At 43.1% G+C, this 272,544-nt stretch overlaps 3 protein-coding genes across 8 annotated transcripts; 1 reads left to right on the top strand and 2 right to left on the bottom strand.

Annotated features, from left to right (window-relative positions):
• Window positions 1-23,858: 23,858 nt before the first annotated feature.
• YAF2 (YY1 associated factor 2) lies at window positions 23,859-49,995 on the bottom strand. Of its 2 annotated transcripts, XM_088457910.1 has the most exons (5): window positions 49,623-49,995; window positions 49,359-49,484; window positions 45,093-45,197; window positions 42,148-42,300; window positions 23,859-27,825 (listed from the first exon to the last, which is right to left on the bottom strand). In XM_088457910.1, exons 1-5 carry the CDS (start codon window positions 49,646-49,648, stop codon window positions 27,588-27,590), a joined length of 648 nt encoding a protein of 215 aa, XP_088314036.1. In that variant the 5' UTR covers window positions 49,649-49,995; the 3' UTR covers window positions 23,859-27,587. The 2 variants fall into 2 exon arrangements, with proteins under 2 accessions (XP_088314036.1, XP_088314043.1); XM_088457917.1 differs by lacking the exon at window positions 45,093-45,197 and having other exon boundaries at window positions 49,623-49,993.
• A 24,858-nt stretch (window positions 49,996-74,853) lies between these two features.
• On the bottom strand, window positions 74,854-115,369 carry ZCRB1 (zinc finger CCHC-type and RNA binding motif containing 1). Of its 2 annotated transcripts, none has more exons than XM_088457967.1 (8): window positions 115,161-115,369; window positions 97,337-97,425; window positions 97,216-97,244; window positions 96,372-96,483; window positions 96,174-96,281; window positions 78,471-78,580; window positions 78,321-78,396; window positions 74,854-75,344 (listed from the first exon to the last, which is right to left on the bottom strand). In XM_088457967.1, exons 2-8 carry the CDS (start codon window positions 97,418-97,420, stop codon window positions 75,216-75,218), a joined length of 648 nt encoding a protein of 215 aa, XP_088314093.1. In that variant the 5' UTR covers window positions 97,421-97,425; window positions 115,161-115,369; the 3' UTR covers window positions 74,854-75,215. The 2 variants fall into 2 exon arrangements, with proteins under 2 accessions (XP_088314093.1, XP_088314084.1); XM_088457958.1 differs by having other exon boundaries at window positions 115,157-115,368.
• Window positions 115,299-230,007, top strand: PPHLN1 (periphilin 1). 4 transcript variants are annotated; one of them, XM_088457944.1, is made up of 10 exons: window positions 115,403-115,490; window positions 117,407-117,470; window positions 118,290-118,372; window positions 120,187-120,327; window positions 124,736-124,797; window positions 167,684-167,889; window positions 170,980-171,062; window positions 180,685-180,816; window positions 190,952-191,092; window positions 228,910-230,006. In XM_088457944.1, coding segments are annotated over exons 2-10 (1,035 nt in total). In that variant the 5' UTR covers window positions 115,403-115,490; window positions 117,407-117,469; the 3' UTR covers window positions 229,096-230,006. The 4 variants fall into 4 exon arrangements, with proteins under 4 accessions (XP_088314064.1, XP_088314055.1, XP_088314070.1 ...); XM_088457950.1 differs by lacking the exon at window positions 115,403-115,490 and adding an exon at window positions 115,561-115,670; XM_088457938.1 differs by lacking the exon at window positions 117,407-117,470 and having other exon boundaries at window positions 115,299-115,490; window positions 180,685-180,795; window positions 228,910-230,007.
• Window positions 230,008-272,544: the final 42,537 nt, after the last annotated feature.

The following is a 272,544-nucleotide window of genomic DNA, read 5'->3' on the forward strand; positions in this document are numbered from 1 at the left end:
AGCTTACAAATCGGCTGCTCCGACGGTTAATCGGTCTACTGTCCGATCCGTTATCCTAGTGTGTACCCAGCATAACTTGTGTTCTCTCAGTACATTCAGAAGTGCTTTGTATTAATACATTAAAAAATAACATAATAGTGTAATACTTTAAAAACAATTATATCTAATGATAGTCCACCCTTCCGTGCGTTAGAGCCAGGGGTAAATTGTGCTGAACTCTCATACTCCAAAAAAAGAGAATCGGTTCAAAGCCACCAGTATAGTTAACATCGAACACCGAAGTTGAAACTACACTGGAAGCAAACTATACTGGAAAGTATAGTTGTGTTACAGGAGCATCTATGAAACACAACTGATTCTCAGGCCCTAAAAAAATGCACTGGGCTGGCTGATGGGGAATTCCCTGCATGAGTCATCACTGGCTGGCTGATGGGGAATTCCCTGCATGAGTCATCAGTGCTAGAGGTTATTGATAACACATGAGAGAGGTGTTATGTTATCTCTAGCCTGAGGATGAATCTAGCTAGGTCATATTAAAGATTCTAAATGAGAAGTCCAGCAACTAGTAACCTGCTGGTACTGATAGAGCCATTTGACCCATCACCAAAGAAATGTGTAAATTGAAGCTTCAATATTGTTGGGGATTTCAGTTTCCCACCAAGGCAAGCAGATAACCCTACAAGAACCCTCTGACTTAAGCTGGGTGCACACTGACAGATATTTTGGCCGATCAAATGATCGGCCAATGTATCTGCTGCCCATCGGGCAGTGTGTACCCGCGATATGTCCATGAAAGTCGGCGTTCACCGACATATCGCATTGTCTATGCTGCACAGCCGATGGACAGATATGTCTGCAGACATATCTGTCCATCGGCAGCTGTGTACGAGCGATCTGCAGACCGCCCATACAGAGCGGCAGCTGCAAAGAGGGGGTGGGACATGCCTCCGACATGCCCCCTGGTTGCCGAGACCCGCAGATGATGAACATTCAGTGTGTATGAACGACCATCATCTGCAGATATATCTGCAGAACACTCGATCTGCACATTTATCTGTCAGGTGTGTACCCACCTTTACCTGCCTTCAACTTTGGCATTCCTCTTCCCCAGCTTCTTGAATGGCAAGATCTGGCTTTTGGTCCAGCCCCAACTGTGTTGCAATCAGGAGAGGTGGAGTGGCAAGTGGTTGACAGGCCCTCAAAAAGTCCCAAACAGAGAAAGTCATCCACAGGCCAGGTTACCTGACTTTCTTCTGAGGTCTCTGCTCCTCTCCATTTCTGCTACTTGAATGTCACCCTCTCTTTTTTTTCTACATCGACTTTAGCTGCTTACCCAGTATGCCAGGACTCTCAGGTGGATTTACAAATTTGTAATTGCCCCTCATATCATGTTGAATTTTCCTTATTGGTTTATGGGACTCATTATCTAGACGCATGTCTACCAGCGGGCTTCGTGAGTATACGTGTGATGTATATGCCTGCCTTTTTTTGCTCCCACTCACCCCTCTTCATTCCTCCCAACTTTTTGTTTTCCACCCCACTCTCCTGCATTTTCCTTCCTTCCCCCACCTCACTACCCTTCAATTGCCTTACTGATACCATTGTGCTCAGGTTTTCACTTTTTCTTGATTCTTGTATATGGTTACTATTGACACATATGTTGTTTTATTGCTCTATGCCTACTTCGTTCCCCATATGTTGGACATTTTTTTTGTTCACGTTTTCCTTATAATATGCCTGTAACTGTGTTTTTGTCACAGCTCTTGGACTGATTGTGGAGGCGGCCCGTATTTAGGGAATTGGCTAGACCTATGCCTGAGGTACGGAGTCTAATGTGGCGGCGGTATTCACCAGGGACCCTCGCAAGAAGGTATGGACTTGGCTGCGTCCAACACACAGGTCACGGCCCTCAGGTTAGGTTCCCCTATACAGGTGCTGGTGAGTACTGGATGTAGTGCAGAAGAATAACGTAGTCGACAGGCCAGGTCAAAACCAAACAGACGAGACGGTACCAGGGAGCAGACATAAACGGATCACAGGGAGTAGTCGAGGTCAGAACCAGATATCAGGAGCAGTACAAGGGGTTAAACGACATCAGAGTCACAAACAAGCCAAGGTCAAGAACAGGATAACAGGTAAGTACTGGAATGCTGGAGTATGGTATGGAGCCTATACTCTGGCAACGGTCTGGTGCCTGAGACTCCCATTTCACGCGCCTGTCCCTTTAAAGTTCTTGCTGGTCGGTGTGCACGCTTCTAGGAGAGCCGTAGCCGCCTGTACTTGTGTGGGGGACCCGGAGCTGACGTCACGGCAGCGGGCGCTGGGAACTCTCCGCCTGCTGTCCGTTGCCGACGGAGGTTCAAGTGCTGCCGGTCCCGGTAAGTAATAGCTGGTGTCTGGTGCACTGTGACAGTTTTATTGCATTTTATGAATTGATTGCTAATTGGGCAGCCCTTACCACCAGCCGTCAATGTTTTTCTCGCATTCAGAAGTGCTCCTCGTGTCCGCACTTTCAAGAAGCTGTTTTTCTGGGGTTTTATTATATTGCATTTCTTTTGGGTTTGTAATCTGTACCTTTGTTTTATGTTCTCTTTCCTTCTTTGTGCCCTCTTTTTCTCTTCTCCCTGCTTCTCCCCTCAATCTGAGATCACTCCAGGTGCCTGGTGGTGACTGATCCTGCCCGATCGACCCTTTGAGTCGTCTCTATCAATGCTAGTGGTTTACGCATTCTTGAAAAATGTGCTAGAGCTCTTTGTGAGCTATATGCCTTTAAGTCAGATATGGCCTTTATCCGAGAGACTCATTTTAGAGCTGGCGTGGCCCCCTCCTTGAAAAATCCTTTTTCAGTAATAAAAGTGCTGGCTAAACCCTTGGGGTGGCTATTCCTTTTTCCCGCTGTCTCCCCTTCACAACCTTTGGTCACAGGCAACTTACATGGGCAAGTTTATACCTTTGTGAATTTATACGATCGCACCATGACTAGCCTTCATTCCTGTCCACAGTTTTAGTCTGAGTGGACACTCTTGGGGAGGGATCTTTATTGTGAGTGGTGACCAGAATTGGACACTCTAGCCGGAGGACACTCATCCCTTTCATAGCCACCCTTTCAAATATTATTGTAGAGTCAAATGTACATGGTCAATGCTTGACGTCTTAAACCTCCTGATGAAAGAGATTACACTTATTTCTCATCTCCCCATAATCTTACTCCAGGCTGGACTATTTTTTGATCCCTCATCAGTTCCTGCACCTCATACAAAGCACCTTTATTGAAGCTGCAAAATGGTCTGTCCATGCTCCGGTCACCCTCCGGTCACTCTATCACCCATACCTCACCACATGCACATGGCAAATAAATTAGCTCCTTCTTTTGGGTGCACCCTGCTTTGGCACTCTATCGACAGGCCCCAATATTGGCCAGTGGCATCGGGCACTTCAATGGACAGCCACCATTATCTCACAGTATTTTGCAGCCCACAGAGACCCCCATTTAATAATGAAGCATAACCCCTTTAGCCACCTTTTCTGGATTTAACACACAGCAGTAATCTAAGATTACCGCTGTTTGTCAAGCATTGCTCTCGCCATCTTTTAGATGGTGAGTGCGATACGCTCCCCATTGCCAGCAATGAAGACGCAGTGGTGCCTTTCCAGCTTCAGCAAAGCCTTCCAGACACTGCTGGATCACCATGTCATGCACATGCGCGGAAGGACCATTGCCGGCTATCATAGCTTTCAAGCCAGCATTTTCACCTACTCAGTGGCTTAGGCTGCAACTGTATATCACCAACTGTGAGTACTTACACCACTGAAATAATATCCTGCATTTTGACTCTTCTTATCCTCTAACAGCCTGGTGGCACAATTAAACCCACCTTATGTATCGAACATTAATATGGGAACAGTATAATTATTATTGGATACATTAGAACCACAGGGTCTGATTCAGAGCCGGACGCTCTTTCAGAGCGCTCGCTCTGAATCAGTGCCCTCCTTCTCTTTTTCTAGAGCGGCCTCCTGGCCGCTCACATAGCTGTGGGTGACCACCCACAGCTATAGCAAGCGGCCAAAAAGATGGTTTCGACCATCGGGCTTGCGACGAGACCCTTGTGGTAGGGTCTCTTGTGGTAGGGTCTCGTCTGCCACAAGCCCTGTAGTGCTTTTGGCTCTATCAGAGCCAAAAGCACTCTCACTGACATCACTTGTGATGTCAGTGGGGCCGGCCTCAGATGGTAGGCGTTCCCATGGGAACGCCTCCGTCTGGCCAGCTATGCCCCCTTTGTAGCGAGATCCATAGCAACGGCTTCCCTGTTGCTATCCAGGTCTCGCGCATGCGCACGACGGAGCTGGGTCCGTCGTGCGCATGCACACTGGCCCAACATCGACCCGCTTGCGAGCGCTCGGCGCTCGCGAGTGGGTCTGAATCAGGCCCACAGTTCTTTTAAAGTGTGGAAGACTCTCCCTTTGATGTGAGTAGGGAGTTCACTGTATTGACAAAGATTTGTTTTCTTCGCCAACTGAAAAAAGTTTTTTATGCAATGATCCTTTAATATTTGCTTCCACATGCACATATGGTTATTTTATATTTAATATTCTTTGTCTGTATAATTTTTTATCTATTGAATTGTTTATTTTTATGTTTCAAATTGAGTAGTGTTCCCACTAGGCTGTTTTAGTGGGATACCGTGCCCTGCCCTTTTATGGGGCCCCACTAAAACATCCTGCCCTGAGCCTTCCACTGGTGGGAAAAGATGTGGTGACAGGTCCCCGCCCGGCCATAGAAACTGTGAGGGGGGAGCTTGGGGAATCCACAAGTGCTGGGGACGCCCCCAAGTGTGACAGATTGGGGGCATGTTGCAAGGGCACATCCCTCCCAATCATCCACGCCCCCTTTTCAGGAGTGCAAAAGCTACTGGCAAGCAACCCCAGTGCCCTGCCCTGCCCGCTTTCTAGCGGGAACACTATTGAGATTAAAATAATCTAATCCTGTTGTGCACGCGCTTGTCATAAGCCGCCGTCGCGGCTTGTTACCTTCTCAGGTTCCGGTAGTCAGCAGTCATCCAGGATGTTGCAGCTTCCTGCTGCAGGATCCGACAGTCTTGCTGGTCACCAGGCAACGTGGACATTAAATCCACCAAAACCGGTGGAAATGGTAGTGGATTTTAGGAGGCATTCTCCTGTGGTATCCCCGATCACTATTGTGGATAGTGTGGTGTCTGTGGTGGAAACCTTTAGGTTTCTGGGTTCGTTTATATCCAGGGACCTGAAGGGGGCATCCAACAGAGATGCCATTTTGAAGCAAGCACAGCAAAGGTTTTATTTATTGAGACCTCTGTTCTGTATGGCAATAATTCAGGAGAATAGACTAGAGAGAGTAATTAGGGCCGCAGAAAGAATTATTGGTGACGATCTCCCTCCTATTCAAGAGTTATATTTAACTAGGTTGGATAAGCGAGCTAAAAATATTGTGGCGAACAAGTCTCATCCTGGTTAAGATTTATTTCAACGCCTTCCATCGGGCAGTCGTTATAGATCGTGCTGGTTTAAAACTGCTAGGCACTTAAATAGTTTTTTCCCTCAGGCGGTTATTTTGTTAAATAATTAGTGCTATTTACCAGTGTCATATCATTGTATGGCAGAACATCTTTGTCTGTGTGTGCTATTTACCAGTGTCATATCTTAGGACAGCAATGCTACAGAACATCCTTGCCTGTGTGTGCTATTTACCAGTGTCTTATCATTGTACGGCAGAACATCCTTGCCTGTGTGTGCTATTTACCAGTGTCATAACGTTGTACGGCAGTGGTACAGAACATCCTTGCCTGTGTGTGCTATTTACCAGTGTCATATCCTTGTGCATCAGTGTACAGACACCACGTTATCCAAACTGGTGCAATCACCACTCTCCTTCAATGACTGCAGCATATCCTCACTTCCCTCCACTGCTAGCTGCACAACCTACTCCTCAGTGGATTCTCTCCCTCTGGTCTGCCACAGCACCTCTTCAGGAAACATCTCTATTGTGCTTCTCTGTACTAGTGGTACAGAGATTATATTTCCAGTGGGCCAAAGCGGTGTATCTTTCTGTATTCCCACTCGCATCGGATCCCTGACCTGGGGACCGCGACCTGCTTGCCGAGTGCAGCTGAAACCCATATCCAGGTTAGACTGCGCACCCTAGGTCAGGTCTCTCCAACATCCGATGCTTGTGGATGAGGAGACTGAACATCCAGGTCTCTTGCTCCTGACTCCTTCATTGACCTGGGACCACAACTTCCAGCCCCTCAATAGGGGACTGCAGGACGCTAAACGTGACAGCCTGTCCAGTGTCTATCTGCGGTCTCAATGGGAGCCCTCAATTAAACAAACAAGTTAAGCACCAAACACCACCCATCCATTTTTCTGTTGGCGCCCTGCATTCGGAAGAGTTATGTTTCTATTTACTAGACTGTCTGAAGGCTCCAGTCATTCTAGGGTTGCCTCACAATCCAGTTCTGGACTGGAAATCTGGCGAGATTAGTTTTTGGGGCGCCGAATGTAGTGCCAAGTGTCTTTCTATTCCTGTTCGGGCCCTCCAATCCACTCCCCCTCAATTACCGGTTCCATACCATGAGTACTCGGATGTTTTCTCCAATAAAAGATCTGAAACTCTCCCACTGCATTGTCCTTATGATTGTGCTATCAAGTTCCTGGCGCTAAGCTCCCAAAAGGAAGACTCTATGCCCTCTCCATCCCGGAGACTCAAGCCATGGAAGTATATATCCAGGAAAGCCATGCCAAGGGTTTCATCCAGCCTTCCAAGTCCCCCATAGGAGCGGGTTTCTTCTTTGTAGAGAAAAAAGATAGTTAGCTCCGGCCATGTATTGAATTCAGGGGGTTAAATAATGTCACCATCAAGAACTCCTACCCATTACCCCTTTTTTCGATGTTTTTTGACCAGTTAAAAGAAGCAAGCATCTTCTCTAAAATTGACTTACAGGGAGCTTACAACTTGATCCGCATTGCAGAGGGAGACGAATTGAAGATGGCGTTTAATACCTTGTCAGGACACTATGAGTATCTAGTCATGCTCTTTGGCCTGTCCAACGCCCCTGCCGTCTTCCAAGACTTTATAAATCATGTCTTCCAAGACTTCCTTGGGAGGTTCGCTGTAGTATACTTAAATGACATTCTGATTTATTCCCAGTCATTACATCAGCATTGTCACCAGGTCAAACAGGTGCTACAAAAGCTTCAGCAAAATCAGCTTTACGCGAAGCTAGAAAAGTGCGAATTCGAGGTGGAGGGGATCTCTCTGGGATATATTATTACCCCCCAAAGGGTTTTCTATGGACTCCAGTAGAATGCAGGTGGCACTAGATTGGGTCCATCAGTCTACCTTAAAAGCCATACAATTTTTGCTTGGATTCGCAAACTACTATGTGAGGTTCATTAAGTCCTTCTCTACTATTGTACCCCCTATAGTAAAGTTTACTAATAAGGGTATGGATACTTCCAATGGGATGCAATCAGTAAGCCGGCTGGCCTTATACCGACAGCCGGCTTCCCGACTGTCATATCCCGGCGAGGGTGAAATGCCTGGCATCTAGATGTAGACGTCGCTCATTTCCCCGATGCCAGGAGATGGGCGCCTGGCATCCCGATCAAAGGGATGCCGGGCACCGTGAGCAGACAGCCATGGGGGGGGAGGTTAGGTTTAGGGCTCCCGGGGGGAACTTAGGGTTAGGCACCCCCCGGGAGGTTAGGGTTAGGCTAGGGGGAGGGAGGGTTAGGATTAGGCACCCCCGGGGAGGTTAGGGTTAGGCATCCCCCCCGGGGGACTTATGTTTAGGCAGCGGGGAAGGGGGGGTTAGGTTTAGGCACTTAGAGGGGGGATTAGGGTTAGGCACTTGGTGGGAGGTTAGGGTTAGGCATCCCTAAGGGAGGGTTAGGGGGTAGGTTAGGTTAGTTAATACTTACCTAGGGACGATCGGGATTTCCAGCGCTGTCGGCCTGCTGCTGCCGGGATCTGTTCCAGTGTCGGGCTGCCGATTCCCTTCCAACTGGTCGCTTCAAGCTATCCAGGCCTTTGACACCTTGAAGAAACTCTTTGTCTTCGTTTCGGTTCTTCACCACCCAAATCCGGATCTTCTGTTTGTTGTGGAGGGGATTATACTGTCTCAGAGTGATCCCCAGGATAACAAACTACATCAGTGTGCCAACTTCTCTCGAAAGTTTTCTCTGGCTGAGAAGAACTACAATGTTGGACACCGGTAGCTTTTGGCTGTTAAATGGGCTTTTGAAGATTGGTGGCACTCGTTGAAAGGGGCAAGACATCATATCACAGTATACACAGATCATAAAAACCTGGCTTATATTGAGTCCGTGAAAAGATTGAATTCAAGACAGGCTCGGTGGGCATTATTTTTTACCTGCTTTAATTTAATTATCTAGTTTAGACTTGGAATTAAGGCTGGCACCTTATCCTGAACTTTTGTACCAGTACAGCAGCCTGCTTCTTCCAATACTCCAATCATTCCTGTCACAGTTGGTGCTAGTGATTTACCTGTATCAGGTGATGAACTGGAATCACTGGAAGCCGGCTGGACTGGAACCATGGTTGACATGAATAGCTCTTTTATTATAAGAAGTGGGTAGCAGTGAGAACTGCCTTTGGTGATGAGTGAGGACTGGGACCGGCAGGTAGGCTGACTGAGCTGGTCGGGGTACCAGTAGATGAGCTTGCAGACGGATGGTAGCGTGGAAGCTACTTGTTGTGGCTTGGGAAGCCGTGGGTAGACGTTGGTAGCTGGGTGGCTACGTGGAGCGACTGGATAGCCGTGGGTAGACGCTGGTAGCTGGGTGGCTACGTGGAGTGGCTGGATAGCCGTGGGTAGATGCTGGTAGCTGGGTGGCTACGTGGAGCGGCCGGATAGCCGTGGGTAGATGCTGGTAGCTGGGTGGCTACGTGGAGCGGCCGGATAGCCGTGGGTAGACGCTGGTAGCTGGGTGGCTACGTGGAGCGGCCGGATAGCCGTGGGTAGATGCTGGTAGCTGGGTGGCTACGTGGAGTGGCTGGATAGCCGTGGGTAGACGCTGGTAGCGTGGAAGCTACTTCAGTGGCCTGGGAGCCGTGGGTGAGAGATGGTGGTGTGGAAGCTACTTGGTGCGGCCTGGGAGCCGTGTGGAGAAGCTGGTAGTGTGGAAGCTACTTGGAGCGGCCTGGGAGCCATAGGTGAGAGGCTGGTAGTGTGGATAGCTACTTGGTGCGGCCTGGGAGCCGTGGGTGAGATATGGTAGCGTGGAAGCTGCTTGATGCGGCCTGGGAGCCATGTGGAGAAGCTGGTAGCGTGGAAGCTACTTGGAGCGGCCTGGGAGCCGTAGGTGATAGGCTGGTAGCGTGGATAGCTGAACGCAGCAGGCTTATGGATAGCACTGGTCTAGGAACCAGCAGAAGCCTGGGATATACTGGCACACAGAGGTACAGCTATAGCACAAGCAATACACCACGGAACGTAACAAGATGTTCAAGCACTGAGTGCTATTAGAGGAGGATCTATATACCTAGAGTCTGGCAGCGATTGGTGGATACAGACAGGTGGTCTGGCAGTGGCATTCTGAGTGGAGCAAGGCACAACATGCAGAGGGAGTAATCATCTCTGCAGCCCTTGAGAATCAGGACCACACCTGTGATTCCAATTAAGACTAGCAATGCTCACAGACAGAGCAGGGTCCAGGTGTTTAATCAGTGTGGGGGGAGAGCAGTCTGCACACACAAGAGATGTTACAGCCAGCATGATTCAGCCAGAGCAGATGTCCCAGGAGAATTACAAACACAGATCCATGGAGCAGCTGGCAGAGGTTAGTCACAAAAGGTAAAAACTAGCCAGGATTGTGACACTTAGTCCCTAGAGTTGTCCCATAAGGCTTCTCTGTCAGAGGTGGATCGTGCTGTAGCTTGCGTAGACCTTAAATTTCTTAATGATGAGGTGAAACAGGATTTTCACCTATTGCAGAAATTGGCATTTTCAATGGGTCAATAAACCTAGGAAGTTGCTGGCCCAGGCCTTATGAGCACAGAGGGCTATGTCTTATAATAAGATGATTAGAGGTGTGGGTGTCAGGGACTGCAGGCTGACCTCAGATATTGCCACAGCTTTCAACTCCTACAGTCTACAGTCTGTCTGTCCCAAAAACTCCTTTAGAATGAGCATCTTATGGGAGAGTTTCTAACTACCTCAAGAAACTGGCATTCCCCACCATCTCGGATGAGGACAGGGTTTGGCTTTTTTCCTCTGTTCATCTTGAGGGAACAGGAAGAAGCCATGAAGGCCACACCCTCTGGCAAGAGTCCAGGCCTAAATAGGTTCCAGATTTCTACAAAATGTTCCAAGCTGTACTTCTCCCTAAGATGTTGCTTGCATTCAATGCAATTCCTGAAAAGGCGGGCAAGGTTCCGGCTTTATATCCTAGTTGTAGGTCATTTTCGCTCTTAAATGGCGATATCAAAATATTTGCCAAGCTCATTGTGAACAGGCTTAAGACCCTACTGCCTGCATTAATCCACTCTAACCACGTCTGTTTTGGACTGGGACACGAGGGATGTGACACCACCACCAAGGTTCTTGACCTTATGCATTTAGCCCTGAGTGAGCAAACTACTGCTGTCTTGTTGTCAATTGATGCAGAAATGTTGTTCAATAGAGGTGATTGGCTGTTTATAAGAAAGCTACTGGGCCCCACCTCCCTACATAGAATGTTGTCCCTTCACGCCACCCCTCCAGCCTGCATAAAGATTAATCTCTGATCTCTGCCCCGGTAATAGGCAGGGCTGCCTTTGTCACCCCTCAGTCTTTGTGTGGAGGCTCTGGCCGGGACCATTAAATTACCATGGGTGACCTTCTGTTACTGGTGCCGATAAATTTAGTGAGTTTAATGTCATTTGGGTACCCTAACTTTTGTTCAAAGAGATTCCTACCTATTCCGAGTTGCTCAATGGTGGCTGGTAAATGTCGCTCAGCCATAACACTTGGATTCACTGAATCTCAGATTAGTTTCTCTCCCCCTTTTACATCTTGGACCCTACCCCCTCACACTCTCTTTGCTCTTAGTTTTTATTTTATTAATTTCCTTCATCCTAGCCTGTACTTCTCTCTACTCCCCCACATTACTCTTTTTCTTTCCTCTCTCTTTTCTTAGTATAAAAGGACATTCACCCTGTTGTTTTGTTCCTAGGATTATTTTTATAGCATTTTGCCACATTGTTGATTTATTTTGACTCTCCATATTGATTTTTTATGATCAGATTGGTCCTTTTGTTTATCTTTAAACTTCTGAAAGTGCCTTGTATTGATGGTGTGTTGTGCACCATGTTGTATTTTTGACTTTATCAATAAACATATTGTATAAAAAAAAGTTGAGAATTACTTCGGTCTTTATTACAGAGGTACTAGGCCAGCTATGGGCATCTGGTGCAGACACTGGTCCTTTGCCTTCTTTGGGCAATTATAGGGATATATTGGTGGAGGAGCCACTCATTGGCTTAGCCCACGTGGGTCCCAGCCAATGAGCGGCCGCTAATGTTAGCCGCCGCAGATTGGCCGGCGGCACGGGACTGAAGGCTGCTCTCGTTCCCACGCACAGACAGTAGCGCAATTTAACAGCATGCAGTAACATGCTGTTACATTGTATCCAGAGCCCCTCTTGGATTTCTGCGGAGAACATCGTGGGACATAAAAGTGAGTATTGGATCTTTTTTTACAGGTATTTCGAAGGGATACTTTACGTTGACAAGAGGACGCGAACATCTGGAAACAGGTATGTATGTGTATGTATGTAATAAAGCTTTATTTTGCAGGTGTGTGGTGTGTTTTTTTTTTTACCGTTTCTTTACAGGTGAAGTACAGGTACCAGTGGGCCCTTAATGCCCCGCATGCTGGTAGTTGTGGTTTTCCAAGTACCAGCATGCGGGGGAGGCTTGCTTGGACCTGTAGTTCCACTGTAAAGACAATGATGATAAATCTAATTTTTACACACACCAAACACTATCAACCCTCCACCCACCACCTAGGGGTTGCGGGGATAGCCCCGGGCTATCAGCCTAGTCCAGGGTGCCCTGGAGAGGGTGACCCCTTTTTTGGGTGGGGGGGTCACCAACTCCCCAGGAATCCCTGGCCTGGGCTGACTAATGGTCAGGGCTGATGCTGCGGCTGGGGGGCCCGGTGAAAGGACACCCCTGGCTGTGGCATCAGTCCCCCGTTAGAAAGGGTCCAGGGCTGGTTTTAAATATACGGTGGAACTCACGTAATTTTTTTTTTCTCCGTATATTTTAAACCAGCCCTGTCCCTGCTGCCTTGTGCTGGATTACATTACAGGGGATCCCTACACATTTTTTTCCCTGTAATGTTAAGAACCTGGACAGGCTGACAAGCCCAGGGCTGGTTAGTGTTTGGGGGGGGGGCTCACATCTTTTTTTTTTTAGACATTTTTCTCATTTTTACAATGGAAAACAAACAAGCAGCAAGCACATATATCACTGATATGTGCTGGCTACTAGCTCGGGAGAGATTTGCAGAGAGAAAACACTGGAATCTCGGGTGAGTAATCTCCTGCAAAACGAGTGACTTGGGAGAGATATCTCGTTCTGCCTCACCATCGGCAAACTCGTTTAGCCTCAAATCGCCTGTTGGTAAATTTGGTAAAAGGGATTAAATCACCCGAATTTTGGCGAATTCCAGCGAGATAAATCACTTTGAAAATCGGGACCATCTCAAATCTTAGTAAATTTACCCGCTAGTCTCTGACTAGACCATTATTTACCTTGCGTTATCATGTGTCCCCAGCCTGTTTACGGTTCAGCATGGTCCACAGTGTATGAATAAACCTTTTTTGCTTCATTGAAATATTTGTGGTGCTACGGCTTCCTTCAGGCATGCACACAAGGGGGTTTTATTTGAGACACTTGGCACACATGTTTTTTGTAACAACAATTCAGCTAATAAATTGCTAATAGTGGCTATCCTGGTTTCTACACGCCTCCCTCTCACTGAAATATCTCATTATTTTCTAGAACTCCACCATTACAGTCCAAGTTTTAAGGCTATCCATGCTTGAGCACAGGTGACTAAATTAGTACCCTAGTCAATTTGGACTCAAGCATGGCTATCCTTAGAACCTGGACTGTAATGGCAGGGTTTAAGAACCTCTGTTGTAAAAGAAGGTAGATGTCAAATTGTTATGTGCCAAATAGTCAATCACTCTTATGCATCTGTAAACCTTTATAGTTCAAACCAGCATCAGCCAAGATTCCTTGCCAAAATGTTGGAATTCCTAGAACTGCTAAGAAAGGGTTACTTTGATGACTGGGGGTGAACTCAACTGGAATTTGACTTACACACTTGATTCTTCCTTGGTACCCCTACATTCTCCAAAGCATGATCTGGCTAAATGAGTGCAGAGAATGTGAGACCAACTACAGGCCATCAGAGGAAATATCCTCTCTGCAAATGAACCCTCATGCTTCTGAGTCTCAGACTCTGTGTGATTGGGGGTTTTCAGGAGAATTCTTGACCAATTGCAAACCCTGTTAAATAAAGGTTCTACTTTTACTATCAGAATTCTTGGGGAAACTCCTGGTCCCTGTCGAGATACATGCTTAGGTCCCTGCTATAAAGGGATCCTTGGTGGAGAAAAATGTATTTAAACCAGAGGCATTCCACTCCCTGCTCGGAACAAATGCAGGTTTTGGAGCTTCTACCACCTTGCAAGAGTTCCAACAAATGTTTGCCACTTTGCCAGAGTTCCGAGGGGTGGCCAGAGGTCAGGGAGGTGCCCACACCAATCCGACTGCCGCTCGACCAGCCACTAATCTGAGAGCTACATTGCCAAAGGTCTGAGAGGTGTCCACCGCCTTGCCAGAGGTCTGAGAGGTGTACGCCACCTTGCCAGAGGTCCAAGAGGTGTATGCCACCAATCCTACTGCTGTCCAACCAGTTACCAATGCCAGAAGTTTAAGAGGTGTACACTGCCTTGCCAGGGATCTCTAAGGTGTCTTCCGCATTGCCAGAGTTCCGAGGTGTCCTCCCATTTGCTAAAGGTACCAGGTGTCCATCGCCTTGCGAGAGGTCCGAGAGGTGTTAACCATCTAGAAAGAGGTCTGTGAGGTATACTCCGCCTTGCCAGAGGTCTGTGAGGTATCCTCCTCTTTGACACAGGTCCAAGAGGTGTCCGCTGCCTTGACACAGGTCCAAGAGTGTCCACCACCTTGCCAGAATGATGTCCTCTGCTTTGCTAAAAGTACGAGGTGTCCCTCGCCTTGCCAGTGGAAGTGTATTAAAAGCAACATGGAATTTAGGTTTTCGTAACGGAATGAGGTAGCACATTTGCTAGGATTTATAGTGAAAGTGGTTTATTATGGTTTCATAAGATCATGCCTATTAAATTAGAATGCAATGCATGTACTGTAAATAAGCATCAAATGTATTGTAAACAAGATCTCTTTAGTTAACTCTGTGTAGCAAAAAGCTTTAGTCCTATAAGTCTGGTCTTATGTTTGATAAACTATATATTCTTCCTTTCCCTTAGTTAACACTTGTAATCCAATATAGAGGGGTGGATGATTGATTTGTGTTTGTCTAGCGACTAACATGTAATGGTAACCAGTGGGATATGGAGGTCCAATAAAATGTGATAAAGGGCGGTATACAGTACAGCTCAAAAGTATATTGCCAGAACGTTTTTCACACTTATGGTGCATACACACGTAACGATTTTGTAGCCAACGATTTTCGTTCAGATTTTCCCTTGAAAAAGTGAACAATTTTTACAACAATGAACAAATAATGTTCCTTCCCTTAATGAAAATAGTCATGTTGGACAGTCTGAAATGGACGATGAACGATAACTACACACGGGAGCGCGCTTTAATTATTATCGTTCATCGTTATAACTCAGAAACTGAACAATTTTTTGAACGTTAACAACAAATCGTAAAAAAATTTGTTATTCGAGTTCGCAACAGTAGTGTGATCGTCTGAGTTAATACACAAAAGCATATCAGAAGTAAAAACATTTCACAGTTTAGCATACTGACTTCACTAGATATTGATTAGAACAATTTTCAATCGGAAAACTGCCTTGGGGTGGTGGGTCAAAAGTCTTTTGACGTCTAAAGGTGCCCATCCACTAGTAGATCAGGGAACGATGGTACGATTACTATGATTGATGTGCCTACACTGAATGACTGATCGTTTAGTGTAGGCACATCAATCATCCCCGAACATGGCCAATCTGTCGTTATCGACAGATTGGCCTGCATGTTCGACCGACGATGATTGATGTCGGAAACGACCAACGGGAGCGTGCATTGCTGGTGGTTTCTAACATTTGGATGCACGATTTCCGGCCTATTACTGAGCGATTGCACAATTACAATGTCGTAATTGTGCAATCGTACAGTGTAATAGGCTTGTGGCTGGGCACCTTAAGTTTTGTAAGTTCCATCTCTAGTGAACATTGTTTACATTAATCACAGACTGTGTTACAGCATTCCCCAATAGGTATGGCGAGGAATGGCAGAAAAAAAACACTTGGAAACATGATGAAGGCTGTCATACATACTCTAAGGTGGAGACGAAGTCAAGTAAGCGTGGCCTACAGTTATAGCATTTTGCGCCAAATAGTCAATGTTTGGAATAGTGTCCAGAGGGTCCAGAGCCATGTTAACAAGTCATGGCAAGGCCACCCCAGAAAAACCGCAACTAGGGTGGACAAAATTATTAGAAATAAGTCGGTAGCTAAACCCTGCAAGTCTATGTGGCAAGCAGCCAAGATTTAAGGTAAAAGTGTTGACTGAAGCATCATGGCTTACTGGGTCGCCGTCAAGGCAAGAAGCCCTTTATCAATGCCAAGAATAGTGGACTCAGAATCAGCCCCTAAATGTGGAGAGCAAAGAAAAATTCAGAGTGAAGGAAAACAAATAGAAACCGATTTTGAGGGGTAAGGTTGAGTGCAGCAACAGAAATGTTAAGGTAGGTTCTTTTGAACAGTGGAAATCAGTTCTGTTTTTGAAAGATTAAGTTGTATGTGGTAAGGGGACATCTAAAATGAAATGGCAGAAAGACATTCAATAATATCAAAGCCTCAGTAATATATATTTTTGGCCATAGCGCCTGTGGGTATGTAAGTAGTTTTTTTTTTTTTTTTTTTAAAGTAGATCGCTTTGGAAATGTGTGCACTTGTTGCATAATATTCCCAGCACAGTGTTTTACTTTCAATTAAGTTAGTTCTACATATGTTGCAACAAATTTATATATGAAGGTAACATTCCTAAAATGTTAGCACTAGAAAAAGTTTAATGATCTGCGGTTGCAACTCTTCATTAAACATTCACCATATACACACACACACACACATACAGCGGGTAAAATAAGTATTGAACACAACATTTTTCTCAGTAAATATATTTGTAATGGGGCTGTTGTAATGAAATTTTCACCAAATGTCAGCAACAACCCATGCAAAGAAATCAAACCATAGATGTCCAAAATTAAGTTATGTGTAATAAACTGAAATGACACAGGGAAAAAGTATTGAACACGCTTACTGAAATTTATTTAATACTTCATACAAAAGCCTTTGTTGGGAATGACAGCTTCAAGACGCCTCCTGTATGGAGAAACTAGTCGCATGCATTGCTTGGGTGTCATTCTTCCACACACAGAGTCTTTAAATCTTGTAGGTTCCGTGCGACTCTTCTATGAACTCTGGGCCTGATTCAGAGCCGCACGCAAAAAGCGTGTGCTTGATCTGAATCAGGGCGGCCGCGTGTTTTTTTTAATCCGGCCTCCTGGCCGCTCGCATAGCTGTGGGTGACCACCCACAGCTTTTGCGAGCAGCCAGGTGATGGTCGCGAACATCGAGCTTGCGACGAGACCCTTGTAGTAGGGTCTCGTTCCCGCAAGCCCCAGTGAGCTTCTGGCTCTAATAGAGCTGGAAGCTCACCACTGACATCACTCGTGATGTCAGGGGAGCCGCCCCCAAACGGCAGGCGTTCCTTCGGGAACGCCTCCGTTTGGCAAGCCACCCTCCCGACCTGCCTACCAAACGGGGCGAGCTGCCAATCAACATCGACAGCCACCCCTTTTGGATGCGAGCGCCGGAGCGAGTGATTTCTCGCTCGCGCGAATGCATTACCTTACAATTGACCCACTTGCGAGCGGGTCTGAATCAGGCCCTCTGATCTTTAGTTCTTTCCATAGATTTTCAATTGGATTCAAGTCAGGTGACTGGCTGGGCCATTCTAGCAGCTTTATTTTTTTTATCTGAAACCAACTGAGTGTCCTTGGCTGTGTGTTTGCGATCATTGTCTTGCGGAAATGTCCACCCTCGTTTCATCTTCAGCATCCTGGTAGATGGTGGCAGATTTTTATCAAGAATGTCTCGGTACATTTTTCCATTAATCCTTCCTTCAATAAAATGAAGTATGCCAGTACCGTATGCTGAAAAACAGACTCACACCATGATGTTCCCACCTCCAAACTTCACTGTTGGTATGGTGTTTTTGGAGTGATGTGCAGTGCCATTTCTCCTCCAAAAATGGTGTGTATTATGGCATCCAAAGAGTTCAATTTTGGTCTCATCTGACCAGACTATATTGTACCAGTATTTCACAGGCTTGTCAAAATGTTGTGCAGCAAACTTTAAACAAGCTTCAACATGTTTTTTCTTCAGCAATGGAGTCTTGCGCGGTGAGCGTGCATACAGGCCATGGCGGTTGAGTGCATTACTTATTGTTATCTTTGAAACAATTGTACCTGCTTTTTCCAGTTCTTTCAGAAGCTCTTCACAAGTGGTCCTTGGCTCTTGGACAACTCTTCTGATAAATATTTTCACTCCTCTGTCAAAAATCTAGCGAGGAGCACCTTGTCGTGGCCAGTTTATGGTGAAATTATGTTCTTTCCACTTCTGGATTATGGCCCCAACAGTGCTCATTGGAACATTCAGAAGTTTAGAAATCCTTCTGTAACCAATGCCATCAGTATGTTTTGCAAAAAATAAGGTTGCGAAGGTCTTGAGAGAGCTCTTTTCTTTTACCCATCATGAGATGTTTCTTGTGTGACATCTTGGTAGTGAGACACCTTTTTATAGGCCATCAGTTGGAACTGAACCAGCTTATATTAATTTGCACTGATAAGGGGCAGGATTGCTTTCTAAATACTGATAGATTTCAGCTGGTGTCTTGGCTTTCCATGCCTTTTTGCACCTCCCTTAATGTATTCAATACCTTTTTCTTGTGTCATTTCACATTATTACACAACTCAATTTATGGACATCTATGGTTTGATTTCTTTGGATGTGTGGATTGCATGGGTTGTTGCTGACATTTGGTGAAAATTTCATTACAATAGCCCCATTACAAATATTTACTGAGAAAAATGTTGATGTATTCAACACTTATTTTACCCAGTGTGTAATCAAAAATTATATATATATTTTATTACATGAGGATCGATTTAAAACCAGCTATGCTGGTAATTGAGAAGCTCATATATCGATGTGTCTGAACCTGCGGATGGACTGCCGTAGTCTTTGTTTGGTCACAGAGAGTGGAAAATCTTCATATGTTTCGTCATGATGGATGAGGAAGACGTGTCTGCAAGATTACGTCGGAGATGTGATTGAATTTTGTGGCAAACTTGGAAAAAACAAATGAAACTCATGAAATGTTACGGCAAGCATACGGTGGAGAAATAATTAGCCTTCCTGCAGTATTTCGGTGGTGGAAACAATTCTAAGGGGGTAATACACAAGTGACCGACTAAGTGTGTTCTGGTAGACCATCCACCATCGTTACAGATTTCAACACTGCCAAAGCTGCGGAGATGTTGCAAAATGACAGGTTAACTTTACGCAAACTTTCCTCACGTCACAATCTATGTCAGGAAATCAGACATTCGCATGGTGTTCTAGCACGATCCAACGCATTGTCTCATATGCACTTCTGTGATATTTCTGGGTGCCCACCTGGCAGACCATGCATTTTCAAATCCTTTGTCACAATATGCTGAACCCGTTTGAATGAGATGCCAATAGAGATGCTTAAGTTAACCTTCTGTCATTTTGGCAATGTTGACATATGTAACCGCGGTGGATGGTCTCCCAGAACACGCTTAGTCAGTCACTTGCTTTTTAAGGTGCATGCACAAGGTCAGATTAACGATTGAACGATTTGAACTATGAACGATTTTTGACTGCATTAAAATGAATGGAATCGTCCAAATCTGACTGCAAACACATCAGATGTCATTATCTGACAAGCGGGAATGCACATCGTTCATCTGACAAACATGTCAGATTTTCCTTCAGATATTAACGATTGAATGATTTTTAAAATAGTTATAGTTCAGATCTGAAGAAAAATCTGACCGTGTGTATGCACCATTACCCTCTTAAGGTGGGTATCCACTACCCGAGTGAAAAGACTGAACGATATCGTTATTGTTCACTACACTGCAGGGTGCCAACACTGAAAGATATGTTGTTCAGTGTAGGCACCCTCCCTCATCCCTGAACATGGCCAACCTGACGATATAGTCAGGTTGATCAGCATGTTCGGGCGATGAGCGATATCGTTAACGACCAGCTTGAACGAGCATCGCTGATCGTTAATGACATTTCAGTGCACGATTCATGCACAATGAATCAACTGAACGATAACGATGCCGTTGTCCATTAATATCGCCTAGTGGATACCCCCCTTTAGAATGGTTTCTACCACCGAAATTCTGCAGGATTATTTCTCCACCGTATGCTTGCTGTAACACTTCTTGTGTTTAATTTCCATTTTTTCCAAGTTTAACACAAAATTCAAATCACACATCTGTGGCGTAATCTTGCAGACATCAGTCATGATGAAACGTACGAAGATCTTCCACTTCCTGTAACTAAAGACGACTACTGCAGTCCAACCGCAGGTTGAGACACATTGATGTGTGAACTGCACAATAACCAACATAGCGTTGCCATGTCTACCTATGGGACAGAAAAACTGAGGCAGTCTCATTACTTTTCAATTAGCCCTCAAATAAATTTACATTTTAGTGGGATGGTTAGGTTTAGGCTATGGGGAGGGAGGGTTAGGTTTAGTATCTTAACCCTGTCGGGATTCTGACCATCGGGATCCCGATCACCGGCATCGCGTACCCAATCCGTTAATTATTCTCCCTAACGATTATGTTGTGTATAATGGGAAAAAAAAAAAAAAAAAAAGATCAGGGCAAATTAGGACCCGATGGTCTTAACAGGGCAATGTTACAGATGTAGGATCTTATTTTGACTTATAAGAAAATGCAGCCAGAAGGAACAATTTTTCACCTTGGCAAACGTGTGGACGGCTTTACAGTTGGGATGGGGATGCATAGTAGCTGATCTCTAACATGAAAAAGCATTCAATATTATCTCTGCATGCCAAAATAAAAACAAAATAATCACAACATGGATTATCTGGATGCAGTTTTCCAAAATGTAGATGGATTTGAAGTACATTGACAAGCAATTATGGGCCAGGGAAGCAAGTTTTGTTTTCATTTTATAGTCAATTTTGCATAAAAAAAAATATAGCAAATATTTTAATTATATGAAATGTATTAGAAATAAAATCACATAATGAACAAGAGACTCTGACATGAACAGCAAAGAACACTACTCTACTCTCCAAACCAGTTATTTTGTCCATTTAGTGAATACAGAAGATGAGTTATGTCTTTAAAAATAAGATGAACTCTTACACAGTTTATTACATAATCTAGCTTCACAATAATTTTCATGTTCTCAAACCTAAATTCATCATGACTCCTATAAATTAGCTATATTGTTATAGTCCCCATCAATCCATTCCTTTCCACCCCTTATCTGGCTTGCTGTCCATTTCCTTTTGCAATATGCTGTTTTGCACTGACAGGGATCATCAGTGTCATCCTAAAGTGGCCTATACATCAACTGCCCAATTCCTCGATCATCGTCAAAATCTAAACGTGCTGCAAATTCTTGATTTGCCAATTTCGATCATTTGGGGGTCGGAATTGGCAAATAGTTTAGTCTCCCATATCTAAAATGCTTGGGACAAGGGGTATTTTGGATATCGGAATATTCCGTATTTTGAAATATTTGCATATCATGAAATATCTTGGGAATGGGACCCAAATCTAAACACAGGATGCATTTATGTTTCATATATACCTTATACAATATTTTTTTGTGCATCAAACAAAGTTGAAATTCATTAATGTCATATACACCTTATACACACAGCCTGAAGGTTATTTTTTGCAATATTTTTAATAATTTTGAACCTTAAAGTTTGTGTACATTGAACCATCAGAAAGCAAAAAGTGTCACTATCTCAGTCATGCTAACAAAAAAAAAACATATTTCAGAATATTTGGATATGGGAGACTCAACTTGTATTTCCTTTTACAAAATCACTGTCAGAAGGCTGAAGTGGGCAGATTGCTTGTTTATGTACAGTATGGGCCCTTTTACCCTTCAAGCATTTTGGGACTTCAAATGAATTGTGGTGTCAGGTGTCGCACAGATCATTTAGCTCTTTGCATGTGCGGACACTACAATCCCCCTGACTGCGTACAGAATAGGCCCCTTCCCTACACAAGTCTCTGCTACATGTCAGTCATATCTTCACTCATGCCACAAGCCCATCTCACCCAGTAAAACCTACTGATTCTGTCATTATGCCCCCCACCTCCACATACCATACTACAATGGGTAGTGGGTCATATATGACAAAAGAAAAATTATGGTGTATATGCGACAAGGGCAGAGTGGGGAAAGGAGGGGGGGCAGTCTGTCAAGTATGAAATCAGTTGCACTCTGCACATACCCGCCACATCTTGGATCAGCAGTGCTAGAATAGTGCAAACCTTACACCTCTACTCCATCAGGCAGTGTAAGAGCTACTGTAGTGTGCTGTGGAGAAGTGGAGACTTGTGCTCAAGCACTGAATTAGTCTTAAAGCACAATGGGGCTCAAAGCTACAAATCCTGCTACCCAACAGTTATGTCCATGGCTATAGCGGAGTTTGCCATTAATACCCCTTGCAGGCATACCGAGAATTTGGCCTGCCTCAGCCAAATTCCCGGGTTGCCGTGTATGTCTCAAAGGTACCTAACCGGGAATGTCGACCCCTCAATCGACCAGGGAATTACCCTGCTTATGGCTGAATGGTGCTACCCGGGAATTTACTAATCCCGGGCTGCACCAAGCAGCTTTAAAATTGAGTTGGCTGTGCAGAGCGTCCTATAGGACGCTCAGCGCTGCTGCTTTGAGTTGGTAGCGCGGATGTTCAGCGCTGCTCCTTTCAGTTGGCAGCCCAGAGCGTCCTAGAGGATTCCCCCACGCCAGTGACTGTTAGTGTAGGTCGCGACACAGAGGACACCCGCCAGCGCTGGAGACCACCGGAAGGTCTCTGGCACAGCAGGCTGCCCGCACTCCCGCTGGACCACCAGGGCAGTACATTAACGGAAGGGGTTCTCTCTCTTCCCCTTTTTTTTTGGGGGGGGGGGGGGGGGGGAACGGCAAAAAGGGGATAAAACAATTTTTTTTTTTTTTAAAAAGGCTGGATTGGGATTGGCTGGCTGCCTTTTGATGACCTCATCAGCAGCAGCCGGAAAGGGGATAGGCTAGGAGTGGCAGATAGCAGCGGAGGGGCAGGTAATCTGAAAAACCCTGCTCTTGTCTGAAAGGGATCTACCTGGGAATTTCCCGGGTAGGCGCTGTAGTGTGAAAGGAGGGTCTCTACCAAATACCCATGATTTTGCACAGGATAAATTCCCGGGTCTGAGCAGGAAAATTCCCGGGTCGTATGTCTGAAAGGGGTATCAGTGTGCATGCAAAACCCAATCTGGGTAAGCGCTAATGAATTAAGACACGAAGGCTGGTTTGCGATTTCACAGGTTTAACTCGGCATATATTTTACATAACAAGACTATGCCCTGCATGTCCCAAACATCATTTTCTTCCCCTTCCAAACACTGCAAAATTCTCCTTTTGCAGAGTTTTTATTAAATCTAATGAAACCTCAAAGTAGAATATAAACAATAGCATTTATATGGTCAGTATGTCTCTCCTCTCCCCTAATCTATTTAGCTTGCTACCAGTTTTACTTTTATTTACAGAAAATGTATTTAGATCAATAAAGTTTATACGCTAGCAAAAATAAAGCAGGGAAAGATACAATAAAAAAATCAATTAAAACTAAAGTCAAGTGGGGATCTAGACAAAGGAAACCTCCCAAATGGCCCTACACCAGCTTCAGTTGTAGACTAAAATGATATACATAGTGGCAAAGCTACATACATGTCAATTTGCATATTACAAACCATAAACATATAATGCTTTAGTAAAAGTGTTGAGCTCTCTTCAGCCTAGCATGTCCTCATTTCCATCTCTATAAATTGTTGACCAAGTGGGTTCACACAAACTGTTGACTTCTTGGCTATATATTTACAGAGGTACATGATGTGATATAATATTCTGCACTTGAACTCAACCATATTCAAAGTCTTCCCATGAGAGGTGTAGTAAATCTAGCTATGTAACTGAAATGAATGAACACGATTGGATTGGATTTCCCAAAGAAATCGGTAAGGGCGTCTTCTATTAAACATAACACAAAAGACTCATATTCTTTAACAAACTATTTCATAGTCAACATCAAAATTCAGCACCGTTGTACGTAGAGTATTAAGTACAATGGTACAAAAATTCAACACATCACAAATGTCAGGAAATACAAAAGGCATCAACTGGATAACATTACATTAAACGTTTGGGTGGTGGTTGAAAACAAAGATGCAAAACCTGTATTCATAAAAAATATTTTATTGGTACATGTACAGAATACCAACTTAGAATAATGGATTTCCACACCAGGCAATAATGAAATGAACACAGCAATTTGTTTTTGATTTGACATTTACAGAAATATTGTGAGCTGAACTGAATGGGCAGAGAACAGGGCAACACGGGCCTTTTAAAAAGGTGTGCGCGCATGTGGGTGGGAGAAGGAAGCTACACTACCACCTAGTAAAAGATGTACCTCTGGCCCATAGGCAATCCGTGCAGTTTTTCCAAGGGCTCCTCTGTTCCTCATACAGCCTCATGAGAAAACCTGGGTTTGGAGTGAAAGAATCAAAAAAAGCCTCAAATAACTCATCTCTGCTATTACAGACCCAGCAGAGCCTCACCAAAAACTGATGTACATAGCAGTCTAAAGGGCTTGGGTAATTCTTAGTAAATTCTTTTATGTAGGTGGTAATGCAGCTTGACTAAAGCATACACAAAAGCATGTGCACTAAATGTGTAGAACTGGTTCCAATAAAAAAAAAAAAAAAAGCCTCTAAAGAAACATATTTGCAATTACTGTACATTCATATGAACAATCTTGATTTGCTATAACTCTTAGTAAGCAGGGAAAAGGAAGCACATATTATAGTAATTGGTACAGTATATCAAATGAAAAAAGGCTTATATAGCAATTATTCTAAAATCTCTTATGATTAAAATCAGAAGTGAATGCACTTTTATAGCACCATTGACTTTAAAACGGTTTTATTAACTAAAATAGTTATTGAAATTGTAGTATCACAAAGCTTAAAGAAATTCATTTTGGAGCCACAAAATGTAAAATAAAACCATTAAGTCTATATTAATTTTGTTGCTCAAAGCTGTGTTGCCATGGTTTCACGACAGACACGTTCATGTCCTAATAATATTATGCCAAATAGTAAACGTCAATATAAAAACAATATGTATTTTCATTTTCCTCTTCCCTGTTGTGCAACTTTTTATAGAATTAGAACTAATGCAAACGGAGAGTCAAAAAGTACACATGGAACAAAACGTTTGGTTACAGGACACAAAATTATTCTGCTTAGGACAGCAAAATACTAAAGTTGGAAATGCACATTTTAGTTTTTGCCCAAGACCACCACATGGAGGTTCAAAAAAGAAATAAAAACAAGACAAAAACAAACTTGCCAGCATGTTAATACATGACAACTTTTTACAGCCAGCAGCAAAATCCAGAGTAACAGTTGCCCAAAATACACGTATAAAAACAAAATAAATGGCGAATTTCATACAAAGGCTATATTTATATTTTTCCTATTTAAATCACACCAAGTACCAGCAGGTGCATTTAAGATAGTCGCTTTGAAATTCCTGTAGCAGTAATAGTTGACTAAATTGATTTTTGAGTTGTATACATGTATGCATCACAATTTTCCAAATAATACATATTTAGGCAGCTTGAACTATGGTATAAAATTTTATTTCAATACATGCCCATAAGAATCTATTTAACGTGTTAGTACTCACTAACCTAGAAGTGAAGATGGAATTACTAATAACACTGCATAACAAAATGATCAACCACATTTCCATGGCACTTTAACAATAATTTGTAACATTTAAGACTAAAAATGTGTGCTCAACCCTTTTGTGCCTGATAGTATTAAATAGATGCACAGAAAGCTATAGAGGGCATCACCAACAGCAACTTCAATAAAATTTCTTGTGAACACAGTTACATTTTAGGGGGAAATCTACACTCTCCAGCTTGCACAGGAAAAATACAATAACAATTGTGAAACAAATGGTCAGTCACTTTTTGTTCTAGCCTAATGAACAAAATGCAATACGTATGCAAAAGGTGTTATAGCCCCAGACTGGTCAATATTAGTAACAAACTACTGTATTTGATTTTACTTATAGGTGGTGATATTATGACAGTCCAGTGGCTTTTCATGGCTGGAAAACAGCATGTTTCACCTAATACAAGTTGCATACACAATTCATTAGACTTCTTGCGTTTGTGAGGGGAACTATATTAATGCATATAGCTCTTGGCTGGCTCAGTCTATTCACTAGCTTAGTTAATATAACTAGGCTGCACAACATTAGATTTAAAGAGCAGATATTAAGTCAGGAGATGTGTAGCTTTACAGAGCTCCAAATAAAATGGACTCTCTACCATACACTAACCCCCCTGCTCCCATTATCTAGTAAGAGTGTGCTTGCCCTAGACATCTCCTTTACTTTGTGATCACTGCTTGGACAGAAGCAGTAGACAAAGCAACCACATGTGCAGCATTGCAGGCAGTGATGGGAGTGACCAGGTAAGACAAAAACAGTTCAAAACAATCAGGTGCCAGTTTCAGTGCACATTCCCTATTGTAAACGGTTTATAACCTGCCCAGTGTCTCCACTTTTTCCAGCCCCTACTGGGCACAGACGGTGGCTTCACATTCTCTTCAAGTGCTATTTCAGAGTTAGAGTAGAAGCTATTTGGGACTGAATTGCTCTTCAATTCTTTTTAATTGTTGAAGTCTCATTTGAAATTGTAAAGGTGTACTGTCAACTTTCACTCCTCAGACTGTGTGTGCGTGCAGATATAATGTATTTTACAAACTGACACTGAACGACAACACCTAAAGTGAAAGGGATCTATATAAAATTGTTCAAGACTGAGATTAAATACATGTATGTACAGTTTATTAGCCCTGTTTTTTACTTGATCAAATTCCAAATGAGCAAAGTGTGTAATTGTGCCAAATAGCAGATTACCAACAGGAACATTATAATTCCAATATCAATGTGATGTTAGTGACCCAGTCATGAACAAATATTTTTTCCGTTTTAAGATTTTGAATATAGGGTTGTGTAATGTATTTAGTATTATAAATATAAAATGAAAAGTGTTATGTTTCTCTCTGTTTCAATAAGTTGGAGTCTCTGCAATAGCCTTGCACCACAGTCCACCTTCATCTGATGACACCACTTGCTGTACTCCCTCATACATGTGTTGACCAACAGCTTATTAGTAACCCAAGAAATCTGACTATCACAGTGATCATTAATCCTTATAACTACTCCTCAATGTTTACACCAGACAGCTAGAACTCAAATTTTAGTCAATTATTCATGCACTGATCTGTACTGCAGACAAACACTTTGGAAATCTGTGTGAAATATCCCCAAGTGATAAGATGCACACTATCTGAAGTCAGATATCACACCTATTGTAAGTATTGAGGCTGAGGGAGGTACAAATCAGATTCACTATGTCATTTGTTCAAACAATGAAACCGTTTAAATGGAATTGTGTGTAAAATAGATAACTATACCTTTCACAACATAAAGAAAAAGGATAGTGTCCCTGTTACTGCTGTACCTTGGGATGTAAAGCAAACATCAGACTATATAGGGTAGACATGGCAGCAGACACTGTATTCATAGGGTAAATATTCAAGAAGCTCAAACAAGTAGAGCATCTTTCCAAAATGCAGAGTAGTAGTATATATTATTTCTGTTTACATCAACCCTTTTCATGTTTTGGTGTCATATCAATAGTCTTTTCTTTCACGGTGCACTTACAAGTGTTGAATTATATATATTTATAAAAAAAATAAGTGCGTACATAACCATTTTCTTCCTCAAAAAATACCAGATTTGCCTCAGATTTTCCCATGTAACTGTGGTGACTATTGGCAGAATATTCTTGTCACAATATGAAGAAAAGACTGGAGAGAGACTTAATGAGATTCCCCATTTATTGATGATGTTTCTCCCCTGGGTGAAGATGACCTGGATATTCCCCTCTCTGTGTTTTCAGAGCCAGATCCGCTCTGACTGTGCTGGTCCACTGAGGTGGCACTGGATGTAGGGGGGGACTTTGTTTTCTCCTTAAAGTCTGTAATAATGACTGTTAGGTCCCCCACAGTAACCTCCAAATGCTGTGCGCTACTTCTATCCACATTTTTCAATCGTGGCCTAGTACAAATAGATGAAATATAATGTTATATATGGTAATGAAAAACATTAAAAGTTGATTTTGTCAAGATCATGCGTTTATGACACAATCCATGAGCAAATACTGTTTTGTGTGCATATTATAACCATACACACATACATTATTTCCTGTTTTCACAATCAACATAAAACAAGGCATAGATAGCTAATGTTAACATGGATACACACTTGTCCAATTCTCATCCAATCCAAGTACACACCTTTTTGATTACAGGCTGATCGGGTAAAACAGTACCCATCACCGTGCATTCTGCCCATAGTGTGAGCCCCTTGTCAGCTGCCTGCGAGCACCGTACACACTGTGCAGACATAGCACAGTGTGTACGGGTTTCTATGGTATCGGGAGGTCGAACCGATAAATATTAAACAGTACATAAGATGCGACCTCCAGATCCGACCGTTGCAGGAGAGTTAAAAACCGTTTATAGGCTAACTCTCCTGCATCGGGACAGCATACACACCTATACAATCCAACGGTCATTCTCTCGATATTGAAAGAACGGCCAGATGATTGTATAGGTGTGTACCCAGCTCAACTGGTTTGTCAGACATTGGTAGAGTGTGAACGCTCACAAGACCTCTGGTTTCATGCAATCTTGGTCTTCTGGTCTTGTGAAAAGAATTTTAAACCTACTGAAAAATCTGGAGACCAGATCGCCAATTACCAGACCAATTTAGAAGTGTGTATGTTCCTGAGACTGGTTTGTCCAATTAATTCTCCCAATTCATCCCAGTGAGCGCCATTCGGTCTGCCAAAGATTGGAAGAGTGTGTATGGTGATTCAATCCTTTCAGCAGACTGTTTCAGGAGATGCAGTGTGTATGCATAGATTGGATGTAGAATCTGCGACCAGGTCTGCAGAAGGATTGTATAAACAGTCTGATCTGAGGATTGGACAAGTGTGTACCCAACTTTACAACTGAATCATAATGTGCTAAGTAATATGTTTTTGGCATTTGTTGCTTTACAAAGTCCCAGAGCAAAGTCAATTCTAATTGAAGCATTTCCAACCCATGCCCTGCTGCTGTGGTTAAAATAAGATCATCATCATTCTATCCATGACAGACAGATCTTTTTCTGGTAACTTTTTCTTTTTACACTAGACTGTGGATTTAATTTACCAAAATGTTTAATTATGTATCTACACATCACCAGATATCCTCCACAGTATTGATCTAGTCTAGGTATGACCAAAGCCGGTATGGGTGGCTGACATGGCAAGTGGAACACTTTCAGGCAGCACGGCATCTGGTTCATGCCATTAAGTAGGTGGCTTTGGGAAAGACCAGCAGACACACAACATGACCACCTCCTCTGTACAAGACAGAGAGGTCAGTCAAAGTCCATGTCCTCCAGTGAGGGCCAGATGAGGAAGTGTGCTGTCCCACCCGTCTGCAGAAGAAAATGGAGGGGAATTCAGATGAGCATATATGGATTATGCGGTCATCTGGACGGGTCGGATGGCCTCAGAGGGGCAGGCGGAGGGGTCTGATGGCAAATAAGGGGCAGGCGGAGGGGTCTGGTGACATACAAAGGGCATATTGTGGATATATGGCGGCATAAAAGGGGATTGTGGAAAAGTAATGGCATAAATGGGGCATATCGGGGACTTTTGATGGCATGTAAGAGATATGTGGGGGGAGTTTGGTTACATGAAGTATATTTGATGGCAGATATATATGTAGAACTGACATATTGCATTTAACTACATTTTATTCAACACACTGATGGCAAAAAATTGCTTTCCCTTTATCCGTCAAACCTCTGCCATCTGTGGCAAAACTCTTTATCACAGCTCTGCACCACTTCAACTCAGAATTTGGGGCTCTTCTACTGCCTCAGCCGCCACTCATCTAATATTATGCTTCCAAATTAGTTTAGCCAAGACTTTTCTATATGAGAGCTCTCCCATTCTTTTGTCATAATGCGAGTGCCTTAATCCTTCTCTCCATAACTGGGTTCATACTCCCTTTGAATGAGCAATTTTCCTTTCTTCATATATGTACTCTATTTGCCCCTGCATTGTGTGTTCTATTTCTCTCACAAAATAATTTGGTGTGACCCTCCCTCTACAAAAATGTAGGGTGCCGGGCATCCCCAGTTCTTTGACTGATGTCCCCTTCTTTTCTCACTGACCGTAATTACCACAGTTCTGCATCTCACTCTACCCCTTTCTATGACAGGACAATTGACACAGAGCTGTATCATTCCTCCCCTCTCTTCACTAACAAATCACACAGAGGGCACTGTATCCCTTCACCTACTGTCACATTGGGTGTTTAGTATAGCAGTGGTTACCAAACTCGGTCCTCATAGCACCCTAACAGTCCAGGATATCAATGCTTAAGTACAGGTGACTTAATTAGTACCTTTAGTCAGTCTGATTATATCATCTGTGCACAAGCATGGATATCCTTAAAACCTGGACTGTAGCCGTTCTTGTGCGATGTCTTGAAATGTATGGGAATTGACCCTATCTTTTTACGATGGGTTTACTTGTTATATCACAAACCCCGCGCTTAGGGTTTCAGTTAATGGGTTTATTTCCCCGTCCTTTTCATTAGCGCGCAGTACAAGACAAGGTTGTCCACTGTCTCTAACTCTTTTTGCACTAGCCATTGAGCCATTAGCATGCATTCTCAGGTCCTATCCCACTATTCTAGAATTTCAGCTGGGGACCAGAACGGATACTGTGGCTCTATAGACTTTATATGCACATGATTTACTTTGGTTTTTAACAGATTATACAGTGGTTATGCCTGTTGTCCTCCAGGTTAAAAATAAATTCAGTCTGTACTCTGGGCTACAAATTAATTGGAATAAATCTTCTATTATTTCCCTTAGAGGGCAATCCTATTCCTCCTAGTATTTCACTTCTCTTATGGTGGGTAACTCAATTTAAATACAGTATTAGTTATCCAGATACCCAGGTAACAGGTAGGATTAGCCTGATTAAAAATGATAGGTCAACCTAAGTTCCTTTATGTTTTCAGCAGTCTCCAATATTTCTCCCTTTATAATTTCGTAAATTGGATAGTACGTGGTCTTCTCTGGTCTGGGCGAGCCGTCATCTTCGTATTAGACTAAGTTTTGACGGGATCTAAATCCTTGGGTGGGTTGGCACTTCCCAATTTATTTATGTATTATGTGGAACAGCTCGCACATGTGAGGACATGGCTTCAGGATACTTCACCTAATGCTTTATATTCACTGCTGGTGTCTCAGGCAACTCCTGGGCATACGCCTTTGCAGGCCTTATTGGGTGGTAAAGTCACTAGGTCTCTGCCTCCACTGCTCCTACAGGCTATTAATATATGGAGATTGGTCACCAATATTATGCAGTTTACTGTACTAGATCCAGATACCCCCCTGTGGAATTCTAGGTCATTATTTGAATTTAACTCTCTTCAACTAGAGCTGCATACACACATAGATTTTCTGTCCAACCAGTTGATTGGTTGGAATGAAAATCTGGTAAGATATGAAAGCAAATGACAATCAGCAATTTGATCCCAAACGGACAAAAACTGTTGTTTGAACAAACTGTTTCGATCAAACATTTAACAAACTTGTCTGAATGACCATTTTCATCTGTTTTCTGGCATTTAGGAGCAAATTGCTGATCATTATTTACTTCCATACGTTACCAGATTTTCATTCCAACCAATCAACTAGTTGGATGGTTGGACAGAAAATCTTTACGCGTGTATGCAGCTTTAGGGAGATGTGGGGCCAAAGGGCATTCACTGGGGCACTTATATAAGAACTCTATTCTTAAATCCTTTTCTCAGGTACGAGAGGATTTTCATATACCTAGCTCCTACTACTATAGATATCCATAACTTAGACACGCCTTAAATGCTCAGTTTGTTTACGAGCCACCTAATATACAACCTTTCCCCATGAAGTTAACTCTTCTATCATTAGGTTCCCACAGGTCAAAGTCCTTCATATATTCCTCTCATGTCAAATTATCATGTCTCCAACCTACTGTATCTTAAAGTAAAAGGAGAGGAGGATGTTGGCCCTGAGTGTTAGTGAGTGGGACACAGCACTTGACACTCCTCATTTCTCCTCTGTATTTATCAGGTTTCAACAAATTCAACTGTTTCTGCTACATAGAACAAATTTAACCCCTGCTTGTCTACTGAATCTGGTGGCCGGGATTCAAGTAATTGTCCAAAGTGTCAGGCAGCTAATGGTACCTTTTGGCAACTTCTATAAATGCCCCAAAGTTCATACCATTTGGGGTAAAGTAAGATGTATTATCCAGTACTGGGGTTCCCCATCCCTTCTTACACCCACATAATGCTGTTTAGGTGTTCTAGAGGACGACAACCGTGATAATAACTATAGCAGATAATATGCCATTAATTAGCTAAAGTGTGTGTGGCCCGCTCTTGGATGGCCTCATCTGCACATGGATGTCCCTGGTCCGCACTACAGTGCAACATGAAAAATATCTATACACTACACACAAAGTTGAAAACCAAGTCTGGAGTAGGTGGCATAACTCTAGATATGCTCTTCCCAGCAGATAAGTCGGCATCTGTGCTTGTTGATGTGGGCAAAACCATTGGTTGTCCTTACTGTTTTGTTTCTGGATAGATTACTCGTAAACCATTTGCAGTCCTAACCCTCCTGTTCCTCTGACACTGCCTTACCTAGAGATTGGGCACATAGAAAGTGTGGCTAAGTGCATCAATGTTTTTTCTTTTCAATTTCAAAGATTTACCTTATTTTCTTTTCTTATTTTATGGTTATTATATTATTGGTTAGTTGTAGTTATTGAATTTCTTTTGAGTACAAGTATTAAAGTCTGCTATACACCAAATGTTATTGTACAGATGTTTAATGGTTTATCCTTTTGTTGATAAAACTCATCATGCGTTGTATGATATATTTTTGTACTGACACGGATTCGGAAATTGTAGTGCGTGTTTGAGTGTATTTTGAAAAATCAATAAAAAATTACTCAATTGAAAAAAACAAAACCTGAACTGTTAGGGTTTCCCAAACTCTGGCCCTGATTCAGAGCCAGATGCTCTGACAGAGCGCTCGCTCTGAACCAGGGCCGTCCCTGCTCCTTTTTGGAGCGGCCTCCTGGCCGCTCGCATAGCTGTGGGTGACCACCCACAGCTATAGCGAGCGGCCAAAATGATGGTCAAGACCATTGCGACCATCGGGCTTGCGACGAGACCCTGCGGTAGGGTCTCGCTGCCGCAAGCCCAGGAGTGCTTTTGGCTCTATCAGAGCCAAAAGCACTCCCACTGACATCACTAGTGAAGTCAGTGGGGCCGGACCCAGACGGTAGGAGTTTCCATGGGAATGCCTCCGTCTGGACAGCCACGCCCCCGGCACGCCCACCAAAGGGGGCATGCTGTCAATCACCATCGACAGCACGCCCCCGGTGGTGCAAGACACTTGACGGCTTGGCCGTTGTTATTCGGGTCTCGCGCATGCGCATGACGGAGGCGCCTCTGTCGTGCGCATGTGCACTTGGGCATCCTGACATATAGCTTTATTACATAAAGGAATGAAAATAATGTCCCTAAATCATTGTACAGTTAATTAAAATAAAAAAATATCAAATCAAGGTCACAAGTCAAGGCAATTTCAATTAAATTAGAGAAAGTGCTGTTGCAGCGACACCTCATTTTTTCCCCCTCTCTATCCCTGGATTGACAGATTTTTTGACACAGCTCAATGGGTTTGCAAACAAACAATAAGAGTTATGGTAGACTTGCCTTTGTTAACTCTCTTCAAGGTCCAGAGGAATACCATGATTGAGGGGGAACGGGATGTGGTTGGAGTGATCCAGGCACCAAACAAACAGTTAATCTTTCAGCTCCCAGGATGCCTCAGGTCCTCCTCAGCTGGCCACTGGAATTCAGTTTTTTGTAAACAAGCCCAGGGCAGGAGAAGGAAAGGAGGAGAAGGAAGGACAATGGACACCAGAAACACTAACAGAAGAGGGAATCCGTGACACAAAGAAAAATTACCCAATGCAGCCAGGTGCGTCAGGGTGGGTGCCCTGTGGACCTCGAAGAAAAAGAGTTAAAAGTTATGGTAGACTTACCTTTTGTTATATTCTTCTTCTTCAGGGTCCATAGGAAGTCCACAGGGATACCATGGGGATGTCCTAAAGCAGTCCGTCGCCCAAAGGAAGCATTCTGAGAGGCAAACATTGCAAAGGCATAGAACCTAAGAAAGGTGTGGACAGAAGACCACCTGGCTGCCTTGCACAATTGTTCAGCAGAAGCACCACCTTGAAACGCCCACGATGGTCCTACAGACCAAGTAGAATGTGCTGTCGCCATGTTTGGAACAGGGAGATCAGCCTACGTGTAAGCTTGAGAAATAGTTATGCGCAGCCATCGAGCCAGAGTTTGTTTGTTAGCTGGCCAGCCTCGTTTGTGAAAACCATTCAAACACAAAAAGAGCATCTGATTTTCTAAAAGCGTTTGTATTAATCACATAGATACGGAGAGCACGAACCACATCCAGGGAGGATTCACCTACAGAAAGGTCTGAAGACTGGAAAGCTGGAACCACAATCTTTTATTCACATGAAAACGAAACATTACCTTAGGAAGGTAACCCTTTCCGTGTACGGAGGACAGCTCTATCCTGGTGAAAAAAAAAAAAGAAGGGGAAGAGACAATAGAGCGCCACCAAATCAGAGTCTCTGTGAGCAGAGATAGCGAGGAGAAAAAGTGTCTTCGCTGGCAGCCACTTCAAATCTACTGAGTCTATAGCCCCTTGAGAACCAATAACAAATCCCATGGTGCCACCGGTGGGCAAAAAGTGGCTGAACTCGGAGAACCTGAAAAAAAATTTCTAACATCCGGCAGAGAAGTGATCAGTCACTGGAACCAAACTGACAGTGCAGAAACCTGTACTCTCTGCGTGGCCAGGTGGAGACAGAGGTCTAACCCAGCTTGGAGAAAAGCCAGTACCTGGGAAACCCTAAAAACCTTAGGGCCATACTTTCTGTGGGAACACCATTGACCAAAAGGTGCCAAACTCTGTAATAGATGCGGGCAGAGGAAGGCTTTCATGCTCTATGTATCATCTGAATCACAGAGCTGGAGAAAGCTTTGGCACTTAAGATGGAAGACAAGAGCCACGCTGTCAAAGACAGACTAGGTAAGTCCGGATGTAAGCTGGTGCTCAACAGATTAAGCCATAGAGGAAGAGGAAACGGTGTCTACGGATAGATTCCGTATGTTGGTGAACCAATGGTGCCTGGGCCAAGCAGGAGCTAATAGTATTACTGTGCCGCCTTCCTGCTTGAATTTCCTGAGGACCCTTGGGAGGAGGGAAATCGGAGGAAAGAGGTACGCCAGCTTGAAATCCCATCTCACTGCCAGCGCGTCCACAAAGGCGGCTGAGGGATCTCTGGTCCTGGATCCGTACCCGGGGACTTTGTGGTTGTGACGTGAGGCCATGAGGTCTACATCCGGTAGGCCCCATTTGTTCACCATGAGTTGAAAAACTCCCGTTTGAGAGCCCACTCTCTGGCGTGCATGTCCTGACGACTTAGGTAGTCCACATCCCAGCTGAGGACTCCCGGGATGAATATTGCTGAGATAGCCGGAAGATGACGTTCTGTCCAGATCAGAATGTTTGCCACTTCCCTCATGGCTGCCTGACTTCGCATGTCTCCCTGATGATTGAGATAGGCTACTGTGGTCGCGTTGTCGGACTGGATCTGGACCGGCCTTGCCTTGGAGTAGGTCCTGCGCCAGGATGAGCGCTTTGAATACTGCACGAAGCTCCAGGATGTTTATGGGCAGGTGACTTTCCCGATTTGTCCATCTTCCCCAAAAAGGTATGATGACCTGTCACATCCCCCTCCCCCACCCGCAAAGACTGGCTTCCGTAGTGAGGAGCACCCAATTTGGAATCCAGAATGGGCAACCCTTGTCCAGATGAGCATCTTGTAGCCACCACGATAGAGTGAGCCGAACCTCCGGAGTGAGAAGGGATCGTATTAGATGATACTGCCAGTTCCACCGGGAGAGAATCAGTTGTTGCAGAGGCCTGGAGTGGAACTGAGCATATTCCACCATGTCGAAGGTGGATACCATTGACCCCAGGACCTGTATCGCTGAAGGAATGGATAACCTTTGCTTGCGGAGCAATTTGTGCACTCGCAATAATAGGGCCGCAATCTTATCCTTTGGCAGAAACACCCTTTGTGCCTGAGAATCCAGAAGTACCATCTTCTGTATTGGAGAAAGGAAGGCTTTCTTCCAATTGATGATCCAGCCGTACATCTGTAGGCAGGCAATGGTCAGTTGGAGATGGTGATTTAAAACAGCTGGAGACTGTGCCAATATCAGGAGGTTGTCTAAGTATGGCAGTATTCTGACTCCCTGACGCCTGAGGTAGGCAGTCATAACCGCCATTATTTTGGTGAAGACCCGAGGGGCCGTTGCTAGACCAATGGGCAGTGCCTGAAATTGGTAATGTTGTTGCAGGACAGCAAACTGTAGAAATTGTTGGTGGGATGGCATAATAGGCACATGCATATACGCGTCCTGAATGTCCAGGGAAGCCATAAAATCCCCACGTTCCATTGCCAAAATAATTGACCGAAGAGTATCCATACGGAACTTGGGTACATGGATAAACTTGTTGAGTGTTTTCAGATTTAGAAATAGGGCGATAAAACCCATTTGGTTTCTGAACCAAAAACAGATTGGAAAAATAACCTCTTCCTTGTTGAACCACAAGAAATGGGATTATCACCCCTGCCGACGGCAGGGAGTAAATAGCCTCCTTAATAGAATCTGGTGGGGGGAGTAGTAAAAAAAACAAACCACTTCTGGGGAGGATGCCTTCGGAAGGCGAGGGCATACCCATTTGAGACCACTTCTCGGACCAAGGGATCTTGTTTCATGCCCGTAGTCCGCAAAATTAAAAAGAAATCGGCCTCTCGCCATGGGATCCCCCAAGAGGAGGCCCGCCCCATCCGGCGTCCTGCTTGGAAGCTGGACGTCTGACCGACCAGGACCTCTTAGTTTGCTGCTTGGTGGTCCTGTGAGAACTAGACAGTCTGGAGAAAGGCTGTCCTTTTGCTCTTCCCTGAGGGTGAAAGGACCGAAAAGAGGACTGCCTAGACTTTGATGTAGCTGTTGATGGCAGACCTGCAAATTTTGAGGCTGCCAGAGTAGCCACTGTCTTATCCAATTCTGTTTCAAAAAGTATGTTTCCATAAAAAGGCAGATTCCAGAGACTTCTTGGATCCCGCATCTGCTTTCCAGGACCTTAACCAAAAGGGCTTTACAAGCAACAACCGAAGCTGCCGATGCTTTAGAAGCCAGGAGTCCAGCATCTATTGCAGCAGTTTCTCCCAAATAGGAGGCTGCATCCCGTAGTGGGAGATATAGGTCAGCTGTTCTCTGGTAGCATTTGGTAGAGTATCTTCTTCACGTCCATTCTTCAACAGCCTTGGATCCCCAGGCCGCAGCCATAGCAGGCAGAGTAGCAGCTCCAGACAAAGAAAACACTGATTTAAGACATGTTTCAAGTTTTCTAATCTGTAGGATCTTTAAGAGAAGATGTGGGCGGTATAGGTAACATAGCACTCCTGACTAAATGTATCACATGAGCATTCGCAGTAGGAGGGACTTCGCACTTAGTACATTCAGTAGGTGGGAAAGAATACAAAGATGCTAATCTTTTAGTAACATGGAACAGTTTATCAGGAGCACTCCATGCTTCTCCCAGAAATTCAGTGAGCTGCTCAGACTTAGGAAACACAGCTTTTACCACCCTCTGGTGTTTAAACACTTGAGCCTTAGGTCTAGGAGATCATCATCCTCTATATTTAGGACTGATATGACCACCCTCACAAAAGGATATCCACTGTAGAAGGGTAGTCCTCCTTCTGAGATAGACCCTGGAGAAGAACCCGGCGCATCATCCGACTTCACCAATGATGCATCTTAATCTACATTCTGGGAAGACTGACAAAACGATATTGTCCGCTTAGATGCTTTAATGGCTAGTGGTCTGTTCACCTGCAACATTTGTTGAAACGCAGCAGCTAACTGAGCCATACTCTGACTTGAGTGGGCATAAACATCCATCCAGGAAGGATGTATAGGAGGGGGCAAACATAGCAGGCTGGAACTGCTGTGGGTATCCCATTATGGGAGGCAGCATAGGAGCAGCCAAACGGTCCACTACCTGCCTCATAACCTGAGACCAGGAGGACACTCAAGATGGCTCCTGTACAGGGGCTGGTAGACTGGACTGGTGAGGTGGTTCTTTATACAGGAGGTGCTATTTGTTATAAAGTCCTGAGGGGACAAGCCCACCACACAGCTTTTACATGAAACCAGCACCGGGGCCTCAGTTTCCTGTTTATCCTTATTCTTAGACATAAGAAGTGCAAATGTGACTGTCTTCACAAGCAACAAAAAATGTGAAGTACAAATTGAGAAACAAACCAAACAAAATATTCCCCACACACCTGTAGCAAAGGGTTGAGGAGAAATAGTAGTGATAGTTACACTTGACAGTACAGAAAATAATGTACTACCGCCGGACGTCAGCCCGGTGGATGGAATACTGACGCTGAAAGGCCGGCAGCTGAAGATCCCGACAAAGGAGACAAGTAAACTATCCCTAACCCTCTCTTACGGGTGCCTGACCCTAACCCCCCCTTTCCCTAGCCTAACCCTAACCCTCCCGGGGGTGTCTAACCCCAAATCCCCCTGGGAGACCTAAACCTTTGGTATTTAGACGCCTATCATTAGTCCCATGCCGGGATTTCACAGTCGGGAAGCCGGCGGTCGGCATTGTAACCACCAGCTTCCTGACTACATACCGTAAAAACACAGCAGAGCTAGCAAGAGTCACATACAATGCATATACAATATACTTGCAATGAGCCCTGAATCAACTACTCAAAACATAAGGCTTGGTAGGATTTTGAACTCTGTATAACCTGGCCTCTGGGGAGAGGTATACAGGGAGACTAGACCCAAAACCTCCTGAGACCAGCAGCTTCAGCAGAGCACTAATAATGGTCGATGGGCATCTCATATATAGAGGAGGGTAGGAGGAGCAAACCAGAAAACCTCAGCAGGATCGGCGCCTGGGTTGGGGGAGGGGCTGCCGGGGAAAGCCTACCTCCCCTATGCTGTATTAACCCCCTTGGGTGCGCTGGCCTTATAATATGGTTGTTGCCACTGTACCAAACGCCAAACTGACTTGCCCCAGTGGTCTAGTGGGGGAGCGGTCGCCTAACTACAGCAGCCTCCAGCAGGTCTCCAACCGCCGGAGGTACGGACTTCCACATGGTTGCATGCGAGCGGGGTTACCGCCTTACCTGTGTCCCTGTGCTTCCAGCTGCAGTCCCGTGTCCCAGCATTGCCGCTAGCCAAGCTCCGCTGGTGCCCGTCGAAATTACCAGCCGGTTACTAGTGTTGCGGCGTGGCGCCTGCGTGGGTAGGTGGAGCAGCAGTACAGGCGCCCTTTAGGACACCTAGTGTTACTTGCCCTGAGGTAAAAAATCAATAAAATAAAAACCTTGGGACTGCCTGAGCAGTCGGAATCCTGCCGCACCAAACGAAACACTGAATTGCCTGTAGCCAGGGGCGGGGTATATGTGGAGGAGGATCTGAGGCATCCTGGGATTTGAAAGCTTAACTGTTTGGTGCCTGATCACACCAACCACATTTCTTCCCGTGGTACCAATGTGGACCCTCAAGTAGAAATCTACGAGTTGGGACTACGGAGCTGGCTCGCAGCTAGTTGAATTGACCGCCTAATGCAGTATATGTCTTACAGTAATAGGCAATATTTTTCTTTCAAATGCAAGTTTTTTTATTTGAAACTAAACAAGTTTATTTGAGCAGCACTATGGCTCAGTGCTTAGCATTAATACCTTACAGTGCTGGGGTTTACCGTGTGTTATCCCCTGTGTTAGAGTTTCCTCCAAGTGCTTCAGTTTCTTTCCATACTCCAAAGACTAGTGATTACACCAGAGTTCACCAAATATAAGGGCATATTTTACAAATATTCAAGTCATTTGTGTATTACATATGGGGTAATTTACCTCTTCTGTAAATAAAGGACAATAGATGTCACAGAGAGCACCATAAAAGAAAGTGGCTATAGCCTGACTGCTTTTATACAGGTCAAAAACCTTTGAAGTGACCTCCACAATGCAAATAATCAAGAGCAAATATTTTATTCCTTCAAATACACCAAAGTACATTTTTATTAAACAAAAAGTGACACACTGTTACACTGTGGTGGCTGTTGCTTCAAGTCATCTGAACTGCTGCTTGTAGTAATGATAGTTATTTTGCCATTGCTTCTGTGTTTCATACTGATCTGAGCAGAAGATGAGATGTTCGCATGCTGCCCAGATTAATGAGGTGCTCAGGATCAATATTGACTCCCGACACTGATGCACACAGTACGGCGCATGACCAATATCAGGTAACAAAATATAGTTTTTCTATGAGGGGCATGTTCCTATGCCATAGGTCAGGACTGGCCAACCTGTGGTTCTCCAGTGTTGTGAAACTACAAGTCCCAGCATAACCTCCCACTGCAACAGCTGGAGAGCTACAGGTTGGCCAAGCCTGCCATAGGTGATTAAATTAATATTTACAGAAAGACAAAGAGGCCATGTACACTGACATGTATTTTATCCTTCTCTTTAATTATCTGCAACTTTGCTAGGCAAAGATATCTTTCAATACACTGATAGCACTGCGACATATCCCTACATGCCAGAGTGACAAATGGGTAGCTTTAACGCTAAATACGCCAAGTCCATTTTTTCCCCAGTTCGTACCAACACTGCCATGGTACAGTGGAAATCTATTTTTCTGTGAAACAGTGAACTAAATTACACATGGTACTATGTTATTGAAGCAGTAAAAACTATTAAGAGGCAATGGCTAATTAATTACAGTTCTTCAACTTTGAGATCCATTTTCTCAAAATTGACTCTCGTTGACTTGGTTCACATTAAATCTGAACCCTCCAAATATACTTCGTGTTTGTTTATATACTGTCTTTGAAAAATACTTACATCACCACTTCTTCAAATTTACCTAAGACCTTACAGTGCATTAAATATACATTGCACAATCCCTCACCAACATAATATCCTGCCAAGATAGAATCACTTCACAACACATAGCAGTGTGCAGGCTAACAGCTTGCTTGTCATCATGCATTATAAGGAATGATTCCCCCTCTGCTGTGCATCAGAAGTCACCTGGGAAATCCTGTCACCCATATAAAAGTACTTTGCCTGTGGTCTTGCGCCTCCATATGATCACTAAATTCCCCAGTGTAGTGTAGTCTTATTTATGGTTTCAAACATGAGGAAGGATAGGAAATCCGAAACACGTTGGTGCACCACAGGTTTGACTACAGCTTAGGTTTGGTATGCCATGTAGGTTTTTTCATCTAACCTAAATCACCCTATATCCCTTCTCTATTTTATTTGGAGGAGAGAGGTGTGGGTGGTATATTTTGTGGTCCTTGTGGTATAGAGTGGAATAAACCATTTTTTGGGACAATTTTGGATGCAAGGATTTTTTTAAAGGAGATTTTTTTAATACTTTTTACTCTGAGTATATTGCAGTTTGGAGCAGTGGAATGGTCTCCTGTATGTCACGATAAAACTTTTTTGGTTATACCTTTGGAGTACTAATCCTATTTGGTTGATATAAGAGGCTCAATTGGAAGGTGGTGTCTACGTCCCCTTATAATTATTGGACGGACTATACAGAAGGTTCCATCCAATAAAATACCTTTATGGGAACGTAGCTGCGAAACTGAGTGTATTCTCTATGTAAGGGATGGAGTGTGCACAACCCTAGGAGATGTAATTACTGGGAGACCATGAAGACACCATTAACGCATTTTATCTGGGTGAGTCCAAAGGTTCCTTCAACCTATATAAAAAAAAAAAAACAGGTCCTTTTGTGCAATTGATGAAATTTTTTCTTCTGAAGAAGAATACACAACATTGTTACAGAAATTTCCAGTATGATATAAAGAAAACCTTATTCTGCACCTAACAGAGCTTGTGGACCCCTCAATTATTTATATTGTATTGTTAGAATATCTCCAGGTGATAAACACACTGTCTACCATAGAGTTAAGGATGAATTTGCTTTGTTAGCACTAAGAACCGGATTATTAGTGACCCATAGTAAAAACTATTATTGTATGACTTTGATAAAGACAGGTGATTAACAATATCAATATATAAATTAGCTTCCAAAACAACTATACCTTGCTTTCTTGTTACTGTTCTTTTTAATAGGAGTTTCTTTTTCACTCTTTTCCTTCTCTATTTTGTCTTTTTTCTCTTTCTTTGACTGCATGGGAGGCACAAATTGCTGAGTTACCTGCTGTGCAACCAGCTGTGATACAGGTCGAGGTTTCCTGCATGAAAACATAAAATTATTGCTGACATTTTGATACAGCCCAATCATTTTTGCTGAGATTACTTAACATTTTTTTTAAATAACCGGTAAGATATGTAAAAAACAAAAAAACAAAACAAAACAAAAACATATCATTAAGAATACATAGCCAAGACACTGCCACCACATGGCCTAAAGAAATGCAAAGTATAATATTTTCAAAAATAAATAAATTACAGCACTATAATTGAGCATGAAATGTATGGCATGAATTTTAAAAATATGTACTTAAAAGATTTAAAGATCAGATAAGGGAGATTAAAAGTTAAGTGAAACACATAGGACAAATCATAAAGTATTAATATCAATATTAATTAACATTAGGATTTATCTAACTGCAAGACTGAAAATTCTAATATTAGCTGAAATATCCCTAAGACAAATGTATAAAAACAGCATAACATTTATGCTGTGATGGAATTGTGACCAATTTCCAAGTTTACTGTTCTTGAAAAGTTAGTTTAACAGCTGTTTTGTTTTATTACAGTTATTACAAGAACGTTTTATCCTCTATGGTTAAGATCTTTTCTCACATCAGAGAAAATCTAATTTATACCAGCATAATTTTGCTGGACTGTAGAACTAAATGAATATTAAAAATTATTGTTTTAGAGAATTTTAAGATAGTCCAACAATGGGAGTACGTTAAGACTGGTCGTAATGTGCTGGTACCATTCAGTGCTTGTCAAAACCAGGTAACAGGAAAGGGCGAGCGTGAACAATGGATTAGGCAGACATCATTAATTAAGAAACAAAATCTGTGGTGCATCCTAATGTGGGAAGTAAATTTTCTTACAATATACTGTTTTGTAACTGGATACATAGTCCATTCCTTATTAAGAATAATTATATCTCGGATTTGCACTGAGTGAATTATGTATTCACTTCTTTTTCTCAGCATATATATATATATATATATATATATATATATATGTGTGTATGTATGTATGATGTAAATAACCATGGTTTGAATGCAGTAAGATGAACGCATACTCACGATTCCGATTCACTAAAATAACAAATGTAGTACTTAATGTGAACCTATCACCTACACACAATGGACTAATCTATTGTGTTCGCTGAATTAATATTCATGAGAATGTAGAATCGATTCACTGTAATAGCATTTCTCGTAAATGTCAGGTCTCATGAGCATTAATCAGATAGCACCTAAAGTTGGCCATACACGCTACAATTATCGGGGCGATCCGCCCGATATCCGCGGATCTCCCTGATAATTGTATTGTGTGTGCGGGCGAGCAGTTGTTAAATATTGCTCGGTCGGACATGCCGGATTGTCCAGCATGCCCTTCCAATGTGATATTTAGGGGGTAAACAGTCGGCCGCATCGGGCAGTGTATGCCCAGCCGCAGCCGACATTACCTGTATTCCTTCCCATGGAAGGAACAGGGAAAGGTCTCCTCCCCCAGTGGCGGAGCGCAGATGTCGGGCTGATACACTGTGAGTAATCTCACAGTGTATGCCGCGGACATCTGTGGCTGGTATGCTGCCAGATAAAATGTCTGTCGGTCTGACAGGCATTTTATCTGCACGTGTATGCCCAGCTTTAGTGATGACACTGGTTCTGAGGAAACGAATAGTGTGCATATTGGACCTGCCCATAATATGGGTGCCTTCACTGAGTGTAGACAGCAGATGGGCGAGTAAGGGAATGCCTAATTAAAGTTCTGTTTCATAGTCAGAGGTTCCCAGCCCCAGCCCGCAAAGGCACCCCCTAACAGTCCAGATTTTAAAGATATCCTTGCTTGAACACACATGATTTAATTAGTACCTTGGTCAATTTGATTTAACCACCTGTGCTCAACTACAAAATCTCTCTAATACCCCTTTTACACCGGAGCTAAAACCCGGGTTTTTGAAGGGTTAACCCGGGCAGTTCCCTGGTGTAAAAGGGGAGAGAGTTGGATCGCCGGGTCAAGTGACCCGGCAATCCAACCCAGGTAACTAGCAGGGTTTAACATGGGCGTAGCCCGTGAAACCCTGCTGTGAGAACAGCGCACTCCGGGTCACGATGACCTGGAGTTCGCTGCTAGCCGGCCGATTGGTACGGCATCAGTGGCGCTTGGAGATGACGTAATCTCCAAGCGACCACTTTCACTCCACAAAAGCCGGGTCTATGCAGACCCTACTGCGGTGTGAGCGGCGCTGACTCGGGAATATCCCGAGACGGCGCCGGCAAAATTCCGGGTCTGATCCGGATAGGAACTTTGTTCCAACTCCGGGTCAGACCCGGAATTTAGGTGGAAAAGGGGTATTACTGTTGGTGTGCATTGAGGACCGCGTTTGGGAATCTCTGTCATATACACAGGTTTTAGGTTTGTACACTCCCAGCGCTGGAGAGTCTTCTTGTACTTCATTAGGAACTGCCTTGGAAGCATACTTGTAAAGTGTCATTTTTGTATTACTTATTTTATTATGATTTGTAATATGCATTTTTTTGCTTATTAAAGCAAGACTGTTTCACATATTGAAATTGTACTAAGTTTAATCATTTACCAAATAAATATAATTATAATATTTAAATAGATTGTTAAGTATATATCTTAATTTTATGGGTTATATGTATAACATACAACCCATCATACGTGGTGGGAAACAGTGTCATAGCTTCTAACAGACTTTAGTTAAAAAGGGTAAGTCAAGCTATAAATTATATTGTATAGCTAACATTTGCCCAAAGAAATTTCTTTTTTTTTAATTTTTAAATTAATTATTTTGACACCAAAATACCTTTTGTAGACGCTTCTGTGAATCCCAGTAACAATTTTCTTGCTTTGTGGCTTTTCAAAATGCAGTCCTGGTAGGGGAAGTGCAGCCTGCAGTGACTTCATAGCTCTGTGGGCAACGATTGTGGTGGAAAACTACATCTACCATCATGCATTGCATGCATAACAGTAGCAATAAACAATCTCTTTCTTTCCACTAGACATAATTACCAAGCTGCATGTGGCCTGGTTGGACCAACTACTGTCTGACTACTACCTGTGAAGTTAGTCAATATTAAAAAAAAGAAAATGAGGACATATCAGAAATACTAAAATTAACAGGAACAGCCTTATAACACCCCAGTTATTATTTAATGGTAGTAAGGATGTATTGTTGCACAACATAACCCACAGTTTTTGTCCTGAACTTACATCACTAACCCCAGATTTTAAAGATGTGTTCCTGGTCATTATAGTCTTTGGAAATGTCCCTATTGTTTAATATTGATACTAAAATTTCTGTTATTTTGTAAATATACAATTCTAATGGTGCATATACACGGTCAGATTTCTTATCAGATATGAACGATAACTACTGTAAAAATCGTTCATATCTTTGACATGTATGGCATGCATCGACCAACGATGCGCGTTCCCGCATGTCAAATAACGATATCGGACATCGACTGTTTGCAGACAGATTTGGACGATTTCATTCATTTTAATACTGTCAGAAATAGTTATTCGTTCATGAAATCGTTGGTCAAATCGTTCATCTAGCAAATGTGACCGTGTGTATGCACCATTACTTTCTATTATAATTATCAGTACTTTGTACATTAAAATCAAAGAATATAATTTAAAATACACACCTAGAGAAGGTCATACAAAATTAAGTTTGCAGTAAGACGGATCAGACCAGACTTTCCTAAGTTTGCATAGCAATGTCTATATGCCAGAGCAGACAGATCAAAACAAGATTACTCTACAGCAGCCATGTCAAACATGTGGTCCACAACACTCTTTAGTAAAGACTCCACACAGAACAACCACCATCCTATTTGCATTGGCTGTTCGCCCCCACCCCCGCAAATCAAGATGGAGAAGGTTGGACTTGGAGGAGGACAGAGTGGGATGAAGAGAAGCAAGAAAAGAAGGATAGAGCAAAAGGATGCATAAGATGGTGGAGTAGGATAAAGAAGGATGATGGAGGGAAAAGAATCGAGGAGGAAGTAAGTAACTCCATCCACAGCTCTTGGGTAATTCTATGACACGAATAAAGGAGCCTGCAGACTAATCCATTATATGGGAGAAAAAGTGGAGAAGACATGCAGTTGAAGCAGATAGAATATGTGGCTAAATGCAGGTACCTTGGACAGGTAAACTAGCTGGGTGGATAAGTAAATAGAATGTTCTTTGTACTTTACGGCAATCACCAGGATAGTCTCTCTCTAAACTCCCCATGGGAGAATTTCTGTTTGACATGGCTGCTCTGCAGAGTACCAGTCTGTGCTATGTCTCTAAATTAAAACTCTGTTAACTATCTTGTATTGGAAAATACATAGATTTGAGCCAACTAGATTTATTGGATAATTCTAGTTTAAAAGTGAATGTGTCCTTACAAAAATAATTAAAAATCAAGTAATCCCAAAAAGGTATTTTCTATATACTGTAATGCACACATAAATCAAAGTACAGCATTAAGTAACATTTAAAAATTATAGGTGCTATATACTAAAAAGGTATGCATGCAAAATTAAGCGCATCGTAACAGCTTTAAAATTTCTAGATATCATTGATCTTTATGGTAAATACTTTGCAAGTATAAACTGGGCACTTGTATTATGCACCTGTCAGACCTAAACACTACTGTACAGCCATGGCCAAGAGTTTGGAGAATGACTAGTATTGGTTTTCACAAAGTTTGCTGCTTTAGTGTTTTTAGGCCTTTTTGTCAGATGTTACTATGGGATACTGATGTAAAATTACAAGCATTTCATAAGTGTCAAAGGCTTTTATTGACAATTACATTAAGTTTATGCAGAGTCAATATTTGCAGTGTTGACCTTTCTTTTTCAAGACCTCTGCAATTCGTCCTGGCATGCTGTCAATCAAATTCTGGGCCACATACTGACTGATGCCGCCCAGAATTTGTGGGTTTTTGTTTGACCACCCGCCTCTTGAGGATTGACCACAAGTTCTCAATGGGATTAAAGTCTGAGGAGTTTCCTGGCCATGGACCAAAAATGTTGATGTTTTGTTCCCCGAGCCACTAAGTTATTGTTCGTCACCAAACTCTTCTTACATGGTTGGGAGAAGTTGCTCTTGGAGAATGTTTTGGTACCATTCTTTATTCATGGCTGTGTTCTTAGTCAAAATTGTGAGTGATCCCACTCCCTTGGCTGAGAAGCAACCCCACACATGAATGGTCTCAGGATGCTTTACTGTTGGCATGACAAAGGACAAAGACTTTTGGAGGATGACCTGGTGTCAAGAAGGGCGACAAAGAAGCCACTTCTCTCCAAGAAAATCATCAGGGACAGACTGATATTCTGCAAAAGGTACAGGCATTGGACTGCTGAGGACTGGGGTAAAATTATTTTCTCTGATGAATCCCCTTTCAGATTGTTTGGGGCATCTGGAAAAATACTTGTTCCGGAGCAGGAAAGGTGGGCGCTACCATCAGCCCTGTGTCATGCTAACAGTAAAGCATCCTGAGACCATTCATGTGTGAGGTTGCTTCTCAGCCAAGGGAGTGGGCTCACTCACAATTTTGCCTAAGAACACAGCCATGAATAAAGATGGTACCAAAACATCCTCCAAGGGCAACTTCTCCCAACCATCCAAGAACATTTTGGTGACGAACAATGCCTTTTCCAGCATGATGGAGCACCTTGCCATAAGGCAAAAGTGATAACTAAGTGGCCCAGGGAACAAAACATTGAAATTTTGGGCCCATGGCCAGGAAACTCCCTATACTTTAATCCCATTGAGAATTTAGGGTCAATCCTCAGGGTGGACAAACAAAAACCCACAAATTCTGACAAGCTCCAAGCATTGATTTGGCAAGAATGGGCAGCCATCAGTCAGTATGTGGCCCAGAAGTTGATTGACAGCATAACAAGGCGAATTGCAGAGGTCTTGAAAAAGAAGGGTCAACACTGCAAATAGTGACTCTTTGCATAAGCTTAATGTAATTGTCAATAAAAGCCTTTGACACTTATGAAATGCTTGTAATTTTACTTCAGTATACCATAGTAACATCTTACAAAAAGGTCTAAAAACACTGAAGCAGCAAACTTTGTGAAAAAAAATACTTGTATCATTCTCAAAACTTTTGGCCATGGCTGTAGGCTCAATCAAATTAGCATGATGGTTATGTCCACTGTCTGCATGGCATGGAAACCTCCTTCTATACTAGCGGACTCGCAGATTTTTATTCGCCGTGGTACCGTTGCCTGTGTTTCTACACTGTTGCAATGGCTAAACACCCTGTGTGCAGCTAATTGGATTGAGCCCACAGTATTTATGGTCCAGCCACCACTTGAACCGAAGAAGAAACCTATAACATTTACAAACCCTATGCACATCCACAATGTGTGTCCCATGTTTTTGCTGGATGGAATGTCTATTTTGTGTATTAATCAGTAATAATTAAGGTGTGGGACTAGGGATGAGCACAAGTGATTGGTTTCAACTCTCCTACCACAAATGTGATGTACAGATTGAAGGATTCAAGTAAAGAGTGATGACCTGTGATGCTATGTGATGAGAATTCATCAGTGAACTAAATGTACAAGCCCATCTATGCTGTTTACCATGCCAAAAATGCATGTAAACATAATAAAAAAAGTTCCAATAATAATAATAATCAAGTAAACATTTAATGTACATCTAAACAAGAGCTTTTACTGTTAGAGATGTGGTAACACTCCAACACTTTCTACAGTGGAAATTAAGTATAATACTGAACAGTGCATTTAACATTTTATCTATCGTAATTGTTTGAGGCTGTGTAAATGAGAATGTTTGTGATATTCATATACCAGGGCATATTACCACTGCTCTAGCACAGTGTGCTAAGTGCAATACTCAGTGTCATACCTTATACCCCCTACATATAGGTTACGCTGCATGTTACATTATATCGTGATTACATGTTGGTAACAGTGACAACATCTGATAGCATGACGCCCATTGTGTTATTGTGGGTCACTGCATAGACAGACAGGACTGGGGTGCGGGGACAATACTGGGGTGTGAGGAGACAGGGCTGGAGTGTGGGTCTCACCGGGTGGAGGTCCCTTTGCGCACATCACACATCAGACATTTAAAAGCCTCGGCACTGTTCTTGAAGGTGCAGACACTGCAGTCCCAGTACCCTTCGTCTGACGACGGCTTCGGCTGCCGCTTCGGCCTGAGAGAGAGAGAGAAGCGTGAGACAGACATGTCTGCATGTAGCACACAGCGAGGCCTGTTCCCATCTGCCGCAGCCTCGGGCTCTCCTGCATGGCCCACCCCCCACACGGATACCGCCGCCTCTGCTCCGGCTTACCTTGTAGGGCTTTTCTTGTCTCCCATGCTGCGGCGGATAAGGAGGAGCGGAAGCCGAGCGAGGAAGCCCGGACAGTGAAGCGGGGAGCAGGCGGCTGCACCGACCGCGATCAGCCGCAGCCAGCTGTCCGCCGCCACACGTGACCCGGTCCGGCCAATCACAGGAAGCACATGGCTGAGTCGGACAGCGGGAGAGGCGTCAGCGCATCATCTGACTCGGCGGCTGCTAATGGTACCGCAGTCACAGCAGCAACACAGGAGGAGGAGGAGGAAGAGGGCAGCAGCGCCGGGCCGGGGAGGGAGGCCTGTGCGTGGGCTGGGGGAGAATATGAGACGGCTGCGAGTACCGGGCTGTGTACGCCATGTGCCATTGTCAAAATGACTGTGTGCTGCTGCTATGATGTATGACATACAGGGACAGCGAGCCTCTGTGTGCAGCTCAGTGTGAACGGAGACACTAGTGCAGCTGCTGCAGGATGTTACACGGTCTCTCCCTCTGAGGAGAATCACCTCTTTGTGCTGCCTAAATCACGTGTGGTTCTCACCCTGGCAAGCCTGAGCTTATTGTGCTGTAAATGAGGGTCCACTTTCCTCTGGCCAACCCACCTCCTATTTGAGACAGGGCCCATAATGGTCTATATCAGGGGTTGCCAGACTTTTAGTCTTTAGCTATCTACCATAGCACATAATGGGGGAGATGTACGAAGCCCAGAAACGGTATCAGCGCACGTTATGTGCGCTGATACCGCTTCTCCCCGATGTATGATCGGGGGTCTGTGCGGTAAATGACAGGTGCGCTGTGCACCCGTCGTTATCGGTGCTGCTATCATGGTAGGACCATGTACGAACGGTCAAAACGCATAACGACAGCTACAGCCTGGCGTTAGCCTATCCCCACAGCAGGGACAGCGCTGTCCCTGCTGCCGGCTACACGTGGGGATCTCGCGATACTTGAGAGATCCCGCGCATGCTCAGTGGAGCCGGCCAGGAGAGAGACAGCGCATCAGCACTAGGCTGATGCGCTGCTGTCTCTAGCGGGTAGCGCCGGAGTGGGGAGTTAACGCTCCCCCTCTCCGGCTGATGAGATGTTTATACATCTCATCGGTAGTGCTTCCTGCTTTGCCTCGGTAAAGAGGGGAAGCGTTATAGCGGCACGTTAAGTGCCGCTATAATACATCTACCCCAATGTGTTTTCTAGGTCAGCGCTGGGCTGGGGCGTATCTTGCTATTGGCCAGGATGGCACTCTGCAGGGGCACCAGCTCCTCCAGGCAGTGCCACCTGCATGTCTGCTGCTGATCTCTCAGTAAGAAGCATCAGTGCCGGACACTATGGTGTGTTTAGGGAGACGCCTGTCCCTTTTTCAGGGGGAGATGTAATTATAGCGGCAGGAAGCAGTACTGACGAGATGTATAAACATCTCGTCTGCCGGAGTGGGAGATCGAAAACTCCCCCCTCCGGCGATCTCTGACAAAGCTGATGCGCTGTCTCACCTCCCAGCCGGCTTCACTGGGCATGCGCGAGATCTCGCAAGCATCGTGAAATCTCCCATGCACAGCCCGTAGTCCAGAAGCCACCCTGTTGTGGTTAAGGCAATGACAGCTGCAGCTGTTGGAACGGTCAGTGCCACTGACCATCCATTGGCACGCTATCTTGTAGATAACCTCATTACAATTTAACCCATGTAGCCCTTTAATTTCACCCACCACCCGTCCTTGAGCCTCCACATAGGTCACCAGACAACCAGCCATGAATACTCAAAGACTGTTCAGTCAGATACCAAGCCCCTATAGTACCTGCTTCACTGTGCCCACATTCTCAGCTCCCTCAACCAGTGAAGCCACAACCTAATCTGCTGGAAAACAGTCAAGTCAATCAACTGAGGTTATATCATGTGACTTTGAACTAGGCAGCACAGCATGTTCATCAGGGTTGTTTGATGCTGTACTTCCATCGGAACTATAAACACCTGGGCCTAGCTGCTGTTAAAGCAATGTGTAAAAGACCTATTTGTCCTGCTAGTCGGAATCTACTGGTAGATCGTGATCGACTGTTTTGACCACCACTGATCTACATCAAATCATTCACCACATTCAGGCCTGTGAGGAAGATGGATGAATATCAAGGGAATGGATAAATGGTAGAGGGAAAAGCGTGTGTGTGTGTGTGTGATACACATATCAACCCTACTGATGTCTGTTTTGTGATTATTGTGTGCATATGCTTGATCAAACTGTTGCACTTACTCCTGCCGCTAGGTGATTAACAGCAAATTGGGTGTAAATGCAGGAATTAGTGATGGGGCTTCCATGCCACACAGACAGCCACATAATTTGAATGATGGTCACTATCATTTCAGCTAGTTGATTCCATTCTCCAACCTTTTCAAATACACATGCAATGCTGCGCGGAGTACTACTGTTCGGTGCACGCAGCTCTCCCTTCACAAGCAGAACAGTGTGAAGATGGACATACCTTCCAGCTGTCCACAACAATTAAAAATCTGTTCTGCCAACAATAATCATGATGGCAGACGGGCTTGCTCTCTCCTACCTGTTCTTGCAAGTTTCACTACCTGCTGCTGCCTGTCTATTGGGTCCTTGTTTAGGAAAAAAAAAGTCAGGTACAAATAATACAGAAAGTCTAGCAATAAGTGAATCCTCTAGGCCTTGCCTCTCCTTACCGGACACTATTTTAAACCAATAGTGCCCAAAGTGTTGGACTGAGGTATGAAGGACACACTGAGGGAATGCAGTGTTAGGGTACCATGCTTAAGTGTTAAAACTGACATAGCCTGCAGACAGTATGAATACTAATATATATATATATATATATATATAGATTATGCACTGGAATGAATCCACCATAGTTCTGGGAATGCAGTATAATGTAACATGTATAATAATGAAGCACATGATGGTGATCTTGTCTATATAAACCACACGAATTCACTCTAAATATGATAGGGGAGCCCTGTACACACCAGCCAGTGTCTAAAACTCATTGAGAACTGCATTATGTCTAGCACAGGTCAAATGCATGCTTTTGTGTAAAAAAAAAAAAAAAAATACAAAATGTTAAGTTATCTAAGTTATTACCACTTGGATGATTTAAGTGTTGGTTGTTTTTATTAACTACATTCTTAGTTTGCAATATGCTATATTTTAAGTGTTATTTTCACAGAAAACATTAGGTATGTTAATGGCAATCACTACATTTTATTGGCAAGAGGGCAAATCGTGGTGTAGATCCTATAGAAACAAACCAAGTGGATGTAATCAGCATCCGGGTGTGTGGGATGCCGAAGGGCGAAATCCCGACAACGGCAGGATCCCGGCACCAGAATCTTGACTGCCAGCATCCCAAAGGTAAGTATCAGGCATTAGGGAGAGGTTTAGGGTGCGAGGAGGGGGGTTAGGTTTAGGGTGTGGGGAGGGGAAGGTTAGGTTTCAGGCACTATGGGGGGAAGTTAGGTACCGGGGAGGAAGAGTTATGCTGAGTACATATGAGACGATCAGTCAGCGATAACGATATTGTTGACTCATCTCCCTGCACCTTCCCGGTGTGCTGGATGAACAATATTGTTCATCCAGCACACCACCAACGGGTCAGCAACCCGCGATCAACGATTGTGGGTCCCTACATAACCTGTACAATATCGTTCAGGTTGGCCAGCATACACGGCCGATGGATAACTTTATCGTTCATACGTGCCTGGGCATCGCTGATCGTTTGAGGGTGGGAAGGCACAAAAAAAAAAATGAACGATAATGATATCATTATCATTCCATTAAAATCGGCCCATGTGTATGCACCATTAGTCTTACCCTCTTTCCTTATTGGTGTCGGGATTCTGACCAGCAGCATCCCGACCGCCGGCATCTCATTCCCAACCTAAACCAAGCACCCATGTTCACTATCCATGTTCCTACTCTACCTGGTAACTGACCGTCTAATACAGTTCTCAAACTCGGTCCTCAGGTCCCCAAACATTAGATGTTTTCCAGGTCTCCTCACAGAATCGCAAGTGAAATAATAATCTCCACCTGTGAATCTTTTAAAATGTGTCAACGAGTAATGAATACAACTGTGCACCTGGTGGGTGACCTGGAAAACGTGAACTGTGTGGGGTCCTGAGGACTGAGTTTGAGAACCACTGGTCTAATAGAACAATATATAATTCAAGTGCAAAATCTGGAACCTGACAGACATTAAAGGATGGGTTGGGGTCCACAAGCAGTGGGGTCAAACAGATATTTCCCATGTAACCCGTAGGGCTATTTTGGGCTGGTGTACCGACAATTAATAAATAGGTATTCCCTATCTGCAACCAGCACCCCTGACCAAAAAATGTACTACAGTGAACACTATCTAATCCTCTACAACTGCTAATCTAGGGCTTGGTCAATTGGGAAACTGTTTTCCCTTTGTGTGTAACCTGCCCCAATGCCATTTTTACCTAACAGAACTGACCAAATACCTGACTATGGCACGTTTAAATCCCCTGCAGGATGTGCTCTGTTGTGTATATTTTAATACAGAGAATGAAGTATACTTGTATGTTGTTCTAATATTAATTATATTTGTAAGAACATAGACTAAGAAGTAGAACGCGGGGTGGGCCTATTTTTAGTCCTGGTCCAGCCCTGGGTGAAGAGAAGAATGGATCTGTAGATCTGCTGTCACACAATCTTACCATAATATGACCATGTTAAATTAAGTTGCATTTTAAAAACTCATCACTATTATATTTAGCTTTTACTGCTTACAATCTAAGATCAAAGACTTTGAACTATATTCAACAACTATAACATATTATTGGAGAATTGGGCCAGAAAACAAGGACACTTGTTTTTAGTAACCAGCAATAGATCTATAAAACGTGAGTCTCTCCCTGGAAATTAGGGAGAGTTGGCAACTGTAGGACTAGTGGACATGATCAGAATATCTTTTTCTAGTAAATTATATGCTTTAATATTTACAAATCAACTTCTACATCACATAACACACACATATTCCCTGATCAGGGCAAATCCTCAAACCCTGGCAGTATTGTGAAAACTAGGAAAAAGTAGCAGTCATGTTTGTCCGGAATACGAGCATCTCCAGTTATTGAAAAACTGCTCATTCCAGCACCCCTTCCTGAAAGATGCAGGGCATGTTGGGAACTTTAGTTCCAATAAAGCTGGGTACACACTATATGATATCTTGACCAATCTTGTGATCAGTAATGGATCGCAATGACCATCGTACAGTGGGCCTGATTCAGAGACTGACACTAACGCAATTTTCACGCAGATCGAGTGATTGCCCATGCACCGCATATGTGCTGTGATCGCATTGCACATGCAGAGAAATCCATCGCTAAGCGAGTGAGAGACTGCCAGCATTTGGCGATGGTATAAGTGAGTGGCCACAAAAACGCTGTTACATGGGCGTGCATAACTTCACCACTGCAATTGCATACGCAGTTCTGCGTGTCAGAAGAGCACCCAAGGCTGCGGCAGGTCAGACTGTGCTGCCGGAGGATATATGTATTGCGGCAGTGAACAGACCTGTCTACCTGACAAAACATTGTGGGTATGTGCAATATATGAGGACATTTCATCAGCTAACTATAGCCACCATTTGTCCTGATCTATTAATCTAGCAGAGCCACCATCGTTTAATCTATAGTGTGGCCTATTAGCATTATGGGCATATATTACGGTTCTACAAGTGACTATTTTTATGTAGGAGGGACTATTTAGTATTTTATCTACTACCTATTCGTCATTTTTTATTGTATCCAGTGGTATTGTGACATTATGTATTCATGTTAGTAATTTTCTATGCTACTTCACATATTTATCTTTTAGTATTAGCATACTAATTGTGCATTATTGTATATTAAAAAGTGATCTATTACACTTTTCTGATTCTATGTGTGTTTGTGCAGCGCTTTCCACCTACATTTTTTTCTTATTTTTACTGTTGGGAAGATTGGCAATTATTCCCAGGTGGCAAGCGGCAACATATATCACCTGTACAGTTTTACTTTATTAGTGACTGCTTGGCGCCTGATATATTGTATCTATTTAACATTTTTGCATCAGAATTATGGCAGACAGCATGAGTCTCTTCCCCCCCAAGGTTGGGTGGTAAGGCCCACGGGAGAATAACCAGACACCCTGGTCGTACGGTTTAACACTGCAGTGCAAAGTGAAGTATCCGCAATGCTTCTCTCCACTTTGTTACAGCACAGAAGACTCACCTATGGATTTTGAGCCACCTATGGATTCCCCGATTACTCCACCCTCCTAGTTGGCGTACGTATGCATGTTCACTGTGAAAGTCGACAGGTATTTCATTTAAATTATATACTGTGCAGCAGATATTGGGACCACGATTTAGCTGAAAAATCGTCCCAATTATCAGTGTCTACCTAGCTTTATTCTTATGCAGTATATAGTAATTGTATTCATTTTTGAGTAGCTGGCCGTTTAACCCAGATCCAACTGGTTTCTAAAGCTGGCCATAGACTGGAACGATATCGTTCCAACCAGCTAACTAGTTGGCTGGTTGAAATGAAAATCGTGCAGTGTGTGGGAGCAAACGATAATAATTTATTTGCTCCCACACGCTGAAAATCGTCAAAAAACAGTCATTACAACTATTTGGGAAAATCTACTTTTTTCACCATCCTCATGTTCATTACTCACTGCCGGGGCTACCCCTGTCAGCCCGGGATCCCTGTCAGCAGCAGCATTGGGAGGAGGATGAGGATCAGTGGTGCGGCTACTACTGGAGAAGGAGCAGCTACAGCAGAGTACAGCGAATACTGGAAGGACAGCACACTTCCAGCTACTGCCGCTTTCAGAAGTCTTCGATACCCTGACTAACCTCAGTCAGTAAAGCCAAAAGTTTTGAGAATGACAAGTATAGGTTTTCACAAAGTCTGCTGCTTCAGTTATGATGGCAATTGGCATATACTCCAGAATGTCATGAAGAGTGATCAGATGAATTGCAAAGTCTCTCTTTGCCATGACAATGAACTTAGGCCCTGATTCAAAGCCGGACGCTCTGAAAGAGCGCGCAATCTGAATCAGTTCGTTTTTTTTGGAGTGGCCTCCTGGCCACTCGCATAGCTGTGGGTGACCACCAACAGCTATAGCGAGCAGCCAGGTTGATGGTCGCCCCATCGAGCTTGCGATGAGACCCTTGTGGTAGGGTCTCGTGGCCACAAGCCCCAGAGAGCTTTCAGCTCTAACAGAGCCGGAAGCTCTCCCACTGACATCACTGGTGATGTCAGTGGGGCCGCCCCCAAACTGCAAGCGTTCCGTTGGGAACGCCTCCGTTTGACCGGCCACCCCCCCCCCCGGCCTGCCCACCAAACTGGGCGAGCTGTCACTCACCATCGACAGCTCGCCCCCTTTGGTGCGAGACCCGGAGCACCCATCGCTAGCCTGGTCTCGCGCATGCGCACGACGGAGCATGCCCAGTGGCCAAACATCGACCCGGTTGCGAGCGCTCGCGACCGGGTCTGAATGAGGCCCTTAATCCCAAAATCAACATTTCCACTGCATTTCAGCCCTACCACAAAAGGACCAGCTGACATCATGTCAGTGATTCTCTCGAATAACACAGGTGGGAGTGTTGATGAGGACAAGGCTGGAGATCACTCTGTCATGCTGATTAGTACAACAGACTAGAAGCTTTAAAAAGGAGGGTGGAGCTTGAAATCATTGTCCTGCCTCTGTTAACCATGGTTACCTGCAAGGAAACACGTGCAGTTATCATTGCTTTGCACAAAAAGGACTTCACAGGCAAGGATATTGCCGCTAGTAAGACTGCACCTAAGTCAACCATTTATCGGATCATTAAGAACTTCAAGGAGAGAGGTTCAATAGTTGTGAAGAAGGCTTTAGGGCGCCCAAAAACATCCAGCAAGCGCCAGGACCATCTCCTAAAGTTGATTCAGCTGTGGGATCGGGGCACCAGCAGTGCAGAGCTTGCTCAGGAATGGCGGCAGGCGTGAGTGCATCTTCACACACATTGAGGTGAAGACTTTTGGAGGATGGCCTGGTGTCAAGATAGGCAGCAAAGAAGCCACCTCTCTCCAGGAAAAACATCAGGGACAGACTGATATTCTGCAAATGGTACAGGGATTGCACTGCTGAGGACTGGGGTAAACTTATTTTCTCTGATGAATCCCCTTTCCAATTGTTTGGGGCATCTGGAAAAACGCTTGTCCGGAGAAGGAAAGGTGAGCGCTACCATCAGTCCTGTGTCATGCCAACAGTAAAGCATCCTAAGACCATTCATGTGTGGGGTTGCTTCTCAACCAAGGGAGTGGGCTCACTCACAATTTTGCCTATGAACACAGACATGAATAAAGAATGGTACCAAAACATCCTCCAAAAGCAACTACTCCCAACCATCCAAGAACAGTTTGGTGACGAACAATGTCTTTCCAGCATGATGGAGCACCTTGCTAAAAGGCAAAATTGATAACTAAGGCGCGGAGAACAAAACATCTTGATGAAAAATCAGATATGGCGAGCGACATGACAGTGCTGCCAAGTCAGAAACTCTACGAGTTGAAGAGATGGCGAGGAGAAAAAGCGTCTTCGCTGTCAGCCATCTTAAGTCCACCTTATCCAAGGGTTCAAAAGGGATGCGTCTGGAGAGCTTTGAGAACCAAACACAAATCTCACGGTGCCACCAGTGGGAGAAACGGAGGTTGCAGCCGAAGAACCCCCTGAAAGAATATTCTAACATCCGGCAGAGGGGCAATCCTGCGCTGAAACCAAACTGTCAAAGCAGAAACTTGAACTCAAGGTAGCCAGGCAAATACCTAAATCTAATCTCGCCTGCAAAAAAGCAAGTATTCTTGCTATCTTGAACAGTTTAGAGTCATATTTTCTGTGGGAACACCACAGAAAAAACAAATGCCAAATTCTGTGATAGATGCAAGCAGAAGCTGGCTTCCTTGCTCTCAGCATAGTCTGAATCGCAGAAGCAGAGAAACCCCTGGCCTATAAGACTGACGACTCAAGAGCCATGCCGTCAAAGCCAGCCGAGGTAAATCCTGGTAAAGACAAGGACACTGCATTAGCAGATCCTGCCATAGAAGCAGTGGAAGTGGACTGTCTATAGACAGACATGTCAGATCGGAGAACAGATGCCTCCTGGGCTATTAGTATTATCATGCCGTCCTCCTGTTTGACTTTTCTGACTACTCTTGGAGGGAGATTGGAGGAAACAGGTATGCCAATCTGACTTTCCATCTCACCGCCAGAGCGTCCACGAAGACGGCTGAGGGGTCTCTTGTTCTGGACCCGTACCTGGGGACCTTGTGGTTGTGATGTGACGCCATTAGGTCTACGTCTGGTAATCCCCACCTGTCCACCAGGAGTTGGAGCACCTCCGGATGAAGAGCCCATTCTCCGGCGTGTATGTCCTGGCGACTTAGGAAGTCTGTTTCCCAGTTATGAACACCTGGGATGAATATTGCCGAGATTGCTGGAAGATGGCCCTCTGCCCCAGCAGAATCATTGCCACTTCCCTCATGGCTGCCGGACTTTGTGTGCCTCCTTGATGAATTATGTAGGCCACTGCTGTCAGATTGTCACACTGAACCTGGACAGGCCTGCCCTGAAGAAGGTCCTATGCCAGAATAAGTGCTTTGTGCTCTGCCCGAAGCTCCAATATATTTATTGGTAGGCGACTTTCTTGGTCTGTCCACCTTCCCTGAAAGGTGCGATGACCCGTCACTGCTCCCCATCCTTGCAGACTTGCATCTGTGGCGAGGAGCACCCATTCCGGGATCCATAATAGAAGACCCTTGTCAAAATGAGTTGTCTCCAGCCACCAGGCAAGTGAGAGCCGAACCTCTGGTGAGATGTGAATTATCTGACGCTTTATCCGATGATGCTGACCATCCCACTGGGCCAGGATCCACAGCTGTAGGGGACCTGGAGTGGAACTGGGCATAAGCCACCATGTGGAAAGTGGCTACCATGGAGCCCAGTATCTGCAGAGCCAAGTGAACTGACACTGTTTGCTTGCAAAGTAGATTGTGCACAGGAGGCTGTAGTGCTACAATCTTGTCCTCTGGTAGAAGAATCCTCTCTTCCAGAGAGTCCAGCAGCGCCCCCAAGTGCACCATCTGCTGAGTTGGACAAACCGTGCTCCAGCCGTGCTCCTGTAGGCAGACAATGGTCATTCGTAGAGGACATTTTAACATCTCTTGAGACTGTGCCAATATCAGGAGATTGTCTAGATTTGGCAGTATCCTGACTCCCTGTCGCCTAAGACACGCAGTCATGACTGCCATTATCATGGTAAACACCCGAGGGGCTGTAGCCAGACCGAAGGGTAGAGCCCGGAACTGGTAGTGTTGCTGATCCACCACGAACCTGAGAAAGGCTTGGTCTTGCAATCGGAACATTCAGATATACATCCTGTATGTCCAGTGAAACCATGAAGTCACCAGGCTCCATCGACAGCATAACTGACCATAAAGTTTCCATACAGAATTTTGGCACCTTGATGAATCTGTTGAGACTTTAGATTCAGAATAGGACGGTGCGACCCATTGGGTTTTAGAATCAAACTTAAATTTGAGTAATAACAGTTTTCCCTGTTGCGTCACAGGGATGGGGACTATGACTTCTGACTCTAGGAGGGCCCCAACAGACTCCTGGTAGGCCACAACTCTGACCGGGTCTGCAGGAAGGTTTGCGTCACGATCCGGTGCAAATGTTCCTCTGTGGAGGACGGTAAGCCGGGGGGTTCGGGTGACCTGGGAAGTAACTGTACTAGGTCTCCTAGTTGCGGCCGAACACAGGTTTGGCTAGACGTGCCCAGAGGCGTGGAGTCTAACTCACTTGGTGGTTTTCTCCAGTGACCCCTCCAACTGGGATTTGGTTTTCCGCTGTACCAAGTGAGCAGGGCGCGGCCCTCTGGACAGGTACCTGGGAATGGCAGAAAACCGGAAACTATATTTAACGCAGCAAATGCTAGAGCACAGGAGGTAAACTGGATGCTTAGATATTGGAAAGCTGTTAGGGATCCTAATCACAGGCTAGCATAGGAATACTGGAAAGTGTACTGAGAATCACTGAGACATCCAAGTGCTGATTGCACAGAAAAACAGAGGCATATATTGGGAATTGCTAGATATGTTTGGAGCTGATTTGCAGAGACAAGACACAGAGCAAAGAACACAAACATATACTAGAAAGCTATAAATGTAGGTGTTGACTGCACAGACAAGAGAGAGAGAAGTGGACACAGGCACATGTAGTAATCCCAGTCGCAGGCTAGCTTGGAAACACAGAAAAAAGTACAGGAACTGCAAGAGATTCTAGAGCTGTAAAACACAGAAGGAATACAGGAATAAACTGGGGAAGCTAGTAATGCTGGTACTGGACAAAGGCAATTACTAGGAGAGTGCTGGGAGGTCCAGCTGTGAGCTAATTAGTACTAGCAGGTAATCTGACACCTCAGTGACACAAGGTAATAGAATTAGCAGCACATATACAAAGACACAAAAGGAAAGAGACACGAAACACTGAAGTACTGTGAGAAAGCTGAAGTCTCAGACTAAGGGTTAGCATGGAAGCTAATACAGGAAACTGGAAAACTGAGCAGGCTAAAGCAACACGCTCAAGGATTTAGCACAGAGCAACAGTGGGAGTATCACAGGCACTGGAATAACGAAGTTGAACAGCATCTTCCTGAAGTTCTGGGGGCGGATTTATACCCAGGGGTAGCAGATTATTGGAGCACAGCATCAGCTGACTGAGATCATGCTACCATTGGTTAGGAGGACTGTCACATGAGAGGAACTCCGATCCCCAAAACACACAGCCGACCATGGAAGTCCGCAAAAGCACCTAAGGTACAATACTCAGCATCTCACCCCTCATGCACCAGGCGTCTGACCACAAGGAATTCAGGGGAAGCCGGCACGGAGGTAAGAGATAGCCGATCCTAGGCTGAACCCTGACAGTTTGTGAGAACAAACCTGAGGGGGATGCCTTAGGAATGTGATGGCATAACCCAGCGAGACCAGCTCTCGTACCCAGGCATCAGTAGTTGTCCGCTGCCAGGTCTGGGAGAACTGTAACAGTCGGCCTTCAACCCTGACATCCTCCAGGGGGGCCCACCCCATCAGACAGTAGGCTTACCGTCTGGCTTAGAGGCCTGGCGCTTGGTTGACCAAGATTTCTTGGCATGCGGTTTCTGGTGAGACTGACACTGTCTAGTCGAGGACTGTTTCTTTGTCCTATTCTGTGGATGAAAGGAACAGGATAACGACTGCCTTCTAGAAGTAGACATAGATGGTAATTCAGCAGACTTCGTTGTTTCCAATGAGGTCATTATGTCATCCAAACCTGGTCCAAACAATACCTTCCCTTTGAAAGGCAAAGACTCCAGAGCCTTTTTAGACCCTGGATCTGCTTTCCAGTTTTTTGGCCACAGTGTTCTTCGGGGCTGTCACCGAGTTAGCCGAAACCCTAGAAGCCAGGATTCCTGCGTCAATCCCTGCTTCCCCCAAATACATAGCCGCTTCCTGCATCTGGCCGAGAAGAGACTGCTGCTCTTTTGTTGGATCTACTATAGTCTTCTCCAGAGACGTCGTCCAATCCTCCATAGCCTTGGCCACCCAGGCAACAGCCATAGCTGTTCTGGTAATGGCCCCCCGATAGTGAAAACATTTATTTAAAACGATTATCAAGCTTTCTATCCGTAACTTTTTTTTATAGAGGATGCTGCAGGAATAGGTAACGTAGCACTCCTGATTAATCTTGTCATGTGAGCATCTATCTTTGGGGGAACCTCCCATTACTACACGCCCCTGGTGCAAATGGGTGCCGAGAGGTTACATTCCTAGTGGCATGAAAATGCTTACTCGGAGTATCCCATGCTTCAGACATGAGATTTGTCAACTGCTCCGACTGAGGGAAATAATCCTTAGTCACCGCCTGACGTCTAAAGATTACCTTCCTAGATGTCAGAGCAACCTCCTCTTCCTCTATATTGAGGACAGATCTCCCCGCTCTTACCAGAGCCTTAACTGAGACCGACCCAGAACTCAGACTCGTTATCTGATGAGGATAAGTCAGACTCCTGAGGCAACACATGACGAGAACCTCTTTTGTGCCCCTGCTTCTTCACGACCACTGGTCTATCCACCTGCGGAGGCTGACGACGGTAGTATACTCTGGCCTTTAAAAACAGCAACAGCAAACTTTAAAGTACGATCCGCAATTGTGCCAAACCAGTTGCACCAGATTGTACCATTTGATTTTACCACAAAAAAGTTTGATGCCCCCAATGCAGCAACATTCAACTGAATTTCCAATCACTTCCAGTATTGGGGCATCTGTAGTTGTAACTATGCTCTTTACACCTCCCATACTGGAACAGCATTTCACAACCTCATGGACATATTTTTAAAGCCTTATCTAACATTTTAAGAAGAGATTGGGTTTTCAAAGCTGCTGCATGCAGTGGTTCTGGCCACGGGATTTCAAAGGGAAATAATATTAAATATAACACCTGGAGAGTTTTGTATTTAATATTATTGCCCTTTTAAATCCCACTGCCGACAAGCAACAGTTTGGAAAAGCCCCCCTTCCCCCAAGTAAACATTCTTTTTTGTGACAATAAGTGAAGATCCAAGTGCAGCATGTTATCCGCTTTACATATTACAACTACAGAAGTGCATTGTGGGATAAACAAACAGGAGGTAAAGTGGACACTGTGTGCTAGTGATGGCCAGCGGTAGGTCACCCTCGATGGTACCATTGGTGGATGGCATAGATGGTATGAAACCATCAGCTGTTAACCAACAATGGCTTAATTCACCGAAGGTCATCCCTGTTTTATTACTGCCCAGGCAGCTGGACAATCTGGGAATGGGGGTGGGGCTTCGTGGGTCATGTTGGAGGGCAGAGCTAATTTCAGTGTCCCAGCACATGGGCAGGAGGGGGGGTAAACATTGTTTAGCTCTGTGCCATCAATGGCTGTGAACCATCAATGGCAAAACCATCGACCATTGGTGGTTAACCATCGATGTTTAATAATCATTGATGGCAATTCCTACTGTGTGCAGCTCAGCTCCACCGGAAATATGCTGTTTGATGAGAGTAAAACTGACAATCTTATTTTCATTTTCCTATACACTTTAGTCATATGAACAATTACTGCATTTGTGCATAAACGCTCAGACTCAAGCTATTTTTTTAACAAACACAGTCGTCTTATGCTGCGTACATACAGTATGATAGCAACAATCAGAAGATCGTTGTCTGATCGTCCCGCATGTGTTGGATGTTCATCCAACACATGCAGTAACCCCTTAACAACTATAAAGACCCGCGAATCCCTATAGTAAGTAGGCTAACCTGGTTGATATCGACCAGGTCTGCCTGCTTGCAGAGACGACAATAGGATCATTAAAATCTGACATCTTATCGTACCGTGTGTACGAAGCATAACTGTCTATTTAGGTATCTCACTGTACCTTGGGATTATGGTATTTTATGGCAAATGTTCTATAACATTTACATGTTGCTTTGTCTTGTTACTTGAAATGCATCTCATTTCCAGGGTGGGGTCAGTAGTCATTCTCCACTCTCCCATCTAAAGATAGACGTCGAAATCCCGGCATCTATCTTTAGCCCCCCCGGTTAGGCTACTTACCAGACCCAGTCGGGATGTAGGCTGTTCAGGCTTCCGGTGTCGGGATTTCATCCGGCATCTAATGAACTGCTAGCATTACATACAGATTCCAGTATTATTAGTAGTTGCAGTAGTTAAAGTAGCAATAGTAGTAGTAGCAGCAGTAGTAGTATCAGCAGCAGTAGTAGCATAAAAAAAAAAAAAATCTAAAATAGATAACATCGGAGGGTCAAGGGGTAGATGGAACAAAACATAAAACCTGTATGACATGCTGCCGGCCGGACACCTTTCACATTAATGTATACCATGGACACCTCCTGTAGTGAATGTGAAAAAAAGAGGGGAGGACTAAACTCGGACAAACACATTTCTATCTTCACAGAGGTCTTTTACAAGGTACAAGAGTGCAGTCACCAGCAGAGTTATATACCGCACACCAGGTTCAGGACACTGTGGCCGGAAGAGTCATTTTGTTACGGACAATAGTTTGTTGAGGCCGAAATTATAATCGCGGCACCCCTTGATGTTTTGTATTTTATATTTTTTCTAAAAAAAAAAAATAAAAAAATAAGGATTCACGCATGGATAACCTTAAAATGTGAATTATAATGGCAGAGTTTGGGGACCTATGTCCTAACCGAACTCTAAAAACAGCCCTTGATCAAGTACCTCTAGCTATAATCTGCGATGACCAAAGGTCTTGCACTGCTAATGACTTCCCTCACATACACTTCTATTTAACACTAATATTGAAACACTTCGGCCACTACCAAATATACATACTTCCAATCTCTCATCTCAATCTTTTACATTTAAAAAAAAAAAAAATCTCCATTTCCACACTAACCCTCAGATTACAGTCAATGTCCAAGAACCTGGTCCTAATTCTATGACAGGATTGTTACATTAAATTATATCTCCTCTCACTCACACACAAACTACATAATTCTTTGATATTATCTGCAAATAAAGATGAAGTTTGTGCTTGTTCACTTGATCCATTACCCTCACAAAACAGTCAATTCTGGTCATCTGTGGAAATCTGTACTCTCACTCTCACCACATGTATCTTTCCATCATCGCTCAAGCATGCAGTGATCACTCCTATATTTTATAGAAAAAAAAATAAAAGCCCCAAATGCCCTGATTATAGTGCCTACACTTGTCTTACAACCTATTGGGCGCTCTTCAATCAGGTTCCGTTCCCAACATTCCATAGAGAACGGTTATCTAATCAGTGATTAGATCATTGCTAATGCTAATCTTATTGGTCTTCTCCGAAGCAGACTTTCACCGCTGCAACCTATTTTGAATGCAGCATTTAGATTAAAAAAAAAAATTTGTAAAATGCTACACACTCTCAGTGCCTACATTGGTTGCCTTTTTTTAATAAAAAAAAATATATAAAAACACTTCTATTAATATACAAGGCCAAGAACAATACAGTCTTGGAAAAACACTGGCGTCACAAGAGGAGTGCTTGCCGCACCCGGGTGTCACCAGCCGAGGGGTGACCCCAAAGTGCTGGCTCCCCCTCATTGACAGGAGCCGGGTGCTGCATTACGTGCAGCTCTTGCACAGTGAGGGAACCGGCACTTCACACAAGCTGGTCCACGGGGGAAGCCTGCAGCTGCGGCACCCCTGGTGTGACAAAAATATGAGATATGGTAAGAACTTACCCTTGTTATCTCTATTTCTACGAAGTCCATAGGGTTCCACAGGATACCTTGGGGTATAGGTGTGACGTCAGTCGCTGGGCACCATAGAGTTAAGCTTTTCAGCCTCCCAGGATGCACTAGGGTCCCCCTCCTATACCCCGCCCCCGAGCCAAGGCACCTCAGTTAGTTATCAAGCCATAGGCCGGAGGAGGAGAAGGAAGAGAGAGAAAAAAGATCTGGACACATACAAGAATCACATTCTCACCAGAGGGAGACGGAAAACCGGTGACCAGAGCAAAGCCCATCTGCAGCACAGGTGCGACAGGGCGGGAGTCCTGTGGAACCCTATGGACTTCGTAGAAATAGAGATAACAAGGGTAAGTTCTTACCATATCTCATATTTTCTACTTCAGGGTCCATAGGGTATCCACAGGATACCTCGGGGATGTCCCAAAGCAGTATCCTTTAAGGGTGGGGACGCTCCTGTGCAGAAAGGAGAATCCGCCGCCCGAAGGAAGCATCCTGAGAGGCGAAGGTGTCAAACCTGTAATACCTCACGAAGGTATGGACAGAGGACCACGTAGCAGCCTTGCAGATCTGAACTGCCGAGGCACCACGTCGAGCTGCCCACGAAGGACCCACAGACCTAGTGGAATGAGCCTTCAGAGAAGGAGGGACCGGTAGGCCTTCATGAAGATAAGCTTCAGAAATAGCCCTACGGATCCAGGCTGCCAAAGTTTGCTTTGAAGCAGGCCAACCCTTTTTACGGAAGCCATAGAGGACAAACAAAGCGTCCGACTTCCTAAACGAAGAAGTGCGGTCAACATAAGTCCTTAAGGCCTGCACAACATCCAAAGAGGCCTCACCCACGGAAAGACCCGGTGAGTTAAAGGCCGGAACAACTATTTCCTCGTTAACATGAAACTGGGAAACAACTTTGGGAAGAAACTCGGGCCGAGTGCGGAGCACTGCCCTGTTCCCATGAAAAACCAAGAAAGGGGGTTTACAAGAAAGAGCCCCTAACTCAGAAACACGTCTGGCCGAAGCAATGGCCAGAAGGAAAACAGTCTTAGCTGTTAGCCATTTAAGATCCACTGAGCCCAGTGGTTCAAACGGCGGTCCTTGGAGAGCCCTCAGGACCATAGCCAAATCCCAAGGCGCCACAGGTGGAACAAAGGGCGGCTGAATGCGGAGAACACCTTGCATAAGGGTGCGCACATCCGGGATTGTAGCAATCCTACGGTGAAAACAGACAGATAGGGCCGAAACCTGCACCTTCAAAGAAGCAAGGCGAAGCCCATGATCTAGTCTCGCTTGCAGGAAGGCGAGAATCCGAGACAGACGAAACTCCCGCGGTGCATAACCTCTCGGTCGACACCACTGGAAGAACGTATGCCACACGCGATGGTATATCCTCGCGGAAGACGGTTTCCGAGCTCGTAACATGGTACGCACCACAGAGCTGGAAAACCCCCGGGACCTCAGCATGGCCGTCTCAACAGCCACGCCGTCAAAGACAGCCGAGTCAGGTCCGGGTGAAGGCAAGGACCCTGAGACAGAAGGTCCGGTCGTAGCGGCAACCGCAGAGGACTGTCCACGGACAGACCCTGAAGGTCTGAGAACCAGTGCCGTCTGGGCCACGCGGGAGCTATCAACAGGAGCGTCCCTCCTTCCTGTTTGAATTTCCGGATTACCCGTGGAAGAAGGGAGACCGGAGGGAACAGGTATGCGAACCGGAACGTCCACCAGACGGACAGAGCATCCACCAGAGACGCCCCTTCGTCTCTTGTGCGAGACCCGTACACCGGCAACTTGTGGTTGTGCCGGGACGCCATGAGGTCGATTTCTGGAAGACCCCACCTGTCCACCAGTAGTTGAAAAACGTCCGGGTGCAGGGACCATTCCCTCGGATGAACGTCCTGGCGACTTAGAAAGTCCGCCTCCCAATTTAGCACTCCCGGGATGAAGACCGCTGATCTGGCCGGGAGATTGTGCTCCGCCCAAACCAGGATCCGAGAGACCTCTACGAGAGCCGCCCGACTGCGAGTTCCTCCCTGCCTGTTTATGTAGGCCACGGTGGTAGCGTTGTCCGACTGGACCTGCACCGGGTGACCCTGGAGAAACCGCTGTGCCTGCTGGAAAGCATTGAAGACCGCACGGAGTTCCAAGATATTTATTGGAAGCTCCGCTTCTGTCGGCGTCCACCTGCCCTGGAACAAGTGTGGACCCGAAACTGCTCCCCAGCCCCGAAGACTGGCGTCCGTTGTCAACAGGACCCAATTTGGAACCCAGAACGGACGTCCCTTGTTGAGGTGGGTCGTCTGTAACCACCACGCAAGGGACAGGCGAACCTCCGGGGTGAGCACAATCGTCTGGGACTTCAGAGACTGAGGCAGCCCGTTCCACTTGGACAGGATCAGGTGCTGCAGAGGTCTGGAGTGAAACTGGGCGTATTCCACCATGTCGAACACCGACACCATGGAGCCCAGTAACCTCATCGCCGAGTGTAAGGACACCCGGCGGCTGTGCAGACAACTGCGCACCCTTGACTGTAAAGCAGAGATCTTGTCCTCCGTCACGAAGATCCTTTGCTGTCCCGAGTCCAATAAGGCTCCAAGATGCAGAATCCTCCGAGACGGGATTAGAGTGGACTTCTGCCAGTTGATTAGCCAGCCGTGCCGTTGCAGCAGTGCAATGGTCAGGTCCAAGTGGCGTAACAGGAGCTCTGGAGATCCTGCCACCAATAACAGGTCGTCCAAATACGGCAACATGCGGACTCCCTGCAGCCGCAGAGAAGCCGCCATGACCGCCATCACCTTGGTGAAAACACGTGGTGCTGTCGCCAGGCCAAAAGGTAACGCCCGAAACTGGAAGTGGTCGCTGCGGATTGCAAACCTGAGGAACTGTTGATGGCGCAAAAGAATAGGGACATGCAGGTAAGCGTCCTGTATGTCCAATGACACCATGTAGTCCCCAGGTTCCAGCGCCAGAATGATGGACCGTAGGGTCTCCATCCGAAACTTCGGGACCCGCAAAGACTTGTTGAGTGCTTTGAGGTTGAGAATCGGATGATATGACCCATTGGGTTTCTGTACCAAAAATAGATTTGAATAGAAACCCTGGCCCCTCTGGGAGAATGGAACAGGCACTATAACTCCAGCCTGGAGCATAGTGTGCAATACCTTCCACAGCTCCGTAGCCTTGTTCCGGTCTGATGGTAGACCCGTGGTGAAGAATCGAGCCGGGGGTCTGTGCCGGAAGGAGAGGGCGTATCCGTGGGAAACCACCTCCAGAACCCAAGTGTCTGTCGTAGTGGTCGACCAACACTGGGCGAACTGTAGCAGGCGGCCTCCCACCCTGGGATCCCCCAAAGGGAGGCCCGGACCATCAGGCCGCAGGCTTGTCATCTGGCTTGGGGGCCGGACGTCTGGTACTCCATGCCTGCTTCCGGGGCTTGGCCGATTTCTTAGGACCAGCCTGTCGAGGAAACGACTGTGGTTTGGGCCTGCCCTGGGCCCTAGATGACCGAAAGGACGATGGTCCAGTACCAGAAGGAGCAGCGGCCGACGGGAGACAAGCCGATTTGGCTGCCACCAGCGTGGCCACAATCTTATCCAGATCCGGACCGAAGAGAACTTCTCCGGTAAACGGCAACGCCTCCAGACCCTTTTTGGAATCTGCGTCCGCCTTCCAGGATCGCAGCCACAAGGTGCGACGAGCAGCTACCGCTGCTGAAGAAATCCTAGACACCAGAGTACTAATGTCTAGGGCTGCCTCGTTGATGTAGGTGGTCGAATCACGGAGATTGCCAATCAACTCCGCCTGTTCGGCCGGACAGTCGGAATCAAAAGAAGCCTCTAATGAATCCGCCCAGCGCTCCATCGCTCTGGCAACCCAGCAAATGGCCATAGCCGGCCGTGCTGCCCCCCCCGCAAGGGAATAAGCGGACTTCAGGCAGATTTCCACCTTGCGGTCCGTAGCATCCTTAAGGGAGGACATGGATGGCATCGGCAATGTGGCACTACGGACAAGACGGGTCACGTGAGAATCCACCTGTGGAGGGGATTCCCACTTTGCAAAATAATTATCCGCAAATGGATAAGCCACCGCCAGGCGTCTCTGCGGCTGTTATCTTTTGCCAGGCTGTTTCCATGCCTCCTCTAAATGGTCCACCAACTGACCCGAAAGAGGAAAGACTGTGGCATCGCCCTTCACATCCTTGAAAAAGGCATACTTAGATTTAGCCGCTGGGGGAACTTCGTCCTCAATCACCAAGGCTGTGCGGACCGCCCGAATAAGTCCAGGAATATATACTTTGGACTTAGCATCAGCGTCCTTAGTATGTAGAGGTTCCTGATTGTAAGGATCCAGAATCTCCCCATCATCAGACGTCCCCTCGTCATCCTCATAAGGAGCCGACAGAGACGCCACCGGCCGTTTATGCGGCCGCATCACAGACTCCCCTTGCAACACATCCGACAAGTGCTGTACAGAACTCGTCAGGGAGTTAACCCACGCTGGCTCCTGAGAAACCGGGAGCGGGGAAATAGGGAGACTGTGGGGTACCACCAATTGTCGTGGGAAACCCTGCATGGGTGACAACACCACTGACTGCTGGGATAAACCTATCGGTGTAAACGCGGGCTGCGGAGCTAACTGGCCCACTAAGGCTGTAAGCGCCTGAGCGAAACAAGCCCAGGGCGGCTTCTGTACCGATGCTGTAACCGTAAGAGGCCGCGCCATGGACAAACACTGCCGGCAAAGGTCCTCCGCGCTACCCTCCCCCTCCGCTAACGGTACTTTACACGTAGTACACTGTAGCCGGAGGGGAAAATCACTTTCGGACATGATGGCACCACGTATGTGACCTCTCTCACCAATTATAACTTAAATAGGCGAGAGACCATCCTGCAGCACCGCACCGCAAGGGCTTAGCAGAAAGAACAGGGACAGTAATAAAGCTGACAGTTTAGAGAAAAGTTACAGGCAGCAGCGCTAGCACAGTCACATACAATGCAAAGAAAATCAATTCCTGCACTAACAGCGCTGATCACTCAACTACGCAGACACAGGGCCTGGTAGGACACAGCGCTGCATACACAGACCTGACCACAGCGGAGGAGAGGTATGCGGGGGGACCCAGACCACGATGCTTCCGTCCAGCGCTTCCAGCAGCGTTCACCATGCGTTCTGGAGAAGATGGCCGCCGAGGAGCAGAGAGGAGGCTGGCCTGGGGGAGGAGCGCTGCCACAGGACCAGTCGGCAGCATGCAGAGAGGGCTGTGTGCAGCGGGGGAGGCGCCGGCTGTGAGACAGGGAAGGCGCGCTCCCCTGGCATGCATTTAACCCTTGGGACGCCGCAGCGCTACCACTCTGCTGCGGTCCGCTGTCCCAGGGGGTAGTGGAAAGTGCAGGGTGGTCGCCTGGCTCCACGCTGCAGCCAGTCCCCAGGGAGCCCCCTGCCTGGGGACTTAGGACCATGTGACCAGCGGGGACCCACCGCGGGACCCCGCTGCTTACCTTTGTCCCCCTTGGATCCAGCCATGGTCTGGAACATCTGCGGTCACCACTAGCTGTGACCCCAGATGCTCACCAGCATCCCCGGATCGGTACCGGCGTTCTGGTACCGGCGGGGGTGTAGGGAAGACAGCATGGACGTCAGGACTGACTGTCCATGCTGTACATCCAGATGTGCAGCCACAGCTGCACTGAAGAAAGCTTCAGGGGCTCTTCTAGCCCCCACTCCGACAGGTGCACCCGACGCCGGCCGGGCACCAAACTAAACTGAGGTGCCTTGGCTTGGGGGCGGGGTATAGGAGGGGGACCCTAGTGCATCCTGGGAGGCTTAAAAGCTTAACTCTATGGTGCCCAGCGACTGACGTCACACCTATACCCCAAGGTATCCTGTGGATACCCTATGGACCCTGAAGTAGAAAAAACAGGGTTCGAGCCGTGAGGCCACGGCCCTTATTTGCAGCCGCGCAGTACAAGCTCCCCACCGCTGCCCGCACCGGGTGCAAAGAGAATTAGGGACACCACTGGAATGTGGTACTTATTTTCATGATTATTTTTCCTGTTTGCCAGATTGTTCATTCTGTGTATTAAATCATTATCAATGTGTGTTTGAGAATACACCAGGTACATTTGCTGTGTTATGCGATTGAGCTATACCATTGTATATTTCTATACACAGGTAGGGCAAACTGAAATGTGTTATTAGACATGGGTTTCAGCAAAAGTTACAAAAATAGCCATCATGTACATCCATCCTACACTCTCAGCAGTAAGGAAATGTAGTCACAGCGAGTACAGTTATATAGTAAATATACTTCACACACTCCCTCCCATTCTGCTATGGCAATTATCGCCTTCTCTCCTCCTCCATGATCACCATTTACCTCTGGATTTCTCCCTCACTCAGACTTTCACTTCACCTTCAAGCATACCCTTAACAATTTAATATTTTTCACTCAAGCGTACCACCCTTCCTCTTATTTCCAACTCCAATCATTTTTATAAAAAAAATGTTTTAAAAGGAAGGGTACAGAAAATAAAAATGAAGGAAGTAGGAAGGGGTACATGAGTCAGTATACATAACAATATACTATAAGTAATGATATAAAGAGAACTGCAAATAACAAACCCAAATAAGCACATCAACATATAGCACAGGTTCTCAAACTCGGTCCTCAGGACCCCAAACAGTGCATGTTTTCCAGGTCTCCTCACAGAATTACAAAGGGAAAAATTAGATCCACCTGTGGATCTTTTTAAATGTGTCAGTGAGTAATGAATACACATGTGCACCTACAAAAGGTGAACTATGTGGGGTCCTGAGGACCGAGTTTGAGAACCACTGACATATAGAGAATGAAATGATCTTTCAAGCAGAATCGGCTTCATTTTATCACCCTTCCTCTTAACTTTCTAGCCTCTGTAACCCACAGTGCTGTTCCCCACCCCCTTCCAGTGTCCACCTATATTCCCCATGGGATCCGGTCAAAATACTGACTGTTGGGATGCCAGTACTAAGGGGAGGAGGGTTAAGGTCAGGGAGGGGGAGGTTAGGTTTAGGCACCGAGGAGGGAAGGGTAGGATACTGACTGACAAGTGTCGGTATCCTAACAAGGTCGGGATTGTGACTGCAGGATCCTGAGCACTGGCTTCCCGTACCCAACCCATTCCCCATAGATCATAAGCTTTCACAAGCCATGTAATTCAGTCATTGATAGGTTTTTATTACATCCAGATGTGCCCTCATACACTCTTGCTTCAGTCACACCAAACAGGCCCCATCGGCGCACCAGGTCCTGTGAGACTCTGCTTGCGCTTAGCTTTTTAACTCGAAAATGCATCTTAGTTACAATACAATGCGAATAAAACGAACCGAAAGACTGCACTGATTAATTTGATATGCAACACAGAGGGACTCTTTGGCTTAGGCATAGCCAGGCGCCTGGATAACATTATTAACCCAACCAAAAGATACTTCTACAGGTATGAGGTCAAAATAGAAGGCAAACTGGATGGAACAAGATACAGACAAATTTCAGCTGAAAAAAAAAAATACTGTTGTTGTCTGCAAGAAACCTAGGACTTGAGAGATTTAATTACCATCCAACAAAAGACATAAAAAAAACCCAATATGCTGAAGTGGTCAATGACAGTCAGGCTTTAACCCTATTAGAATTGCCATTCACTATTGCTACCCTTATTTATTTGTGAACAGTTATTATATAGTGCACGCAGCGCTTTACAGAATAATTTAGTCATTCACAACAGTCGCTGCCCTAGTGCAGCTTACATCCATATTCCCCGAAAAATTAAACCTAGTATGTGTATGTTTTTTGGATTGTGAGAGGGAAGTCCATGTAAACAAACACAGGAGCCGAGTGAGCAGAAACAGAATAAAGTAACAAACAAAAAGTCTTATCAGGTAAGAACAATATAATTTTTCACAAAGGTTTGATGGTTAAATACAAAAATCAATTTCCTGTATTACTTGCTCTGAATAATCCAGAATATTAAGAACTAGTTATATTTAATGTAAATGAGCTTCTAAACCTTGAGTCAGTTTTACACTGTAAAAAGGAGAAGTGGAAGAAAGTGTGTGAGGATATTCAACTGATGCACTGCTTACTCTCAATTTGATTTCATCCACTTGACCACAATTTCAACTGTAACCCGATGCATGTCACTGGGTCTAAAAAGGACCCCTACATCCATTTTGTAGTGTAATGGTGCATACACACGGTCAGATTTTTCCTTCAGATATGAACGATAACGATTTAAAAATCGTTCATGTCTTAAGGAAAATCTGACATATCTGACATGCCTGAACGATGGACGATTTACAATGCGTGTTCCTGTTTGTCAGATAACGATATCTGACATCTGATGTGTTTGCAGTCAGACTTGGACGATTCCATTCATTTTAATGCAGTCAAAAATCGTTCAATCGTTCAAAACTTTGGTAAAATCGTTCAATCGTTCATCTGACAAATCTGACCGTGTGTATGCTCCATTATTCGTATTTGAGAGCTCTGCCTGTCCCTCTCTTGCAAAGTTGATTCATTAATGTTTAGATCTGCTTTAAGTAAATTGTAAACAGATGTATGTCAAGAGTTGCTTTTTAATTGTAAAGTATGTGAAGATTGAAAAACCACATGGTGTCATTGAGGCAGCTTACACTTCACCAAAATCCCAAAAGTGCCAGAAAGGAACCATCATATTCATCTATTAGTTTTAGGGGTCTATTTACTAAGCTATGTTAGGAGATAAAGTGAACAGTGATAAGGTACCAGCCAATCAGCTCCTACTGCCGTTTTTAAAACACAGCCTGTGACATGGCAGTTAGGAGCAGATTGGCTTGTACCTTATCACCGTTCACTTTATCTCCTAACTCAGCTTAGTAAATAGACCCCTATGTCACTAAAGATTCTACAAACAAGTACAATTTAATATTGTGCGCAATATACAGTACTTACACGAAAGTTCCAAGTTGGCTATTCCTAAAAAGCTGTTATACAAACCAATGTATACGGCAAGGACCATTGTTAAACTTATTTCACAATAATAATAAAATACCTGTAGTTACGGAATCATCAAAGCCAAAAAAGTGACGAGGTATAATTTGCTCACAGCACAGGAAGCCTTTTTCAAGGAGGCTTATTAAGCACTAACTCTGTATCTGCAAGGTGAGCATTGGGGTAATCTCTTGGTGTGGACAAAAAAATTATTGAAACATAGAAGTACAGTGATACTCAGTCACTAAACTCTTCTTCGTCACTGAAATATGCACTTTTTTTAATTCTAGGTCGCCTTGAGTCATCTGATGTAGAGGCTTCTGAAGCCTGTCTAAATTTGTTTTTTTCGTCTTCAATTCTTGCTTGCTGCAATCAGCAAAAAGAGAAAATCAGTATGCAGTAAATCTCTTCTAATAAAAATAGAGAAAATCATACATGTAAACAACATATATGAAAAAACATGACAGATTCTTTTATTCACAGTTGTCATTAAAAAAAACCTGCTTTTCCACCTTCCATTTCTTTGGCCTGTAAACTCATAGCTAATATACACAGTCGAATTACATTATTATGACCACCAGCTAACAGAGTAACCGCCATGTGCAGCACGGACAACAGCTAGACGGGCTGGGAGTGACTCAATAAGGTGCTGGTAGGTTGGCAAAGGTGTCTGGAGACATGCTGACTGCAGTGCATCCCACAGCTGCTGGAGGGTGCGTGGTGGAGTATCCATAGAGCAAACAACAATTGAGGTGGTCCCACCGATACTCAATTGGGTTCAAGTCCGCGGAATTAAGGGATCAGGGAAGTTACTTTGAAGTCTTGGTCGAGCTCGTCCAACCACTGTCGGATATTTCTAGCCGTGTGACATGTCACATTGTCTTGCTGGAAGATCCCATCCGCCTGAGGGAAGACAATCAGCATGTATGTGTGTACGTGCTCTGCAAGGATGGGTTCATAACCAAATCGGTTGAGGGTGCCTTCCACATGGATGAGTGGGCCCAGAGAAAGCCATGAAAACATTCCCCAGACCAGCTTATGTTTTTCCAGCAATTGTTACAGGGTGTTTGTTGTCCGATCGCCTGACACGCCAACGTCTATCGTTCGATGAAGCAGAAAACGTGACTCATTGGAGAAGGCAACCCTTTGCAGCAGAGGTCCAATTCGAATACAGGCGTGAAAATGGAAGCCTTTTCCGCTGATGCACCTACGTTAGCATTAGTGCAGTGACCATCCGTTTGTTCGGAGTCCCAAACGCAGTAGGGTTCGCTGAACTGTCATTTTAGACACACGTCTGGTGGCCCCCAGGTTCATTTTGACGGTAAGCTTCTCCACTGTAGCACATCGGTCGGCCCTCACGCACCTTCATAGCAGACGTTCACCTCACACATCAATGGCACATGGTGCTCCACAGTTTCCACATGGTTATTTGCAAAGGTGCCACTTGTACAGTCACGATACACCTTCACCACAGCAGCACGCGAACAGTTCACAAACTGCGCTGTTTCAGAAATACTGCTACTCTTGGCCCAAAAGCCAATAATCATCCCTTTATGCAACTCGGATAAATCGCCCCTTTTACCATGACAGCAGCGGGTGATGTGTGTGCAGACAGCCTATCGCACACCTTGTGTACCAACCAAGTCAGTGCATGGCACGTGATGTACTTCATGGGCTACGCGCTGCAGACATCAAATGTAGGAGGTGGTCATAATAATGTGATTTGACTGTGTAAATGCTTAGTATTGATTGAAAGCATTATACATACAGATGTGTCCACATAAATCTATCCTCCGTGCTTTGCCACATAACGCGGGAGCTCCGTATGACTCGGTAGCGCCGAGCGTCTTTTTGTGCATCTTTTTACCTTCAAATGCGTTTTATTTGCACAATGATGCAAATAGATAGCATAAGCAGCTTCTGTTGAGTAAAATGATATGCAGCATGCCTGTATTGTGTGTGTGACTGCGGGTGCATCTGCATGCTAAACACTACATTGTTACAGCCGCTGATACTGTAACGTAGCATTCGCAGAAACACCCACACTTGCTCACAGAACATAGTCGTGCTGCATATCATTTAAATTAGCAGAAGCTGCGTGTACATCATTGTGCAAATAAGACGCACTTGAAGGTAAAAAGGCGCATAGAAAAACGCTCGGAGTTACAGAGACATGCCATGGCAAGGAGGATAGATGTACAGTAGGGATATTCAATTCAGCATGATGAGTTGCTGGGTATCACCACAGTGCTGGTGTGTGCATATATCGCCCAATTAAAGTAGGCCTTGGATCGCAAATTTTCTTGTGCACTTCTATGGAGTATGAGGTAAAATTTATGAACAACAAATCGCATCCATCGCCTAGAATTCATTTCTACCTCAAAGTATGGAATCTCAACAATATATTGACTTTTTACTAAATAGACTCCTTGTGACCTTGAGAATATATTATGTATCAATTCAATTTAAAATGCTACTGCAGTAGCACGCAGGGTACTCACATTTCCTACCGACTTTCTTTTATTCACTACAGCAAAATGACTTGGCAGGCATTATACACTACTGTTAATTGTTTACATTGCTGCAATTATGCTGTAGTCTCCTGCACAACTATTCACTCTAAAGGTGGGTACGCACTTGCCAACCGCCCCATGCGAAGGCCGATGTTGCCACTGAACGATATATCGGGTGGTCGGTACACACTGCACGATCCAATGACCGCCCGCCCGATATGTCGTCCATCATCACCATTTACCTCACCGGCATCGGCAGCTGGGTCGCTCCGTCATCCGTGCTTGCACGGTCGACGGAACAGCCCAGATGTCAGCCAGCGGGGGTGCGCATAGTGGGTACACACTAGACGATGTGCCAGATATGTCGGCCCGATCCAAGGGATCGGACGACATATCGTCTAGTGTGTACCAGGCATTCGTGCTGCAAAGAAGCTGATAATCTTATAACTTGTTTTTAACTATACAAGCTTGTAAACTCCCATTAAGGATACCTGGTCACTGTGGACAGCCCCCATAAGAAAATGTAAGCAAAATGACCTGTACATACAAACTCTCACTAACGTTTGCTTCAGCATCAACCTTGCCTCTGGGGCTTAGTATTATTATCTTCTAGTACAACATGAGTGGGTTTATGTATGCATTATATTTTGACAAATATGATTTGGAGACAAAGTACATGCTTTTGTCTACAATTAATAAGCATCATTTTTTTAATGCACAAGCTCCCAAGCAGCAGAAAAAATTAACACAAATGTTTGCAAATCAGCGATGGAGTTGACATTTTCTATAGTTATATCACTCTAATATTACAGTGATTCAAAATGTGTACCTGGAAAGCTATCGCTTGACTAAGACTGTCAAGAGCTGGATCTTCACCTTCATCTTCACTCTGTTCCTCTTCAGGACTGAAAGATATAAAAATGTTACATGTAAATATCCAACAGTAAACAAATAAAACAAATATATATTCAATTCTTACACTTCTTCCAATTCAACTGTCTTCTTCCTTTTCTTTTTTTCTTTCTTTTGTGGAGGTTCACGATCTCCCAACATATTTTTCGGACAAGCGTAACTCAAGTGACCTGTATCCTTAAATACAAAAAAGAAAATCAGACTTTATAAATAATCATTTACAGTAAGTTCAGGGCAAAACACACATTTTAAGAAAGCACCTCTATAAAATTCGCATTCTTAGAAAAGTTATTTAGGAGTTTACATATTCTAAGGCAGGTAAATCTTATGTTAGTAGACCGCGACTGATAAACATTTTGCCATTGTATTTGTCACTGTTAAGTTGTTTGTGGGGGGTTTTGTCTCCACTAATACTTGACACCAAATGGTATTGCTTTGTACTAGGTTTAAAACAAACATATAAAAATATACACAAGCTTTAAATATTTTTATTTCTTTTTTTCGGTAACTGGTTATTCTGCATCAACACAGTTTCTGAAAAAAAACTACATTACATTATTCAATTTCAGTTGAAGTTGGTATAATAAATCTTGCCATGGGTGTAAAGAAAACCTTCAAATGTAATGGGGGGTATCCACTTAGCGATTTAAACAAGCGATTGCACGATAACGATGTAGTTATCGCGCAATTGCTTGCAAATTGCGCATGCATCGTGCATGGTTTTGTACAGAAGCGACCCGCGATGCGCGTGCCCGCGGGTCGCTTCCCACATCTGACATCGCCCGTACATGCAGGTCAACCTGACGATCTCGTCAGGTTCAGCATGTGCGGGGATGAGGGATGTGCCGGGACTGAACGAGTGAACGTTCAGTCTAGGCACATCACTAGCTATACAAACGACAGCACGATTGTCGCAATCGTGCTCTCGTTTGTATATCGCTAAGTGGATACCCCCCATTAGGCTAAATAAACTGGTTTTAAAGTTATATGCTTTTAAAGCTGCAATTCAACGAAAAATTTGTTATTAACAGTTTTCTTAAATTGCTTTTGCAGCTCATCTAACTGAGCTAGAGAGTTGGGCAAGGTCTCATTTTAAACCTCTTTTTATGGGCTTTTTGCAGTTTCCATAAAAATAAAAAAATCCTATTAAATATAGTTGCTGCACATTTAGATGAAAGACTGCTATGCTAATGGAAACCATGGACGCACTGGGCAAAATGGAGGAATTGCCATCACTTCAACTTTCTCATTATTGATCTTTCTTCTTCAGGGTCCATAGAATCTACCTTGGGGTATTTAGTTGGAGAGATCCATTGCACCAAACAGCTACAGCTTTAAAGCTCCCAGCATGCACTGGTCCTCCTCCATATATACCCTGCCTCCAGCCACAGGCATTCAGTGTTTTTGTTTGGTGCGCAGCAAGTATCCAGACGCACCTGTTTAACAGCGGGACTGGCTAGGCAGTCCCAGGCTCTCTCTTTTATGATTTACCTTAGTTTTTTGAACTTCTGAGTTGAGTGCTACTAAGGCCGAATAGGACGCAGGTACTGCGACTCCATATACTTCCGCCGATGCCGAAATGTCAGTACCGCTATATGCCCTGGGGATTTCGGCAGGCCTCAGCGAGGCTTAGCTAGAGCGTCGCTGGGATCCGGATTACGATCGGATTCACGGAGATGGCAGGTAAGAGATTCCTTGTGAGGGGAATCGTGCACAATGCAGTCCAGGCCTCCGGTGTAGGAGACGCACCAGAGGCGGCTGCGGATGATGGTCTCGTGTAACGGGGACTCACTATGGCGGCCGGGGCCATGTCATCTGTCGCTGGGGATGGGTAGTAGACGTACTAGAGAGCACAGTCAGCGTCTACTACCATGAGCCCAGCGTATCCGTGCCGTCAAAATCGCAGCTTAGGGGAGAAAGGCGCTCCCCCCAGCAGCTACTCCCCTGACCCAACTTCCCGTTACGGATTCCCCCCTCTGGGTTGCTACTTCTGACCACCTCGTGTGTGAGACGCTCGCAGTCCGCAGTAGTGCTTACTGCTGCAGGATGGTGGTCTCAGAGGCTGGTCTGTCTCCCTGTATACCTGTCCTCTCTCTAGTATATAGCGCTCTATATCCTGCCAATACCCAGATGGGGCTGGTCAGTTGATTCAGAGTCAATTTTCAATAGCAATGTTTGTATTTATGCATTGTATGTGACTTTCATGCTAGCTCCTGTATATATACTGTCTTTTGTTTTCAAACTGTCAGTTACTGTGTTTCCCCTCATTCCTCTGAAAAGGTGTGTGGGGTTTTTCAAATGTGAAGTGGGTCACACTGCATTTATACTGTACACCGATCACACATTTGTCATGTCTGAGGATAAAGGTGAGAAGGGTGAGCCTCCGATGCTAAAGTCATGTAAATCCTGTTTTGTAGGCCTGTCTGAACAAGATTTTGTGCAAGATGGATTGTGTAGTGCCTGTTGTAAACAGCCACCTTTCCTGTCTGGTACACCTGCATCTACACTAGAGCCATCTTGGATGGCGTCTTGGTCACAGGTTTTGTCACATATGGTGGAAAGGTCGCACCGTAGCGTGCCTCCTACCACGATATTGCCTCCTACTGTGGGATACCCACAGCAGTTGCATCCTTCCATGTACATGTCCCCTATGAATCCCTGTTGGTTTGATTCTTCTGCTCACTCTAGTCAGAATATGCTGCTGTCTATATCCTCTCAGCAGGTGGTATAGGCAAAACAAGAGATATGGTAAGAACTTACCTTTGTTATCTCTGTTTCTACGAAGTCCATAGGGTCCACAGGGTTGACCTTGGGGTATAGGTTGGGAACCAAATCCGGGCACCACGCAGTTAAAGCTTTTAGCTCCCAGGATGCACTGGGTCCACTCTCCCTATAACCCCACCCCCAAGCCAGAGGCACCTCAGTTTGTAAGTAGCCAAAGGCCGGAGGAGGAGAGAAAAAGAGAGAGAAAACTGGAACACTCAATAACCATACTCACCGAAATGGGAGACTGAAAACCGGTGACCAGCCACACAGCCCATATGAAGCCAGGTGCGTCAGGGCGGGCGCCCTGTGGACCCTATGGACTTCGTAGAAACAGAGATAACAAAGGTAAGTTCTTACCATATCTCTTGTTTTCTACTTCAGGGTCCATAGGGGGTCCACAGGGTTGACCTTGGGGATGTCCCAAAGCAGTTCAACCAAGGGTGGGGACGCTCCTGTGCTGAGAGGAGAATCCGTTGCCAAAAAGGAAGCATCCTGAGAGGCCAAGGAAACCAATGCCTAGAAAATTAAAGAGGTGTGGTCAGAAGACCACGTGGCCACCTAGTAAGGCAAAACAGCCGAGGCGCCACAGCGAGCCGCACACGAGGGTCACATGGCCCGAGAAAAAACAAGCATCAACAACAGGAAGGCCTACCCATGGGTAGCCCCCTGAGGAAGACCTACGAGGCCATCCAAGCCAACATTTGGTTATAGGCCGGCCATCCTTTCCTGTAAAAACCAGAAATCTCAGACCACCAATAAGGAGTCCGATTTCCGTAAGGAACCTGAACGGATCACATAAATCCAAAGAGGCCAGACCACAGTCAATGAGGCCACACCAGCCGAGAGGACTGGGGACAGAATGGCCGTACCATAAGTTCCAGAATAATATGGAACCTGAAAACCACTAAGAAGAAACACAGGGCGAGAGCAACTCCCACCCTGACATGATGCCCTCCAGAAGAGGGAGCCACATGAGAACGCTCCCAATTCAGACACTCTCCTGGTTGATATAAACACCCTGAGAGAAAGAGAGAGCCTAAGCAATAGACCATGTAATGGCTATCACAACCAGCGGTTCCATTGACTGTCCCCGGAGGTAACGAAGAACCACTACTTACTCCCAAGGAGTCCCTAGGGAGGACAAATGGAGGCATAATCAAGAAAACACTCCAAAGGATGAACTGGATACCAGAGTGAAGCAATTCCATATCTTAACCATACTGACAGTGTAGAGATCCGCACTGTCAGGAAGACCAGGCCAAGTGTGAAACCCAAGCCAGCCGGAAGGAATGCCAGAATATCTGGAAATCCTGGACACCGGAGGATTGTATCGACAGGTACAATACCATAAGATTTATGGCTGCCACAGTTTGTGGTAGGTCCCAGCAAAAGCTGATCCATGTGCTCTAATCATTCCAACAATGACAAAGCCAGGGAAGCCGTAAGACCACTGTAAGGACACAGTCAAAGACAAACGACCCAGGTCCAAGGCAAAACCAAGGACCCTGAGACAACAGGTCCGGGCAGTGAAGCATCAGGGATGGAGTATCGATGTAGAGACTCCGAAGATCCAAGTACCCCTGACATCTGGGGCAATCAGGAGCCACCAGCAGGAAAGCATCTCCGTCTCGATTGAAAACACTTCCAAAGACCTCGAGGAAGAAGGGAGACCGGAGAACACAGGTACACAAAGTGGAAGGACCACTTCACCGACAAAGAGTCGCTGAAGTTTGCTTCAGAATCCCCAGAGCTGAACTGTAACACCATAGTGTGATAAAGTCAGAAGGCCATGAGGGTCACCTCAGGGGGGCCCCCCCTGCTCACCAGGAGATGAAACCTCTCTTGGGGAAGAGACTAGTCCCCGGGATGCACGTCGTGACGGCTGAGGACTCCCGCTTCCCAATGGAGAGCTCCTGAAATGAACGCTGCCGAGATGGTCGGGAGGAGACCCTCGGACTATGTCCGAATATGTGACATACCTGTCATTGCCACCCAACGAACAGTGTTGCTAAAAAGGAAGCCACTGTCCTGACCCTGTCGGACTGAACCTTTTCAGGTTCACCGGGAAACAAGAGTTATGCCAGAGTAAGTTAATTGACAGGGTGGAATCGACAGACGTCCAACTGCACTGAAAAGGATTCGATCCAGACACTGTCCCTAGCAAAGAAAACCCTGGACGAGATGGCCATAGCCACCCGGACAGGGACCGACTTGCCTCCGGAGAGAGCATCATCGTTTGAACAGTTATCCGACAGAAAAAACTCATTCCATCTGGAGATGAGCCAATTATGGAAAGGCCTGGAATGGAACTGAGCCCATTCCACCATGCATCCCAGAGTGTAAAGACATCTGTCGACTGCGCAGACAACCATGTACTCCTAATGGAAGAGAGGAGATTCCGTCTTACGCCAGAAGAATTCTCAGATTCTGAGAATCCAGCAGGGATCCTAGATGAAGAATACCCAGAGAGGGATGCAGGGAGGACTTTTTCCCCGTTGATTAAACGTCTGCACCCTGAAGAAGCCACAGTCATCCTGACCTGGCCGTAAAGTACCCCGGTGATCCCGCTAAGAGCAGGAGGCCGTCCAGGTACAGGAGCATTGGGATATACTGAACAGAAGAACTGTCAGAAAATCCAAAACGCTGGTAAACCCCTGTGGGGCTGAGGACAGTCCCAACAGGCAGAGCCCGAAAAATTGTAAGTGTTGCTGTGATACAGCAAACCTCAGCCCATGCTGAGGAAAGGTCTCTGTAAGTACCCGTAGGCACGCGTCCTGTATATCCAGTGATACCCTAAAGTCCCCAGGTTCCAAACATCGTATGATGGAGCATAGGGATTTCCTCCTGAGCCCAGGTAGCTTTAGGAACTGGTTCAGGGAATTGAGACAGAGAATAGGCCAAAGAGGACCATTCAGCCACCGCACCAGAAAGAAAACAGAACAACCAGTCCCTCACTGAGATAGTGGGGAAGGCCTAATTAGCTCCGCTTACCGCAACAACTGCATAGCTTTCTGGATCTGTAAGGCCCTTGTAAAGAGGGCGTACCCTCCTACCCACGTAGCCGCGGCAACTTGACACTAATACCGGGCGAACTGAGAAAATCGGTATCTCCCAGTTGTAGGCCTGTCCCGTCAGACTGAAGAGATATCCGTAGGTTCAGAAGCAGGATCGGCTGGCAGTCCAGGCCTGCTCGGTACTGGATATGTCGGCCCTTGTAGATGCCGACAGTCTACGAAGAAACAGACCTTTAGGCTGACCCAGAGAACAAAAAAGACTTAACAGACTTAGTCTGAGGCCTTGTAGTGGGCATAGCTGAAAGCGGTAAACTTGTCATTAGTAATACTGCCAATGTTACTACAATCTTGTCAAGGTCAGGACCAAACAATATCAACCCTAAAGATGGTATCTGCACCTCTGCATTCCCAGAGCGCAGCCATAGGGTATTACGGAGGATACAGTCGCAGCCGGAACTCTGAAAGTTAGGAGACTGGTATCCAATATAGGCATTTCCACCTATGACAACAGCATATATTACGTGAGCGACCAAATACATTTGAACCCCCGACGTGTTGGAGGGGAAAAAACGTTACAAATGCATCAACCCAATATGCAATAGTATTAACCAACCCTGCTATAGCCATGGTAGGACGGGTAACAACTCCTGAAAGCAAGTATACTGATTTCAGGCAGAGTTACCACCTACGGATCCGAAGAATCCGACCACGCAGGAATGGGAGGCGTAGTAACGTCTGTAATCAGACGAGTAACACGCCCATCCCCCCCAGGAGGGGCTCGTGATGCCCTCAGGGAATTTGGGACAGGAGGCCAAACACTGTTGTAACACCTCCTATCTGGCAACAGCCAGAGTCCCGCTATGCGATCCACCCGCTAGTCAGCAACAGGTAACCCGAAGGCACGCAATACTGAGGGTGTATGATACAGGTGCAGGTCAACATTCACTCTAACCAGAATGGACCTGCTACCAGCCCTAAAGCAGGGATAATAATACCTGAAATAGGCTTCCCCCCGTGTAAGAGGGAAAGAGCCCCGAACAGTACCCAGTACACGGCAGAGCCAACTGGGAAGTAACCACAGGGCGTCAACCACGCCAACTAGCGTTTCGTAGAAAACGACATCCACCCAGGGTGGCTGTTGTGGTAATCCCTGCAAGGGGAATGACAGACTATTGTGGCACCAGGGGGAATTCATATACTGCGAAAAACCCCTGCAGGGAGCGGTAGTCTGTGTCACAGGGGAAGAGTGCAAGAAGCTGCGAGATACCCTGAGATGAAAAAGGGCAGTATGGTGAAGTAACCCCAAGTGAGGTACAACAATGGGGCCCGCCCGGCGATCCGCAATTGAGAGGATCCCGAGAAAACAAACCGCCCAAGGGGGTCGTGAAAGAGGCCGGCACCAGATGACGCCACATACAGAACCCTTTATGAGTCAAATCCTCCGCACTAACACCTGCAGCACATGACTTGCAGGATAGTAAAAATGGGTGCAGTATAACGCTCTATCTCCTGGTCAGACATATCTGACCAATCTTGGCGGAAATATTAAGCAGCACTATACTGGTCCTGACTGATGCCAAAAATTAGCTGCAGGGACCCATTTTCAGCGTATGCAACACACAGTTCCATCTAAAATATGGCAACGTGCAGCACGCAACAGTATGTGACAAACCACACAAATATTAACAAGTATATAAATGTGAGGTCTCAGAACCACCCTAAGTACAGCTGTATTAGGGCAGATAAAGAAAAGGGATAGATATACACTGACAGGTGAGAGAATAAAGTACAGTCAGCACTAGCATAAGTCACATACAATGCAGATATATACATATATACATAAACATGTCATATAATATACTGCACTATTACACTGCATTCAACTGCCCAGATTCAGTGTCTGGGAAGGCTACAGCGCTGTGTACACTGACCTGATGGTGAGGTATGCAGGGGGACTGGACCAACTGCCATCTCCAGAGATTTCTGCTGCACCACAGAGAAAATGGCCGCTGGAGACCTCAGAAGAAGCGTGGCCCGCGGAGGAAGCAGCTCAGCGACGCCAGACTATGGATACTGAAAGGCGCGCTGAGCTGAGGGGAGGAGCCGCTGTAACAGGGAAGGCTGCCTCCCCTGGCCGGCTATTAACCCCCGGGATGCCGGCTCCCTGCACCGATCGTAAGTCCCTGGTGGTCTAGTGGACACACGGGGTATGGGGGGCCCGCCGCCACTGCCGGCGCCTCCGGTCTGTCCCCTGAGACCGGAGGCACAGGACTGCATTTGAAATGCGCGGATCACCGCAAGCGGTGATCCGCGACCTTACCTGCTCCCCGTGGATCCGGCAGCAGTCCTGGGCGCCCGCAGAGTCCGGCTAGTACAGACTGTAGGGTCCCGCTGAGATCCCCAGATCTGTACTGGCGTCTCAGCGCCAGCGGGGTGACGGAGCGGCAGCTTAGACGTCCTATGGACAGTCCGACGCTGCCGCTCTGAAGAGTCCAAAGTCCATGAAAAAACTTTGTCCCTAAAAAAATAAAATAAGCTTAGGGGCTGATAATCAGCTCCCCCTGCGCTAACGGTGACCCGACTCCGGCCGGGCACCAACTTAAACTGAGGTGCCTCTGGCTTGGGGGTGGGGTTATAGGGAGAGTGGACCCAGTGCATCCTGGGAGCTAAAAGCTTTAACTGCGTGGTGCCCGGATTTGGTTCCCAACCTATACCCCAAGGTCAACCCTGTGGACCCCCTATGGACCCTGAAGTAGAAATACACCAGCGGCAGTAAAGAAGCAGGGGCATAAGAGGTTCTCTTCAGACATTGCCTGAGGGTTCTGACCCAACCTCCTCATCACACTCTGATACTCATAGTTCTGGGTCTTACTCAGTGGAAGAAGACCATCAATCCTCTGTAGATGTTCCCTCTATGGTAGAGCGGTTAGATCGGTCCTCAGTATAGAGGAAGAGGAGGTGCCGTCGAAATCTAAGACTCCGGTCTTTAGGCGTCAGAAGGTGGCTAGAGATTATTTTCCTCAGTCTGAGCAACGGACGAATCTCATGTCTGAAGCATGGTATAAGCCAAATAAGCATTTCCATACTACAAGGAATTTAACCTCTCAATATCCATTTGCTCAGGGTGAATGTAGCAAATGGAAAGTTCCTCCATCAGTAGATGCTCATGTGACTAGACTGATCAAGAGCTCTATGTTACCCATTCCTGCAGCATCCTCTTTGAAGGAGGTTACAGATAGAAAACTTGATAACTATTTAAAATCAGTGTTTTCATTATCTGGAGCTATTACCAGGCCAGCTATGGCTGTAGCCTGGGTAGCTAAGGCTTTATGGAAAAATGGACAAAGTCTCTGGAGGATAGAGATAGATATACATATATAGGGAAAGCGGTCATTGACGCAGGTATCTTAGCTTTTAGGGTATTGGCAGCGTCAGTTGCAGCTCGAAGAACCCTTTGGCTAAAAACCTGGAAAGCGGATACAGGTTCCAAGAAAGCCCTGGAATCTGGATGAGAGTGTCTTCTCTGGCGACTTCTAAATCTGTGGGGTTGCCATCTACGACTACCCCTAGGTATAGGCAGTCAGCTCGGTCCATTCGCCAACACAGTAGGGCAAAGGTACAGTCTTTTTTTAGACAGGATAATTCCCACAGGAGACGGCAGACCAAGAAATCCTGGTCAACCAAGCATCCTGCTTCCAAGTCGGACGGTAAGCCCAACTGCCTGATGAGGCGGGCCTCCCCCTTGGGGGGGTCTCGGGGTTGGAGGCTGACTCCTACAGTTTTCTCAGGCCTGGCATCAGACCACGACAGATGCCTGGGTTGGAGCGGTGATCTCTCAAGGTTACACCATCATGTTCCTGAGGCATCCTCCTCAAAGGATTGTTGGTACAACCCTACCTTTAGACCCGATCAGGTCCTCGGCCTTCCGGGAGTCTATTGGGGCCTTTCTGAGGTCAGGAGTCATAATCCCCATTCCTGTGACACAACAGGGAAGGGGTTATTATTCAAATTTGTTTTTGATTCAGAAACCAAATGGGTCACATAGCCCTATCCTGAATCTAAAGTCTCAACAGATTCATCCATGTGCCCAAATTCCGAATGGAAACCCTACGGTCAATTATGCTGGCAATGGAGCCTAGAGATTTTATGGTCTCCCCGGACATACAGGATGCATATCTGCATGTTCCGATTGCACGATCCCAAAGATTTCTAAAATTGGCGATAGATCAGCAGCATTACCAATTTCAGGCTCTACCCTTCGGGCTGGCCACAGCCCCTCGGGTATTTACCAAGATAATGGCAGTGATGACTGTTCATCTCAGACGACAAGGGGTCAGGATACTGCCATATTTGGACGACCTCCTGATATTAGCACAATCGCAGGAGTGGTTACAATGTCATCTTCAGATGACCACTGTCTGCTTAAGAGCACGGCTGGATAATAAATTGGAAAAACTAATCTCTTTCTCCAACTCAGCGGGTGATGCACTTGGACTCTCCGGGCCAGAGGATTCTCCTACCAGAGGACAAGATTGCGGCACTACAGCAGTCTTGTGTGCGCAGTCTACTCTGCAAACAAAGTGTGTCAGTTCACCTGGCAATGCAGCTGCTGGGCTCCATGGTATCCACAATAGATATGGTGGCATATGCCCAGTTCCACTCCAGGTCTCTGCTGCAATGGATTCTGTCTCATTAGGATGGTCAGTATCATCGGATAAAGTCTCAGATGATCCGCATCTCGCCAGAGGTTCGGCTCTCCCTCGCTTGGTGGCTGGACACGACTCATTTAGACAAGGGTTGTCTGTTATGGGTCCCAGAATGGGTACTCCTCACCACGGATGCAAGTCTGCGAGGATGGGGAGCGGTGACAGGGTGTCACACCTTTCAGGGAAGGTGGACGACACAGGAAAGTTAATGCTAATAGCTCCTAACTGGCCCAGGAGACATTGGTTCACCGTACTGACAGGTCTATCCATAGACAGGCCACTTCCACTGCCTATATGACCGGATTTGCTAGTGCAGGGTCCCTGCCTATATCCGGATCTACCTCGGCTGGCTTTGGCGGTGTGGCTATTGAGGCTTCCGTCTTAAAAGCCAAAGGTTTCTCTGCTTCTGCGATCCAGACTATGATGAGGGCAAGGAAACCTGCATCTATCACAGGATTTGGAATTCATATTTTCATTGGTGTTCCCAAACAAAATATGACCCTAAGGTTTTCAAGGTATCAAGAGTACTTGCTTTTCTGCAGGCTGGGTTAGACTTAGGTCTGCGCCTGGCTACCTTGAGGATTCAGGTTTCTGCTTTGTCAGTTTTGTTCCAGCGCAGAATTGCACCCCTGGCAGATGTAAGAACATTTTTGCAGGGGATTTTCCGACTGCAACCGCCATTTGTCCCTCCTGTAGCACTGTGGGATTTATCCTTAGTTCTCAGGGTGCTGCAAGCTCCCCCCTTTGAACCCGTGGATAAGGTGGATTTAAGATGGTTGACAGCAAAGACACTTTCTCCTCAGCTCGTAGAGTTTCGGACTTGGCAGCACCATCATGTTACTCTCCATATTTGATTTATCATCAAATTAGAGCTGTCCTTCGTACTAAGGCGGGTTACCTTCCGAAGGTAGTATCCAGTTTCCATACGAATGAGGAAATTGTAGTCCCGGCTTTTCAGTCTTCAAACCTGTCTACAGGTGAAGCTTCCCCGGATGTGGTTCGAGCCTTTCGTATCTAGGTGGATCGTACTAGCTCCATCAGAAAATCAGATTTGCTCTTTGAGTTATATGGGTTTCACAGATGAGGCTGGCCAGCAAACAAACAGACTCGCTGGCTGCGTACGACTATTGCTCAGGTATGTATACAGGCTGATCTCCCTGTTCCTAACAAAGTGTCAGCAAAATTCTACTCGGTCTGTCGGACCGTCGTGGGTGGTTAGACATGGCGCCTCGGCTGAACAGATGTGCAAGGCAGCCACTTGGTCTGTCATCTATACTTTTATCTAATTCTAAGCATTTGATGCTTCCTTGGGGTGGCGGATTCTCCTCTCTGCTCAGCAGCGTCACCACCCTTAAGGGAACTGCTTTAGGACGTCCCCAAGGTAGATCCTGTGGACCCTATGGACCCTGAAGAAGAAAATTAGAGTTATGGTATAACATACAGTACCTCAGTTAACTCTTTTTCTTCAAGGTCCATAGGATCCACAGGGCACCCACCCTGACGCACCTGGCCTCAGCTGGGATCTGTTCTTTGCTTTTTGTATCACTGATTCCCTCTTCGTATTTTGAGAGTGTTTCTTGGGTACATTGTACTTCCTTCTCCACTTTCCGTCTCTTGCCGTTAGGCTTGTTTACCAACTGAATGCCTGTGGCTGGAGGCGGGGTATATAGGGAGGAGGACCAGTGCACGCTGGGAGCTTTAAAGCAGTGTTTGGTGCAATGGATCTCTCCAACTACATATCCCAAGGTAGATCCTGTGGACCTCGAAAAAAAAAAAAAAAAAAAGAGTTAAACTGAGGTATGTTATACCATAACCAAAGGGAATCAAAGGGAAGGCATAGGCTAGCTGAAACCTCCATGGATTGACGCACTGTCCACTAATTCTGTCCATCGAACGTTGTGTTAAGAGTGTTGGATACTTTGGGCATTCTGGTTCTTGCCATAAAGTCAATTTGAGGAAGCACAAATATTTTAGCAGTAACTGAAAGAATTCCTGTTGACCATTCCCCTTCTGCTCTCTGGGAAACACTCAGTACATATTAGTGAAAAAAGATGTGTTGGCTTTTTTTTTTATTTTACTTTATTTAAAGGTTGATGACCAGAAAATACAACTGGATTGTACACATAAGAGATACAAGTACAAATATAATCATTTATAGGATAGTTCCACATCAAATATATATGACAAGAATCAATCTTAATAAATTTACTGAGTACAGTATCAAGTTGCTTCTCTAACTATATAGATACAGAAACTAACACATCATTACATTTCCAGAGATCAGGGGAAACAACCTTACATAAAAATACCAAACATCTCAAAATATCCAGTATCCTCAGCAAGAGTTTCCAAAAATACATACAGAATTTGATACGGTTTAAATGTAATACAAAAGGATGTAAAAATGGCTAATGGTTAAGTTGAAAAGACTTCCTCAGAGCTTGTATGTAAGGTAGCCAGGAGTAAAAAAAAATGTAAACCAGACCTTCCTTTATCTTTCTTAATGCCACAAAGATTACCGGGCAGCAGCACTCTCCTGCCGGAGATGTGCATTTCTGCAATTCTTATCAAGCAGTGCCATCCTATTAGCAGCTTAACATAGACATGCTTCGATGTTGCCGCCTGTAATATGCATGGCATTAAGAGACAGCAACAGCTGAAGCCGGAATATCTGTGTAGCTTCCTGAACCCCCTGGGTAGAGAGGAAATACTACAGAAACAAGGGAGGATTTATGTTATAACCCAAACACTATTTTCAAATCCTACTTTAAGCACTCTCTCAGAGGACAGAAGACAACCATAAACTATTTCCCATACAACCAGTGGCTTAACTATAAATTTTGCCAAAAAGGACGTCCACTCGGAACCTGCAGCCCCCAAGCCACTGCACCCCCCCCGCCCTTTCCCCCCCCCCCCCAAGCTGACTTTTATTTTACTTGACCAAAAAACTTAAGAGTCGACTAATTTATTACTGTAGTTTTTACAAATTACTTTGGGCCTGATTCAGACCCACTCGCGAGCGGCTGTCCGCTCGCAAGTGGGTCGATGTTATGGACTGAGCATGCGCACGACGGAGGGAGCTCCGTCGTGCGCATGCGCCAGACGCGACGAGCGAAGGAAAGTCCTTCACTCGTTGTGTCCGATCAAAGGGGGCGTGCTGTCGATGTTGATTGACAGCACGCCCCCTTTGGTGGGCATGCCGGGGGCGTGCCTCCCTGACAGGGGCGTTCCCACGGGAACGCCTCCCATCAGAAGCCGGCCCACTGACATCACTAGTGATGTCAGTGGGAGTGATTTTGGCTCTGATAGAGCCAAAATCACTCCGGAGCTTGCGGTTGAATACCTCAACCGCAGGCTCCGGCTCGCAAATTCGATGGTCGCGATGGTCTCGACCATCGCGACCATCACAATGCACGCTCGTATAGCCTGTGGGTGGTGACCCACAGCTATACAAGCGTCCAGGAGGACGCTCCATGAAAATGGAGCCCGGCCCTCATTCAGAGCGTGTGCTCTGCTCAGAGCGTACGGCTCTGAATGAGGGCCCTTGTTTCAACATTTTGAAATCATATTTTATAAGGCATCATTAACCCCACAAAACTTGACTATATACAAATTGTCTAGTATTTTTAGCCAGATGATGCACGTTAGGGAAAAAGAGCAGCTGCATTATATACAATCCGAAGGCTTTCTTTATCTTCCTGTCCCTACCTAACTTAGTAGATAAGCTACCCATTGTAATTGGTACCTCAATCAATTTGTTTTAGTCAGTTTGCCTACAAACTACAAAGCTGCACAATAGGTCACCACTTTATAAATAAAAGATAAAAACAAACATTCACTTTACTGGAGATTGTAGAACTGCTTTCTATGTTACAATGCAAGAAGTGGATTTCTGAGCTTTTTGTTACAGCTCTGGTATACAGAATACCATATCCTACTATTTGTAGTCTTTGTGCATTTAAGGACTAGGTAAATTACAGATCCCTTGATCTATGGTGACAGACATCATGGTAGGTAACTTTCCCATCCCTGAATTTAAGTTAGTTGGTAGAATATGAAATAGCAATCATAAACCTGTAGTTGCTTAACATGATTGGTAGTGACTGCTTGGCCAACTTAACAATGCCAGCCAGCAATCAAAGCTATCTTTCATTTTGTAAGCACTGATTGGCTATCCTTTAGTTTAACTTGATTAGCCAGTGATCGCGGTGAGTGGAAAAAATTGTGGGTCCCAGGGACCCCTCACTATAAAAATTTGTGGTCCTACACCACTTTTTCTGAGTCCCATTACATAATATGGGGCTTGAGGGCAGGCACCAGTTGGGATTGTGCTGGGAGTATATAACAGTTGGGGTAGAGCTGAGGGTAAAGGAAGGGAGATATTGGGGTATAGCTGCAGCTATAGGGGAGTAAGGGCAGGCACGGCTGGGGGTAGGGAAGGATAAGTGCAGACAGTTGATGCGACAGTGCTGGGGGGCATGGAGGGTACTAGGGGCAGGTTATGTGAGGGGCAATGGTAGATAGCAGCTGGCGCAGTACCTGGGGGGGGTACAGTGGGGGTTAGCGGTAAGCAGTACTTGGGGTAAGGAGAGAGCGAGGGTAGATAGCAGCTGGGGCAGTACTGCGGGCAAGGAGGAGGTTAGGGACAGGCAGTGCTGGCTGTAGGGAGGGGGCCAGGGCAGATAACAGCTAAAGCAGTACTGGGGGGGGTGGGGGCAAGGAGGGGGTTAGGGGCAGAGCTGGGTCAGGATAGCAGCTGGGGCAGCACTGGGGGTTGAGAGGGGGAAAGTAGATAGCAGTAGGGGCAGTATGGGAGGCATTTAGGGGAAAATAGTTGTTAGCAGCTAGGGCAATACTGTGGGCAAGGAAGAGGTTGGGGCAAGCAATACTGGGTGTAGGGAGTGGTAAGGGTAGATAACTAGGGCAGTACTGGGGGCAAGGAGGGTGTTAGGGGTAGTGCTGGGGGTAGGTGGGGGTCAGGGTTTGAGCTGGGGCAGCACTGGGTGTAGGGAGGGGGCAAGTGTAAATGGCAGCTGGGGCAGCACGGGGGTCAAGAAAGAGGTTAGGGGCAGGCATTACTTGGGTTAGGGTGGGGGTAGGGTAGATAGCAGCTACAGCAGTACTGGGGGGGCAAGGAGGGGGTTAGGGGCACTCAATGCTTGGGGCAATGCTGGGGCTATGGAGAGGGTTAGTGTAGCTAAAATTTGAGGCAGTGGTTACCTCTTTTGCTTCTGCTGGGAACCCTTGGCCGGGTCACTGTTGTCCGCCTGCAGGTCCCTTCTGCCCCAAGCGCTGTCCACCTCCTGCATACAGAGAGCTCAGCTGGCTGAAGGAGTGCCGGCTGCTAGAGTGTCCCGGCACCAACGCTGCTACAGCCAAATCGCCCAGGGACTTCTGGCAGGGGACCCGCTGCACAGCAATTGGCTGGGGGTGACGGCGCCGCGTGGTGAATGGTTGGGGGAAGCTGCTGCACGGCGATTGGTTGGGGAGACAGTGCCGCGTAGTGATTGGCTGGGGGAGCAGCTGCATAGCGATTGGCTGGGAGGGTGGCACCTCGTGATTGGCTGGGGGACGCCACTGCATAGCGATGGGGGATGGCGCCGCCTGGTGATTGGCTGGGGGGAGCTGCTGCACTGTGATTGACTGGGAGGACGGCACCGCGCGGAGAATGGCTGGGGGCATGGCGCTCTGTGGTGAATGGATGAGGAGACGCTGCTGCACACTGATTGGCTACTGAGGTACACACAGCGCCAGCGCGTCCTCCGGGACCCGAATAGTTTTAAAAACTGGGTCCCAAGTTTCCTGTAGCGCGTAAAAACACGCTATGGCGCGTATTTTGCGAACCCTGTTAGGAAAGCCATGGCTAACAATGCAAGTAATCAGAAATACTTTTGAACCTTAATTAGGGAACCTGGCAAACTTGTAATCACACTATTAGTGTAGTATTTCCGAGGAGAACTTTGTTTAGGGCAGAGTTTCCCATACTCCGCCATTACAGTCCAGATTTTAATGATAACCATACTTGAGCACAGGTGACTTAATTAGCACCTCAGTAAATTTGATTTAACCATCTGGACGCAAAGTTTGAGAAACTCCAGTATAAGGTATGTACAACATAATTGCCGATTAGATTTGTTTTTTGTTTAGATTAGGCCAGTGGTTACCAGACTGCACCCAGAGGCACTGCACGGCACTTGCAGTGATGCTGTGGCTTATTGGTGCAGTCCCAAATCATGATTTATGCTCAATATAATAGGGAAAAATCAGTGCTGGTGGCTGCCAAACACAAAATACATGAACAGAAACACAAATGTGTCCAACACCACATAACTGTACCTGATGAGCCGTGACTCAGGAAATGTTGGGAACAAAAAGCTTAGGCAATGCTTTTTGTTCTTTTATATAATATGTACCAGCTTCCCTATACTTGCCTTAATTTTTATCCTAGGGCAGACTAAACTGGTAAAAGGGTGTATAGCAGGGATTGACAAATCCTGGGGGGCCAGATCACCATGGCTACCAGATTTTGCTGCCTGGCTACTAGATTTTGCAGTGAGGGAGGAAGCAGATCCTCATCAGCTCCGGCGGAGATTAGTGCCTATAGTATTGCGGTGTTCATATCATGCACAGGAGTGCATGTGCTGAGTGTTTCCTGCAGTGACTGCTGTGCCTCTGTCCGTCCCGGCCTGCACTGACGACTCCTCTCCATCCTGGCCTGCTCTGATCCCGGTTGTCTGTCCCAGTCTACGCTGATCCTCCTGTACGTCCCAGCTGTCTACACTCTCTTCTCTCCGGCTGCATAGAGCTCTCCGGTAGTAATGTCTATGGTGTGACCACGAGGTGAGGGAGGGTTTGTTGTACTTTCTGGCACCATTATGTCTATTATTACTGGAGGGTGGGGTTTGGAGCAGGGGAGCTGTGCAGAGCAGTGAGGGAGCCTTCATTTTACTGTATCCATTCAACTGTGACCATTTTGTGGACTAGTATAGTGCGTATAACAGTTGCATAACACACAGAGCTATGCTCCTCACGCACTCCTGTAATTTTTTTTTTTCGGGGTCTGGCTCCTACACTTTCATCCTGGCTCCTAGATTTTAGAAAACTTTGTGAAGCCCTGGTGTATAAGATTCAGGTTTTAGTTCGGCATTTTTATATATAAATAATTTCAGCTCCATACATTCATATTTTACACTTGTTATAATATGATATATTTTATATATTACTATACACACACCAGGTTGTGGTTAGTATAAACACATTAAAATAACAATTTGCATTACTCACCCCGCATTCATAACATCTGGACTTGTCAGTGTAATTACGCCTCCGAATGAATTCAGCTGCTCTGCCATTGTCTATTGCAATGCTTGCCTTTATTAATCTGCCAAACAGCTACATAACAAGCATACATTTACTTTGTAGTTCTAATTATAATGATGAGAACATTACAGACAAAATAATGATGTTCTGCATGAAACATACTTGTTTGTTGTTTAGAGCTCTAACACAATTCTGAGCAGGTTCCTTGTCTAGATATAAAACAAATGCAACTCCTTTACTTCGACGGGACTCCTTGTCCTTTAAAATTGTAACTCTAAAAAGAAACAAAAGGAAGGTCTGCTGTAACATTTCAGGCTTTAATCTAAAGTATTTCCTGCAAAGGAGGTTAAATATAATTTTTAAGACTTGCCCATATTGACTGTTTAGTATTTCTGTAAAAACTTATTTTATTTGAAGACTATTTACACCCCCTAATTATTTGCAAACTCAGACTTCCACTTGTGTAATCCATTACCTGAAATGACACACAATTTATTCTTTCACTTGACCTGAGTAATAAATCAGTGCGTCGTATGTTAGTTCTTTTTTTTAAATGTATGTACAGTATATCCTCTCTGCCAAAATGCTCAAACTTGGGAGAAAGTTATTTTTCAACAGGACAATGACAAATTATACTGCAAGGGCAACACTGGAGAAGATGAATTCAGTAGCCTAGTCAGAATGCAGACCTATAGCCCATTTAAAATTGGGGGAAGGACCTCCAACTTCCTGCACAGACACTGCCTTATAAAAAAGGACTACCGGCAGCAACAGCTGCTAGAGATGGCAAGTATAACACTTGATGCCACTGTGGAAATACCATTATTGGTTAACTCATCAATAGGTCTTCGAAACAATACAATAAAAACCTTTACCTATATTATTGTAATTGTATTCAAGTCTGTCTTGTTATTAAGTTACAGATGAACGGATTAGTCTTCCTTCCTTTTTAGACATAATTGAATGAACTTTTTTTTTTTTTTTTTTTTAATAATCAGGTACTTACTTGACTACTGTTCCATATTTAGAAAAAATCTGGAAAAAAATTAATAAAAAAAGTATCAAGATAAGAAATGTCTCTTTAAACCACATTGTTCTTGATGAAGAGATGGAGACTATATACATACCCTATGGAGATCATTGTTGGTCAGTGAGAACGGCAGATTAGACACATACACAGTACTTTTACTGGGTGCAAGACCACCGCTCATTGTCCCTATCAAAAGATGTAGGCTAGAATTAATTTTTGCAGACAAAAAAAAACAAAAAAACAAGCAAGTTATAAGGGGATCTCCAACTAAAGAGTGGTTGTTACTTTCGTGTAAAATTATTTTTTAGATGGAGTGAAAATAATAACAAGTAGCTTCCCAATCCCCCACAAATGCACTGTGTACCCCCATATGTTGTGCACATTCTATAAAAATTAATGAACCTAGCTTACAAGTTGAGCAACATACTATGTTATGTTCATTTGTAAACCATTTTAATCACACATCTCTACCGTGGGCTCTCAAGACAAAGGAACGAACAGAACAGTAAGTAGTTCGACACAAAAGACGCATATATTATATATACACACACACACAAATAAGAGAAAAAAATATTACAAATATTGTTAATTTAACATTTAAACACACACCTATATTCTCTGGCAGAAGTGTTTATTAATATTGTTTGTGAACCCTAAAGGTGCATATCCACTACACGAGTGTAGTTCGACTGTACGATAACATTGTAATCGTTCAATTGTTCATCATACTGTGCAGTGGATATTGTGCCCGTACTGAACGATATGTCGTTTAGTGCAGACATCCTCCCTGTCGATATCGGCAGGTTGGCCTGCATGTTCAGACGATGACCGATGTCGACAACGATGAGCAGGAGCGCACATCGCTGGTCGTTGCCGACATATTCACTGCATGATTAATGAACTTAACGACGTCGTAATCGTTCATTTTTATTGTGTAGTGGATATGCGCCTTTAGTTTTATACAAATGGTCTAGGACACAAGTTCTTAAACTCTGTCCTCAGGATCCCAAACAGTACATTTTTTTCCCAGGTCTCCTCATGGAATCACAAGTGAAATTATTTGCTACACCAGTGGAAGTTTTAAAATGTGTCAGTGGGTAATGAACCTGGAAAGCGTGAACTGTGTGAGGCCCTGAAGACTGAGGTTGAGAATCTCTGGTCTGGGAGACCAGTTAGCTCTGTGTCCTATTTTACAGCAACAAAAACGAACATCCGTGCCTAATAATAAATAATATCTAGAGGTGAGCGGCTCAGATTTATTCAGTTATGTTCAGATTGCATGTTATGGCTCTCCGTCTCTGACGTGTTTTGTATAGTCAAAAAGTTAAATCTGAACTTGCACTAATTTGACGAAAAGACAGAGGGCCTGATTCAGAGCCGCTCGTAAGTGGCCGCTCGTTCGTTCCGAGCGATGTTTGGCCAACTGCGCATGCGTACGGATCGTAATACGCATGCGCGAAACAGTCAGTGCGGCCGAAAATCGTTTGTTCGCTAAATAGCGAATGCCTGCTATTTTGAGTGACAGGAGGAGGCGTATGTGGGTGGTAACAGGGGAAGGTGCTTGAAAACGGGGAGTGGAGATCCGAACGCAGGCGTGCCAAACGGTCAAAACGGGCGTTTTATGGGTGTGCATAATTAATACAGCAGTGTCATTGACCACGTCACTGGGTTATTTTATAGTCAGAACTGCTCGCATGATTGCGGTAGGAAAAACCAACCACAAGAATAGCGAGCAGTTCATACGCTGGTCGATGTACTAGATTAATCTAATAAATAGCGGACATGACGTAGGATGCGAGCGGCCAGGGGGCGTAGTTTGCCAAAAAACGACCGCATGTTTGGTTCGCTCGTTCAGACCTAGAGGCGTAAACAGACCGCAAAGAGTGAACGGTTCATTTGAATAGCCACCCCTTTTTTCTGAACGAGCGAGCGCAAATAGCGTCCGGCTCTGAATCAGGCCCAGAGTCAAAACCGAACTGCTCATCTCTAATAGCTAGACAAGATTACAAAAAAGTAACACACAAAATGGCAGCTGCTCAATCTGGCAATATTATTCAGGTGCATGAAAGGAAGGGGTCATACCAAGTAGAAAAAAAAAAAAAAAAAAAGAGGGGGGTTTAACCCCCTATTGTTTCTCAGCACACTGAATTATACTTGCAACAATATATGAAAACTATATGGTAATAGGAATTCAGAGATATTAGTTGCATGCATTCGCAAATACATGGGAAGCTGCTAGGCCGCGTCACTGCTTCTCTGTCAATAGCAGTCCCTAACACTAAGCGGTTCATGTCCGGGGAGCAGGGCACCCCAAAAATGTCCAGCCCAGACTACAAAAAAGTATTTATTAAAGATAGATTTAAAAAAAAAAAAAAAAGCAAACAGTAATCAAAGTGTACAGTAATAAATAACACATTGGTGTTGGCAAAATAATTTAGTAGGAGTTGCAATAGAACATATACAAAAATCATATGAAGGTGGACAACACAATTCATTTACAGTATTTATTAGGTGTCTGGAACTTCTAAATAACCAACAACATACTACACATGAACAGTCCCCCATTGGAATAAGAACACACACACACACACACACACACACACACACACACATTGGGCTCCACGGGGAAAAAACACACACACGCCCCCACAGGAACAAATATATAAATATATAACACATTGGCCCCCACAAGAAAAAAACTACTATGCCACATTGCACCCCACAGAAAAAAATAACCATGGCTGGCCCCCACATTAACAAACAAAAGACATTGGCTGGTCCCCACAGAAAAATATCATCCACATTGATCCCCACCAAAAACAAAAACCTGTTACTCACACATTGCAGAGCTGTCAGCATTCGCGAATGGGTGGGCATGCAGGCAGCCGGGCAGTAGAGAGAGCGGGCTGGCTGCATGGCGGAGCGGGCTGGATGGTGGCCAACGTGGCGTGCGCGACCTTTGATGTCACACTGCCGCATCTAGGCAGGTCATGGCCCAGGCGCGCCTGTGTCTGCCAAAGGAGCTCAGCGGCAGCCCGCTCTTAGGAACTGTAATGTGATCGACGGCTGACAGCCGCGGCACACTTCACAACCGCCCACTGCAGAGTGGTTGAAAATTGTTGATTAAGAGGCTTGTCTGGGGCATGAAGCACCACCAGTGATTTACTGATGACGGAATTAGGTCTTATGGACAGATGAATGAAAATTTTAAATCTTTGGTTCATCACACAGGATTTTTGTTGCCATTAAGTAGGTGAATAGTTCCTTGGTGTGTGGGGTTTATATAGTAAGCGGCAACTTTTATTCCTGGTGTATTTAAGCCTGAAATTTAAAAGGGAAAATGCTTTTAAATAGCAAACATGGGGAGTTCTGCAATTAAAAGCATTGATTAGTAAATAATAATCAAACAATTGATCGGCCAATATATCTTGTACCCGCGATATGTCTGAACGTCGTTCACAGACAAAGCGTCGGCTCTGCTGCACAGCCGATGGACAGATATCTGCAGAGATATATCTGTCCATCAGCAAGTGTGTAAGAGCGGTCTGCAGAACGCCCGTACACATGCAGTGGCAGCTGCGGGAGAGGGGCGGACACGCCGCCGACCTGCCCCCTGGCCAGCGGGACCAGCGGCTGCCTGGAAAATAATAGTCGTTTAGTCTATATGAACGACCATTATCTACAGATATATCTGCAGATCGGTGTGTACCCACCTTAAGCCTAGTTGGTTAACGGTTCATCCAACAGCAAGATAATGAACCATAACATACCTCCGGGCTACATCAGAACTACCTTTGAGGAAAAGAACAAGACGGTAGTCTTCAAATCATGGGATAGCCAGTACCTAAACCTCATTGAGCTGGTTAAGAATAAACTGGACAGAAGGGTGAGAGCAAAGCACCTTTGTGGGAACTTCTGCAACAGTGTTGGGAGATTTTTTTATTTGATTTGCATTCTAAAACGAATGTCATGAGTGTTCTCTGTAGTTATATCTGAAAAAGGTGGTTACTTTGAGGAGTTGAGGAATCAATTGTTTATTTGTTCTATTCTTTAATTTCAGAGTGCATTGAGATATTAAACTGCATAATTGTTTTTTATTCATTTTAAAGTGTATTAAAGTAGCAAACAGTGAGCCTGATTCAGCATGGATCCCTATTGAGATCGCAGCTGCAACCACTAGCATAGAGACGCCCACTACCGCTTTCTCACATCCGCAAGACCTCGAGATCCTGCGTATACAACGGTAACATCGGCCAGTCACGCAGAATTACAGGTCTGACATGTCTCACAAATTGCAAGCCTGGTCGCACACAGTGAGTACTTAAGCTACGTATGCTGTCATAGTGGCTAATTTATGCACGCCAAGGTAACGGCGTTCAAACGGACAGACATTCCTGCGTTTCTCCAACCACCCCCCCTTCACCACCCCCAAATGCTGACGTCCCATCACTTACTCTGCGATGAGGAAATATAGGAGGATCAGTTGTAAGTGTGTTGATATTATTTTCACCAAAATCTTAAAATCTAGATTAAGTAAGGCGATTGGTCTATAATAAGCTACTATGAGTCCTTGCTGGGTTTTGGTAAAAAGATGGTGTGGGAAGCGTGGCGATGTATCAAATGGTACAACTCTAAAAAAGCAGGAGTGATATTATGATGCAATAGTTTAGAATATTCGTTGGCGAGACCATCCATTCATTGGCAAGATCATCCTATATGGGCTTGTAGGCCTAGAATTGTGCTATTGAGGTATGTGAAAGTGAAGTCCTTGCCTAACATTTCTCTGCATCGGTGTCAAATTAGGGAGAGGAGCTTCAGTCTGAGGTCTGTCTTGAAAAGCAGGATCAAGTGAATAAAACACTGCCTTAATATTTCTGAAATTGATAAATGAGTGTATTTTGTGTGATTATATGATTATACCACCTAATGAGGAGTTTCTGACTGCATTTACGTAACTTTTCTTTTTCCAAATCTTTGGTCATATTAGCAAGCAATTTGCCTGGTTTGTTTCCTCAGCGAACAGATTTGTTTTTTGCATGGTCTAATCTATATTTGGCTCGGGACAAAGTAACTATTCTAATAAACGTTGGGCTTGTACATACATTTCAAAAGATTCACCTTTCGGATTGTTTGTGTAAATTCTACGGGCCAATGCCATAGACTACTGAAAAAAAAAAATGGTAACGGACTGCAGCCTCATAATTCAATAAAAACTGGAAAAATGGAGGTGTTTTAAAATATTTTTACGGTAGTGTATGATAGTACAACAAAATATACAGTATGTATACAGTTGTATTTAATACTATACTTTGCATTTAGTGGGGTATCTATTTCTTTATATTGTACTGTCTGTCTTATGCTTAATGTACACTACATTTAAATTACATCTCTTTCTATAAAACTAGTAATAACATTCAAAACCCTGTATGTAAAATCTTCTTCAAGAGACTTTCAAAATTAAAAGACATTTGCAATAAAAGTTCTGCTTGTGGAATGTATAAGACAATTGAAGGACACTTGAAGCTGCTCTCCTACCATCGCTCCACAGCTCATCTCTTTTGTACACCACCATATAACCTATTAGTGTTCCTGCCAGGATTTGGGGCAGGCAGGGCGCACAGGTGCGGCCGGGCAAGGGGGCACAGCCCCGCTGACGCCACTGCTGGGGACAGTGTGGCCCCGCCGACGTCAATATTGGAGGTGTGCCCAGCCGGTGGCATCACTAATGGGGGCGTGCCAAGCACCGACGGAGGTGCTTGGCTTCCCCCAAGCTCTACGTTAATGTGAATAGATGCCGTGCAGAATGGCAGCGGCCAGGCTGTTTTAGCAGGGTGCCGCTAAAAAGACAGGGTTCATTTTGCCCTTTAAAAATCAGACAGGGCGCGGCGCCCTGCTAAAGTGGCCTATCGTGATCGCTACCTATTCGTGGGGCCAAAGCAGGATTCATAGGGGGGTCCCATATATATGGTCTTATAAATAAAACATGTAAAATTACTACACTAGTGGGAGCTTGCTCTCGGCTATTATATATATATATATATATATATACCAAACCAACAGGCGGCACTCAGAGACTTCCATAAACAAGTAGCGTATTTATTCACACATCGGGCTCATCAACGTTTCGAGGAACTAGTCCCTCAAAACGTTGATGATGAGCACGATGTGTGAATAAATCCGTTACTTGTTTATGGAAGTCTCTGAGTGCCGCCTGTTGGTTTGCTTCATATGTACGTGGAGGCATTTCCCTCTGTAGGAGGGCACCAGAGCAATTACAGCCCTTAGCTGGCTGACCTGAGTGCCGGGCTGCTGAGTGTATAATATATATATATATATATATGTATATATATATATATATATATATATATATATATATATATATATACATACACACACACACACACATAGCATGTCTCCTGCTCCGTGGAACAAAAATAGGCGGCACTCATCCGGACTTGATAAAACAAGTGGTTTTAATCCAACATGAACCGACGTTTCAAGGCCCCAACGGCCTTTTTATCAAGGTGTGAATAACAAGAGATAAGTGAGTGCTTACCTTAATCTAGTGATCAACAAATTTTCTCGGATTCCGAAATTTCCAAATACATTTTTACATACACACGGTACATAGACGACCTTTTTTTTATTTGGAGTGGAAGCGAGAATCAGTTAACTGATGTCATCAACAGGATCAACCAAGACAACACCCCGATTAAATTCACCTTCAACTGCAGTCCAGTCTCAGTACACTTTCTCGATGTATGTATTACCCTTAATCAAGGCAACATCCTTACTTCAGTGTATTCGAAAGAAGCGGATAGAAATACCCTTTTGGTTTCCAACAGGTTTCATCCGCCAGCACTTAAAAATAGTCTTGCCAAGTCCCAGATGATGAGGGTGGCTCGCATCACCAATACTTCCACACAGATGGAAATAGAAATAGATAAAATCATTCAGAAGTTCCTTGCTAGGGGATATAATAAGGGGCTGCTTATTATAAGAGGTTCCACGGAGCAGGAGATATGCTATATACAACTCTTTAGGCAGGCACCACGGCGGTTTACCCATATATCAAGTGCCCGTCTACATGCTAATATATATATATATATATATATATATATATATATATATATAGCCACACACACACACAAGCATAGCCAAAGGTTTTGGGAATGACAAGTATTGGTTTTCACAAAGTTTGCTGCTTCAGTGTTTTTAGACCTTTTTGTCAGATGTTACTATGGTATACTGAAGTAAGCTTACAAGCATTTCATAAGTGTCAAAGGCTTTTATTGACAATTACATTAGTTTATGCAAAGAGTCAATATTTGCTGTGTTGACCCTTCTTTTTCAAGACCTCTGCAATTCGCCCTGGCATGCTGTCAATCAACTTCTGGGCCACATACTGACTGATGGCCATCCATTCTTGCCTAATCAATGCTTGGAGTTTGTCAGAATTTGTGGGTTTTTGTTTGTCCACCCACCTCTTGAGGATTGACCACCAATTCTCAATGGGATTAAGGTCTGGGGAGTTTCCTAGCCATGGACTCAAAATTTTGATGTTTTGTTCCCCGAGCCACTTAGGGCCTGATTCAGACCCACTCGCGAGCGGCTGTCCGCTCGCAAGTGGGTCGATGGTCTGCACTGAGCATGCGCACGACGGAGGGAGCTCCGTCGTGCGCATGCGCCAGACACGACGAGCGAAGGACTTTCCTTTGCTCGTTGTGTCTGATCAAAGGGGGCGTGCTGTCGATGTTGATTGACAGCACGCCCCCTTTGGTGGGCGTGCCTCCCTGATGGGGGCGTTCCCAAGGGAACGCCTCCCGTCAGAAGCCGGCCCACTGACATCACTAGTGATGTCAGTGGGAGTGATTTTGGCTCTGATAGAGCCAAAATCACTCCGGGCCTTGCGGTTGAAAACCTCAACCGCAGGCTCCGGCTCGCAGTTTCGATGGTCACGACCATCAAACTGCACGCTCGTATAGGCTGTGGGTGGTGACCCACAGCTATACGAGCGTCCAGGAGGACGCTCCATAGTTATGGAGGACGGCCCTCATTCAGAGCGTGCGGCTCTGAATGAGGGCCTTAGTTATCACTTTTGCCTTATGACAAGGTGCTCCATCATGCTGGAAAAGGCGTTGTTCATCACTAAACTGTTCTTGGATGGTTGGGAGAAGTTGCTCTAGGAGGATGTTTTGGTACCATTCTTTATTCATGGCTGTGTTCTTAAGCAAAATTGTGAGTGATCCCACTCCCTTGGCTGAGAAGCAACCCCACACATGAATGGTCTCAGGATGCTTTACTGTTATTGGACACTTATGAAATGCTTGTAATTTTACTTCAATATACCATAGTAACTTCTGACAAAAAGGTCTAAAAACACTGAAGCCGCAAACTTTGTGAAAACCAATACTTGTGTCACTCAAAACTTTTAGCCATGGCTGTATGCATATATTATATGAAATATATTTATGGAACAGCGTCAATCAAGATATACCTCAAGTGTATAAACAGGTATTAAAATTAGGGGTGAGCGGGTTCGGATTTCTGAAATCCGAACCCCCCCGATCCGAGGCAGATCCGAGTCAGGCTCGACTTTTCCCGCCTGACTCGGATCTGAAATCGAGGCAAAACGTCATCATCCCGCCTTCCGAGTCTCGCGGGTTTTGGATCCTATATAAGGTGCCCGCGTCGGCACCATTTTCTCACTCGGCTGTGGACAGTGAAGAGGGAGGGTGGGAGTTAGGGCTGTGTAGTGTAGTGTAGTGCTGCTGTTGTCCACTACTTCAAAGTCCATAGGGGCTGGCTGTGTTGTGCTGTGCTGCTGTTGTTAATAGGGGCTGTGTCCACTACTTCAAAGTCCATAGGGGCTGGCTGGACTGTGTTGTGCAGTCAGTTCTCCATAGGGGCTGTGTCCACTCCAAAGTCCTGTGCAGTGTCCCAGTCCTAAAGGGGTGCTGTAGTGTTGTCCAGGGGGTGCTCTGTCCATCAGGGGTGCTCCCCCCAAGTGCTAAAACAATAATATATTTTCTGTGTTTGTGAATTGTGTGCGCAGTAGCCGCACGTGCATCAACAAAGTAGTGCCAAGCGTGCGCCTGTGTCATAAGTAAAGGGCCGGCTGGCTCATTTCTTAAAGGCTGGTGTAACCCACAAAGTGCACTACTCTCCAGCAAAAATAAAAAAATATTTTCTGTGTTTAGCCGCACGTATATATCAAATCGATATAACAAAAATGGAGGACCAAACTTTCTCCGATAAAAATAAAATAGAGAAAGATCAAGAACCACTTCCTCCTAGTGCTGAAGCTGCTGCCACTAGTCATGACATAGACGATAACATGCCATCAACGTCGTCTGCCAAGGCGATGCCCAATGTCATAGTAGAGGGCACATACAATCCCAAATGACAAAGTTCAGGAAAATGACCTTGAAAAAAACATTTAAATCATCTGAAGAGAAACGTAAACTTGCCAATATGCCATTTACGACACGGAGTGGCAAGTAACGGCTAAGGTCGATCCCTAGTATGTTCATGACTAGTGGTTCAGCTTCACATGACGATGGAAGCCCTCCTCCCACTAAAAAAATCAAAAGAGTTAAGCTGGCAAAAGCACAGCGAAGAACTGTGCTTTCTAAGAAGATATCACAAATCCCCAAGGAGAGTCCAAGTGTGGTGGTGGTTGCGATGCCTGACCTTCCCAGCACTGGACGGGAAGAGGTGGCTCTTTCCACCATTTGCACGCCCCCTGCAAGTGCTGAAAGGAGCACCCACAGTCCACTTGCTGATATGCAAATTGAAGATGTCACTGTTGAAGTATAACAGGATGAGGATACTGGTGTAGCTGGCGCTGAGGAGGAAGTTGGCGAGGAGGATTCTGATGGTGATGTGGTTTGTTTAAATCAGGCTCCGGGGGAGACAGTTGTTGTCCGTGGGATGAAAAAGCCCATCACGGTCATGCCTGGGCAGAAGACCAAACATTCCACCTCTTTGGTCTGGCAATATTTCTATCCAAATCCGGACAACAACTGTCTTGCCATATGTACCATATGTAAAGGTGAAATAAGTAGGGGTAGGGACGTCAACCACCTAGGAACATCCTCCCTTATACGACACCTGCAGCGCGTTCATAAAAAGTTACTGTCAAGTTCAGAAACTTTGGCTAAGACCGTAAGCAGTCCAGGGACACCTAAATCCCGTTGTCCTGTTGTATCCAAGCGCCTGCAAACCACACCGTCAACTCCCTCCTCGTCAATTTCCTCCTTAGTCAGGATCGGAAGTAGTCCTGCAGGCCATGTCACTGGCATGACTGACTCTCCTATCCGGGATTCCTCCGGAGGATCCTGCATTGCTACGCCTACTGCTGCCGCTGCTGCTGGGAGTCGTTCATCATCCCAGAGAGGAAGTAGGAACACCACTACTTTTACTAAACAATTGACGCTCCAACAGTCCTTAGCGAGGAGGATGAAGTACGACAGCAGTCATCCTGAAGCAAAACGTATAACTGAGGCCTTGACTGCTATGTTGGTGTTAGACGTGCGTCCGGTATCCGCCATTAGTGCAGTGGGATTTAGACAATTGATGGAGGTAGTGTGTCCCCGGTTCCAAATCCCGTCTAGATTCCACTTCACTAGGCAGGCGATACCGAGACTGTACAGAAACGTCAGAAAAAGTGTCCTCAGTGTCCTGAAAAATGCCGTTGTACCCAATGTCCACTTAACCACGGACATGTGGACAAGTGGAACAGGGCAGACTAAGGACTATATGACTGTGACAGCCCACTGGGTAGATGTATCACCTTACGCAGCAACAGCAGCAGCGTCACCAGTAGCAGCATCTCAGAAACGCCAGCTCGTTACAAGGCAGGCTACGCTGTGTATCACCGGTTTCAGTAAGAGGCACACCGCCGACAACCTCTTAGAGAAACTGAGGGAAATCATCGCCCAGTGGCTTACCCCACTTAGACTCTCCTGGGGATTTGTGATATCTGACAACGCCACCAATATTGTGCGGGCATTACATCTGGGCAAATTCCAGCACGTCCCATGTTTTGCTCACACAATAAACTTGGTGGTGCAGAATTTTCTGAAAAGCGACAGGGGCGTGCAGGAGAAGCTTTGGGTGGCCCGAAAAATTTTTGGCCACTTTCGCCATTCAGCGACTGCGTGCCGAAGACTGGAGCGCCAGCAAACACTCTTGAACCTGCCCCGCCATCACCTGAAGCAAGAGGTTGTGACGCGGTGGAACTCAACCCTCTATATGCTTCAGAGGATGGAGGAGCAGCAAAAGGCCATACAAGCCTATACATCCACCTATGACATAGGCAAAGGAGGGGGTATGCACCTGACTCAAGCGCAGTGGAGAATGATTTCCGTGTTGTGCAAGGTTCTCCAGCCCTTCGAACTTGCCACACGTGAAGTCAGTTCAGACACTGCCAGCTTGAGTCAGGTCATTCCCCTCATCAGGCTTTTGCAGAAGCAGCTGGAGAAAGTGAAGGAGGAGCTAAGACGGAGCGATTCCGCTCGGCATGTGGGACTTGTGGATGAAGCCCTTCATTCGCTTTGCCAGGATTCCAGGGTGGTCAATCTGTTGAAATCAGACCACTACATTTTGGCCACCGTGCTCGATCCTAGGTTTAAAGCCTATGTGGTGTCTCTCTTTCCGGCCGACACAAGCCTGCAGAGGTGCAAAGACCTGCTGGTGAACACACTGTCAGCTGAAGCGGAACGTGACACGTCAACGGCTCCTTCTTCATTTTCTCCCGCAACTGGGGCTGCCAGGAAAAAACTTAGGTATCCTAAGCAACCCGCTGGCGGTGATGCAGGGCAGGCAGGACCAAGTTTGGACATCTGGTCCGGACTGAAGGACCTGGCAACAATTTCTGACATGTCTACTGTCACTGCATATGATACTGTCACCATTGACAGAATGGTGGAGGATTACATCGGTGACAGCATCCAAGTAGGCATGTCAGACAGTCCATACCTGTACTGGCAGGAAAAAGAGGCAATTTGGAGGCCCCTGTACAAACTGGCTCTATTTTACCTGAGTTGCCCCCCCTCCAGTGTGTACTCCGAAAGAGTGTTTAGTGCAGCCGGGAACCTTGTCAGCGAAAGGCGTAGGGGTTGCTTCCACAGAATGTGGAGAAGATGATGTTCATCAAAATGAATTATCAGCTCTTCCAGGGAGACCAGCCTCCAGAAGGTACAGAGGGACCTGTGGTGGTGGATTCAAGTGGGGACGAGTTAATACTTTGTGAGGATGAGGATGTACACACTGAAGAGGGTGAGGAATCGGTGGATGAGGATGACATCTTGCCTCCGTAGAGCCAGTTTGTGCAGGGACACATTAATTGCCAGCTTGTTTTGTGGGGGCCCAAACGAGCCAATCATTTCAGCCACAGTTGTGTGGCAGACCCTGGCGCTGAAATGATTGGTTTGTTAAAGTGTGCATGTCCTGTTTATACAACATAAGGGTGGGTGGGAGGGCCCAAGGACAATTCCATCTTGCACCTCTTTTTTTTCTTTGCATTATGTACAGTTTGGGGCCTAGTTTTTCAAACTGCCATCCTGTCTGCCACTGCAGTATCACACCTAGATGGGTCACGTGTTTGTGCTGCCCACTCGTGTCGCTTAGCATAGTCATCCAGCTACCTCGGTGCAACCTTTTGGACATAAAAACACTATTGTGAGGTGTGAGGTGTTCAGAATAGACTGGAAATGAGTGGAAATTAAGGTTATTGAGGTTAATAATAGCATAGGAGCAGAAAAACCTACAAATTCTGTGATTTTAGCTGTTTTTATGCTTTTTTTCAAAAAAATACAGATCCAAAACACAAAACCCAGAACCCAAAACACGGAAGGGTGGTTTTGGCAAAACCAATCCAGATCCAAAACACGAAGATCCAGATCCAAAACCAAAACACGAAAAGTGGCCGGTGCACACCCCTAATTAAAATGTATACATATACAAAACAACCGCACTTCCTTTAAACTTCTAGGTGTCAGCTAAACTAATGGGATTATAGCATCAGGTTGTATACTAAATAATTGGATGAGATAACTAAAACTGGTTAAACCGACTGGCGTATTTTTTAACATATAACCGTATGTAACCATGTAATCACCTTGTGTGTGTGTAAAGAGCAAAATGTGCAAAAGTGCTTAGTTGGGAATAGTAATACAAATTAATGTTTCCAACCTCTACTCGTAAAAAATTAATCACAGTGACTCATGTATATTACATCTGTAAATTCATACAGGAATTCTCTGTAACAATATGTATAAACCGATATACTATGTGGAAAGTGCTTGCAGTGCAGCAATGTAAATATACCGTATATACTGGAGTATAAGTCGACCCGAATATAAGCCGAGGTACCTAATTTTACCACAAAAAACTGGGAAAACTTATTGACTGGAGTATAAGCCTAGGGTGGGAAATGCAGCAGCTACTGGTAGTAATCCCTCCCCTGGTACTGCCCCCAGTAGTAATATTCCCCCTCTGGTAGTGCCCCCAGTAGTAATACCCCCCCCGGTAGTGCCCCCAGTAGTAATACCCCCCCCGGTAGTGCCCCCAGTAGCAATATCCCCCCCTGGTAGTGCCCCCAGTATTAATCCCCCCTGGTACTGCCCCAGTAGTAATCCCCCCCTGGTACTGCCCCCAGTAGTAATCCCCCCCTGGTACTGCCCCCAGTAGTAAAATTCCCCCTCTGGTAGTGCCCCCAGTAGCAATACCCCCTAGTAGTGCCCCCAGTAGCAATACCCTCCCCTGGTAGTGCCCCCAGTAGCAATACCCTCCCCTGGTAGTGCCCCCAGTAGCAATACCCTCCCCTGGTAATGCCCACAGTAGCAATATCCCCCACTGGTAGTGCCCCCAGTAGCAATCCCCCCCTGGTACTGCCCCCAGTAGTAATCCCCCCCCTGGTACTGCCCCCAGTAGTAATCCCCCCCCTGGTACTGCCCCCAGTAGTAATCCCCCCCCTGGTACTGCCCCCAGTAGTAGCCCCCCCCCTGGTACTGCCCCCAGTAGTAGCCCCCCCAGTAGAGAGAGATGTAATAAAAAAAAAAAAATAAAATAAAAAAAAAAAAACTTACCTGAAACCCCGCTCATGGTCCCGACGCTGCTACTGGCTCCTCCGGCCGCTTTGCATTATGGGAGAGATGTCGTCATGATGACATCTCTCCCATTACCCACCGCGGGAGTGGGAAGATGGCTCCCGCAGTGGGAGCAGCAGCAGCCGATGAGAGTCCAGACTCTCATCGGCTGCTGATTACATCAAACACACAGCTGCCGTCACTGGCGGCTGTGTGTTTGGCACTATGTAGTGCTGACCGAACTCCGTCCGGTCAGCGCTACACACGCGGTGCAGCTGTGTCACAGAGACACAGTCTGCACCGCGGCCCGCATGGTACGCTACTCAGCTGCGTACCATGCGGGAATGACTCGAGTATAAGCCGAGGGGGGGCTTTTTCAGCACAAAAAAATGTGCTGAAAAACTCGGCTTATACTCGAGTATATACGGTAATCAATAATTCATATACCACCATAAATTAAAATAACTTATTTCTACACGTGATAGACAAAAATAACTAAAAAGAAAAATGTATACACATATAATTTTCAGTTAGGTCCAGCAAACCCTTCATTGGTCACCATTTGATTCCCATTCAAATATATAAGTGCAATTGGCCGTGCAATAACGCATTCAATGGTCTTTTTGAGGTAGTCAATAGACTTATTTAAACAGCAATGGGTAAAATCCAATTCATAGAAAGAACAGACTAAAAGCATAGAAGTTTTTTTCAAAAGCATAAAAATATTTAAAAATGAACAAAATCAAATGCTTATCTGAGGAAATGCAAATAGTTCATGAGGCAAGAGGAGCAGCTTCCCAACGTGTTTCATCTACCTAGGACTTCATCAAGGTGATTACATACTATAGAGTGTAAGCTTGCGAGCAGGGCCCACTTTACAACCCAGTCTTGTTCTATTAATGTTGATTCAAATTGAAAAACGCAACGGAAAATGCTGCGCTATATAACAATAATAAACATATGGTTATCTATAAAATATGCCAGTCGTTTGAACCAGTTAATTAATATATATATATATATATATATTATATACATACACACACACATACATACACATACTATCACTACCCAGGGCTAAGGGGAGATAACAGAAGTGGGACCACAGAGCTGAATGTGGAATGTGAGGTTGGAGCTGCTGTGGCTGGGCATGTGCAGCAGCTCCCCCTTGATAACTGACTTTGTTTTGGGAGCTGCACCATCACGGCCGTGGGTAGCACAGAGATGGAGACACAGCTGTCTCCATCTCAAAAAGAACAAAAAGGGTCCTGCTAATAGAATAAAATACATAAAAGATGTGTTCAAAAGGGACTTCTCAAAGAAAAAAATATTTCTTGGCTTTAAGGGATTACACCGATATTGTCAGTTTAGAGTTTTTTCTTAGCCACGGGACAGAATACTTAAATTTGTTGCATACACACCAGTGCTGGGTACACAATATTGAAGGTGATATATTGTTCGTATAGCTGACAAAGGATATATCATACCACCCATTTCATCGTGCATACCCACAGTATATCTTTGAACAATATATTGCATAGCCCAGAGGTTCCCAAACTCGGCCCCCAAGGCACCCTACCAGTCCAGGTTTTAAAGATATCCATGCTTGACCACTAGTGACGTAAATAGTAACTCAGTCAATTTGATTTAACCACCTGTGCTCAACCATGTATATCTCTAAAACCTGAACTGTTTGGGAACCTCTGGCATAGGCTGTGCTGAAAGACAGATGTGATATATAGTACAGAGATATCTTTCACATTTTATGTTGTGCACACATGACCAAACAATTGCATGTTATGCTGTTCGCAGGAACCATTGCAAATTACATCAAAGCTGTGAGGGCATATTTTAATGGTTCTTTTGGCCAGACATATCAAGCGGCCAATTGGCCTAATACGAAAAAAGGCAAATTTGTCAAGCTCCCAATAGGAGGAAGTCAATTCAGCATGAAGTGAATAGCGCCGGGAGGGAACTATTCAATTAACCGGACTGTTAAGCCCGACTAATAATTTCTCCTCGCACCCTCCTGGGTGTTTAGTTGCGAGAACCAGCATTCTCCGAATTAAGTGCCTACCGCGAGGCTGTTAGCGCTGTGCTAAGCCGGAAATCAGCCTCGCGGCTGGCACTTTAGTCGGATTTCTCCTCACACTCATTAGTCGGACTAAACAGAGCACTGAACTGAATACATCCAAGAGCTCCCTTCCAGCGCTATTCAATTCCCGCTGAATTGAATGGCCCCCTTTGTTTTTGTTTTCCTACTTATAATGGACACTGTTCTAATTACATAACTTATTGTTTCGAATATTCAAAACAGAAAAGGAAGAACATGTATAAAGCGTTGGTAGTACTGAATACACTGGCGTAACTACCGCAGCTGCAGGGGGTGTGGCTGCTATGGGGCCCGGACCGCCTCCCGGGCCTGCCCCTCCCCATGCATCTACAGTGCCAGGACAGTTGTGGTCGCGTCCTCCAGCACTGTGCTGCGCAGGGCAGGGCTCTGCCTCTACTCATTGATGGATACTGGGAGGTGTGGCCGCCTCCTCCCTGCAACAGTCAGTGAGGAGAGATGGACCTGGAGTCAACCGGGAGAGGCACTTTAGTCGGATTTAGCCTGTCCTGTACAGCACACGCTGAAGGCGCAACCATATTATGCGCCTGACTGAATACATTTGCTGATCGAGTCCATGAGACCCACTTCTTACGGCCACACATACAAGGAGGTGACTGATGCAGCAGAGCATTCCCTGCATACATTCTCCCCTGAAACTCCAAGCTCACCCACTTCTGAGTAGCAATCCCCACCGCTGCCAATGTTATGGGGGGCTTAAGCAACAGAGATATACATCCCATGTGTTACAGCAGGTTTAAGGAAACATGACCTGAACTTTAGATAAATGTTCCTTTCATGCCACTACTTAACGAATTTGTGAGGAATTTATTAAAGTATAATAACCTGCACAGATCACATGAGAACATACCTGATATAGTAAACTACTGATTAATCAACTGCAACTAAAATCTATCATTGTACAGAATACATTTTATGTATCTATACCAATACATAAATCTGAAGATGTTAAAAGCCAGCACTATGGCTATGTGAGGGAAACTGTACTATATGGCTGAGATTACCAGCATTATGTGGGTGTGTGAGGAAAGCTAAAAGTACTATGCAGATGCGTGAGGTGACCGGTCCTATAGGTCTGTGTGCAACTACTACAAGCAGTGACTCTCCTCATGTGACCACAGAGCCTCCAACATGGGTTATGACTAGAATAGGGGGCTGCAGGGGACCGGTGACGTCACACCCACATGACCAGCACTGAAAGGGGAAGAGGCAAGTATGAGCACGGGGGGCCAAAAGTGTCCCCTCGCGGGCTCGCTACGCTCGCCATGCTTCGGGCACGGTGGCTCGCTACTCTCGACACAAATATTTATTCCCCCTCTATGCCCTAGTGGATGGTAACACAGGAGCGGTCCAGCCTCCTGCACCGATCACGTGTTTGATACGTCACTGAGGTCCTTTAGCCACATAGGATCTAGCATCAACCCTCCAACATGACCTCTATCATCAGGTACATAATGCACTGCTCCTGGGCTTCCCATCTAATGTATAATTGTAGCCACCTGTGCTGAACTGGTTAATTGATGATAAATGTGTTTTTCAATACAGGTGGCTGCAATCAAAAATTAAGATGGAAGTCCAGGAGCAGAGCATTATGTACCTGATGGAAGGGGTCATGTTGGAGGGTCTGTGGCCAGAGGACACGGGGAGAGGCTGCACCCCGGGGGCAGCAGGGTACACAGGGAGACAACGCACTCACTGACAATATATCGCCTCTTCTCCAGAGGACGGGACACGAGGTCATGCACCACCGGACAGGGAGCAGCTATTCCAGCCACACAAGGCACGGGCAGCAGGACACAGTAGTGGTACTGTGGGTATATCTATAGGTACTGTCTGCCAGTCCTTGTCTCGCCGCGGCCGCTGCCTGTGTGAGACCGCCCCGCGTGTGACGTCAGAAGCCCCGGCCGGCGATGGAGGGGATGTGGCCAGTACCGGGGTGATGACATCACAGCAGCGCGGGGCAGCACGGGAAGCTGTGGCCTGTGTGGGGGATCTGTTGACTGGGGAAGAGAAGAGTCGGTATACTGCCCGTGAGTGTGATGTCTCCCTGTGTCCCCTCAACCCCCCTGCGTGCAGCGGCAGGGGACATCCGCATGGGTCCCTGTAGTACCGGTACATAGGCAGCCGTGGAAGGGAGGTTACGGTGTCCCCTGCGGCTTCCTGTATGTGACAGAGCCCGGGCTGCTGCTGTTGCGTATCCCGTACCCCCGGTAACTCTGTACTGCTGTAACCTAATACGTCACCCGCATTGTTGTTTTCCGGAATGATGGTTCGTAAGATGTATCCTCTGGTAACAGGAGAGTCACTGCTTGTGTTCCAGACCCAAAATGGCAGCGTTTAGTGTTTTTGTACACAGCCTCATAGTACTGGCTTTTAATATCATTATATCAATATATTCTTGTATGTACTTCAAATATGTATTTTGTGCAATGGGTAATTTTAGCTAAATTTCATTAGTCTTTTACGGCATCAGTCGGTCTCTTATAATGGTAGTACTGAATACATATGGACCATTCCATAGAAAGTAAAACCAAACTGACCACAAATAATGTACTATAATCACTGCTTTTCAAGGTCAATTTTGGTTTAAAAAACATTAGTGTTCCCTATACTGATAAAGAGATATTTGGCAACACTAACTGCTAATCCTGAAGGTAGCTACAATTGGAAACAAATGCACATGAATAGCAGGATTTCAAGAGGAAGTTTAAAAGGTTTATGACTTTAGTACATTTACTACTAATATATATAAAACGATTAACTGTGACTTATGTCCATGCTGCATTACACAACGAAACTGCACATCCCTTTCCGTCACACAGGTTGTCCCACTCCGTCACCACAAAACAATAGTTTTTTTGTACAAAGAACAAATGCATAAATATTTAGATTAATATATTATTAAACCATTGGGTCTGCTTACCCTAGACAGGAAAAATCAGAGCCCAGCCGGTCTGATTTCAGAGACGTTTAATATTGTATTACCTCGGAAGGATTTTGTATTTTGTCTGAGTCCCATTCTGTCAAATGTATAATGTAATTTTTTTTTGCAACAATTACCAACTTTTTTTTTTTTTTTTACTTTGTTTTACTAGAATCAACTTTAAGCTTTAACTAATTTATGATAAAAGAAAGTTCTAAATTCATTATTCAGTCTTATTCATGGAATGTAACTTAATTTTAAATGTATCCAAATGTCCCGTTCCATCACATGGAATGGCCTATTTACTAATCGAGTCCTTGAGACTTCAAGATAGGAGCGCTGATGTGAACCAGGCAGATGTAATGTATGAACGGTCTACTGACCTTACTGATAGTTGTAGCTGTCAATTTCGACAGCTGCAGCTGTCATTGCCTGATGCATATCGCTGTCACGACAGCCAGGGATTGTGCATTTAAAAAAAAACGTGTTTTTTTTTTTTTTTCTTATATAAACATTCTCCCTTTTCGGCAACTAAGATAATATATGCTGCCACTCAAGGGACCTGCCTTGCCACGCTAAATGGGCGAGCAGGTCCTGACAAATAACGCCCGTTGCCTGCTGCTTCTTGCATTTCCATTCAGTCCTGTAGATTTTGCTGATGCTATGTGTATAACATACAAAAACTGCAAACTGGCAATTTCAGTGTAGTTGTGGTTAAAAACAAATCACTAAAGGCCAAGCTTTTTTTAAAAAAAAATTTTTGAGAACATCTCTTATGAGGTTTTTTTTTTTTTTCTGTAGCTAATGTTTAATAAATAAGCAAAATAATGGGATACACAACGTCTGATAATACACAGAGGTTATCAGAGGTTGTGCATTCCTTTCTTGTTCCCTATACCCTGAAGTTTCTGCACAAACCTGATTTTAGGGAAGCGCCACGTGTGTCATACTTTCTTTTTGATGCTAATTAATGTTTGTTATTGTAGTTCATGTTAACTGACTTTTTTTTTTTTTTGTTTTTAGTAACTGAAGTAAAATTTGAATGCAGGTCGTTTCTAGTGAATAACAACATATTGGAGGAATAAGAGTATGTTGAAGCATTTATGTAACAAAAAAATTAACTTTAATTGTGACTAACTTTTGAGCTGTAAATAAATTATCAATGTTTTAATGATGCTACATACTGTAATCAAAAGTAAATTTAAGTACATAACATATATATAAATTATATTATATTTCCAAAATAAGTGGGGCAGCGAGCAAGCTCCTACTAGTGTAGTGTATGTGTGTGTATGTATAGATATATATATATATTTTTTATTGGTCAAGTCATATGCCGGGTCTCCTCAGCCTGCACCCTCCCCGTCATACTTACCAGTCCTTCTATCTTCTGGTGATTTGTCCTTTCTCTATCACTGCAGGTTGGAGCCATTTGTGTTGTACAACTACAACATGTGCCCCCACTTTCACTGTGCATATAACGGAGGCGAGACAGACAACTCTTGATTATTATATTGTAAAGTGTCATTCTATCCCCCTCCCATATAGCATCATTAAGATTCAAATATTATTGTGTGCAGACACAGAGCAGGGTCCTGTCCAACTGTATCCTTTCACTTTGCAGGATGCTAAAGCTGCAATGGCCACATTCAAAGCTGGATGTTTACAATAATCGTCAAGTTACATGATTTGGTTCAGCACACAAGTTATGGATACTATAATTTGAGTACAAACTCACATATATAAAAATTTTTACAGTTTAGTAGCTATCCATGTCTACAGTCATTATTTATTTGACTGAATTGATGATAATGTAATTGACCCTAATGTCCACCCATAAAAGTGCACTGTATAACGTGCATTGGCAGTAGTTGTATTTAATAGAATTTTGTTTTCTATTATTAAGTGGAGTACAGAAAAGATGAGCTGTGGAATGAATATGAGCGGCTTCCTAGACATCGCCTGCCTCCACGAGAAATTCCTCCAGATGTAAGTAATTATATTTCCTTGCTGACGAGTAACACATACATTGTCTCATAGCACTTCATGTATGGACCATGTGCTACTACCATATTGTACGTGGCCAAAGCTGCATATCTGCTATTACTATGTGTTCATAGGTTAGAGGTCATAAAAAGTAATTGTCACCCGATTTTACTGCCCTCTGCAGCTACAAATTCTGAAAACTTTTCTGTATTATATGGCAACTCTGGGCAACGTAATATTTAAAACTGAACATCACAACCCAAACTTGTAGATAATGGGCTTGATTCAGATGTGGACGCAAATGCGACTCGGTAATCGCAATTGCGAAAATATGTTAATGACTTGCTTGCCGACCAGTGCTTCGAGACGCCCACTAAAAGCATCGCCCATCCGCCGCTCACGCACAAAACCAGAAACGGTGAATACAGATCAGACGCCATCAGCCTTCTAAGTGAGTCTAAGCTATCGCAGTCATAGCAGGTCTCCAGACCCGCAAAGGACTTTTCTGCTGCAAGCAAGAATGCAGTGGCCAATTTATGGACTCCCTAAAAACAGTGATTAAATGGCCTGAAATTTTGTGTCAAACAAGTGTAGTTATTACAACTCTCTAACCCAGTGATTCCCAACCTCGGTCCTCAAGGCACACTTACAGTCCTGGTTTTAGTGATATCCATGCTTAAGCACAGATGGTTAAATCAAAATATTTAAGGTACTAATTAAGTCACCTGTGCTCAACTATGGCTATCCTTAAAATCTGGACTGTTAGTGTGCCTTGAGGACCGTGGTTGGGAATTCCTGCTCTAACCACCTCTGACAATTTCTTTCTGTGGAGACGGAAATTGCATTATTTGCTGGAGTTTCCTCTTAATGGCTCACATTTTGGATTTTGCTAGTTGATAAACTGCTAATATGAAAATGAATTGCATTTCTGGAAACTTGTACTTGATGCAATATAAACATATATTTCAGTGTTTATTTTTGAAATGTTGCAATAAAGCTGTCATTTTAAAATGTTTTTATCAGCAATGACCATGTTTTCACTTGTTTTGTTTACATCTAATGCTCTCTATTCTTCATTTGGATATGCTAAATGCGACTGTAATGTTAATGTAATGCAGGAATGGCCAACCTGTGGCTCTCCAGCTGTTGTAAAACTACAAGTCCCAGCCTGCACTGCTTCAGTTTTGCTATTAGGAAATGCTAAAACTGTGGCAGGGCATGCTGGGATGTGCAGTTTTACAACAGCTGGAGAGTCACAGGTTGGCCAGGCCTGATGTAATGGGTTCCGATTTGGAAAATATGCTAATTATTTTGTGTTTTTCTTAATTTTAAGCAGGAATTTGATTTTTGAAAATAAAACAAGTTGCTTTTGCCTTTAAAACAATTGCCGCTTTATATCCCAAGGGTCACATTTACATAGGTTCTGATTTTGCAAAAGTGCAGAATATTATTACACTTGCCTTTGTGTTAATGCAGCTGAGTTATTTTAGGCTGAGTACGTGCAAAAGCTGCTGTGAATGTATTGTTTAACCTTTTAGAGTTTTGTTTACTAAACGGATGTTTTTTTAAAGCCACTAATCAGTGCTTTTTTGTTCACAAAATGTAAAACTGTAATTTTATTAAGTGCAAAATGTCTTTTTTTATTTTATTTATTTTTTTACTTAATAGCATTGCTGTTTTAAGTCTGTGAGCAGAATTGCTTAAAATTGGGGCCTTTGGAAAGCCATTGTTCAGTATATAAACCCATTAGAGCTTTAAGGGAGATGTTGTTATACTTCAAGCCCAGCTAATTTTCCTACTTTTCTTTGTGTGCTAAGGGGGAATATCACAGAGTGGTAAATGTAGTTAGAAGGCCAGATGATGAAGCGTGTCATCGTTATGATGATTACAATGACCCAGATTACAGAGATTACGAAGAAGCTCATGGTTATGAAAGACGAAGTGGACCTTATAGAGGGGTATGTACTTGTTGAGAATGCAGTATATCTCTTAGGCTTTAAGGACACTAAATTTTAAATGCAAACTGCTTTTTCTAGTAACATTCATTACCCTGCATGAAAATTCTTTGACATTGGAGATAAACTTGTGCTAGCGTGGGCAAGTTTGTGTGTTATACACAGCAGATTGCCGAATTCAACTCCATTGAAGAACACAGCTTCTCTGAGTGTGAAATGGTTATGAAGTTTGCACTTGCATGCATTGCAAGTGTAAATACAGCTAGAAAAATCTTGGATTATAGAAACTTAATTAGCAAATAGCAACTCGCACTGATCAGTCAGACTGAATTTCCAACTTTCCACTCGCACCTCCCTGAGGGTGAGAGATGGAAAGGAAAATCTTTATTTGAAGGTTAAAATGTGGTAACGCTGTGCTGAACCCCCTTGGACGCCCCCCTAATGACCAATTAGGCAAATGGAAGTACCTAATTAGCTTATTTAGTCCAATAATTACGTGTCATTTTTTTAGGTAAAAAAAAAAGTCCTCAAATTGCCCCAAAATCATCTTTTTCGTTAGTTTAGGCACCCCAAATTTAGTACAATTTTTTTTTTCTTCGTTAAAAAATAATTCTTTTTTTTTTCCATTTTTCAAGGTGCTCTCAAAATACCCCAAAATCATCCTTTTTCCTACTTTTTTGCATTTTTCATTTAATTTGTTTAAGATTAAACAAAAAGTTTGTTTTTTTATTAATTTCTTGCATTAAAAAAATAAAATAAAAAAAATAGCACAATCAGCCATTTGATACCATTTCAAAACCTACAGTAACTTCCTAATGGTCACAAACAGCCTTCTATACAGTCCAGCTAACAAACCTTATCCATTTTGGGGGTTCCAGGATGGTCTCCCCACATTTTTATACATTTCTCGCAAATCTCATTTGGCGGTCAATTCGCACCCCTCCGCTGCGAGTAGTGCGAATAGGCATTTTTAATTGGATTGGAGAATTCTCAGGAGCGCGCTTTGCGGCGATGTGTGCGAGTTTAAAGAAACAAACATGCTACTTTCAATTCGCACCTAACTGGATCGAGCCGTTAAATTGACTTCAAGAAATAGACATGCTTATATTTTATGAAATTTTCCATGTTATTTTTCTCCCATTATCCATAGTGGTAGACTTTCTAAAACAGGCAAGTGGTGGTCTTGCCAATAGCATCCAATCAGTTTCTGTGTATCATTTTCTGAATGTAGTAGAGAAATGATAGCTAAAATCTGATTATTGCCATGGATAACACTTCCACTTTTCATTTTAAGAAGCTTTAGTAAATTTACCCTATAGTGTTAAAGCTGGTGACTACGAGATAAAACTTCATATTTTAATTATATTAACCATTAAGAATTAAAATGCAAATCCACAATCCTCTACACATACGTTTTATCGCTCAGACAAGCAGACCAAACCTCTACTAAAATACAAATTTTTAGCTAAAGGAAGTACACAGGTAGGGTACGGGAGACCGGCATTCGGGATGTCGGATATCAAAAGACCGACAGTAGCATCCCGATTCTCAGAATTCCTCCCTTCCTGCATCCTAAACCTCCAGGTTAGTGCCTGTGCATAACCCCCTGGTGGTGCCTAAACCTTACTCAACACACCCCCATCCCCCCACCCCCCGTCCTGTCCCTTGGCTAGTAAGTTCCATACTTGCGATAGTGCTGCCGGAATTCCAGCGTCAAGATTCTGGCGCCGGCTTGTGGCGCATGTTGGAATTTCGCCCGCCAGCATCCCAATCGTCGATAAAGTAACTACATCACATGTGCACGTGTAGATTTGATGTTCCTGTGATCTGTTCCTCTTTATGTTTGGATCAGAGGGGAGACTGGATGGGAAAAAGTTAAATTTACTTTTGTTACAATTATTGGACCTTATTCAGAGTTGCAAGGAAATAAATAAAAGGAGTAATTTGCACAGTCTTGCACTGCAGGTGGGACATATTTAACTTGAGCAGAAATATTTGTAGTTGGGAAGAGATATATCAAATCTTAATTCTAAATGTAAGTGTAAAAAATAAAGCTGTGTGTTTGCTTCATGCAAGTGTAGTCATTTGCATTGCAACATGGTTGTTCCTGGAGCAGATTGCTCCTTGTTTTATTTCTTTTATTGATGTGCTCCAACTCACTGTGCACAGGGGCGCTGAGAGGGGGGGGGGCAGGTACAAATTACCTGGGCCCAGGCTTGCTGGAGGGGCCCGGCGGGGGCCATGGTCTGGCACCGCACCCCTCCCTCCTACATCACAGCAGCCCAGCACACACTGCTGTGTGCTGGGCTGCAGTGGGAGATTGCTCGCAGCAGCTGGAGCAGTCTCCTATGCCTATGGGGGGAGCGATCGTGCTGATCGTGACCCCCATTGGCTGTGTGCCAGTGAAGCGGCGCTGCTAAAATGTTTTTTTTTATTCTGTGTTTTTTTCCTAAGGGGACGTGGCCACGCCTCCCCTGATTAGGCCACGCCCCTGTTACCTGGGCCCGCCGTGGCTCTTGGCTGCCCTGACTGTGCACATGCCAGTTAAGATTCCTGTGAGGTTCCTTCTCTTGTGTCCAAAAACAGAAACGTTGGAGCATATCCTGCTTTGATCACATCTGCTCATGGGCACATTCCCTAAAATGTATAAGTTGCAGAATAAAGCTAAGTGGGTATTTCAGATGTCGTGTTCATTTATGAAAGATATTTACCTAACTAGATAAAAGATAACCTTGTCTGTTTAAAAAGAAAAACATACGGTGCGATTGTTCTGAGGTAAAAATCTGGACTTGTACCTTTGACGGCAAATAAATCCTAAGTAGTGCTATGGAGAACCAATATTGTCTAACAGGTATTATCAGAGACCACATTCATCCTTCTGTATGCATGTGCTTCTATTATTTGGCCCAATTTCTGTTTGTTTGTCTTTTCCATTCAATAACTTGTATGTTTTCTCTTCCATTACTTGTATGATATTCTTAAAAGGTGATTTATCAACAAGAAATTAGTCGCTTATACTATGTTAACAAAGGATTACATTTATTAAGAGCTTCATTCTGTCATTAAATGCAAAGAGGCTTCACTGTTAAAATTGACAATATGTACACATTATTCAAAATAAAGGAAAATTAGACATTCAATGTTAAGCACATGTAACCACATAGATAACATATACCAGAAAATGTATATTTCACAGGAACTGGTTGTTAGAGCAGTTGTGCCATGATATTCATACACTTTACAGTCCCACATTCAAGAGTGCTGTATAGCTCAATAGTGGGTATAGTAATAATAATTATACCCGGTATTAAGCTTAACCGCACTTGATTGTGGGACTTTATACTTTGTGTTACTAACAATCCATTCCACAAAAAGTACATATCCTCTGGTATGTGTATCTATGTGGATAACATTAAGAAACCACAAACAGTGTTTTCAATTGATGAAACTACTTATTTGCAATAATCTCTAATTTTATTTAGAATTTTAGGTTCTCTATAATAAATATTAGCTTTAATTATGGGGCCTCCATGCATTTGACAGACTACAGTTAGGAGTAAATCTAATAATTTTTTAACGCAGTGAAAAAAACTACTTTCTTGTTCATAACTCTCCTTTTGAGATTCTTAGAAGTGTCTTTTCACTAGCAACAGTATTTGGAAATTGATAATTAAAGGTGCAATAAAAACCATAGGCATTTGTGGTTCTTTGATCTCCCATATTCTTAAAAGGTGTCGAAGTTTAATGTGGAGCAATTCAGGTAGAGCCCTGCTCCAATGTAAAAGCAGATTGAATTTGTAAAGCTTGTATGAAATTGAAAAGTCAATTAGAAATACAGGTTGCAAAAAATATAATTAAAACAGAACAGCAAAACAGAATCTATATATGTTTGGAGGATACATTTTATAAATATATGTACAGAGGCAAAGATGGTGCTTACTGTTAACAAGTGCAGAGATTTATTTATTTAACTTTTTTACACCAGGGGGCAGATTTACGAAGTTCTTTATTTTTTTTTAAAATGTATTTATTTTTTAAAACCGCCAACTTTGAAAAACCAACCGATGGATTTATAACAGCAACAGAAAAATAAAGGCTAAACTAGGCTCCTATTAGCCTTTATTTCTGTTGCCGCTTTAAATCCATCAGTCAAAGCTGCCTACCACTGGCTGCTTTGAAAAACTGACTGAATATTAATCTGTCCCCTTGGTCTAATGGATTTTGTTTGTTTTGGTTTTTAGTTTTGTGGAACGGATACTTCACATACATATTGTTCCACTTTCCTGCTGGTAACCAACATCTGAATGTTTCCTGTCCACTGTGCATCACAAATATTGCGCTCTAGGGGTAAAAAGATTGTAAGCAATTAACAAGTAAAGTGAACAGTTTTGCTTTATCAACTTTACCACAGGAAGATCGAGGATACAGATGGCCAAGAGGTGAGCCCTTCATGAATCGCCACCCAGATTTCGGGTAACTTTAATTTTATCATTTGCTGTTTATTACTTTTCTTTGTATTTTCTCTAATTTTATCAGTCTGTAAACTATATCCTGCAAGATATATACATTAATTTGCACAATTCTACTATATATCTTTATCTTTAAGATGAGCATTATTTCAAAAGAGGTTCTTCCTTAAAAAACGTTCATAGCTTAATAGTTTTATTTGTTATAGAAATTAAATGTATTTTGAAAATATGCTCTTTAAAAAGTAAGACTAAAATTATCCCATGTAAAGCCTGTAGTGCCACTTTACCATTGTTTTCACAGTTCTTAAAGAATTGGTAAGTCATTGCCTTTTATTTATTTTTGCTGTAATATTCCAGAGCTTGCAATCCCTTGACGACTTGCAGGACAGGTGTGGGAAAGCTAGCATACTGAACAGATCGAAATTAAAAGTGTTTTCCAGTTTGAAAATGTTATTGGAAAAACTGGTGAACACTGAACTATGGGCCTGATTCAGATTTGGGAATAGAGTAAGATAGAGCAAGTAACTATGTACCTGGTCAAACCATGTTGCAATGCAAGCAGTGCAAATACAGACATTTGTTTTGCATGTGGTGTAAATACTGGCTGATTTTGCATGTAGCCCTCAAAGGGTTGGATATGATATGCTGGCGGCTGAAATTCGGGATATCATAGTTAGGATTCAACATATCCCCCCCACAAATGCGGGACAGCTTTGTTGCACTGTAATTTAGATGTCAGTTTGGGCACACCCCATCTAAATCTCTCTGCACATTTATATCTGCCCCAACTGCAGTGCAGCATGGTTTTACCAAGATACACAGTTACTTGCTCTTTCTTACTCTTTTCCCAAGCTGAATCAGTCCTTATGTGCTTTCCCTTCATAGTTCAGGCTTCACTCTAGAGTTCTGGCATCAGAATGCCTTTTTCCTCTCATATTTTAGAATTTAATTTTACAATATTCTTAGGGTGCATACACACCAGGACGCTATCTGCCCGATTTGGCGAAATCGGGCATATCGTGCAGTGTTTATGCCCGATTTGCATGGTCGCATGCGATATTATGTGATTGCCCATGCTGCACGGCCAATCACACGATATTCCATGTGAGGCTGTACATATTAATGAAGGACGGAACAGTGATCGTTCTGTTTTTCATTAAATCTTAAGTGTGTACCGGCAATCAGGCAATGTCCAGGGTGAAGACATATCGCCCTGAACATCGGCGCGATAGCCGGGCGTTTAGGTGTGTACCCAGCCTTAGGATAGTTCTAGGATGTCAATGTATGTAGTGTTGTGTGACAAATTTGTAAGTTCACAATATAGACTGATGCAAGGTAAAGAATACCCTTCTCCAAAGGAATATCCAAGAACAAAGGGCAATCTATTGTCGGCCATACACAGTGCGATATTGAAACGTCACGATGTGTTGTACGATACGGTAGTATAACATTAGTTGGAGAAATACTAATTAAGTATTATAGTCAGGTATAATTAATATCAAGCCTGAGTAGTGGCTTACAATATTTCCACAGTAGAAATTGGAACAAAGTAACCTCACCACCACTGATCTATTGTGAAACTCCCATTTTAGTGTGAAATTCTGCCTTTTATAGCCTGCCAGAATCAGGACAGTTGTGAGGTATGCATACTTTATATTTCTGTGCAACCAAAGAAGTACCAACAATGGTAGCATATGGGGCAGCTGCTGTGGGATCCATAGCTGAAGGCCTACATCTAAGTGTGTTTTATCCTTGGGCAATGCACAAGGGAAATTATAAAATCTTATTTTTGGCCTACAAATGCATGATTATGTCCCTCTGTTTATCTGTTGGAGATTCAGCTTGTGAATGGGTTCATTTCCTCCTTGGTTAAGAAGCAGAATCAATATCTGGAGTTTTAACTTTGTTATACAATTTGAGAATAGTTAGTCTTTAAAGCAAATATTGGATATTTAAAAAAAAAAAACAAAAAAAAAAAAACTAAAAATAATGAAGTTGATAAAATAATTTGAACCTAATTAAAAAGTATGATTTGCTATTGTGCAGCTGTTGAGTGCCACCTTCTCTTTGTACCAGTTTTCCGAAATAAACCTATTATGCTTAAAAATTTGAATAAAAACATCTGGCTGAGATGGTTATCAGTAAACGTGCATAAATTAATTTCTCAAGTGTTTGCATATAATTGCCAGAAGTATTGTTAGCAGCTATCTCTATTTTTGTGTTTTTATAGTCCTTGAAGTCTACTTTAAAAGCAGTGAAATGAAGGTGCCTACACACTAGACACGTGGTTCCCAAACTTTTTTAAATTGTGGCGCACTAGTGCATCAGAATTGTTTTCACGGCACCCCTAAGCCAAACGTTTGTTATTGAGAAATTCCGAAAAAAATGTAGTAAAGTGAAGTATATTCTGCTTACCTGTCATCCTTAGGATCAGTTATGTGGTGGTTGACAGGTTTGTGCTTCTGTTTGTCCACATATTTACATTACATTGACCATAAATAATTTGATTTAGTGCTGGACCACCAACCTGAGGCACCCCTGCAAGTGTCCCGAGGCACCCCAGGGTGCCGCGGCGCACAGTTTGGGAACCACTGCACTAGATGATATTTTACACGATTCGTTCAATGTCGACGCATCGGAATGACAAATCGTGTAAAATATGTCCAAATCGTGAGTGTCCGCTCGCGATCACAATGTCGATGCGCATACCCGTGGGTCGTACATCGCATCTTCAGATCTTGCCTGCTGCAGGTACTATTTGCCAATCTCGTACATGATCCGGCGGCATATCATACAGTGTTTATTCCTGTACGATGTGTCGTTCATATCAGCATACATTGCTTACAGGCCCCCCCCCCCCCCAAAAAAAAAAACATCATCAGCCTGGGGGGGGGGCAGACACAAGTAAGTGGCCCAGTTCCTCCACCAGTGCATTGTAATGGAGAAAAGACACATGATAATAGCCTCTGTGAGTAAGGTTTGTCTAATGTGGGTGTGCTTTAAAGAGTCAATGAAATATATGAAAAATTGTTATGTCAAAGAGCTATAAACAAATACAACAACCAGCCCCATCCCAAACCAGAAACCATTCTGGTGACCCCTACAAAATGCTCACAGCACCCTAGTGACGGATATACAATGCAGGAACCATTCTACTTTCCAATATACTATTCAGGGACCATTCCTGTGACCACTATACAATACAAGGACAATTTTTGTGACAGATATACAATTAAGGGTCCATTCTAGTGACTACTATACAATGCAGGGACAATTCTAGTGACCAATATAGAATGCAGGGATCATTCTAGTCACTGATATGCAATATATGGTACAGTCTAGTGACTGGTATAGAATGCAGCGACCACTTTAGTAACCGACAAATAATGCATGGGCCATTTTAGTGACCAATATATAATACAGGCACAATTTTAGTAACCGTTACAGTATATGATATAGGGACTATTGCAGTGACTGGTATACAATACAGGGACCATTCTCGTGATTATGATTTATATAAAGTATGGTTAATACCCCCCTCCTTCAGTAAAAAAAATAAATAAAAACATTACAAATATAGCATAATAATGTATTCTACTACTTGTTAGTGAACAATAAGCAAATATCCCACGTAGAATATCTGCATTATGTTCATAGGTTATGAAGCAGCAGCACATGTACTGTTTTCATTAATAAGTTTAAAGGCGATGGAACGGCAAATATCAATTCATTAAAATCCTCATATGTGAACTTATAGGCCATAGTCCAGCAAGAGTTTAGCACATGTAACAGTGGTGGCCGCAGTGGAAGTGTGAAATACAGTTTAGCAAAAAATTAGTAAATATACAGATGCGTCCTCATACATCTAGCCTCCATGGGCGTTAAACAGTCCTTCTAATCGCACCATGCCGTAACTCTGTAGTGCCGAGCGTCGTTTTCTTCGGGGTCCATAGGGATCCACAGGGATACCATGGGGATATTATGGTTGGAAGACCAGGCACCAAACAGTTAAAGCTTCTACTCCCAGAATTCTCTATATATAACTTAATGTAATTGTCAATAAAAGCCTTTGACACTTATGAAATGCTTGTAATTTTACTTCAGTATACCAAAGCAACATCTGACAAAGTCTAAAAACACTGAAGCAACAAACTTTGTGAAAACCAATACTTGTCATTCTCAACTTTTGGCCATGGCTGTACACTATCAACCGGGCACCCACTGCTCCAAGGGTGCTGGGGGTAGCCCCGGGCTATCAGCCTAGGCCTGGGGGGGTCCCCAGGGAACCCCGGCCTGAGCTTACTAGCAGTCAGAGTTGATTCTTCGGCTGGGGAACCCGGTGAAAGGTCTCCCCTGGCTGTGGCATTAGCCCCCCGCTAGAAAAAGTCCGGTGCTGCTTCTGTATAATACAGGGGGACTCTGTTCAATTTTTTTTTTTTCCCCCGTATTCCGAGATTCATGACCTTGACCAGCCCAGTACTGGTTGCGCTAAATACAGGGACCCCTACATAGTTTGTCCCCCGTATTTTGGCAACCAGGGCTGGTTCTGACTAGCCCAGTGCTGGTTGTGCTTTAATATGGGGGACCTCTACGAAGTTTGTCCCCCGTATTTTGCACTACCAGCACTGGGTCACTAAAGCCCGAGGCTGGCTGCTCTTTTGGGGGAGGGTAATGTTATTTGCATGCATCTGTCTGCTATCCTGCACGATCTAAAGATTGGCAAGTCTTTAGATCTTGCACGATAGATCTTCTGACACATCGTGCAGCTTTAGCTGCACATCATGTCCTGGAGTGTCAGGGGGCTGCCAGGAAGAGTTCAAGGGAAATTGCTCACGATATCGCATCGTGAGCACATCGTCTAGTGTGTAGGCACCTTTTAGTGTCACCATAGTTCTGCCCTAAAAGCCGATATTTCCAGTGTGTCAGGGTGACTTATTTCATTTTATGTTGCTGCATGGATACATTGCAAGACCTAAAAGCCACACTCTGTCTCAACCACTGTAAGATGATATTTTCAAAGAAATATTTGTAAACCACAAACACAGAATTTGCTATTATGGAAAGAAATGTCCTTCCCTGTTTTTGTTGTTGCTCATAAGTGGACATAGCTACCAGTTTTGTGTGTGATGTATGTGTGGTCTTGTATGTGACATACAGTGCATCCGGAAAGTATTCACAGCGCTTCACTTTTTCCACATTTTGTTATGTTACAGCCTTATTCCAAAATGGAATAAATTCATTTTTGTCCTCAAAATTCTACACACAATACCCCATAATGACAACGTGTAAAAAGTTTTTTGTTTGTTTTTTTTGAGATTTTTGCAAATTTAATAAAAAAAAAAAAAACACTAAGAAATCACATGTACATAAGTATTCACAGCCTTTGCTCAATACTTTGTTGATGCACCTTTGGCAGCAATTACAGCCTCAAGTCTTTTTGAATATGATGCCACAAGCTTGGCACACCTATCTTTGGGCAGTTTTGCCCATTCCTCTTTGCCGCACCTCTCCAAGCTCCATCAGGTTGAATGGGAAGCTCTGGATGGGTCCTCTCGAGGACTTTCACTGAGTTGTCCTGAAGCCACTCCTTTGATATCTTGGCTGTGTGCTTAGGATCATTGTCCTGCTGAAAGATGAACAGTCGCCCCAGTCTGAGGTCAAGAGCGCTCTGGAGCAGGCTTTCATCCAGGATGTCTCTGTACATTGCTGCATTCATCTTTCCCTCTATCCTGACTAGTCTCCCAGTTCCTGCCGCTGAAAAACCTCCCAACAGCATGATGCTGCCACCACCATGCTTCACTGTAGGGATGGTATTGGCCAGGTGATGAGCGGTGCCTGGTTTCCTCCAAACATAACGCCTGGCATTCACGCCAAAGAGTTCAATCTTTGGCCCGTATTCAATTAGGCAGTGAAAAGTCTGTGCTGGACTTTTCGCTCCACGTCGGAGCTTTTCTGGGGATAATGTATCGGTCCCGTGCCTGCTTTATCCCCATATTCAATCTAAACTGAGCGAAAACGGGACGCGGCGAATTTGGATCTATGTAAGAAAATGGGATTTTTCAGGAAATGTGCCTGGGACCCCCCTAAAGATGTCCAGACATGGGGGATCACTATGGGTACCCCAGTTTTTGCCTGCAGAAGAAAGTTGGGTTTTGAAATAGCTGCAGCAGGTGTTGTTTTTTTTCCCAACATTGAAGAAGTGATGCAGAAGAGCACTTAGTATTTTTTTTTTTTTTTTTTTCATTTTTTAAGTGGTCCCATCAAATTTGGGGTACATGAAAATGGGTACTAGCATATTTTTAAGTCCCTAAAGTCATTTTTAAAAAATTCTGCAAAAATGCACCTGCCGCTAATGGCCTATTCTAGAAAACACCTGCCGCATGCATTCTTGGAGAATACCCCTGAACCTATTTCCCTATTTTTAAACACTTTTCCCCTTTTTTTTTTTTTTTGTTCTTTTTACCAAGGAGTGGCTTCCGTCTGGCACTCTACCATACAGGCCTGATTGGTGGATTGCTGCAGAGATGGTTGTCCTTCTGGAAGGTTCTCCTCTCTCCACAATACAATGCTGTAGCTCTGACAGAGTGACCATGGGGTTCTTGGTCACCTCCCTGACTAAGGTCCTTCTCCCCCCGATCGCTCAGTTTAGACGGCCGGCCAACTCTAGGAAGAGTCCTGGTGGTTCCGAACTTCTTCCATTTACAGATGATGGAGGCCACTGTGCTCATTGGGACCTTCAAAGCAGTAGATATTTTTCTGTACCCTTCCCCAGATTTGTGTCTACAGACAGTTCCTTGATGTCATGCTTGGTTTGTGCTCTGTCAAGTGTGGGAGCTTTATATAGGCAGGTGTATGCCTTTCAAAATCATGTCCAATCAACTGAATTTACCACAGGTGGACTCCAATTAAGCCGTGGGAATATCTCAAGGATGTAATGGATAGGCCCCTTTTACGTATTTCATGATATACCAGTGACATCTAGTGGACATTAAAGGCATTTTATTCTCCTATTGGTAATTCAGCTACCACTACAACTTGGGAGAAGTTTACTGTAGTGTGGTTTTGGCCTCCAAACCACTGGGTTTACTATTTTGCGGTTTGGTGGGTGTTTCAGAATGGGGCAAATTGCAGGAAAAAGATCGGGCCAGTTAGAGACATCATGCATTTATTATTTGGGCAACCATTATGTATTAAATAAGATTGGGAAAATCTTTAATTATATTATTAAAGCAATATTACTTAATACATTTTTTTAGGGGTCAAAATGAATGCATAATTAGATTAATTATATTAAGTTAGCCAGTATTAAATAATTGTTAATAGGACCATTAAAAATTTCTAACAGGGCAAAAAATAACTTATGATGTGCAAAACGATTACATTTATAGTAATTTAAAATATTGTTTGCCTCATCGTAAATACATTACAGAAAGAAAGTAACTTGCATATAAAAAAAAAGAGATACAATGCAAGTTTAAATGAAATTCCAGATAACCAATTAGTTTAAACTTCTTCCTGCAAAATGGTATTAATTAATATAGCTACAGCATATTCTGTAGCTCCTTACAATTGATTTAAAAAGCACAGATAATACCCAGGCTTGTATAAGAGGAACCACCTCGCACTCTTACAATCTGTCGACACCTAAGCTCAAGGGGGATTTTAGATGTTTTCTCTGGCTTTTCAGCTCGCAGCCTCCTGTGGTGGAGAGCAGAAAAGTGCGAAAAGTCTATGGTTGCAGCGCTCCAAACTACCATTTGGGTGCCCTAACCGGGATTTTAGACCGGTTTAGTCGATTTACATGGCTAAACCCTATCTATTTGGGCGTGACTTGCATGGGTGGCCAAAAACAATTGAATATCTCCCTCTGACCTCCTGTCGCTTTAGACAGGACATAGGGCACGATAAAACAATTTAATCGCCCCAAAAGTGTGTTTTGACACTGGCAAATTAAGGAGCAAAGGGACATATACATGATGGTTAAGCTTTTTTTTCAAAATATGTCTTCCTAGTTTTGGAAATAGAATCATAAAATGTTGATAGACTAGTTGTGTCCTATTTAGTCGGCCTGCTTTTAATATTAATATGCTAAAGACAGACCATCTTATCATAGTCTTAATTCTGTAGAGATATGTAATTCTAATCACAATTTTCAATACAGTGTTATAAAGGAGAAAGATATAAGGGCAAAACATGCAATGCCTGTTTAAATTGCTGTACATCTCTTACATGTTTTGTAACCCAAACTTGGGATCACTGTCCAATTTTAGCAGGAAAGTCAGATTGGTTCATGACTAAACAAGATAACTGCTTCAGTAGTCTGTACTTTGTATGGCCTGCCAGTTTCCTGTCCCTTTTTAAACCTTTTTTTCTTGTTTCATCATACTCATGCATTTATTTAAATTGTTGTAAGAGGAAATCAATGAGGGGTGACCGACATTAAATTTAACCTGTGCTCTATATCTGGTGCTCTTGTCCTGTGATAACTCCTTTTTGGAATAATACACTCAGCCTCTTAGAAACCCTGTAGCAAAGGACCCTTAGGTAATCTTGCTATGCTATTCCCAGCCGACCTCTTTATTTTCTTGCAATGTAGCTGCAAATATTTTTGCAGCTGCCAAATGCCTATTAGCCAGAAATTGGAAGAGCGTGTCTCTGTACTCCTTCTCAGTGCTTAACAAAACAATTTGGCATATAGCAGCCATGAACAAAATTGTATATTACCTTTATGACAGAGGGCATACGTTTAACCAAATTTGTGATGTCTGGCTCTTCAGAAAATTCAGATCTTTCTCCTCCTCTGCTACACCTTGATATCCCCCATACTTGGCAAGAAGTATAACTATACAGAGAAATTTCATGCACTATCTGCCAATATAGTCAAATTAGTATTTTAGATCTGTCATTCTCTAGTTAGTCTTTCAGGAATCAGGAGTCATCAGCTCCTCCCCCACCTCCAGTTCTCTCTCTTCCCCCATTTATCTCTCTTATGCCAACCCGTGTTCTCACTCGTGTTCGTTCTCTCCTTGTTCTCTCTCTCTCCATTTTTGTCTTTCTGCCTCTTTCCTCCTGTTCTCTCAGTCTCTCTCTTCCTTGCTGTCTGGTTGATGCTGTAGTCTGATATATTGGTTCTGGATGATATTTTAGTCCAACCTTAGATCACTAATGCAGATATATTGTTATGTGCGTTCTGGGGCGGAGCATTTTGTCCTGAGTCCCTGTAGGACAACCCTGAGAGGAGGGGATGTGGTGACCATGCAACTGCCAGTGACAGCTAGGAGGGTAGAGAAGGGACGAGGCCTCCCTACAGCTCTCTACTGCGCATCTGTTTGACATATGCTTTACATAATAAACTAGTAAATGGACTCTGTGTCTGCCTCATTTCAGCCCCCTCCTGTCTCATTATACTTACCCCTTGTTGTTGGTCCTACTCTGTACCGTCATTGTGGCGCACTCTTTCATGACACACCTAATGTTTACAGCACACACAGTGGGAGCTGCAGCTGCAATAAGGTCATCACGCAAACGCGATGACTTAATTGTCATTAGGGTCCAATTTTATAATGGACTACACAGGGATCAGCGCTGCATACCCTGGGGGGGAAGGTATTTTTTTCACAAGACCTAACAATGTGATGCATTCAGACCACACAATGTATTACATCACAAACATAATCATTAGTTGTTTACTATAAGTATGTTTTTCTATGATGTGATACAAGTCACTACTTTTCTGTGTTTACAATATATTATTTGAACTATGCGTAGTTGGTGACTTATTTTCTATTACCTCAACATGTACTGCTGTGATGTGAGTGCTTCACATTCTTTGGTTTTCTGGTTGGCGAGAAGTAGGCATGCCCTACATCTTTAATGACTCTCTCCCCACATGTTCAACACCTAGATACCTAGATTCTCATCCCTGTAGATGGCCATTACTCTTTTTTTTTTTTTTTTTTCTACTTTTGTAGCCTTGAAGATCCGATCATACACTGCCATAACCTGGTGCTCCTTCTGGTAATTGTCTTCTCGTGATTAACTTTGTATTTTTTCTTTCTTTTTTCAATACCCCATTTACTGTTTATCTGTAGCTTTTTCCTATTTAATTTTATGATCAAAATGAAAAACTTGTTAAAAAAATATATATACTCAGTACGAAGACACACAGAATGTCTGTCGGTTTGCCTAATTTTAACCTACTTAAGCCAAAAATGTTACTATATTTCTGTCCGTTCCAAATCCAATCAAAGTCTGTTGATGATGTGAAATAGAGCCAGGCATTTATGCACATCACTCATCCATGACATGATCGTGCACCAGGAATACTAGGTCCTGATTTGCACCCATGGCAGATACATAGTGGTTCACGTCTCATCCTGAATTGCAGTATTTGGAAGATTTTGCCCTTGGTGTTTGGACAGAGCTAGCATTTTGTGGGTAAATGTATCTTGTTACACAGCGTATGTTTTCAGTCTGCTTCCATTGAAATCAGATAGGTTAAAATAGCTTCTTCTGCCATTGGTCACCTTACAGTGTAATGCAGTAGAGGAAAATTATAGCAGTCATCTTTCTGAAGAGGGAAAACTTGATTAATTTTATTAAATTAACTTGCTTTGTTCCCGCAGTGGACAATGATTGTTTTGTTTCATGAAAGCGCTTGTGTATGGCTTACAAGATTACCATATTGTCCTTTGCTTTGTATATTGCATCATATTTTATTAGAGTGTTTTATTTGAGCTGTATTTTATATCATTTTATGAATTTTACTCCTTGTTTCAATGTCCAGCAGAGGGCAGCAGCATGCTAAATATTGGCTTTTAGTGAGTAATTCAGTCAATTATTTTAAAACCTTCCACATGTGGTTAAACTACTATTGCACTTTTGTAGAGCTATTTGTTGTGTCCTGCTAATAAAGATTTACATATCTTTTATAATGATAATATTTGGTTATGCAGGGTGTTGGCCACAAAATCTAGCATATTGTAACTATTTTTATTCGAGTTTACGGAAGGACAATATTACAATTCTGTGTTAAACAGTTGCGTAATTAGAAATGGTAGTTCTAGTTAAAGAAGGATAAGGCGTCTATATAATTGTGCAAGTCAGTATTGCTATGTATTCTATGCTATCATTTTAAAATGTATTTGGTTTTAAGCTGGGTACGCACTAGGCAATCCGTTGTACGAAATACTGTTCTGACATAGATCGGAGCCATCTATTGTGCGGACAGTATAGTGCGTACGCCTGATCACGCAGGTCGTTCATCGCATCGTCCTATCTGCGCAGCATGGCATGTCACATACACCGCAGTGTGTACGGGTGGTGCGATGTATCGTTAAATCGCGTCATCCAATTACTGAGTACACAATAGTATTGTGTGTACCCAGCTTGACTCTACCACAGTTTCTAGGTTGCTTATATATTTCTGATGGTTTGCACCTGTAATATTATTATTATTTTTTTTTCTATGTAGGTTTCTAAATAACCATAAACAGAATTTATGAAATAGTAAAAAGAAAAGATGACTGCACAAAGGGGTTTTTTTTTGTTTTTTTTTTACATTTTTGATGAGTTTTTATTTATACCTTCCTGGAAATTGTATTAAATGCTGTGTTGTGTTTCTTGCTTTTTATGAAAGCCTTAATGTCCTCCTGGCAGTATTATTTATTTCTATGCACATTGGTTCAGTATACAGCTGTTGTGTGGATACAGAGATATCCAATTGCATCATAGAGAGACACCTCTGAAAAGTGGACTTTGTTCAAAATCACAAGAAGAAAAGCAGAAATATTAAGCAATACATGTAATAAACGTTGTACGAGGCATATGTATACCAATAAATGTAAAGTCAGTGAGAAACCCTATTTAGGGATTATGTGTCAGCCTCTTCTGATGCCTAAAAAAACAGGCTGACTATTCTTTAGCTGTTCTACAAGATTTGGAAGTGATGAAAAGCAGCAGTGTTGCTCATATGGGGCCTTCTTCAGATTTAGCCACAAATGTAACTGTAAAATGCATCTGAAAATAAGTTTAATTCTTGCAACCTATTGCATTCTGAGTTGAGCGCATTCTTAAGCTGGGTACACACTTTTTCGATTGCAGGCTGATCGGATAAAACTGTCCCGATCAGCCGGGCAGACTGTCCCAAGTTTGAATCCCCCCCCCCCCCTGTCAGCCACGTACGCACTGTGCAGACATAGCACAGTGTGTACGGGCTTCTATAGGATCGGGAGGTCGAACCGATAAATATTAAACAGTACATAAGATGCGACCTCCCGATCGTTGCAGGAGCATTAAAAACCATTTATCGGCTAGCGCTCCTGCATCGGGACAGCATACACACCTATACAATCCAATGGCCGTTCTCTCGATATTGGATTAACGGCCCGACGATTGTATAGGTGTGTACCCAGCTTAAGTCTGCAAATCCAGCTCCCTCCCATTGCAAGTACCTTGGTCAGATGCAGCAGAAATACAACAGGAGGTGTGGCTTCAATCTAGCTACCAAACATGGTAAAAATCACAGTGCACAACGCATACATATAACAAGTACCCAAATGGCTTGGAGTATCTGAAATGCTAAAAGGACCAGACATGGATATAAATTACTTTGTGTACAACAAGTGTTCTGTATTGTGTAATTTGACTCTGCAATCACAGTTGCAGCAGTTTAATATATTTGCATAAATGGCTGTTTTTTAGACATTTTTGTGCAGTTAGGAACAGCCTGGAACCGTTTGCAGCTTGCATCAGGTATTCAATACCCCCAAGTCAGGTTCCCCAAGGCATGCGCGATCATTTCTTTTCGGCAGCCATTTTGCCTACAATTTTTTTGTCTACATGCCCTTAATGTGCTTCGCTAATGTCTATTCGTCTCCCACTGACCGGCTAAACGTACAGATGCGCAAATCCAACTTGCGTGTGAAAATGCATGTACACAAAATAAGTGCTTGTTCTACGTGAAAAAAGCTGCATATCATGTTTGTTCAATTCTGAATATGTGCTTTACAACATCTATTATTTAATGCTGGTATTGTCTGTTTAGCGCAGACTCTGTAGAGAACTTGACCCTGCCCCTTCTCATTTGCTGCCTGACAGGACATGGCCCACTGCCGCCCCCTTTAAATCCCCTGCCAAAGGAGAAGGTCCCTACCATGTATCGTGCCCCCCCTCAGTTCCTTTCTCTCTGCTCCCTCCTACTGCGTGCCGCTCCACTCCTGGCAACAGTGACAAAGCACATGGGCTCCGGTCTAGTGGGAAACTCTGACATCACTTCCTAGCTACAGTCCACCAGGGCAACTGATCATTCAGTGCAGGTCTCCCCACTTTTGATAGGTACTAACCACTGCATACTGGGAACATCCCACAAGACCTGCCATCTTGGAGATGCTCTGACCCAGTCATCTAACCATCATAATTTGGCTCTTGTCAAAATCGCTCAGGTCCTTACACTTGCCAATTTTTCCTGCTATCTACACTTCAACGTCAAGAACTGACTGTTCACTTGCTGCCTAATATATTCCACCCTTTGACAGGTGCCTTTGTAACGAGATAATCATTGTTATACCTGTGAGTGCTTTTGATCTTATGGTTGATGGGTGTATGTATGGGCAAGATATCTGCTGCAATCCTCCATTTTCGATTGCAAAAAGGTTTCTTTGTGTGCTGCTAAAAAGTCTTAATTTCCTTTCTGAGCTTTGCCCTGGTATGGGCTACACTTTTAAATATTTAGCGGTTGAGTGATCATTTGGATCCCTCCCCAGCAATGGCTACTCGCACATATGCAATCTGATGACCGTGCATGCGCAGTACCATGGGCGGGTACAAAACTGGAAGTAAAGTGGTCGCATTTACTCTTACATATCACATGGATGGGCTCCTATCAAAGCCCCTGTCCTGGATATGAATAATTATGCTTGCTGGAGATGCTTAGCACTGCTTATTGCAGCAATAAGATATTAAGAAATTAAAATTATTTAGACCAATTCCATATATTTAATAAATATGCCCCTAAGAAATTAAAAAGCAGTTTAGACTGTGATGACAAGTTCACTTTAGCTATATAACAAGCCTGTTTTGCTGTAATGTGCTACTGTATTGTGACATAACTAGGACCATGTGTTAATGCAGTATACCATAGTACTCAGTGTCTGGCAGAAGCAGGCTCCCTCTCACTTTCTTTTTACACTGGGACCTGTAGCACCTTTCCCCATGGGGCCACTCTCCTGGGTGCCTGACCTGGGAAGGGTGTAGGTGGTTTTGTGGACCTGGTTATGGGAGAAGCACAGCTGGAGCTGGATCTCCACAAAGTCTGAGAGGGGATCATTATGTAATGCCGGCTGCCAGGATGCCTCCTGTCAGAATACCGACAGCGTCATCCCAATGGTTGGTATCCCGACAGGGGTCGGGTAAGTATACTCAACCCCCCCCTAACTGGCCATTTTTGTAACCTAACCCTCATAGTTCATGCCTAAACCTAACGCTCCCCCCTTAGTGCCTAAACCACCCCCTGCGCTAACGCTGAGGGTGCCCCGGACTGGCCTCATTCGTGCTGGCGTTCCAGCGTTGGGATTAAGATAGGCGCCGGAATTTCGACGCCTATCTTAAGTCCTTTGTCTGGATTCCCCTGTCAGTATTGAGACCAGCAGCATCGTGGCCGCCTGTCTCATAACTACATCCCCCTGAGAGTACCTGGATCTGTTACATTGGGGTTTCCACCCTCCGGATATGGAATGCGGGTGGGATACTGCTCTATCAGGGCAGTCTTGGGGGGGGTGGTGTCCTGTCTGGGGCTCAGGCCAGACGCATTGGGCCTCGGGCGCTCTTTAGAGAAGCAGCGAGCATGATGATGCTTAGTCTGTCACTATAAGGAGCGAGCAGGCATGGAGGGGAGACACTGCATAATTGGGATTGGCTGCAGTGTGCACATGCTCATTTTGCAAAACGCAATACCTTGTTGTCTACAGGGCATAAAATACACTCTGCAATGAGTAAGTGCAATCCCATTTCATACATGTGATATAATTACTAGATAGTCAAAGCACATATGTATGTTTGCCCTGTGTGACATAACTTGATTTTTTAACAGTTTATAATTATTGGGGACATTGTTGAATTGTAATGTTGAATATTTATTTGTACCATTTGTGCTCTTAAAAGAATTTGTTTATCGGAGCAAAAATATAAAAGCTATCCGTTCAAAATCCTGTTAATCTAGTTAAAGTAAAACTGTTATTGACCATTACTGCCCACAGCCTTGCCTGACTAATGTACAAGTTACTGCTTAAAAAGTGAATTTTCAACATCGTATTGCAAATAACCATTTAATATAAACTAGCGACTTGCCCTGGCTTCGCATGGGAACAATTTCATCTTGCCGCTGCCTCCTGCATCTCCTAACAACCTCTGTAAAGTCACCACAGTCCCCTGCATCTCACCACAGCATCTTACAACCACCTCCTGCTTATTTCTCCTACCACCTGCTTCTCACTCCTCTCCCCTGCATTTCACCATCCCCTTGCATCTTACAACAGGCTCCTGAGATATATATATATATATATATATATATATATATATATATATATATAAAAAAAAATAATGTGGGATGGGTTAGCATACCTAGTATCCTAGCCCTCCCCAATCCCCCCCCCCCCATCCTGCCATAAAACAAGTGTCCACACCTAACCCTCCCACCAACCCCGCTACTTTCGGGGTGCTGGCGGTTAGGGTGTCAGCGCGGTATTCTAAGCGCCAGCAACCCCCGCACTGTGATATTGAACATAAAATATATATATATATATTATGTAATATGAGAGAGATATAGACAGATATACAGTACAATGCAAAAGATTTAGGTAGATGTGGAAAAAATGCTGTAAAGTAAGAATGCTTTCAAAAATAGAAGTGTTAATAGTTTATTTTTATCAATTAACATAATGCAAAGTGAATCAACAGAAGAGAAATCAAATCAATATTTGGTGTTACCACACTTTTTTAAGGAACTCTGCAGAGATTGTTCCAAACATCTTGGAGAACTAACCACAGATCTTCTGTGGATGTAGACTTGCACAAATCCTTCTGTCTCTTCATGTAATCCCAGACAGAGTTGATGATGTTGAGATCAGGGCTCTGTGAGTGTCATATCATCTCTTCCAGGACTCCTTGCTCTTCTTTACATTGAATATGGTTCTTAATGACATTTGCTGTATGTTTGGGGTCGTTGTCCTGCTGCAGGATAAATTTAGATCCAATCAGATGCTTCCCTGATGGTATTGCATGATGGATAAGTACCTGCCTGTATTTCTCCGCATTGAGGACGCCATTAATCCTGACCAAGTCTCTATTTGTTAAAATGCAGCCCCAAACTTGAAAGGAACCTCCACCATGCTCCACTGCTGCCTGCAGACACTCATTATTGTGCTGCTCTCCTGCCCTTCGGTGAACAAACTGCCTTCCGTTACAGCCAAATATTTGAAATTTTGACTCATCAGTCCAGGGCACCTGCTGTCATTTTCTGCACCCCAGTTCCTTTGTTTTCCTGCGTAGTTGAGTCGCTTGGCCTGGTTTCCACATGGAAGAATTGCGGCCCAAAAGCCATACCTTCAATGAATACCGCTTCTGGCCAGACTTCTCTGAACAGTAGATGGGTGTACCTGGGTCCCACTGGCTTCTGACATTTCTGAGCTAATGGCACTGCTGGACATCTTCCAATTTTTAAGGGAAGTAAGCATAATGTGTCTTTCATCTGATGTTAGTTTCCTTGGCCGACCACTGTGTCTACAGTCCTGGGAGAGACCTTGCTCTACCTTGTGTCTTGTTGCTGTGCTCAGTCTTGCCATGGTGTATGACCGGTGACATGAAACTGTCTTCCACAACCTCACCTTTGTAGCAGAGTTTGGCTGTTCCTTACCCAGTTTTAAGCCTTCTACACAGCTGTTTCTGTTTTCAGTTAATGACTGCGTTTCAACCTACATATGAAAAGGATGATCATGATAACTTTTTTGGTATGATTGGTTAATCATACACCAGACTATAATCCTACAAAATCCCTGACTTTGTGCAAGTGTACCGAGAAGAATTGATGCTGTTTTGAAGGCAAAGGGTGGTCACACCAAATATTGATTTGATTTCGATTTCTCTTTTGTTCATTCACTTTGCTAATTGATGAAAATAAACTATTAACACTTATATTTTTGAAAGTATTCTTGTTTTGCAGCATTTTTTCCACACCTGTCTAAAACCTTTGCACAATACTGTGTATAGATGGATACAGAGAGAAGAGATAATCATATACTAATAAGAAAAATACATGTTGCTTTTCGTTATTGTAAATGTCCTTTATACATTTCTGTGAATTATCTTTAAAATAAGTTGTGGTTGGCCGTGTTTCTTTGTCACCATCTTTGTTCTCACTGGCTTTATAAAGAGGTGCCCCAGTAGCAGAGTCGTGCTATGGTCTACGGGACACCCTCTGCAAACTATAAATTTGTTCCCTCCTACAAATGTCCTCTTGACATGTTTCTGTACAGTGTTTCATATTTTGAAATGTAACGTGCAAAATTTTGTAAAATAAGTTTCTGTACTCTCCTTCTTTATTACTCCAATAAAAAATTTTTTTAAAAATAAATAAATTTGTAACCCCCTTGTTTTACATTATATACACTCTGTATGCAATTGATATAATAGCTTAGCTTAAAGCTAGCTGACTGGGTCCCCTCACCTCCGTCTGGGACAGGCAGCTGTCTCTCACTCACTGTCCAGGCATTGCGGGCGCAGCTGAGGCCATTCCTCCATTGCTCCTCTTCTTGGTCACAGCCCACCACACAGAGAGAGCGGGGGGTGTGCGGAGTAATGTCCTCTCGTACGACTTGCATGGAAACTGACGGTCTACATGCTATTGCTGGCAGTGGAGCTGCTTATAACAACTTAAGGCAGGGAAATAAACTAGCTCCTCCTGCTGAGGGGTGGACAGTGTCGGGCAGTGAAATCCACTCCTGACTGGGCAGCCACGGACATAGATTCCATTTAAATTCAGGAGGATTGACTATCTGGCTAATGGGTGGTCCGGAGTCCAGACCACACATTTGTCAGATCGCCAATCCGCCTGAATTTAAATGTAATTCATCTCCTCGGCCGCCCCTTCATTTCGCCCTGCCATACCTGCCCATGACACTTCTGCGCTGGCTGTCTTATCCTGCATGTCACAGGACCAGCAATGAGTGCAACTGTAAAGGCATTCGGAAAACAAGCAGCAGGGAGTGTGCCTCTCCAGCCCGGCATCCCCCTGCAGTACTTACCCTGCAAACTGCATTGTACTGGGCTGATGGCCCTGCCCAGTAGCATTGTTTGACTAGAAGAATTTCTAAGCTGCTTGCTAAATTATTTTTAGACTTTGTCCCATAGTTATCATATTCATTGGTGAAAAAGCTCATAACGCTAATACAGCACATGCAAATGGGTCTGACCATACAAACCATGGTTTTGAAATTTACTATACCTGCTTGCGTTTGCATCTTGCTCTATCCATGCATTAAGCATATTGATTAAACCTGCCATGACTAGTACTATTGAGGCCTCATAACTGGCTTGTTACTTGTTTCTATCTGTAGTAGAAATGTATAGCAATTGTCTTTTTTTGCTCACTGTTGGCTCCCCATTGTTTTGACACATAAACGCTGGTATTTAGCCCTTTTACATTTATAATGCATTCAAAAGCTGCAAGGTGTTATGAGGCCTCTGGTTTGTGCTTTGAACTCCTCATTTGTGTGTGACTAATTTTTAGATAAATAATATCAGCACATCTGATATTTACCTAGTTATACCTACTGGATTGTTGTTCCTTCAAATGTTTACTGCGCAATCTCCGGGACTGTGTGCCTGGGATAGCACGTCTTCATCATCTCTGCTGTTATTGTGACATTTTCATTGCCATAGTAACGAGAAATCCCTTTCGGTTATTTGTTCAAGGTATCAGCTGCATTGCTGTATACTTTGCATTGATTAGGGATTATTATTGTTGTTTATTTATGTATTTGACACTGGGACACTAAATGACTATTGCTTACACACGCTTAGGCTGGTAACCCGAAGAAGCACAATGTCATTTCTGGTGTCTCAGATTCCGGTACACAGTAAATGTGACTGATTATACTTATGATTCTCTGCATGTGAGCTGATTAATTGTTTATGGGGGTTGATACATATAGAGGATGCTGGGTCAGTTGTGCTCCTGACAACTGTGAACTCACACATACTAAAATACATAGTGTTCTTCCCACAAATTTTTTTTTTTTTTTTTATAACCGGGAGGCATTATGAGGTAGCCAGGAAGGAGGTGAGGGGGGTTGAGTGAGAACTCGAACTCAAAGGTGAACGAACAGGAGCTAAGCAGCTCTGCACACCTTGTGCTATCCCCCTCCACCACTCTGCATTTCAAGTACTGTTTGGTGGGCTTAGGGTAGGGAAGGGGGGAGGCTGTGTTCTTGCCTCCAGTGCAGGGTGGGCTGGGGTGAATCAGTGTGGACTCTGGCCTAGGCTGGGATCCTTCTTCCGGCATAGGCGGCTCTGTGCAGTGGGCATTTCTGCTGCTCACGTGGACAGTGTACAGTCATTGTGTAAGACTGGCCAGCAATAGGTTCATCATGTTAGCTGGGTGGTTTAGGAAAAATGCTGGGCGGTTCACTAATGGGAAAAAAGCACTGGGGAGAACACACTACATAGCTGACACTGAATTTCTTTCCTAGAAAACTATCACAATAGAAGTGCACAGTGATGTTCACAAAACGGTGTGAATTTATTGAGGGAAAAACAGCCAACCTCCCACAAAACTAATGATTAGAATATTTGTGAGTATTGTAGTGTAACTTTACATACGTGCTTCACTGAATGCATTGTGTTTCAGTACTTAATGCATATTTTTTTGTATAATTAGCATGAAGAAACTTACAACAGTCAATAGGTTGATACCAAATGGTCAGCAGGGTAAAAAGGTTGACTGTTAAAGTCAACATAGAAAAGGCCGACACATTGCCTTTTTTTTGTTACTTTAACACTAATACTTACCCTAACCCTCCCCCTAATATATAACCTGAACTGTCCCCTTCCTGCAGCCTAATCTCTCCACCAAGTGTGCCTAATCCTCATCCTAACTTTAAAAATCCTGAAAAACCATGTGTCAACCATTTAACCCTGTCAACCTTTTCTCTGTCTGTCTTAAGCTGGGTACACACGTAAAGATTTTCTGATCAAACAACCATCCAACTAGTTGATTGGTTGCAATGCAAATCTGGTAACCTATGGGACTAAATGATGATCAGCAATTTGCTCCTAAACACCAGAAAAGATGAAAAATTTCATTCGGACATGTTGGTTAAATCTATTTGATATAAACAACAGCTTTTGTCAGTTTTTTTTGGTGTTTGGGAGCATAAGGCTGATTGTCATTTGCCCCCATACATTACTGGATTTTCATTCCAACCAATCAACTAGTTGGATGGTTGGACAGAAAATGTTTACGTGTGTACCCAGCCTTAGACACTGTAGATCTTCCTTCCCTGTACTGGTACCTTCCATAGGAGCCCCTTTAATGGACCAGTAACACCTAAAACTTAAATGTTGTTGTGTTTTTGCGCAACTTAACACTGTTAGTATGTTGTGCATTTTGCTCAACATTTTTTAATGACTTAACTCCCCAACATATGTGCAGCCTTCCCCAGCAGAGCATGAAGCATACTTGCTCAATGTTGGTAATTTTAACTTTTTTTAGACACAGTTGCAGCAGTTTAGCTGTATTTGCGTTAATGGGTATTTTTTTAGACTCTCACGCAGTCAGACGCATCATGCATCTATCAGCCATTCGCAACTTATGGGAGGACTTAGGCAAAGAGAGGGTGACTTTAATTTTGCTGCAGGTCCGAGTTTTGCCCTATACTTTTACATTGCTTGTACCTTTTAGTTGTTCTTCGGTAGTGAAACACCTTTCTAGGAACAGTTGGCCCAATATAAAAAAAGATCTAAACATTCTTAAAGAAGCTGTTCTAATGTCCCAACACACTAAAATTAATATTGGGTCTAAACCAGGCATTTTTGTAGTCAGAAAAAGACACACTAAGCACCTGAAAAAGTTCTGGGGATATACACCAATTACCAATAATATTGAAACCACCTGCCTAATATTGTGCCGCCAAAACAGCTCTGACCTCGAGGCATAGACTTCACAAGACCTCTGAAGGTGTCCTGTGGTATCTGGCACCAATACATTAGCAGCAGATCCTTTAAGTCCTGTAAGTTGCGAGGTGGGGCCTCCATCGCTTCTTTTTCGAGCACATCCCACAGCTGCTTGATCGGATTGAGATCTGGAGAATTTGGAGGCCAAGTCAACACCTTGAGCTCTATCATGTTCAAACCGTTCCTGAACAATTTTCGCAGTGTGGCAGGGCACATTTTACAGCTGAAAGAGGCTACTGCTAGCAGGGAATGCTGTTGCCATGAAGGGGTGTAATTGGTCTGCAACAATGTTTTTAGGTAGGTGGTACGTGTCAATTTAACATCCACATGAATGCCAGGACCCAAGGTTTCCCAGCAGAACATTGCACAGAACATCACACCGCCTCGGCTTGCTATCTTCCCTTTGTGCATCTTGGTGCCATCTCTTCCACAGGTATGACACACACACACTCGGCCGTCCATATGATGTAAAAGAGAACTTGATTCATCTGACCAGGCCACCTTTTTCCATTGGTCATGGTCCAGTTCTGATGCTCACATGCCTATTATTGTAGGTGCTTACTGTGGTTGACAGGAGTCATCATGGGCACTTTCTGACCAGTCAGCAGCTACGCAGCTCCTTAAGCAGCAAGCTGCTATGCACTCTGTGCCTGATTCAGAGCCACTCACAAAAAGCGTGCGCTCGTTCTGAATCGGGGCGTGTGTTTTTTGTTTGTTTTGTTGTGGCCTCTTGACCGCTCGCATAGCTGTGGGTTACCACCCACCGCTTATGCGAGCGGCCATGATGATGGTCGCGATGGTCAAGACCATCGGGTTTGTGACGAGACCCTTGCGGTAGGGTCTCGTTGCCGCAAGCCCCAGTGGACTTCCTGCACTATTAGAGCAGGAAGTCCACCTACTGACATCACTAGTGCTTGCGAGATCCCCCGCATGCTCAGTGGAGCTGGCAGGGAGTGAGACATGGCGCCTCAGCCTTATAAGTGCCACTATAATACATATCCCCCTCAGATCCTTACGCTTTACCATTTTTCCTGCTTCCAACACATCAACTTTAAAAGCTGAGCGTTCACCTGCTGCATATTATGTCCCATCACTTTACAGGTGCCATTATAACAAGATAATCAATGTTCTTTATTTTACCTGTCAGTGGTTTTAATATTATGGCTGATCGGTGTATAAGGTAGAGTCTGCAGCAGTAAACCAGGAAGAGGCATTTGCAACCTTACAATGAAACATGTATAAAATGTATTACTGCACTGGCAAGAACCTTACTGAATGGTAAACAAATATATAAAAGGACTGATGTATTTACCAGAATAATGAATGTAATAAAAATTTAAGCATTAAAAATTCAAGTATATTAATGGCCAAATGTAGTACATATTTTCTGAACATATTAAAACAAAATTTATAGAAAATGTTAACCCTCTCCATAAACTACAAAGATCTCTTTCAAAAATTGTTCAGAAGTTTTACATCTAGTAAGGAATATTCACACTGCTATTCTTTTTCTATTTTAAACTCCGACTAAAGTTTTTATTACTTTCATAGCTGTTAGCTCAAGTAATTGAGTAGTTGGATTGGTCATCAGCTTGTGCTACTATTTGAGTTTTATAGCATAAGTAAGCAATGAGGGGGAATTTCACAGGACCTGGTGAAATTCCAAACATAGGGGTAAGTTAAGACTTGTAAATTATTTGAGGATTGTTTAGGACCCTGTTCTCTTTACAAAACTTGACCACAACAATTTTATTCAGGTATTGTATGTTGGTCAATCTGAGACTTGATCTTTAGTTGCAGTGAGCAATAAATATGTAATTGTTGAAGGAGCAGGAAATATCCAGGTCTTCAAAATATTTTTGTAACCTACCATTTTTAAGAACATTTATAGACTCTCTTTTTTGTATTAATGAATTGGGGTATGGGTCATAGTATAGTGGTGTAATATTTTGAGGGTCGTGACTACCTTCATCTTAGCCCAACACCCCATCCAAATTTTGGTTTTCTAATATACTACCATTTAGCAAAGTCCTATCGACCAGCATTATCTATAATATGTAGGCAAGTCCGTGTATACGTAAAGCGTGATTTATGTATGACCCCATACCTCCTGAGAGTAGAAGTCTCACAAAAAGGTTGTAGATTTAAACTTGGTTATCTATTGAGATATGGAGGTGTGTGTATGTATATACAGGTTGAGTCTCCCATAACCAAGTATTCCGAAATATAGAACTTTTTTGGAATGACTGAGGTAATGATACCTTTTTGATGGTTCAATGTACACAAATTTTGTCTAACGCACAAATTATTAAATATATTGTATAAAATTACCTTCAGGTTGCTTGTATAAGGTGTATATAACACATAAATGCATTCTGTGTGTATATTTGGGTTCCATTCCAAAGATATTTCATTATGGTATGCAGATATTCCAAAATACGGAATATTCCTTTATCCAAAATACCCCTGGTCCCAAGCATTTTGGATATGGAAGACTCAATATGTATGTGTGTGTGTGTGTATATATGTATGTATATATATATGTGTGTGTGTGTGTATGTGTATATATATATATATGTATATATATATATATATATAATTTATTTTTACATAATACACTGTATATAAACAAACAAACGTTTGCCCCCGACTTCGCTCGTCTGGATGTCTGTTATTGCTCAGCGAACTAATGTATATTTTATATTGTAGACATTGATCACAAAATGTATTTATTTGTAACAATATTTGCAGTTTTCCCTTCAGGGATTAAAACAGAAAAATGCTTGGGGTTACTAACTTATGAGCAAGCCACGTAAAGCTGCCCATGGGAGAAGCAGCGGATCCTTAGATCTACACCTGCAGCCCTGAGCTTTTGTCCCAGTGGCTTGTTGATTGTTGTAGTGAAGCAGAAGCTTACTGGAAACTGCAGGCACTTGAATTGAAAAGGAAAATTGTTGGGGATAAGGGGTATGCATGGTATAAACTCTCACCTGCACCAGATCCCGTTAGAATCTGTGCCTCAATTAGATTCCTCTGTAGAGCAGTGACTTTGTCTGGTTCCATTGCATAACTTGGGCAGAGTCCCGTTCCGCAGAAGTATGATCGGAACATCGACTTTCAGTGCAATTCTGTGCGCTGGAAGTCCAGCTGCATGATCTTGTAGTTCCCAAATCCGTTGCTACTTAACCTACAGTAACACTGAAAGTTTGCAAGTAACATGAGCAGCAACTTTATGTAGTATTTGTCTTGGTGCACCATCTTCTGGATTGACTTGTGTGCTGCAACTTCATGAGTCAAGATAAACTGCCTGATTAGTGCTTAATATATAATTAAATCGAGCGATAAATATATATATATATATAAATGTTTGCATACTGGGGTGTGTGCAATATATTTATACAGTGTGTGTGTGTATATATGTATGTATGTGTATATATATGTATATATATAATATATATCTCATATAATTTCTATACGTATAGAGTTTTGGACTTTAGAAGCCCGTGCAAATTCCGACAATTAGTTTTTTTGTCTACATTCCGACAGGGTTAGGATACCGACACTTGTCAGTAGGTAAACTAACCCAACCTAGTGCCTAAACTTACCTTCTCCTTAGTGCATGAGTGTGCAGTAAGTGGCCCTCCAGCTGTTGTTGAACTACAAATCTCAGCATGCCTTGCACCAGTTTTAGCATGGCCAAATAGCAAAACTGTGGCAAGGCATGCTGGGATGTGTAGTTCTACAACAGCTGGGGTGGGGCACTTATTGTCCACCCCCACCTTAGTGCCTAAACCTAACACTTCCCCTAACCCCACTACTTACTGTCGGGATGCCGGCATCCCGCACGAAAGGATTATGACTACATCCCCAGGTGCTGCTCTGATTCTCTTCCTGCAAAATCCAATTCAAAGTCCTCCCAACTCTCCTATAAAGCCCTCTACTCCTTGCATCTCCAGCCACATTCCCACCCAGCCAGTGATTGCTGCCTCTATTCACAATGGATTACTTCTTACCACTCTCTCCTCCAAGATTTCACCCGTGCTGCGCCCCACCACTGAGACTTTCTTCTTATCGGTATCCTCCTCTCTCCAAAACTTCAAATGAGCTTTTAAAACTCACATTTCTACTTCAGGGTCCATAGGCTCCACAGGGAGACCTTCATCCCGTCACCTTACGCAGTAAATTTTTCTCCCAGGATGCACTTGGGTCTCCCTCTATATCCCCGGGCCAGAGGCACCTCGGTTTCGTTGGGTGCCCGGCCGGAGCCGGGTCACTAACATGCAGGGGGCTGTGTAACAGCCCCTGAAGATTTTTTTTTGTTTTAATTTAAAAGGAGATTTCTTCTAGAGCGGACAGTCCAGGGGACGTCCGCGCTGCCTCAGTCATCCCGCCGGTGCCGAGACGCCAGTACTGATCCGGGGATCTCGACGGGCCTCTGGGGTCTTGGCTAGCAGCGACCCTGGAGGATCCCTGGACTGCGGCCAGACACTACGGGGATTAAAGGGGCAAGCGGTGTGTCACCGCGGTGGTGACACGTCGAGACGCGGTCCTTTTCCCCCAGGGCTGGGAACTCCCTGGGGATGACAGCAAGTGGAGCCAGGCACTGAGTCCTGCGCTTCCACTATGCCACCAGGGACGGCGGGCTGTAGCGTTATGGATATGCTCCAGCGTCCTGGGATTTTAATGCTGGCCAGGGGAGGCTGCCTTCCCTGTTTAACAGCCGAATCCTCCCCGCTGCACAGCGCGCCTTCCTGGAGCAGCTCTCCTCCTCTAGATCTGCCCCCTCAGAGGTCTCCGGCGCCCATTTTCTCCTGGCTGAGTCGCAAATCACACAGGCGGTGCGGAGCCTGGGTACCCCTACATAACTCTCCTCCTGGAAGTGGTCAGTGTATGTAGCACTATATCCTACCAGACACTAAGTCTGTGTAGTTGATTGGTAGTGCCATTAAGTGCAGGTGGTGTTACTCTGCATTGTATGTGACTTTATGCTAGCGCTGTCTGTCTGAGTTTCACTTTCTAAACTGTCAGCCATTTTACTTTCCTTGTGTCTTTTTCTCAATGAGCCCTAATAAGTGTTGTCAGGGTGTAGCTGCAGTCTGTTATTCTGTCTGGTTGGTCACATACTGTATATTGGTATCTTCCTTACAACATGTCTGGTAGTGAAAGTGATATGCCAAATTTGGCTCCCACCTAGCTGTTGCAAAAAGTGTACAGCGGAATTAGGGGTGGGAGACATGATTCTTGAGGTGTTATGCTCCTTCAGGTCCCTCTGCACTCTCTGCCACTCCGCAGCAACCCCCTTGGGCGCGCTTCACGCAAGCACTTACGGCCTTTGCGGGACGTTTAGCTGCCCCTCCTGTGTTTTCTCCGCTAGGGTTCACACCGCTGCAGCTTATGCTCTCTCGGAGCCTGCTTCCGCAGACTGCACCCGTGGGTTAATATGATTCCTACTGCGCTACAAAGTGTGTCTGAGGTGTGGCTGGGGGAGGCATCCCATAGTAGACCCGCTAAAAGATTTTTTGCCATCGTCTCAATCCACTCTGTATGATGATGATACTGTGTCATCTGATGATGGGGTGCTCACGGATAAATCTGACTGAATCCTCTAAACGTGAGGTAGACACCAAATCAAAAATGTGTTTCGGGTCTGATACAAGCTGTCTGGGCCGCCTTGGTCATAGAGAAGGATGATCCTCCAGCACTTTAGTCCAAGCATGCACATTTCAAGGACATGTAGGCAACCGCGGCTATATTTCCTTTGTCTGATCAACTGGTTGAACACCTGGAGGTGGCTTGGAAAACACCTGGAAAGCATTACCAGCCGCAGAAGCATCTGGCCTATGCTTACCCTTTTGCCGGGGACTATTTTACTAAATGGGAAACGTCACCGGAGATTCCCATGTAATGCGCTTGGTTAAAAGCGCGACACTCCCTATGCCTTCCATGTCATCCCTGGAGGATACTACGGATAGGAAGGTGGAGATTTGCCTGAAATCCATCTACTCCCTTTCAGGCGCTGCGTGCAGACCAGCCATGGCTATTTGCTGAGTGGCTCGGGCTATGGAATGTTGGGCAAACACCCTGGACAGGTCCTTGTCTTTGGAGGCGACCAGGGAGCAGTTGAATCTGGTGGGTAACCTACGAGAATCTGCTACCTATATTAACGAGGCTGCCTTGGATGTAAGCTTGTTGAATGCTAGGATTTCCACTGTGGCCATTGCGGCTCGCCGCTCTCCGTGGCTCCGTTCTTGGAGGGCAGATGCGGACTCCAAAAAGGGCCTTGAGTGTTTACCTTATAACGGTAAAGTCCTATTTGGTCCTGATTTGGACAAAATTGTGGATACGTTGGCAGCAGCTAAGTCTGTTTGTCTGACTTTTGCTCCTGCTCCCGCGGGGTCTCGGACTTCGTCCTTTCGGACCTATATAGCCACAGGTAAGGTTAGAACTCAGGGCCTGATTCAGACCAGCTCGCTAGCAAGTGGCCGCTCGTTGCAGACGATGTTCGCTAATGTGCGCATGCGTATAGTTTTGTAGTGCGTGTGCGCAAACTAGTACGAGCGATCGGAATGTGCCCGCTCGCCCTGCAAAGACAGCCCAGTGGAATGAGTGACAGGAGAGGCCGTTTGTGGGAGGCCAGTAGTAACGGTGGAGTGGAGTTGCTGACGCAGGTGTGCCAGAGTATTTTCACGCCGTTTCTGCGTGCATAATTAACAGGCAGCGTCATAGTGCACGTCACCTGGTTGAATAATACACTGAAATGCTCGCAGTGCTTGCGGTAGGGTACAGTCAACCGCAAGCGCTGCGGTCAGATTCGATGGAACCCGATGTACCGATAGTTGTATATACTTCCTGGAGATGACGTACGCTAGTGGGCGGCTAAAGACAAGCTGGTGGGCGTCTATAAACACAAAGTGATCGCTCGCCAAGACAGTGGGCGTGCTTATGCCTTGCCGTGCTATCTCCTGCCTTGATGTCACTTATCTAAATTTCCATATGCTGGGAGCGAGCGGCCGCATCTAGCAAGCAGGTCTGAATCAGGCCCTTAGTTCTTTCCTAGGCAGTCAACCTCCAAGAAATCTACCAAGCCCAAGAAACAGGCTTGGAGTTCGAGACGTCCGGCTGCTAAGCCTGACAAGCCCTCAGCCTGACGGGGCGGGCCTCCCACTGGAAGATCCCAGGGTGGGAGGCTGACTTCTTCAGTTCACCCAATACTGGTGTCAGACCACCACAGACACCTGGGTGAGGGAAGTGGTCTCTCAGGGGTACGCGCTCTCCTTCCGCAGACTGCCTCCCCATCAGTTCTTTTGCACAGGCCTCCTGTCCAACAAGGACAAGACTTTGGCTATTTAGGAGACAGTACAGTCCTTGCTTCAGGCAGGAGTTATTGTACCGGTCCTGTTACCCCAGAGTGGGACGGGTTGTTGTTCCAGTCTTTTTCTGGTTCGAAAACCGAACGGACCCCACGACCTATCCTCCATCTCAAGTGCCTGAACAAATTCCTCAGGGTGTCTCGATCAGGATGGAAACCCTACGCTCGATCATACTGGCTATGGAATCTGGGGATTTTATGGTGTCACTGGATATTCAGGATGCCTACCTGCATATCCCGATTGCTTCCGCTCACCAGCGTTTTCTCAGGTTTGCTGTGTCACAGCAACATTTCCAGTTTCGGGCTGCCGTTTGGCTTCTCTACTGCACCTCGGGTGTTTACAAAAATTATGGAGGTTATGGCGGCCCATATGCGGCTGCAGGGAGTCCGCCTGTTACCATACCTGGACGACCTCTTACTGTTAGCAGGGTCTCCAGAAATGCTTCACCACCACCTGCAGCTGACGATATCTGTGCTGCAGATGCATGGGTGGTTGATCAAGAAGAAGTCCTCCCTGATCCTGTCTCAAAGGATGCTCCATCTGGGGGCTCTGTTGGATTCCCAACAGCAAAGGATTTTTCTGACAGCAGACAAGATCTCCACTTTGCAGACGCAGGTACGCAGATGCCTCCAGAGTCGCCGAGTGTTGATACACTCAGCAATGCAGTTACTGGGATCCATGGTGTCGACGTTCGACATGGTGGAATATGCTCAGTTTAATTCCCGGCCTCTGCAGAAATGAATCCTCTCCAGATGGGATGGTTTACCTCGTCTGAAAAGGTCACCAACGATTGTGCTTTTTCCCTGGAGATGCGGCTGTCTCTGACTTTGTATCTCCTGTCGGTCCACCTCACCAGGGGACGCCCCTTCTGGATTCCGGACTGTATCCTTCTGACAACTGAAGCCAGTCTCCGGGGTTGGGGCGCAGTGACAGGTCCACACTTTTCAGGGACGGTGGACAGCAGAGCAGTCTCTTCTGCATTTTGGAACTTCGAGCAGTCTTCAGGGCCCTGCAACAAGCCCGACTCATACTTCACGGACGACCCATGCAAGTTTAGTCCAACAACGCTGTACATAAACCATCTAGGAAGGACTGGAAGTCCGGCGGCTATGTCAGAGGTGTCACGCATCCTGACATGGGTGGAAGTCCATCTACCAGCCATATTCGCGGTCTTCAATCCAGGAGTTCTAAATTGGGAAGCGGACTTCCTCAGCCGTCACGACGTGCATCTCGGGAATGGTGTCTTCACCAAGAAGTGTTTCAGCTCCTAGTGGACAGGTGGGGCCTTCCGGATGTGGACCTCATGGCTTCTCGACAGAATCACAAACTGCCTCTGTACAGGTCCAGGACAAGGGATGCCAAGGCTCTCTTGGTAGACGCTCTGTCAGTCATGTGGACCTTCCAATTTGCGTATCTCTTCCCTCCAATCTCCCTTCTTCCTCGAGTACTTCGGAAGTTCAAACAAGGAGGAACTGTCCTCATGGTGGCTCCAGCGTGGCCCAGATGTCACTGGTACTCAGATCTCTCCGTTGATACTCCGTTGGTGTTGCCTCAATGTCCGGACCTGTTGTTTCAAGGTCCTTGCCTTTACCCGGATCTGGTTTGTCTGTCTGTGATGGCGTGGCTCTTGAGACTGCCCTCCTAAGGTCCAAGGGTTTTTCCGGCACTGTAGTTAACACTATGCTCAGAGCAAGGAAACCTGCCTCTGCAAGGATTTACCGCACAGTGTGGCATACCTATTTGAATAGTGTCTTCCCAGAAGTTACGACCCCCAAGTGTTTAGGATATCCAGAGTTTTGCAGGCTGGTTTGACCTTGATCTCTGCCTTACGCCACTGAAGGTGCATGTCTCTGCCCTTTCAGTGTGGTTCCAGCGAAGGATCGCTCCTCTTCCTTCGCATTCAGCCTCCTTTTTGTCCCTCCTGTGGCACCTTGGGATTTGGCTGTGGTTCTTAGGGCCCTCCATTTGAATCCCTGAACTCGGTGGATTTCAAATGGCTTACTGCTAAGACAGTTTTTCTTCTGGCTATTGCATCTGCCAGAAGAGTATCATATTTGGGGCCTCTCTCTCTTGAGGTTCCAAATTTCTGTTTTTTCACCAGGACATGGCGGTGCTTCGGACTCGCCCTGGTTTCCTTCCTAAGGTGGTATCTAGTTTCCACATTAATGAGGAAATTATTGTGCTGGCCTTTAATTCCTCTGACCTCTCAGCAGGTGAGGCCTCTTTTGGATGTGGTGCATGTCCTCAGGATTTATGTGGACTGTACCAGTTCCCTTCGGAAGTCAGACTCCTTGTTTGTCCTTTATTGGCTGGCCAACCCTTCTTGTGGAAACCAGAAACAAACTTAGCCTCAGAGATTGGCTAGATGGATTCTCATGACTTACACTCATGAGGGCCTTCCACTGCCGCCCTCTGTTACTGCTCATTCTACTCTGTCTGTGGGTCCTTCGTGGGCAGCTCGCCATGGTGCCTCGGCTGTTCAGCTTTGCAAGGCGGCCACGTGGTCTTCTGGCCAGACCTTTTTGAGGTATTTTGCTTTTTATACTTTTGCCTGCTTTGGCACAACCCCAAGGTCTCCCTGTGGAGCCTATGGACCCTGATGTAGAAAATGAGAGATATGGTAAGAACTTACCTTTGTTTTCTCTTTCTACGAAGTCCACAGGGCACCCACCCTGACACCCCTGTGCTTCAGATGGGCTTTGCTCTGGACACCGGTTTTTGTCTCCTTCTGTGTGAGAATGTGTGATTCTTGTGTGTTCCAGACTTTCTTCTTCTTTTTTTTTTTTTTTATCCTCCTTTGGCTTGCTACGAAACTGAGGTGCCTCTGGCCCAGTGGCGGGGTATAGAGGGAGACCCAAGTGCATCCTGGGAGAAAAATTTACTGCGTAAGGTCCCTGGGTGACTCTGCATCACCTATACCCCAAGGTCTCCCTGTGGACCCCATGGACTTCGTAGAAAGAGAGATAACAAAGGTAAGTTCTTACCATATCTCTCATTATTTGTTAAAGCCTTCAATCTCTCATCTTAACCTGCTGCTCTATCTTCCTCACTCACTGTCCCCCCTCTTGTATCACTCTTATCTCTGTCCCTCCCATTAAGATTGTAAGGTTAGCGGGCCCTCTTCCCTTGTGTACGTTTCCCTCGCTCACTTAGACCATCCTCCCCACTCAGGACCTGATTCACCACGGATCGCTATTCTGCTTATAAGCACGCAACAATATTGCTGATTTCAGCGGTGATATTTAATGTGTTTTGATCGCAGCCTGACCTAAGGATGCCCACTTCCCCTTGCTCACATCCGTGTACTTTGACAACATAGCGAAACAATCGGTAACATCGGGCAGTTAATGAAGCCCTGACCTTACTCAGGAATTGCTAACTTCTGCGCACGCCTGAGCGCCCCCTGTCCCGCCACCACCCACAAACTACACTTCCTGTCAGTCATTCTGCCATGGGTCTGCATAGTCACTGCATACGAAATTCCTAATGCAGCACCTAGCTTGCGCACTGCAATGCATTTGCAATGTGAATTAATCAACAGATTGCGTTCGTATACGCAACCTGCGTTACTTACTGAATCAGGCCCTCAGCTAGCAAACCTTTCTGTCCAACAGCCAGCGCTGCTTTTGCGGGTATTGCGATTGCATATTCAAAAGTGTATATATAGCTTGTTTCCCATGTTCTGCATTGTTTTGTACTGTAAGTCTTATTTGTTCTTGTTTGTATTGTTTTTGCTTGTACATTTGGTAAAGTGCTGCAAACCCCTTGTAGCCTCATATAAACAAAGTATCATGATGATAATAATAATAAACATATGATGGTGTTCATTCTAGGTCCGGCACCAGACCTAGAAAAGGGCACTCCTGCGCGTGCCCGAAAAAGGGGTGTGGCTATGAGAAAAGGGGGCGTGTTTTTAAGACGCGCCACCATTTCGTCACTCTTGTGGACATGCTGGTTGGGTGGGGACGGCACATTCAGGCTGTTTTAGCGGGGCGCCATCAAAAGGGGCAGGGCGCATTGTGCCCTTTAGAAATTGGGCAGGGTGCGGCACCCGTTAAACAGCCTAATGGGAACGCCATATGACAAGAAAACAATTAAAATATGGAGTGGTGTGTTTCAACAAACGTGAACTTTCCCACTACCAAAATAACCACATGGTAATAAACAATGTGTCCTGTACCACAATCTAAAAATGAATAGGCACAACAGCATTTCCATAAACCACCTCTCGGACTAGCGTTAAAAGCACCAGAAAGGAATTTTTGTGTTGTAAGTGAAGAGAAATATATGCGCATGCATAGTGTAGTATGTTTTAAAAATATATATTATTGATTTACAGACTACATATAATATACTGCTAGTTAAACATTGTTTTGATGTGAGATGTAGTACAGTCCCACACACACCAGTCCTGCCCCCTGGCCAAAGCAATAGGGACATTGTCTATATTGACAATGCGCAAAAGGTGGCTGTAAAACGTATTCATCCCCCTTGGACTTTTTAAATTTTTCACATTTGTTTGTTTTTACGATATGGAACTATGATTAATTTAATTAAAATGTATTCCCATTAATCAACGCAAAGTGCTCTATAGTGTGCCAAAGTGTTTTCCTAATGTAACCATTTCTCAAAACTAATTAGGAACAAAAAAATAGTATACTGGAGTCTACCTATGTACAGTTAATGTGTGTCACAGGATTACAGCATAAATACCTGTCTCTGTGAGTTCCCCTAGGTACAGATGTGTCGTTGCTCATTAGCCTCAATACGCCATGCGACTTATTTGCACACAGATATACATGTTTCTCATATCAAATGAATCAGCACAGTCTCCCGGTGCTCCCTAGCCTCATCACATTGCGACTTGGACACATTTGCGGCAAAAAAAGATGTCTGGTGCTAACAGAGTCTCATAGGACCAGGCACGACGAGAGGGGCTGTTTGGCGCGACTGCATCTGTATCTGTAGTTTGTGAATTTCCGAGCAAAGACTACAAAATAAAGACAAAAGAACAGTCCAGGCAGATCTGGGACAAGGTAATTGAGATGTACTAATCAGGAAGGGTAAGAGGATATTTCTAAGGCACCGAATATACCTCCAACAATGGTCAAGTTCATAATAAAAACCCATAGAGAAAATTTGGAACAACTGAATCTGCCTAGAACAAGCTGTAATCCTAAACTGTCTGGGTGAGAAGAGCATAAGTCAGGGAGGCCAGCAATAGGCCAATGGCTACTCTAAAGATGTTAGAGGGAGATATATCGGGCCTTCCTGTAGAAGGGGGATATTCTTTTGTGTGTTACTGAAAGTAAATTGTGGGCTTCTCTTATTGTTTGTTCATATTGCTTGTGTCTATTCAGAACAGTGTTTTGTATAAACAAGTAGGATATATTCCTATGACTAGTAATGTCAACTAAATATTGAAGACCTTATAATAAAAATTGAAAATTGATTTGATGGATGCAGGCCAGAACTTTCATTGCCAATTTTAAATACTGATATTTAACAATGTAACTTGCTTCTTTATACTTTTTTTTTTTTTTTTTTTTTTTTTGTCAAGGGGCGTAAAATGTCATCCAGACTTTGTTTAACTTTCTCTAATATGTGTTTCCTCCTGTCTTCTTATGTGTTATCTCTCCATCGCTTTCACTTTCTCTGTTTGTCTATCTTTTTCCATTTCACTACATACAAGAGAAGGCACAAAATACGAATAAGGACAGTGGGCCTGATTCAGCGCCGGTCGCAAGTGCTGAGCGCTCGCAACTAAGTCGATGGTGGCCCAGAGTTCATGCGCACGACGGAGCCAGCTCCGTCATGCGCGAGACCCGGATAGCGACGGGCAATCCGTCGCTCCGGGTCTCGCAACAAAGGGGGCGTGCTGTTGATGTTGAGTGACAGCACGCCCCCTTTGGTGGGCGGGCCGGGGGTGGGGTGGCTGCCCAGAAGGAGGCGTTCCCATTAGAACAGTGGGAGTGCTTTCGGCTCTGTTTAAGCCGAAAGCTCTCTGGGGCTTGCGGCCACGAGACCCTACCACAAGGGTCTCGTCGCAAGCCCGATGGTCGCGATGGTTTTGACCATCACGACCATCATCCTGGCCGCTCGCATTAGCTGTGGGTAGCAACCCACAGCAATGCGAGAGACCAGGAGGCCGCTCCATAAAAAAAAAAAAATGCCCTGATTCAGAGCGAGCACTCTGTCAGAGCGTCCGGCTCTGAATCAGGGCCTGTGTATACATAAGAATATGGTGACATAGGATGTAGTCAGGAAGCAGGCAGTCGAAATGCCGACCGACGGCTTCCCGACAGTGAAATCCCGGCATGGGACTAATGATAGGCGTCTAAATACCGACTCATTAGCCCCATGCCGAAATCCCGATGCCTGGCATACCGAATGTAGGTAAGGTGGGTGTTGGAAGGTGATAGTCGCGTGGGGGCTAGGGTTAGGTTTAGGGACTCCCAGGGGGTCTTGGGGTTAGGCACCCCCCCTGGTAGGGTTAGGGTCAGGCTGTCAGGCTAGGGGAAGGGGGGTTAGCGTGAGGCATCCCCAGGGGGAGGTTAGGGTTAGGCACCCCCACGGGAGTGTCTTACTTACCTCTGTCGGGATCTTCATGTGCAGGCCTTCCAGCGTCTGTATTTCATCCGTCTGGCTTAGGTCCGGTGGTAAATCATACCGATTCCGGTAACATCTCGGGTTGTCTGGCCTACAGCTCCTCACTTGTGTACTAAGCACATAGGATAGTCAAGGTAATTTTCAATGTTAGTCATGGGAAGGAGTGTAATAGGTCATACATGTAGTAACACTAATCTTATGGAAACTTGCAGAGTATTTAGCAATTTGGATGAACAGTAGAAAAGACAAACACTGAATCAGCATTATACAAAACCAAGAAAATTATCAAAGCTAGCAGTCACCTTTCTTATCTGTAAAGGCATCTAGCAAAGTCATGTAACTACTGATTACTGAAGTAATGTTCAAGCCTGTAAGATGTGACCCAGATAACAATTCTGAAAAGGGGCAAATAGTCATTTAAATGTGTAATCTTAGTTTAGCAACACATACAAGGAGCTCCTTAATGGGAAATCACTCACCCATGTAACACCTTCTCTACTGCTTCCAGCAGATGCACAAACATCATGTTGACTACTTTTCAGTTTTAATGCTGAAAGCTATGGATAATAAACCAATATAAACAAGTGCTTAAAACAATATGGAAAGGATTCTGCATTCTGTCCTAAGCTGTGTTGTGCCATGGTGATGTCACTTGTACTCAATGAATGGCAGCATACTCGTGATTATTTGTGCCGTGTCACTATGTAGAGGTAATAAATGCACTATTAATGAATAATGCCTTTTCATACCTTTTTTTTTTTTTTTAAATGTACAGACAGCTAGCATATAATTAACTGTACAGTACAATAAATTTGTACCCATGTCTGGCACTGTAATCTTGCTGATACATAAAAAGTGTTTGCTTTAAGCTGTTCACATAACTAAGGGATGGCTACCATAAAGGCCAAACAATTGGTTAAACTACATAGCCATAGTATGTCAACTAATAAGGCTGACTACAGCATCCCCAGTTTAAATACTATAAACATTCTCTTGGTAATAAAACTTTGTGAGGGCCAATTGACATATGAAGTCTGTCCTTTGTTTGCAGAATGTTCAGGGTTCAGTCAAAGGGCACCCTAACCAGATGCATTTTATTTATGCCTAAACTAAATTATATTGCACGTTGATTAGTATATTAATTACATTACAGTTGTCAACATTAATTATTTAATTCACTCTAGATTAATTTTGTCATGAGAAGTAAATGCTTAGTATTTCTTTAAGGACAGATTTAGAAATACATAGTTACTGTCAACTTTTGATTGAGCCTTGGCCCGTTTTAATACCTGAAACTAGATGATTTATTTCCACTTACAAATGATTGTGTTAAGTTCTTTTTCAAGGAAAATGTGTATTGCATACCATTATTGTGTATTTTGTAACTTTATTCAAAATTTTTAATACATCCTATAGATTGATACGAGCAGGGCCTTCCTACCTACATATCTGTGTGTTATTACCCAGTTTTGTTCTATTTATGTTTCCAATTGTAAAGCGCAACGGAATATGCTGCACTATATAAGAAACTGTTAATAAATAAATATATCACTGTTAATGTATTCCACAAAACTGTGCAGTTGAAAACAAATATTATTAAAACAAGAAAATCTGAGTTTTGTAAAAGCACCATTCAGTAAATAATCTCCCCAGGGCGTTGACAGCAGACACACAAGTAATGGTGTATACACACGGGATGTTAGTCAACGATAACAATATCGTTGAACGATCTCCCGGGTGTGCTGGATGATCGATATTGATCATCCAGCACACCACGAACCCACCATAGATCCGCGATCAACAATCTCTGGTCCCTATAGTAACCTGGTCGATATGCATGCACAGGTGATGGACGATATTATCGTCCATAGGTGCCCGCGCATTGCAGGTCGTTGGGCACCGAAAAATGCACGATATGATGGATATCATTCATATCGTCCATTTTAATTATACCATGTGTATGCACCATAAGAGAGCTGACTGACTGTAGCCCAATTGGCCCTCTGTCTGTGACTGCACATACTGTACTCGTAAAATAACCTGCTAATCGGGATTAACCAGCAGTCTTGATCTATTGTACATATTATTTAGTATAATTTCTGATACAACAATAGAAGTGAAAAAAGTACAAGTAGCTTAGTATGTAAAACCTTCTTAGGCAGTGACAGCTAAGGCACAAAAAAAGAAACCACTGGTCACACTCACATTTCAAACAATCTTGCTAGACACAATAAGCCTAATAGACAGATGTTTGTAAAGAATGTCTGCTATAACGTAAGCTGGAAAGTGTATAGTAAGTGAAGGGAGAATGAGGTTGAGAGGTGGGGGTTGAGTGTAGGATAGAAACGGGCATCTAGGGGTAACTCGTGTTGGGGGGATTAGTGTATTGACTGTATCCATTGGAGTCCGAAGGAAAATGATGGTGGAATGTTAAGACATATACTATGGTGCTTAATGCAGGAGACTCTTTTGAATTTCATCCATTGAAACTATGTGGCAGAAAACTGTTCTGCTGAAGACATTAGGTCAAGTACTGTGAAAAATGATCCCCACTGGAAGAGGCGAGGGGGATCGACAATGAGCTAACATTTAAATAATAATTAGTAGTAATGTTTATTTAGCATTTTTCTCCAGTAGGACTCAAGTAATCAAGTTAATCAGTGTATATCCATTCCCAGGATTTCATTTGATAGTGTTGTTACAGTTTTCCAGAAGGAAGAACATTTGGGACAGTTACCCCCCCCCCTTCCCAAACAATATTGTATATATGGTTTTGTTTTTTTGCTTGACTGAATCTCTTTGAAATAAATATATGTGCTGGAAGAATCCGACACCTATCCAAGTAGTGTTATAGATTTTGACAGTTTCTTGGAAAGCTTGTTGGATGATTTTTGAAGTCTTGTTAAACTGGCCACACATCTAAAGATCTGTCCAACCAGCCAAATAGATGATTGATTATAATGAAAATTTGGTAACGTATAGGAGTAACTGATGAGCAGTAATTTGCTCCTAAATGCCAGAAAACAGATGAAAATGGACATTCAGACAAGTTTGTTAAATATATGATCTAAACAATTTGTTCAAACAACAGTTTTTGTCCATTTTCTGGCATTTGGGAGCAAATTGCTGATTGTCATTTGCTTTCATACCTTACCAGATTTTCATTCCAACCAATCAAATCAAACTAGTTGGCTGGTTGGACAGATAATCTTTAGATGTGTGGCCAGCTTAAGACTGCAGTGCATCATAACAAGACCTAGTTGAATGTAGTCACCATGGTCCACCGCAGCCTGTGTTTCCAGCAAATTGCCAATGAACCAATTTACTGTGACCATCCAGTCACTAGAACATAAAGCCTTATATGAACATCCACTGTCCATTGCATAGGTGTGTACCATTGTGGGTACAGACCTAGGCAGTTGTTAGGCCGATCACCTGATATCGGCTGATCAACCCAATAATTGCATAGGTGAGTATGCAGGAGCGTTAGTCAATAACTGGCTTCAAACGCTTCTGCAGAGGTCGGATCCGGAGGTCGCATATTATGAGGCTGCTTAAAGATTGAGATGCCTGACCACCCGATCCTATTGAAGAAAGTACACACTGAGCTAAAAATAGTAAAATTATGTTTGGTTTTTTAAATTAAATGTATGAAATGTATATAGGTAATAGCATTCCTGCTAGACTGTGTGCAGGGCGCTAAGGAGCTGGCAGGGAGTCTATGCGCACTCCTGAAAAGGGAACTGGTCATAAACATTTTAGAGGTGATACTAGAGATACGTTGTTTTGCAATGCACACCAAACACTCTGCTTTATCATATATAGGCCCGTATTCAATTAGCTGCGAAAAGCCGAGACCCGTGAAAAAGTATCGCCGATTGCGACTTTTTGCCTGTCGGAAACTTATCTCCATATTCAATTCCATCCGCTTTTCGCGTACGCGGAAAGTCAATGCGCTGTAATAGGTGAAAAAGATTCGCCTCTGAATAGCAGGAGAAAAGAAGTGCAACATTTTTATTTTGGGGTGCAAGGGAGAGGAGACCGCTCAGAACCCTTGGGACAGCCCCCCAAAAGAAAACTGCGGCAAGAAAATCCAGAAAAAAAACTGAAAACCCCCAAAAATACTTTGAATTTGGGGGCGAAAAAGCACAAAGTGGGGGGACAACTTCGCAAACTAGTGAAATAAGGTTTTGCAGGTGCTCTAAGAAGGGGTCAAGTGTTTTTGGGCTTGCAGGTACTTTTATGACAGAGGAGTTTCTCTTTTTTTAAAAACTTCACTTTAGAGACATTATCAGATGCTAGCACCTATTTTCAGGTACCCCAAATTTGCCAGGACTACTTATTTTCTAAAAAAACAAAACCCTGCTTTATGCCATTCTTCACCACTTGTGCAAAGACGCTAATTAGAGGCTATTGTACCAACTTAAGTACCCCAAACAGTTTTATTAGGACTATTCAGGCACTACTACATTGATCTTCAATGTTTCTGCATCTTTTTCGGGGGTTCAGGCTGATTTCCCCGATTTTGACACCACTTTCCACCTGTTCTGACTGCGCGTGTCGCTGTTTTCGCATCTTTTGGAATTGAATAGGGCGAATAACGGGGACATGCACAAATGTTTCCACGGCTAAAATACACGATGTAGGCGAAAAGTGCGGCATGCGAAACTTTATCGTGGGTGCGAAAGTAATTGAATACCGCCCATAATTTGGCTTTTACTTCAAGTTAAGTGTCTGGCTAAAACTTGAAGACAAATCCTTTTGCAAATAAATTTCAGTCCATCATTCATGTGATGGAGCAAACTTTGTAGGCGGACGTTTCAACTTCTCAACTACCGTAATTGTTCACCATAAAAATGGACCCTATTTTTGCATGGTTTTTTTGGTTTCCCTTTATATTATCTGGGGCCATTTGTGAAAAACCGTTCACAAATGACTATGCCGAAAATGTGCATAATTCAGAGAATGAAAGAAAACATCTGCGGTTGTTGCACCTCTTACCATGCACTGGTTTCCATAATGTCCTATACACAGAGTGTTGTGGTCTGAATTGCTGGTCATTTTACCAGTGGCCATTGTGACACCAGTCTGAGGAAACCCACCTGTCTTATGATCCAAACGGCCAGTCCACATTGTTTTGCATTAACGGGTGCTTTTATTTTTTGCATGATGATGTCGTTCAATATCAGCCGGGCAATTGTTCCACACTAAAGAAATCACACTTGAGGTTTGAAATGATCTCTTCACTTTGTCACAAACTATGAGAGAATGTCAGTGTCTTTAACCATTCACTTGCTGATTTCTTCATTTGTATTTGTCTAAACTCCAAACTAAGGGCCTGATTCAGCTTTGGGAATAGAGTAAGAAAGAGCAAGTTACTGTGCATATTGGTAAGACCATGCTGCACTGCAGGTGGGGCAGATGTAACATGTGCAGAGAGAGTTAGATGTGGGAGGGGTGTGTCCAAACAGATCTAAATTGCAGTATAAAAATAAAGCTGTCCAGCATTTGTAGGCTACATGCGAAAGTGGCCAGTATTTACCCCACGTGCAAAGTATTTTATGTTTTTGCACCTCCTTGCATTACTACATGGTTTGTCCACGTACACAGTCACATGCTCTTTCTAAAGAGCGGCGGGACCTGGCAAAGGATTCCGGCAACGGTAAGTGTATACACACTTGGCGATGCCGGCAGCAATGAATGATGGCGGGGGGTAGCAGGGTCATGGCATCGCTAATGAGTACAAGCGACTGGGGATATCGTTAATGACCTGCTGGAGCGCGCCTCATTAACGATATAGTGCTTACACACTACACGATTAAACAAAATTGTCGTAGCGATGTGTCGTTATAAGTAATATCGTTTAAAAAAACATCTAGTGTGTACGCACCATTATGCCCTGGGCGATGTTTTTAAAAGATTTTTTTTGAACGATAAGGACCTTTTTTGAATGATTTATCTTTCAAATTGTCCAGTTTGTATGCCCTATGCGATGTACGATGCTCGCTCCCATGGGTCATTAACGATATCCCCAGTCGTTTGTACTATCCCCAGTCGTTTGTACTATCTGGGGATATCGTTATCGATGCCATGCTGCCGAATGAGATCAGGGCTCTGTGGGGGCCATAACATCACTTCCAGGACTCCTTGTTGCTCTTTACGCTGAAGATAGTTCTTAATGACATTGGCTGTATGTTTGGACTCATTGTTCTGCTGCAGAATAATTTGGAGCCAATCAGTTGCCTCCTTGATGGTATTGCATGATGGCTGAGTACCTGTCTTTGTTTCTCAGCATTGAGGACACCATTAATCCTGACCAAATCCTTAACTCCATTTGCTGAAATGCAGCCCCAAACTTGCAAGGAACCTCCACCATGCTTCACCTTCGCCTGCAGACACTCATTACAGCTCTCCAGCCCTTCGGCGAACAAACTGCATTCTGTTGCAGCCAAATATTTTTTAAATTTTTACTTCAATCCAGAGCACCTGCTGCCATTTTTCTGCACCCCAGTTCCTATGTTTTCGTGCATAGCTGAATTGCTTGGCCTTGTTTTCACATCAAAGGTATGGTTGTTTGGCTGCAATTCTTCCTTGAACACCACTGGCCAGACTTCTCCAAACAGTAGATGGGTATACCTGGGTCCCACTGGTTTATGCTAGTTCTAAGTTGATGGCACTGCTGGACATTTTCCAATTTCGAATGGAAGTAAGCGTGTGTCTTTCAACTGATGCACTAAGTTTCCTTGGCCGACCACTGCGTCAACGTTGCCTGTTTCTTTGTGCCTCTTCAAAAGAGCTTGCACAGCACACCTTGAAACCCCAGTCTGCTTTTACATTTTTGCCTGGGAGAGACCTTGATGATGCAGTTTAAGTACCTTGTGTCTTGTTGCTGTGTGCAGTCTTCTCATGGTGTATGTCCTGTGACATGAAACTGTCTTCCACAACCTCACTTTTGTAACAGAGTTTGGCTGTTCCTCACCCAGTTTTAAGCCTCCTACACAACTGTTTCTGCTCCAGTTAATGACTGTTTCAACCTACATATGAAAATGATGATCATAATCACCTATTTGGTATAATTGGTTAATCATACAACTAACTATAATCCTACAAAATCCCTGACTTTGTGCAAGTGTACCTAGAAGAATTGATGCTGTTTTGAAGGTAAAGGGTGGTCACACCAAATATTGATATTGATTTTGATTTAGTTTTCTCTTCTGTTCATTCACTTTGCATTTTATTAATTGGTAAAAATAAACTACCAACCCTTCTAATTTTTTTTTTTTTTTTAAACCAGTTTTTCCACACCTTTTATTGTTACTCATGGCATCATCACAGTAAATAGCATGTCAACGTTTCGGTCCACACAGGACCTTTGTCAAGACCACACACAAACGCCTGAACAGATAGCCCACAATATATACGTGTGTATATATATAATCAAGTTAGACCAATGGCTGTGTTCTCTTGACGTATTTGCATAAACGGACCTCTGTTCATTTGGTTTGGCTGTATATTTCCATTTTCTTATACAAATACATAGAGGGTGTAGTAGCAAATAAGAAATAGCATTCTTATGTACAAGTAAAGCAATATAATTATATTTGTTTAAAATTATGCAAAATGTCTGTCAATTTAACATTGCACTGGGTTTCTTCAGTGCTATTAAAGTATTTTTTATATCCTCAGAGACCACAGGGAAGTCTTCAGGAGAAAACCTCTCTATCACCATGCGCATATGCGAGAACGCTCACCACTCAGAAGAGAGTCCTCATATTTCCTGGAATCTCCTGTCACCCGAAAAGATTCTCCACACAGTAGATCTGGCTCCAGTGTCAGCAGCAGGAGCTATTCTCCAGACAGGGGCAAAACATTTCCCTCCCATAAACACAGAAGTAAGTATGGTTTTGTGATTTAAATACTGAATATTTTGCATTCTGTCAAGTCCCATCATTGTGCTCATTAAGTTTTAGCTTTCTATTTAAATTTCTTTTCAGTGTTCTGTAACCCCATGCAGCTTATGCCTAAAAAGCTTTATTTGAATACATGATAGAAATATTTAGAAGTTAAGCAGCGGCATACATTTTTGTGTCCGTTACAAGTGTGCACCTGATTTACAGAATAATAAGCGTGAAGCATTGTTAACCTACATAGTCATGTGTTTTTCTTTTTTTGAATAATTTTTATATAGTAGTTAGCACTCTGAGTTGCATGGCTGTTATACAGTATATAGAGAAGGATCTACTGGTGGTGAAATGAGTTTTCAAATCGTCCCATTTTAAAGGAGCTGCATCCGATTAAAGACATGAACCATGTTGCCTCCATGGGGTTCTAGATTTTTTTTTCTAAGCGGTTTACTGTTCAAAATGCAGCACAATGATCCCGTATAGATTTTGTTTTATTTGTTTTTCTTTCTTTTTGCTGATTTTAGATTAAAAGGAGAGACTGAACTGAAAGCAAACAAAAATACTCAGTCTTATTGTCTTCCTTCATGTACAAATATTTTCAAAATAAAATAACATTGAAGAAAATAGTAAATTGTTCACAGAGCATGAAAGCTTTAGAAAAGCATCAGTTATTTCAGCTTTATAATTTCTGTGATTATCCTTTTTATTTTGAGTTTGATTTTGGCTAACAACATTAAAGATGGTCATTTCAGCTGAACATGTTCTTATTCAGTTTGTGCATTAGCATGAGTTACTCTATGCTTTATAAACCGTGTCTGTTTATGTATGTATGTGACCGGCACACTCGCTATGAACATCTGTTATTCGCCCCGGTGCCATCCTGAATGATTTATACAAACACTTTTTTTTTTTTTTCTTAGTCTGTCATATCAGACACAGATGCCACCATACACAGATAAGGACCCTGGTCGGAATCTAACCCATTATCCCATAGATCAGGGATTCAAACCATGGTCCTCAAGGCACATTAACAGTCAAAGTTTTAAGGATAGCCATAGTTGAGTACAAGTGACTTAATTAGTACCTCAGTTATTTTGATTTAACCATCCGTGCTTAAGCTTGGATATCACTAAAACCAGGACTGTTGGTATGCCTTGAGGACCGAGGTTAGATAGATAGTAAATGTCTGCAGCTAAAACTATTTTATTCAGTACTACTTCTTAAAATTATTAATATAGTTAACTTTAGTGCTTCTTATTTTCAATTGTTTAACATTACTTAGGCTCACATTTTTCTTTTATATACCAATCAGAATTTGTAAAATAAAAAACCTTCTTTGTTTACTATAGCATAGACGAAACTAAAATATAAAGGGGCTATAGTCCGAATCCCAAAAGATTGCGGCGATAAGTACTCGGGTCAGGGGGAGGATTAGGGTCAGGCACTAGGGGAGGGTTGGGGTTAGGCTGTGGGATTGGAGGGTTAGGGTAATAAGGAAGCAAAGGAATGAAGAAAATTCTAAAGGAGAAGGTAAGCACAATGGCACCACCAGTGGTACCTAACAAGACTACGTTTTAAGAGTCTAAATCTGTATGAATAGTAAACTTTGGGGGAGATTCAGAGGTGGGCACAGTTGCTGATGCATCTTTTGGCACAGCCACTACTGCGTTTTTATTGTGTGGCCAGTGGACTTCCTATTGAAATGCCCACCAGTTGCTGGCTGATACCACCGATGTGCGTGCAAACACGTTATGTAGGCGCAGAATGTCCCACTGACCATTGTTGCCGGTGTCCGTGCAACTGCTTCTTTAGACGCTGTCGCCGTCACCAACACACCTTCGGCTGGTAGCCACCCCCCAGTTACCACCCAGAAAAGTCTATTAAACTTGCCTGAATCACTATGCAATTTTGATCTGCGTAATAACGGTAACAATCATGGGCAGTGCAACCCAGACCCATGCACAGAGGGAAACAATCAGACAATTGCGCCCAATGGCTTCCCTGAATCACCCCCTTTATATTTGCAAACAGGGGCGTATCTATAATGGGTGCAGGGTGTGCAGGGAACACGGGCCACTGGGTCCAGGAGGGCCCCGTACTGCACACCCCGCACCCATAAGAATACTAACCTCTCCGGAGTCCCACGTCGGCGCGGGGCTCCGGCATTGTAAAACGACTGGTAAATGGCTGTGACGGCCATTTTCCCGTCATATGCGCAGTACAGGGAAAATGGCTGCCGAGCTACATTTTCCCGGTGAACTGTGCATTCATAATAGACTCTGGGCACACTCTAGTGCCCAGAATCTATAACTCCGGCGCTGGCCACGCACAGCTCAGTGCGCTGCCGGCCGCCGGAGAGGAGGGGGCCCGTGTCTGAGACTGCACACGGGCCCCCTCCTCTATAGAAACACCCCTGTTTGCAAAAGATTGGTTACAAATTAGTTGGTGGCTGTCAGTGCTCATGTGAACTCTCCGGTACATTTTCGGATGGAGGCTCTATTAGAATATTTGTGGGCAAGCAGTTACTACAGATTTGTCCTTACACATCTTTGCTGCAGTCGTGCTAAAAAGCCCCCCTCTATGCACACAGATACTGCTTGTGCTTCCCAGTCTCATCGCTTTGCGACTTAGATGCATTTTTGCTGAAAAAAAGATGCCCGGCACTAGCAGAGTAGCACAGGACCTGGTGGCTCACTCACACCAACCAAGTCGCATTGTGTGGCCTATTGAGGCCAGATGTACGAGGACGCATCTGAATAATGTAATGTCATCCCTGATCAGGCTGAGGATATTATTTTTTATACCGCGTTGCTGGATCCTTTAAGTAAATAGAACCCAGATAACATTTGTGGTGTTCTTTTGAAGTCAAAACCGTATTAAAATATCTATTACGTTTACAGATTAGAGCTTAATGGTTGCTTTGCCCTCCATGTATATTTTCTAAGTAGACTAGGAAAACAGATACATGGTAAATTAATTTATCGGTTTTTGAAGCGCCACTAATATCCTAATGTTCCCAGAATATGTCTGCAAAATATTGCACGGTTGGATTTACATGTTTCCTATATTTCATATCAGGCAAAGAAAGACCCAGTACACATGTTCTCAAATCCTCAAAAGATGGATCTCCATCAAGCTCAGCAGCAGGTCCTCCATCAAAGGTAGAAATGGTATTTTTTTTCTTTTTTCATCTTTGCCTAATTTATGTAAATGAAGAACTAAAACAAGGATATTATCTGAAACTATGATCAGCAGAACCATGGGGTTTGGATGGGCACATTGTTTGACCTGGATAAATAGTAGTATATTAGCTGGGTAGGAATGAGGGAAAGGGGGTGATTAACTCACCAGTATGTGCATATGCCCTTTGTACTAAGTAAGATGGGGGTTGGGAAGTTCAGCCAAAGTTTTGCTTTGATTAGATATTTCCTGTAAATAAACATGGTCACCTTTCACAGGTTGATGCATTTATTTAAATTTAAAGATTAAAAAATGGTTGTAGAATAAGACACTTTTTTTTATTTTTTCTTGCTAATACTTAATAGACTGAAAATATTATTTTGTACATATAAAGCTGGGTAACACATTTGCAATCACTTTCGATGCCATGTTTTGTTCGACTTCATTCCCGATCGGAAGTACTGACCACAGTACCAATACATGCATACACACCTATACAATCATACTTGTGAGCTTCAATCCCGACTCTAAAAAATTATTGTACCGCCCACAGAGGCGGCGCTGCTGTTGGTGTAAAATCACAAGAACGGTGGAAGGTATGTGCACACTGCATTTTTGGGCCGATCTGGCCAGGTCGGACAAGATGAATATTAAACTGCACATAAAATGCAATCCTTTGATTCTACCAGTTTTCATCCATAGGGCCGTAACTAGGGATGTGCGAGCGGTGGGGCCGCACAGTGTAGCTCACTGTGGGCGGCACCGCTGCTCACCCACAGCTCTTGCATCTGGCTAGCAGGTTGTTTGTAATGGCACCCTGCTGCCAGAATCTCTGCAGCAGTGCCACCTGGAGCGTCATTAGGATGCTTCGGACTGTCAAAATGCTGCCCTTACAGCAGCCCGGAGCATCCTAAGGATGCTTCGGGCTTTGCTGTAATCACCCGCGCCCGGGGTCGGCCGCCAGCCATGCCCCCTCCATGTGACACCATGTGGAGGGGGCGTGTCCTGCGCCGGGAGCACTAGCTTACGGCACTGTTCATCCGACAAAACATGATAAAAAGTGTGTTCGCACTTTTGCGATATTGAAAGAACAGATTGAAATCTAAAGAATGGCCCAAGGATTGCATAGGTGTGTACCCAGCTTAATGTACAAAAAATTGAAACAACACCGTTGCTTGCTATGTCACACTATACAATGATAAGGAAGATGAAATACTTATCCGTTTTAGTTTAACTTAATTTGCCCCTCCTATGATGTTCTCTTCCTCTTCTACCAAAGGCTCCGTAGACATATAGAAAAGGGTGGTATATATGGTGTCAGTGTTATAGTATTTCTTTTGAGTGATAATATACATAAAGCTCACTTCAAACCAATATTGGGAATACAAAATGAGGCATACCCCAACTCGCTAGATCAGAGATGGGTATGCTCCTATAATGGTATCCTTAATCCAAGAACCATCCAACAATGGTGAACACACACCTACAATACCGCTGGCATAAGGTATTAGGAGTATAAAGACGAGGCGTACCCCTACTCACTGAATCAGAGATGGGTATGCTCCTATAGTGGTATCTTTAATCCAAAGTCCATCGGACAAATCTGAAAAACACACCTAGACTTACGCTTGTATAAAGCGAAACAAGATGTATAAAAGGTATCTCTAACCCAGGGAGAACTTGAAAGCAGAAAGCGTACCAGTACTCACAAAACTTCTAGTGTTTTCAACACATAATATCTTTCATTCCAGGTTTCTAACAACCTCCAACACATGGGATATCTTTCATTCCTCTATTAATCCATAAGTAATAGATGGTGATGCGATGATAATCATAGAATAAAGTTTTAATAGTATAAAAAATGTCAAACAAATGACTACATGAGTATAAATGTAAAAAACATTCTCAGGGGGAAACAGCCGCACTGTGACAGACTGAGGCAATAATGGTGATTCTGGAGAATGTAGTCTTTCCTATGTAAACGGAGTTCCCTTTCATTACAATTTCTCTCCACAGGGGGTGTGATCAGCATCTGTGGCTTTATTGGACACAATGTAGTATCAGTTATGATAATAAAAACATTGATTTAAAAGCCAACAGTGCAAAATAAATAGATTAAAATGAATTCTTGTAAACATGTGTGAATAAAATTATATAGAACCTGGGGAATGTAGATAAAATCAATACGCACAAATGGAAAAGTAAAAAATTATAATAACCATTTTAACTCAAAATCTTGGTTAAGGCCTTTTGGATGGAGGGTCTTAAGTTTGAATATTGTTTTCATCTCTATTTTCGCGAGATTTTTTTCGATATTCTTGTCTCTCCAAGTTGCTTTTACATGTACAATACCAAAAAATCTTCTAATGTGTTGGATTGAACAACCATGTACATTTTTAAAATGATTAGATAAAGAGTGGGTCACAAGAACTTTTTTTAATATTCCTTATATGTTCGGATAAACGTACTTTTAAAGGTCTTGTGGTCCGTCCCACATACTTCAACCCACACATACATTCCACAAGATAAATTACATTAGAAGTGTTACATGTCACATATATTAAAATCAACGCCATTGATCCATATTTCCGTATACTTTGTGTTATTAACCTTGACGTGTCTACAACCCATACACATCCCACATCTGTGGAAGCCCTTTGTACATATTATACTTCTCGTTGGGACAGGTAACATGCTTTTCACTAGAATATTCTTTAAATTTCTGGACTTTCGATAAACAAATGTAGGATGATCTGGGATCACTTCCCGTAATATAGGGTCCCTTTGTAGTAAGTGCCAGTGTTTCCGAAATATTTTTTTCTATTTTTTTTGTGCTGGGAATCATAGCCAGTGATCATCGCCCATTGTGACTTATTATTTCTGGCATTTCTACTCATCCTATTATCACCATATAGGTTTGATCTCTCTTTCTTTGATGTCTCTTCTATTGCTTTATTTAAATTTTCCAGATGGTACCCTTTAGCCAAAAAGTCTTTTTTCATCTGAATGATTTGGTCTCTACACACATCTTCTTTGCTGCAATTGCGCTTCACCCTTAGAAATTTGACTTTTTGGTACTTTAAGCCAATTTATATGGTGTTGACTATCTGTGGGAATGAAGGAGTTGATATCGGTGGGTTTTTTGTAGGTTTTGGTCTGTATTCTATCTTCCTCCACATAGATCGTTAGATCCAAAAAGTTTATCTCCAATTGACTGTATGTCAGGGTGAGATGAATATTTACATCATTTGTGTTCAAGAATGAAAAGAAGTGGGCAAGACTATCTTCTGTCCCTTTCCATAGCAACACCACATCATCGATGTAACTATACCATTTAATAAGATTTGTGCCCCAAGTTACGCCACTGTAAACACTGGTCTCCTCCCAGAAACTCATTAACAGATTGGCGTAACTTGGGGCAAATTTGGTCCCCATTGCCGTGCCTGTACGTTGGAGAAAGAATTCGCCATTGAAGAGAAAATAATTATTGTCTAATATAAACCTAATGGCTGCTTGCATAAAATCCTTCCTCTCTGTTGATAACACTGTTTTTTGCAGAGACCATTTGATAGCTTCTAATCCTCTCTCATGTAAAATACAAGTATATAAAGATGTGACGTTAGCTGAGGCTAACCACGTTTCTTTCGTCCATGTGAAGTCGTCTATTTTCTTAAAAATATCCCCTGTATCTCTCAAATAAGAAGGATTAGCTGTTACTAGCAGTTGTAGAATACCATCTATAAATGATGACAAGTTCGATGTCAAACTATCTGTACCCGCTATTATGGGTCTCCCCGGAGGATTGGTTGTGCTTTTGTGCACTTTGGGTAGCACATACATGGTGGGAATAATGGGATTTTCGACATTTATATAGTCAAATTCATCTTTTGTAATGCCCCCTTTTTTCTAGATGTTCATTAATAAATTTAAGGAAGCTTTCCTTAATTCGCCGAGTAGGATCACTTTTAAGTTTAGTGTAAGTGGTGGTATCCGACAACTGCCTATCTACTTCCTTGTTCCTTCCCCTGTTTCTTCTTTATGAGGAAATCCGTATTCTTTCAATAATTTTTTTCTCATACACAGCAAAAATAGGTATCTTCTTAAATGGATCAATCAAGGTCTTAAGTACCTCTATTCTTTCGTTCACTTCTCTCAATTTACTTCTTTCTTTTAATATGAGGCTCATAAGCGAGAAAGAGCAGGTATTTAGGATTTCATTCCATTCTTCCCAGAAGGAATCTGATGCATCCTGGAATGTGGGAGGTTTATTCATTCTAAGTCCTTTAGGAATTATTTGTTCTGGAGTATACTTCTCGAGGGTGGCTACCTCCCACCACAATCTATTCTCTTGAATAAGCCACTCCCCTAGACGTTCCATAGCGGTCTCCAGGTTATCGTCCGTCATCTCAATATCTTCATTGAAACGGGAAACTCCAAAGAGATTTTGACTATTATAAGTTTGGGATTATTTGAGAGAAAAAGAAGAATTCCGAAGGACATTTAAGAGGGAATTTGCAGAATAATAAGTTTCTTCGGAAAACAGAGAAATACTTTATAGAAAAGGAAGACACTCACAATCCTAAGAAATTCAGTACTTTAGAAATTAGAAACCCAAGGAGAAGAATTTACTCGACTACAAAATACGACGAATATGAACGCCATTTTAGCTACCATGAAGATGAATTAGATGCTAGAAGATTCAGAAACAAGAGAACGCCACCAGAAAATTTCAGATCACGTGACCATAATTTAGATAGAACACACAGATACTATGAAAAGAAAAACTATTCAAGGGATAGGAAAAGACAAAGTCCTTCATATAGAGATAAAAGACAAGTTTCTTTTAGTAGGAGGAGAAATAAAGAACGCTATGAATCCACCTACCCATCAAGATACGATACGGAGGCTTTCTCTTATTTTCCCAAAAGGAGACATAGATATAATTCTACAAAACAACAAAGACATAGAAGATCTAGATATGAAAGTCCCAAGGGTAAATATCTACCAACCATTGAAAAAATCCACAGAATGCAGGGGACTTCAATCAGGATAGAAGAAGAGATGCCTAGAGCCTCAAGGACCCATAGAGGTACTTCTAGACATTCAGACTTGCATAAGAAAAAAGGAGACACCCCTTCGACGTCACAAATAAATCATGAGATGGAAATCTTTGAGTCCCCCAAATCTCCGGAACTCCCTTCTCCTTTTTTAGAAGAAAGAACAGGTAAGAGAGGTTTCACCTTTTCTAGAAGAAAGGTGGACGCGGAAAGGTCAACGAATGAGGAGGAACCCAAAGACAAGATGAAGGGTGTAAAAAGGTCACTTCTAAGAACGAAAAATAAGAAAATAGAGAAAACAAAGAGGTTGTAGAGCTGGGACAAAAAATAAATATCCCATTGAGACAACTTGACCACCTTTTGAATAGTGAAAGTAAGGGAACGCCACTTCCAGATATAAAACAAATTTTCAATCTAAGTAGCCGTATTCCATCTAAGGAGGAAGAAAGGATTCTAGAGAAGGGTTTGAAATATGCACCAACCTCAAACATAAATCACTTTGAAAAATTTGTGGATTTTCACAAATTCATAAGAAAAATTAGTTTAAGAATTTTTTGCTATGAAAGAAAAGGAAAATGGGAAGAGAGAAACACGAACAACGAGAGATGAGACCACTCAGAATAATTACAAGAAAAAAAATCTACTTTTTATCCCACCCACATAAAAGGGAATTTCATAGATACCTTTTCTAAAGTAGTAGTAGAAGAATTGGAGACAATGAAAAAGCCAAAAGTTAGATTTAACCTAACGCAAAAGGAAAGAGATATTATAAAGAACCTTGGTGAGGATGAAAATATAGTCATTAAGCCTTGTGACAAAAGGGGGGGCATTGTCGACTATGTCAAGGAAGTAGATAGGCAGTTGTCGGATACCTCCACTTATCCTAAACTTAAAAGTGATCCTACTCGGTGAATTAAGGAAAGCTTCCTTAAATTTATTAATGAACAGCTAGAAAAAGGGGGCATTACAAAAGATGAATTTGACTATATAAATGTCGAAAATCCCATTATTCCCACCATGTATGTGCTACCCAAAGTGCACAAAAGCACAACCAATCCTCCGGGGAGACCCATAATAGCGGGTACAGATAGTTTGACATCGAACTTGTCGTCATTTATAGATGGTATTCTACAACCGCTAGTAACAGCTAATACTACTTATTTGAGAGATACAGGGGATATTTTTAAGAAAATAGACGACTTCACATGGACGAAAGAAACGTGGTTAGCCTCAGCTAACGTCACATCTTTATATACTTGTATTTTACATGAGAGAGGATTAGAAGCTATCAAATGGTCTCTGCAAAAAACAGTGTTATCAACAGAGAGGAAGATTTTTGTGCAAGCAGCCATTAGGTTTATATTAGACAATAATTATTTTCTCTTCAATGGCGAATTCTTTCTCCAACGTACAGGCACGGCAATGGGGACCAAATTTGCCCCAAGTTACGCCAATCTGTTAATGAGTTTCTGGGAGGAGACCAGTGTTTACAGTGGCGTAACTTGGGGCACAAATCTTATTAAATGGTATAGTTACATCGATGATGTGGTGTTGCTATGGAAAGGGACAGAAGATAGTCTTGTCCACTTCTTTTCATTCTTGAACACAAATGATGTAAATATTCATCTCACCCTGACATAGTCAATTGGAGATAAACTTTTTGGATCTAACGATCTATGTGGAGGAAGATAGAATACAGACCAAAACCTACAAAAAACCCACCGATATCAACTCCGTCATTCCCACAGATAGTCAACACCATATAAATTGGCTTAAAGTACCAAAAAGTCAATTTCTAAGGGTGAAGCGCAATTGCAGCAAAGAAGATGTGTGTAGAGACCAAATCATTCAGATGAAAAAAGACTTTTTGGCTAAAGGGTACCATCTGGAAAATTTAAATAAAGCAATAGAAGAGACATCAAAGAAAGAGAGATCAAACCTATATGGTGATAATAGGATGAGTAGAAATGCCAGAAATAATAAGTCACAATGGGCGATGATCACTGGCTATGATTCCCAGCACAAAAAAATAGAAAAACATATTTCGGAAACACTGGCACTTACTACAAAGGGACCCTATATTACGGGAAGTGATCCCAGATCATCCTACATTTGTTTATCGAAAGTCCAGAAATGTAAAGAATATTCTAGTGAAAAGCATGTTACCTGTCCCAATGAGAAGTCTAATATAATTTATCTTGTGGAATGTACGTGTGGGTTGACGTATGTGGGACGGACCACAAGACCTTTAAAAGTACGTTTTTCCAAACATATAAGGAATATTAAAAAAGGACTTGTCACCCACTCTTTATCCAATCATTTTAAAAATGTACATGGTTGTTCAATCCAACACATTAGAAGATTTTTTGGTATTGTACATGTAAAAGCAACTTGGAGAGACAAGAATATCGAAAAAAAATCTGGCGAAAATAGCGAAGAAAACAATATTCAAACTTAAGACCCTCCATCCAAAAGGCCTTATCCAAGATTTTGAGTTAAAATGGTTATTATAATTTTTTACTTTTCCATTTGTGCGTATTGATTTTATCTACATTCCCCAGGTTCTATATAATTTTATTCACACATGTTTGCAATAATTCATTTTAATCTATTTATTTTGCACTGCTGGCTTTTAAATCAATGTTTTTATTATCATAACTGATACTACATTGTGTCCAATAGAGCCACCGATGCTGATCACACCCCCTGTGGAGAGAAATTGTAATGAAAGGGAACTCCGTTTACATAGGAAAGACTACATTCTCCAGAATCACGCAGGGCATGATGATGACTTCCGGTGAAGTTCCGGTGGACATAGTGGGCCCAAAGTCTATTTACTGCACGGACGGGGATGGCCGGCGTCCCTGTTGCTGAACAGGGATGTGGAGGCGTGGATGAGATGGAGGAATGGCTGGCCATTTTAGCGGACGGCAAGTGGGGATGCGCGATGCGAACCGGAAGGAGTGAGGACGCCATCTTGGAATTTACACGGGGACGTGTATATAAGCTGAGGACTCAATGTTCACCTTCATTCCTTGAAAAAGAGAATTCACTTCGAAACGCGTTGGCCTGGAAGGTGACCTTCTCACGGGGATCGCTGCATGTGGTGAACACATCTGAGGTAGGTGTTGGAGATTTGTATATCCATTCTTTGTGCATATTTGGGATCCGGACCCATACCACCTCCACACCATTATTGCCTCAGTCTGTCACAGTGCGGCTGTTTCCCCCTGAGAATGTTTTTTACATTTATACTCATGTAGTCATTTGTTTGACATTTTTTATACTATTAAAACTTTATTCTATGATTATCATCGCATCACCATCTATTACTTATGGATTAATGGAGGAATGAAAGATATCCCATGTGTTGGAGGTTGTTAGAAACCTGGAATGAAAGATATTATGTGTTGAAAACAACTAGAAGTTTTGTGAGTACTGGTACGCTTTCTGCTTTCAAGTTCTCCCTGGGTTAGAGATACCTTTTTATACATCTTGTTTCGCTTTATACAAGCGTAAGTCTAGGTGTGTTTTTCAGATTTGTCCGATGGACTTTGGATTAAAGATACCACTATAGGAGCATACCCATCTCTGATTCAGTGAGTAGGGGTACGCCTCATCTTTATACTCCTAATACCTTATGCCAGCGGTATTGTAGGTGTGTGTTCACCATTGTTGGATGGTTCTTGGATTAAGGATACCATTATAGGAGCATATCCATCTCTGATCTAGTGAGTTGGGTACGCCTCATTTTGTATTCCCAATATTGGTTTGAAGTGAGCTTTGTGTATTATCACTCAAAAGAAATACTATACACTGACACCATATATACCACCCTTTTCTATATGTCTACGGAGCCTTTGGTAGAAGAGGAAGAGAACATCATAGGAGGGGCAAATTAAGTTCAACTAATACGGATAAGTATTTCATCTTCCTTATCATTGTATAGTGTGACGCAGCAAGCAGCGCTGTTTCAATTTTTTGTACATTGGACACTTGCTTAGATCTTTAGGGAAGATCTCTATTGAAAGGGCTGCAGCTTGCTTAGAAGCGCCAATAGTTTCTCCTACCATTCTATTTGTTCAGTGTACCCAGCTTAAGTCTTGCTTATTTCTTCTTTTTCTCATTATTAAGTTGCTCATTCTCATCCTGAATTAATAATGACATGCAGGCTCTGTAAAAATAGATAAAATCAGTTTGATTGTTTATTTTTATTTATTGACATTTTTCCTGAGAATTGTAAAAGAATGTTAAGCCCATTATATTACTGGTTGTATAAGATGTGTATTTACGAACCAATCTATGGTACATAGATCAGTTTTTTTTTTTTCTGCACTAAAACAGCATCTGCTACTTTAAATGAGGAGGGTGACTTTACTTATCAGCTAAATATGTTTACCAAGTGATATTCCACCTATATCTCTCTCTCCTGGACTTAGGTAATGAGTACAAATATTCCATCGCTCAGCATATGCTAGAAATATGTAAAAAGTTGATTGGTTGCAAAGAGTAACTCCTCATAAAGTATTTGATTTGCTCTTAACAGACTGTAGAACTAGATAAAGGAAATCGCCTCTCGGACACTGCTTTCGTGGAAGCTGCTTGCAAATGGGTATCTGAGAAAATGGACAAAGTGTCTGAAAGAAATTTACCAGAAGTAACCGAAGAATTTGTAAAAGTACAATTTATTTTCTAGCTTTTATTAAAACTTGTGATGGTGCAGCAAATTTGTGAACCCTTAAGAATGAATCAAATTCATATAAAATATATAAAAAGATAGCAATAAATCAAATAACAGATAAGTATATACTTTTAATTGAAGTTACCCTACTTTTAAATTTGTTGGATGAAGTGCATGAACCTATATGATGATCAGGTTAAGGGGATAATTATAAGAAGGAGTGTTAACAAGTGGGATGACAATCAGTTGTGGATTTATAACTTATAAGACTAAAGTCTAGTCTTCACCATAGTTTTGAGAACACATGCCATACTCTAAATAAAATTTTAAGACTCTCAGACTAAAGCTGAGTACACACTTGTCCATTCTGCATTCAATCCAACCTCTGACTAACTAGTAGGACAGACATAGGACAAGTGTGTGCTTTCATCCGATCCTGGTTGGCTGGTCAGGTCAAATGATTTTCAAACATGCTTAAAAATCGGGAAACCTGACTGCCGACAACTCACCGGCACTCCTGGACAAACGATATTTTGCATAAACTGTGCAATCTGTTAAACGATCTGACAAACGACCTTATCTCGTTAACTAGATTGACAGATCTTCCCTGCAGTAGGGAAGATCTGAAGATATGACCAACGACCCGCGGGACTGCGCATCGGATTGTTATCGCTCATGGAAACTGCACGATTTGTACAAATTTGAACGCTTTGTTGTGTCGAAATCGTGCAAAAAATAGTCTAGTGTGTGGCCAGCTTAAGGTTCTAAAATAATTTTAAAGACTGGGATCTTCACCAAGCTACTGTCAGACAGACAAGGATATAAGTTAAGAAACTTCAACCCCATTATTACTCTTCCCAGGTATTTATATGTGTGTGACTTCAAATAACTACCAAATGGACCATAAGTGAAACAAGTAACAAATGAAACAAGTAACAAACATTTAATTAGGACATAGGGCCTGATTCAGACTTGGGAACAGAGTCAAGGTGAATACACACGGAACGATATATCGTTACTATATGAATGATAACTATATCGTTCAACGATATATCGTTCACAGAGTTCCGCTTGTATGCAATGAACGGCCAACGATGCGCACACCCGCTGAACGATAACGATATTGTCCGTCGGGCATGCATGCAGGCCAATCTGGACGATATCGTTAATTTACTATATGGGAGAACGATCGATGGTTGTTCATCGTTGGTAAAATCATTGCTGTGTGGATGAACAAGATCGTGCGTCCAGCACACCAGGGAATTTCAAGGGAGAAAGTTCAGCTATATCGTTCGCTGAACAGATCGTCCTGTGTTTACCCAGCATTAGATGAAAAGAAAGTAACTGTGTACCTGGACAAACCATGTTGCAATTCAAGGGGTGCAAATACATAAATTTTTTGGCATGCAGGGTAAATACTGGCTGCTTTTGCCTGTAGCCCAGAAATGCTGGACAGCTTTATGATCACAATGTAATTTAGATTTCAGTTTTGACGCACCCCTCCCAAATCTAAATCTCTCTGCATATTTTAAATCTGCCTCACCTGCGGTACAACATGGTTTTACCAATATGCACAGTTACTTGCTCGATCTTGTGCTGCATACACACTACACCAGTGGTCTCCAACCTGTAGCTCACGAGCTACCAGTAGCTTGCGGTCTTAACTGTGCTAGCTCACCTAGCTGCAGCTCTGCTGAGTCAACTAGAAGGAAGCGACCTCTGTGTGCTCCCCCGTGGCATCGATGCCATGGGTGTAGACACAGGGAAGCATGTCAGGTGATTTCTGCAGCCTCTACAGCAATCACCTGACGTGCTTCTCCGTGGTTCCACCCACGGCATCTATGCTACGGCGTAGCGCGTGACTCCCGCCCAGCCCTTCCGGAAAATCACACAGCAGCACTTCCTATATCTTTTGCTACTGTACTGCACGTACCTCCTTGGAGCCAGTAATTAACAGTGAAATGTGCCTGTTCTTACATTTTATTTACAAACTACAGCAATATCACTAATAATTAAATGCATTGTTATTTTCTATGAAACTTCTTTTTTTTTTTTTCTCCATTAATTTACCTTCAATTGTTCAGTTACTAGCCAGATTGTTGTTTTTTTTTTTTTTTTCTACAATTTTAGAGATTTAATTTTTATAAAGTAGCTCGCACCTCAATTAACATTGGAGACCACTGCACTACACAATGGCCCCTCATTCAGAGGCGGTTGGAGGATGCAAGCGGTCGATCAGAAACTGGGCGGCCGCTTGCATCCTGACCGCCCGCCTCTGTTTCGGTCGTTAGACTGTGGGTTTACACCCACAGCTCTAACGACCGCTCAGGTGATGGTTGCGATGGTCAGAGACCATCGCGACCATCAGGGCTTACGACGAGACCCTAGGGTAGAGTCTCGCTTGTCGTAAGCCCCGGAGAGCTTCTGGCTCTGTCAGAGCCGGAAGCTCTCCACTGACATCACTTGTGATGTCAGTAGGGCCTCCCCCAAACGGTAGGCGTTCCCATGTCACCCCCCCCCCGGCCCGCCTTCCAAACGGGGCGAGCTGTCAATCAACATCGACCGCTCGCCCCCTTTGGAAAGAGACCCGCTACGACCAGCGCTGTCGGTCGTAGCGGGTCTCACGCATGCGCCCGAGGGAGCCGGCTCCCTCGTGCTCATGCGCACTGGCCAAACATCGAGGCGGTCGTAGACCGTACGGCCGCCTCTGAATAAGGTCCAATGTGTTTATGCGGCGATATCGTACTCTGTGGGCTTGGCTGGGGTTCCGGCATCGGCAAGTGTATATAAATTTGCCGATGCCGACCAGCGGGGGTGCATTCAGCAGCATGGCATTGCTCACGATAGCCCCAGATTGGGCAGCATGTACAGCCAACTGGGTTTAATCTAAACGACCAGTGAGCTCACATCGTTTTGGGGGATTGATGGTCTAGCAAACAGCTTTTCTTTCTTCCTCTGGGTCCATCCATAGGGTCCACAGAAATTACCTTGGTTATGTAGCTGGAGTGATCCAGGCACCAAACAGTCAACAAGCTTTAGCTCCCAGGATGCCCTGGGTGCTCCTCCATACATACCCCGCCCCTGACTACAGGCAGTCAGTTTTTTTGCTGTGTGGTGCAGGAGCAGCATGCGGTCAGTGGGACTGCGGTAGCAGTCCCAAACAAGTTGGTTTTTGTTTTTTTTTTATTTCCTCCGAGTGGCGGCACGTGCTGACGGAAGGGAGACCTGAAGCAGCTTAGCTCCCGGATAGACGCTCATGTCGCTGCTCCGTCTATCCTCACCAGGCCGGAACGCTGGTGTGGGTACTGGCGCTTTCGGCGGGCTTAAACAGCCCAGGACTGCAACCAGGGATGCAGGTAAGGGGTTCCCTGCAGACACTGACGGGGATCATTTTGTGGTTTCTCTCAGGAATCCCCCTCAGACGAGGAAGACCGTTTTCCAGCTGCAGATGTTCCTTATCTGATTAGGGTGGTCAAGGCGGTGCTAAATATTAAATCCTGGAGCCTTTCTTTGTACTGGCTCCTCCTAGTCCAACGTCAGAGGGTTATAAAAGCTGAGTTTCCCAGATCAGAAGCACGTTTCGGATCTTATGGGGAAAGCATGGAAGTCGCCAGATAGGAAATTCCATATTACTAGAAAGGTTGAGTGCTTATACCCCTTTCCAGTGGATCAGTGCACTAAATGGGAGGTTCCTCCAGTCAGTGGATGCACATGTGGCACATCTTGTTAGGAGCACAACATTGCCTATACCATCTGCATCCTCGCTTAATTGTCCCACAGATAGGAAACTTGAAGCCTGTCTTAAGGCAATATTTTCTCTGTCGGGTGTTGTTACTCGCCCAGCCATGGCTACAGCTTGGGTCTCCAAGGCCATTGAGGAATGGATGAAGACGATGGGAAAATGCTCTTCCAGAAGCTTCCGGGGACAGCTGACCATTATCTCCTATAACAGTGTTGGCTATCCTTGACACTCCAGCTGTTATGGAACTACATAACCCAGCATGCACTGCTACAGTTTTGCTATTAGGGCATGCTAAAACTGTGGCAGGGCATGCTGGGATATATAGTTCCACAACAGCTGGAGAGTCAAGGTTAGCCAATTCTGTCCTATAAGGAGGCAGCATCCTACTTGGTTGAGGCAGCTTAGGATGCTGGTATATTATCCTCTGAAGCATCAGCAGTCTCAGTTGTGGCTCGGAGAGCACTTCGGTTGAGGGACTGGAAAGCGGATGCAGGATCTAAGATCCCGTTCTCGGGGGGCATTTTGTTTGGCACAGAGTTAGACAAGATTGTTGCTACGGTGGCGGCCTCTAAAACGGCTGGTCTACCTTCGCCATCCGCTGCTAGACCTAAGTGGTCAGCCTTTCGGCTGCAAGGGAAAGCAAGAGGTTAGTCCAGTTCTTATAGGAAGCCACAGTCTAAGAAGTCCTGGCCAAACAGACGTCCTGCTGTCAGGTCTAATGTTAAGCCTGCAGCTTGAGGGGACGGGCCTCCCTCTGGGGGATCCCAGGGTAGGATGCCGACTTTTTCTATTCAGACGCCTGACATCTTACGACAACAGATGCCTGGGTTTGGGAGGTAGTCTCCCAGGGGTACACCCTTACTTTCTGGAGAAGCCCCCCACAAAGGTTTCTCAGCACAAGTCCGGCAGCGGATTCTGCGAAAGCCTTGGCACTCCAGCAGGCTATACACTCCCTGCTGGTGTCAGGAGTAATAATTCTGGTTCCAGTGAATCCGCTAGGAAAGGGATATTATTCCGACCTCTTCTTGATGCAAAAACCCAATGGCTCTCACCGGCCTATTCTAAACCTAAAGGGTCTCAACACGTTTATCAAGGTGCCCAGGTTTCGCATGGAAACTCTGCGGTCGATTGTGTTGGCCATGGAACTAGGGGATTTCATGGTATCCTTGTATATTCAAGATGCATATCTTCATGTACCAATTGCACCGTCCCACCAACAATTCCCGCGATTCACAGTCATGCAGGAGCAATTACAGTTTCAGGCACTGCATTTTGGTTTATCAACGGCCCCTCGGGTGTTTACCAAACTCATGGCAGTAATGACTGCCTGCCTCAGGCGCCAGGGAGTCAGGATTCTGCCATATCTGGATATTGGTTCAGTCATCACAAGCATTGCAGCATCATCTCAGACAGACAGTAGCATGTCTACACAGACATGGGTGGGTTGTAAATTGGAAAAGTCATCGCTGCTTCCAGTACAGCAGATGGTGCATTTAGGGGCAAGGTTGGATTCTCTGGCTCAAAGGATATATCTGCCACAAGACAAGATTGGGGCCCTTCAGCTGCGGATACACAGGCTTCACAGCCGAGCGGTATCTATTCATACAGCAATGCAAGTACTGGGATCCATGGTGTCGACCTTCGACATGGTGGAATTTGCCCAGTTCCACTCCAAACCATTGCAGAAGTTAATCCTCTCTCACTGGAACGCTGAGTATCACTCAATAAGGGCATAGTATGACTGTCCCTGACTTGGTGGTTGCAGACGTGTCGTCTCAACAGGTATCGCCCCTTCTGGATTCCAGATTGGGTATGCCTCACAACCGATGCCAGCCTCAGAGGCTGGGGTGCAGTGACAGGTCATCACACATTTCAAGGAAAATGGACCGCAAGGGAAGTCTTCTATCCATAAATATCCTGGAATTAAGGGCAGTATTCAGAGCGCTTGTTCAGGCTCAGGAAATAGCCTGTCCAGGTATAATAGGACAACGCAACCGCAGTAGCCTACCTCAATCATCAGGGAGGCACGCGGAGCCAGGCTACCATGAAGGAAGTGTCAAACATTCTGGTCTGGGCAGAATGTCCCCTTCCGGCAATATCGGCGGTGTTCATACCAGGAGTCCTAAATTGGGAAGCAGACTTCCTAAGTCGGCAAGATATACACGCCAGAGAGTGGGCTCTTTATCCACAGGTGTTTCAGAACCTAGTGGACAGATGGGGTCTTCCAGAGGTACACCTCATGGCCTCAAGGCACAGTCACAGGGTTCGCAGGTACGGGTCCAGAACCAGGGAACATGCGGCCGAGTTTGTGGATGCTCTGATAGTGAGGTGGAACTTCAGACTGGCGTATCGGTTTTCTCCGTTTTCCCTTCCCAGGGTTATCTGGAAGGTCAAGCAGGAAAGCGCTACAGTAATACTGATCGCTCCAGCTTGGCCCACTGACCTACAGAGTTGGTTCACCGACCTACAGAGTCTCTCCATAGACACTCCATGGCCTTTTCCTCGAAGGTCGGACATGTTAATGCAGGGTCCCCTGCCTGTATCCAGATCTTCCTCGTCTGTCTTTGACGGCATGGCTCTTGAGGCCTCCGTCTTAAGGGCAAAGTGTTTCTCTGATGCAGTAATTCATACAGTGCTGTAGGCACGGAAACCTTCCTCAGCCCGTATTTATTACAGAATTTGGCATTCATTTTTTCAGTGGTGTGAGCTGGTGTTCAGGGTCTCTAGAGTGCTTTTCTTCAGGCTGGTTTAGACCGAGGTCTCCATCTGACCACCCTGAGGGTTCAGGCTTCTGTACTTTTAAGTTTCCTTTCAGAGAAGGATTGCCCCATTGCCTGACGTAAGAATATTTTTTCAGGGTGTTCTGAGGGTTCAGCTTCCCTTTGTCCCCCTGGTAGGCCCGTGGGATTTGACATTGGTGCTTAGGGCTTTACAGGCTCCCCCATTCGAACCCCTCAAATCAGTAGACTTTTAAAGTGGTTGACAGCGAAGACCGTTTTTCTTCTGGCTCTCGCTTCGGCCCACAGGGTCTCTGATTTGGGACCCCTATCCTTTTGCTCTACTTTTTTAATATTTCATCGGGATAGAGCTGTTCTTCGTACTAGGGCGGGTTATCTTCCTAAGGTGGTATCCCGGTTTCATATGAATGATGAAATTGTGGGTCTGGCTTTACAAGCTTCAGGCCTTTCGGCTGGTGAAGCATCACTGGATGTTGTCCGTGCACTACGTAGATCGCACCAACTCCATTAGAAAGTCAGATTCTTTATTTGTGTTGTATGGCTGTCTCAAGTGAGGCTGGCCAGCTAACAAACAGACTTTGGCCATATTGTTGCGTATGACAATTTCTCAAGCTTACACACAAGCTGATCTTGTTGTTCCGGACAGGGTTACGGCACATTCTACGAGATCTGTGCGACGAGGTGTCTCTGCAGAACAGATTTGCAAGGCAGCCACGTGGTCTTCCGTCCACACCTTTGTGAAATTTTATGCGTTTGACGCGTTTGCCTCTTAGGATGCTTCCTTTGGGCGTATGATTCTCCTTTCTACTGAGACACAGGAGCGTCCCCTCCCCTATTAGGAACTGCTTTGGGACATCCCAAGGTAATTTCTGTGGACCCTATGGACCCCGAGGAAGAATTTAAGAGTTATGGTATAACATACCTTTTCTTAACTTTTTTTTTTCTTTCTTCGAGATCCATAGGGTCCACAGAGCACCCACCCTAACGCACCTGTTGTTGTTGGGGAAATTATTTTCTGTTATATCTCTGATTCCCTCTTCTTACAGAGTGTGTGTCCTTCCTTCCTTATCAATTTTTTCTTTCCTGCTTGGGCTTGATTACAAACTGACTGCCTGTAGCCAGGAGCGGGGTATGTATGGAGGAGGACCCAGGGCATCCTGGGAGCTAAAGCTTGTTGACTGTTTGGTGCCTGGATCACTCCAGCTACATACCCAAGGTAATTTCTGTGGACCCTATGGACCTCGAAGAAAGAGTTAACAAAGTATGTTCTACCATAACTCTTATTTTCATGTTGCTATCCAGGTAAGTGTTTTGCCTCTATTTTTTTATTTTTAGCACCCAGAAATGTATTTTTTGTTATTCTGTCATAAGCATCTCATCCCAACCATGAAACACTGTAGTAGCAGTAACTTGGTTTGAGTCTGTCTTGCTGCCAGAGGACCTGGACAGCCTGCTATCATTGATGGAACTATGGATTGTATCAGCAAATTCTACAGGAGAATGTCGGGTATCTGTCCATGAACTGAAGCTCAAAAGAAGGTGAGTTTTGCAGCACGACAATAACCCTAAACACACAAGTCAGAAATGTCATGCTTGGGAATGACAAAGTCCATACCTTAATCCAGTGGCAGTGAGGTGACAGCACCTGAAGCAGGTTTTTCATCAAGAAAACCCAGCAACAACCATGTGTTGAGGCAGATCTGAAAAGAGGAATTGACCAACAGTTATCTTAAAGGTTTGGTTTAAGTCATTGCTGCTCAAAAGTTCTGTACACGACGGTTATTGCATCCTAGAGGTTTGCATAGTTTTGCTCGCAAAGAAATTTAGTGTTGTATCATTTTGATCAGGGAAAAAATGTATATCATTGATTGTCATTTGATTTATTGTGTACCTTTTTGTATCTTTTTATGACTTGGATTAAGTGCTGGGCATTTTTAAGGTAACATTTATGTAGAAGTAAAAAAATTCTAATGGGTTCATAAACTGTATAGCACCACTTAAACCCAAAGCTGCAATACCTTGAAAGAAATGTGCTTTTATTTATTTGCCTAACATAAATTATTCTTGTTAACTATATAAAGGCACACATTGGGACTGATGCATAGTTTCTAGAAATAGGTGGCTATGTGCTCCAACACTGAATGCACAGAAAAAATGTGTAGTTGTATTTATCTTGCAGTGCATCTGTCCATATGTCTACCCATGGTTTGCTACTAGTCATCGTCATAGTGCACCTTCCCTTCCCTTCATATTTATGCTGATTTACTACTCCGCATAGCTGTGCAGTAATGCACTCACTCAACTTTGCTTGCCGGAGAACAATCTGCTATAGGTTTCTCCTCTTTAAGTGTAGATGCGCTCAAAATGCCTTCAACTTTGCATTACCTGTATTTACATACACTCCATTCTGGAATCTGTGTGATGTAAAATCATACGCAAGATATGCTCATTCAACCTGCTTGCGTTCATCTCTGCATGAGCCCCGTTGTTTTGTTCCATTTCCTTTTTAGTTTTTATTTTCTTTGAGTTGCTATTAGTAAGTCTATGTGGTAACCATGGCAATTGCAGTCACTGTAAAAGTAAATAAATACAAGTGTTTCGAGTTAATTTCATAAAGGTGGTGTAAGCCCATCCAACTTTGCACCATAGCGGTTGCCCCTTCTACACCTTATATATCTGGAGTATGAAATATTGGGCGATTTTAAAAACGAGGAACAGTCACACATGACATGTTAATTTAAAGGGCAACTATTCATAAAATACAAGGTTATAGGATATGAAAAAGCATGTTGTACCAATCAGAAATGAATTTCAAAGATTTTAAATTTGTATGTAATTTCATTCATAATTGTTCAATCTTGTCATGTAAATTTCATAGTTTTTAATAAAAATGAGTTACATGGTCCTTTGGTGCTAGCAAATAAATTTTCTGCTCATTCCAAAGCAGTGATGGGTCGAGTTGCATTACATGTAATTATATGAATTTGTAATTTAGGTGGAGATTCAGTTAGCCTCCAGTTGAGTCACGGGGTTTGTTACCGCGGGTGAAGTGCTTGGATCTATTAAATTGCAGTCCCAAGGCAATGGTTAATGCTTATTTTTGCACGCACTAGAGGGTGCAAGAAGAAATAAACCTTTAACTGCTGCCTTGGCTGCTTGTGGGATGATCTCCTGTCTGTAATTGAATAGCTTTGTGCTCTTAACAAACAGCTTGCAGCTAATTGAATCTGTCCCTTGGTCAGCTCCAAATCTTAGTAGATCCATATTACCTTACTTTGCAGAATCTGCTAACTAAGCAGAGATGACAGTTAAGACAATATTTATCATAATGCATAAATCTCTGTTTTAACTGCAGTCTTAATGCCACAACTCCACAAGCTACAACTGGAAATATAAGCATTGGTTTCCGGCCAGTGTTCATTTTGAGCTGAGAAAACCGGAGTAAAATTCAGAATTTGATTTAAACTTTACCCTGGGATTAAACTATGCCGAATGAATGATTTTGTTTAATTCTTCGGCTTCAAGAAATCTCTAGAGCAACCATAACTCCATTTGAAATCCTGACGCCACGATATGTTATACAATATATGTATTTTCGCTAAGAAAGGATAAAAAAAAAAACTCACCTACCTTTATGAATTTCTTTTAAAAGGCTGGGTCGTCATCTGCATTGTTTGGGGATCAGTCAGCAGAAAATGAAGCAAATGTAACTGGAAATTCGGAACTCTATGAATCGTCTCCACTTAGCAACCGATCAAAAGCTATTGCAGTAAAGACCAAAGAAATTGAAGAGGTCAGTGATGTGTGTGACATTTGTGCCAACCAAGAGCAATTATTTAAAGAAAAAAAAATGCATCCGTCCTGAGTTTATACTCATTCCTGTGTGTAGAAATATTTAATAATCATACCTGAGTTATTGTAGGACTACTGTAATTGTGGTTTACTTACATTTTAAGATGGTAATTACTTTCCATAAGTGTATGTCTTTTAAATAAATGTATCAATATTCTGAAAAAGAATTTCAGACACTCTTGTTTTTTGGAGACTATTGGAATTCCTTGAAGTAGTATAGTTGTACCTATGTGTAGCCAGCCATGTAAAAGGAATTTAATATACTTATTTCTCTGATGCCGTGAAAGTGCCATTTTACTGGAAAACTGCTTGTTATGGAAAAGAAAATCTTAACTTCCAAATTCCAGCTACAGCGGGTAAGAGGGGATTCATTTTATTAAGAGGACATTGTCAAAAAAGTGGATTTATTCAGGCTGGAACACCTTGAGGTTAGTGTAATTGTTAATGTTTATTAGATTCATCCAACAGACCTGACTCATTTGTGACTTCCAATTTTCTTATTCATAAATACATTAAACTATAGCTTTTAAAGTACAGGTACTGTATGTGTATTTTAGATAGATATATTAGTTTGCTGTTTCACCGCTGTCCTTTGCCAACATGTTTCCATAATATAAGTCAATTAGAGCATGCTTTAACTACGTGGTGGTCATTCATTTAAACAGTACGGTCATTTATTCATATAACGCCAGCATCTTCCAGTGTGCTTTACAATTAGGAACAAAACCGTACTAAAATGAGTACTAAAATAGATAGAGGTAGAAGGGCCCTGCTCACAAGCTTCCAATCTTGGATATAAAAGCCTGACTCTTAAAGCCACAAGTGCTGCATCATTCTGAGTCTCCCGTAATGACAACGATGAATTGGAGACATTAATTCCCTATCAAATGTAAAGCTCTTCAGCACTCCAGGCACATTGAAGAGCTCCCTGTGTAATTAGGAACACTGATACGCTATTCACTGTGGCCAGTCTAATGCCAGATTTTCTTCGCTGTGAAAGTGTGTCCTTCTAAATTTAATGGACAACCTTTTGTAACACCTAACTCATTGGGGGCGATTTAATTCAACGCAAATTGAATAGCGTCGGGAGCGAGCTCCCGGAGCTATTTAATGCAGTACGCTGTGTGGTCGGAGAATGCCGGTTATCACGCTTATTCGCACCTTAACAAGGGTGTTAAGGCGCGTTAACCGGCTTTCTCTGACCAAAGTGCCGGGCACTCGGCTGTTAGCGCCGCGCTATGCAGAAAAACAGCTGTGCGTCACACGAACATATTTTCGTGTGACTGTTTACCTTATAGTGTGCTTATTTGCACAGCGATGTGATTATTTAGCACAAGCAGCTTCTGCTGATTAAAAAGATATGCAGCATGCCTATATTCTGTGAGCGACTGCATACGAAACTCTACGTTACAGTATTACAGCCGCTGACACTGTAAAGTAGCGTTTTGCATGCATATCATTTTAGTCAGCAGAAGCTACTTGTGCTAACTATTCCCATCGCTGTGCGAATAAAACGCATTTGAAGGTAAAAAGTTGCACAAAAAGACACTCTGCGCTACCGAGTCACACCATGGCATGGCACATCTAGAAGGGCGGTTTAGCGCGCAAGGAGACTAGATGTATGAGGACACATCTGTAGCTGGTACATAATGGGGGAAATTGGCTTTGTGTGCATGTGTTTTACTAGAGGAACACACACAAATAATTGTTCATAGAATAATGCCAAAAACAATTTAAGCAGCATTATTTAGCCATCATTTTGTTTCATAGGCAGTGAGCAAAAATGTGTGAGCCTGATGCCGTTGCCAGCGTTTACACGCTTTCGCAACAACAACTCCCCCCGCATAGGTGTGTGAGATAATAGCACCTAATTGAATACCCCTTTTTTTTGTTGGACTGTGTAAAATAAGCCATTGGTGCTTGGTTTTTTTTTTCTCCTAATTTTGGGATTTATTTTTACAAATTGGCCTGTAATTGGCTCAATTGTGATATTCAAAAGGAAAGAAACCAGGACACACCTTCAGATCCATTCAGCTTGCCTATTGAGTGATCATATTGGTCTACAGCAGTTTTGCTTACCAATTGTGTGTCCAAATTAGCAACACGCCTCTCCTAGACTAGGAGACTACCATTGAAACTTTTGACTACTGTGTTTACAACCGGTTACTTTGAATTTACTAGACCAGTTGGACATCTCGTTTTTACTTTAGGTATTATCATGTTTAATATTTTTGGATGCTTTAAGTAGCCAAAAAAGTGTCTTGTGTGGAATGTAATAAGCTAAATTAATAATGGTTCTCCCTGACTCTGTCCTCCCGGGAGGCCATGGTATGCTATTGGATAGCAGATCGCTAGACTGTATGCTTTTAACACTGAGCAGCAAAGGAAAGGAATGTGCTTTTGGTTGGAAGTAGCTTTTTTTGAAATATAAAGGAGAGAGGAGTTCAAAGGCAACAGAAAAAAAAATCTATGGATACGATGTAGAGGACATAAACACAAATTAAAGCTTTTCACATATGGATTTAAAAATGTATTCATATAGAACTATTGTGTATTTAAGAATATAATATCTCCTCTGTGCATGTTAAAATCTTGTACCCATACCGCTGTTTGCACACTGCCTGGAGGTAAAGGTACTTTACTTATCAGACCTTTGTCTAGAGGGAGGAGGCAGCTAGCAGAAGGGGCTGCTGAGGGTTACCTGTACTTGCCTGCTTTGTGCAAACAAATGTACTGGTTCACACAAAAATGTCTTTTTACAAAGACAGAAAAAACACTTTTTTAGCATTTATTTTCCTGTACATGATGCAAATGAAGAGTGAGCAGTGGTTCCCAAGCACGGTTTTCAAGGCATCCTAACAGTTCAGGTTTTAAGCATACCCATACTCATGCACGAGTGACTTAATTAGTACCTCATTCATTTTGATTAAAACATCTATGTGCAACCATGGATATCCTTTAAAACCTGAACTGTTAGGGTGCCTTGTGGACAGTTTGGGAACCCCTGTACTAAAGGATGTACAAGCTCTATAATTATAAATTATAATTTATTTCACATCTTTAACAAAGTACCACAGATTGGGTGTTACAATATTCTTCTGTTGTAACCAGTGGTGGTTGTTTAGAACTTAACTTTAAATTGGCAAATTCCCTTCCACCAAACTGTTTCTGTTACCATTCACACACTCCTAATTTACAGTTAGTAGCCAATACAGCTAAAGGGTGTCATTTTGTGTTTGTTTTGATGCAGGGGATGCAAATAATTATTGTGTAGTTTTAGGTTTGTATGCAGGTAAAATACTGCATCTAAAGCTGGGCATCCACTATACAATTTTCTGTTAGATATCTGTCCAATCTGGCTGGTTGGAATGAAAACCTGGTAATGTTTTGGGGCAATTACAGTCGATCATATGGTTTTAAACACTGAAAAAAAGGACAAAAAATTGTTCAAATTGGTTAAATTTGTGTGTTTTAACCAATTTCTCTGAACAACCATTTTTGGCTATTTTCCAGTGTTTGTGAGCAAATGGACGATTGTCATTTGCTCCCATACATTACCAGGTTTTCATTCCAACCAGTCATATTGGACAGATATCTGACAGAAAATTGTATAGCGCATGCCCAGCTTTACACACAATCACCCTTATTTTAACTGCATTTAGAGATAAGCTAGACTTGCATCTGTCTTTATATATTAAATCTTTGTCTCTGTGATGGAAAATTGCATGTTCTTGCTGGATTCTCTTCTATCTTTAGATTAAGTCCATTATAGGAAATGGTGTTCACGCAACATTAGTAAAATATAACAGACATGATCCCAACCCATTATGGTAGCACAGTTCCCCCGTGTAGAGCCAATTCATGTGACCAGAATACAATGCTTAGTCCATTCTCTGGACACTTGTATAGATGGCAGAGCCTAACGGTGGTATGCTCACAGTAAATAATGTTAACAGTATAGACCCCAATTATTGATGGCTAGTATAGAAGTTAGGCGCTTTTGGTTAGTAGGGCATGTTCCCAGTGTGTCTCTCAGCTGGCATCAACCTATGTTATTGGCAAATAGGTATCTCTGTACTGTTTTTCACTAAAACCTAGAAACAACGTTATCGTTCAGTATAGGACAAAAAAAATCAAATGTAATCAGTCAATAATAGAATAAACAGATACCTTACAGGTGCCAGAGAGCTCATTTTATGGCTGAAATGATTCCTATAATGACTGGCCACTCCTCTCTTGTCGGGTGGCCACACCCTTTCCAGCAACTGGCCATGCCTCTTGGTGGGCCTCTGAGATTGTATTTCCCTGGTGGGCCCTTCATGCCCCAGTCCGACACTGGGTAAGGGGATTCCTCGCTTATGGGGAATCGCGTGTGGCAGTCCTTGCTTTTGGTGTCAGAGATGCACCAGAAGCGGCTGCTGTCAGGGCCCGGGATTATCCGCGTTCTCACTACACCAGCCGGGGCCTTATCATCTGACGCCGGGGATCGGCAATAGACGCTATCTGCTGCCATGAGCATCTTGGTTGCTCCGCTTACCCTCTACATGTACATGAGACACTCGCGGTCCACGCTCAGTGCGCCCTGTAGCTGTTGGTCTCAGGAGGGTCTGGGTCAGTCTCCCTGTATACCTCTCCCTTGGTTAAGGTATATGGTGCTCTATGTCCTACCATTCCCTTGCGTTGCTGTAGTTGATTTAGAGCCAATTGTAATTATATTGATATGCATTGTATGTGACTATTTGCTAGCTGCTGATTCACACTGTCCTTTATTTCTGTCTGTCAGTTAGAACTATCACTGTTGTTCTCTCCATCCTCTTGGGGTGGAGGTCTTTCTCTGAGTACTTCACATTCATTAAGATTTTGTGAAGGCTGTCGCATAACATTGCGATTATTTCCTTTATTTTGAACATGTCAAAAGAAAAAGGGAAACAGGAGGGGGTGGCACCTGTGCTGGTTTCATGTAAATCATGTATGGCTTATGTGTCCTATCAGGACTTAAACAGGACTGGTGAGGTGGCTCTATATAACAGACAACACACAAACCATCCTTTATCTGTCATTGGACAAGAGCCATCTTGGGTCTCCTCTTTGTCCCAGGTAATGATGCAGGTTGTGGATCGTATGGCTGCTCCTACGATGCCTCCTTTGATGGGGTGTCCACAATATCCTATGTTTGCACCTCCTATGCATCATTCATGGGAGGTATGTCCTACTGTGGATGCTCATGTAACACATTTAATCAGAAATGCTACATTGCCTATGCCATCAATGTTTTCTCTGAAAGTTTCCACAGATAAAATGATTTGAAGCCTGTCTTAAGGCAATATTTTCATCATCTGGAGCAGTTACTCGTCCAGGTATGGCTGGAGCCTGGGTAGCTAAAGCTGTTGAATAATGGTTAGGGGCATTGGAAGATTCTCTACCAAATGCTACCAGTTAACAGATGATTAATATCTCCCACATACGGGAAGCGGCTTCCTATCTGGGAGGAGCTGCAGTGGATGCTGGAATTTTAGCTTCTAGGGCATCAACGGCATCAATAGTGGTACACAGAGCCCTTTGGTTAAGATCTTGGAAAGCTGATACAGGATCAAAGAGGGCGCTGGAAGTCTTACCTTTCTATGGAAAGGTACTCTTTGGAGCAAAGTTGGATAATATAATTTCTACTCTGGCAGCTTCAAAGTCAGCAGGTCTGCCATCTACGTCAAATACTACTAGGCAGGTCTCCTTTCGTCCTCAGGGATGAGCAAAGGAACTGTCTTCCTCTCGGCTGACTAGTTTTCACAAGTTAAAGCGACAAACTAAGAGGTCTGGCCTGGCAATGTGTCAAGCTTCTAAGCCGGACAGCAAGCCCTCGACCTGACAGAGCAGGCCGCCTCCTGCGGGATTCCAGGATGGCAGGCCGACTTCTTCAGTTTGCGAATTATCGGCATTAAACAACTACAGATGCCTGGGTCCGAGAAGTGGTCTCTCAGGGGTGTGCCCTCACTTTCAGGAGACATCCCCATCAGAAGTTTTTTGCACTGATCCTCCATCAGATGCAGACAAGGCTTCTGCTTTTCAGAAGCAATTCACTCCCTGCTACAGGCAGGGGTAATGGTCCCAGTTCCTGTGTCTCAACAGGGAAAGGGTTATTATTCCAATCTGTTTCCGGTTCAGAAACCGAATGGTGCTTATCGCCCTATACCGGTGTTTCTCAAACTCGGTCCTCAGGACCCCACACGGTTCACCTTTTGCAGGTCACCCAGCAGGTGCACAGGTGTAATCATTACTCACTGACACATTTTAAAAGGTCCACAGGTGGAGCTAATTATTTCACTTGATTCAGTGTGGAGACATGGAAAACATGCACTGTTTGGGGGTCCTGAGGACCGAGTTTGAGAACCTGTGCCCTATACTAAATATAAAAACATTCAACAAGTTTATCCATGTACCCAAGTTTTGTATGAAAATTCTCCAGTCAGTTATTTTGGCAATGGAGTCAGAGGATTACATGGTTTCCCTGCAAATTCAGGATGCATATCTGCATGTTCCTATTATTCCATCCCACCAACAATTCTTACGGTTTGCTGTCCTTCAGCAACATTACCAGTTTCAGGCTCTACCCTTTGGCCAATCTACGGCTCCCAGGGTATTTACCAAAATAATGGCAGTCATGATGGCATATCTCCGGCGTCAAGGAGTCCGAACTCTGCTATATCTGGAAGACCTTCTGATATTGGCGCAGACGCCGGTGGTTTTGCAAAACCATCTTCAACTGACCATAGCCTGCCTACAAAGGCATGGCTGGATAATCAATTGGAAGAAATCACTTTCTACAACACAGCAGATGATTAATCTGGGAGCGTTTCTGGATTCTCAGGCACAAAGTGTTTCTGCCAGAGGACAAGTTTGCAGCTCTATCACTGCGAATATGCAAGATGCTACGCATGCGAAGAGTATCCATTCTGTTAGCAATGCAGGTCCTGAAATCAATGGTATCCACCTTCAACATGGTGGGGTATGCTCCGTTCCATTCTAGGACTCTACAAAGATTGATTCTCTGCAGGAAAGGACAGCATCATCTTATAAAGTCCCAAAGGATCCTTCTCACTCCAGAGGTTCGTCACTCCTTTCTGTGGTGGCTGAGAAAGGATCATCTAAACAAAGGGCGCCTGTTCTGGATTCCAAATTGGGTGCTTCTCACCACAGATGCCAGTGACAGGTCATCACACTTTTCAAGGAGGATGGACAAATCAAGAAAGTAATCTGCCAATAAACATCCTGGAACTGCGAGCAGTAAACAGAGCACTGATCATGGCACAGGACCTGCTCCAGGGCAGGCCAGTCCAGATCCAGTCCGACAATGTGACTACAGTGGCCTACCTCAGTCATCAGGAAGGCACAAGAAGTTAAGCAACCATGAAAAAAGTGACAAAGGTTCTGATTTGGGTAAGTAATCTTCCGGCCATCTCGGCAATATTTATACCTGCAGTGCTAAATTGGGAAGCAGACTTCCTAAGTTGCCAGAAATACATGCCGGAGAGTGGTCTCTCCAACCGGGAGTGTTTCAGGTCCTGGTAAATAAATGGGGTCTACCGGAGATGGATCTCATGGCATCGCGCCACAACCACAAGGTCCCCAAGTACTGGTCCAGGTCCAGAGATCCATCAGCGGCATTTGTGGATGCACTGGCAGTAGGATGGGACTTCAAACTGGCGTATCTATTTCCTCCGTTTTCTCTTTTCCCAAGAGTTCTTAGAAATTTCAAGCAGGAAGGAGGAACCGTAATATGGGTGGCTCCGGCTTGGCCCAGACTTCATTGGTTCACCGACATACAGAATCTGTCAATAGACAGTCCGTATCGTCTTTTTCTATGGCAGGAACTGCTGACGCAGGGTCCCTGCCATATCCGGACTTCCCTCTTCTGGCTTTGACGGCGTGGCTCTTGAATCTTCCATCCTAAGAGCAAAAGGTTTTTCTAGTTCTGTAATTGAAACGATGCTTAGGGCACGGAAGTCTGCCTGCCTCAATTACATTCCTTTGGTCAATGGTGTTCCCATAGGAAATTTATTCAGGATTTCCAGGGTACTGGCTTTTTCTTTTCAGGTGGGATTAGACAAAGGTGTGGAGTTCTGCAAGTTCAGCCTCCTTTTGTTCCACCGGTAGCACCGTGGGATTTGTCTTTGGTTCTTAAGGAGCTACAGTGCATCCGGAGAGTATTCACAGCGCTTCGCTTTTTCCACATTTTTTTGTGTTTATAGCCTTATTCCTAAATGGAATAAATTCATTTTTGTCCTCAAAATTCTACACACAATACCCCATAAATGACAACGTTAAAAAAGTTTTTTAAGATTTTTGCAAATTTTATTAAAAATAAAAACTAAGAAATCACATGTACATAAGTATTCACAGCCTTTGCCATGAAGCTCAAAATTTAGCGTAGGTGCATCCTGTTTCCACTGATCATCCTTGAGATGTTCCTACAGCTTTGGACATGATTTTGAAAGGCATACACCTGTCTATATGAGGCCCCACACTTGACAGTGCATGTCAGAGCACAAACCAAGCATGAAGTCCAAGGAATTGTCTGTAGACCTCCGAGACAGGATTGTCTCGAGGCACAAATCTGGGGAAGGGTACAGAAAAATATCTGCTGCTTTGAAGGTCCCAATGAGCACAGTGGCCTCCATCATCCATAAATGGAAGAAGTTCGGAACCACCAGGACTCTTCCTAGGGTTGCCGGCCGTCTAAACTGAGGGATCGGGGGAGAAGGGCCCTAGTCAGGGTGGTGACCAAGTACCCGATGGTCACTCTGTCAGAGCTACAGCATTCCTCTGTGGAGAGAGGAGAACCTTCCAGAAGGACAACCATCTCTGCAGCAATCCACCAATCAGGCCTGTATTGTAGAGTGGCCATACGGAAGCCACTCCTTAGTAAAAAGCACATGGCAGCCCACCTGGAGTTTGCCAAAATGCACCTGAAGGACACTCTAACTATGAGAAACAAAATTCTCTGGTCTGATGAGACAAAGTTTGAACTCTTTGGCATCAATGCCAGGCGTTATGTTTGGAGGAAACCAGGCACTGCTCGTCACCAGGCCAAGCATCATGCTGTGGGCATGTTTTTCAGCGGCAGGAACTGGGAGACTAGTCAGGATAGAGGGAAAGATGAATGCAGCAATGTAAAGACGCATCCTGGATGAAAACCTGCTCCAGAGCAATCTTGACCTCAGACTGGGGCGACAGTTCGTCTTTCAGCAGGACAACGACCCTAAGCACACGGTCAAGATATCAAAGGAGTGGCTTCAGGACAACTCTGTGAATGTCCTTGAGTGGCCCAGCCAGACCCCAGACTTGAATTCGTTTGAACATCTCTGGAGAGATCTGAAAATGGCTGTGCACCGACGCTTCCCATCCAACCTGATGGAGCTTGGAGAGGTGCGGCAAAGAGGAATGGGCGAAACTGCCCAAAGCTAGGTGTGCCAAGCTTGTGGCATCATATTCAAAAAGACTTAAGGCTGTAATTGCTGTCAAAGGTGCATCAACAAAGTATTGAGCAAAGGCTGTGAATACTTATGTACATGTGATTTCTTAGTTTGTTTTTTTTCTATTAAATTTGCAAAAATCTCCAAAAAATTTCTTTTTTTTATACGTTGTCATTATGGGGTATTGTGTGTAGAGTTTTGAGGACAAAAATAAATTTATTCCATTTTGGAATAAGGCTGTAACATAACAAAATGTGGAAAAAGGGAAGCGCTATGAATACTTTCCGGATGCACTGTACAAGCTCCCCCATTTGAACCTTTGGACTCTGTGGCTAACAGCGAAGACACTTTTTTTTCTTTAGGACATCCCCATGGTATCCCTGTGGATCCCTATGGACTCTGAAGAAAATTAGTTATGGTAGACTTACCTAGATAACTCCTTTTTTCTTCAAGATCCATAGGGTCCACAGGGCACACACCCTGACGCACCTGGCTTCATTGGGTTATTTTCTTTCGGTCACAGATACCCTCATCTTGTGTTATGGTGCATACACACGGTCAGATGAACTATTTGCAAACAATTGAACGATATTTGACTGTATTAAAATGAATGGAAATCATCCAAAACTGACTGCAAACTCATTCGTTTTCAGATATCGTTATCTGACAATTGGGAACTCGCATTATTCATCATTGCACACATGTCAGATTTTCCTTCAGATATGAACGATTGAACGATTTTTAAAAGAAAAATCTGAACGTGTGTATGCACCATTAGTGTTTCTGATGTACGATTGTTCTTCCTTCTCCTGCCTTGAGGCTTGTTAACTAAACTGAAGTCCTATGGCTAGGGGTGGGGTATATATGGAGGAAGACGCGGGGCATCATGGGAGCTGAAGCTTTAACTGTTGGTGCCTTGTCTTCCAACTATAATATCCCTATGGACCTTGAGGAAAAGGAGGTATCTAGGTAAGTCTGCCATAACTCTAATTATGTGTGTGTATGTATGTATGTATATAATATATAATAAATATATATATATTATAATAGTGTGTGTACACATGCTAGGTCACCTTATTCTCTGTCACGTCCTCCACTCTGGCTGGCTCCATCCACTCTGCTGTTCTGACCCCCCCCCCCCTGTTGATTTGTCCAGATCCCCCTGCGATCAGTGCTGCCAACCTCCCCCTTGCTCAGTCTCGCCCCCCATACTTCCCTTGTTGTATACATAAACACACAAGTATATATGGATGTGTGTGGATCTATATTGGGGGCGGAATTTTTGCTAATTGATGTGGCTATTTCAAGGCAGCTGGTGGACTACATGGTTATGGGTCTACTTGGTGGTAGCTGTGTGGTGGTGAACTGTCTTGACAAAGGTTCTTTTGGGACTGAAACGTCAACTTTGATATGATATTCATGAGCTATTAAATCATTTTTCTACTGAATGGTGAGTGCCCAATTTTGTTTACTGGATTCTGGACTTTATTGTCTTTAATGGAGCACCCTGGACTATACACTCTTTCAAGTGAGTGCAGCCTATCTGGATTGATTTAATTATGGGGCAAATTTTGTACCTTTTTAAGCTGGCACCCGCAAGATTTTTGCAAGGTCTATACCTTTTTGACTGAAGTTTTCTACAACCTTATGGCTTTCATTTTGGCCTATCCCACACTGGACTACTAGGATTCCTATATCCTGAGCACCCTGGACTATGCACTCATTCAAGTGAGTGCAGCCTATCTGGATTGACTATCTATCTATCTATCCATCCATATATATATATATATATATATATATATATATATATATATATATAATATTTTGTGTGTGTATGTATATATATATTTATTATAGTGTGTTTTGTGTATGTATACACCCACTGTATGGCAGCCCAAAATAGACCCTTCTTTAATTCCGCTTCAGGCCCATATGGACCTTAATCTGGCACCGAGGAAAAGTCTACAATAGATTTGCGTTTTCTTTTGGGGACACTTACTATATGGAACATTGAAAAGTGCCTTTTATATGTACCCTTGTATGTTTTTATCCCTCAATACTTGACTGATTTTTATCAAGCAATTATTTTTTTAAATCTTTTAAAGTCATTTTTTTCTTACAATGTAATCTTCCTGTAAATCTATATTGTGTGTGTGTGTGTGTGTATACATATATATATATATATATATATATATATATATATATAATGTGTGTGTGTATACATAGTATTCAAGATCCCTTTTATGCACAGCTGCCAGATTCTCTTCTGAAATTTGCCTTTTCTAATGTGAGACTCCCTGTCAAAGGAGTTATGGATGCAGAGACACCTGTAGCTGTGATATATTGACCAGCATTTACTGTTGAGCTCTGTTGAAATTAGATGCTTCTTTCCTTACTAAATTACATTTTCTTTTTTACGATGATTGTTTAGTTTTTTGTTTTATCCAGTTAATTTAATTTGCACTGATAAACTTGTTATTTTAAACATTTCAGTGGCTCATTTGTGCATGTGTCCTGATGTTTAAAAGCAAATCAAGAAAGGACTCCAGGTAAAAAATTCCTTTTACTTACCACCTTCTACGCATACAGTGTAGTCCCCGTTCATGCACAGACATCCTCATTGTGAACACTTGAAATATCCTTCAGTTACAGTTACCGGACGCTTTCCCTGGCTGTCTCTGTGCCATAATTAAAACAAGATTTAGAGGAGATTGTTGCCAAATCCACATTTCTGGACCAGCCTAATGATACTACAGCTCTTTGTGGACTTCTGTAAAAGAGCAAAAGTTCAAACTAACCAATGAAATTTAGTGAGTCAAATTATCTGTGACATGCCATCAATTTTTTTACTGCAATAACGCAACTTACATATCCTGCTGTTTTATGTAAGGAAATGTTTTATGTGCAGTTTTATGCTACAGAAATGATAATTGGGCTTCAGTTCCTTAGGTAAGAAATGAATACCAGATTTATTATTTGCCCAGATTGGACCTGATGCAGTGTTGGAAAGAAATCCAGCTATCATATGTGTCCTCATATACTATTGCTGCAGTTGCGCCAAACAGTTTTTTTCAGTTCGCCAGGCCCTGTCTGACTCTGCCTGCGCTGAGCGTCCTTTTTGTCCAAAAATGTGCCTTGGTCGCTAACTGATGCAACAAACTGCTTCATGAGACTGCACTGATTAATTTGACATGTGACACTTGTATATCTGTGAGTGACAGATTCTGAATCTGTATATGAAGTGGTACAATGCAGCAGCCACGGCTTTTATCGACATCAAAGTCCATTGTGCTTCATGTACAGATCTAGTCGCACACAGATATACAAGTGTGGCACCGGGGGGGGTTAGGGTTAGGCACCACTGGGTGGGAGGGGGGGAAGGGTTAGGTTTAAGCACTGAGGGGGAAGGATGTCGGTACAGAGAGCAGGCACAGAACACCTCTGGCTGTTAGGGACAAGGGGGGGAGATAGTTTTAGGCACCACCGGGGGGGGGAGGTTAGGGTTAGGCACTAAGGGGGAAGGGTTAGTTTTAGACACTAACGGGGAGGGTTAGGATGCAGGAGTGGGGGGAGGGTTAGTATACTTGCGGAGCCCCTATCTGGATTCTAAGCATCGGTATGCCGCTGTCAGTGTTTTGCCGTCTGGCCTCTCATACCCAACCCACTTGTCGCAGGACACTGGAAAAAAAAACAAATACATAGGGACCAAGTTTCTACTTCTAGGCTGCCATAGTCATTTATGTTAATAATACATAGTTTTTGTTTTTCATGGTATTGCAGATTTAGGTAGTGGCTGCTTACCAGTATTCCACTATTGCTCTACTCAAGAGTATATCTAATTAAAGGTAGTAAGGCATATATGCAAAATTAAGCCATAAAATTATTCCGAATTTGATTATAAGCTTTAATCAAATAAAGCGCATAAGGTCTTAATAGTAAAATCTTATCTATATTTAATGAGTGTAATGAGTTTGAGGTTAAACAAATTTTAAATGGAATTGTATTATTAAAAAAAATAATTTTTTATGCCAGCATACTTTGCAGCACTTTTTCAGTTTTGAGCAAACCCAGTAATAAAACATGGCTGTGCAATAACAAGCAGAGAAGTAAGCAGGCCATTCTTGCAAGATGTAAGAAAATAGGAGTTTGAACCAATTTGTGCCACTCATGAATCAGTGAGATTGCAAAGGGAAAAGGTGTTTATTTGGGCTATATGATCCATGCACATAGCAATATTGGTTTGGGGGAACAGGTTTATGCGCAATGGCAAAGAATTGCTCAATCTGAGTAGAAATCCACATTGCGTCAGTCTATGAAACAGGCCCAGAGACTGTTCCAAAAGTATATTGAAACTCAAAACAAAATTAGATTTTTCAAGTTCTCTTCACATATAAAGCTTCCGGTCAAAAAAAATATATATTATATTTTGATTTTTTTTTTTTTTTTCTTTATTTTGCCATTTTTTGATCACACAGGAATTGGAAAAAAAAAAAAAAAAAGTTACTAATCTTATTTTTTGTTGAAGTCTCTTGATGAATGTACACAATGGTCGATAGCTGTCACTTTATTATTTCCCAGAAGCCCAATAATGCCGTGATTGATTTTGGCATTTTCTTCTGTCTATCGCCTCCTGTCAGCTCTATCTGTAGTGAAAAAGATAGATAATACAAATTACTTATATATATATATATATATATATATATATATATATATATATATATATGCGCTGTGCTCTTCAATTTCTTTTCCAACGTGGTACCATTCATCCAAATTTTCCATTAAAATTTAAATAAAACAACAATATTGACAATGACAAAGAGTCCAAAAGTTCACATGAGTGTTCTTTCTTAATCCACCACCTAGATTAAAATATTGTGATCTAAATATTTTTACTAGCTCTGTAAAGTTAATGGCATATTTCAGGGTCTTTTTCTCCTCCTTCTGATGTATTTTGATGTAAAACAAATTTTAGGCCTCCGCATATATACCATAAAAAAAGATAAGGTACACAATACTGAAGTACCGCCAGTATCATAAAATAAAACCTTTAATAATTGCACTTGCAAACACATAAAATGAAAACACTTCTAACAAAACTTTTGCCATCAAGCTTAATACCAGATTGACCAGAAGAAAAAGCATATCAGAATCATCTGTTATCCCGGGAACCTTTTCAGCGTCAACTCCTTCTGACGCATTTTGATAGCTTCTCTTTCACAAAGCTGGTCTCATGTTGAAGTGGACACTTTATCAATATGTGGATTAAAAAAAAGCAGCTATATATTTTTCTGATAATTAAGAGTACTATGTTCCCCTGTCTGTTAGGAGATTTTCAACTTCATTAGAGTTTATTTCTTTATACCGTGGTATAAAGAGCCCATATTGACATTCTTGTATTTTATTTTTTTGTGGATTTTGTTTTGTTCACAGCTTCATTCTTGTTCACTTAAGATATGAGGCAGCCATTCTTTTTAAAGTGAGTTAACTTCTATTCTTGTTTTACTTCATTGCAACTGGAAAACGTTAAGATTTTATCATCTTTATATCCTTTCCCTTGTGTTGCACTATTGTTATCTATGTTTAATGAGCCAAGCCGTTTCCTGGCACTGCAGAAAATAAATGGGGAGACGAGCTGCTTGTGATAATGCTTAATGTATGACTATTTTGCTGTTTTTGGTTGCAAACATACTAAAATTGAAAGGGTACACAGGAGGATATCATCACCCATGTGCTAGAATTATGGACTCAATCATGTTGCTTTTCTGGAGCCACTGAAGTGCTACAGCATAAAGATTCTCACATGTTTACTAAAATGATACATTTAACATATTTACCATTGATTTATTGTTGCTTTGCTGGCAAATCTAAATTTAAAAGTACTGATTCTTAAAACAAAACAAACTTTTTATTTTTAAACATTTAAAAATTGTCATATTTTTATGGCATTCTTCCATTTTTATGTAGTCGAGGATGGCTCCTTAGTGATTTACAATCACGTTATTTTAAGGTCTTAATTATCCATAAATCAATTGGACTTTTATAACTACTACCAGGTCTACACACACTATCTAGGGAAAAGCAGATTTTCTGAATCTTTGATGTGATCCGCCAGAAGAAGACCATCCATCACTTGATGTGACCTTTTGATAATCCAACTGTATCACTTGAGTGCTCATTTTCTATCTACAGCTTCATGTGTTTTTAACTTCGATCTTCAACTGATGATTCTTTCCAGAATGTTATGTAAACTGCTTAATTAGACTCCCACTTCATTGACTTGTCTTTCTTTTCCCAACTAATGCGGTTGAAAGTTAAATGGCTCCATTCAGTGGACATGATACTCCCCTCTCTACAGGTGAATTGTAAGATTTTTTTTTTATCACACATTGTCATAAATTAACCAAGATGTACTACCAACTGTCAGGACATAAATTTCTGCCACTAAACTTGTTCATCCTTTTGTATATTATGCTGGATATCCAATTCCTGGGTTTTTTATTTAATTTGTTGCATTGTAGTCACTGGTAATAACACATTTTAGTATTAGTATGGTATAACAGCCCTCACTTTTCTGTGATGGCTTTTTACAACATTTTTAAACATGGCTGCAGGGATTCGCATTAATGGAGTTGGCCACTGATGTTGAGTGACGAGGCATGGATCTCAGTTGATGTTACATTTCATCCCAAAAGTGGTTGAGATCAGGTGCTATATTAATGAAGTGGCAGCTTTTGTAAGAAGCAGTTTTTCAGCAAGATTGAGCTGCAAATGTAAAGCTGCACTAACATTCAGTGTAAAGCCGCCTCTTTGTAAATAGCACTTAGGAGAAGGAAGAGAAAAGAAGACTCTTTGTTGGAGGTACTCTTAAAGTAGTATGAATAAATTAAAACTTTTATTTTATAAGATTTTAGAATATAAGGTGGAAGATGTTATTTTTCAACCTCCAATAATATTTAAATACAGCCAATAATTACAAACAAACATAGAAATTAATATAGTTCACTGCCAATTTATATTAATACAGGCAAAAGGTGATTATTGTAAGTGGTTAGATTCAACACATTATATTTATCTATTATTGATTATTCACAAAAACATCCCTTGTTATTGAAACAAAATATGCTAAAGAAACCTTCTAATTTTGAAAAAATATATCAGCTAAACATATCTACATAGATTCTAGTATACTTGAAGGAGTATTTTGTCAGATGGCTTATCCTGCATATATACTGTTATAGGAGATCATTGTATCCATTTTGTATCAATATGTTGCAGTACAGTTGCTAGCAGAGAGACAATTAGTATCAATATGTTGCAATGCAGCAGCTCAAGAGCTGGCAGTGAGACAATTGCTATTCATGTAGCAAAAAACAAATCCCTACAGTTTTTTTCACTTAGTGGATAGAACACAGTCCTGCTGAAAGAAGAAATAATTAATCAGAAGTAGAGATATATTTTAGTCTCAAAAACTGGTAATGTAGAGTGCATTGTAGTAACCACATTTATTACCTATATACGAATTGCTCACGGCGGAGCTTCACCCTGCTTAGTGAGCAGGAGGGTCAATATTTGTGACCCTTAATAAATGTGTAGAGAATACACATCAAGCACAATCGACACAGATTTGGGTTAATAAAGATTTGACTCACTGCAAGGAACGCACCATTTAAACCTATAGTAGGTTGACAGAATCCAGGCAGGAGAATCCCCTTTCACTTCTGCTGTCTGATCACCATACATCTAGTAGAGGGTTATAGATGAGAGAGTGGAGAGGCCCTGCCTGGGATGAAAGATAGTTGGAAATGCACTTCTGCTGTCGTGACAGTAACCACCCGTCTGTGCTGGTGCCAGACGACAGTGCGGCACTAGATGGGGGAGGTCCCGATGAGAGAGCGTGAACAACGGGGTGTCTAGGAGTATGTGCAATGGTCTATATGCAGGTATTGCAGTACTATTTCAATAACAAAGGATAAGGTATGGGTGCTGGTAGATTACATCACCATCTCCCTGCATGAGTATTTGCTTCAGTGGTCATATTCCAATGGAGATGGCTGCGTCCTTGTTTGCTGGAGATGACAATCGTTTCACCTAGAGGGCTTGTTCACATCATGGCAGGTTTGTATGTAGCCCCAGGGCGCTGTGTAGGCTAGTCAAGTTCTTCCAACTCTGCAAACCAGTTGTTGATGGTCTTTTTGAATGGCTGAATTGTATACTGAAATAGGAAAAGCCCTTCACCCCCCCAAAACTTTTGCCATAAGGTTGGAAGCGCACAATGGTATGGAATGTCATTGTGTACTGTAGCAGTAACATTTCCTTTCACTGGAACTGTGCAGTCCAGACAAAGCTGAAAAACTGCTCCAGACACACTTCCTTCTCCAATACACTTTACAGTTGACAGGACGTGTACTTCTGGCACTGGATGAACCTAAATTCATCCATCAAACTGCCAGGTGGTAACACTCAATTAGTCACTTGAAAAAAAACTAATTTCCACTGGCTCAGAATCCTATGAGTGTGCCTTACACCACTCCACTGATGTTTGGCACTGCACATGGTGATCTGAGATTTGTGTGAGAATGCTCAGCCATAGGACCCTGGTGCATGAAGCTCACGACACAGTTCTTGTGTTGATGTTGCTTCCAATGGCTTTTTTTTTTGTGAGCTTGTGTGTGGTCTGCTGCTTTATGTCTGGGCTGTTGCTACTCTTAGGCATATCTACTTCACAATAACACCACTTACATTTGACTCAGAAAAGGAGAAAATAAGCTTACTTTTTGCATCCTAAGACAGTGCCACTTGAAAATCACTGAGCTCTTCAATATGACACTTTCTACTGCTAATGTTTGACTATGAAGAATGCATTTCAGTTTGCTTTATTTTATGCACCTGTTAGTGTGGCTGAAACACACTAATCAGAAGGGGTGTCTGTGCGTTTTGCCATATAGTGTATATACAAATGTGTCCTCATACACCTAGCCTCCATATGCTAAAGTAAGTGAGCCGCCAGGCCCCATGTGACTCAACTTGCGCCGAGTGTCTTTTTCACCCAAAAATGGGTCTTAGGGCCGTATTCAATTAGCGGCGAAAATGGACGGTTTTTGCCCAAAAAACTGACATTTTCGCCAAAGAACAGGTGAAAACTGAAACAGGCAAAAAAAAATAGAGTAAAGTTTTCCCCGGACGAGGAGGAAAAAAAAAAATGCAAAATCCCTATTTTTGGCTAAAAATAAGGGTATTTCTTCCAGGACCCTTTGGATACCACCCCCCCTCCCCCCTCCCCATGATGATAAATTATCAGAACAAAAATTAATACGTTGCATACTGTGGCGAAAAGCAACCGCGCAAATTTTGGGTGAAAAAAAATAGTTGAAAGTGGTTTTAACGTGATGGGTCTGATTTTTCGGGAGGCGGTATGGATGCGTCAAGAGTTTTAAGCATCGCACACAGTCGCAGCAGGTGGTTTTTTAACGGTTTTGAAAATTGCATTTTTATGACACGAAAATATACTTGCACCCATTTTAAAATACCCCTAATTTACGTGGAACAGTAATTTCCTGGAAAACAATGGCTTTCTATCCTTTTTTTCAACTAACTTTTTTTTCTTGTAACCCAATATTTGCGCGGTTGTTTTTCGCCAAAGTGCGCAACTTACTATTAATTTTTCCTGCTACTTTATCATTAGGGGGGGGGGTTTCCAAAGAGTTCTGACAGAAATTTAGCCAAAAATAGGGATTTGCATTTTTTTTTTCTCCTGGTCTGGAATGGAGATAACTTTTCAATAATTAAAGAATATAATATGGATACAGTGTGAGACGGAGTTTGAGAGGCTGAGCACAAGGATTCGAGCAAGGTGAGGGACCTGGTAAGATCAGTAAGCTTGCATGAAGAGATAATGAAATGTCATATTTGGAGGTATTTCCAAAACTCGGACTGAGGGAAATTCCGTCTTTCCTGTAACTCTGCAAACGGACGCACCCCTTATGAACAAACCATCTGACCTAATCTCTCCGGGGCTATCCATACTTTCATTTAACAACTGGATGATTAATGGCCACTTTAGAAGTCGGAGTTGCCTAGAAAAGATGTGAGAGGAGAAACAATAGACGAAATATGGGTGAGACGTCGCAGTTTTTTCCAACAACGTAATGTGGTTGTTATAGTGGGGTGTTTGACAGTTAGGAGTCTGGGAAGCCAGGGGACAATTTCTATAGCCTGAGCCAGACTGCTTTCCTCCAACATAATCCACTGTTTGAAACCCTTCGCACGAGTCCACTCCAGAACACGATTAAGAATGATAACGTGGTAATAGCTAGTGATGTGGGGAAGTTGCAAACCACCATCGTGTTTATGTCGGTATAAGATACAATGTTTAAAACGCTGTGTGGAATTATTCCAAACAAACCTACGTATAAGACGCTCCATATCTGCAAACCATGAAGGGGGAATATGAATTGGAAGGGTTTGCATTAGGTATAAAATTTTGGGCAGGGAATTCAATTTCACCATGTTAATCCTACCGATCCAGGATAGACTATTGGTGCGCCATCTAGTATAATCGTTACGAATAGCTTGTAGTAATGGAGTGAAGTTATTCGAGAACAGTTGGGATAGATCTGTAGTCAAATAGACTCCTAAATATTTAAGTCTAGTGGGGTGCCAAACAAAGGAGAAGGATTGTTTCAAAGAGCTTACCAAGGAAGGAGGTGCAGTCAAACTCATAGCTAATGATTTGGAGTGATTAATTTTAAAATTTGAAAGTTTACCAAATTTCTGGAATTCTAGTATAAGGTTCAGGAGAGAAATAGTCAGATTAGTGATTAATGCTAGGAGGTCGTCTGCGAAAAGTGCTAGTTTATGTTCCCGACCCCCTATGTGGATTCCGGAGATATTTACATTATGTCGAATAGCCCTTGCTAGAGCTTCCATACAAAGAACAAATAACAGTGGGGAGAGTGGGCACCCCTGCCTCGTGCCATTCGATATAGCAAATGAATCAGAGACCCATTTACCCTGATTCTCACTGTGGGAGCATCATATAAAGCCAAAATTCTTTGTAGGAAGGCAGGCCCTGTATGACGAAATTTGATTTCAGAACAGCCAGATTTCTTAATGTTATGGGTTCACCAAGGTGCTGGAAGCAGTCTACTACTGTAGCCCATCAACTTCAAGGTTAAATGTGATGGTCTCTTCTGCATACCAATGTTGTAATGCATGATAATTTGTTACTGTCACCTTCATGTCCGCTGTCTGGTCAATCTCCTATGACCTCTCTCATTAATAAGGCATTTTCAACCACATAATTGGCACTCATTGGTTTTTTTTTAAGTTTGCACTCCATTCTTTGTAAATTATAGTGACTTGTGCATGATCATCCCATACGGGAGATACTCAAGTAACCTTATCTGGCAGCAAAAATAATTATACAGTCAAAGTCACTTAGATCAATTCTTCCCCATTCTGGTGTTTGGTCTGAACAACAACTAAACTTCCCGACCATGTCAGTATGCTTGTATGCACTAGGTTTCTGCACCATAATGGATTGAAAGATATTTGTATTAACAAGCAGTGTGTCTGTGTGTGTGCGGTGTATATCTATACAGCCATGGCCAAAAATTTTGAGAATGACACAAGCATTGGTTTTCACAAAGTTTGCTGCTTCAGTGTTCTTATACCTTTTTCTAAGATGTTACTATGGTATACTGAAGTAAAATTACAAGCATTTCATAAGTGTCAAAGGCTTTTATTGATAATTACATTAAGTTTATGCAAAGAATATTTGCAGTGTTGACCCTTCTTTTTCAAGACCTCTGCAATTCGCCCTGGTATGCTGTCAATCAACTTCAGGGCCACATACTGACTGATGGCCGCCAATTCTTGCCTAATCAATGCTTGGAGTTTGTCAGAATTTGTGGGTTTTTCTTTGTCCACCCGCCTCTTGAGGATTGACCACAAGTTCTCAATGGGATTAAGGTCTGGGGAGTTTCCTGACCATAAACCCAAAATTTTGATGTTTTGTTCCCGGAGCCACTTAGTTATCACTTTTGCCTTATGACAAGGTACTCATCATGCTGGAAAAGGCATTGTTCCTCACCAAACTGTTCTTGGATGGTTGGGAGAAGTTGCTCTTGGAGGAGGTTTGGGTTCCATTCTTTATTCATGGCTGTGTTCTAAGGCAAAATTGTGAGTGATCCCTCTCCCTTGGCTGAGAAGCAACCCCACACATGAATGGTCTCAGGATGCTTTACTGTTGGCATGACACAGGATTAATGGTAGCGTACACCTTTCCTTATCCAGAGAAGTGTTTTTCCAGATGCTCCAAACAATCTGAAAGGGGATTCATCAGAGAAAATAACTTTACCCCAGTCCTCAGCAGTCCAATCCCTGTACCTTTTACAGAATATCAGTCTGTCCCTGACGTTTTTCCTGGAGAGAAGTGGCTTCTTTGCTGTCCTTCTTGACACCAGGCCATTCTCCAAAAGTCTTCGCCTCACTGTGCATGAAGATGCACTCACACCTGTCTTCTGCCATTCCTGAGCAAGAAAAATACAAAATCCTGGCGCCTAGCCAAGCCAATCGAGCTATAACCGATATAACCAATTTATTTTGCTGCAGCTATCTGTTGTATGGGACTTGCCAGCCCTTGCTCAAAAATTGGAAATAGTAAAATATAACAGACAGCGCTGCAATAAACAGGATTATCCACACAAATAGATTCAATTTGGAATATACATATTTATTTTTAATAAAGATAAAAAATGGCCAGTATGAAAATAAAAAGGAAAACAAAATAACAGTAAAAATGTATATATTTTATACACATAGAGCAGACCTATATATTTGTTCAATCACCTGATCTAGATAACAATAAATTTGGACTGCTCTGAATGTTAAAATGGAACACCATTAATATAATACCATCAATTTGTGGTTAGTTGCTTCCACATATACAAAGACCATACATTTACAAGCAGGTAAATAGATTTCAAATCGTCAACTTTTTGTAAATCCAGCTTAATTGTAAAGCTGTTGGAGAATCAAAAATAATAATAATAATAATAATAATACTTGTCCAAACACTGAAGTGTTGAATAATATCTCAGTCCTTTTTTAAAAAAAAAGAGAGAACACAGTCCAATGCTTTTATGGTAGGCACACTGTGGTGCAAATCTCAATAGCTCAGTCCTCTTAGTGGTTTTTCAAAAAAAAAAAACATATATTCATGTGATCATGTTTCACTAGGAGCTTAGTAGAGAGACGTATGCAATAACATCAGCACATTCAATGATATCTCAATTATTTATGTTCTTCTTGAGAGAAAAAAACCCTCCAGCATTGGAATGGTTAACACTGAAATGATTAGCACACTATGGTGCAAATCTCAATACTTCAGCCCGGTTGATAATTTTTATAAACACATAGCTATGTGAAAATACTCACTAGGAGTTTGACAGAGGAACTTGTATTGATCCTTTCCAGCCTCAGTGCTCTTAAAACTGGATGGTCCTTGCTGCATGCAACATAAAACATAGGTAAACACACTAGTGTGCAATCTGTCACACTGGTGTACACTCTGTAAGGCGTTTCCCTGCCTTTCTTGGAGTCTCAGCGGTATTCTGTCTGAGGAATGCAAAGTTGTTTTTTTTCTGGGAAGGGGGCGTGGCCATGCCTCCCGTGATTAGGCCACGCCCCCTGTTGCCCAATTCCACCGCAGCTCTTGGCGGGCCTGCTGGTGGTGCCCCAATCCTGCAGCTGAATCAACTTTAGGAAACGGCACTGGCACTTGGACATTCTTGGGCGCTCTGAGGCCTTCTTCACAAATATTCTGATAACTCTTCATGACATTCTGGAGTATATGCAAATTGTCGTCATAAAAACTGAAGCAGCAGACTTTGAAATCTAATACTTGTGTCATTCTCAAAACTTTTGGCCATGGCTGTACATCCATTCATTCATCCAGAATGTGATATAAAATGTGGTATAATGATCACCTTTATTGCGTTGCTTTACGTAATGGAGCATACATAATTGTTCACAAGTCCTTTCCCTGGGAACAAACTCAGCTTTGATTTTCCAGAAGTCATCTAGTGTCATCTGAGGTTCTAAATCTGTACACTGAAGAGAAGAGACATTTCTTTTACATTTGGCTCACTTGATAGGCCTAGGAATTATTAAACTCATAAGTGGTTATAGACCTGTTTACCAAATTGTTTCTAAAGATCTGAGCCCTTTTGAGCTATACTTTAAATTTTTTTTTATATACATCAGTTTAAAGCAATGTGAGCGAGGTATTGGAAAGCAGTCTGCTTCTATTTTAAACGCATTTATTTTAGACCACTATTGACAGTTGTAAAGTATGTGACTCGAACGTCATAGGGCTTTATTATAATGCCCTGCTGCTCTCTGTTGCTTGTTAATGGCTTGAACATTTTCTCCTCCAGGGCATGACTAGTAAAACCTAGTCAAATTCTATTGTCTATGCAAATGTTCTTTATATAGCAATCTATTTAATGCTGATGTAATGTGTCTCTGCTCTCATGCTTTGGACGTTTCACTCCTGCCTCTCGGGCTTTTCACCACAGTTTGACCTCCTCCATGTGACTGTGCTTCCTCTCGTCTCTTACCTGAGGCAGTTGTATTGATGACAAGGCAGTGCATGACTGGACAGGAAGTGTGGATCAACTTGGATGTTGTTTAGTTTTTATGCCTGAATGTTCAGCATTTCCTTATTTATCTTTTAGATAAATACATATATTTTCCATGGTCTGTTTTCATTTGCTTTTTTCTAAAACATAGACCTAAAACTTATTTACATTTATAAATGGGACATGTACTGTATGCTTGATTTTGCTAACGTTATTGCAGCAATATATCATGTTTACACCTTTTATAGGGAGTCACCATCCAGGCCTAAATTACAAACTATTTTAGCCCATTAACTGGCAATTGGCTTTCTAAATGGGAGACCCTTAATCTCTATATTAGGCACTGTTTGAATAGTTTAGGCTCTTCTGACACTGGTGGGGTGTAGCAAGCCGCATTCATGTATAAACTGCTGTCAGTTGAGTCATATCAGTGGTTCTAGTGATCAATTTATCACTAATTTCTGCTTATGCCTGAATATAAATACAGTGTTTGGTAATGGGAGGATGTAAAACCACCCTTAATACTTTTACAGTGGGTTGCATGAGTCAGTGATTATTGCAGACCGCTATGAGGATCACCTCATATTATTAAAAATATACCGTACTTATGGTATTCTGTGTGTTCCACTGATCTATGGAACTGTAACATGCCGCATGTGTACAAATGTGATGATTTTTCCTATGCAAAAAGTAAGTGAATTATCATAATGGAAATGCATTACTATCTAACTCTGAGAAATGTAGCCTAAATCCATCATTTGTCACCACATTGGAAGCAAACTCTAAAACTGACAATAATAATAATGATGTAATGCACTTTCTTTCCTAGTCTCTGTAGTGGCAGCAATTTTTTTTTCTTCTAAAATTAACCATTTTAAGCTAGATATATTGAAATAACCATTTCAGAGACTGACAAACAGAAATTTGTGTGACTGCAAGATTAACTTTGTTATGTTAAACTGTTATCTTTTATTAGCCAGATTCACTAAATCACATGCAGACACATACATTACAAGTACAATGTGCAAGGAGGTTTATATACTACCCCCTTGTGTGCATTTCTAACCAGAGTCCAAAACAACCATACTGGTATCTTCATTGACTTTTGAGTTCTGACTAAACTGCTATTAGTGTAAATGTCTGTTTTAGGGAATTTTACATATTTTTTTTCCTGGGGCAGGGACTTATACATAAACTTTCTCTGATTTGTATTGAGCTGTGTAAGATGTGGTTGTTATGTAATTAAGGATGAGACCTACTTAAACTTTTCACCATTTGGCCACAATCTACATTATTTGAAAGAGAAACATCAAACACATAGCTGCATGTCTGTATGGGTTCATTTGTCCTTCATAGTGCTCAGTATATTTTTTTCATTCTTGACGCCTGGAATTGGACTAATATAAAGAAACCAATGATAAATAGAAATCACAAGTACCCTGCCAAAACACACAAAGAAATCTTAAATTGTCTGATGAAAGGGCTTCTATTTCATAGAATAATAATTTACACTGAACAAGAAGAGAAACTGACACATTTTCTTTCTAGTAAAATATGAATAATTCTATTTACATTGACTATTCTATAGTACAGTATGGGATATTGAATCTTTGTATAATAGTATTCCTTGCTGATCTTGGGTTGGGAACTTTTCCACTTTCCAGAACAACACAACCAATGGAGTTGTTTTTTAACTCGCAGTGTGTGTGATCCAATAATCCAAGGCAGTGCTCAGACTGCTCTGGGGGCTTGCATCTTTGGACTCTTTTGAAAAGGAGAAGGGTCCTGTACTTCCCTAAATAAGGCTTAAGAGCGCCTTGTGCTGGCCTGCCACTTTAGCGAATGATGTCTTGTGGAGGGGGCGGGGCCGGCAGCATGAGTAATTGCAGCGCTGATTGGAGCGTCCGTTCTAATCAGCAGCACAGGCTGCCGGGTGCCCGCCAGGAGCATCTAATGGACATTCCAGCAACTCCACAGCTGTAATTCCTGGCTGCGGGTGCCGTTCTAGGCACCCTGCATCCAGACGTTGCATTCCACAGAGCTCTGTGCGGCGGCACTGGTCACATACCCCTAGTTACAGCCCTGCTTCCCATACTCCCAAGCCATCATTACCCTTAGTGAGAAAGTGACACACGCATGCAAAAATGTGACTAGCTGAGGTGTGGGTGCAAAAATGTGCAGTAAATTAAATCATGCTATATAGCCCAAACCTATCAGCCGAAAATATAAAAATGGTCCTTGCCCCAGGCAAAAACGTTAAGGCAAAGGAAAAATGGTGCTGCCTGAAAGATGAAAGTGGAAAGTTCCTTACTCAGCACATATGTAGCGACCATCTAGGGCAGATGTTCCCAAACTCAGGCGCTCATTCCGACCCTCTCGCTAGATGCGTTCGCTCGCACCCAGCGTATGCAAATCCTGCTATTGCACAGCAAGGCATTAGCACGCCCACTATGTCTTGGCGTGCGATCACTTAGTGTATGCAGACGCCCACCAGCCATTCATAAGATGCCCACTTGCACACTTCATCTCCTGGAAGTGCTTGAAACCATTGGTACATCGAGCACCATCGGATGCGATCGCAGCGCTTGAGGTTGACTATACCCTGCCGCAAGCGCTGCGATCACTTCAGTGAGAAATACAACCAGGAGATGTGTACTATGACGCTGCCTGTTTATGCACACCTCTGAAACAGAGTTAAGACGCCTGCGTTTGCACCTCCACCCATGTTTCTAGTGGCCTGCCCCTGTTACCATCCACAAACGGCCTCTCCTGTCACTCATTCAACTGGGCTGTAGTGGTTCTACATTGTGATGTAGCTCACAATGCGAACCATCGGCAACTACTAGCGAACGCTTCTTAGCGAACGGATCTGAATCTGCTCCTCAGTCCTCAAGTGTCAGAGCTTAACTCCCAAGTTATCTGCATATATTTTTGAGTACAACTAGTCTCTCTCCAAAGTGAGAAGTGACTTCATGGTACATTATTCTTTAGATTACATTTTTGTCACGGCCTCTCCTACTGGGTTGTTGGAGCAGGATACAGACTTGTGATAAGCTAGAACATCCACCTGCATATAGATCTGTTCAGTTGGGCTTTCTTAGTACAGGGCAGCTTATTCTGGTCAGCGTGTAATGAGCTATAGAAATATCAGATTTTCAATAAAACAATACAGTGTATTCCATATAGTGGCAGGTTCCACCTGAGCCCAATGCACCCCCCTGTCCACTTAACTCGCATTAAAGCTAGCTTACACATAATGGTTGCTACTTGTTGCAAATAATCATGTGTTGGTATGGTACAGGAGGCCTGGTATTTGAATCCACTGCTTTGTAGATTTTAATACAGGGGGAAGATGCACACGTGTATGTATTTTTAGAATTATATTGGTATTGTAAGAATACATATTAGAAAGTGTAAGGAGTAAACTAAGCCACTTTGAAACTTCTACACTGTTTAAACCTTATTTTTCCTTTTATAGAACTGTGTACTGTTCAACACTGTAAACCAGAAGTTGCCAAACTCTGTCCTCAAGGCACCCTGGTGGTCCAGGTATTAAGGATAACCATGCTTGGGCACAAGTGACTTAGGCCCTGATTCAGAGCCGGACGCTCTGACCAGAGCGCTCGCTCTGAATCAGGGCCCACCTCCATAAATATGGAGCGTCCTCCTGGACGCTCGTATAGCTGTGGGTCACCACCCACAGCATATACGAGCGTGCAGGATGATGGTCGCGATGGTCTTGACCATCGCCACTGCGAGCAGAAGCCTGCGGTTGAGTTTCTCAACCGTCTGGCAGGCATGCCCACCAAAGGGGGCGTGCTGTCAATCAACATCGACAGCACGCCCCCTTTGATCAGACACTACGAGCGAAGGAAAGTCCTTCGCTCGTCGCGTCTCGCGCATGCGCACGATGGAGCTCCCTCCGTCATGCGCAGTGCAGACCATCGACCCACTTGCGAGCGGACAGCCGCTCGCGAGTGGGTCTGAATCAGGGCCTTAATTAGTACATCAGTCAATTTGATTTAACCATCTGTGCTTAACCATGGATATAATTAAAACCTGGACTTTTAGGGTGCTTTGAGGAGTTTGGGAACCTCTGCTATAAACACGTTTACTCTAACAAATTATTGATAAATGGATGTGGAAAATGTAAAGGAATTTATCTTTAATTTTATATGTATAATATATTTGTGTTTTTTATATTGTTCAGTGTGCACAATTTTAATGTATGTTTGTTTGTCACTAGTACCAGGATTTTTATTTGCTCTTTGCTTTCTTTTGTTTTTGTTTTTTTGTTAAAAAACCAAATCAAGATTTTATAATTTTATGTGGGAGCTCTCAGAAGGGGACATGGGGAAAATAACAGTGGACATGATTACATAAGACCTATTAACAGTGCATGCCTGAAATTAATGCACAACAGAAAACAAGATAATGTAATTTTATTTTAAAACAAAGTATGCCTCAATAGAATGTCAGCACTATTAAGTTACAACTAGTTGTATGTGAGAGTTCATTAACATGCTTAATCCATCTATATAACAAATAACAGCATTCTTATGGAACCTCGGATGCCAGTTTGTGTGGCATAAATATCCCCATCCTCTTTTCAACAGATGTAATGGATGAGGGTAGTGTTACACCATCCACTGACTTATCTGTTTTCTCTAATCCCAACATTTGTGCTACCCTTTTTCTTATAGGTTTATTAAGAAGCTGTTAAAGAAACTTGCAGCTGGACCATTAGGAACAACACACCATAATTGTTACATTTTAATTCACATTCAAAAAGAGAGATACAACATATTGCAATAACTAAACATAGAGGCTAGGAAACTATCAGTGATTGCAGTTAAGACTGACATCTTTCTTCTAGAGCAGTCTCTAAAAAGCAGAACATACGGGTGTAATCATTGCTGAAAATTGTGCCAGACTTGTACTTTGTAATGATAATCACGCTCAGATAGTGGTCTATAAATGTGCATTGTGGCCGTAGGCCGTGGTTAATAGCGGCCACGGCACTGAAGGACCTGCAGTGGCGCCATATTTAAAATGTATAGGCGCCCATTGGGAATGGTGGTAAAAATTTAGTTTTTTAACTTGTTTGACCTGCGGCGGCCGTTGTGTGTTAAGTAGCCGCTGGGGGCTCCACAGGACTCTGTGCAGGGAGCCACTGAGTGCTCCATGCTGGGGACTGGGAGCTTTGCGCCCCAGCACTCCGAGGGTTACAGGAAGCCGCTGCACCCGGTACCACTATCCCGGACTGCAGGGCTGAATGATTACGCACTGGGAGACCAGCTCCCAGTGCAGCGCTGCAGAAGGGACTGTGCGCTCACCTAAGCTTCTGGCACCACAGCACTCCAAAGCAGAATGTCCGTATGCTGGGGGACGGATAGCCCGCTCCCTGGACCTCCCAGTGCTGAAGGCAGGATGGAGGACCAGGCAAGCCAGCTCCTGGTACCCCCCCCCAGCGCAGCGCTGCAGCCGGGGCTGAATCCGGTGCACCAGGAAAATACCAGCACTACTCAGACTGCAGGGCTTGGCTGTCAGTGCCCCAGCACTACAGGGGTGCTAACAAAGCCCAGCACTGGTCGCAAAGTATAACCAACACAAATGTGAAAGAAAAAAAAAAGCCTGATGCTGTGCAGAGTGTATGTATGTGTATGTGTGTGTATCTATGTATGTATGTATGTATGTATGTATGTGTATGTATATATATATATATATATATATATATATATATATAAAATATTTATATTAATGTGGTTTGAATGTATTTTAAGTGTATAGTCGCACTTCTCAGTTCCCTGGAAGGGCTTCGTGTGGGTTGCTGGATACCCCAGCCATCCAGGAAAATAAACTGCCCTCCTATGCAGCCTTGTGCCTGAAAGTGGTATGAGGAGGTGCATGAAGAGCTGGCTAATGCAGCCAACTAAGTGGTTTCAGCGAACTCCAAAGAGCTTCCCCTCCATGGCCAGGAACTTTGCCCGGGGACCTTGCTTGCCCACCTCTGGAGCTCAGATTCCTGGAAGCCCGTTTTGGAGGGAACAATTTGTTCATCCCAGACATTGTTGAGCCCTGTGTGTGGGCTCCCCACTGTCCATAGGGGACTGACTATGTTAAACGTACATGTGGACAGCACATGCACTTAAGTTGATTTATTTGAAAACCGCAGGGCGGACTTGCCGCCTGTGGTAATGTGTATTAGAGTGGCAGAGAAGGTTCTCATAATATGTGCTATGGTGCGTTTTTACGCACTACAGGCTGTCGGGGACCCGATTTAAAAAACTGCCTGGGTCCTGTGGGACGCGCTGCCTGTGTGTAGCGCTGCAGCCGCCAATCACCGCCACCGGTGTCTTCTCATCCAATAGCCGGTGGCGACGTTTCCTCCTCTAGTCACCGCCCTATCAGTCCTCAATCAGTCACCAGACGCCGGACGACCACCCCGTCTTGTGAGCAACAGGCTCCGCCCACAGCCCAGGAGTGATCTGCAGATATATCTATAAATGATGGTCGTTCATATACACTGAACAACCATCATCTTCCAGGCAGCCGCAGGTCCCGCTGGCCAGGAGGGGGGATTGGGGGCATGTCCGACCCCCCTCCCCGCGGCTGCCGCCGCATGTGTACTGCCTATTGGCTGATTGCCCGTACACACTTGCTGATGGACAGATATGTCTGCAGATACATCTGTCTATCGGCTGTGCAGCACAGCCGATGCGATATGTCTGTGAACGACGTTGGGCACCAGATATATTGGCTGATCAATTGATCAGCCAATATATCTGGTCAGTGTGTACCTAGCTTAATAGTATATGAAATTTAGATATTTTAGTAAACAGTGAAATAAATAACAATAAGCTATAACTGTAATAAATGGCAGACTTTGAAATGGTGATACAAAACTTGAAGCAATGTTACCAATATTATATTGATGTGTGATGGAAATGGATTTACATCTCAAGTACTAACAAATAAAAATAATTACTTTTCTCTGTTCTCTTGCTTCTTAAGGATAACTTCCCTTGTCTAGAAAATTATTTCTATTCATCTGACTAAAGATGCGTATCCACTAGCAGATAGTGGAATGACAGTACGATTACAGCATTGTAATCGTACAGTCGTTCCTCTTCCCCTGCAGTGCCTACACTGAATGATATGCAGTGTAGGCACTCTCCCTCATCCCTGAACATGGTCAAATCTGTCTTTATCGGCAGATTGACCAGCATGTTCCGGCGATGATTGATGTCAAAATCGACCAGCGGGAGCGCACATCCCTGGTCGATTACGACATTTTAATGCCCAATTAATAAGCGATTGAACGATAACGATATCTTTCAATCGCTCATCTTAATTGGCAAGTGGATACCCACCATTACCTTATAAATTCACCTGTCGTTTACGCACAGTGGTGGCAACTATTCTGCGGGCCTAACCAATATTCATGAAACTGATGCTTGTCATCAGGGTAAACCTTTTATACACTTTTTCCACTATTTTTAAAAAGTTTATTAAATAGTGCTGTAAAACAAAAATATACTCTTCCCATCTATTCATGCACGAGAGGAGGCATATTCTAATGCAGGGGTAGCCAACTTCGGTCCTCGAGAGCTACTAACAGTTCACGTTTTCCAGGTCACTTAGCCGGTACACAGGTGTATTCAATAATCACTAACACATTTGAAAAGATCCACAGGTGGAGCTAATTATTTCACTTGTGATTCTGTGAGGAGAATTGGAAAACATGCACTGTTTGTAGCTCTTGAGGACCAGGGTTGGCTACCCCTGTTCTAATGCATCTATTATGCTAAACAGCTTACATGGGCAGCACTCCCAACCACTAAGAGTGCTGGGAGCTTTGCAATCTTACAGGTCAAACCAGATACATTCTCCCTTCTCTTTAAGACCTTCCAGTGTTATATTGTGACTCTCTTGTGTGGACCAAAGGAGGGAGAGAATCTTTTCTTATTTTTTCCTATTTGTATTTTATTTTCAGATCACGCTGATAAATAAAATGAATTGAAAAAAATATTTTCACTATAAGCGTTTTGTGCCTTCGGTGATGCCATTAGACCCTATAGAATTGATACACTGCATTCTCATGAACATTGCACGGCTTCCAGTGTGTGTAGTTCACATGTACACTTTAACTTTTGTTTATTATGTCAAACACTGGATCTAGTGGATTAAAATTACAATTGTGTAAAAACAATATACAGTTTTTCCTTACAAAGTTTTTTTTTTTTTTTTTTTTTCCTTATGCCACTGGTCATTCCTAGAATTACCGTGGTTAAAAAGAATAGATCATCTTCCTTTTTTTACGGGGGAAAAAGATGCATTTACACCATTTAAACCATTTATTTATGTTCAGTGTACTTGCCTTAGAGCCATCTGTTAATTATTAAACATTCCTTTGGCGTTGATGTTGATCTTTGCGGGCTCCTTTTGAGAAGCAAAGTTTCTGTTTGAGAGGTTTAAAATATGAAAGGAGTTTGTGGGCGAAGGCCGCAATCTGTTATTTTATAGTAAAGAGCAGATTTTACTGAAATGAAGAATTAGTATACCCTGACTCAAACAAGCAAGAAAATAACATGACTCATATTCCTTTGCAAATATAGTAACTTTAATTGCAGAGAAGCAGGAGAGAACAGCTATGCTTTCATGACATGGAGCCCCTGTGTAAGGACAATCTGAAACATTTTTGTTGAAGATCATTATTATCCTGAAGATAAAATGAAGTGTGCTGGAGACCATTTCCTTTATGCACATACATGTCGCTTGATCTTTTGTATTTAATGAGGGTAACAAGTGCTGTAAATGTAGTGTCCATGCCATTGAAATGTATTCAAGTGTTGAAATGTTAATTATCAGGCGGTTTCACCTGCTCCAGACACATTGCCTACAGCAGCTTGTTGAGTGGTTAGAGATGGGGCTGATAAGAGTAAAATGCCTTTGGACTAATAAAAAGTGATACTTTCTCAGTAGCTCATTTCCTTTGCCTACAGCTATATTTTATAGATGAGAATATGTAGCCTCTATCCCAACTGTGTCACCGTTCATTTATTCTTTTCCAAAATACTCTTTGAGATTTGTTATTGTGCTTAATGTGCACAGGTAATTTAATATGTTGAGTGTATTCTATATTATTATACTTTACCAGTTCTAGTACTGTGGATGGCTGTTGTTCTAGCTTAGACTAATGTTTAAATGCATTGTTATGTTTTAGTTTCTTCTACTCGATTACTAACTCTAAACCAAGTCTATTACCGTAAAGGATACTATCACCCTAAGGAAATTTGGTATCATTGTATCATTGTTTAAAAACAAACCTGCGAATGCCCAACAGAGCTTTGTTGACTCGGTGTCTACATTGCAGCACATACCATGTAAGTGTCACATTTAGTACAGTAGAAAGATTGTCCTGCAACTCTAATATGTAAGAAGTAAATATATTATTTTAGTTTTTATTTTTATTTTTTTATTAGGAACATTTAGGACCTGATTCAGACCCGCTTGCTAAGGCGCGATTGCTCACTCTGAGCGATTTTCTCTCATCTGCGCATGCGTATTATTCGCAGTGCGCAAGCCATTCGTTGCAATCTGATTTTGGTAGCTCGTAAGCCACTATCAGGTCACTGCTTTGAGTGACAGTGCCATTTGTTGGTGGTAACAGGGGAAGGTGCTTGTAAACGGGGGAGTGGTTGTGCGAACGCAGGCGTGTCTGGCCCGCCAAAACGGCGTTTGAAGGGCATGCATAATTAGCGTCATTGTACACGTCACCTGCATGTAATATCAGCCACCGCTGCTCGCTGTGCTTGCGGCAGGCTAAGGCAACCCCAAGGGCTGCGAGCAGCTCCGATGGCTCACGATGGTCTCGATTAATCCTTTATTTTCCAGAGATGATGTGTGTTGCGAGTGGCAAGGGGCGTCTTCAGACATTTGCGAGCGCACTTTGCTGTAGCTCGCTAAAACATAGTGGGCATCCTTACGCGACACAGTGTGAGTGCTTCATTTAAATATCAGGCCCCTTTTTGCCAGCGAGCGATCGCAATTTGCGAACGGGTCTGAATGAGCTCCTTAGTCCCTTGTAAAGCTGTAACACTTCTATAATCACGTGTATGTTTGCACATGACACAAAATGATGTAGTGTAATGCGAGAGTCCCTGCAAGAGTTCTCTTCCTTTATAGTGTAGCCTAGGTAAATTGGTAGATTAGGTTAACAATATAGCATTTGGAGTTCTGTGTGAATAATGTAAGGTTGTCATTATGGGGAGGTCAAAGCAGGCAGCAGCTGGGACAGTGCTGAGGGCAGGTAGCAGTTGAGGTAGAGCTGGGGGGAAAGGCAGGGAGAAGTTTGGGTAGAGGGGAGCAAGGGCAGGCAGTGCTTGGGTAGGGAGGGGGTAAGTGCAGACAGCAGTTGCAACAGTGCTGGGGGGCAAGGATAGAGAACAGCTGACAGTACTGGGGTGCAAGGATGGGGCTATGGGCAGGCAGTACTGGAATAGAGAGGGGGCAAGGAGGGGGTTGGGGCAGGCAGTGTTGGGTATAGGGAGGGGGGGCAGTACTGTGGGCATGGAGGAGGTTAGGGGCAGGCAGTGCTTAGGGGTAGGAAGGGAACAAGGATAGATAGCAACTGGGGAAGTACAGGGGACAAGAAGGAAGTTAGGGCCGGGTAGGGAGGGTGGCAAGGAGGAGATTAGGGGCAGGCAGTGAGGGGTTGAGAAGGAGTAAGGGTAGATAGCAGCTGAAAGTAGTATTAGTAGCAGCTAGCCCTTTCCCCCCTATGGGGGAAAAAAAAATATCTGCATAGTTCTGAAATGTTCCGGTTTGGACTGACCTCGGCTGCTGGTACAGATCACTGCAGTAGGCACTGAAGTAGGGAACGCTGTTTAGTCCCAGACAGGCCCTCCTCCTCAGAGCTTCTTGGCCCTTTGTGACGTCTGTGTCACATGACCCCAGAACTTGCAGGGAGCTGGATGTGTGGTTTTGTTGCTTTTCAACCTGACTGCCTATGTATGGGAGGCAGTCAGCCAGGTTCCCTCTGACATCCTCTATGGGCACCCCAAGCGAGACTCCATGATCACGTCCAGAAGCAGGCCCCCGAGTACCGCCCCCAGGACTGGGCACGAGTGCAGAATACAGTCAGTGAGTGTACCGTCAAGCAGGGGGATCGTTCCCCCAGCACTTGTCCTCCCTCCAACAACTCACTAGTGGCGGAGGCAGGGTGGGGACATCTGTCATTGCAGATGCTCCTTCTGCCCTCATCCATCTCTCATTCTCCTGGCTGCAGCAGTCAGTTTGTCCCAGCTCACAGGACTTCAACGAACGCCAGGGTCATCAGCTGCGAAATGCTCCCTTCCCAGGCTGCAGCTCCATAGCATCTGACCTCTGATGGAACCAAGGGGGCGGTCCTGCCAAATGGGAGATGGCTAAAAGAGCGGTCTCTCTGTCACTGCCACACATAGTGATCTGCGGCCGCATTAGGTTACAGCAGGGGTCAAAGTTTTGTAAAATCTAGGAGCCATTTGAAAAGTTTAGGGGCCAGACAACTGAGCCGGCCAAAATTATAAGAAAGCTTGTATAGTCTAACACATGTACCCCTTACCTAGCCCCCAATTCATAGTGTGCCACACACAGGAGGGCACCATATTTTATAGTGCATATCACACAAAGGACTACCCCATAATTATATTGGGCCACACACAGCAGTGCATTTAGTGAGCGTAACACACAGGAGTGCCCTCAATTTCTAACAATATGATTGTGGGAGGAAATTCTAATGAAATAATATAACTAGTCACTCAGCAGCTGTGTACAGCTCCCTGGAGAGCACACCCTACCTCCCCAGTCAGCAGTACTGCAACTCCCCAGCGGTCACTCTTCTACTCCCTGCTGGCAGTGCTGAAAATCCCACGCAGTCACTTGTCTCCACTGTGCCAGTAATGATGCAGCTCCTCAGCCGTGCGGGCACTCTCTTCCCTGCTGGTAGATCTGCAGCTCCCTGGTGGTCACTACTCCACGGACCTCCGCGCCAGGAGTAATACAGCTCCCAACAGCACGGTCACTCTGCTCCCTGCTGCCGGCTGTGCTGCAGCTCCCTGCGGCACAGTGCTGTGCTCCTACGGCATGGTCACTCTCCTCCCCGCTGCTGACAATGCTGCAGGGAGAAGGACCGGATCATGCAGAGAAGGGAGAAGCCACACAGTAATTGAATGTGGCAGGCGAGGATTCCTCCCCATGGTGGGCAACAGACGTGCAGCATCCCGCCGACTCCTGTAACTACCAATAGTTACAGGTTCAACTCCAAATGGATTGCAGAGAGGTCCAGCCCGGGAAACCTATTCCCCTCTGCCTCCTAGCCCAGCCCGCCCTGGCTGTCAGTCACTTAATTGGTGGCAAGGGATTGGCTGCAGCCGATTGCGTCCCCAGGGACCCGCCCATTTTTGAAGAGTGAGTATAAAGCGTGTATTTGCTATCACTGGTTGTGTGTTTGGAGGCTAAACGTGCTTACATTTTAAGATTTAATTTGAATTAGAAAGACATTAATATTTTTATTGCAAATCATAGATCTAACAATACCATACTGTATAATTAGTGAGAGACTTCTCAAATGGATGAAAATCCATTTTTAGATAATTTGAATGAAAATTTATTTATAGACTGATTTTTTGCTATGTGCGTATCAATGAGTGCTACATGCATAATGCTGTCCTTACTGTAATTGTTATTCATTAGATATAAAACCGCCTTGAGACCTATTAGAGAAAACACTATATAAATAAAAATATCAATTGATTTATGTTACGTAATCGTGATTGTGTAATTCACTTTAATACAAAACAGCAACTACATTTTCTTGTTGTATTGAGCTTTGTGGATATTATAATCCTGTAGTGTATATCAAATTGATTAACATGTAATCATCATAGAATGTTTAGGGGGGTTTAGTTTATATCACGGCGGTCGGGATGCCGGCGCCGGAATCTCGACACCAGTCAAAATCCCAGAACCTTGACCGCTGGCGTCTCAAATATAAGTATAGGGGTTAGGCACTAGGGGGAGAGTTATTTTTAGGCACTAGGGGTAGGGTTAGGCTACAGGAAGGGATGGTTAGGGTTTAGGATACTGTACGTACCGATAGGTGACTGTATCCTAACCCTGATGGGATGCCGGCGTCTGGATTATTGCAACACTGCATCATCTTTTGACACTAAGGTGAATTTGTTCTTGATGTCTTACACTCTGTGCCCTTTTTTTCTCTCCCCTACATGCAGAGAGCAACTATGAAATACAAGAGGATTGCATATTGCTTTGCAGACTTAAGGACTTTTTTTCACCTATGTAGGACACTATGAGCCACCAACTTGTACATTAATTTTGGTATATGTATCTATTGTTTGGGGGTGTAATTGGACCCTTTTTATGTGTAGGAGGCAGACCAGTAGAGAGTGCCAAGTATTTTGTTTGTTCATAACGTTAGTACTGTATATACAGGTGTTACCTTTCCATATTGGCAAGTTTTTTATGTGGGTTATCTACAAAATTTGAAACTCCCCACAATGTGGTGAAGCAAGAAGTCTGGTCCCTAAATGCTGTAATATTTTGTCCTAAATGTTATTAATCCTATACCTATGTTTGTGTTAACACAGGTGTACAGGCAGGATTGTGAGACTTTTGGCATGGTCGTGAAGATGCTGATAGACAAAGACCCTTCCCTTGAAAAGCAGGTCCAGTTTGCATTACGGCAGAATTTAAGTGAGATCGGTGAGAGATGTATTGAAGAACTGAAATTGTACATTGCAGAATATGATGCAGCACATCAAGAACTGGCATAGCATGTACTAAGAATTACTGTGGATTTACCTTTTTTTTTTTTTTTTTTTATTGGACTCTTTCTTTATAACCTATAACATATAGATCTGTCCGATGTTAAGATACAATTAGCGTAACTGATGTTTTTCGTAGGTATCGCAGATTATTATCCTATTTTATTATTTTTTTTAAAGTAATTTACAGAGTATAAATGGTTACATGTAGATAATGAATAGATTGAACTGCAGGTGTGTATTTTATTCATGCAATTTGTTTATTTGTTTTATACTGCAGTATTTGTATAATATGTAACATTTACTGTGTGTTTGTAGTAAGTTGCATTCCCATATCTGTTTAGTCCATTTTGGTCACTAAATGTAGACTGGTTAAAATATCATGTTTTATTTTTTATTATTTCATGAATATCTCTTGGAAATTACCTTTTCCTATGTACAGCATCATTGTTATTTTACGTGAAAAAAGTAATTTAATACCGTGTAAAGTAATTGTCCATAAACATTGAGAAAGAGATTGATCCTAATAAAATAGGCACAAACAAATACAAGAAATATTGTATGGACCAACCTGTATTATCGATGCCCATTATGATAAAACTCATTCAGGTGAAAAGAAGTAGGAATCCTTAAACAATATAAACTGAGAGGGTGTTTTGTTACGTTCTGGTGCCACAAGGACAGTTTGACTGATTTCAGAATAATTGAAACACTTAGTAACCTGTAGATAATTTTTAGCCTACATAAATATTTCCCTATGTTGCTGTATGGCACAAGAAATAAGAATGAGATTGATTGTATGAAAACTGTTGCACAGCTACTGTAATAGTGTAACAAAAAAAGTCTGATTTTATAAACTACTTTTAACTTTGACCCATAAAACCAAATACAACAGAGCTTAAAATTCTAAATATATCTTGAGTTCCAACTATTTTGCATTTGTATTTTTATTTTTTATGTTCTCTAAATCAGAAAAGTATATAAATGAAAAGATGTCCTTGCTGACAAAACACAATATTTAATTTGACTCTGTTTTGTAGTTCTTGGTCTTTTCTTTGGCTAACTAACCCTATTCCTGGGTGCCCAAATTGCACACTCGTCACCTGGCCTATTTTATATTTTACTTACTTTGGGTTAAAGCATTAAAATAGAAAACTGCAGCCCAAGAGCTGTTGCAGAATTATAACCGTGATCTGCTGGAAATCATAGGACTATACTGTAGCTCAAGGTGCACCTTTTATATTATTATTTATTATTATTATTATTATTATTATTATCCTTTTATCTATAGGGCACCACAAGGGAGCCACAGTACCCTAGAAAGGGCATATAAAAGTAGTACAGACCTAATAGGACAAAAAATTCTAGTATATACATGAGTGTCAAAACACAAATTGTAGATGCTTGAAAATCAGCACTGATTAAACCTATAACCCATTTGATGGGTACAGCAGACAGGTTCAGAGCCACTGATAGGTAAAATAATATCAAAAAAGAAGAGATGAGGGGGTAGGTATGAATATGAAGAGTAAACAAACAGTGACCTGCTCGTGAGAGTTTACGATCTATATTGACGGAGTAAAACATTACACATGGATGGGGTGAGTCGTGTGGGGACAAAAGAGCTCTATTAGGAGGAAAGCTTGTAGATTTTGATAAAGAGATAGGGTTCAGGAGCCCATGTGAAGCTTTGGGGGCAGGTGGAGAATCCTTTAGGGAGGGGGAGTGAGTTCCAGTGGTTGGAGCAGCACAGGTAAAGTCCTGGTGGCAGGAGTGTGAAGAGGTTGGAAAGAGGCGGCAGGCAGGAGTGAGATGGTGGCTGAGGTAGGGGGAGGGGAATAGACAATTACCTCATATATATGTATGAGTTTGAAGAGTTCTTTGTAGGGAAAGGTGAGCCAGTCTAGAGCCTAACAGAGTGGGCAGAAAGAAAAATGTGAAGAGCAGCGGTTGCCACGGCGTTAAAGTAACGGCACCTCATCTAGCACCTCTTGAGGCCTGCTCTGAGCCCGAATTCACACAATTTTGCTTGCTGCCGTAAAGTGCACCTTCTATAATAACCGGTGATTCCTAAGAAAACTCTCTCCCCTGCTTCTTATTTATGGCTAAGGCCTATTTTGTATTGCCTCACTTTTATTAAGTTGCGGCTTTATCAAGCCTCTGTCTTTGGTGTGCATCCAAAATACTTCACCTATTCCATTCCTAAGCAACACATTTTTGGGTTGGCTGTCACACAGATGGAGTCCAACACTGCTTGTACTCTGCAATCAGGACTATAGATGACTACATCATCGAGATAAGCAGTAGCTTTCAGTCTATGAGGACTTAGAATTCCCACGGATTCGCACCCACGAGTTCATCATGGCTAATTGGATTGACCCCCTAAATCCAGTGTATTAAAAAAAATCTATCAGCACCGTAATTTGTAGGTTAATATCTACAACTGCCTGTATTCTAAGCATACAGTAATTGTTTTTGTTTTAACAATCGGTGTACTGCCCCACACTAAGTGTCTGACAAATTTGGAGCAGCCAGCATAACCAATACTCTATCTTCCAATAATCCAGTCAGATGTGATCTGAAGAACTGAGTTTATTATTCGATAGAGGAACTTGCGTAGATCTACACAGATCGATGCGTATAAACAAATGTGCACGTGTGTGATGGTAAAACTGTAAACAATGAAAGCAATTACTATATGTACATGGGAATGCAAGGCAAACATATATATAACATGGTATATGCAAACATGAAACATACAGTATGCAAAGTACAGGCTGCAATGTCACATAGTACAGCTAACATGCATTACTGACTAAGCAGATCTACAATATGATGGCACAGTTGAAGCTTAGAACTCACCATCAGATGCTGTACCAGGTTGAGCATATGGAATGATGACTGTCTGGGACCATGTGAAAAAGGAAATGGCTGCTTACAGTGCTTTTAGCCCAGAATGCATTGCTAGACTGCTATGAAATGTTAAGAAGGACAAAATAGATCAGATTTAAACTGCTGCTGTCCTGACCACTAGGTGGGGCTGCTAATGTGAATTAGTGCAACATAACAAACCCTATGCTGAAGGCAAGACACTCCCCGTCTGGTATAGTTGATACCACAAATTTAAACTCTAAGTAGGTAACAGTAAAAACAGTTCAGACACTGGTCTGAGAAACAACTTAGTCTCTCCTTGACCCTCAACCTTACGAACTTTTCCATCCTTGCTCGGGAACGTCTTTGTGACAATACTCAAGGGCCACTCGTTACGTTGTGACTGGCAATCTCTGACAAGCACAATGTCACCAGGTTTTAGGTTTGGTTTGGCAACTTTGTCCTTGGCTGCAGGGTAGAGATATATTGTCTTTTCCACCTGTCCCATAAGGTGTTTGCTAGGCTTTGAACTTGCTTCCATTGTCGTTTGAATAAGTCTTTGTTGGTGAACTCTCCAGAAGGAGCATAGATAGTCCCGGTCTTCTGAGTAAGAAGAGTAGCAGTAGTAAGTGGAAGCGGATCTTCTGGGTCATTAGAAACTGAAGTCAAAGGTCTGGCATTGTTAAACTCTCATGAATATGTCTTGCAGTACCTAATTGTAGGAATATGGAATCAAGGATTCTGCGTATTATGCCAAACATCCTTTCCCATGTACCTCCCATATGAGAAGAATGAGGCGGGTGGAAAGTCCATGTACAACTTTGCTCACTGAGGTATCTCTCTACACATTTAGCGTTGATGTTCGAGCAAATTTGTAGTTCTTTGGTTGCGTAAATATTTTGACAATGATGCCAACCTTTACATTCAGTCGTCCTTAGAGATGTGGCACATTTAAATGAACAGGCTATGTGAGTTAGGCATGTAATTGCTCTAAGAAGTGATTTCCAAGGAGAGAATCTTTGGAATCTGTGTGGCTCAAGTTGACAATTTGAGATCATGGTATGGATCGTTGTCACAGCTAGCACTGCAGCACAAAGTACTAGCCTGGGTATGGTATGCTCTGGAAATGGTGCTAACTTCACTTTGCCCATGACAAACCCAATATGACACTGGCCTCTAATATTCACAGTTTTAAGATATGCAACAGCGGCAACTGCTTAGATTGAGCATCAGAAAATACACATAGTCTCTGGTTTTGTACTTCTTTAGAAGGCACAGGAGCATATGAACTTTTCCACTCCTCCCACAAATCTCTTTTCTGAGGAGACAGTGGTGCGTCCCAGTTGGATGACTCGCAGGTTAGGTCTCTGAGCAAGGCTTTACCTTGGATAGTGACAGGAGCAGCAAATCCTAAGGAGTCATACAAGCTGTTTATTACAGACAAGACACCTCTGCGGGTGTAGGGTCTTTCCCCACTGTTCACTTTGAAGGTAAAGGAGCCAGATTTTAAGTCCCATAAGAGTCCAAGGCGACGTCGAGCTGGTGGAGAATCTGTTCCTAAATCTAAATCCCTTAAGTCACTGGTATGATCTTGAGAAGGGAATGCTTCCATCACTCTTTTTTCTGTTGGAAGCTATTTTGTGAAGCCTGAGATTAGAGCAGGCAAGCATTTCCTGAGCTCTCTTGAGGAGGCTGATTGCTGTCTCATCCGTTGGCATAGATTTTAAAGTCATCTACATAGAAATCTTTTTCCACAAATTGTCTAACATCAGAACCCTACTCTAGCTCACCCTCTTGAGCTGAACGTTTGAGTCCGTAGATGGCAACTGCAGGGGATGGGCTGTTACCAAAGATGTGTACCCTCATGCGGTACTCTGCAATATCTTTAGAGGGGTCGTTGTCTCTGAACCAAAGGAATCCTAGGAGATTCCTTAGACTTTCCCTCACGAGGAAGCCATGAAACATTTGTTGAATGTCAGCTGTGAAGGCAATAGAGTCCTTATGGAAACGTATGAGTACTCCAAGGAGTTTGTTGTTAAGGTCTGGTCCTGTCAGGAGAACGTCATTTAAGGAGATGCCTTCGAACTTGGCACTGGAATCAAACACGACTCTCATCTGACCTGGTTTCTTTGGGTGGTATACTCCAAACATTGGTAAGTACCAGCATTCATCTGTGTCTTTAAGAATGGGAGCTATCTCAGCATGACTGTTCTCAAATATTTTGTCCATGAAAGAGAAGAAGTGATCTTTCATTTCTGGCTTCCTGTGGAAGTTGTGTTTTAGTGAAGAGAAGTGTTTAAAACACACAGACGGCGCCTACCTTACAACAGAGAACAAGTATTTAAAGGGTAGAGGTGCAACCCAACTGTTGGCATCATCTTTGACTAGTCCCTTTTTCATTATTTCCAGAATAGATTGTCCTCTATGGACATTGCGACTTGATCATCCCTTTTTGTTCTTTGGAAGACTGTGCACCCCAAATGTTCTTGGTAGCTGTCACAGATGTGGTTGTCACTAGGAGAGTCTATGACAGTGCAGTGTGGTAGTTCCTTTATGAGGAAGTGATTGTGACATGGTTGAAATAGATAAGGGCGTCCATTTTCTAAAGTACAGGTAAGCATGCTGTTGACAGTAGCTGGTTTATGCACATTTCCAAGACATACTTCTATTATGACCCATCCATGGTCTAATCTTTGAGCATAAGGAGCATTGTGTGGACTGTTAATCTGACTCCCAATGAGTACAATTATCTGGGCTAGTGGGTGCAGTTCTGATAACAGATATCCTATACGTTTCAAATGTGCATGATGGATAGCTGCGTCTGGTGTAGGGATTTCAGACCTATTATCAGGGATATCATTGCATTCAGTGATGGTGGGTAAGGGAAGGCATGTCTTTCCGTCTAAGGACTCAACTTGATATCCGATTGCTCTTCTCTCCATTGTCTCGAAACTCCCTGCACAAGTCCTTAAGGAGTATGGAGTGATGGGTCCTTTGATATTAAAGGTCTCAAAGAAGGTTGATCTGGTTAGAGACTTGTTACTTTATGCAATCCTAGATGACCAAAGTTTGACAGCTTTCTCTGGTTGGCCATTGGGGTAGACTCTGACCAAACAGATTTTGGAGCAAGATTTGCCACTAATAGTGTCTTTGCAGACTTCAGTACATTGTGAAGTTATCTCTGGTATGACTGCAGTAGTGTCTCTTTGCTTCACACTGAGCTCCCCGCCATGCTCTGTGTCACCATAACTGTGTTGTAAAGTCAATGGGGGAAGGTCCAGGGTGTAGAGCTGTGTTGTGTTCTGTGCTGTGACATTCTATGCAGTTAACACTAACCTTACAGTCCTTGGCAAGGTGGGTTGTAGAAGAGCAGCACTTGTAGCAGATGCCGTTTTCTCTTAGAAATGCTTTGCGGTTCTCCAGTGACTTTTCTCTGAAGGCTCTGCATTTCAGGAGAGGATGAGGTTTGTTATGCAGGGGACACTGCTTGGCAGGATCTTTATCTTTGTTCTCTTGACGAGTAGAATAGGTAGACCTGTGGGAAGAATCTGTATAATGCACATTAGTCTTGTGAACTGCGACTGACATTTTGTGGGGGTTAGGTAGAATAGGGGTTGAGCTAGTCGTAAAGGCAAAACTAGGATCATTCCTGGTCTTAGCTTGTTGGTGCACAAAGTCCACAAAAACAGAGAATGGTGGAAATGACATGTTGTGCCGCTGCTTATATTTGGAACCATGGGTGAGCCATTGCTCCTGCAGATTTTAAGGTAGCTTTTGCACTATAGGATTAATGCCTCTGGCTGTGTTGAGGAAGGCAAGTCCTGGTGAGTCTCCCTCACACTTGGCTACTTGAAGCTCCATTAGTAAGTCATTTAATTCTCTCAGTCTCTGATAGCTTTTGTTAGGTAACCTAGGGAAATCATCTATTCTTTTGAATAGTGCACTTTCTATTATCTCTGGTGAGCCGTAGCACTCACTTAATCTATTCCAGATCTTGTTAAGGCCATTCTCAGGGAGGTTAATATTTATCATTCTTATCCTTCTAGCATGTTCAGCGGATTCATTCCCAAGCCATTTAATTAAAAGGTCTATCTCTTCACTATGTGAAAGGCCTAACCCTCTAATTACATTTTGGAAAGAGGATTGCCAGGCTCTGAAGCTCCCAGGGTGATCATTGAACTTTGAGAGTCCATTTGTGACCAGCTCACGGCGAGCAAGAAACTTAGCATCTCCTAGAGCCAATCAAGACACATTAGACTTTGCCGTTTGTGCATTTACATGGTGAGTAAATGGTGCGTGGTCATACCTGTTAGGATTGTATGGTTCCTGTTGGCTTGTATCATACCACTTTTGTGTGCGGGTAGTTGTGCCTTTGTTGTAGTTTGCGGACTCACCCATCTGGTGTGGGGGAAGGTTGTCCCTCAAGGGTTCCCTGTGTCTACAATTCTCTTGTTTGCAAGTTTGCAGTTCACTGTTGACAAGTGGGGGCGCTGCATTGTGTGTTTGGCTTGATTCACTGACTAAGTCTGAATGCATGCTTTGCACTGATTGAGGATTGCTACTCATTTTGGACGCTTGATTGACGTATTCTGATGTGCGTTGCAATGAATTCTGCGATCCAAGCTCTGCGTCAAGCACATTGATCCTCCTTATATTAAGAAGTTCTACAGACTCTAAGAAATCTGCTTCAGCCATGACGGCTGCCGCTTCCTTCTCTGCAGTGAGCTTCTCACTAATTGCTTCTAGGAGGTCTTTCTCCATATCTCTTTCTGCATCCAGACGTGATCTCTCTATTCCTTTCTCTGCTTCTAAACGTGATTTTTTTCTATTGCATCTCTAGTTCAGTAAAGGTGGCCCGCACTTTTGCAGCTTCCGCTTTTGCGCGTGCCATTATGGCATGCGTTGCTGACAGATAAAGATTTGGAGGAACTAGACTTGGGTCCTTGTTTTGTATGAAGATGTCGTTTTCTGTGACATGATGGTGGAATATAAATGCTTGACTGTGTAAAGGCTGCTGTATTATAATGTGTTGATAACTGACTACTCAGAGACCTGCTACAGTGTCAGCTCAGTGTCTTGGGACTGTTGTTAGGCTGTTTGACTGTGCAGGGACTGTTGTCTTGCCATATGCAGGTGGCTGAACTGACAGTGTGAAATTCCTCTGTAGTCAATGGCGGTACTCCTATTGCTGAGCTGCCACGGTTAGACTGTATAGAAACTTTTGTGCTGTCAAATGCAGATAGCTCTGGCTGGCAGTGTAACAGATCTGTGAGGCAGTATGTGTCCCACTTGCTGACAGAAAATGTTGCTGACGAAGTCAGATATATGCATCACACGCTGGGAGCCCGATGTTTTACTGTACTGCCCCGCACTAAGTGTCTGACAAATTTGGAGCAGCCAGCATAACCAATACTCTATCTTCCAATAATCCAGTCAGATGTGATCTGAAGAACTGAGTTTATTATTCGATAGAGGAACTTGCGTAGATCTACACAGATCGATGCGTATAAACAAATGTGCACGTGTGTGATGGTAAAACTGTAAACAATGAAAGCAATTACTATATGTACATGGGAATGCAAGGCAAACATATACATAACATGGTATATGCAAACAACATGAAACATACAGTATGCAAAGTACAGGCTGCAATGTCACATAGTACAGCTAACATGCATTACTGACTAAGCAGATCTACAATATGATGGCACAGTTGAAGCTTAGAACTCACCATCAGATGCTGTACCAGGTTGAGCATATGGAATGATGACTGTCTGGGACCATGTGAAAAAGGAAATGGCTGCTTACAGTGCTTTTAGCCCAGAATGCATTGCTAGACTGCTATGGAATGTTAAGAAGGACAAAATAGATCAGATTTAAACTGCTGCTATCCTGACCTCTAGGTGGGGCTGCTAATGTGAATTAGTGCAACATAACAAACCCTATGCTGAAGGCATGACAATCGGTAATGCTTACATCACATCGTATCTGGAATCAGTATACCTGCTAATTAACATAGCTCACACTTTCTATCACTAAGGTGCCCACACACATAACGATGTCCTCACGATACGATTTTATGGCCAATTTCCTCATGAACTTTCACGGGAGCTCCCTTGCCGTCGTGATCACGATTTGGAGTTAAAAATGTCCAATCTGACTAAAGGTCTATCTTGCAGCCAATGCATTGTATCCCAGATTGGCTAATCTGCCCTATAGCACGGCAGATCAGAAGATGCGATGTACGACGAGCGGGGACGCGCATCGGCATCGTGCTCGTGAGTATAGACTCACGATTTGTACTTTTTTTACCCGATTATTCGTCACGATTCGTCGAAATCGGCCAAATCGTGTAAAATGTCGCTATGTGTGTGGGCACCTTTAGTGTAGCTGAAAATTGGCAACCACTTATGGGACACGTATTTGAAGACATTATTATAATCCTTTTTATGGCGCCACAAGAATTCCGCAGCGCCTTACAAAGTTCATAAACAAATGAATGAACAAGAAAACAGTAACTTACAGTACAAAGCAATGCAGGACATGGTTTATACACATTGCTGCATTAGGGATCATAATACTCAAATAAGCAGCAGGGCGTTAGGAACAAAGTGTTGGAGCCCTTGTGGGGAGTTAGAAGTAGATAATAGTATGAGTAAGGGAAGGAGAAGCACCTGAGGGAAGAGAGTCCTGCTCGTGAGAGCTTATGGCACATTCTAAAGGGGAGGGGCAGACAGAAAGGGGTGGAACAGGGTAGGCAGTGAGGAATCAGCAGGTTAGGATGAGAGCTGGAAGGCTTTGATGAAGTAGTGGCTTTTGAGAGCCCGTTTGAAGATTTGTAGAGGTGGAGAGTCTGATAGGGGGGTTCCAGAGTAGGGAGCAGCACAGGCATAATCTTGGAGGCTGGGAAGAGGGAGGAAGTAATCACTTGGCAGTAGAGGCGGCATGCTTTTGTAGTGTGCAGTGGCTGGGCAGGAGTGTGAAGGGAGATGAGGTCTGAGATGTTACTGTGCAAAGGATCTCTTTGCTAATTGGACTCTCTATTTTATATCTGCTGGAACTATTATGTGGTGCCTGTCATTAAGCTCTGAATTCTATCTATGGGCCTGATTCATTACGGATTGCTATTGCGATCGCAGCTGCGATTATGCACGCAGTTCTCCTGTGAAAATGCTATGTTTGCAACCTCTCAGCCAGCATAGAGACGCCCACTACCGCTTTCTCACATCCGTAAGACCTTGCAGTTCTGCGTATACATCAGTAACATCGGCCCCTCACGCAGAATATTACAGCAGGTCTAATCTGTCTCAGAAATTGCAAGCCTCGTTGCATGCAGTACTCAAGCTGCATATGCCGTCACAGTGGCTAATTGATGCACGCCCATATAACTGCGTTTAAACGGACTGGCACGCCTGTTTCTCCGACCACTCCCCGCGTCACCACCCCCAAATGCTGATGTCCCATCACTCACTCTGCGATTGCTTTCTATCTCTGTGTGTAATCACAATGGTAACTTTCATACGCGCACTGCGGTGTATACACATACACAGTATGCACCAACAACTGATCTGCGTACGTGGTTGCAATTGCGATCCATGCTGAATCAGGTCCTATATAATCAGAGTAACTGGGCTTATATAAATGACTGGTGGATATTTTAGATTTCAAATGGACAATCAAATTATCTTAATATACTCTAAGCTTTAATTTTTTTTTCAAATATTTATTTTATTTATAGAGGCAAAAACACAGCAAACAAAACTGCAATATATGAACAAATGAGTTGTGTAACAACAGCTATTACACATAAGAATAAGCAATACATTGTAAGTACATCTCATCATATTTCAGTAGATGTCGTTAGCATGATATAAGCAGACGTAGAGCCAAAATTTGACATAGGATATGGACACGTGTATAGTGATTTAAATATAAACATAAATGAAAAATACAGTGAAAAACAAAGGTAAAGTGAGATGGCTGATGCTCACCCGTTGGGTAACGTTTGGGAGGATCTCCCAAAAGAATTTGAGGTTCTAGGTCAGGCACATACAATGGTGGATATGGGATTGTGTCGAAATTGATAAAGTTATCCCATGTGTCAAAAAAGAACAGCATTTTCCACCCAGTCCATTTGAAAAATTTAACTTTAGTTTCTCCATATGTAATTGAAAATTAATAGGAGTTGGGTGTATCCACTCTTGTAAGATGGCCTTTTTTTGCTGAAAGCACTTATGGCAAGTAATACATTTCCTGCTGCCCGTGGTAAAGGGGTCTATTTACTAAGCTTTGTTTGGCTGGTACCTTATCTCCGTTCACTTTATCTCCTAACAAAGCTTAGTAAATAGATCCCTAAGTCTCTGTCCCCATGGTAATATACCCTAAACAGCCCACTCAGGGGTAAAAGGCACATAGTTAACCAAGTGGGTCTCAGCCTTCCGCCTTACCTGCCTCCAGAAACCCTGGACCACTGGACATTCCCAAAGCCAATGATGGAGAGCTGCCTCCTCCTCAGTACATCTAGGGCAGGTGTGAGAGTCAGATAAGCCCATTCTATATCATCTGTGAGGGGACAAATAAGTCCTATGATACACGTTTAAGAAAGGCTTGTTATATGTACTACTAGTGGTCAGTAGTGAATGCGATCTCAGCAACCCACGTATTAGACCAACGTCTTCTCTTCTATTGTTGATTTAATGGGTTGTGCCAGTCAGCAGCTGAGACCACCATGTAATGTTGTGCCTGAAAATAAGCTAAAGGATAAGCCCGCAGGGTCTCAAAGTCAAACAGGTGACTTCTACTATGAATGCCCCCCACCCTCCACACCATAAAAATGATAGACTACCTATTCTCAATTATTTTATATATTGCATTGTGATTTTTAAATATATTCTTATAGAAATTGCTTCCTTTTCACATTGTGGGAAAAATCATGTATTTTGACAGGAGATGAAAAAAGGCTAAATGATTGGAACATATATGGATGGTGGATGTTTGTTGATATTAAACATTGCTAATTCATAATAGATTGTTAAATGAACTATTCTTGTTCATTTCCTCAGCCCTTGAGAATAACTGTATATAAAAAAAATAAATGTATAGTTTAATCTATAGAGAAATCATCAGAAGACATGTAAAGCACCATATGCCAATTTTACAAGGCTTACTGAAATCAGTCAACTTTTACAGACTACTTCTGAGAAAATAGCCACATAAGTGATGAATATTTGATGGGGTTTACCTTGCAGTGGGGTAACAATGCGTATAAGTGGGTGAAGAAATGTTTGCTTGCTTTTCAAGCTTTAGCAAATGCCTGATCATCTTGCTTTTGAAGTATTTTATACCTGTTCAAATTTACCAACAGAGGATGATAAAGTGGGCAAAAACCTGTTATACTGTTCTATGTAATTGTAATGAAAATTTCATATATCTACTACTCCTGGAATAAACCATGATACATGCAGTACTCTACCTTACTACTTCATTGACTGACTAAAGTGGTTCCACATTATTCTTCAAAGGTACTATCTCTATTATCTACTTGCCTGGGACTTTTTTCAGATAATGGTTTATTTACCTTGATTTGCTACATCATGCCTAAAATAGAGTGGTGGCTCCTATCTTATTGAGAGGGGGGGGAGCAGCTGCTATTTATTATGGGTGGCAGTGTCCATTGCGCTTACGCTAACAATCTTATAGGAAACGAGAAGCTAGGGAACATCCCTACAAGGAATGACAGTCCAGCATGGAACTAGCAGAGAGAGCTGCCAGTGCACGGACTAGGAGACTGGGGGCTGTGGTAGATTTTACTGGGAGGAGGGGGGGAGCTCTCTGCAGCCCCTAAGTTAAATCTGCCAATGCAGAAATATATAAAATGATCTCGATCTTTACACATACTCTCCTAATTGGGGATGTAAAGGAAAATCTGGAGATTTGTGTATATGCAATGCTCTACCTGAGTAAAAGATTTCATACTTGGGCTCAGACTGCCCACTAGGCCATTGGGAACAGTCTTGGTGGGTACTGCTGCCCACCCTTTTCCAGTGGTGCTCAATACAGAAACCAATTTGGGACCAGGGGCATATCTATAATGGGTGCAGGATGTGCGGTGCACACGGGCCCCTGGGTCCATACTTATCTCTCCAATATCCCTCGGAGTAGTACTGCTGAAAACGCCTGGAAAATGGCCAACCACGGCTAGTGCCTGGATTCTACTGCTGCTGTCAGTTCGCAGCTGGGGAGAGAGGAGGGAGCCCCGGATGGGAAGTGAACACTGGCCCCCTCCTCTCTTTATACGCCCCTGCCTGTGACAGCTTGGATTCTGTATTGTGAGTATCTCCCAAGTAATAGTATTTCTCTCCCAAGTCCCTCTGTATCTGTCCTGCATTATATTAGGTTCCACTATGATTATAGGTACCCTGTCATTCATTTGCGAGATTAGACTGGCATGCAATCACCATGAATGAGCTTGGCTTTGCATTGCTGCCAAATTGTACTATTGTGGAGTTTAATCTCACATAAGACAAGTGGAATAGCCTCCCATCAGAGCTGATAAAGGCTAAAGCTGGGTAAGCACTGACAGATTGGCATATCAATTGATCGGCCAATATATCTAGTGCATGTCGCCCAGTGTGTACCAGCGATATATCTGTGAATGACGTAGTTCACAGACATATTGCGTCAGCTGTGCTGCACAGCCAATGGACAGATATCAGTACCTTGCAAAAGTATTCACCCCTTGGCTTTTTACCATTTTTGTTATATTACAAACCTGTAATTTATTTTGTTAATCTGAATTTTATGTAATGGATCTGCACAAAATAGTCTAATTTGGTGAAGTGAAATGAGAAAAATATATATAAAAAGAATCTTTATAAATAAAATTCTAAAAATTGGCATGTGCATATGTAATCACCCCCTTTGCTATGAAGCCCCTCAAAAGTTCTGGTGCAACCAATTACCTTCAGAAGTCACATAATTAGTGAAATTCAGTCCACCTGTGTGAAACCTAAGTGTCACATGATCTGTCAATATAAACACACCTTTTCTGAAAGGCCCCAGAGGCTGCAACACAACTAAGCAAGAGGCATCACACCATAAAGACCAAGGAGCTCTCCAAACAAGTCAGGGACAAAGTTGTTGAGTACAATTCTGGGTTGGGTTATAAAACAATATCCAAATCTTTTATGATACCCCGGAGCATCATCAAATCCATCATCATCAAATGGAAAGAACATGGTACCACAACAAACCTGCCAAGAGAAGGCCGCCCACCAATACTCACAGACCGTGCAAGGAGGGCATTAATCAGAGAGGCAGCACAGAGACCAAAGGTAACCCTGAAGGAGCTGCAGAGTTCCACAGCAGAGACTGGTGTATCTGTGCATGTGACCACAATAAGCCGTACACTCCATAGAGCTGAGCTTTATGGAAGAGTGGCCAGAAAAAAGCCATTACTAAAGGTGCATACACACGTAATGATTTTTTGTACGATTTAACTATAACGTCGTTATCGTTCAATTGTTGAAAAAAATTCAGTTTCTGAGCTATAACGATGAACGATTATCGTTCATGCGTGTTCCCGTATGTAGTTTGTAGTTCATTCTGACTGACCAAATGAACTATTTTCATTAAGGGAAGTTTTAAAAATTGTTCATTACACAAAATCGTTGGTAACAAAATCGTTGTCTGTATGCACCTCGTGATAAAAAGAAGACACGATTTGAGTTTGCTAAAAGGCATGTGGGCGACTCCCCCAAATGTATGGAGGAAGGTACTCTGGTCAGATTAGACTAAAATGTAACTTTTCGGCCACCAAGGAGAACGTTATGTCTGGCGCAAACCCAACACATCCCATAACCCCAAGAACACCTTCCCATAGTGAAACATGGTGGTGGTAGCATAATGCTGTGGGGATGTTTTTCAGCAGCAAGGACTGGGAAACTGATTTGAGTCGAGGGAAAGATGGATGGTGCTATATACAGGGATATTCTTGAGCAAAACCTGTTTCAGTCTGCCTGTGATTTGAGACTGGGACAGAGGTTTACCTTCCAGCAGGACAATGAGCAGACACATACTGCTAAAGCAACACTCAAGTGGTTTAAGGGGAAACATTTAAATGTGGTCAGACTTGAAGATTGCTGTTCACAAGCGGAAACCGTCCAACATGAAGGAGCTGGGGCAGTTTTACCTTGAGGAATGGGCAAAAATCCCAGGGGCAAGATATGGCAAGCTCATAGAAACTTATCCAAAGCGACTTGCAGCTGTAATTGCCGCAAAAGGTGGCTCGGCAAAGTACTGACTTTAGGGGGGTGAATAGTTATGCACGCTGAAGTTTTCTGTTATGTTGTCTTAAATGTTTGATGCACAAAATAAAAAAAACACAACTTCACAGTTGATGCACACCTTCAAACAATCCATTTTAATTCCAGGTTGTGAGGCAACAAAACATGAAAAATGCAAAGGGGTGTGAATACTTTTGCATGGTACTGTGTATCTGGAGACATATCTGTCCATCGGCAAGTGTGTATGACCGCCCGTTCAAAAGAAGCGGCAGCCGTGAGGAGGGGTGCAGACCCGCCCCCGGCCTGTGGGACCCGTGGCTATGGAAGATGGTCATTCAGTGTATATGAACGACCATCATCTACAGATCCCTTGATCTGCAGATATATCTGCTAAGGGTGTACCCTTAAAACTGTAGAACAATTTAAACATGTTTGAGATGGACATAAGAGTATCCTTACAAAGAACTAAGGATCAAATATGGTTTGAGGTTAAAAAAAAAAAGGTGCAGACTCGATGGGCCAAGAGGTTTTTATCTGCCGTCAAATTCAAGCAGTGTTTCTACTATATGTCTAAGAAACTAAGGTGTGCAGGTTTTTAGAAGTGGAGATGTTGCCCATAGCAACCAATCAGATTCTAGCTATTATACATGTTAAGTAGAATCTGATTGCTATGGTCAACATCTCCACTTCTAAAGACCTGCACTTTAGTAAATATACCCCTAAGTGCTGCTCTGGAAGACAGGTACGTAATTTTCAACAAGGGAATACATTGCTACAGAGGTGAAGGGGCAAGAGTAACGGTATTGCCACAGAGGAAAGAGATTTGTTGCTACAGACATAATTTGTTTAGAATGTGTTACCTCGTGGAGGAAGATACGTATTACAGGAAAGAGGGGGAAATGTCTTACTACAGGGAGGATGGGGGCATGCGCTACAGAAGTTATGGTGGTGTTACTACAGATATGATGAGGATGTGTAACTACAGAGATGAAAGGGGTGTGTAACTACAGAGATGATGGGTACATGTTATTACAAAGATGATAGCGGATGTTACTACAGAGATGATGGAGGCATTTTACTCTGAGGTTATGGAGGTGTGTTACTACAGAGATGATGGGGGCATGTTATTACAAAGATGACAGGGGTATTTTACTACCAAGATGATGGAGGCGTGTTACTATAGAGATGACATTGGCGTATAACTACAGAGGTGATAGAGGCATTTTTCTCACAGGTGATGGAGACATGTTACTAGTTACTACTCAGGTTATGGAGGCGTGTTACTACAGAGATGATGGAGGCGTGTTACTACAGAGATAATGGGTGTGTGTTACTACAGAGATGATGGGGGCGTGTTACTACAGGGAAAGGTATGGTTTGCTCATTATGTGATGTGACCACACCTAATGCATGGGATGACTACAAGAGATCTGTATGAAATCACATTCATCACTACGTGCACAGTACTCTGCAAAGCTCACAATTCTGACTTTATGCCTTCACTGGAGCTGTAATAGATGTGTATGTCTCTGAATTGTCCATAGATGTGTACCCTTGCCTACGGAACATGCTGAAAATCACAAGATCCGTCTGCCAAAAGGTTTTATGTGCAATTCTGAATGGTGCCTGTGTTTATGTGCATTACAGTACACCTGAAGTATGTGCAGGAAAATATTCACACTAAAGGCAACATATCCATGTGTGTGTTCTGTTTAGTTTAGTTTAATTTTTGAGGCTTCGCAGTCATTTCATGTTCAGCAGAAGGAGCGTGAAGTTAAGGCTATGAGGTGTCACAATGGGTGGTGACACCCAATGCGCTACCTACCAACCCCAAGCCCCCTGAGTCGTGCTGTTTTTCTGCCACTCACACCCCTTCCACGTCATACTTGCAGCTTGCCCAGTTATCAGAGAGCTGCCTGGAAGCACCTAGCCTCTCATCTATCAAGACTGCAGTGCTGCTCTGTGACATCATCCGAGGGAGTGACACCAAAATAGAGCAGCTCTACTATTTTCGTGTCACCCTCTCGTATGGTGTGGCCCGCACATTTCATCAGGATATGTATATCCTGATGAAAAGACCCCAGAGGTCTTGAAACGGTGATTGAGTTTGGAATAAACTACGATTTGCTTTTTTGAAGTCCGCTGAGTGCCGCCTGATCCCTTTTTACATAGGGGTCCTCACATTTGTATATTTTCTATGGATGGTACCCCGGCATTATTCCAGTTATTACGAGTGCCCCTCCACAAGACATGTTATATATATTTATATATATATATATATATATATATATATATATAAATAAACACTCTAGTTACTAACACATTCCACTCCTTCACCTCTATGGTAACACATTGTCCTCGCTCTCCTCTGTAGTAACACAATTCCCTCCCTCGGCCGTGTTGTAACACATGCGACATTCCCCTCCCTCACACCTGTAGTAACACATTATCCTCACACCTGTAGTAACTTATTCCCCTCCCTCACCTCTGGATTAGCACATTCACCTCCCTCACCCCTGGAGTAACACATTCACCTCCCTCACCTGTATAGTCACACATTACTCCCATAGCCCCTGTAGTAACACATTTGAAATTCCCTACCCTCACCTGTGTAGTAACACATTCCCCTCCCATACCTGAGACTACGCCTGCCTGCACTGTATTTACTCCTAATTTGCATAGTTTTCCAGGTTATAGGTGTGGACAATGTAAAAAAATGAAGGCTGCAGGTGTACTTAAGCGTCCAATCTTTAACCCGGCCAACACCGGGTATCCCAGCTAATACTGAAATAAGTATGTATTGTATTACTGAGCTGTGGGAATAATTCAACACATTATTTCCTTGTTGTATTTGTGTCTTTTACACCCTCACAATGATCTGTTTTTCTACTAGGAAATATTAGAAACATTATACGTTCAGACTACTACTGGGCCATAATCTTTTTTGCCATAGAATCTGTAAATCTTTAGGTGTTGTACTGACACTACTTCAAAAAAGGAAGGGGGGTTGTTTCACCCTTACAACATGTGACAATTGTATATAAGTTGAAGCAGTTGTTTTAATCAACAGGATCTTAGGGTAAATGGCAGCTTGATTCTTTAAGCTATATCAAGTTACCCTCTTGGATGAAGATGTTTCCCAGCTGCTGTGGTCACAGTAAGATGTCTCATCAACCTCTGACCTCTGTTTGCTCTTACAACTTATTTTTCAAACTAAAGCTATTCGTATCCACTCTCCATTATAAATGGTTATGCCTGTTGTTTTTTGATGTGTGAAGTCTCTTCTTGTTCAAACCTTTCATGGTTTCAACATATTTAATACAGCACAATGCATGAGAATTTCACTATGCAAAAGAGGACACAGTACCTATGTGCAGGGCCGTAGCTACGGTAGTACGGCCGGTGCTTTCGCACAGTGCACCACAGGGCAGGGGGTGCTGTTTGGGCCTGTCAAATTTCTTTTTATTATCATTCTTGCTTGTAGATTCCTCTTATTTCATCCCCAGCATCTCCTGGCCTCTCCTATCTCTTTTTTTGGGTGCATTATGTCCCTTTGAAAAATGAGGGGGCGCCAGTGCTCTTTCTGGCACAGGGCACCAAAAAGTCTAGTTACGGCTCTGCCTATGTGAGATGTGGTCTTTCCTTTTCTTCCCTTAAACTCTTATCCAGAAAGCAGGAAAAAAAAATTACAATATAGTAAAAAGGTAAATTGAAAAGCAATACAGACACCTGAGTTTTTCCTTTTTAAATAATAAAAACCTATAAACAGGAGTGGAAAAGAGTGGTGCAGCTGCCTCTTGTGTATAAATGATGCTGTCAGTTAATTATATTGCATTTTCTAAGTACGCTGCAGATTGGTGAGTTGCATGTTGTTCTTTTTGCTCAATTTATTAACTGGAGTCCTGATTCAACAGTGTACGCCAATGCACTGCTGAATGCAGATTCCTGATGTTCGGGAATCTGTGCAGGCGCATGACCTGTTCTGCGCATGTGTGTGTGCGCGCATGTATGTGTATGCATGCATATATATATATATATATATATAGATATATATGTGTGTGTGTGCATGTGTGTATGCATGCATATATATATATATGCATGTGTGTATATATACTATATGTATATATATAGATATCTATATATATATATATATATATATGTGTGTGTGTGTGTGCGTGCGCATGTATGTATGTGTAATATATATATATATATATATATATATAACACATGGTATACTGATGGCCCGGCACTCTGTAAACCCCAATCGGGGTATGTACCTTGCTCCAGGTGCCCTCACAGGTGGAGCTCACTCCCCTTAATACAAACAGCAAAAGATCAGCGGCACTCAGGAGTCTTCTATATTGGTGAAAAAGGTGTCTTTATTTCGACGTTTCGGGGTTAGGTGACCCCATCTTCAGGAACACGTGTGTGTTCCTGAAGACGGGGTCACCTAACCCCGAAAGGGGGTTGGAGGATCAATCCCGCCCCCTTAACAAACCACACCCCCTCAAAAAACCCCGCCTCCATTTGGGCTGCTTCCAGATATTTCCCGGGCTGGTTTTCCATCCCAATCCGCCCCTGCGGCTGCGTGACCCCATGGGTCACCTTAACCAGCCAATGTCCTGCAAAGTATCCAATACTGCGTTGGACAATGCAGCTTAGATACATAATGCAGCAGGAGGCGTGATGGCTCCTGCTACATTACCATATCAGCACAGACGGAATTGCAAAGCTGCTTGCGAGCAGCTCTGCAATTCCGTCTGAAGCTGAATCAGGCCTTGTGTGTGTACTTGTTGTGATGCTATCTACCCATATGTTGATCGCAGAGAAATGCTGACCTGCCAAGACTCTTTTTATACCATTTAGTGGTACACATGGTCATAAATCAATTTTACCTTTAATATAGTCTACAACTCAAGATGTGTACCTACAGCTGGTTACAAACCTAGCCTATATCCTCAGATCGAGTGATCTGCAGATATATCTGTAGGTGATGGTTGCTGATACTGAACAACCATCATCTGTCTTCTCGCTGCGGGTCCAGCTGTCCAAAGGGCATGTCGTGCCCCCTCCCCCAGGCCTCCACTGCAAGTGCACGTACATTTGGCTGACCGGCCATACACACAGCATGATGCCCCAATATATCTACCGATATATTGGGCATCGGTTGTGCAGCACAGACTATGCGATATATTTGTGAACGACATTGTTCACAGACATATCGCTGGTACACACTAGCCGACACACACAAGATATCAATTGATCGGCCAATATATCTGCCAGTGTGTATCCAGCATCGGTCTGATCTTCCTTGTAGAAAGCTGGTTCTGTTTTTTTTTTTTTTTTAATCTCAACTTGTTACTCTATTATTGTCAATATTTTATTTATTTATTGACTGTATTGCTTTCTGTTAAGTGAGGTTAAATCTGTTGTCACTTTATACATAATTCGGAACAATACTGTATGTCTCCTGTGTTAGGACTGATCTGACATTGAGATTTTGCAACATGTGGAAGTTTGGATGCCAACACCACTGCCCTGTTTAGGTGTTGTCATTGAGAATGTATTCAGTTTAAATGTTTATGCACCTAGATGAAATGCGTAATGTGGTATTGCAACTGTTTAAAGGAGTCAGATGGGAAGGGCCTGAAATATAGTAGATGATTTATTATGTGTGTTTAACAAATATCACACCTTTCAAAGAACAAAAAAAACGTTGGGAGGTCTGCGAGGAGGTGGTTAAGGATAGGAGGATTTAAGATGAACAGTTTAGAGCAGTCAGAAATTATAAATAATGTTCTTCTGAAGCCATCAAAAAGATGTAGGATGTGGCTGTTTTTTATTATTGGAGGGATGATCTCAATTCAACATTACTCCTAATAGAGTTGCAGTGTAAAGTCAGGGTAAGATCAAACAACGCGTTTTACCTTCATTCTGCATTTGTATAATAGTTTGTTTTGTTCAGTTGTACAAATAGCTTTTAATTTAGGTAAGATTATTATTATTATTATTATTATTATTGATGATGATTTTTATATTGCCACTATATTAGACAGCACTTTACAGATAATTTTTGTCATTCACATCATTCCTTTCCCCATCCTGAAAAACACAGAGAGAACACACAAATTCCACACAATTAGTGCCTTGGTTAGAATCAAACGCATTACCACAGTGCTGTAAAGCACCATGCTGCACATTTCTCTGTTTATTATTTCTTTAATGTAATACAAAGAAACAACATTTAAACAATTATCTAAGGAAGCCCTTGTTTTAGAATAAACATATCAAAATAAATAAAAAGGGAGAGGAAGTGATATTCTATTGGCGCTTCAGGGAAAGAGGATCCGTTGCCACAGATTAACATCCTTGGTGCAACCCACTGGGATCCGAAATGTAGTCAATAAACAAGAATAGTGGTGTATTTATTCAATGAATACACCACTATTCTTGCTATTGACAAAATAAAAAAAATGTTTGCAGCATAGATATAGTCAGTGCTATTTTTCTAGAAAAATAGGTTCAGGAATGCCTGGGGGGAAGGGGGGCAGAGGTGCACAAAACTAGAACCACAATAAATAAATAAAAACATTAATAAAGCCAGATCGACATAGAATACATTGGAAAAGCCAAATCCACATTTAAAAACATTGAAAAACCAGACCCACATAAAAAACATTGAAAAAGCCAGATCCACATAAAATACAGTACATTGAAAAAGCCAGATCCATATACAAAAATTAGATCCACATAAAATATATTGAAAATGTATGATCCACATAAAATATATTGAAAAAGTATGTTTCTCTTGAAATATTTTTCTTTTTAAGATGTCATGACCCTGAGGAGCTTGCCGGATTTTAAAAAATGGCTGCCATCAGCCCGAGTCAGTAGCACTGCGGTCACGGACATTCAGGTGGTGCCCAAATGGTACTAGTTAACCCAGCGCAAAGTGTGCTGTACTATGCTGCATGCAGCAATGATTATATTAAAATTAAACTTACTATGTGGCACTGGAACACCGTTTCAGATAACATCATTTTACACATGAATAGGCTTCACTAAAATGTCCACTACCGCTATAGCTAAATGATCCCCCTAATTCATTGATTAATTGAAAGAGACATTCTACATGAGTCTGGACCTCTTGCAATTCTGAAGACTGACATTGGACTGATTCATATAATACAGCATAGAAATCAACCACTACGTTCTTTTTCTACTGAAGTGAGAAGTGTCTTGCAGCAAGATAAGACTTGTCTGCCTCTAGAGTGGCAACTTCTCATTTATTTATTCTTAAACTCAGAAGAAGGAAATTCCTGCATGGTTGGAACTCAGTAGATGTTCTGGTGAAACTCACCTAGCTCACCCATGTTGCAGGTTTTTCTACTAGTGACCAATCCTTTACTGATGGGGAAGGAAAAGGGGAATTATGAGGAGGAGAATCAATTAAATTTGCTGAGCATTAAATTTTGATATTGTAGTGCAGGACCAAGTACAGAAACTAATTTCTTGCTATAACACCTTCTTTTCTCTGTGAGCACCTATTGGACATATTGGGTCTCTATAGCAGACCAGACCACTCTACATGTCCCATGCCTCAAACACTGCTGCAGACATGCAAACCACAGATTGTCCTTGGTAGAGGGAATTGGCCACTCCAATGAGGCACATATGAATTTATAGAGAGATATCTGTCTGATCAGCATCGCCAACCAGTTAGTGTCTCAACAAGACCTTGTGGAGTCTTGGTGGACTCTAAGCCACAGAATAGTTCCATTGGACAAAATCACACCACTAGTACAGCCCCAGTATGTACAGCTGAGAATTCGCATGTACGTCTCAAGGGGTTGGGTATGGGATGCCGGCGCTATGGATCAGAATCCCGACTGGGTTATAAGCTACAGGTAAGTACCCCTACCCTGACCCTAACCCTCCCTCCTCGCACCCTAAACCTAACCTCCCCCTGTAGTGCCTAAATCTAACACTCTCCCCTAGTGCCTAACCCTTACCCCCCTCCCACTAGTGCCTAACCCTAAACTAACCCTCCCCCTAACCCCACTATTTACCATCAGCATTCTGGCTGCTGGCATTCTGTGCGCCAGCATCCCGACAGCCGGAATTATGACCTACATCCCATCTCAAGTCATTATAGATTATTCTATTACATTATTATCTGATATAAATGTGTCATACATGCTTATTAGGCTGGGTTAGAAAAAGAGGGTTGTTACTAACAGCATAACTAGATATATGTGGGCCCCCTCCTGTACTGAACAAGTTTTTTTTTAAAAAAACATCTAGTTTGGGATTTGACAGTGGGAACAGAGTCACTCGGGCTTGGGCTGAGCCGGGTCTCTTAATCTATATTACACATTTAAAAGTTTATGTAAGTAGAACTGAAAGAATAAAATTCACTTTTCAAATATATGTACTACCTCTTAAAATACACAATATCTACATGTCAAGATATTGTGTTATAAAATACATAAATATGTAAAGAGTTTCTATAAAGGATTCTTCATTTAATTGTTTTTCTATGCAACCGCACATGTTTCTAAACTATCTTACATTAGTAGGAGACCATAACAATACTTCTTACCACTGTCCAGCGCTGGCGCTGCTCCTGCAAATGCTGCAGTAGTTTTAAGGTATGGCTGTAAACTAGTTAATAAAGCAGTTACTGGGTTGTCCTTCCTGTGCCCCCTGCAACCAGTGACAGATGGTATGCTATGTTATTATGAGTTATACTATTAAAGTATGGCACAATATACTTAATTAGGGGACTTGCAGGAGATGGATCCCGAGAGCTACTTCAAGTGTTGGAATTACTAAAATATAGGTTAGAAAGGAAAACATTACACCGGAGAACACCTGTAAAAAAATAAATAAATACATAAATAACTAAAATAAAACTCTATGTAAATGTTTGGATGACTGTTTTATCCTCCCATTTGTCCACAGTTTGTTCTATATGCCTCTTCCATAACTTATTATTCATTATTATTATTATTATTTATTTAAAACATATGCATCTTTGTTTGTTTTATAGCAATATGCAAATCTTCTACTTAACATAAAAAACTGTCCATACACTGTCAGAGTTGGATTTCAAATAGCTACAGCTGAAAGACTAGCATAGGGACAACTTAACACACATTGGCATGTATTTGGTGTCATCATCCAAGTGGAACTCACACAAGTCACTGTTCATCTCAAACAACCAGATCTGTCAGACAGGCTTCTGCAACTATTGGTCATGGTTCTCCAACTAGGATGCAATGAAAGAAAACGGCCAGGGATGTAGTGCAGGTAAAGATTAGCTGATTATGAGGCCATGATGCATACTCAATGAAAACAGATAGCACTCTTGTGTTTCTGTCAGTGTCACTGCCGCCTCTTACTGGATTGCGGTAACACAGGCAGCATGGAATCCAAATTAAAAGATCTCTAGCCTGTCCTTTTTACAAAGTTGCCTTTCATTAATTAGTCGTCCAGGAAAGTGCTTGTCTGGACAAGTCCTTCCTCATTTCTTTACCTTGCATATTGACAGTGGGACAACAAAACAGATAAAATGGCCTTCTGCATAAAGAGGAAACAGGGAGGTAGATAAGAAGGAGGACAGAAGATAAAGAGCCTCCTTGAAAAAGTCACTAGATTGTGGAGAAATGTCAGAGAGAAGTCTAGTCATAATTGTCAGTGGCACCTTACAGGGATTATCAGAGGCTCCATTATGATCCATGTACTTAACTACTACTTGTGCTGGTAGTATAATAATGGAAAGGAGGAGCAAGTTGGCATTGTGTGGACATTTGCTGATGCCACTAGTAAAAGCACCATGTGGATTCTCTCTGCACTCTCCCATTTTCCATACTGCCATCTCTAAAGCAGTTTGGGCATAATCTATATGCATTGGGCATAATCTATGCTGTACATCACACATTTTCTCCAGATTTATTTATTCAGATATATTTATTTAACTATTCCTCTAAAACAATAATTATTTGCCCAGAAGACAGACTTTCATGCTGTAGCAAACTAATTTTAACACCTGGTAAACCAGAGAATAAAAGAAGGTGAAATTGGAGTGCACTCTAGTTCTCTATTTGGAAAATAATAATAAAAAAAAACCTTTTATTAATCAAGAATAAAATCAGATGTATGTATGATAATCAGCAAACAATAAAACTTGAAATATAAATAAGTGACAAAGATCAGAAAATAGTGATTAAAATGGCTGTGCTTGTGAATCTACTGCCAAACAAAAATGTTTTTAATCAATAGGTGTGTGTGTGTCATATAAATCTTGTATAATGAGACAATCAGAAATCATGTTACAATCTGCATTCATTTCTATCTTGGTGCAGTGCTTTTATAGTGATATATATATACATATCAAATAAGATATGTATAATACTGTGTCAACCACTTAAAGGATATCTTGTAGTAATCTTGTATTCAATTAAACGTTGTAATACATTGTACCCAAATGTCAACAGTTTACATAAACACTGCTCAGTAATTAAATGTGGGATACAAACCTGAACAATGGAACGGCCGACCACCGACAGGCCCACCGATACAACAATTTGATAAGTGTTCTGCACAAACGATATGTGTAACACACTTCCCAATAGGCTGCCCAATATGTTTGGCCACAGGAACCAGTTGTGACATCATTGTCACTGGTTCCTGCGGCCAGCATATGGATCGGTCAGTCGGTCCCCTGTACACACATGCAGATGTGAACAATATGTCTTCCAGATATATGGAATCTGCCGTGCAGCACATGTGAAAGATACAATTCACAGATGTATTGAGTGTACACCCCGGGGATGGTCGGGACAATATATAGTTCGTTGGCTGTACAGACAATATATATCATCCAGTGTGTACCCAGCTACAATAGGGATGATTTAACACTTTAATGTTATAACACTACTTTGAGCAGTTTGAATTGCATTCAGATCCCTGTTATCACAATCTTCCATAATATCGAATAAGATGTTTAAATCAATACATCCAATATCAATATTAAAATATAATAAAAACAGGTGGCCACATCCCCCATGTGGCTGGTACAGAGCCGTATCTATGTCAATTGATAGGAGGTTATAAGTAAATAATGTAAAATCATATAATAGGCAATTGGAATTTAGTTGCATATGATATTGCAGCAATATAACAAAACTGAGAAGTGACTGCGGATATCACACAGTAGTGCAAGATCTAGGGGTAAATTTACTAAAGGTCAATTTGCAGCACAATTTGAGGAGTGATTTTGCACTTCTCAAATCGCATGCAATGAAAACCATTTTTTCACTGCATTTACTATTAGTCGACTTGTTTTGCGATTTGCAAAAAAATTCGATTTGAGTCGGTTTTGAAGAGGGATTTGCTGTTCGATTTGGCAAGTTCATGTCCAAATCGAACGGCAAATCACCCTTCAAATCACTCTTCAAATCCCCGACACAACGAACTGCTTCATGCTTTCACTTTCAGCCTGAGCGGTTCGTTGTCACACAAATACATGCAGACATCAGTGAGATGCCTGCATGTATCTCCCTGGAAAAAGCAATTAAAGAGTTAAATTAATAAAAAAAAAAATTAACGTGAGGTCACCCCCAAAAACACAACCAGCCCCGGACTTTGCCAACCCTGTTCTGGTTGACTAAGTACAGGGAAAAACTTAGGTAGGGTCTCTCTGTACTTAGTACAACCAGCACAGGGCTATGGGAAGCAGAGCTGGTTCTGGATTTACAGGGAAAATTTGCGTAGGGTCTCCCTGTAAGATCCAGTACCAGCCCTGGACCCTTTCTAACAGGGGACTGATGCCACAGCCAGGGGAGTCTCATCACCGGGCCCCCCAGCCGCAGCATCAGCCCTGACCGTTAGTCAAAAAAAAGGGGTCTCCCTCTCCAGGGGATCCCTAGCCTGGGCTGATAGCCCGGGGCTATCCCCGCCACCCGTGGGCGGTGGGTGGTGGGTTGATTGTAACAGTGTGGTGTAAAAAGAGATAAAAATAAACATCGTCTTTCCAGTAGAACTGCAGGTCCCAGCAAGCCTCCCCCGCATGCTGGTACTTGGAGAACCACAAGTACCAGCATGCGGGGCATTAAGGGCCCACTAGGACTTGTAGTTCACCTGTAAAGAAATGTCCCAAGAAACACACACCTTGCAAAGTATAACTTTAATACATACATACATACACACTCACACAATACTCACCTATCTTACCTCCAGTGGTCCTCTCCTCCAGTAGGCATCCATGGGTTAAAATAATAAAACTATAAAATCGGACCCTCGCATTAAGGAGTAATCAGTCTAACCAGACGGATTACTCCTCCCCGAATGAAGCACACAGACGCGGCTTTATCCTTTGAAGCTCCGTGTCTGTGCATTCATTGGCGGAGAGGTCAGGCCCCGCCTCTCAGCCAATGAACGGCTCCTCCATTGTTCTCAATGGTGGGAGCCGCAGGGTTACTAAAGTTTATCCTGCGGTTCCCACCATTGACCGACCTGTCGGGATTTTGGCGCCGGTATTTAGACCATCGGCATCCGGGATGCCGACTACATCCCTATTTCTTATCACAAGTGCATGTAAGGCAGTATATTGCACATTGTTTTTATCAATTCATACAGTCCTGTAACTTATGTAGTTTTGTCATATTGATCTTGATATTCATTCATTTGTATAGTAAACTGACGTTCTTTACATTTTCCACATTTGTACAATCCTGTAGTTTTAAGTTCTCGATTTTCTAGTCTAGTTAAATGGCTTTTTATCAGAATATCTTTTAGATTATGTGATCTTCTTTAACCTAATGTGGCTCTATCTCCCAGGATTTGCTTCAGAATGTGCCATTGTTTTTGTATGAATTGTGTTAGATCCTTCCATTTATTACAAAATATTCTTATAAATCACACTACATTCTCATATTTGTTGTCTTTCGGTTTAGAATACAATAAAGATTCTCTTGTTCTGCTTTGTGTTGAGTTATATGCTTTAGTTTTTTTAATCGCTTTGTTACTATAACCCCTTTGTTTTTCAGTTTCTTGGCTCGTATATAGCTAACATATCTTTTTTGGAACAATTACGTTTTATTCTGAGGAATTCTGCTTTGGGTACTTTCAAAATGTAGACTGCAGTTTGTCGACGTCTTCTTTCTGTAAATTTCAGTTGCTAGTTCACCATTTTATTCTTTGCTTAATGGTTAAGTCCAAAAGTTTGTGGAATCATTTTAAGAGTTAAGTTTTAGATTATTGGGGTTGATATTAAGTATCGCAATTAATGTTTCTAGTAATTCAGTGTTTCATTCCCAAATAATAAACCTCATCATCTATATATCTTCACCATAGAATGTGTTCAGTATACATTTTGTGGAGTTCCGAGCAGACTGCCTCTTTTCCTCACCAGCCCAAAAGTAGTCCCTATAGCAGTTCCTCTTAACTGCAAGTAGTAGTTCTCATAATCACTATCTAAATCCAGGAAATAGCTGATTACTTTTAATCCGACTTCATGGTCAATGCTAGTGTATAAACTCTCCACATCACAAGTAGCTAGTACTGTATTAGGTCACAAGCTTATACATTCAATTTTTCCTATAACATCCAAAATTGCAGTGGAAGCCTTTTGCATTGGGCCATAATGCCAGATTATTTTCCTTTTTTCAGTTCCAAGGATCTGTTAATTGTACTATATGTTGGTAGGAGAAGAGGTTGGGTTAGCTAGACTTAAGGAGACCACGGGGGATAAACAGACATAGAGGTGGCAGACAGGACTCCATAAATTTGCTCAGAATCTGCATACAGGATAACAAAACTATGTCAAACTTACATATTCCCACTGCTTCATGTCAGTAATCCAATGAAGGACATTTCAACCAGCCATTTTCAGACACATTTTGTGGATAATAGCCGACCACAAAGCCTTGTGCTCAGCTAAGTAGCAAATACAGAATGTCAAAGTATGGGAGCTTTCAAAGATTTGTGAATGTTGTCTTTCATGAGGCAAGTTTTATTTTAGATTTAATACTTTATACGATCAGAGCTCATAACACCTAATATATGTTCTATGCTTTAAACAGAACCTTAATGAGGACTTCCCAAATAACTATTAGACCGATCAAGAAAACCATCGATTAGGATTTCTCCAGTCCAGTCCAAAGTAATTCCTGACTTTTATCCTAAAGAGTTTATTCAATCGAGTAACAGTGAAATAATAATTTTCACTATATCAGTTCTCACCTTTATGTCCTAAGACAAGTTGAGAATCACTGTCATATGAAAGAGCCACTAGTAACTATTTCCAGATTAGATTCCAAGCTTGAGCTAATAGGTAATCTTTACAGAACTTCAGTTTCTCTCGTGATTTAGATCACATGTAACGATGAGGTATCGGCTCAGGTAGATGACATGCAGTCAGGTGCATGGATCCGAACCTGGCTGGAAGAACCGAGCCACTCATCTCTAATTGTTAAGAACACTGCCTCAGAGTTTGAGAATTTTTTAAAGCACTTAGGCAATTTAATGCAGTCATTGAGACAGCCCTTCAACTTAACACGGTCGCTGAAGCCAGTGATGGAAGTTCGGCTCTGGCACCCGTTGGCAGGATCATTTGACTTTTACCCCCACTACAATGGTGAAATCATCTAACTCCGAGAAACCCCATCTGCCTAACAAAAGTGAGATTATCCAAATACCAATGATAAGAGTATATGTGATGAGGGATCAGGCATGTAAAGAATGTGTGTAATTGGGGACATAGCATGTTAAGAGTATGTTAAGTAGGATCAGCATGTAAAGAGTATTTGAGCTATTGGGATCATGCATGTTAAGAATACAGTTTGTGTAATTGCATAACTTACAGTCAATCAGCAGAGGTAGTCTCCATCCAAAACTATAGCAACAGGCCTGCGCTTAACCCTTAGTGGGCTACAGCTGTTGCACTAGGAGTTCCCTTTTGTGAGTGTTAAAGTGCAAGGTATAGGAAGCATGGATGGAAGTGCACAAGCAACACAAGCACTGGATTCCCCCTCTCAGACTCACCACCTGTCAAAATTACACTGTCTCAGCAGGTTGTATCCAAACTTCGTCAAGGGGCGGGGACGCAGTGTTTATAAATGACTCTTAACAAATGGCACTCATTGGCCAACACTCCAGGACTTACACCATTGGCCGGAGCAGCTTCCCCTTGACCACACTGTGCACAGACAGCTTTGTTGGTCAGGGAACTTGGTTAGGATCCCGACAAGTGGGATGCCGCCTGCCGAAACCCCGGCATTGGAATCCCGATCGCCGAGACAACACCGGCGCCGAAATCCCGACATGACTTGCCAACGTCAGGATCCCAGCAGATGGCATCCCGATCGTAAAAACACCGGGGAAAGGTAGATATCAGCCGCGGGGGGGGGCGACTTAGGTTTAGGCGGGGGGAGGGAGGGGGGGAGTTAGTGTTATGCTGCGGGAGGGGGGAGGTTAGGGTTAGGCTCCGGGGAGGGGGGGTTAGGGTTTGGCACTAAGGGGGGAGGGTTAGGTTTAGGCACTTACCGGGAGGGTTAGGGTGCGGGGTAGGCAGGGTTAGTATAAGGTTGCAGGAAAGGAGAGTTAGGGGGTAGATATGACGGGAAAATTTTTTACCGTTCCCCTGTCAGGATTTTAACCATTGGGATGCCACTGTCAGTGTACTGACAGTTGGCATCTCGTCCATCGGTATTTCATACCGATTCCGTCGGTCAGAACTCTCTCTTAGGAGCCTATTTATCAATTATTATTTTGGGGGTACCTGCAAATAATAAGTATCCTCATTATTGGAGATATGTGCTGAGGTCTCCTGTTTCACTTGCAAAAGCAGCTCCCATAGGTTTCTATGGGGTTGCATTTTAGCCGAATGTACCAAGCTCCGGAATGTGATGCATTCAAGAGCTTGGCCCGGTATCTAACGCCATCTGAAGATGGCGTTACCTCATTGTAGACTATGACCTTCATTTTGCAAAACTACAGAGAGCGGGATCCATAGGATCCCTCCCCGGCACTCACCATTAGCCCATGCGTGGTAGTGCGCCCTGCTCTCAATGATGAATTGAAGGGATCGCGCCCCTCTCCCTGCAAGTGCATTTTAATACATTCGGGTGAATCACAATTTCTTATTGCCATGAACAGCTGCTATAAGAAATGAAATATCCAGTCTAAGACCCAATATGGATTTAGACCTCATGGGGTCCTAGGAAAGATACCAGTTTTGGGGCCCCTCCCTCAAACAATTCATAGCACTATATTTTAATTTCTGACTCATGCCCTTGTACAGCACCCTGAAGAAAATGTCCACTGCGGCCTTGAAAGGTAAGCTATGTATGTATGTATGGGTAGGGTACGGGAAGCCAGTGCTCAGAATTCCGACTCCAGCATCCTAACCCTACCCCTTAACCTAACCCTCCCCGCAGCCTAAATCTAAAACAGCCTAAACCTAACCTTCCCCCCAGCAGCCTAAACCCTCTCAGTACAGACCCACCCTCCCCTCAAAACAGGGACCCCCTCTTTCCTCACATCACTGACCCCTCTCAGCACAGACCCCCCTCCCCTCATAGCACAGATCCCTCTTTCCTCACATCACTGACCCCTCTCAGCACACCCTCCCTTACAATACTGATCCCTCTCAGCAGACCCCCCAACCCTCACAGCACAACCCCCCCTTTCCTCACATCACTGACCCCTCTCCATTCTCAACACAGCCCCCTCATTGCTCAGACCACTCTCCCCTCCCCTTCCCTCACCTCTCACAGAACAACACAGCACATTTCTCCTCTCCCTGTTAGCTCCAGCAAACTTACCTGTCTTGCCAGCATGGATCCTCAAGTTGAGTGGCTCTGCCTGCTAGTATTATTGCGACATGACTTGATGATGTCGCGTCGCCCTCACGGAGCAGTGCTCCTGAATGGGGTGTACTCAGCCGGCTGCATACCCTGCCTGATGGTAGGGCCGACCCTGGCCTCCAACTCCGCCCCCTCCTCCGCCCACATGGTAGGGCTCTGGACAACGTGCTGCTGCTGAGCTGATTGCTGCATGTGTATCCTCTCACTGTCAGACGGTGCCAGCAGCAGCAGCTCCAAATGCATATACTCTCCAGGGCCGAATTCCAGGGGGGCCCGGTAACGGGCCCATTGAGACCCGCCGGGCCCTAGCCATCTGCCTAGCGGTAAATAGCCCTGAATATGCCCCTTATAAAGCCAGAATCTGTGCATGTGCGAACATTACCAGTGACAAGATGGAGACAAAGCTGAAAATTTTCAGTCCTTCAAGGGGGGGTTTCTGGGCACTCATAATCCCCTCACTACCCCCCACATGAGACACTTCACATACAACTATTCTATGAACTAGAATATTTTTGCACAAGCAATGTTTCATTGAACAAGTGCAAGCAAAGATCTATCTAAAGCTGATAAATTTGATATATTGAACATGTGTACAAATTAGATCTTTTTTGAAGCTGCCTCATATTTAACAAAACATAGCTATACAATTGTTTTTAAGAATTAAGTACCGGTAATCAGAATTTTAAGCCATGTTTATGAATCATCTTTCAATGAATATATTTTATGCATCTAGTATGTATCGATTTATACGCTCAAAATATGATTGCTTAGGGAGCAAACCCCAATTTATCTGTGTTCACCTTAGCATTACGAGTTCTGTTGTGGAAACATATGAAAACAAATGCTACAAAACGTTCATTTATATTCAATTCAATCTTGTTTCATTTATTTAATTTACATTTTGTGGCTTATCGTAACCCATTTTATTTTTAAAAATTTTTTATATGGATTTACAAAATTCAGAATTTGGTTCAAACTTTTTAGAAAGGTTTTGTTTTGCCAAATTGCCATATGAATGGAAATAAAGGGGTTGATCCGTTTGATTGCGAAGGGTACGAGTTGTCGTTGCCTCGGCATCTCGCACCCCTCACAGCCCGCTGCAAGCCCGAATTCGATTAATTTTGCTCGGAGCCCTATGGAGCTGCGAGCACTTGTATTCAATTTCGGGCTGCCGTCAAGTGCAACAGTTGTCGCCATGACTGGTACTCGCGAGTACATCACATTTAATTTGATTGATCCTTAAACCCTGGTTTCTTTTAGAGCCATTTCTTTCTGGAATTAAACATGTATATTTTATTCAATATACAATGGCCATTTCATTATTAGCTTCTTACTCTTGTTTCAGTGTTTAATGTTCATACTATAATTTCCCATATTGTATAGTGTTGCATAATATATTGTTGCTCCTTAAGTCCTAAATAATTATACAATGAATAATAATTGTGTAACAGAGAAAATTTGAGAAAACTATGTACCTGAGCGAGCAGTCTGGTTTGAGAAGCATAATAAGAGAGATTTGTTCTAAGATCTGTCATAGAAATGAATGTGTTGAGATAAATAGCGAATGAGATAGCATTGCTAATGAGACGTGACAGAGGGGAAGGAGAGAAGGTCCTGAGATCCCATGAGAGAAAAAACAATAGTAGACATTAGCACAGAAATGGCTCCTAAGCTGAGTGTCAGCTCTGGAAACTAGAGAAGTAGTATATGCATCTAATAAAAGAGATAGTGGGAAGGTTATTATTATTAATTTATTAACATAACATTGTACATTGAGGGGATCAGTATTCAAATTAACAGTACACGATGATATGAAACAGTAGGTAAAGCTGTCCCTCTCCAAAAGAGGTTACAAGAGGTATGACACAAGGTAGCAGAATAACACCTGTAGCTGGTAATGGAAAGCTTTACATTAATCTTTAAAGGTGCTTAAAACGCAATGGGCCCTATTCAGAGTTTGACGCAATGCTGATATTTTAGCAAACTGAGCAATTTTTTTGCTACTGCGCACGTGTTTGAATCGCACTGCGCATGTGTCGAGGCACATTACCATAGTCACACACTGCAATTCTTTATTGGCATTCTTATTGACAAGCAGGGAATACTTGGGGGAGACAACAAGGAGTGTCAGCTAAAAACGCAGGTGTGACTCTACCGTTTAGGGGGGAGTCACATCCTGCATCTACGTTCCTGTATGCTAAAAACATGGATCCAGCACCTCTGTTACGGCAGCCATTTTTAGTGACTATAGACTTACACAAGAAGTCAATGTTTGCAAGATCTGTGTCTGGTGCTGCATATGTGTATGCAGTTGCAGACAGCTGGTGAATGCTCTGGTGGGCACTGTGCCATTAGCATACGTTCGCACATCCTCAGCTGAAAAAAAATTGCAGCTACGGTACTAATAGCGTCCAACTCTGAATCAGGCCCAATGTTATGAATGAGTCAAGACCACAAACTGTAATTTTGGACCCGGCCCCAGCAGTGGTGTATTGCAAAAAAGTGTCACAATGCTGCACACGTACACGAGTAGCTATGCCAATCTTCTCTCAATCCAAACAGAACGGTGTGAGGTGGCACTTATAAGACACAAGGCAATAAGGATTAATAACCTATTTTAATCACAATAAAAATGCAAACTACACATATCCTAAAAAAACATTCACATGTACATATTAATTATCCAAACAGTAAAATTAATCTCAGCAGGGGCCTAAAAGGTGGCCTATATATCCTGATTCCTCACGTTACTAAGCAAATTGGTGCCTGTGTTGTTTCAAATAATTTAAAGTTGATATTTGTAGCCACAATGATTCTATAATGTAGCAGACAACATTGCAGTAAAGTTAATACATTACTGTATTAAAGTTCTAGTGACACTTCTATAAGATCCTTTTAATAGAATATCCTGAGTGGATCTCATATATTCACAATCCTGGATTAGTATAGTGTAGGAAATGATCCAGCTCCTCACTAATTAGGCTGTATGTGTGAGTGAGCTGAAGTGTCCAGATCATCTGTATGCACCAGACAAACTGTGCGGCTCTCTGTCAGGAGACCCAGCGTATTCCAGCAGTTGCCCAGCGTCTCCAACAGAGTAATGAGAGCAGGGTCCGTATTTGCAATAAATTGCAGTGGAACAATAATGTTCTTAATACAGCAACTGGGTATTCACTCTCAGGTAAAGCAGCATGCACCCTCTAATAATGGCTTCCATAATAATTGTAATCAGGTGAGGGGCAAACAGAGCAGCGGAGTCCTAAGTCTGGCACTTGTATACTCACCCTCAAATGGGATGTCCGCACTTTCTGTGGTTTAAATCCAAGGTGCAATAAGAAATTGGTTGATTCTCAGGTCCAGCAAGCATATCTTAGACAAACTCCTTCTGTATCCTTAACATGTTTCTCCTCACATGGAGGCTCTCTCAAAAAGGCAGAGGTCTATTTAGACCACACAGCTGATCACTCTGGTCCAGCTACCATCTCTGCTCTGCCTGTTAGAACAGAGCAGGATACAGGGAACTGAGTGAAACCCTGGATAACGCCATCTACAGGTGGTGTTATTAATATCACAGGGCTTCCCCTTGTATTTTTTCACAATATATTTTTAGTGACTCTGGACAGATTACATTTCGCATTACAATTATGGGAAATGTGATCTACTCCAATCGCTCTTTAGTAAATTTATGTGATACTAAAATAATGTACAACGGGTGTGAAAATAGCCCTTTTCACTTTATTTTAGTAAAAATAATATTAATAAATAGAGCCCTTAGAGCACAGTAAAAGCATGTGGGGAGGTCTGATGGGCATGGGGCATGTAGAGAGCTGAATTCTGATGGGACCCCAAAAAAATTAACAAGAAACAAATTCTCTTCAGGAGACTGAGGGCCATATACAAAGTATTTAGTTGCTAGTTATGGTTCATTATATAACAAGGATGAAATGATGAAAACAAATACTGTGGACCTGATTCAGCGCAAGACGCGTTTACAACATTGGACGCAAGTGCCTGATGTTTTATATCTGCGCATGTTCCCAAAACGCACTGCACATGTATTCCGTTTGTTACCACCGGTGGGTCCATATTAGATTGGCATGGAGATCCATGTAGTTCTAGTTCTGATAAGAATTCCTGAGAGGTTACGGGGGTGGCTTTCACCAGTGGGCATGCCTGGATCATGCTGGGGTCAGGGACTGCATTTTAAGCTATAGTTTCCCTGGCACCATTGACCATGTACCATCGGACATTCTGAGCAACCATAGGGTTGCTCTAATCTCTGATGGTGAGGCAGATGAATAGAGTCTAAAATGTATATAGATTAGTAATAAAGTAAGACAAGTGTCTAATACTATGCGCCTCATGCTCAGGACCGCCATCTACAGCGTCAGATGGGTTGGTAAAGTCTTTAAAGTAGGTACCATCCAACAGTCTAAGTCTCGACGGATAGATGAGAGGAAACTTGCATTTTTCTGCAAACTGGAGCGATAGCTTTGCGGGCTCCGGCCAGCTCGACAGAATAGTCCTGAAAAATAACTTTGAAACTTCCCATTGCAGCGACTTTTTGCATTTAGAAGCAGCCTAAAACACTTGTTTGTGTAGGTAAATGAGGCAGCGGAAAAGAACAACTCTCAGACGAGTATCCTGTGTATGTATGTATTTCCACTACAAGATCACGGTATTCCGCTTCGATTGCAAACAAGGAGGGTAGAATATTGTGAACAAAGTGGTCTAAGGCAGATCCCTTAATGGCTTCTGGAAGGCCTACTAATCTGATGTTGTTCCTACGGAAATGATGCTCGCGGTCATCAAGTTTGTTCCATAATTGATAAATATCACGTTTCAGATTTGAACGGTGTGTTTTAGTTGAGAAACATCATGGAAAATTTCACTTACTCTTTGCTCCGTTTCCGAAAATCTATGAGCGAGATGTTGTAATTGGGAAGTTATGTCAGATACAGCTTGAGATAAGATGGGGACCCATTGTTGATTTGATGACATCCACTACATCGTTATAGGTAATGTATGAGTCCTGAGGAGCAGCAACTTTTTTAGCAGCAGGGGTAACAGACTCTGTATCTTTATCTGGAGCCATGTTAGGATCATCCCTACGCTTTTCCGGTCTTTGCTGTTGTGGCTTCAGTGTGGCAGAGGGGAATCAGTATGATTTACCACTGGCGGTTCAAATCCCGACAGAGGAGGAAATCCCAATTGTCCTAAGATAAGTACTAACAACCCTAATTCTACCCCTAATCATAACCCTCCCTTAGGGGTGCCTAACCCTAACCTCCCCCCAAGTGCCTAAACCTAATCCCCCTTCCCCGCAGCCTAAACCTAAGTCCCCCGGGGGGTGCGTAACCCTAACCTCCCCCCCTGGGAATGCCTAACCCTAAGTCCCCCCCAGGAGCCCTGACCCTAACCCGACCACCACCACCACCACCACCACCACCCCCCCCCTGCGGCTGTCGATCGGTAAGCTGGGTGTTGGGCTCCCGGTGTAGGTCTAACGACAGGCGTTGAGATTTCGACGCCTGTCATTAGTGCCTTGCCGGGATTAGACAGTCGGGAAGCCTGCGCTCGTGATTACGTCGCTGTGGAGGTATAGAGGTATTTTTCCATAGACAAATCGGTAAAACTTATGAATGTAATCACACCTCAGAATGTGTGTTACCATCAAATATAACTATTACATGTGAGGGTTAGCAATGAGGCTCTATATGAAAAGTTTGTTACATTTAGACAAAAACTAGTGTCGCTATGCTGAAAGACAATACCACGTGGTGAGAGCAGAAAAATAAATAGTGAGAAGCCAACTTTTTTGGACCTCTGAGAATATTAGCACTGCATGACCTGTCCCTCAGAGTCAAACAATAGTTGTAGTAAAACATTCTCAATCCACGGGAATGGGGGAATATAAAAGCAAGTTGACAATGAGAGTGGTAATAGTATATAAGGAAAGGAAGATATCTTGCTTCCAGATTCTGTTTAATGTACTGTGAGGTAAATAATTTTCATAAATTTTCTAAAGCTGTGCAAGAAGAGTTTAGACATTCCTTATTATGAAAGGCTATGAAAGCCATATAATATAGCCAATACAGTGAGGAATAAAAAATAGTAATTTAGGAATTAGAAAACAGCAGCTGGAATTGTAGATATATCTCTGATAAGCATATAAAGCAACGGGTGTGGAGTTGCTTGTTAAGGGAACCTAAAAAGGCTTCTTGGGGTCTGGAAATCTTTCACAGATAATATAAAAGGTACCTGGAGATGCCACAGCACGTTACCGATGAGGAGTCTGGTAATTGAGACCGCAGGTATTAGGCCCGGGCACGGCCGTCTCACCGATCCCGGTGAAAAATTTGCGTCTGGTGTGGTGAGGGGCAGGGAAGTAATAGGGGTGAGAATCCCCATGGAGTAAAAAGGCAGGAGAGGGTTCAGATTGCTTAATAGGGAGACCAGGAGTGGGAGCTCTGAAATCAGTGTCTTGCTTGGTCAGCCCTTAATGCATCTGGTTTAAGCAGAGACCCACTGATGATGAAGAGTCAACTCAGTGCACCAGAGTGAAACATTATGACATCTGGTCAGGGTTAATAGAAATGCGCACATATTTTGACACCTCTAATGTAACTCAATCTGATACAGTAATGGGCTTACTATTGGTGTAAAGATTACTAGCTTGTTACTCCATCTCCATTTACCTATATTGGCAAGAGGCCTGTGATTTGCAGTTTGAATTCAGTTTGCATTTGAAAATTAAAGGTGCGTACACACGGACAGATATATCGTTATGATATGAACGATAACAATATTGTTTAACTATATATTGTACATCGTTCATTTTTATTCAGTGAACAACCAACGATGCGCGTTCCCGCATGAACGATAACGATATCTATGATTGTCCGTACATGCAGTCCAATCTGGACGATATCTTCAACTTTGCATGTTCAGAGATGTGGCAGGATGACTCACTGAAAGATATCTTTCATATCGTTAGTGGTACAGATCGTCCCATGTGTATGCAGCTTCACCTTTGGAGGCTTGTTTTTTAATAATTTGTTTTAGATTTACTTTTCCTTATAGTAATAAACTATTTACCTTCCACTTAATACTCCACCTCCAATCACCTGTACTTGTTTCGGGCCTGTTATTTGCGGTTTGGAGTAAGTTTGATGGTGATCTAGTTTTCTACTAGGCCAGAGGTTCCCAATCGCAGTCCTCAAGGCTCCCCAACAGTTCGGGTTTTAGAGATAACCATGGTTGACCCCAGGTGACTTAATTAGTACCTCAGTCAATTTGATTTAACCACCTGTGCTCAACCATGGATATCTTTAAAACCTGAACTGTTTGGGAACCTCTGTACTAGACAATAGTCTGGCAGCAATCACCTGTACTGGTCTAAAGCTTGTGATTTGCTGTTTGGAGAAGTATGTTGGTAATATATTTTCTACTAGGCTTTTACTTTTAGGCTATTAGTTCATCATTAATTAAAACACATTCAATAGGGTAGTATAGTTTAGTAAATTGCCATCCTGTCTACCTCTGCTGTGCCACAGTTTCATAAATCTGCTATATACTCTTAAACTGCCATGTTTTCCTGCCGATGCTCTGTCACGTAGTCTAGCCAACCAGCTCGCTGCAGCTTTTGCCCAATATTGGTGAAAACAATATTGTCAGATGTGAGGTGGTCAAAATTGACTGTTAATACTGTAGGAAAACAAGACATTTTCCCTTAGGCTTTTTTTTATACTTTTTCCGCTGCCAGGGCTAGAGACGTTGCCATCCTATTTTCCAAAACTTTAAGATTCACTGATATTGAGGAGATTTCTATTGGAGATCTTTATTTGCCCAAGCAGGGTCAATCACGATTTCTGCGCGAGTCTCTGGAATTTATTGAAAGTTATATAGAGGGAGTGTTAGTCATGGGAGGTGACTTCTATTGGGCATTGGAACCCCAGCTGGGACTCCTCCTCTGGAGCTCCTAGATCCTCTGTTAAAGAAGCTCACAGAATTAGATCGATTCTACATGATTTTCAATTGGTTGACACCTGGGGATTGCTTCATCCGGCAGAAAGAGATAACACATTTTATTCTCACCCACATGGAACATATTGTCGCATAGATTATTTCTGTGTAAATCACTCACATCTCGACATCCTATTAGATGCAACAATAGGCCAGATTGCTGGTTCAGACCATGAGTCCATTTCTTTAACAATGCGCGTCTGCCAACCTTTACCTCGTCACTGGCATTGGAAATTTAATGAACAATTTCTCAGAGATCCGACTTGTTGCGGTCAATTAATAGAATGTTTAGATAAAATTATATTTCTTCCAATGTGACTGATGTTTTCTATCCGGTTTCGATATGGGAAGCCCATAAATGCGTTATCAGAGGCAAATGTATACAAGTGGGATCGTTTCTTAAAAAACAGAAACTTGAATGCAGACACGTCTTGCTTTCCAAAATAAAACCATTCGAAAAGGCCCAAAAGAGTATTCTTGCCTCTGATATGTTTGTAGAATTGCAAAAAACTAGAGAATTCCTTAATTCTCTACTCAATGAGGGAGCTAAGAGAGCTTTTGGGCATTGTAGACACAAATATTACCAGTGGGGGAACAAACCAGGTAGGTTGCTAGCGAGGGCTTTAAGAACACAAAAGGTCCCAGACATGTATACAAAAAATTAAAGAATTCTGTGGATAATCTGTGTGCTTCTGACAAGGGGATTGCCACCATTTTTCACACATATTACTCAGGCTTATATAATTTGACAATTACCCAGTCAGAACAGGACTGTCTAAAACACGAATCAGACATTCAGCAATATTTAGATGAAATTGATTTCTCCAATCTTTCTGAGGAGGTGACTCAAGCTTTTGACTTACCATTCACAGAATTTGAATTGTTAGAAGCCCTTAAATCGTCCCCTACTGGGAAAAGTCCGGGCCCAGATGGCTTTCCAGTTTGTTATTTTAAGGCCTTTCAGGATAAATTGATCCCTCTTCTTTTGCAGGCCCGTAATGCCATATCAAATCAGACTCCTTTTTCAGACCAGTCCCGCGCCGCTCATTTAACGGTCATTCCAAAAGAAGGAAAGACCCTTCTTTATCAGCTAGCTATAGGCCTATATCTCTTTTGAATGTAAATATTACATTATATGCTAAGCTTATGGCCAATTGTCTCAAACAATAGCTTCCAGAATTAATCCACTCAGATCAGGCCGGCTTTGTCACAGGGAGAGAGGCTAGAGATAATACTACCAAAATAATTGACTTAATTGCGCACGCAACCAATACTAGTATTCCTATGGTACTTCTCTACGGATGCAGAAAAGGCCTTTGATCGGGTGAATTGGGATTTCATCACAGCAGTTTTGAGGCAGATGGGTCTGGGCAATGAGTTTCTCCAGAAGATACTTTCTCTATACCGGGCATCTGATAGAATCAACATTGCAAATGGTACACGCCAGAGATGCCCTCTTTCACAGTTAGTCTTTGTATATGGAGGCTTTGGCGAGGGCGATTAGGTCTAACCCCAACAAAACTGGCTTGAGAGTAGGTACATAGGACTATCGTCTGGCACTTTTTGCAGAACACTTACTGGCAATTATTAGAAACCCAGTGACATCTCTACCAAATTTCATGGAGGAGTTTTACCGCTTTAACCAGTTGTCCAATTTCTAAATTAATTAATTATTCAAAGTCCACGGCTCTTAATGTTAACGCCTCTAGAGACAATTTCAGCCCTTGGTGCTTCTTTCCCATTTACATGGCATCCAACACATATAAAATATTTAGGTATAATGATACCAAACAGGCTTACCCAATTATTCACACTAAATCATATTCCAATGCTCAATAGGCTAGGTTCAGAACTGTCTCAGTGGCTCCAGCAGAAATTCTCCTGGCTAGGTAGAATAATTATAAAAATGAACGTGCTCCCTCAACTGTTATATACGTTTCAAATGATTCCCACAGGGCTCCCCACTCGTTTTCTATTGTTCATATTATCTGTAAATTTGAATCTGGGTTTCCTACCTCCCCATACAAACATCAGGCATTGTTTTGGCGAACATCCCAGGGAGGTAGACAGTGATTTCGGCTTATTACCAGGCGACTCTACTGAGTAGGATACTGGATTGGTCTAGAGGCTCTGGGAAGAAACAGTGGGTGTAAATCGAATCAGTATCCACAAGTCTACATTCACATATTATCCCATGGTGTTTGAAAGTGGTTTGCTCTGATCACCCGACAGTAGGGCCGACCTTGTTACAATGGAGGAAACAACGCACAAAATCTGACGTTTCTTCGGAGGTATCGCCTTTTACTCCCATTAAGCATAATCCCCTTTTTGTCCCCGGGACTTCGGGTCAGATAGTGTTGAATTGGTCAGGTAAGGGTATCACTAGATTAGGTCACCTGGTTTCAAATGGGGTATGCAAGTCTTATGAGAAATTATCTGACATAGGTGTAACTAAACAAGATTATTGGTTCTATTTGCAAGTTCCCCACTTTGATTTCTCATTGGGAAGAATCGCTAAATTTAATAGAGATCTGACCCCCTTTGAGAGTATGTGTACTAACCCTACTACCTCTAGACATGTTGTCTCTGACATATACCAAATATTATTGACTAGCAATCTTCCAAGTAGTACGACATTTCAAGAAGCTTGGGAAAAAGACCATCTCCAAAGGCATCCAGGTAAACTGGGATAAAGTACATCAGACAACCAGTGCCTGTTCATCCAGCCTGGAAATTTTAGAAACAAAAACACAGTTTAAGGTGATTACTAGATGGTATCATTGTCCAACCATATTGCACAAAATCTTCCCGGGTGTGTCGCTTCTCTGCTGGAGAAGCAAGAAACGGAACATTGCTTCATATTTGGTGGGATTGCCCACTTATACCATTTTTGAAAGAGGTAATAACCTTTGCGTCAAAAATCCTTAGCTTTCCTGTACTAACTGTTCCTGATTTTTGGTTGTTATCACACACAGATATCCTTAAATATAAAAAGTCCCTTTATAAAACACATGAACAATGCAACTAGAGCAGTGGTTCTGGTTCGATGGCGCTCCCACACACCCCACACGGTGTGGGATTGGTGTTGCCGCCTAGATTTCTATATGTCTACGGACGATATATTTCATTCGGCCCCAGAGAAGTAGCCGGATTATGTAACGAGATGGTTTAATTGGATCGACTTTAAATCCTCCTCTTTCTACAAGGCCCTAATCCATGGGGATTTATGTTGATATAATGTTTCAAACTGTTTGTTTTTGAGTTGAAGCTCCACATGGTCTACAAAATGTAGGTCTACTATAGTTTTTTTTTTTTTATTGATGTCTGCATCTGTATTTTCTTTTCTTCCCCTTTTCTCCCCCTTCCTTTCATCCTGTCTCAAAACAATAAAACACACAAAAAATACA

The sequence above is a fragment of the Taudactylus pleione genome, unplaced genomic scaffold (genome assembly GCF_031769625.1).
Source record: "Taudactylus pleione unplaced genomic scaffold, aTauple2 ptg000041l, whole genome shotgun sequence".
In the NCBI taxonomy this organism is placed as follows: domain Eukaryota; kingdom Metazoa; phylum Chordata; class Amphibia; order Anura; family Myobatrachidae; genus Taudactylus; species Taudactylus pleione.

What these genes read in the sequence shown, in the direction of transcription:
- YAF2 (XM_088457910.1), bottom strand. Translation starts at nt 49,648, where the DNA reads ATGGGAGACAAGAAAAGCCCTACAAG. An exon ending in GACAAGAAAAGCCCTACAAG is followed by an intron (nt 49,485 to 49,622) that starts GTAAGCCGGAGC and finishes TCTCTCTCTCAG; the next exon opens with GCCGAAGCGGCAGCCGAAGC. An exon ending in CGCAAAGGGACCTCCACCCG is followed by an intron (nt 45,198 to 49,358) that starts GTGAGACCCACA and finishes CGTTGCCCACAG; the next exon opens with AGCTATGAAGTCACTGCAGG.
- PPHLN1 (XM_088457929.1), top strand. Translation starts at nt 115,400, where the DNA reads ATGACATCACAGCAGCGCGGGGCAGCACGGGAAGCTGTGGCCTGTGTG. An exon ending in CACGAGAAATTCCTCCAGAT is followed by an intron (nt 118,373 to 120,186) that starts GTAAGTAATTAT and finishes TTGTGTGCTAAG; the next exon opens with GGGGAATATCACAGAGTGGT. An exon ending in TAACCGAAGAATTTGTAAAA is followed by an intron (nt 180,817 to 190,951) that starts GTACAATTTATT and finishes TTCTTTTAAAAG; the next exon opens with GCTGGGTCGTCATCTGCATT.
- ZCRB1 (XM_088457967.1), bottom strand. Translation starts at nt 97,420, where the DNA reads ATGAGCGGTGGTCTTGCACCCAGTAAAAGTACTGTGTATGTGTCTAAT. An exon ending in AAATATGGAACAGTAGTCAA is followed by an intron (nt 96,484 to 97,215) that starts GTAAGTACCTGA and finishes GTTTCTTTTTAG; the next exon opens with AGTTACAATTTTAAAGGACA. An exon ending in GAGCTCTAAACAACAAACAA is followed by an intron (nt 96,282 to 96,371) that starts GTATGTTTCATG and finishes CTTGTTATGTAG; the next exon opens with CTGTTTGGCAGATTAATAAA.